Source organism: Aphis gossypii, chromosome 1, assembly GCF_020184175.1.
Source record: "Aphis gossypii isolate Hap1 chromosome 1, ASM2018417v2, whole genome shotgun sequence".
Taxonomy (NCBI): domain Eukaryota; kingdom Metazoa; phylum Arthropoda; class Insecta; order Hemiptera; family Aphididae; genus Aphis; species Aphis gossypii.
In genome coordinates, this window is record NC_065530.1 from 15,860,622 (window position 1) to 16,148,979 (window position 288,358).

Genomic DNA, 288,358 nt, shown 5'->3' on the forward strand with positions numbered 1-288,358 from the left:
ATAAATTTAATAATAATAGTATGCTCTCGTCCGAATTTTCGTGCGAGGGCGACCGAGTGTACATTATTATTATATTTTACCGGGTGATCCATTTAACAGTTGGCACTCGTTATTATTTCCAAAAAACTACCTACCTATTAATGTTTTTTAATATAATATTTTAAAACAACATTTTTCTTAGAAGAAACATATTTCATTGTTATCACTTTTTGAATTTTATATCTTTCTAATGACATTAGGTATGTATTTTTTGTTTCAAAGTAAAATATTTTTTAAAGTACTTCGACTAATAAAAATTAAAAATCGAATTTTGAACGAGTAGCTTTTGAGTTATAAGTATTAAAAAAATAGATTGTAGGAGTGATAGAGTGGTACAGGGATGCCCAGAAAAATGTTGATTCACTACTCTACTCGATTACTTTTTAAATACTGATAATTAATAAAATACTTGTTAAAAATTTAATTTTTGATAGATCCAAATACTAAATTATATAATATTATGTATGCTGCCGTTTAAAAGAGTAAAAATCTTAAACAATTACCACGACAAAAAAATGTTGGTTTGTAAAAGTTTTAAATCATTTAAAATATGATATATTTTAAAGTATATTCGTGGTTTTTTGAAATAATGAGTATACGTATACGTTGGTTAGATCACCCCATATTGGTAGGTATAGATAGGCGTAGTGTTGACGGTGATACCCACATAGTAATCCACGTGGTCGTCGTCGTCATGTCCAGCGCTGCCACCGTAACCTTGAGGATACGACTGAACCGTAAGACTGACGTAGAGCAGGACACAAGAACCGATAATAACCTTAAGTGAAAAAAAAAAAGGAAAAAAAAAAGAATAATTCAAATAAAAGTTTAATTGACGAGTAAAAATATGTATCTCAAATGGACACGATTTAACACAGTACCTTTGACATCATTTTTCTTGACGTTGAAAAAACAGAGTATCCACTATATTATTGTTGTAGTATATTACAGAGGACGATCGTAAAACGGCTAAATAAGTACTGCGTACCCACGTTCTAGATCGATTGATGGCGAGTATCTATTGTATTCCGCTCTTCGATCAACGTTATATATAACTACATCGTTCCACGCAGTCTTCCACTTCTTTTCACACGGTCCGTGTTGCAAACGCAGAGATTGCATAACAATATTATATATTATTGTATTATAGGTATAATAAACGTATACGTTATTTTGTTTACATGTCGAAACGGTCCATAGGATGTGTTCATTATTGTCATTATTATATTTTAGTCATTATTTTTTTTTTTTTTGTAAGTCGTATGTTTATTATAGAGGTTTCTAAAACGGATTATTTTTTTATGCGTCGTAGTAGTTTTCAACCCCGTCCGGAGTCCGTAATATATGTATATGTATAATCTGTCATTATTCGAATAGGATAAGGTCGTAATAATGCATTGAGCGCATATATTATAATATAGTTTTATTTCTAGTCCAATATCCATATGGATAGGTAGTTGTTAACCGATATTTTATGTAACACTATTACGAACCGTTTATTATAGGTTATTACGATGCATTGACATTTGATAGTTGAACCACAAAATAATATTTATCTTCCATATTATGATAGATTTTTCAGAGATAAAAAAAAATACTTAATAATTATTATACATATATAATATGGTGAGTATTTTAGCAATTGAAAAAAATGTATTCATTCCTTATGATCAATTTAAATATTTACCATCATACCTATCCAAATAAACATGCGACTGTTAAGGGTCTGTAAAAGAATTTTCCAAACTGTTAAATATTTTTAAAACGATACTCTTTAATATTCGATCCGCTTTTGATATTTATATAATTGTCATTTGTCATTGTTTATCTTTAAATTTATTATGTATTATAAGTAAAATATGTCGAAGTATGTATATCGATAAATGTATCGAATAATACGTTTTATGTACAGTTATTATTTGGAAATACTAACTTAACTGAAATGCCTTCCTAGTAGGGTTTAAAGTATTATTCAGCAAAGATCATAAAATATATTTTCTATTCATATTCAGATTTGTAAAACTAAACTTTAATATAAAATATAATATTTTTGTTTTAAACGTTAAGATGTGTATCAACCATCAAATATTCATTCTCGTCAGTATGAATTTCATAAACAATATATCTTAAGCATATTTTAATATTTTACTATACTTCAGCTTAATTGATAATTAAGATGAAATTTGTTTCAAATTAAAAACGAATTTTGATTTAGGAAATACTTAAAAAAAAATAATACAAAACATTAAATAATTAAAGACTACTGTAAAAAGTATTTTGAGTGTTAGTGATTAACATTTTTAATAAAAATCATAAATTAACTAATATATTATGTATACGTACTTAACTAAATATTTCTTTCGTGATAATTAATGATATTATAATTTATAAGTTGTATAACAGATACATTTTTAATTACGGAGCTTGATGTTGTAACTTAGTGACCTTAGACAAAATTGAACGGCCTACATACTCGTATATTTTTCTTCTTTAAAAATATACATTGTCATTTTCTCATTTATTTTTCAATAACATCGTTTAAATTGATAATAAAATAAATTAACTCTTGACAATGATGAAAAAATCACTATTTATTGAATGTAGTAAATGACTATGTATAACTATTACTCACATTGACAAGCATAACCATTCAACCATATACAATTGTTAATTAAGTACGATATATATTATATATATGAAGAATTCAATAAACCTTATAGCCGTCTCTTTGCTTTTCAACACTCCAAGTTTTAATTTGTTGATATCAATATTTTTGTTGTTATTGATAGGTACTAAAAATGTGCTTTGGTGGTCATTTACTTCTTAAAAAAATATACGTAATATAATCACGTCTGAATTATAGTAGATAATAAATGTATAACACTATACATTTAATAAGTGTTAAAATATTATTGATAAAATTGGTTTTGATTAGATTTTTCTTTAAAATTAGGATTTTTAATTTGCGTACATAATATAACGTAGGTTACTGAGTAATTTTAAAGTCCATACATCTGAATATATTCGGCAAGAATACGCGTAATACAGTTTTAAGTAGGTACCCTATATCAGTTACACAAAAAATATAGATTTTAAAAGCTTATATTTAAAGCTTAATTCTAGTGTAGAATAACCATTTCAATATTCAATGGTTATTTAAACCACATTTTTTCCGCGTGTAGGTTGATATCGTTGATACATATTAGTCATTTTTATAATAACAATAAATTAAAGTTATTTAAATTTTTTATTGTTGGTACTAAAAGTAAAAAAATTGAATAAATAGGTTTGGAAAAATGTATAAAATTATATAATTATATAATTAATAACTAAAAAATAAATATTCTTCTTTGGTCATTTAAATACCTACACTAGGTTTATGAAATATTTTATCGTTGCATCCCTAAAAACGAAATTAATTTTTATTTACGACTGATCTGGTATAACAAGGACTTTTAATTAAACTAAATAGTATAGCTCCAAAGTCCAAATACTGTAATATATAACATTAAAATGGTTCGTGAAATATGTAACCAAATCGTCAGTATTTTAACGCAAAACATTAAAAACATTAAGACAAATGACTGTGTCCAATCTTATAATCTAAAAATCTAAAGTCTTTCTACATAACGGAAAATAAAATTTTACCGAAAGATACATTTAATCCCCACGTGTTATAATTTATAACACATTTATACATTTGATACCGTGGATCGCATTTCGATGCGAATGGTATGGTGTATAATATAGGTACAGTAAAACGTTCCATATTGTGTGCCATCGTAACGGCGGCTAAAAAACTTTACCGCGAAAATGGGTTTTGACTAAACGGGCGGGCAACAAAGACAAAAACAGCCAGAGACTCTAAGTTAGTACCTAATCTATAAGCTAATAATACGATAAACGCAGTGGCGTAGCCAGCGAGTAGGCCTGATAGGTCCGGGGCTGTCCACTTTTCTCGAAAAATAAATGTTTTATATCGTAATGAATGATGTATATCTACTATGTATACAGTATATACCTACTATAATATGACTACTGTAGATATAGGTACTATTGGTTTTAAAATGTAAAATAAATTCATATAATGTGCGTGTAATAAATACGACATGCTGTTACTTATATTTATTTAATAAAAATATTCATTGATAATCGTTACATCAAAATACCGGGCCTGTCCAAGAAAAAGTGTCTAGCTACGCCACTGAATAAACCAGGGTATATACGTATATTATAATGCGATCGAATAAAAATAAAGACCAAATGAATAAATACGCATATAATTTACTCGCAGTATTGTATTGTCTACCTACACACACACACACACACACAGATACATTTATATAATGTGTAACACCGTTCGATATATTATAATTAGGTTAGATTTGTTTAACGGCATCGTTAATCAACGTGCCGCGGCGGTGTAAACACGCGCATTAGTAAGCTAATATTGAATTCGGGCACGGCGTTTCCAAATTGCGGACTGATATAAATTCGGCATGACAAGTCCGTCGAACGAGAGAGAACAACGATAAGCAATAATAATGTGTCGAAACTGCCGTCTGTTAACACTGTGAACGGATCATTCGCCGCACGCCATGGCTAATCGCGACCACTATATACATACACACGCCGAACAATATTATTAGGTATATACACTGCGACTGGGTTGTGCAAACCGCCAAAAATACATTTAACAAGGCGTGATTGAACACGGCGGCCTTGTGTTTTTCCGCGGAAACCCAACACATCACGCAATGATTGATAACACGCACACGCACACTTGTACTACATATTGTATTGTGAGTACAGGTAATACGTGCTCGGCTGGCCGGCGACTGTGCTCCGGCAGGGACGGACGGGCGGAGTTTTTCGCGGACGTTTTCCGACTGCGGAGGGTACGCAGGCTATTATTGTGCTAAAGAAGTCACATTATAATATAATATAATATTATTGTGTTAGGGACGACGTGATGTTACGCAAGCCTTCGCTAGATCGTGCCGAGATTCGTTTTTACGGACATCGTCGACGACGTAATTACATTATCGTTATTTCGATCCGTATCGATTCTGTTCGTCGTCTTACCGTAGGCACATTTACCGCTCACCTCGAATAAAACGTCCGATCGGAGGAAGAGATGGGTGACAAAAACGTCGTCGTCGTTTTTTTTTTTAATTGTAAATCGAGATATGACTGCAAGAGTTTCAGTGCTATTATTATATATATAGGTAGTAATACTTATTGCCACTGAAAAAGCGATTACCGCGCATCGTCGGATCGCCTTTACAAAACACTCGTACAAAATAATGATCAAAAAAATCTAAATTTATATTCATCAAAAAATACACGTATAGGCAGGTTTAATTATAATATTACATGTTTTGTGAAAATTCGTTTGTACATTTACAACGGTGCGATGTTCATACGCATCTGCAGGACGGTCGATGTGGAAAAAAAATCAAACTTAAACGAAACATGCGTTTATTCCTGTCGAGACACAACACGATGTTATATTATATTATAAACGAACGTTTATTCTTAAAATCGTAGACGCTTTCTTTGGAAATCTAAAATGGTGTCGGTCGGCGGCAACACGAAGACCGGGAATATCTGCGATTCGGCCGCCTGCAATTGCAACTGTTGTCGGTACTGTTCCACCGTGGTGGCCGGATTTGGCTGGTGAAAGAATTGCATCGGCACCGTCGCGTGGTGTTGCTGTACGTTGCCTCTGATCTGCAGCTGCGACGGATGTGCCGGTATGTTGACCTGCTGCGGGTACTGCTGTTGCATGACGGATTGCTGGTACGGGACTTTTTGCTGTTGCTGTTGCTGTTGTTGCTGCTGCTGCTGCTGCAATTGCTGCTGAAGGTATTGAGGCGGTAGAGTCTGCTGCGACACCACTCTGGCCTGTTGCGGCTGATATTGGACGGTCTGCTGTTGATTCGGCGCCAACTGGTGGACCTGTTGCTGTAAGTGCACCGGAGGCTGTACCCTCACCGGCTGCTGTTGGTATTGTTGCACTTGACTGGGGTGGAGCTGTTGGCCCTGTGGCAATCTCAACTGCTGTTGGTGCACTTGCGTGGGTTGATACTGCAAGTAGTGCTGTGGCGGCGGAGGCTGCTGCTGCTGCTGCTGCTGCTGCGGTTGTTGGAGTTGTATCATGATGGGCCCTCTGTCAGGCGTGATGGGCAGAGGCTGTTGGCCGGGCAGCAACGGCAGCGGTGAGTTATCGGCCAGAGCGGGCAATGGTGGTACGTTTAGCACGTAGTGCGACGGCTGCTGGGCCGGCACGGCGCCCTGCTGCAAGTTATATGGGACCACGGGCGGCAGGGGAGCGGAGTTCTGGACCAGTTGGTGTGGCGCTGGTTGCTGCTGAGAAGGAGGACCGACCCGGTACTCGGCGTAAGACGATTGCAGCTTGTCCTTGAGCTGGTCGCCGACAAACGGCTGATTGGTTTCCTGGAAGCCCGGCGAGTCTTCCGGCCGGAACGCGGCCGGATCTAAGTTGGTCCTCTGCTGGTGATACGCGTGCGCCGTGTCCACCCGTTGGCCGGCTGCGGCCGCGGTGCTGGGCGTTGGCCGGTGATACTTGTCGTGCAACGGCGACTTGTGTTGTTGCGACTTTACGGCCGTCTGTATTATCTGCGACGTGACCCGCTGCACGGGGTCCAGACTAGATCCTTCGGCCACATACTTATCGCCACCGCCGTTGTCCTTGACGTAAGTCCTGCAAACCATCACGTGTTATAAACAGATATAATTTAAGATGACTTTAATCCTAATTTCTTTTTTGAAGGAGTTGCAACTATAAGTAAATCGAAAATGATGGATTTTTTATTATATCGTGGTCAGCTATATAAGTTTTATACTAAGAACAATTAAAATACGATGTAAAAGCAATATAACAATAATATGCACGATTTGGTGGGAACATGTGCATGATTAGTATACCCAGTATTAATACTAATGCTCTCATATTTATGCCATTTTTGATTAATTAATTCTTATTTCGTGTTAATATGAATCAATGTGTACAATAAAAAGATATTATTGAATACATAAAATATATATTGCTATTGTATAGAGAAATGAGTAGAGCGAATTCGCTCATCGTTTAATCCATAATCACAAGACTAAATGACACCCAGTTTTTTTTATTGAAAACGTGCCCCCGAATACATACAATAGAATTATTTACATTTGCATCCTATTGAATTAATAGGTGTGTTTCATTAAGGACAATAAATGGAATGAAATATCTAATTCTATTGTAATATGGCTTAATATAAATAGATTTTTAGTTTACTCATCTTGATTTTTTAAATTTATTGGTATTCAATAAGTATCTCAAGAATCCAAAGCATTACTTTAATCATTAATTGTTGGCAAAATAATTAAAAAAAAAAAAAAGAAAAAAGTCAATAATTATAAATGTATTATTAAAAAATATGTGAATTAATGATAATCATTCTATAATTATAATTTCAATGCATTTCAAAATGCCATTGTTTAAAATTTGAGTTTTTAAAATTATAGTTTTTATGTATTACTTTTATTATTTTTAAAGTATAAAGTTATAATATTTTAAAAATCTTAATTATATATAACAATTTACAGTTTAATAAATTATGGTTCTAAAAGAAAACTTTATTTTTCTAAGTGTTAAATTTAAAAAATAATAGTTGGCATTTTTTCTAAAACTCGCTTAAATACCTTGGTCGCTAATCATTTTATAAATAGATATTTTGATCTATACAAATGATGAAGTTTAATAATAACGAAACAGTTTTTTTTTAGTTATAATAAGCCTGGGTGTTATATTACACGTCGTAAATAAACTAATAATAATTAAACCATCTAGGATTATAAGCTTCGGTAGTTACAATCGACACGAATATTGTATTTTCGTAAGGGATTTGATATATCTACCAATCGTTTCATAATTAAAATTATACAATGAAATCAGTTAGATATGTGATATTTTTTTTACAAGGATACGTGCTCGCACGTTTCAATTCCAAGGTTTAAATCCGAAGTATAACTAAAGAATAGGTAGTATACTTATATTGTAGATGTGTTACTTGTTTTGAAATTTTTAACTTGGAAATCCACAGAAGCACGGTTTAGCTTGCCCTCGGAAAAGCCTTGTCGCTTATTGAATTTTTTTAATTCATGCCATGGTCAAAAACAAGAAATTTCTTTTATTAATAATAATAACTTTTAAAATATTGTTGAATTGATGTTGTTGTAATTTAAATGAAAGAGTTAAAATAGTAGTTAAATTATAACATAAAATTAATTATAAATAAATTGTATTATATAGGTGCAATATTACAATGACTTTTTTCTTTGTTATATGGGGTTTATAATTTTGATTTACATTTTATTATGATAATTAAAATAACTAACGTCGTTAAAACATTAATATTAACGTCATTTTAATACTTATAATGTCTTATACATTTATAAATATCTTGAATTTAGATTTAAGAATGAATAATATGAATTAACATATTATATTATAGCCTTTAACCTATAATTTTTAAGACTCATTATAATGATAATATGTGGCAAAGTGGTTTTCTATATTACACCAATGTAGAGCTATCTTAAACAGGCAAAAATCATTTAAACAGATTAGATAAATTAAAGTAATTATACGAATAATGTATACTAATAACAAATTAATAATATTGCATTGCATCCACCTAATTAATAAATAATAACTATTAACAATTCACTTGTTGGTTTTATAAATTCCTGTTATATAAATTGCGTTTATGGGAGGAAATAGGTACATATGCTTCGTAAAAATGTAGAATAAAAAAATATTAAACGAACAATAGATAAAACCAATTATGAAAAATTATTCATACTTCTTGTGTTTATTTATTTGAAATATACTGATGCTGGCCCAAAAAAAAAAAAAAATCAAACGAGACAATAAATATAGTATTTTTAAACAGGTACTTATACAACATCGGTAGGTAATAAAATATAAATAGGACAAAACGAATTGTTGCTGCAGAGGTTTTATAGATGATTGGCCGTATGCATCACCCGGAAAGAAAAACATTTTTGTTAATATATAATATTTTTACCACAAAATAACTGTTATTATAATGATTAATGACCTTTATTATGTATAAAGGCGTATATAGAATGTTTCTTTTTAAAATGTGTGAATACGATGTAAATTGCCGACGAATTCAACTAAAATAAAATACGAATTTCCGATCTATTACCATACTGATGTGTTTTTCCTCAACAATTCCCAAATCAAGAATTAATACCAACGACATGTGAAACGTTAAATCCGTATTTAAAATTCATGGGCGACAAACCGGCAGTTAACTTGATGGAAGTCGTTTTAAAAGCTTTTTCAAAATTACCACAATCTGCAATGGTTAGGTTACTTACTTAACACCGTCTTTGTCCGCAACGTAGGACACGACTCTAATTTTACCGTCAGGTTGGACTTGCCCGTAACTTCCCACAACGCTCCCGTTGGGATGACGTTCTTCCATACGGTATTGTATGTTGTTTGTTGGCGCATTTTCCACGTCGTAACTAAATTCGTACGTGTTCGGTCCCTATAAAATTTGACAAAAAATACAACCGTAAAAATCATTCAAAACGCGAAAAATAACCTACACCCTATATTATTATCGTACCTACATATAAGTCATTATTCTACTTACTTTGTGGTTTGTTTTCGATGTGGACGCCCAATCGTTTTCCAACTGTCTCTTATCGTGGACTTTCGTGTCGTCTGATGCCAGCGATTGCGTGATCACTCCGACGACTGTCACCAATACAAATACCTCAACTACCGCACCAAGTCTCGTCTGCATTATATTAAATACAACACGGAATCAATCAATTGAGACCAATCATCAATAATAACAATTATTAATAAAAAAAATAATACATAATAACTAAAGTGCAAGTTACATGATCGTAATATTATTATAACACGTGATTTTATAGTTATAGTATTTTACAAACATGACATTTCTCACTTGAACGTAGCCGATGCGTGAAACCATTTTTTACTCTGCTGAGGCTTGACTGCTAGTGTCGCTCTGCGGTTGTGATTATGATAATTTTTTTTTCTTCTAAATTCTTAGCTTACAGATACTGTGACTATACTGCAATTTGCACCTTATATGGACGGGTAACGGTTTTACCGGTTTTCAAATCGGTTACACCGGAATCGCTGTTTCGTACTCGTATATAGCTCCGTGCTAAAGTAATAAATTGCATACCTGTAATATCAATATGTTATAATATTGATGAATCTCATTCTGCAAGATGTATTATACTAATGTACTAATGCTGAAAAAATTTCCGTTTTACCTTAAACCATGATTGTGTTCACCGTACGACTAATAATCGGTGAAATGATCAGTTTTTAAGGATATTAAGACTCGTATGCAACAGACACACGACCTTGGAAATATTTATAATATATGTATCTGTGACTAATTATCAATAAGAGACTTTTCGTAGTCTTAAAAGAAAGAATTGCATATCGAATAGGAAAGAGAAACATTATATATATATATTATTATGTTTATTTGAAACGAAATAACTACTATAGTACTGCAGTCTATACAGCATATAACTACGTATACATATTATAATATTGTACGTACCTGTTATTGTTATAGGTATTTAAATTGCACTTGAAATAAATTAACTATAAATACCGTCAATGCTATAATATTATATTGGGCGATATTAATATGTTAACTGTTTATAGTGTTTAATTTATATATTTGATAAAAGGTAAAAATAATAATAGTATTATTTATACAAGTATTACAAGTACATCATAGGTATGCGTTACATAAAATTTTACAATTCTACCATGTTACTATAAACCTACGTCCAATTATTATTATTGAATAATAATATTACCTATATTATACACACCTATACAACAGTGTGTTAATGATTTTCCATAGCTTAACTATACTTAACCTCAAGCGTATGCAAGAAGAAAGTTACGTTCCGCATAGCCTCAATAAAACATCAACAGACATATGACGTGGGTACTAAATAAATAATATGAAAAAATGTAGAAAATATAATAACGTTTCATACTTATAGTATAAAGAAGCATACTATAATTTATAATAACCTATACTATATTATATTGTCGTATGATAAAATATTATATTTTAAAATATAACACATTTTTATAACACTTACATAAACAATTACTAGTCAATCAAATATTCAAAACCGTGAGTTATCGTTTATAAAAATGTCATAGGTAATTTTATAAGTGATTTCAATACTATCAATTGTGTGTTGAAAAAGATCAATGTAATTTTACACTGCAAAATTGAAAAAACATATTATATAAATTACACACATACTTAAAATTTCAATTTTAGTAACTATTAACATAAATTAATGTTTTGTTTTCAAAATTATACGTAACGTTTGACGTTGACATATTAATCAATTTTTTCCTGTACGAACATTTCTAATCAATTTATTATACAAACGTGCAATATGAATTGCATACCTAGCACTTGAACCGTATCAATTCTGTATTTTATACTTTTACTGTAACGAAAAATATAATAGATAATTGTTTATTTATAATTACTACACTATATTTTTAACAAACCGACAATACACGGATTAACTTTTGAGCTTTACTGAAATAAATTATGCACATAAAAAGTAAAAGTATAAATACCTATTTAACAAATAAATTTTAAAAACAATTGTGCAATGGTTTCTCAAGTCTAAGCAACGAATAAAATTAATTTATTTTTCAAATTTAATTAAAATAACAATAATTATTTACAGTTATATAATAAGCGACTGTAATGATTCGTTTCCAAGTATAAGCAATTTATTTGCACCAACGGGCATTTCCTCATAAACAATAAAAATTGAAATATAATTTTATTTTAATCGATTAATAATAATTATTATTACATAGGTATTTAGCTGAAAATTATTATGATACGAAATCGTTGATTCGTGATGCCGGTTAATAGTTTATTTGGAGCAAAAAAATCATCCATCATCGGTGACGATCCCGAAGTGGGAGATTACGAAACACTTCGAATAATCTCACAGGACGAATGTCACTCCAGTTATTATTATTGTGATTACGTTCGTTACTGTCAGAACAACATAATCATCCTGCAAATGGATTGATGAAAAATACATTTGGTTATCAGAAATGATCGTCGTTCTGCACGTAAGTCGAAAAAATCGTGTTAATATAAGGACGTAAATCATTAATATTAATATTTGTTTAAGATCGTTGTATTATGTGGGTTGACGTTACGACGATCGTATGCCATCGAAGTCATACCTGCCTCGTACGCTTGGAGCACGTTCACAGGACCCGTTTCAGGGGAAGTACAAGAAGTCAAACCGTGGAGTCCATCTCATCCGCCGGGATCTTCATTCTCAGAATTCGAAAGTGCAAACGCAGATAACAATCATTATGGACCAGATTATGTGGTAATGTTTACAGATTGTTTTACTTTATTTTTGTATGAGTATAAAACTAGGATTGGATTGTTCTTTGCATTTACCTACTTTAAATGTTTATACCAATGTATAATAATATTCATTAAAAAAAAAAAGGCATAGAGTGTGCATAATATTATGTCATTAAGTTTTATTTTCAAATCGTGCAATAACTTAGAGCAAATAACAATTTTATTTTAACAAAAACTTCGATTCAATAATATTTTTAATAAAATATGTAAACATTCCTTATTTAACTTGTAGCATCGATTTAATAAAAATCTAATCGAATGAATAATACAGCTGTAAATTGATCCTTACCTTCTCAAAAGCAGATTGATCATATACTAAATATTATATCATACATCGGATAAATGCTATTATCAACTTATACATCATACAATACCGACTTGTTGTTATACGTTCATGTGGTTCATAATTATACATAATAAAAATGTCATTTTTTCGTAGTCATATAGCTTTTAATTACAAACAGCACTAATAATAAATAATAACCTTGTTTTACTATTAAGCTGGTCGAAGATTTAAACCTGAAAATAAATCAAAATTAATTTGACAATAGTTTACTACTAAATTATTTTTATAAAATATGTATTTGTATGGAATGACAATCAAATATTTCAAATATCATAAATCTAAAATCATTAATATCGTATTTTAAATGTTAACATTATACATTTAAAATAACTATAAATATAAAATTGTTTCAATACACTACCCCCCTATGGTCACCAATTTTAACCAACCTAACCGATAGAAGAGTTTACATCAACTTAAAGTTCCCATGTAATCTCATCGACGGTTCAGGTCAACTACTTTTCCTCATTAACTTTTGAATTCCTCTATATCTGATCCGTTTTTTCACACCCTTTTCTATTTATTTACGCCCCACTAATACCTACCATAGTTTAAATAATCCAATTTATCATATCATATCTTTCTTACCTTAACTATTCCATTTCACTTCTACTGATTTATCGCTTGAATATTTTATTTACTTACATTTTATTGTGTTTTTGAGCAATCTCGTATTCAGTAAAATAATTCAGAAAGCTATTTTTTTTTAATTAGTTTGATTATTACTAAAATATTTTTTACGCTTCTACAGGACTTATAAAAGGGGATAATCTGAACCACACAGCATGCCTCTCTTGATGAACGTCCCTGGTAACCTATAGGGTATAATATAATATATTCAAATATATTAGATATTAATTATTTATATTATGCAAAATAATAAAAATAAAAATTTTATCAATTTTCTATCAATCTGTGACGATATTTATGGTGAAATTTAAAATACGTGCCTATAATATAATTACTCTTGTATGATTGCAAATTGTAATGCAAAAACATGACAGTTAATAATGAATCCCACTCCTTAATAGGATGACAATACACAAAGTATTTCTTACGCTCACCCAACTGTTTTCTTTAATAATTTATTCATATTATGATTTTTGGAATTTTTATGTATAGTCAAAGACTATATTTTTTAAATACTCGAGAAGTATTTTTTGGTGATACTACTTTTTTTTTTATTAGAAGAACTATCCTTTTACCGTAAATTGTTAAGCACATATTATTTTTTTTTATACGTCTATATAATATCTAAACATTTAAAAATTAAAACATAATTTTTATTAAGTGTATATTTTTTAGAAAAAATTTATATCGACACAACCACACGTCCATTAGCTACCTAGTGGGTACCTAGTTATTTTTATACCTACATCATTATTAAATTATAATATTTTGTTTTTAACTTTTTACAAATTTTTCGATGACCGTTGGGATAAACACGTTGCATGTTTAGTTATAGTGAATTTTGGCTATAATTTAAAATAACATCCTCTCCATATTATCGTAGCTTATTAATCCAATACCTATGTGTCGTATACCGCAGGCGAAACCGCAATACTCGTTCGCGTACGGCGTGGACAACCCGAACACGGGCGACAGCCACGGTCACTCCGAGACGAGGGACGGTTCGCACGTGACCGGCGAGTACAGCGTAATGGAACCGGACGGCGTGCTCAGGCGTGTGCTGTACACGGCCGATCCCAAAAACGGTTTCCGAGCGTCCGTCCGGTACGTCCGGCCCGACGGCGAGGAGTCGCCGAACCGCGACCACGGTTACCACGGTGGACCAGACCACGGGCCGCCTCAGCAACAGCAATCCGACTACGAGTCCGGCGGCGGCGGTGGCGGTGGCGATGACGACGGACCGCGTCCGTTCGCGCTGCAGCCGCAATCGCTGTCCCTGCCGTCCGAGTACGAGTCGGAAGTTGACGACGAACCGTTCGCGCCGCAGTTACCGCGACCACAACCGCTGTCGTTGAACTTTGGTTTCAACAAGTACAACGACGGCGGTCACGCCAACAACGACGACGACGACGACTACGACGGCGGCGGCCGCCCGTCGGCGTTCAAGTTCCCGTCGCAGTCCAGTCCGTTCTTCAAGGCGCCAGACGCGGTTAACGGTGCGTCGACGAGAAAACTGGCCCTAAAATTGCCCTAAATTGGTGGACTGAGTTTTTTTTTTTTTTTTTTTATTATTGTTTTTCACCATTATCGTTCTATACGTGTCATTATATTTCAGGACAAACACCACGGGGCTCTATATATATCTAGAGGTGGCTCTGCGCCCGCGATTGTTGTGTGCGATATGAAAATGTCAAAATAACGTGTACACTAAAATATACCATGATAATAATCGTTAAGGTTAGGATTTTATGGGCTTATAAGACCACGAAAACAGCAAACATATTATATAGTAATCAAAAAACTAAAAAAAAATAAACATCTAATCGTGTTTTATTCTTTGGATTTGATATAATATGACTACATTACAAGTTAGTGGTTATACAGTCAAGTGAAAATAATTCTAAATTAACTCGAAACACGTTTTTCATTAAAAAGTTTTTGAAACAAAATAAGCCCAATAACTTAGATTAAAAATCAAAAAAATCATCACTACAAGAGCGAAATACAATTTTCAATATATTTTTTCGCATAGGTAAATGTGAACTCTTAATTGTAATCTTAAGAGGACGCTATACCCGCATGTGTTGTCTTTGTCTTATACACGCGTAACATAGTAAAAAACTGTTTTGCGTGGGGTGACTTTACTCTCTCGATATTAATATCAAAATTACCAAAATTATAAATCGCATTGGGAAGAAATTTACCTGTTTGGTAGTGTATTAATTTTTTTGATAACATGAATACAATTAAAGTTATCGGTTTGAAAACTTAAGGTTTTTTTCATTTAATTATTAAAAATTATTGGTTAATGTCAAAAAAGTTGAAACGCTACCACACAGGTAAGGTTCTTCCTAATGCGATTTATAATTTTGGTAATTGTTATATAAATATCGAGGAAGTAAAGTCGTCTCGCGCAAAACATTTTTAACTATGTTACGCGTGTATAAGACAAAGACAACACATGCGGGTATAGTCGTGTCCTCTAAATTATCTCTCACCGTGGCAGAATGCAGATTATATTGGTTTTTTGAATAATTAATAATCGGGTGAAAAACGCTCTTTAAAAAAATATGATTCTTCTGCGTAACCGCTTATCGTATAAATTGACAGCGCGGTGTAAAAAAGTACAATTTTGACCTGCAAAATAAGTTCATCGCTAATAGCGATTAAATGTACACGAACGTATATAAAGGAAAAAATGCACCGGTTATGATATAACGTACAAATAAAAACAGACAAGACTTATTTCGGTAGAATTTTATTATTCAATATAACCCAAGATTATATAATTCTCTTATCCGAGCTTACGAACCGTTACGAACGTTTATTTTATTTCTATACAGAAGATGTTTTTGACGATTATTGTGATTACTTCGTCGATCGTTTAAAACACGCCTTTATGCAATGTCGGTTTGTCCGTTCACCGTGAAATATCGCTAGCCGAGTCGAAAAACGGATCGCTTCGGTGCAGCAGGTATTCTGCAGTGGACGATGACGACGACGAGCACTGCAGACAATGATCGTGGGCACTAGGCGACCTAAACCATTATCCCCCATCACAACATCCCTCTCTCGCCCACCATCTCCACCAAAAAAAAAAAAAAAAAAAACAAACAAACAAACAAAATTACCTAAAAATCCATTATATGTCGGAGACACTACTTAACGGTTGATTTTTTTTTTTTTTTGTTTTTGGTTTTGCGTTGTCTTACAGATTCCGGAGATTACGGAGACGGCGATAAGTACTACCATTGGCCGGACACGCTGGGTCCGTCACCGCCACCGCCGTCGTCGCCGTCGCCGTTCGGTTTGCCATCGTCTCCGGCCCCGTCGTTCGGCGGCACCCGCGGCGGCTCGGCGGCCGCTTCGCCGACCACGCCGTTTGCCGGGTTTACCAAGCGGCCGTCACCGACGGAACCGCTGCCCTGCCGGCCGCAGCCGTCGCCCAGCCGTGCGCCTCTGTCGGCGGACATCGTTAGCTATCAGACGGGCCATTCGAACCGTTTGCCGTCGTTCGTCAAATCGTCGGACGGTCTGGAGGAGTTCCGGTCTCTGAAAGTGAACGTCGGCGACGACGACGAAGACGGCGACCACGACGACTTGGAAAACTACGAATCGGACGACAGCGACACGGACAACGCGCACGTGTCCGACTACGTCCGCCTGTCGCCGTCCGGCAAATCGGCACCGTCGCCACTGCCGCCGTCCGAACAACAGAGTACGTCGTCGACGCCGCGGCCGCCTTCGCTGACGGCTTCGGCCACCGCCAAACCGCCCGCGGTTACCGCGCCGCCACCGTCGATGATGCGCCGACCGCCGTCGCCAGTCGACGCCCTCGCGATCGACCAGCTGTCCCCGTCGCCGACCATGACGCCCATCCAGCCGACCATAATCGACATCGACGTCTGACCACCCACCCACGATAATGTATATAATTCCACCCACGCACCCACTACTGTTTAACTGCAGTACACAGTATACTAAATTGCTGAACTATACACAAATCATTAATATTTCAAAACGTTGCGTCGATCGTTCGTTTTATGCTGTTCCGTAAACATATATACAGTCAGTGACGGTTCTAGCGTATGGGCAGGGTGGGCAGCTGCCCATACCAAAATTTCTGGTGTTCATTATTTAAAAATGTATTGGGAATGGGGAGGAAATTAGAAATATTATTCACAGTTAAAACTTAATTATAAATCTACTGTTGCCCATACAAAAATGTAGTCCTAGCTAGAACCGTGGCTGTATACAGTCACTAAAGATCCGACGAATCAACAGTGGGCTAATGATGGTCCACGATCTGTTCATTGAATTTTTTGAGAAAACACTAAACGGCTTACCTATTATGAACGCAACCCGGTATAATATACGGTATAAACTATTATAATACTGCAGGTACTACTTTATTTACAGAACGTGTGATCCTTCTCACAGGATAATCGGCATAAATGAATCGTTTATTTAGTTTTTGTTATGTATTTATATTTTATATATTTGAATTAACACTCGTGACAATATCCTAGAGGCTAGAAGACGACAAAATGTATTAAATTATTTCTATAAACTCGGTCTTATGGTAATTGACTTCTGGTGGTAAACAGTGTACGCAACCAACATAATATTATTATATTATATATTTATAAATACGCCGACGTGTCCGTTTAAGCTGTATATATTTTCTGTATAAAAACACATAATTTATATCACGTGGAGTAGATATTACTTTATGATTATGTTGGGCGGGGGATAAGCTTGAATGGTTTCACCAACGGACAGAACGGTCAGCTCGCCTATCTGAAACATAAAATATAACGTAGGTACAAGATAATTATTATGGATCTTTCGGGCAATTATTATAGGTGCTCAAATATATTTTCGATAGAATTATTGAATTTCAACATGCTATCTCTATCGTAATTATTTTGCGAAATCGCCGTCCGTATAGATGACACGTTGTGTTGGTTAAAAAAGGATGTTTAATTGTTCTTGTTTAAAAGCACTATAAAAATAAAATATCAATGCGTTATTCAAAAAAAAACGATTCCTAATACAGTAGAGGTCACCTAAGGTGCAAGGGTTTTGGTAAATTCCCACACGAAACACAGCAAGTAAGCGGTGGTTACATAATAATATGTAAGTTCTTACACGAACAAAAATACACTCATGTGCTTTTTTTTACACGGTAATTAACGTATTACTTTCAGTAGGTACCTTTAAAAATGTATTTAACTATCTACTATTGATGATCGCCACAATATCTAAACTAATAATTGTAAGTCTTGAGTCTAAATAATGTCTGAAGGAAATTTGTATTCGTTATCATTTTTCGTGTATGTACTTACATAAACATACCAATGCATGATTTTTACCGGTTTTATCGCGTTAAGTCGCCGCTCTAGAAATGGGTTGCTTGTGGTATAATTTATATTTATTGTTTTCTCAATATACAATGCACAATGTAGTGTGTAAACGTAAATTTCAAGGAAAATTTTCCTGTTTAGTATCATCTACTAGATCAACAACATAAATAAATACTGTGGCGTTATAGAATTATAGTAGTTGTAACTTCTAACGTTCTGTGCAGCCTTAAAAATCATTAGTGTAATACCTCGAGGTGGTCATTAATTGTTTCCAAAACAAAAATTATAAGTGAAAAAACTATTAACTACCTAACTATTTTTTTTAAATATATAAGTGACGTTATTGTATCATATATATTTTTGATAAGTACCAATAACAGATATAACTTATTCAATTTGAAAAATGTAAAATGTATATTAAATTATTTTTTTACATTTAGTAATGCATTTCACGAATAAGTCTGTAATTTATTATTGTAATTATAATTTTAATTGTATTGTTTTTAATTATTTTGTATTAGTTTCGTAATTAAATTCGTAAATAGTTATACATTTTTAAATATAAAATACCTTCTAATAGTGGACATATTTTTGAGAACAAATTACAAACTTTCTACCAAAAAAATTGAATTATTTGAATTGCGGACGAAATTCTAGCAACCGAGAGTAGTATTTAGAGGTCTCATAACATATTTCTATTTATGGTGCATTCTACTCGTATAATCATTCTAATTAATTTGGACGCGATTTATTTTAAATTTCACTTACCACAATATCAGCTGGCTGAGTTAATGCTACGACCACCATAGTCGCTACTCTTTCGGGGTTCATCGACAGAATAGATTTTTTATTTTCTCCAACACTTCCGACAGCTTCACCGTTTACTTTACCGAGATTGATACTCTATACGAAATAAAAGTCACATGTTTTACCATTCGGGTACCGATGAAATAATTATTAATTAATAAAAGCTTAATATTTAAATACACTATACCTACCCAATAGAAATTAATATATTATACCCCAATCATTTATTTGTTAATTATTATTACTTTTTAATTTGTATAATAAATTATAATTCTATATGCTCACAAAAAAGATATTGTAAAAACACGGTGTTTAACCACAATTATTCTTGATACTTACAGTTACTTTGATTTTTGATCCATCATAAAAGAGTTCATGTCTAAGCCCTTCGGTTAAATATGTAAGTGCAGTTTTCGACGAATTGTACACTTTCTCTCCTGGAAATGGTGACATTGAGTACCCAGCGGTGCTATAAATAAAATCTAACAGATTAGTAATGGATTTTTAGTTTTTAAACAGTTGCACTACATGATAACGAGAAATCATTTAGAGACTTAGAGTAGGTAATAGCTATAAAAAACTATAGGAGTATTATCTAATATAGTAAAATTATTAAAATATAATATACTATTGATTATTGATTATAATTTGTGTTATTTATATAGTCAAAATATGTACCTAATATTTATTTTTAAATTATTAAATTGAAGCATGTTTAAATGCTCGCACTATCTTTCACAATATTTGTTTAAATAAATTGTTTATTTCAAATAAAAATATGTTATTATGTAGTAATGACAAATACCTATATATATAAATATATCCTGTATACATCTTAAAATTTAAAAACAATAAAATTGCATAACATAATATTTTAATAAGATGTTGAAATGATTAGTGTTATGGTTATTTTCAATTTATAAGGTAAAGGTACTCAACCTGTTTATATTTATAATATGTCCATCTGCAATATTGTATTTCTTCATCGATTTATATGATTCCCTACAACATGTAGTTACTGCGATAACGTTGAGATCAAACAAATATCTCCAGTCGTTAGTTTCGCCGTCTGAAACAAGGACATGATTTTTCCGTCTCAAATTATATTTCATTTAAATAGTATTTAAATCACCAACAACAAAGTGTTTTTATTTTTTCATTTAACATAAATTTCTCAGTACTTTTGTACTGATCCATTTCTATAATATGTTGACTATCCTATTTATCACTATCGTCTATCGTAGACCGTAATATTGTCTAAAATGAATCGCATCAAAAATAAATCATAATATGTGCAATTCATGAATTTGAATCTATATTAATGCCACACTCAATTTGTAAAAGCACAGAAGTTCTCTCTGGTCTACTCCCACTTACAATTAGAATAAATTCGATGCCGTGCCGAGTTTAAGCTGCTATACTTATCATATAGGTATTGTAATAATACACACCCAAAATTTTGCTTTTAATTGATGTGTTGGCGTTATTGATCGTAACAGACACTCCTTGGCCGATGGTGGTTTCGATCCACTTGAACAAATTTACTATTTCCGATTCACGAGTCAAATCACATTGGACCGGGTAGATTTTAGCCAAGGACGACTGTAGCTTGTTGGAAAGTTTCTGTATACGAATTCAAGACGATTATTAATATTTCGTTATCTTCATCGACCAATGTTATAGAAAAACAAATCTCAAAAAGTTGCTAACATTATTTAAATTTTGTTTATCTCGCCAACTGCCGAACACTTAAAAAATAATATTTAATAACATGCAATTTTAAGTGAAAAGTGTTTAAAAATATAACTAATTCTAATATTTGATTATATAGACGATTTAAAAATTTTTTTTTTTTATTTTAAACCTGAAAAGTTTTGCAATAAACATATTGACAAATAATTGTATGTAGATACAAATATTTTCTTAAATTACATTTCTATATTATTTAAAGTGTATTATAATTAATAAGTATTAATTATACTACTCACTAGTGTAATTATTTTGAATTTTAAAAATATTTAGTATATAAAGAAACGATAAAACAGATTACAAAATCAAACAAATAAATAGAAAACTGTTTTGTTATTTCTCGAGGTTTTTAAGTATATACAATGGAAAAAAACTTGTGTAGAAAATCAATAGAACAGCTGAAATAACTGAAAAAAGCAAAAACAAGCATTTACCTACATAAAAATATAGCCGAAAAAAGCAAAAATAAATCGGTTTATTTGGAATCATAATGGCTTACCCCTTGACAAATTTATGTAAAAAAATTAATTTATATCTCGTATATAAAAAAATAAGCATATGCTTTAAAATCCGAGCCCTACTTATTAATAATAATCATAATATAATTATAATATCGAACTATAATACTATACAATTTGGAAACAGTTAATTTTATTGGTATTTGGTAAATAATTAATAATGAAATTAATACTTATGCGTTTACGGCTTTACTTTAATAATACATGAAATTGTACAACGTTTTCTATAGTATGTGTAATGTGTATGTACTATGTTATGTATATTATTATAACGATGTCGTAATATGGTATATTTTTAGAGTATGATCATGGTAACTGGTAAAGAAATGAGAATACCGTCGATTACAAAAACTTAAGTACCTACCTATGTAAAAAATTATTTAATCGTTAAATGTCACAAGATCATTTAGAAAACTTAATTATGTTAGAGTATTGAAAAATAAATGTCAACTAAAATTAACATTAATGATATTATTGATATAAGGTTGCTGCTTAAAGTGATCTATAAAAAAAAAAATAAATGTATGTATTCATTATACTGAATACTTTTATAAAAAAAATAAAATAATACGAGAATTGGTAAGAATGTACACGTCTTGTTGTAAATACATTCCGAACGAAGCGAACAAAACAATTTTAGGCCCTTAAATTTAATTCCCGGTAACATAAAATAGCCCTATGAGTAACGCAATTATACTATGGAGAAACTTATTATAGTAATACTTGTATTAAGACGATTTCTTGGGCTACAGCGACAATTTTCAAAGGGTACTTGGACAATTCGGCCACTATTGACTGACCGATCTCTGAACTAGCTTCAGTCACCAAAACGACTCTATCCGTCCAACGATCCATTTCTGTAGTGACGAATAAAAACTGTAAAATATATATTTTTCGAAATTCACATAAGTAGTAGTGTATTGAAAGTACTGCGTTGGTGCAGCATATACAAACGATCTGAACGACAGTATTTCGTCAGAGCGTACAGCTCCATACTGACCTTTCGATTGTATAACTAAATGTTTTAATTGCGTAATTATTTAACGGTATTACATATAGGATCGATACCATCATTACGACCATGTATTATGAGTTGAAAACATTTTTTTTTCACGTTGAGTATTCTAATCAACTGTGTTCAATTATGAGCGATGGTAATCCAAAACGTACTATTGAACAATACTGATTTTTAGGATAAGCGATTTTATGAATGTTTTCTTCAAAAAATCAATATATAAATTAACTGAAAATAAATTTGATGTATATTAAGATTTACTAAAAAAAATATATATATGTATTAATTTTTCAAGTATAAGCCTAATATTTTGGTGTATTAATATTTACAATAGGTAATCCAAAACGTACCTATATTATTCCATTTATGACAATAAATTATGGAAACATTTTATGGAAATTGTTCGTTTTAGCATAACTTCAAAAATAAACTTTTTTTCGATATAATTAAAATATAAATTTTGGTATAGTACTATTATATTATTAGAATAAATTTATAGTCGTACCTACCGATGTAAAATTATAATATATACCAGCGGTTTCCAAACTGTGTACCGCGAGCATTTCCAAAAGGCACCGCGGTCTACGACTCATAATAAATAATTTACTATTTTTGGAATTTTTTTTTGTTCTCTTTTATGGTATTCACAACAGGTCACTACGACTGAATTTGATCCTAACAAGGGCACCGCAAAAAAAATTTTTGGGAACCGCTGATGTATACTCATGAGTGATGAGTGACAACTAATGCGTGTGTGATTAAAAATTATACAAAAAACATTGGCATAATTAGGGCTTTAGGGCATCAAGCTTCCCAATTAGTTAAAAGGTCAAAGGTTAAGTAGTTAAAATGTATTATAACTAGTTACTCAATGACTTGTTTTTAAATTCATTGATATAATATATTGATATTATAACGTTTAACATATACAGATTTATAATATAATGTTTAGTTACTGGTTAGGTATTATGAATCATTCAACACATAAGTCCTATGTATTATACTATTAATAATTATGTATTAGGTAGGTACTTAGTGAATTATAAAAATATTATATAAAATATAGGTAACTGTCCTCTTATATTTAGTTTAATGTCAAAAACCTAACCTAATTTTAGTAAACAAAAATTGTATTATATTTAGATAAATAAAATTTAAAAATTTGAAATGTCTTTAAATAGCTTTAAAAAGGTTTAAATATTTTTTAAATTATATTATGCAAAAAAAAAAAATAATAATTTAACATTTGTTGAATCTCAAGAATCTATGGACCTATGATTATTCGCACAATTAAAGATAATATATAATATATACATATGCTATATTCATAGCATATCTGTAATCGTAATTATTCATTTTAGAATCACACCAAAAAAATAAAATTGATTTTGTCGAAAACTAGATTTATGTAAAAACAATAAGTTATACCCACTTTTCTTGATGTTTTTCCTGGTATTTTCAATTTATTCAAAACAACTAAACAATAAGTTCTGATACAGATCAAATTCATATTGATCTTCTTTAATATAAAGATATTTAAATAACTATATTTATACATCAACATGTGTTTGAACTTGTATCAATAATTTTTGCTTTGGATATTTTATTAATTGTTTCTCAATGAAAATCTTTTATACACTTTTTTGTACAATTGTGTGTTTAAAGTATACAATTAAATCTTGGCTTCAAGTAAAAATAACATAGGCTTCATCAAAACATAAAAACAAAATTTTAAAAATAAAATTTCAAATTACAAATGTACCATATTGGTTTAGATGCAGTAATGACAAAAAAAAAATGAAAATAATTTTAAATAAAAACAAAAATATATACACATTTCATGTACCTACATTAAACATTCTTAAAACGTTCTTAATCTTAAATTAGTGTATAAAATGTAATAACAATAATGTATAATATATTGTGTATTGTGTAACAACAGAGGTAGTATGAAATTTCACCAAAACGGACACCTGAAATTTAATTAAACATATTAGAATTTATTTTGCAAATATTATGTCAAAAAATTATAATCAATAACAACATTGCAACATTATGCTACATTAAAAACTATAGATATAAATGTAAGAAGGAAAAAATACTAATGTAATTGATAAAAGATAGTTTAAACTTTTTCTAAGAATTTATTTTTATTTTTATAAAGTTTTAGTTTAAATTTTTAAATTTGACAAAAATACTTAAAATTAAATTTAAATAAAAATAAAAACCCATAATTTATACTCACCAACCAATATAGCATTGACAAAGGTTTTCATTAGCAGTAGCTTGTTGTATAAGTAAATTTACTTGTCTGGGAACAGTTAGTTCTTGTTCATGTATAAAGTCTTTACCAGTCAATTTTTCACGAACTCTTGTGACAATTGCTAGAGCTTTCATGTTCAATGCTTCTGTTGGCTCAGTCTCAATATTACCTAAACACCACCCACCAGACGTATTATACATTAAAATTACATTTCAATACTATAGTCTATCTCAGGAAAGAAAGGTACAGCTTCTCAATGAATAATCAATATTCTTGCATATCTCTACACCTCTTTGCTCCTGATAACCCTCCCTCCCCATACACACACAAATTAGCTCAGTTATAGTTCTTAGCTCAATCTATAAGCAAAAAATGGTACCTTTTTTTCATGAGACATAATTTATGAGTACTGTTAAATTTGTAATTTTGTTAACATACCATTATCACCTCCTGGGCCAACATTCATAGGAGCAGCTTTTTTACTAAGAGAAGCTGCAAAACTAGTAGCCATGCTCACTTCTTCTGAAACTGTAGTGGCTGCAGAGGCTGCACTTATAGGATTTGTTCCAACAACTGTAGCACCAGCAGTTGCAGCTGCTGTTCTTCGTGCTCCAACACCAGCATCCATTAAACGCCAATTAAGCAATGGGTCATAGACAAAAGCTTCTAGCACAGCCATCAAGCTGTCTTTGTTGTTTCGAAGCACAGTCATAACACTTTCGCATGTTCTACGATAGGTTCCCTCGATACCAGTGATCTAATAATACAATAAAAACTTTTTACCACTGCTCAAAAACAATTAAACAAGTTATACATACTTCCATAGCATTAATAAGCATTCTAGTAAGTCTGAAAGGAATTTTTTCTGGAAACTTTTCACGTGTCATAGCCACTTCAAAACAATCCCCAAAATCAATATGTAATATTTTACCACTTAAACGGTCCAGCATCAAATTTGAAGGATGTCTTAAAGTAAAACAATGTATTAGCCAAGACAATTTAATTAAAATAGGTGCATAATTGAATACAGGGTAAGTCACTATACTATTTTTAACCATGGTCCATCTAGTATAATAATGTATTATGTTAAGATTAATTTTACCTGTCTCCTAATCCAAGAATATAGCCAACCATAGACATCACAGCCAATGACCTTGTGTAATTAGTTCTACGATCAAACCAAACTTCAGATGATGGAGACTTCAGCCATAGTAATCTTGCTAGATCATCTCCAAGGGTACTAGTTAAAGCGTGTTCAAATACTTCAACCTTTTGCATTAATGTTAAATGATCATAATTTGGTGCCATCTAAAAAATACATGTTTAAGATAAAAGTCATACTAATAATAATTTAAAATTTTAAGCACTGATAATATAAACCTACTCTTAACATGATTCTATGTTCTATATTCAATAACGTCTTCTTCTTTTCTCTGAAATCACGTATTAGAGTATGTAATGTGTCACAATGAGGTACCCAACCAATAAGTCCAGAGTTTGTTGATAAAGGTATAACAGCATATCTCTAGAAATATTTTAAAATAAAAATTATAGATATATTGATATTTTAGGTATAATTTATGAGGAAAAAAATATTAAAAAATAACAAGCACCTGAATAGTTAAATTTCGTCTAAACGTGTCAGGGTCATTTAGTAACAGTGTGTTGACTAAACCAAAGAGTTGCATAACTCTTTCATCTTGTCTAAGGTCTTCATGCCCTTTCAACAGGAACATAAATTCATTTCCATCACTACCTTTAATAACTAATTTGCGAGGACGTTGCTTAGAACTGATTACAGTCAATGAGCTCTGAATGTAAGCAATCCTGACAATAGGTTGACCAGGTATGTATGAACCAGGAACTGCAAGTTCCATGTTACGACTTTGATGCAATTGCGGACTGACATACTGAAGTTCTAGAGTTGTAAGTTGAGGCAATTGCCTTGATATTCGTCGGAAAACGTGATAATACAAATCCCATGCTTGATTCAAGTCACGATTATTGCCAGAAACCAGATAACGATTACACCAATCTAAAGCTTCAACCAAATCTCTACCATACGTCTAGATAAAAATATATTAATACATTTTTTAATTATTATATTAATGCATACTTAGTACATAAATTGTTCAATACATACTTGGTGAAATGAAGTTTCTTTTAGAGTCTGTGGCCCTTTTTCCAGCATAGCATGCAATGGTTCTAAAACTTCATACATTCCTTTCACATTATTTTCACCAAAGTACAACCTACTGGCTTCTTCCAAAGCCTCATGCCACAACTCATGCCAAAGTATAGCAACCCTTAGTAGTTCATCACTAACCATGACCGCTTGCTGCACTAAATTTGGATTATGTTCACACATTGTTTTTAAGATTTTTCTTGCAGCATTCTTTCGTGCTACACTAGCAGATTTATTTGCCACAGTCAATGGATAAACCAAAGCCTGTGGATGGTGTTTGCCTATATCAATTAACTGAACTTGAATTAAACGGCTGACCAGTGTGCGAGGCGTGTCAATGCGAGCAATCAGTTGAGGTATTACCTAAGCCACAATTTTAGATATATATAGTATGGTTTTGTTTAAGTATTAATTTTACAATTTATTACTTGTAACCACGTATTTATATGACTAGATTTCAAGCCATCAACAATGGCTTGATACACATCATGATTTTGACCATACTCAAACCAAAGAGTTAAAAGTCTTAATGTATCTTGTAATGAACTACCTTGGGATAGTGAAATAGATCTAAAAAATCCTTCAACTGCTGGTACTGTAAACTTTGTAATGTAGTCTTCAGACTTTGGAATCTATAAAATTAAAAATTATTTAAAAAAATCTAGAATAATAAAAATAGTTCAAAACTAATTTAATTACCTCAGAATTAGCTTTATCAATTATTCCTTTTTCAACAGACTGATCATTTGCCTGTGACTTGTTTTGTTGATGTTTGTAGAAAAGTACAGTTTCAAAATTCATGTATGCCCATGAATGCCATGCTTTATACCAACAGGGATCATGAGATTTTGCCGCAGAGTAGTATTCTAAAACATTGGGTATTGACAATTCTGTCAAGCCCTGAAGCTCTTCTTGCCAATATCCTAACTTTAAATAGCATCTAAAAAATAAAAATTATATATATATTTAATTTAAATAAAAATAAAAATAAAAATTTTTATCACAGTTTGAACTGAACCTTGCCAACAGTTTTTTAGTAGAATCACTTCTAAGTTTTTCATTATCTTTTCCTTTTTGTCTTAACTGTGTCAGCACATTATGAATCAAACTATTCAAATGACTAAAAATAAAAAACAAATTATGTCCAAACATTTGAATCTATGTAACTATTAAATATTTATTATTTACTTGAAAGCTTCCGATTTGGTTCCAGAAGTCCACATATGCTTAATGTATGCAAATGTAACTTGAGGATGAGTCATTGGTAATGGTTCAGTAGGATTTTTTGAAGGATCCGTACCCAATAGTGTTGTAAGAGTCTTATGAGACAAAACCTGAACATGGTATTTGAAATATAAAGTAAAATTTATACACTTTCTAAACAACAATAAGTAAAAACTGCAAAATTAAATATAAATTTACCAAACGTGACGATTTACGACACAAAGCGGCATACTTAAGCCACGTATTTATATCTTCTTCGGGACTTAACACCAACGAATGTACTTGAATTATACGCTGCCAGTCTTCAACAACTCGTTGACATCCCTAAAGTAATTTTAAAATATTAAATGAATCAAATTTTCTATAATTATTATTACCTGAAGCCTGTCCCACCAGACTCTATATATTATGTGACGTTTCTCTGGTTTCAGTTTATATTGAATAACTTCTTCGAGTTCAGACAACATTTGTACAGAAACCATGGCGCCATAAGCTCGCTGGTAACTTTCTGCTGCAGCGGCTGTAAGCTCAGTATCCAAAATTTCCCGAGCCAAATCAATAAACTATAAACATAGATAATTGTTATAGTATGACAGTATAAATCAACTTTTTAAATAATAAATATATTGAAGTATGTATCATACTTTTTGAGCGTTTTCATACTGCTCTCCGTGAATAGATAAGACTGCTCTGTAAAAGGCTCCATCCATAGTGTCTCTCGGTATAAAATCTACATAAATTGCCATTTGTTGCCACTGTTTTAATCCCCAGGCTGCTGCTGCAGCAACCCTTGACATTTTTTCACGCCCACTCTCAGGAAAGTGTAACCAATGAGAAGCAGCCACATTATTCAGCTTTTCCCATTGACCCAAAGATTCCAAACACCTGTCAATATTAAAAATAAATCAATTTATAGATTCTAAGAATTGATTATAACATTTTATAAATATAGCCTACCTCATTTCTCCTAATGACCATTCTATATCATTTGGTTCCTTTTGCAAAAATCCTTCGTAACATGACAGTGCTTGTTCCCAGTTATGTAGTTTTTCAAACCACCTAGCTTGTATTTTCAACTGTTCACCAGGTTCTTGGTCTTCTTCTTGTTTACTCATAACCACTTCCAGTAAACCTAGTTCACATTAATAACAATAAATAACACATTAATTAACAAACATTTTATTGTAATAATAATTATTTATATACCTGATGCTGCTTCTTTTTGTTGTAATTTGTTGTTGATAGATATAAGTGATTCAATTATATTTGGGCATACTTGACTATTTATCTCTTTGATGTACTCATCTTCTTTGTAGTGCAAAGCTTTTGCATAAGCTCGGCAGTCCATAGCTCTTTCGCCAAGTATATGAGGATCAATTGGCAATGGTCCTTTTTCACAGTGATCCATAAATTCAGCCAAATTCAGTATAGTTTGTGTCATTTCAGGGAGATCAGAAACCATCAATGCCTGTTCTAACGTCTGTATTAGCTCTTTTCTAAGTGGTTCTGTCAATTCTGTCCAACAACTAACAAATGCTGCATTGAAAAGATCTTTAGGCAATTGAGAATATGTTTGGGCAAGTGCCCAACATGAACGCAGTGCTGGTGATGGTGATTCTTTCAAGAAGTCAATGCCAAGTCGTCTTAACCATTCTAGCCAATCATCTTTAGAAACACAACGATTTGTTAACCATGCTTTTTGTAAATTTGGCAATGATGTATGCATCTATAAAAAAATAAATATTATACTAAATTTGGCAAAAATTATTAATGGCTGATTTTTTTTTTTTTTTTTTTGTATTATTATCTATACTTAATTAATAGATATAGATAATTTAAACACACATAAAAAGAGGTTATTTTTATTTTATGGTAATATTATTTATATAATTCTTCTTAAAACAATACTATCAAAAAACACCTTTTTTATTATAGTAGCTGAATCTCCAACTAGATTTACGCCAACTTCTTTTTTATTTTTTAACTGCTTATGTCTAGAAAGCAATAGATTTTCTTCTAGACTTCCATCATTGTTCTAAAAAAAATTAATTAGAAAATGATATTGTTTTGTGACATTAATTTAATCACATACTGATGATATATAAGTAATGAGCATGTCATAAGGAGGATAATTATAGCGACATTTATTTAAAGTGCGTGCAACAAGTGGCATAAATATTGTATACTTGCGACCCAATTGACATATCAATGCACATAATGTTTCCATAGCATTTTTTTTAAGTTCTGGTGTACTTTCTATGGAATTCACCTAAAAGATATTCAACAAATTCATTATAGATAATATTGACCTAAACTGCAACAAATATTCATACAATTCCATGTATTATGCGTGATGCATAGTCGGTAAAATCTAAAGTGTATGCTAATTGTGCAACAGTTTCCATTGCCGCTTGGCTGACTTGAATAGGATGATCAGTGGTATCAAATAAATTTACAAGTGGTGGCATAATCATGTGTAAATATTCATCCAAGTTAATACCAAATTTACGTAAAGCTACAACCATCTAAAAGTTAACAAATTATAATATAAATAAATAATAATGCATTTATATATTTAATATTTATAGACAAATTAATAAAAGTAATAAATTATCATAATAAATAATGTCTTACTCTCTTGGTAACATTGTGGTTTTTACTAGAATCATGATAAAGTATTCTTAGTATGTTAGGCATTAATTGAGATAAGTAGGTTTTAAATTGAGCTCCAAGCGCTACAACTATGTATTCAACTAGCTGAATTAAAGTACATTGAAGTGAACTATTTGGGATCCATAATTCCTAAAAAAATTAATTAATTTTTACATCAAAATTAAGTATTTATAAATCTTTAATGTGCAATAACTAACTTTAATTAACAAAAATATATCATCCAAATAGTTCCTGATATGTGGACCAACAATATTTATAAGTACACCTAGTTGCTGGAATAGATATTCTCTAAAGTTGGCATCAGCTGTACGAATTACATTTAAAAAACTGGGCATAACTTGTGGTATGTATGCTATACATTTTATACCCAAAGATTGAAAGATAAATGTTATGGCCTAAAATATAATATATATATTAATTATCAATAGTACACAAACATAAAAACTAAATAACAAATACTTAAATAATAACTGAATGTCTTGACTGAAAAAATACATAAATAAATAATACCTAATACATGTTTCAAGTATAGTGACTACTCAGTTCAGTATCAATTTAAAATAAATATCTTACAATTTTCAATGCAAGTTAAGATAATTTTTGGCAAAATAAAGAAACTTAAAATACAATACGCATTTAAAAAATTCATTTTTACTAACTTGTACAACCATAGTATGATGTTGAAATAGATTTGGATCACGAATAATACGGATAAGCGTTGCAACCGCTACAGCTGGATAATATTCTTCCAATGTTGAAGTACTCATATTTACTAACATTTCACTAGTTGTCCATTCGGTTTCTGATATAGGGCGTGGATCAGTCATTGAAAGTAAAGCAGTAGACTCGATTTGGGAATCAATCTGTCCCAAGTTCATTTTATGTTTATAAGGATCTAAGGCTCCGAGGAGTCCAAGTACCCGAATTGTTTCTCTTCTAAAGTAAAAATAAAAAAATCATATTAGTTAATGAATAAATTATTTTATAAAATGTATAAATTCACCTGACTATAGGTTGTTGTTCAGTTTTTAAAAATCCAAGTAAAGTGTCCAATAATGAAGGGTATTTTTCATATGGTTGAATGACATAGCCAAGTCCTTCGACTAATTTACCAAGTACCCACAGAGCAACTCCACGTTTTTCTTGTGATCCACCATCACCTAACATATCCAATAAGAAAGGCAACAGTTCATCAGTCCAACAACACATTTCTTCTCCATTTACCTGTTAATTTCAATCACAAACACACCAATAATTTATTATTTTATTCTAGATAAAATAAAAATATACTGAACTTACCTGTGCCAAATCCCCAATACATGCGAGTATACTTATCAAAATACTCGGATTTAAATCTGGTTCATGAAGTTTAGGAACTAATATTTTTAAAACTGGTTGTACATATGGAGACACAAGACGAGGAGCATGAACAGCCATGTGGTCAATCATTCTGGCACTTTGCTCTTTATTACGACCCATTCCACTATGTTCAAGTTCAGTCAAACACTAATACCAAAAAGTTATGATATATTTAATTTAATTTTCATCAAATTCTTTGTTTTATCATTAAGAATATTATTAATAAATAATTTAACAAACCTGCATTAGTGTTTTTCGCAATGGTGGCATTACATAAGCAGGATTTACCAAGCTAAGTCGCCCTATAGTACAGAGGGCCATTTCTCTTATTTCAAAATTCACATCATTCATAGCCATAAATAATGCAGTGAGGTTATGCACTTGAGCTAGATAAAAATCAAAACTACGATCGAGATTCTCAAACACTACATAACGCACATCAGGATCTAACATAATGAGAAAACAAATCAAATTATTATCTGTTCTTAATTTTAAAGTTTGTATACAAACAACATTTATCTTACTGACCAGTATCAGAAACTCCAACAACAAGCAGTTGCTTGATGACTGTAGAAATTGTATATCTAACTGTATGAGATGTTTTACTTTGTGGTGACTCAATTGCCAAACGCAATAAACGACTACATGTTCTAACAGATTCAATTCGAACTTCCTGCTGTTCACTTCCTAGGTAATGCTCAGCGCAGCGACGTAAAAATTGGAGTAAAGAATGTCCTATAAATGTTATAATAATCAAATTGTCACATATTCTCATTTATTAATTTAATTATAATTATATTTACCTTCAAAGTTAAAACTCCCAAGTGTTCTAAGCGCCAAAACAATATTAGAAATATTTTGAGACTCAAGAACTGATGGCATTAATGACAAACTGAGTGCAGAACTTGTAACAGATATTGGCAATGCTATTGAAGAACTACGGTTGTTAAGCACTTGAGACAATATTTTCAGCAATCCTAAAAAAAAAAAAAAATGTTTATAATTAAAGAAAATTAAGCTTAAATGAACTTTTTTGTTAACCATCAGATATATCTTTTTTCAAAGCAGGTACAGCTACTGCCAATTCTTTAAAGGCTATTGTGAGTGTAGGACTGAGACCCATGGCCAACATGGGTTCAAGAAGTTCTTTAAGATCATTCTTAATATTGTGTTGAGTTGCAATTCCCAATAATGTAATACAAACATAAACTGCTGGTTCAGGATTTGTAGGTTTTTTTTTTGAACTATCCTGTAAGAAAGTTCAATAATATATTATTATGATTAATACAATAATAAACCATATAATTGCTAATTACAAGTCTGTTTAAAAAGAAAACTATGAACATATTATTTAAAAATACCTTGGATGGTAAGAAACTACGTATTAATTCTAAAATTTTAGATAAATATGGCTTGATATGATCTTCAATAGCTATTGCAACAAGACCAACAGCAACAAATGCATAAGTTCGTTGATCACGATCACGGCCACGAATAGTTGCAAGAAGAAACAGCATTGAAGAATTTAAATAACTAGAAAATAAAATGTTTTTAAGAACAGATCAATAAAAGTATTAAAATAGTACAATAACACTTGATTACTTTTGAACAAAAATTGATTTATTGAATGCAGCTAGTCTAGGTACCAATTTCATCAAAGCAGAATTAACTAAGAGATTTCTGCACATTCTATGAGATATTGCTGATGAACAAACTCGATCATAGTTTTCTTGAAGTAAATTTTTACAAGCACTGCTTTCATATCGAATACCTGATGATGCAATTCTTACTGAGTCATCATCTGTTCGTCCAGAACCACCTACCAGCCCTTTCAAAGCAGACTTTGTTCGAGGTAGTAAACTTAATATTTCCTAAAATCAAACACTTTTTAATTTTATTATTTGAATTTGTATTTGTATTTTTTTTTTTTTTATCTAAAAATAAAATCATGATAATAGAATTATTACACTTTTTATCAAGTAAAAGAAAATAAACTGTAATAAATCTTTAATTATATGAGAAATTATAGGATAACAATTCAGTATAAAAATAAATAATAAATGTGGTAAACAATTATATAACAAAGGACTTATAAATTACAAATGGAGATGATTTGGAGAAAATTATATGAATAAAATTTCCAGTAGAGTAAAATTTAAAGCTACATTTTATTTGCCATAAATATATCTAACCGCACTAGTCTGACTTTGATCCCACTGTAATCTTTGCATCAAAGAGTCATTTCGTCTTTCCCAATTAACATTGCTGACTCTAAGCAATTCGTTTAACACTAATAATGATCCATGAATTTTATCGTCACGAACAATGCCTTTTTCTTTATTTATAGAATCATCAATTCCATTCATAACTTCTTCATAACATTGCTTATACCTAACAAGAGAAAAATACAACATTAAATTAACAACATAAGTTTAGATATAATAAACAATATATTTCACCATATTTTACTTTAAAAATACCCACCCACATATTTAATCTATTCCCTTTTAAACATTGAAATTTCAACAACTGTTTGATAACATAATGAGAAATAATAATTATTTTCAAAATAGTCAAATAAATTAACTCCATATGTTTGTTGTCTTAAGTTTGTAAGAAATAAGGAAACAGATTTTATACCGAGTATTAAGTTTAAGTAAACCAGAAAAGAAATTATGATAATTGAAGCTAAATAAAAAAGTATTAATTTTTTTAAATAATACATAATTAGAAAAAAGATTTTGGTGAGATAAACCAAATCAGATTCGTGTTTAAATATTTCTTATTAGTACCATTCAGACTTCTGTGTTTGTTTAGACGTTTCTCTTTGAGCAGTTACAACAAGTGCTGCTCTCAATGCTTCTACAGCACCTTCTCTAATGTTTGGTTTTGGATCACGTGCTACATTTAGTACCAAGTCAAAAAACTGAGCTGCATGTTGAAAAAAAAGAGTTGGAACCATAGTAGCAATTTCTCTGAGTATGAGCACCTTATAAACAAATAAATTGTACCATTACGATCACTAGTACCAATAATAATATTAATATATCAAATGATGTTACTCACTGCCGCATATCTTTTTGGTTCATTTCGTACACCACCCAAAAATTCGAATGCTCTTTTTACCTCAAATTCTACATATTGGTCTGCATAAGTACCAGAGTCCAAGGCTAATTTTCCAACTGTTTTGGCAGCAAGTTCCATAACTGCAGAATCAGCAGATGGCAATAAATTACGTAGATAGTTTGCAAACCTACTAATACGGTTATTTTTATTGCCAACATCAGCACCAATTAAACACACTGTAAAAATTAATTCAATAATGTCATTAAATAATAAAATATAAATCAACAAATAAAACATTTTCATTACCAAATAAATATTTTAGATTTATTTTAATTTAATATTTTATAAAGACATCTGAAATATTTTTCAACACTAATAATAAGTAATAATAACGAAAATAATATGCCAACAATGAAATTAGATTATAACAAGCGGAAAATCATTTTATAATAATTTGTTTACAATTTTATCAGTTTAATGATTTATATCTATCATATATTAATTTGTCAATAATGCTACTCGTGCATAATGAAATAAAATTATATAATAAAAATTAAAATTCTAACATATTCAAATGTTCTGTTTAACTCACCAGTTAAAGATACATAAATCTTTAAAAATTGTTATGTCACAAAATGTAATATATGATTAAAATTAATGAACAACTTTCAAATCAAACTATACTTAAGATATATTACTCTAAGCTACTTAACTTTTCAAAATCAAAATTCAAAATCAATGTATTTGAATTGTGAGGTAATAATTTACTTCATTATTAATGGATTATTAATATATCTTTACAATTCAAGTGATATAAACACATAAAATGAGCTAATGATTTCAAAACAAACTGGTTATGAATTATATATTATAATTAAGAAACAAAATGTGAAAATAAATAATAAAAAATGTGTAATTTGAAGACCTATTATTATTATTTATAATATATTCTTGTTTTATTCATAGCTGTATTATACTCACATATAGCAAGTATTCCACCAATTTTTTCATTGCTATCAGAACTTGATACCATATCATATATATGTTGGTGAAATTCATCATTAAAAACTGCTCGCTCTTCTGCCGATACTTCACGTAATTCAGTTTTTACCTTATAGCATAATAATTAAACACAAATTAATGTTTATTTAAGTAAATGATAACACAATTTGTTGATAATTACATAGAAATTTAAATCTCGAGCAGCACGTTTACGGATCTCAAAATTTTTAGACTTTAACCTAGTAACAAAATGTTGCATGCGTACAGATGACATGTTTTTTTTGGCTCTGAAATGTAATAATAGTAGGTATTTAATATAATTAAAATCAACTAAACTATAAACAGAAATAATATGTACATAGTATATTATTTTATGGTATTACATAAAGCTAAGATATCAGATGGGCAAACAAAACTATTAAAATAAATTTATTACATTTGGATACAATTTTTTTTATTCTTCAATAATCTAAATAGGTATTTCTTACCAGTAGTGATCAATCAAAATTTAATTAAGAAATGTTAAATGTTAATACCTATAGGCTAGTATATTCAGTATATGATTACTTTTACAGAAATAAATAATTATTAATTAAATTTAATATAATTAAAGAAGTAAATTATTAAAAGAATTAAATTTTTTATACAGAATAGAATATATATTTCAAGTCTAGTTACATTTTCATAGAAAAAGATTTTTCTAAAATAATTAAAATTCATAAAATACTATACTTAGTAAATACTAAATATAATGTTAATAACATCTATTGTTAATTTACAACACAAAATTATATAGAAAGATCAAAAACATAGATTAAATAGTTATATTACTTAATAAAAACATATTACACTGAAAATAAGTTTTCTTACAATCAATTAGTCTCTGGAATCGATGACTTAATGCATTTGATACATTCAATATTTCAATAATCATACACTAATTTAAAACGAACATAATATTTACAATAATAGCAACATTAAAAACAAACATTCAAACTTGTATTGTGTTTTCTTAACTTTTTAAAATAATAACACTAAAAACATTAACTATTTATTATTTTGATTTTAAAATGATAAAACCCGGCTGTTTTGTTGGAGTTCATAACCATAGAACGCACATTGTGTTATCAGCTCAGTGCTATCTTGTTACTAACTTTGGACAAGTTTGAAGATAAACAAAACAAACATAATATTATTTATTTTATCTTTTGGCTTTGATTGTTTCGAACCCGGTCGCACGGACAGAGTTATTATCTTTGTCCGTGGCTTCGAGTTCGCTTCGCACTTTGGTAATTGGTTTCAAACATTTACCCAATTTCCCCGAATAAAGTTTTCCTATTTTTTTTTGAATTTCTATTATATTTTAATTGAAACAATTTATTCGAGTTATTCGACTTTCTGTTAGGATTTATATTTTTAAATTTAACTACTTAGGTAGATAGTACATACTAATGCCTAATGGTGTATTTAAAATAATTCGTATTGCAGGATACGGAATCCAAAGCTCAATGTTTCGAGAGGGGTTCTTCTTTTACACATAAGCATTGATCACAAATAGTATTTATAATCAATGATTATAGCAATTGGTAATGAATTATGATTTGTTTTAGCTCCTTTGAATAACCTACCATCAAGACTAAATATGACTACACTACACTGCCTGTTTGAGATTTGTATTATTCAACTTTTCATCTACATCATCGCGTTATTGTTGATTTAATTGCGACCTCCCTCGAAACGAAGAAATACTGTTCTGCTGTATTCCTCGACGTCGCCCAAGCATTCGACTCAATCTGGCACTCTGGACTATTGTACGAATTAAAAAATATCTTTCCCGCGCCATACTATCTCCTAATCAAGTCCTATATCGAAAACAGATCCTTCAGTGTCAAAATAGATTCCATTCTCTCCAACTTTCACGATATATTTGCTGGCGTCCCTTAAGGAAATGACATCGCTCCTCTCTTGTATATCCTATATACAGCCGACATTCTAACTACCGAAAACACCCTCATGGGCACTTATACTGACGACACTGCCATCTTAGCCTCAGACCCTGATCTACTCACCTGCTCTCATCATCTCCAAAACCATCTCAACATACTCTCAAAATAGTGCCACATGTGGAAAATAAATGTAAACGAACTTAAGTCTACTTACATCACTTTCACTCTCCGACCAAAAGACTGCCCTGAAGTATCATTTAATAATACACTAATCCCTTACTCCAGGGTAGTCAAATACCTTGGTCTGCTACTTGATAGGAGACTCACCTGGGGCTCTCATCTCAAAAGTAAAAGGAAACAACTTAACTCTCGCCGACATCTCATCAGACCTCTCCTGTCTCCTCAAATAAAATATAAATCTATCAAATCGATTACTTCTTTACAAAAGTCTACTTCAACCAATCTGGTCCTACGGAATTTCCCTCTGGGGCACTGCAAAACCCTTAAATCTTAAGACAATACAAACGTTCCAATCCATCTGCCTCTGTATGGTCACCAAAACGTCCTGGTTCGTCACAAACAACGCTCTACATGATGACCTCAATGTTCCATCCATCATCCAGACAGCAGCCATGTTCTATCAAAGACTCCACTTCAAAATGCAAAGCCACCCGAACCAACTCATATCTCAACTTCATTCAAAATTTCTTCCAGGCAACCCTACCCGGCGGCTAAATCGCAATTGGTCCGGAGATCTTCTCAGTACTTGAAATATATAACATTATTACTATTATTAATTTCTTATTACTATTTATTATTAAACATAACATTTAAGTCTTATGTAATGGTGGCTCTATACTATGAGCTTCCTTTTTCACCACCCCATCACTGTCATCCCTCCCTCAAATTTACTCATTGTACATATAGTATAGATTGTAAATTCTTAATAAACGTTCTTATATAAAAAAAAAAAAAAGATTTGTATTACCTATCTGCTATCAGATTGATTATGATACCATTGATACCTATTTCGTGGACCATGGTTAATAGAAAATAGAATGAATAACGAAATAATAATTTATATTAACTACTTTTTATTCCTTTACTTACAGTTGGCAGTTAATGTGTTGATCGTTAGATTTCACGAGATTAAATTTCCATTTTCCATTTTTCTTCTCGTCCAATACAACGTAATCATACTCTTGAATCAATTTTTGTTTTTTTTTAACAGTTGATTTGGCCTTTAGAAATGGAATATTTCTGTAAACACTGTAAAATCTCATTAAAATAATTTATTAATTTTTATAATTAGGTACTCACTACTCATTATATTAACCATTTAGTATTATCAATATTTGTATACCTACCTATAATACCTTTATGTGTTTGCAATAACAATTTACTTAAATAACGTTTATTTTATTGATGAACAATAAATTAACAAATAAATATTCGCTTTTATATAAATAAATAATTATAAGTAGGTACCTATAATTTGTATTTAGTTATTAAAACTAATTCTGAAACAACTCAATATTAATTAATGGCGTTTAATTCACAATATGTGCACATTGCTTCGTAATAAACCAATCCAACGTCAAAATGCGTTATTTAAATTATTTAATAGGTATTAGTTGACACACCTATGACTTACGTACCTATCAACGAAATGTATTAAATAAAATTGATTTCAGCCCTAAATATCTAATGATAAATGGGACTTATTTGTGGTCTGATTGAGTGATCGGTCTGTAACTATCAAGTTTTAGCTTCATAGTAAATAATGGTTATTTATATTTTAAACAACAATTAATAAAAAATATAGGGGTTAGGGGAACAATTAATACAGTTTAGTACCCACGCGATTTTTTCGATTTTTTTCCCAAAGTGTGTGTTTTAAAGCACTGAACACAAAAGTCTTTTTTCAAAATTCTCGCAAATTATTATTTTATTAATTTTTTTAAAAATACGTGACATCTACGATAAAAACATCATTTTTTTTTAATTGTATATTTAGTAAGATGGATGGAAATATGCATAGATTTTAATTATCGTTCTTGCTGTTAAAAAAATTAAAAAAAAATTGATTATCACAATATGTCTCAGGTCTCAGCAGTGACTGCCATCACTACAACGCTCCTCGACGCCGTCACTTCGCTCCGCACAAATCAAAAATATCCCTCGATTTGTTATGCAAAACCACCTCATGTAAGTCACAGGATAAAAAACTGTTGTTAATAATAACAAAATAAAATAGCATACTTAATAATTGGCGACAATCTAATACGAAAACGTAGGAAAGCAAAGTATACAGAGTTTGGCGTATGTACGCGCGTATAAATGCGTAAAATCGTAACCTTTGTTAAGATATAACTTCCAAAATAATGATTTGCGAGAATTTTGGTACAAGACTTTTGTGATCAATGCTTTAAAACACACATTTTTGGGGGGGGAGGGACATCGAAAAAATCGCGTGGGCACTAAACTGCATTTATACCTATATTAGGTACCTACTAAGAACTTATTAGTTTAATAATTTGAATTGAGTTTTATATTACACTTTTGGTAAGCACCGCATTTTTATAATAAAAGTTTTTAATTTGCTCATACATTTTGGAATTTAACCCCTGTTCTGTTGAAAAATGTAAATCCTAGATGATACACCCCTTATATTGGCGCTACTATTAGAATTTATAATGTATACCTATTGAATATTATAGACTATAGTCACAACTCACAAATACTGACCCAATTAGCCCATAATGGTTATGATTATGGTTATAGGCTTATAGCCTACAGGTAATAATATACTATTATAGTTTAAAGTTAACAGTGAAATTGTTGAATAAATTTACATCTATATAAATTAACTATATGAGTTCATGACCTTATTAGTTATTAAGTTTTTTTATGCTTTATAGTTATTACTTACTAATTACTATATACTATTACCTATTATTAATTATAGATAGATAGAAAAATTATTATTACTAATAACAGTACGTCAGTACCTAATAACAAATAATATTTTTTTTAAATTTATTTTGCAATTCACTTTGAGACAGTCAAAAATCAAAATTGATAAATATACTACTATATTATAAGGTACCTACCTTAATTGTTGTTCTAGTTGAACTTCATTATTGTTTTGCTGTTTAATCGCAAGTTTTTTCATCGAAGAATGACCAAAAAACATTTTGATTTTTTTTTATAGAACACGGTCAAAATTATAAATCATGTAAAAACAATGGCTCTACTAATAAATTTTACACACAAACTGTTTCGATTTAGTTTGTTTTAGTCATCTCGAAAAATTAATAATATAACATTCGAGTTACATTTTTAACATTTAATCAAGTATGAAGTAGGTACCAAACATTATTATTAGGTTGAATTTATGAATTACATGATTTAGTAGTATATACGTATACCAATACAAAATAAAAACTACCTAACGATACAAATAATGGAATAACAACTGATATTTAATTTCCATATTAATATATACACATTATTAACACAATAATAACAGACTGCTGTCTGCTGTCTACTGTGAGACTAGTAAACGCAAACTACATTTTTTTCAACATTCCCGATGATTGTAAAGAAAACATGATACACATATTCAGATATAGATAAAATTATTTTCGTAGATAGCTAAATAAAATTATAAAATATGTATTTAGTAGTCAGTAGACAGTATAGGTACATTATTATAACATATTTTTAGTAGATATACTGTAATGTTTTAATGGTTATAACGAGTTGGTACATTTTTCATAACCAATATAGTTACCTACCCTGGGGCGCCTTTTAGGGGTGACAGTGTAGGTATACCTATACATTTTGGAATTTTTTTTTCCGTGTGTTATTAGTGTGCCATCAAATTTACAAACAACGGCTGATGAACAAAAGTTAAAATATATTACAAAACCATAGTATGTACAATTTTACAATAATATAATAATATCTATGAAGGTAATGTATATTTATTATTTATAAATGTATATTTTTATTTATTGGTAAGCACGACGAAAGCTATTTCTAACTTCCAACTTCCTGTAAAACTTTTAATCGGTAAATACGGATTATAATTATTAAGTGATTATAAAATGTTATTCGTCTCCTATAAAAGTGATTCTGAAAATCTAAAGAGGTTTTTGGCAGACAGACAATTTTGTTACTTATTATTATAAAATGATCGCAGTTACATAATAACGATAAACGATGTAAACGATGTAGGTATACCAATTTGGTTGTTCCTTCTTAATTCTTATTATAAATAGTTATATAGTTATTATTGACGTATACACACAAATGCCATTTTTATTTCCTTTGAGGGAGAGTTTTTTATAAAAAAAATGTGCCTATATTATATTATAATGATACAAGGAATTTATCACAGATTTCTATACATTTAGATTTTAGTTAGTAGGTATAATAGATATCTGTAGAATTTATGAACATTAAAGTATTATAATATAATATTTTCATATGTTTATATAGTGAAAAAAAACTGAAAAAGAGGGTGATATAAAAATCACTCCCCCACACGTTAGTACAACACTGAGGTATAATATAAATGCACCGAATCAAATGGCTTATATTATCACTTAGTTATCAACTTTTACATTCAATTATTAGAGTATAGGTAGGTGACATTTGGTATAAGGTTAGAATCTAATATAATAATATAATATATAATAAAACTTAATAACTTTATATATAATATAAGTCACATAAATACATAATACACGTCATATAGTCACTATCACGAACTAAGATACAGATGTTATCTATACAATGACCCTAACCAAAGAACTAAGTTAACTACCTATATAATCTTAGACACGGACCACACAATGTTTTGCTTTTAACTTGATAATTTAATATTAATTGTACTTAAATTGTCATGCCTTCAATACTGTAGCTATATACTTATATTGTTTTTATTTATACTAATCTGTTTTCCTTAATATACTTATACCTATATTTATATATTTGTTTTTGTCTTTGTTAAATTCCGTCTGGCGTAGAAATATAAAAATTAAAAAAAAAATAATAATAATCACGTATTAGATTAGGTTCCTATTTATGTCATTCATGATATTATGTACTTCTTATCCACAGTTTAATCCCTTTCTACCTTTCTACCTTTCCATATTAATCCTTAGCTTCTCACATCACGTCGCATACTCGCATCGTCCCTATGTAGCTATGTCCTAAATACCGTCAACCCTTTTTCTGACTTCCTGACTCCTGTCATTACTGTAATTTTTATTTGTGTGTTGTCATTGCGTATGTGTCTTATGCGGATAATCTCTTCTATTATCTACATCGTTATTAAATATTATTTGACCAAAATCAAACTTTATTAATTTTCAATATAATGATGGTAGAATGATTATTTTTAGGCCATAAAATTAGTACTTACGACTTACCTATATATTCTGATAATTATATCTCTCTCACCCTATACTCCTCGTAGTTGTTGCCATTATTATAATCATTTAAATCATTATATATTGATACAATCATATTTTAATTATTTTATAAATATATATAATAGTTTTACTAAAGTCAAACCGCCTAAACATATACATGGCAGAAGAAACAAATCTAAAATGTTAGTTCCTTATACCTCTATCAGTCTATCAAAGAATTGATAGTCGATGGGTCCATAATTTCCCTAAATTAATAATTTGACTTTTATCATAAATATTGCTACACCTAAATAAATTTAAGTATATGTTGTGGAATGTAATACCAATTGCCAGTAAATAGGTAGGAAATTAATATTATGATTATACGCAGACACGCAGTCATATCAAATTGATAGAAGTCAATTTAATCAATAGGTGAACAACGACCTTTATAAGTTACACATTTTGTATCTTCGACCTTAAGATTAAAACGTTATTACTTATTAGTATATAGGTATATATTTTATGCTGAATGATAAGGATAACTATAAGTATAGGTAATAGAGCGAAGAATTTATTCATGCATTTTCATTATTTTTCTGGTTGATCTTATTATTCTTATTGTATGCTAAAAAGTATATACCTAAACCACAATTTTCACAACATTTTTGAAATAGTAGGTACTAATCTAAATTTTAATGCATAGATATTTCACTATACTGACAATATTTGCATGTACTTTGATGTTTAGGGCATATTTTGATAGTTGATTGTAGGTTAAAAAGCACGTACCTATATTTAAGTTGTTAAATATTTTTCACGCTCCAAGTCCAAGTGGCAAGTGAATTAAAGTAAAAAAATATTTAACAAATTGTGAATTTGTTAAAAAGTTGATAGAGACCAAATCGTTGTATTAAATAGGTAGTCAATATCAGTAATATTTATTCATTATTTAGATATTAGATTATATAACAGATGTTACAGATGTCAGATTGTGTTGCAATTATTATTACTTGTTTAATAATGCAGACGATAATTTAAATTTAAATCAGGAAACTATTCAAAATATTATGAAAAGGGACAATAAGGTATATAATAGTCAAATGTGGATTTAGGGTTTGCTGATATCTATATGCAGTTAACTTTGTCACATCAGTCAGTGGCGCAACCAGGATTTATTCAAGGGGAGGGGGGTCCAGGAAAATTTTTTATTTATTATATATTGTTTTTCTGTTTTCTTCCTGAGTATATACTATATACATTATAAATACATTTCATTGCTTGATAAATACAATTATATATTATTATACCAACTCTAATAATAATTATAATCAATACATTTTGATGAAAACTTTTGGGTAACTTTAAAAATATAAAATAAAAATAAATACTATGGCATGATCCAGGGGGGGTCCGGACCCGGGGTCCACCCCCCTGGTTGCGCCACTGACATCAGTGATAAAAATTGACATTGTGTGCAACGTGTAGACGTGTCGAACATCACCTAAACACAGAGCCCAACTTAGAAATGGACCCGGGTCTAATTTTTGATGGGGCCCCAAAATTAATAAATTTTTATCTAAATTCTAAATTATCAACTTAAATTATAAATTCAGTCTTTTTGCTATATGGATTTTTTATATTCAATTTATTTTATAAGATTATAAATAAATTATACCATAAGTCTATATAAGTAATTATTTAATGATGATTAATAGAAATAAAACAATGAAATTAAGAATATAAATATTAAATATAAGTTAAGAAGTGTAGATCCAGTTTTTAATTTAAAGAAATGTTTACTGTTATACACCATGTACCTACATTGTACACAAAATTAAAGTGGTAATGCATTTTTCAACATACTATTATAGTCAATGTAAATAATAAAAACATTTACTTAATTTAGAATATAAGACGTTTTTTTTTCTAGATTTTAGTACACTAAACTTTTGAATTAGATCTGAAAAATCTGCAAGTGTGTTAGTTAGGTATTTCCCTTTCAGCAAATAGACGAACGAGTGAGTTAAATTTGTCTTGGTGAACATCATAAAATTTCACAGTGTCACTTTAATAATTAAATATCAACAGGGGCCCGGGGCCCCAAATAATATCGGGACCGGGGCTGCAGCCCCCCATAAATTGGGCTCTGGCTAAACAGTTAATGTATAAAGCTTGCTGACGGATAAATAAGCAATCAAAAGTGAACACTGATTCTGGATTTAACCAGCCCGAATTCGGATCGAGTACAACTCCGAGTCTCTCGACGCGGGACTCGGTCATTGTTAATATTATTATATAGCGTTGGTTTGATTTTTTAAGTAGAATGATAAATATCAATATTTGATATTTTAATGCTAATCGTTAATTATTAAATTGTAAATAATAGACGAATAACCTATTACATAACACGGGCGCGTTTTTATCGAAAGTATTTCTTTGTCTCTGGATTTATCGGCAGCTGAAATTTCAGCCGCGGGCTAACAGCCACATGCCTTATTGGCCGTAATAATATAATATCCTTATGGGTAAGTATAATAGTCGGGTTCATCTTTCAGTGTTGCAACCTTGCAACTACAACTCCGAACGGTGTCCTGGGCCGACGGTGTGCAAACAATCGGTTCGTCCAACGACATTTTCCATGACATAAAATATTTCGTTCCGTTTACAATCTTATCAACAGATTATACACGGCTACCAGCCGAGTCCGACCTTGGCGCTCGTCTGTGAATTAATGTAAATACAAAATATATAGTGTAATTCGTTGTAGGGTATGTACGGTAGGTATGTACCGCGTACCGAGTACTGAGTCTTGTTATTGTTTATTTGTTGTGTGACGTACGCGCATGCGTTCCGACTCTACTGTATTCCAAGTTCCAACCTGTGGAATGTGGATACCTGCGTTTTTTTTTTAAATAGTCGTTTTTTTCGTTTGTACACAAATTTAATAATACGTCTCTAATACCGCTCTTCGCGTTTTATGAAATTACTACTTATTTGAGTTGTAGAGACAACGGCGATACACTGTAATCCCGTATTACGTCTATAAATATTGTTTTTGGATTTTTGATCGAATTTTACGCGTTTAATCCGATAAATATATACACATAATTACTTATGTCTATCGCGGGGCGCGAGAAGCAGTTGTTGTTTACAACTGCAGTTATCTTAGGAGCTTTACTTGGTAAGTCGTTAATCGGTTCTATTTTTTTTGTTTTATTTTTACAAAAAATGTTTAAACAAATAGTTTAATATCTTTAGGTAACTACCTACCTTCTTACAGACTACGGCTAATATATTATTTATGCATGGGTTTTATTAACTAGTTACTATTACTACTTACTAACTGCACATCACAATAATAATAATATAGTCTTAACATTAAAGTCTCTAGTATAGAACATGTACCTATGTACCTATGTTAGGTTTAAATCTATTTGTTTAATTTCCTAACTTGTTGTTTAAAGTACTGATAGATAGTGCTGTGTATTAGTAGAAAAATACATTATTTTTAGCATATTATAAGACACAAAGACATACTTCCCTAAAGTTTGTTATCATAATCCTAGAATTAGGTACCTAAGGAATCAATTTTGTAACTTTTATTTGGTTTAATTGGGTCTTTTCATGACCTTTTAAAATAATTTTTAAAACTTTCCTATATTTTTGTTAATTAATTATTTATATAATATACATTCAATGTACCTATTCTGTTTCCATTTTTTTCTTATATATATTATAAATCTTCTGTACAAATGTCCATACTTAATTAATAATATCTTTAATTTTAAATATTTTAAACTGAATTCTTTGAGATTTAATATTATTATGACATTCGTGTGTTTTAATGCATTTTTCAAGATTTTAAGTGCATTAAATGCATAGCCCTACTGATAATGTTTTAAAATATAATACTTGTCAACTTATTATTCTTCAATACTTTCTTGAAATATTAAACAGTATTTTTAAATTTAATAATAATATTAAGTAAGCATGTTTAAATTTTATAAATTTTACTACTCCCATAACTTCACATCATTTTTGAAGGTGTGCCTTTGGTAGTCGTTGACAAAGAGGTCCAAAGTGTAAACCATTTTTCTGTAAATAGTTATATTAATGTTACAATTCACCTTTTTTTAAATTTATATTTTTATAGTTAATGCTTTAATTTTAATTTATTAAGGTTCAATTAATTTGAATTTTAAATATTTTATACATTTCCACAAAATATACTATTAAAACATTGTACTTTTTGCATTAGTTTAAAGAAAAAAAGCTTCTAATTCCTTTGCATGATCTAAAATGATTATTATAATTTATAATGCAATACTTTTATTAAATAATTTATCTTGTTGTTATTAAGCTTATAACTTGAAAATTTAGTTTTATTTTAAATTTTTTATCTGTAAATACAGAAGTTATTGGTTACCTGCCATACCTGGTATGCGCTAGTTACTTTATTAGTGTACTTTGAATCTTTGAACAGTTATTTCAATGTCTTATATTGAAGTCCCAATGTGACCTTAGCCATAATTTTTATTTAAAACTATTATGTGTATGCATATTGCATATTATGGTATAATATTTCTTATTTAATTTTATATGTATTTCAGTATTAATTGTTATTCAATACAACTCTTAGGTAGGCAATGGGAATTCATTTATTTTAATATAGCATTTTATTATTTTTAGCAAACATAAATTTATTGTTTATTTTTAGAAGTTTTTTCGGTTCATATAATTATAATTTAATCTAATCATTGTTATTTTCATTATTAACTTGTTATTCTAAAATAATTCTGAAACTGAAATAATATTACACTTATGAGCTTTATTATCAGACAATTCAGAAGTGCATAATGTAGTTTGTTGCAATGATCAAATAAAATTGTAATCAATTTATTAGGCAGATAATTAAAATATTTTTGTTTCAATAAATAAATAGAAAAAATTAATATATTATACCATAAATCCATAATTTTTTAAAGATATCAACTATCTTTTTACAACAATACATATCAATAAATGTTGGTATTTCAACCAGTTATGAAACATGAGCTCAATTGAGATATAAAAACGTTACCTAGGTATTTAGAGCACAATTAATAAACTCCATTAAATATTTTTTTTTTATTTTATTTTTTATAATTTATAACTAATGTCTTGACTTTTTTACAGTATTTTTATAATCCATAACTGAACAATATCATTTATTAATTTAAATTTATATTAATATTTAAATACATTGCTTATATTATTTATTTTAATTATTTTTAATGAAGAATCAGAAGCATAAATGATCTTAAATTTTATATATTTTTAGTAATAATATATCTATTTTAAATAATATAAGAAATCATTTATTCATTTATTCATTTACTGGAAATTCTAGTGTTTATTATGAAGGGCAGAAACAAAATAATAAAATAATAGCACTAATCTGAGTAATTGTATATGAGTTAAGAGGTGTTGGTTAAATAAATACTTTATCAAGTTGCGCGTCAAAGATGCAACCATTGATTATAAATCATTTATAATCAATGGTGCAACTAAGATTTAAACATTAAATATAATTTTGTTTACAGGCCATTCGAGCTCTGGCCGCTCGGGCTCTGGCAGGGGGTCAAATTTGTCAATAGGGCCCAGATATAGTCAAACTCTCTTGTTGCCCGTACCAATGTGGTGGGGAAGGGTTGGGTCACAAACAAAGGAAAATGTACAGGGTTGGCGTAATCAAGACTCCAGTGGTAACCAATAATTACTGTCATAGTCATACATAGTTGCCTACATTTATTTAATGGAAAGTTATATGTTAAGACCAAAATTATATGTTAGTCTTAAATTTTAATAAAATATTTCATAAAAAAGATTGTAAATTATTAAACTGTCAATAAAAGATATAACGTTACTTATGTCGTTATGTTTATTTGTTATTGATTAATTAGTATACTTAGTATTATTATACTTATATAATATATTACATCTCTTATTTCATGAGTAATTATTGATGAGTATAGCATTAAACATTAGTTAATATCAAAAAAATATTAATTATTAAAAACATTTGTTTTCATTTTTATTGTATTCAATATATATATATTATATAAACAATATTAATTTAAAAATATTTTCTATTTTAATATTACAGTTGCATTTGTCAATGATGTCGAAGGTCGAAGTCAATATAAAGACAAATCTGAGGAGTCAGAAAAATCTCAAACACCGCCAGTGCACAAAGGTAAGTACGATACATTGCTACGACCATGGTTGTAAAATCATCACAAGCATATTATGATTATAAAGATAATATTGATCTGCAGTCATCTCATGTGCCTACTTCTTGTTTATAATGTTTTATCAATATGTATTTATTTTTTTTACATCAAACAGATATAAAACTGATGCGCAAGAATTCATTTCTCCATTCAGCATGGGTTATAATCGCAATAGCGTTAACGATTGTATTGGGTGCCATAGCTGTCTACTATTGGATACTGTTTTATCCGATTATGTGCAAGAAAGAGCGCAAGTATGATGTTATGCAAATGTCTGCCAAACCTTAACGATCAAGCATGCATTTCAACAATTCAAAAATAAACAATAAAATCTCCAGGTGGTGGTGACTTACTGGCTCATAAACTGAAAACAATTATCGTGATAATATAAATGTAAAACAATTATTTGTATTCCTTTTAAAAGGTTTCCTATTTTTTTTTTTTTTTTTAAGTATTTTTACTTTGTTTAAAGTTATGACTGACTAAATTGATAAGATCTTCAAATGGTGACTGCCTTTCAACAGTTCCTTTAATTAATCCAATGGATTTTACGTTTAGATATCTTATACATTACTGTTAATAGAACAATATTTTTAAAATTTGTATTTTTTACGAAAAAACTAATTATTGACTAGTACATTTTTTTGTGTGTTTTATGCTTAATGATAAAAACTTCTAATTTAATGATATTTAAATAATATAAGAAATCATTTATTCATTTATTCATTTACTGGAAATTCTAGTGTTTATTATGAAGGGCAGAAACAAAATAATAAAATAATAGCACTAATCTGAGTAATTGTATATGAGTTAAGAGGTGTTGGTTAAATAAATACTTTATCAAGTTGCGCGTCAAAGATGCAACCATTGATTATAAATCATTTATAATCAATGGTGCAACTAAGATTTAAACATTAAATATAATTTTGTTTACAGGCCATTCGAGCTCTGGCCGCTCGGGCTCTGGCAGGGGGTCAAATTTGTCAATAGGGCCCAGATATAGTCAAACTCTCTTGTTGCCCGGACCAATGTGGTGGGGAAGGGTTGGGTCACAAACAAAGGAAAATGTACAGGGTTGGCGTAATCAAGACTCCAGTGGTAACCAATAATTACTGTCATAGTCATACATAGTTGCCTACATTTATTTACCTAATGGAAAGTTATATCTTAAGACCAAAATTATATGTTAGTCTTAAATTTTAATAAAATATTTCATAAAAAAGATTGTAAATTATTAAACTGTCAATAAAAGATATAACGTTACTTATGTCGTTATGTTTATTTGTTATTGATTAATTAGTATACTTAGTATTATTATACTTATATAATATATTACATCTTTTATTTCACGAGTAATTATTGATGAGTATAGCATTAAACATTAGTTAATATCAAACAATGAAACAAATATTAATTATTAAAAACATTTGTTTTCATTTTTATTGTATTCAATATATATGTATATATATATATATATATAAACAATATTAATTTAAAAATATTTTCTATTTTAATATTACAGTTGCATTTGTCAATGATGTCGAAGGTCGAAGTCAATATAAAGACAAATCTGAGGAGTCAGAAAAATCTCAAACACCGCCAGTGCACAAAGGTAAGTACGATACATTGCTACGACCATGGGTTGTAAAATCATCACAAGCATATTATGATTATAAAGATAATATTGATCTGCAGTCATCTCATGTGCCTACTTCTTGTTTATAATGTTTTATCAATATGTATTTATTTTTTTTACATCAAACAGATATAAAACTGATGCGCAAGAATTCATTTCTCCATTCAGCATGGGTTATAATCGCAATAGCGTTAACGATTGTATTGGGTGCCATAGCTGTCTACTATTGGATACTGTTTTATCCGATTATGTGCAAGAAAGAGCGCAAGTATGATGTTATGCAAATGTCTGCCAAACCTTAACGATCAAGCATGCATTTCAACAATTCAAAAATAAACAATAAAATCTCCAGGTGGTGGTGACTTACTGGCTCATAAACTGAAAACAATTATCGTGATAATATAAATGTAAAACAATTATTTGTATTCCTTTTAAAAGGTTTCCTATTTTTTTTTTTTTTTTTTAAGTATTTTTACTTTGTTTAAATTTATGACTGACTAAATTGATAAGATCTTCAAATGGTGACGGTGACTGCCTTTCAACAGTTCCTTTAATTAATCCAATGGATTTTACGTTTAGATATCTTATACATTACTGTTAATAGAACAATATTTTTAAAATTTGTATTTATTACGAAAAAACTAATTATTGACTAGTACATTTTTTTGTGTGTTTTATGCTTAATGATAAAAACTTCTAATTTAATGATATTTAAATAATTATATTATTATTAATCTAATAAATTACTTAGTATTAAATGGTGCAAACAATTTTCAACAATTAAATTATTTTAATATATTTTTTATACTCTATTATCAATTTTTAAAAAAGTAGGTATATTGTATTTTACTACTTAAGAAGTTCATAAAAACAAGAACTGAATAAAAAAAATCTTTTGATTTATTGATTATGTTTTTATTCTTTAATGTTAAATTTGAATGTAATCTTGTTGAGTTGACTACATTCAAATGTTAAGAGCCTCGAGATTACTTTTTAAGAATCAACTTTTTTTTTCTATTAGTATTAATGTCAGTTAATTAATTATTATTGTCATCAATTGGTCTGAGTTAAGTGCTAAGAAAGAAAGGTGCCTAAAATTGATTAAGAAAAATCATTGTTTATTTTAAGATTAAATTCTACTTATTACTCAACATTTTAGTAAAGTGAAGTAAAGTGGTTACACAGATAAATTATTTTTTAATCACTAATTAGTACTTATGTAGTTATAAACTTTTTTTTTTAATACCAGGACACATTTTTAGTGTTAGTTAATGTTTTGTTATATTTTTAACTGTAATAAAAAAAAATATAGACTTAAATCAAACCTAAAAGAACTATAAGCATATATTATAAACATTAAATACAAATAATGTATTTAAATCAATAGTAGCTATGTTCTATATTATTTTGTTTGAAATATTATTTCATATAAAAAACAAAACAGAGAAAATACATCATAATCATAATCTTAAGCTTTAAATACAAAAAAGCAAAAAAAGGCTTAACCATTGTTGAATAATTAATTTAACTAATTATTATTAAGATGATGTCAGCACAATATTTGTTTTCTCTCTCAGACCCACATGCAACATAGATTAAACTCTTTCACCTAAAATTGTTTTTTTATGATTTTTGAGTAATCTTCAAGTTAAATCACCTATAATAAAAACTATGGAGAATAATATTTTGGAAGATATGACGTAGACATATCGGTTTTATATTTTATTTTATATTCGATTTTCAAAAAAAAATGTACATTTAAATGATGTTTAAATTATTTTGAGACAATATTTAGATAAATTGATATGTCATACTCTTAAAAATATTATTCTCAATAGTTTTTGTAATGAGTAATCTCTTTAAGATTACTTAAAAACATAAAAAAAATTGATTCTCCGTAAATGCGTTTTGTCTATGTTGTACATGAGTTAGAAAAAAAATAAACAGCGTGCTGACATCCTCTTAAGTGATTATAAAAATTGAGTACTTGAATATAGACCAAAATTTCAGTTGTTAAAATTTGCCAATCCTGAGGGAACTATCTTTCATCCACCAAAAATAATTCTCATTCCAGACTTATTTCTTATAGATGAGGAGTTTTAAAATTACTATTTCATTTAGTGTAAGTATTTATTTTTATTGGCACTTTTTACCTATTATTTGTACTTAAAAATTTATTTCCTTAAACTAGAAATATTAATACTAATTATGGATTTATTACACTTATTAAATCATTTAAATTAGAAGTATTAAAATTCAGTTATTCATCATAACTCCTTAGGTTTGAAATTGTTAAACCTTAATACAAAAATTACAGTTATAAGTATAATAAGTAGATAAGATAAGTATACTTTATTAAGAATATTTTCTCATATATTTTAGTAAGGGAACTAAATAAAATCTCTTTTTAAGCAAAGGCCAACATGAACTAGATAATTACCAAATCAAGAATTTTATAAATAACATTAAGATTGTTGAGTTGTAAAAAAAAAAAAAAAATAAATGATTTATTTAATGGACTTACCATAGATCACTAAATTATGTTTAAAAAAATATAGTTTACTATTGACTATACTTTTGTACTATGATTGATTCATTAATAAATGCTAATTTATAAAATGTTTAGTGATCAAATTATATACAAGTTTGTTCTTAAGTCCAATAGATAAATATCCAGTTTTAGATCATACATGTTCAAAGAAAAATCAAATATTTGACACCTATACTCTGTTACAGACAAAAAGCAACTTTGGTAACTGACTTGTGCACAATGGTTTGGTTTAATCACACAGTATGTTTAAAGTTAATTGATTCTGCAGGGGTGACAACAGCTGATTTCTTCTATGTAATATATGATTAGAGTGTAAAGGTTTTTATTTCAAACCTTTTTACTCGTATTAGTATTTATTTAATTTTCTATTTATATTTTAATAGCAATAAATTAAAATAAGGTTTTCATAGAATAATATTTCTAATGCCTTATAAATGTCTTTATTTAATTTTTTGAAGGATTTGATTTTTAAAATTATAACATAATAAATCCATGTTATTATACATATCTAATAGTTTCATTAAATTTGTTTTTATACAAAGTATCAACTTGGCCAATACACTTAACACAATATACTGACAAAATTCTGATCTATTAACTAATACATTTTATTCTAAATAATGTGTTTAAGTGTGCGCCATGAATAATTCAATTTAACAATCATTTTCAAGGATTATAGAATACAATAAGTTACCATTTAGAAATTATTACTATTATTAATTATAATAAATACCATCAAATAATTTCATCAACTAAGGATTACAATGGATGTTTAAAAATTAATAATAAAAATTAAATAAAAAAACATTCTTTAAAAATTGAACTCTGATATCATAAAAAAGAAAATTACACAATAATAGGTGAAAATCTAGATATTGTTTAGATCATTTTAATAACTAGTTAATTAATAAATTATAAGCTATATAAGTATTTTTTTTTTAAATCTAGAAATTTTCCAATTATAATACGTTAGTTTTGAAGTTTAAATCAGAAGGTTGACTGTTAGTGTTACAATTAGACATTTTATTAGCAAAACTTGTTCAGTCTTAAAAAAATATAAAATACAAAAAAAATTGGAGACTGGAGATGTGTTTATAATTCTTCTTTAGGAATATCATCTAAGTCGACATCAGATAAATCAATGTCATCAGCAGTTGGTAATTCACCATCTTTACCGTCCCAGGGTTCAGTTGCTTGAATTTCTGGTAATGCAGCACCTTTGACTGGGGCAGTTGTACCACGACCATAAGACAGATCTCTGTTAATGGATGAGCATGTTTTCAATCAGTATAGAATTGAAATTAATTTATTTCAAAAAAATAATAGATAAATATTGAATAGGTACCTTAAAAATTCCTTAATTCCATCCTCTGAAAATGAGCCTCTTAAAATTGAGTACTTCATTTTTTTAACATTCAGCACAGCCAAAGCGGGATATCCAAAACCACCGATTTCTAGTGTTGACTCCAATTCTGGTTGTTTGCCTGCTTCGGCCCACAGCCATCTAAACAATAATTTCTTAGCAAGACCATATACATATATGTAACAATAAACTATTAATTTTTGTAAAGAAAATAAATGTATAATAGGAATAAGAACAAAAAGGAATATTCAGGTAAAATTGAAGATAAGTGACATAAGAATGGAAAACATGAGCAGAAGAAAAAATTGTATATATTGAAATAAATTACCCCCAAAGTTTTTGTTTGAATTTATCTCCTAATGAGCGTAATGTGTTCAGGTACTCATTACGACAGCTGGCTTGGCAATCTAAAATATGGGGTAGTACAGAGACTACACATAGAGCATGCTCTGAGCACCCAGCTTTGAATGTATCTTCATTTACAATCTATTTAATGCACAATTTAAATTAAGTAATCACTGTTTAATGATTAATTATTTTTTCTAAAATCTTACTTCAATAATATCTGGTGGTGGTACATTCTCTTGATGTTTCTGCATTGCCCAGCTAACAATGTCTGAAGACGTTCTTCCACCAGTATATTCTTCAGCTCCGCTTGAACTGGATGTACCTGATGGGAAGAATTTAATTGTGGGATATCCACGAATGTTGAATTCTTGAGCTTTTGAAGAGTGTACAGTAGCATCTAATGCTCCAAGTTTAACCTAAAGAACATGAAATAGCATTTGAATACAATTTTAAAATTGTAAAGGGACAAAATGTTTGCTTTACTTTTCCTTTAAGTTCTGAAGCAGCAGCTGCCCAATGAGGAGCCAAATTTTTACAATGTCCACACCATGGAGCAAAGAATTCAACCAACCAAATATCATCAGAATTCAATACAAGTTTATCGAAATTTGAATCAGTCAGTTCAACGACGTCATCACCAGATGATGATTTTTTAGAAGATTTAGATGATCCATAAGGTACACCTTGAAGGTTAGCACTAATGGAGTTCTTAATGGCTTTGATAACCTCATCGGTAATACCGACGGCTGTACGGTCTCCATTGAAGTCTTGAGGTTTGTTTTTGTCAACAAATATTTTGACAGTAGGGAAACCTTGTACGCCATAACGGCCTGCAAAAGACGGATACTTATCAGCGTCTATGGCAGCCACTTTGACGATACCCTGGAAAAAACAAACGGAGCACTTGCATAAGAATCCGGCCAGTAATCAAAGAAAGTAAAACCCCCGTAAGCACTATACCTTCAGGGCTTTGGCGGCTTTCGAGTATTCGGGCACAAGTCTCTGGCAGTGTCCACACCACGGGGCGTAGAACTCGACCACCCATATTTCGACGCTCTGGAGCACCTGATTGAAATTGTCATCGGTGAGTTCGATGACGTCAGAGTTGGACGGATATATAGCCGCCGCGGAATTGGCGAGAGCCACCAACAGTACGCCTGAAAAAACCAGAACATATTATAACAAAACGAGCCATACGACGTGTGATCGCAAAACAGCGCGAACGAACGTCCGGTATATTACTCACACCACAGCGGAGTCATGTCGGTCCACGGTTTTTATGGTACGACGGGAAATCGTCGATCGGCGGAAGTCGAGAACAAAGGAATAATATTTCACACACGCGCAGCGAGAGTCGGTGAACGATTGTGCCGGGGCAACGTTCGATCAAACGAAGTTCGTACGGCGACCGCGAACGTGTGGGCGACAAGAGAATCGGGACACGACTGTGACACCGTGTTCGTCGTCAGGTGGTTGTTCGGTTTCGTCTTTTGTCGACGTGCGCGCGTCCGATTAGGTAACGCGATTCGAATATCCGTTGTTTGTGCGGAAAATAACGTTATAACGACGACGGCGGCGACGGCCAAAATCGCTGGTTAATCGGTTCACTGTTCACTCGGCTCTCGTGTTATCGACACGGACGTGTTATCATCGGCAGCCGCTCGTGGTCCACTCTCATTGGTCGACGCGCGCTCGTCCCCACCACTACCACCGCCAAACCAAAGCGCGTCGATGAGATTGTAAAAAACTTAATAATAATAATATGTACCATAACGATTTTGTTATATTTTGTCAATTTGGTCTAACAACGCGGCTCGGTTCATCACCCGATAAAATTGCGTTTATGTGTATTTATCTCGTGGACTTATAATAAAATTTAATTATACGTCTATGGTTTACCCGGTCTGTGCGTAACCACCAAAAGATAACAACATCCGGATGGTCGTATTCTCGGCATATCCACAGAATAGAATAATCATCACATCTGAGTAGCGTACTAGCGTGCGGCAGATAAACATTATAAGTACATAAAAACGTAACAACCAAATAACATGCCACTCGCGAGATTTAATTCTATAGTGCGGCAATAACGATATTTAATAATATGATATATATATCATGGGGTTTTACTTTTTTCAAATTGTCACTTATCATATTATAGATATTTTGACGACAGATAGGTACCACGGTCTTAGAAGATCTTCCACGGACCAAGTCACTAAGACAATAATAGTATAAAAAAAGTAACAAAATAAAATTATACATTTTAGATTCTGAACGGAGTGATGAATGTATTGATTTTACAATGATGTGTGTTATTTTTTAACTAGTCGAAATAATGCTTCAATTTCAAACTTTAGGGGTGGTTTCCGATGGGAAAGTATATACCCTTGATGCAATATAGAAGTCAAAAGTAAACATTTTCCAACAGTTTTCAAAAAAATCGAGAAAAACAAAAAAAAAAAGTTACGGAAAAACGGGAATTTTTACGCGGAACCAGTTTTCGACCAAATTAATTATTTTATATGGTGGTAACTCAAAAAATTAATTACTATAAATACTTGAAATTTTCACCACATGTTTATACTAATGTAATTAAAACATGGCTAAATTTTCAAAATATTTTGAGAAATTTTTTTTGAAGTGTCGATAAAAAAATGTTGGATGGCCAAAAAAACTTGAAAATTTAATACAAGGTTCCTTATGAGTTGTTTTTATTGTAGTTAAAAAAATCAAAAATCGTTAGTTACAACTTTTTTTTATAAGCGTTTATAGTTCAAATTTTTACAAAATATGTTAAAATCGTGAACATTTGCAAGTAATTTTGTAGTTGAAAAATCATAAAATTGTTTGTGTTTATATCTAAGGTTAATAAATTCTACACTAAGTTTTCAATAAGTTTTCCTGCAAGTAGCTATAGAGAAAACTCGAAGCATCATTATAGGAAAAACTTTAAGTGCTTTTGAATTTTAAATTTTTACGAAATAGCGTAACGATAACGATTTATCCTCGAACAATTTTAAATATTTGTTATTATTCAAAAAGTATAAGTTGTAGATTCTAGAAAATTTCACCAGTTATTTAGATTGGCATTTTCTTTACATGATTTAATTTTAAAAATATTTTGATTGTTTTTGAGCTATTTATAGACAACTTAAATTTTCGATTTTTCTGAGAATTTTTTTTGAAGTGTCGATACATTTTTTTTGGCCGAATCAAAATATTTGAAAATTTAATACTAAGTTCCTCATAAGTTATTCTTATAGTGATTAAATAAATATAAGAATACATAGGTACAATTTATGTTTAATAGCATTTGAAGTTCAAATATTGACAAAACTTCGTAAAAATTATTTTGTAGGTATAAAAATTCATAAAAATTTTTGTATAAGTAGCAAGAGTTGAAAATTTAATACAAGATTTTCCATAAGTTTATCTTACAATAATTATAAAATAACTAACGTTTTGGTGTAAGTATTCAGGCCATTAAAACATAAACCACCTTTTTCACCAATCATAGGTTTCATGTACATGAGTGCCAGGGGGCCAAGGCACCCGTTAGAATATTGGATATTTATAATGTGTATTTATATCCAAATATCTAAGTAGCACGATTTTGATAACCACAAACCTACAACATGGTATATAGTTCTCCAGAAACTAAAAAGATAGGTAATATTTAATACTCTTCAAGCTAAACAAGACATAATTAATTGCTAATCTCTTCTTTCATTTTGTTCAACAAGGCGGTGTATGAGAAATAAATCTCTTAAAACGTATGATAATTATGCAGTATTAATAAAATTTCATTTTAGGAAAAATGAAAATGGAGCAAAAGCCAATGGTTATAGTAAACAATTACTTAATTTTGACTTTTTGTTGTATACAAAAGTAATGATTAATATTTTTGAAAGGGTTGAAATCTTAAATGCAGAACATCAAATAATATCTCTAAGTTTTCAAGAAGCACAATTAAAAATTGAAAACATTATCATACCTATTCAACAACTCAGAGATATTTCAGTGTACAACATGGTTACTATTATCATATTGTATTATTTAACATTTATTAATACTAATAAAATCCATAAGAAAATGTTTTTAGTTACTTAAGCAGTAAAATTATGACACCAATAGGCGCAATTTGGAGAACCAAAATTAAAATTTTAGAAGGTTAAATTGTTACTAGCCCCCAAGGCAATTCCATGCATTTTTTAAATTTAACGGAGACATTGTTATTGACCAGGGGCTAAGCCCCATCCCCCAAATTATACACTAGTGCCTATGATACCAAGGTCGGGCAAGGCACCCATTAAGTTTTTTAAAACCTGGCGCTTATGTTTACAATGATACCTATCATTAGATTCAAATTTAACACTCCTATAATATATAATAGTGATCCATATGGTACCTAAAGTACAGCAAAGCGGTACCCACTTACCCGCTTTTTTAATTTTTATACTATAGTATAATAATATGATTCATATGATTCATATAGGCTGGTCCATAATCTAATAATTTTCATCGGCCTAGGAAGATAAATCTCTCCAACTCCACTGGCCAGTCGCCACTGAGTAATGTGGTTTAAGTATAGGTACACTGTTGGGATGGCACGTGCGTCAGATTTAATATGGTTATTAAAAGAAATTATATAGGTACATAGCTTCAGTATTTAATTAGTATTAATCGTTAATCGTGAATTGTGATTAAAATATGAAAATATAATACAAATAATATAATACCTATAATATCTAGGTACTATTGCCCTAGGAATAAATCTACGGTATAGGCTCAGTATTATCGTAATATCCCATGAACTCGGAGGTATGCAAGTAGCTTAAATATTTTATATTCATTGTAATCCCCGTATCTTTGAAACATAGGTTTTTAAGTTTTTTTAAACATTTTTATTATCATTATTTATTACTATTTTATAAGGATTTAACAACGGTTTAAGATATAAGTATATCTTAAACTGTGGATTTAACATTAAAACGCAAAACGCAGTACAATATACCATAAGAGATAAGACATCAAGTGTGAGTGGTGCAATTAAGAACTGCATCGTTCAGTCACACATTTTACCTGAAATAATTCCAAATTACATAATATAAAAACAAACAGTCAACGAATGTGGACAGTAGGTGTAAAATGTATGTTCTGGAACCTGATCCCTCTGATCCTTTTGATCCTTTCGATCCCGCCGCCGCCGCCACGGTTATCATACGCGCAGAAGAACTACGGGATTGTAACCTTAAGTTTATTTATATTTAAACTTGTGTGAAAATGTGTGAAGGAAAAGAATTAGAAACAGCTTTTGGCTTTGAAAAATAAACGTAGTTATGATGTTAGTATTATTTTTTTCACGCTATTGTTTGATTGTTTGAACTAAATTTTCTTCTGCAGTAATTATAAATGATCAACTATTATAACATTATAAATAATTGTAAATTTGTAACCAAGTTATATAAAAATAAAAATATTAAAATAAAATCTTAAATAAAATAATACATTATATAATTAAATCATATATTAGGATCAAGCGAGTAAGTGGTATGCTAAAGCCAATAATGAAAAGACTTTAGATTATGATCCAACAAAAAGCCTAAATCATGGTTAATTTATCAAGATTGTAAGTATATAATATATATATATACATATATTATTAAATATTCATTTATTTTTTTTAGGTAATAATCTGTACGGGTGGGCAATTTCGTAGTACATGCCTTATGCTGGTTTTAAGTGGATTGAACCTTAACTAGTACTGAATGATTTGAACGATATATCACCCATCGGGCAGATATATGAAGTTGACATTACTTATCCGAAAGAACTCCATGATTCACACAACGACTTACTTTTCCTCCCACAAAACAGTATCCCAGCTGGCTTAAAAGTTAAAAAAAACTTATGGCAACACTTCAGTCGAAAAAAACTAAATATAGGTTCATAAGTACTTCAGTTTAATCAATTACCATGGCTGGCCCCATACACAGCATTATTAACACAAAGATGCGAAAAAAGCAACAAATGACTTTGAGAAAGACTTTCAAATTTTTAAATAATGCGGTTTTTGGGAAAACCATGGAGTCTATGCGGGAAAAGAATAAAAATGGAACACTCTGATAGAAATTTTCTAGGCATAAAAAAATATAAAACACATCAGTGTTAGAGATATTTTTCTCATTGTACATATAATATTATATAATATATTGTTGAGTTATACAACACACACACAAAGCCCGTTTTAATAACTCTACACATATGGACACATATAATGTATAAACATTATAATAATAATTGATAATAATAATAATAATAATAATAATAATAATAATAATATAATAATGATAATATATGTCATATAAAAATAAATAAATAATAAGTATAAAATAAAGTCGGGTGTGAAATTGTCGTTTAAAAACTGTACAAAAACGAAAGAATCGAGCGTATAGAACGACAAAAAAATGTATACAATAATAATTATTGATTATAAATAAAAACAACATGTTTTACTAAATAGTATTTATAATTATACATAATATATGGTATAAATAATAATAATAATGATGAAAATGTATTTATATAAAAATTAATAATATTATTTATTATTTAAAAGTAATAAAGACACATCTTGTGGCCAATTTTACAGGGATGTTACAAAATATTACAGAATATAACATTTGGTATTTTTGATATCGGCTAATTGATAAATAATTTTTTATTTTCACACAGGGTAATAAAAATAAGTATATAATATTAGTAATTAAATATTATATAGGTATCATAACATTTTTACATTAATAATATAAAGGAATTATGGGATATTGCGAAAAGGTGGGACGCTAGTATAATAAGTTAATTTTGATTCATTAGGTACATTATTATAATGATAATAATATCATGATGAGTTTTATAAGGCAACCATAACTACAAGAAAAAAAGGATGAAAATATTGAAAATAATAAAAATAAAAATAAATGAAAACTGGCAAAAAGTTGTAAGTTGACGTAATATTATAGTATAATATTGTATATGGACGGAACACAGTGAAACAGCAGTAACTATCAATTATTTTTATTCATATTATGTTAGGTTTTTTAATGGATCTATAGATTACATTAATATTACATTTAATATAGACTTATTATTATTATTATTATCATTATATTTAAGTCATTCCTCTTATGTTTAAGTTTAAAAATCCATTATAGTAAACTTTTTTCGCACGTAATGAAACTATATTTGAGATATACACAGGCTGAGATAGTGTTATTTATATGTAACATAATAATGTATTAATTCATCGGATAAGACTATTTTATAATTGTCAAGTAGACGTATTATTATAATGACATAAAGTAGGTACATTATGCCAGTTTTGAACGGAAAAAAAATGAAACAACTCGTGTGGGGCAGTGATCATACACAACAATAGAATAAATTAAAACGATATATAATATAATTGAAAATTGGAGAGGTGGATTTAATACATTTCTAAAAAGTAAAACCTATACACATTTTTTATCCTTATCGACGCTCGATTAATGGGGGTCAAAAAGTTGGTAAATGGTAGTTATTAATATTTATTTTGTATTTTTTTTTTTTTTTATCACAGTTAATTTTTGGCAGACGTTTTGACAGGTCTGCCATTAAAAATATTCATACAATAATATTAAACAATTTTTTTTTTTTTTTTTGTTTTTCATTGATATAGATAAATAATCTTATTGCAATTTTCAACGTCCTTTGCTAAACAAATTTCTGTATTACGTATCAGTAATCGCACAAGTTCACTCAAAACGTGAGTATAGCCTGCCTATATTATAATAGTTCATTTACATTTTTACACATTTTATAGTACAATAATAATATATATACGGGACGATCGTAAAATTACAATTATTTATAAAAACTAAAAAAACAGTCTGGTTGTACAGAAGACAACAATAGTATGTACACGTAATAACGTCTTAATCTTCTTAATTTTATTTTCATATCTTTCTTTTTTTTTTTATACATAATGTACACGAAATAATTAACACTAAATACACACGAGAATAAAAAATATACATAAATAGGGCGGTTGAAAAAAAAAATGTACAATAATATAAATAATTAAACGCTTTAACATCGTATCCTCTGAATCGTGTGCAATTCGATGAAAGAGTCGGTTGGATTGAAAATAGAAAATCATACAAATGCACAAATAAACGAATTATTTTATAACGTATATTAATAACGAAATCAATCAAAATTTCACGATATAAAAGGAGGATTAGCTTACATACGTCGTATATTATAGGTATACTATGTATTTTCGATGGCTGAGTCGTGTGATGGCATCGCTGATGCTTTAGGATAGGGGATGGTGGGGGGAGTATACAATACCTAGTTAATTTACAGACACGATATATTGCAGAATATATAATATGTAGTTATACGTATAGTAAGTCATTGAGAAAAAATATACAACATAATAATATTATATATATATATAAACATGTTAAACGCGTACTTACAGAGATAACGTATAATAGTTATATAGTAATTAATAATAATAATAATAATATACAGGTACAGTCTAGATCATGTCGAATAAGGAAAAAAAATTTATAATTATAACATTAAGTCTCGACGTGCCGTCGTCATCGTCATGATTGTACGCGTGTCATCGTTCGTTCGGATATCAATTTCATATAATAACATTAATAATATACGTACATTGATATACAACACTATAATATTAGGCAATAATATCATATAGGAACCAAATACAGCCACGGCCGACATCTCTACGACGATGCGCTGACGTGTCCGGTTTTTTGCTCTACTACACGAGAAAGCCTTCGGACAGGTTGGCCGAGAACTGCGCCCGCATGGCCTGGATGCTGTTCATGATCTTCTTCTGGTGGCCGACCAGCGTGATGCCTAGCGCCGTCAGGTCGGCTACCGTCAGCCGGGCCACCGCCTTCGGGCTCACGATGCCCGCCTGTTCGAAGTTGTCCAAGTACCGAGCCATCTTGATCGAGCACAGCCACTCGTTCACCGATCCGAATTGGGTCATGTCCGGCGCGTCCGAGCTCAGTGGGTTTACGGACCTGTGGATCAACACCGATCACATTTTAATAAATTTTCATCGTTGTTATCACGAATATAATATTATAATAGTAGGTATACGTCACAGGTATACGATATAAATTATTATACATTAGTACATTACACGACGTACACGCGGACGATGTGCCTACAGGTACGCGATAGGTAAGTACCTAGTACCTACCTACTACGATACTACGGTGGTATAGACGGGAAAAATTTGCAGGGAGAGAGGGTGGCTATATACTGAGCCACTCTCGATTGTTATATCGCTTATAAATAAGCGTAATACCTAATATTATGTTATTTTTGTTATGACGAGTACCTAGAGTATTTTTAATGCTTTTTTTTTTAATTTTAAAATCAGTACACTATGTAAATTATAAACCGCTATATAAATTAACGTATACGTTCATAATACGGAAGAAAGATTATTGACTGCCGTTACGTTGTAGCTGGTATTGATATAACGACAATAATTTATTAAAATATACGATGCAGTGATGTGGCGAAAGGATGTTTAAGGAGTTTCTGAAATTTTAAAGTGTGTTGAAGAATGGGTTTAAAGAGTGCGCGTATTATATAGACGGTATATATTATACGCGGCGTGCGGATATTTGTCTCAGTATTTTTTTTTGTGTTTTGCAATGGTTTAGTTGAAATGATCTCGTTATTGATGAACAAAAATAAAAAAAGGCATCTGCCGATAGGTATTAGTATTCTGTTTGGGAGAGGGGATGACTAAAAGTATAAACTAACCCTTCTCTTCCCCTTATATGCGATTACTTAATGATGTGATAAAAAGAGCTAATGATTATTATATTATATTGTGAAATGTTAATGTTTGATAATATTATGAACTCGACAATGATATTAATCAAAATGTACTCATCAACGCATCTTAGAAATACACTCGATAGCCGTAATATAATATTATGAAATCAAGGCGATGAGTATATACTTGTGTTTTATATATACATATATATATATATATTATATATTGTAAAATTCACTAATAATGCAGTATATTATACAGATACACTCGTTTGTTTTTGTAGATTTTTGTGATTTTGGAAAAACAATTTTTACGTGGTTTTCTAGTATCATGCACTAAGTAGGTACTCGTATTTTAAACAAAATCTAATCTTTTACTTTTTTTTTATTAGTTACTTTTATGAAAAATCAAATTTTGTGATTTCATACCTCCAAAGCTAGGTAGGTATTTAAATAAGATGAATATGGTGCGATACTTTACACGCCAACATAATAAAAACGCATTAAGTTATAATTAGTTATAACAAATAACTATGTTTAGTACTTGATTTTTATTAGGTACATCAATATTTTTAACATGTTCGTTTTACTATAGTTGTTAATAACTTAAAACTTACATCAGATTCATTAAAAATATATTTTTTTTATCGATATCACAATATTAAAAGAGAAAATAAAATAATGGTAGCACATTGAATTGATTAACCACATAATATACAAACACAGATACTAGATAGTGAACTAAAGCGATTCACTAACTTTATACCTACACTTAAGAAGAAATTGAGGGTGGGATCAAGTATATCAGGTGAACTACACTTTTTATGTGGATGACAATACGTGTTATCGTTTCGGCGAGCAAAAAACAAAACAACATTAAACTCTATAAATAATTGTAATACTAAAAAAGCGTTTAAGACGTATAAGCGGCGAAGGACTTTGGGAAGCGGTTGTTGCAGGAAAAACAAATAAAATAGGTTAATTATATTATATGTACACAATGCAAGGACATAGACACATGTAAATTATTGGGGTATAATATTAATTGGGGGGGGGGGGCGATTATTAAATCGTATAATAATATTAATGTTATTTGCATAAAGCACCGTGTGAATGACCGCAGACGGCGGCGCTATAATAACTGATGACACCGACAACAACAGCAATAGTAACAATGTTGATGATGATGACGACGATGACGAATTAAGTTAGGTGAAAGGGGGGAAGGGCAGGATCGTGTATATATAATAAATACTAACTATATTTGTACAGAGATATAAATGTATTTAGGTGTGGTATATACGTACATACATACATACATACATACATATATATTTATGTATAATATATATGTACCATGTACGTAACGCCATAACGGGTATTACCTTTTCGCGGATAGCCAAACAAACGGTCTCTCATTCGTGATGAAACGACACCCAATCCGAGCCACACTTAAATACGACCGGCACATAATACGGGTTAACAGGCGGCGGACGGCTGTCCAAACATGCAAAAACCCAATGCGTTTGTTAAAGATAAAATAATAATAATAATAAATTAAAATAAATAATTGTACGTTAACAAAAAAAAAAAAAAAATAAAAAAATAAAAAAAATAGTTATAATACCAAGAATATAATCTTTAACGGCGGCAACATAATACAAATGTTTTAATACGTTGAAACGAAAAAAATAATTGAAATATAATATTATTAGTACCTATACATTTATATTAAATACGTTTTGCATCAGCAGAAACCAAAGCCGATGTCGAATAAAAAGATGCCTTGACGTAGTACTCGTAATTCGTATATAATATATATTATTATGTTGACGTGGTGTTTATATATCTATACACGTATAATAATATATACTTTTACGTGACGATTTTGAGAAGTTTGACATACGTCACAAACATATTATCTGTGCACGAAAGTATTCATACAATAAGTAGGTATAATAGCCTAGTTATACAGTATTCCCGATGGGTGAGAAGGAAGTAGTGTGTGTGTGTGTGTGGGGGGGGGGGAGAAGGTAAATACAGATGAAATGAAAATAAACGATGACAGAGAGATAGAGAGAGAGAGAGTGAGAGAGTGAGACGCACTGAAAGTTAATTCTTTTTGAATTAATATAATAACATCGCGGTCGGATATATAATATTACTAGTCTTACGACAATTATGTAGTAATTATAATAATAGTTGTCGTTGCCCAACCGGGATGGAGGTGCATATAATCTATATATATACAATATGCTGAGAGTTTATTTATCTTCTTTAAATTGTTGTACAAAATAATAGGTATACAAGAAATATCATTATTTCCCCCTTTTTTTTGGGGGGGGGGGTTGGTTGATATGTACGTATATTAGGTGAAATCATTTACTTACACCAGAGGTTTTCTGGCCGATTTTTTTTGCCACTAATGGAGCACGGGAAAAGAAGACTATTATAATTTATAGTCTTTAGGGGACAGGGGACAGGGGACAGGGGACAGGGCCACAAGGGTCAGCAAAACTCGCACTCTAACTTGACGAAATTCACCCAACAATTCCGGAGGTTATATTAACAACAATTGTATCTACACATAAGTTTCGTTTATTTTTTAGGCGAAATTAAGGCACTAAATTAAAGGATTTCATTCTCCTCATGCTCCTATAACACACTTCCCGCGACGAAGATGATTTTACACCAGGTTTTCTGACATTTATTATTATATTTGGATTTTATATGATTTGGTATAAACGGTATAAGTATACAATAGTGGTCCCAGACGAGTTTTCGATTCGCTCAGATTGTTTGGTGGAATGATTTGGGAAGATATGATATTTATGAGGATTGCACCGATGGGTATATAATATAATGTTATTTTGTTTTATAATAAGTAATAACTCGAAAGACAGTAGTCATAAATAAATAAGGCATGAGTTGGAACAATGCTGAGAAATAAATTACGTTACTGAAAACGAATACTCGGAAATTCTTTCCAATAATTGTTTTTGAAGTAAAAACAAAATGTAAAAAATATTAAACTTGAATTATTTTCTTACGAATGTTCAGATCAAACGAGAAATTCTGATAGCATATTTTTCAAAAGGTATTAAATATCAGAGAAAAAAAAAACGTCATATTCAGTAATAAATTTGAAAATTTTTTATTTACTACGCACATTCCTGTATATCCAACGTTAAAAAATGTTTTTAGGCGAAAACATTTCATCGACGTGTTAATAAATAAAAAATAAAATAATAAAATTCAGATTAATAAAAATATAATTTTTTTCTAAATATTTTATAAAATATAAAATTACTAATTTTGTTTATCTGAAGTAGGACTATATTGTTTTTTTAATATTCATTGAAATAATATTGTAAAGGTAAATAATTGTACACAAAAACAGATATTAACGAGCTATAAATATAATTTACATATAGTTAATATATTCATATACTTTTTTATAAATATTAATTAATTGGAGATAATCCGCCATAGTATGACTCCATAAAAATAATAATGAACGAAGCGATTACTAATGAAAAAATAAAAAAATCAAAGCTTCAATCAGCAGTGGCATAAAGTATATAAAAATATACAAAACATAGTACTCAAAATATGAACGGATATGCAAAGCCCAAGAGAAATTAAAATAATGTATTATGAAACCGAATAGTAGATCGAAATAAATAATGATTCCATATACACGATAAATAATTGTTTGCAATATTAAATGTGAATAATTAATTCATTGGAAGGAATCGATATTTTTAAATTTCGATTTACTACAAATAGTTAGTGAGAAAAAAAATAAATATAAGAAGAAATTAAACATTATCGATAGATTTTTACCTATTCTGGGCGATCCGCCTGAGCGTGTCCGGACACCTTATGAGCTTGTCGAGTGTTTTTACGATAGACAAGAACATCGGTCGATGCGTCCTCTCTTTTTGCCAGCAATCTAACATTAACTGGTAAATAGTTTCCGGACAGTCCATGGGCGCCGGTAAACGGTAACCCTTTTCGATGGACTTGATCACGTCCTGGTTACTCCAATTCCAATATGGACGTTCGCCGTACGACATCACTTCCCACACGACAATGCCGAACGACCATACGTCCGATGCGGAAGTAAACTTTCGGAATGCTATGGCTTCGGGTGCGGTCCACCGGACCGGTATTTTACCGCCCTGGAAATTTGAAAACTGTCAATAAACACAACAACAATCTGGTTAGTCCGTCGTTTAATACAAAACTGAAAATCATTATTGTAATTTAGGAGGTATACGTTCTCCATACACTGACTTACCCTCGTTGTGTACGCTCCTTCAGTAGTGCTTTCGATCTCTCGACTTAGACCGAAATCAGCTATTTTACACACTAATTGAGCGTTGACTAGTACATTGCGTGCAGCTAGGTCACGGTGCACGTAGTTCATTTCGCTGAGGTACTGCATGCCGGACGCGATGCCCCGTAACATACCGACTAACTGTAGGACTTGAAACTTTCCGTCGTTGGCCTATGTTAATTTTCATAAATATAAATTATACACGTGAAATATTGACATTTTCCCTCCAGATGATTGTAATATGTTTATAAATTTATGATTAATAAAAATATTTTATAAAAAATTAGTATGTACTCACTCTCAGGAACGTATCTAATGAACCGTTTTCCATGTATTCAGTGATGATCATTACCGGGTTGGATCGGGTAACGACGCCTTGCAGGAATATCACATTGGGGTGTTCAAATTGTCCCATGATCGAAGCTTCTGTTAGGAAATCGTTGCGGGCCTTGTCAGAACTACCAGGTTTTAGAGTTTTGATGGCTACGTCGACTTCGACGGAAGGAGACCCGAGAACTTTTAATTTTCCCCGACACACATCGCCGAATTCTCCACCACCTATGGGGAAATCAACACACATCGTTTACACGAACGTTCGATTGGTTGCATGATATAATGCTAAATAATTAAGAAAGTATGTTTTGGTGGTGGCAAATGGGGTGGTAGTTATACATTGCTATTACTAGGACTGAAAGTTTTATGCGTTTCGATACATTTTTCAAAACTATTTAATGCTTATTTGAAACGAGCAATTTCATTATAAACGTCGAGTAAATAAGCAATACAACTTAATTCACTATTATTTTAAGTATTTACAAAATCTAATGATATTGTTGTAGACAATTTTATATTGAAACATTATCATAAGTTATTAGCTCGTCTAAAATTGCATTGTATAGTACAACCTCATAAATTATTATCAGTACTATTTATTATCATCACTGTTATTCACCTATTATAGCTTCAATGGTGATATATGAAGCATCTATTTCTCTGGCGAACTCTTTAACTGCTTGATTCGGATCTTCATATGTATGAGGGTCAATGTAAGATCTAGACGTGGTTGAGCCAACTTGAGTAAATAGAGGTGTGGTCACTGTAAAATATACATATGATTAGTAAAAATCTGATTTAATTAGTAATAATCCGTTGTTAATGAAAAAAATAAAAGGCGCAAAAGTGGAAACTATTAGCCATGGACTTACTGCTGCTAGTGTGAGTGGCAACTATGGGAGGATTGTCCAAATTGCAATGCACTGGAAAACAAAAACAAAACACAAGTGTTCACACCAAAAGCACAAAGCAGAACGCAGGCAAACAAAAATAAACAAAAATGTTAGCATCCGTAAATCAGCAGTTTGCGCCCGATGGTTATTAGGACAAAAAATATTATTATGTAAATGGATATACTAAGAGCAACATACACGGATAGAGGGAGGTACAACAATTAAAGGCATTACTCAATATACTCAACATATAAGTAAAAACAAAAAATAACAAACAAACTAATACATTACTACCACATGGATCTAATTAACCTAGTGTAATTGATATAAAGAAAAACTCATAGTCGTTGAGAATGTAAAACGTGTTCGAATGAAAAATTATCTATTAATTATCTAGGGAAAACTATATAATACACTTACTGTAGGTAACAACAAGTCCTTTGGATGCATGTAAAACACACGAAAACATGAAAACTAGGTAGTGCACTTTAATTTATAGGGATACAAAAGGTAAGTCTGTGTGAAATTTTGCTCTGAACTAAAAGGAGCGAGGGTTATAAACGACGCAAGTTACCGTCGCTGAATAGTTATTTATATTTTTTACTTGTAAAATTAACTAATAAAATGTGGATCCTATAGATGTTTATTTATTTTAATTTTTAAATTAAATAACCACCAAAAAACATGGTCTTTTTACCTTCTCCGTTTCTGTATTCTAACGTGTCACAATCGCTTGGTTGTTTTTTGTTGCATTCGTCATTGCTTCGGCTGAAAACAAAAACGAAAAATGTGTTAAGTCATGAATGAGATTATTATGTCAAAAGCTCCACATCAAGTTACGCAACAATAAGAATAAAAATAAAAACCGCACCTCCTTAAGAACAATACTGTCATAATAATGACGACCACTAAGACCACCACTACAGCGACTGTGGCACCAGCGATTATCCGGACTTCCATGTTGTCTTCGTCACCAATGTAGGCTAGAATAGACAAAAAAAGCAAAAACAATCTGTTAGCAAGCGCACACTTTCAATTCGAGCAGCCAGACGTAAAAAAGGGACGACGGCCTCTCATTCTCAACTATCAATTTGTTTTACCCGTGTCATCTTTAATCCCGTTTTTTCTTTGGACTTGTTGTTGTGTGTTCTTACCGCTTCCGAGCAATTGCCCCGTCGTTTTGTAAATAGTCGGGCTGTACTCGCCCCAGCCGTGAGCGGTCTTCGCACGGACCTGGAATCCGTAGTCCGTCTTAGGCCTAAGCGCCGTAAATACCATGTGTCTGTCAGCGGTGAGTTTGTTACTGACGTTCGACTCGTCACCTCGAGGATAGAACTTAACCTGTGGGCGGGAGAAAAACAAAAATTATAAAATTAGTAAACGTCTTCTTATCGAAAATATAGCACTTATCATTTGAGGGTCGTCGCAAATCGCAATACTTACTTCGTATACTTCGACGGCGGCATCATCATCACTAGATTCGAAGAAGCTGGCCATGGGCGGGTCCCAAGACAACGTGATCTCGGACGCCTTGACCAACATGACGCGAACATTGTTGACCGACGCAGATTTCACGGAAGCTTCAGTTGTGGTTACGGCTATGTCAACAAATTGTCGGTTCTCGGACGAAGTCAGGTTACTGACACCATTTTCGGCCCACACGTGAAACTTGTACGTGGTAACCGGACTCAGACCGCTTATCGTTATCTTAGTATCATTGATCACCTCCTAGAAAAACGTTACGTGATCATATAATATTATATATATATATACAACTTACAGCCCACCTGTATATAGGTATTTGTTTAGTGACAGAATGTGCACGATTAAATCATAGAATGAGATAGAGATAGAGAGAGAAGATTAGGATGGGTGGACATATTATATTTTATCTACATATAGTATAATATTGTGTGCGTAATACGTATAATACTCACGTTGTTAGGCATGAACACAACGGATGGACCGCACATGTCGCACGTCACCCTGTACACGATATCGGACCTGCCACCGAGGAAGTTCGGGGGGTTCCACGATAGGGTCACAGTCGACTGGTCCACAAAGTTGACTGTCAAGTTTTGCGGCGCTGATGGAGGTTCTATATAAAATGGGGAACAAAAAAAAAAGAATAAATATTTTCGTTTATATATATTATTTTGTATAAATATTGTATATTGTTGTGAGCGCACGAGCGTTGGTGATGTATTTAAATATATAATAATATTATTACTATTATTTACGGCCGTAAGGTGAACAGGTAAATTCTAAATAAACGAGCTCGAGCATAGGAAAGGTACACGGTCGTGGTATAAACATAAACGATAAAGAGAGAGAGAGAGAAAGATAAAGAATGAGAAGTGGACAGACAGACTGGAAGTTCGTATAATAATAATATGAAATGCCTTCCAATGAGTATATAAATATAATAATATAACTAACTTGCTTCGAATACGCGTATGAGCAGTAAATAATAAGAGTAGATCGACGTGAACATAATTATCCTTCGCGCACATACACCTATAATATCCTTTTTACATATACATAATATGTACATATTATAAAATATATATTATATATACGTACAGACATGTTATCACGCATAAATATGTATATAGAATATATTGTGGTACGTTGTAATAATAATTATAAACAAATACACACAAGGGCCGCAGGGTATCCCGCATAGTTCGTCTACACACATGATCAAGTGTATCGTAAAATGTTGATTTCGTATTTATTAATATAATTACGCATCATAAAGTTTCGATTTAGATCCTTAGAAAAGGTCTGTATTTTGTATTACCTACATGTATATAGTGTGTTGTGTGCATGCGTCGAATTTGTTATATTTTGTTACAACAGAACGGACACATATTATATGACGTTCATTGGAGTAGAATCCGAAGACAATTAAAACGACAAGACGAGACGGGTGCTAAGTTCAGGGTCATCATTTTCTCCTTTCGTCGAGGTCGACTTCACTGGGTAAACACGTCCTCTGTTTAAATATTCACCGATTCTTTCTCTCAATGTAACTATATATTTATGTGTATATAATATATATATATATATTATTCACTATTCGTTTCAGAGTTTCAGACTTCAAAATCTTTTTTCATCTCTCACCACTATCATAACCACCCACTCACTCAGAAACCATTATTATTTTTGTAATTCGCTAGTATCTTATTTACTACCTATATACTGCTTCGTTATAAAATAACTAGCTAAATGTCTACTAAAGTTACTTTTATCGTAATGTTTAGTAATGTTTTTCATTTAATTTCCGTCAATCGGTATTACAAAAACCATATATTTATATAGGTATATAAAAATATATAATCAATGGCGTATCCATTGGGGGGGGGGGGGGTTATACCTCCCTGGATACCACTGTATATATAATAATATATAATATATATTCTGTATAGCTATTTATAATTATTAAAGTTGATTAGCCGCCAATGTATAATCGAATAAAAACGAATTTGTTAATTATTAATACTATACTATTGTGGATTATTGAACATCAACCGAGTAAACGTATATTCCATTCTTTCGGAGAAAAAAAAACTGAATAATAATAAAAATAAATAATGTATCACTTTTCGTTTGAATGAAATTTTTTAATTGCAGTGAAAAAAGAAAAAGAAAAATAAAACCATAAAATTTAACGGGCATCACATCCACAGAAAATGTATGCAGCACGTCGGGAGCCTACTAGCCAGTAGCCAAGTTGCTTATATTTTCATTAAAAAAATAAAATAATAACAGAAAACTCTCGGAAAAGAGCAATGGTGTTGGTGGTAAATGTGCGCGGTTGGTAGTTTTAATTATTAAAAACCAAAAAGATTTTAATGAAAATAATTCTTTATAAACAACCGACTGTGACGGCGACGGCGGCTACGTACTTTTTTGCTCCCTTTGCTGAGTGCGCAATTTCCGGACAATTTATTATGGCTTAACCTCTCGGGATAAAAAACGGGAAACGAAAGAATGAAAGAAATTTCGCTTAAAGTAATCTTGTGCGAAACTATACTACGTTCCTCCGCCGACGACCGTTCCCAACCACCTGCACCAACAGTATCGCCGCCACCGTCGAAGCATTCACAGTCGCACGATCGTATGAAAAGCGATTGGGATTTATTCGTCAATTGAAATCGGATATAAATAATAATGCGACGACGGATAATAACTTTTACCGACAGTAATATATATATATATATATATATATATATATAAAACCTATTACGGATGCAAAAAAAAAACTATTATGGAAAAAGCTAAAAGAAATATATATCGCCGCCTCAGTCTCAGCCTTTGACAGATTTAAAAGGTTTTAGCTGCGCGGTCTCGGCGACGAAATGAATTCTTTAGATAGAGGTTTTCGAATGTAGATAAAGAAATATACATAAATACATATATGTTTAAATATAGTATACAGACAGACACACACAAGTTCACGTTTAATAATGTTTTGTACAACGGGAGTTTTTTCTTTCTTATTTATATTTTACTCTCCTCGTCGGCAATCTAACTCAATCAAGCACTTATCGCACGATGAAAAAATGAATTAATACTTCCAAAAGCGACGACGGAAGAAGAGCGAAATCTTCAAACTCATATATCGTATTAAGGGGAAATGTTTTCGGATTATTGACAAAACATACTACCGAGCGAATTGGTCTAATTATCATCAACAAGCTTATGATTATGAGTGAGGTAGGTGTTTTACATGCTACGACGTTGTCGATGTTTCGAGTGTTGAACACTTCACAATATAAAAAAAAAAAAAATACTTGCTTTGTCGAACTCAAAACCCGAAAATAATTAGCCAGCAAATCATAATTTTCTAACCACTGGATTTTTTGTGCAACCGTGACACATACACGACCACTATAATGTACAACAGTGCACGCAGTGTATGTATTGGAGTACCGACTTCCTTGTGCAGAGAAAAAACAGTTCTCTTCACCACACCAGACGTGCTCTCTACACGACAACGATATATTTTCACGTACGTCGCATATATACACATAATAATAATAATAATAATAATAAAAAGTGGTGTATACGAAAAGACAAAAAAAAAAAAGAAAGAGAGGTTGGGTCGCTGCCGCCACCGCCGCTTTGTATACTGCGGCAACAGCATTTTTGAAGAGTTCGTCTGGGTAGGTCGTGCCGAGGCGACTTTTCTCATTATATTCTATGAAACATAAAAGGATGCACATCCCTTTTTAGGTTTTTTAAGCTTTGTAAATTCAGTATATAATATATAGGTACGATGGATGTATGTATGTATGTATATATTATGTATGTGTATAGCACTTATGTACACACGTACATATACACAGATGTAACATTCATGTTACATATGTAATTATTATATTATCTAAACATACGAATAATCATAGAAAATTTATGATAAATACACGAGAAACAAATGTCGAAAAGAACTAATAATTATTTTTGCATTATCAATTAATTATTGTGAATTTTTAAAAAAATTCGAGTTTTGACTAAATTAATTGAAAATGACGCAAAAGAGAAATTTCAAGACGCCCGCAGTTTTCGCGATCGTGAGAATCTAGTAATAGATTCCATAAATAAAAACAATATCTATATACATGTATATTTTTAATAAAAGTAAAGAAAAAACAAAGTCGGGTTAAACTAAGCGAGTTTTTCTTTTAAATTTTAATTCCTAAGGGTTTACGAAACGTAAGTATACATATACTGAATACAAAAATATTTATATAGGAAAAAAAAATAAATACTCGTATCGATCATTGTGACTCCGTGTATACGTCCGTCGTCGTCGACGTTTTCCCTGGTCTAACGCACACGCGGGCCCCATTTTTTTCTTATTTCAATTCCGAACGAACGAACTGTTGTATGTACTATAACTATAACCCGCCGCCGGCACGATAAACATCTGCTGATAAGTTAAGTTTTCTACGTCAATCTGCGTAGTGCCTTGTTTACTGTCTTTAAAGATTTATCGTCGGTAGAGCATTACGGTTTCTTCTTACCTCTCTACCCACCGTGCATACATCACACATCCTATCACTCGTATATTATATTCTCCGCCACCGTAGTCGTCATCAGTCGTTCTTCACTAAACGTCGTTCTCGTAGATGAGATAAATATCTAAAAAATAAGTGTAACCGAGAGAGAGAGATAGTGTGTGTGTGTGTGTGTGTGTGTGTGTGTGTGTGTGTGTGTGTGTGTGTGTGTGTGTGTGTGTGTGTGAGAGAGAGAGAGAGAGATGGGGTGAGAGAGAGGTTGCAGAGACAATATGAGGGAAGAGGAGAAACAAACCGACAGAAATTCAAGAATTCGGAAATCTGGCATTAAGTTTTTATTTTAACGGACCAGACTAGTTTTTTTTGTCATTCTCATACTCGTTCTTACCCCTCGGAGAAAAAGAATCCGTTATTATATTGTGTTATAGCTACCGCCGCCGATGAACCTTTGGGTTTTGTGAGTAGATAAACATCGGTGGTCGGATGACATGTTTTTGTCCCAACGATACATAACAATAGGATTGGATTTCGCACCAAATTCTTTGACCAAAACGATGTTATGTTATGTATGCGTATATATGCATGTTATTTACCTATTGGGTTTGCTCAGCCGGATTATTGGTGAATTTTCAGTGTGGTCGTTTGACAACAACAACAACAACGACAACAGCGTTAGGTCCCTATTCCCTCGGTTGTATGCTCAGTCTCACTTAAATTGCTCTCCATGAATCGATTTTATGTTTGTATAAAAAAATATGTATAATGTATATATATATATTAACCTCTTAAAGGGAGTTGCAATTGTGTTTACAATCTGATAAGATCATAACATGATTTATATAAAATGATAGAAATTTCTGTTGTAATTTTTTTTTTAAACTGTCGGTTATATGAAACTCACATACCAGAATAAAAAAGATATTATCATTTAACTGTATATTTCGAAATTAATATTAAAAAAAAAGTAATAGGAACTGTACGCGTATTGAATTAAAATTTTTAACTTTTAAGTATGAAACATAGAAATTGAAAATCAAAAACCAAATAAGATAAATTTCATAAAAATGTAAAAAAATATTTGTTGTGTATGAAATGAATAATTAAATAAGTCGATAATTGATTCAAAAATAAAACGATTTAAATCGAAATAAATATTGATGTATGTATGAGTGAGTAAATCGAATTAAGACAAGTTGGGTTTATATAAATAATTTCAATTTTTAATATTGATTTAAATTTTATTATTACTAAATTCTAAAAGTACAATATAAGTACAAATATTGATATGGCTTGGAGCTAATTTTTTTTTTTTAATACAAGTTTAAATAACCTCATTGTAATAATTGATTGCGAATGACGTTTTTGACATTTTTTTGTTTAGTGGATTTTCGTACTCACAAGACATTCAGTCAATATAAAGTATATTTTAAAATTATTATGATATTATATGAACGATGAATTTATTTCTTATTTTTTTTCTAGTCAAATACAATTATTTATAGGTTTTCAAGCAAAGGCAATAGCTTTAGCGAGGACGTCGACATTAAAATAATAATAATAAAAAATAAATACATTTCTTTGATTATAATAGAAGTACAGAAAATGTTGGGTAAAATCTAATCTGTTTAAAATATAATATAGAAGAAAACATTTATGTAAACATCCATATATTATATTATTACTATGTATGCATGTACAAATATATATAGAAAAATCCCTGCGGAACAAATGCAAATATTATAAAGTTTCGGACGGCAAGTCGTTTACTTTGATGCGGTTCAACGGGTTTATATACATATTATTGCCTTCAGGGGTGGGTGTGATTGAGAGGGGATTGGCGTGAGACGGAGGGAGAGAAGTCACGAAGGCGAATGGTTATTATTAATATTGCTGAGTTTCTAAATGGCGGAGATTTAACGGAATTTGCAGGGCTTTTGATATAACTACCGAAATAATAACTGCTGGTGCCGTGACCGCGAGAGATCTTTCGCGACCGCGACTTCAAAGTCGTTTAGAACCCCCTTGCGGTTTAATGGAACGTCCTTTTTTCAATTCCGTCCGAGAACAAATGACTGAACAAATTTAATTACACATTAAGCTGTACATACTTAAGCTGCACATTAAGCCGAACATAACTCCCTCATCAGTACACGCGTGCGTAATTACCCGACGAAAAAATGAGCCGTCGCGCGTCGTAAGAGATCGTCTTCAAAGACAACGCATATTAATACAAATACATATACACATAATAATATCGAAACGGCTTTTACATCGAATCCACAAGATGTTTCGCCGGAGATGTACCACTACTTTAATAATAATCTCATAATAATATTATATTACTATATACGTTCAAAAGCTGCTGCAGGATGTCGCGTTCGTGTGCGTGCTCCAACAATATATACATATTATATCGTTATTAAAGTACAATATATAATACTTACGCGTGCACGGTACCGATTTCGGATCTTTGGGCGACCTGTAGTATCCGGTGTTGCACCTGCACTCGGACATCCCCTGGTCGGGCGCTTTGCTGTGCGCCGGACACGGCTGACACTTGTCGTCCCCGACGCCGTATTTGTACTTGCCCGGAGGACAGACTGAAGAAGAGAAAAAAAAAACCACATTAGGCAAACTGCATGAACCGTTTATAATATATCGTTATAAAAATCGGTTTCGTCGTATAAATAAGTACACATAAAAACAGTATACATAATAGTAATAATAATATTAATATAAACGTGATGCGTTCGTACTGCCTGCCACGCCTGCGGTTCATTAAACTCCCGTGCGCGGCACGTTAATTGCTCACTACATACACACACACACACACACACACGCACACAGATATACGTTTAAGCCCCTATGGCTGTAGTGGTGGTAATAGCTGCCTCGAGGGGAGAGATGGCGAGCGATCTGGATAGTGTGTATATACTCTATAGTATATTATATAGAAGAATGATAGATGGAGTACACCGTCGTTGGCGTGTATTGGCGTTATATTAATAGAGACAAATTGTTTGTGGATGCGTTACACACATACGCGTATAACCCGCCGTCCCCTTTTCGATTAAGATTGATACCCCCGAGAATCGCCGCACACACACACACACACACAACACACACACACACACACACACAATATATATATATATATTCACGTGTACTTCTGAGACCGGTGTACGATGTAGACTACTGTAGTTGTGCTATAATATTATACATTATATATACCTACATAGAGCAGTAGCGAACATTTATCACCCCGTGCTATTATAGCACACGTAGACAACCCGCCCGCGTACAGCGTACACATCCGGCTCGCGGGCCGTCGCGTGGTTCGAAATATTTAAGTGCGACCACTATTATATTATACTTCATACATTACGGTTATACGTATAATATATATACTGTATATTATTATGTGTGTAGCTACCGCGAGCTTCTGGTCACCGATTAGACGACCGTGTTGGATTTTTAGGATTTAAGGGCTATTACGATTTAAAATATTGATTCTCACCGTATAGTCGACGATACAACAGTATATACATCGATGGCTGTCATTAATCATTATAATGCGACTAAGTAATAAGTACCTACATGCAATTATTCAGGAACTTGTTTGAAATTTTAAAGTTTATTTTAGGAAAAAGTGAATTTATAATATGATTTGTGCACATATACCAACCATTTATACACATTACACGCATCTGTTTCAGAGAGGCGAATGCGCGAGACGACAAAGACTAATGTAATAGTATACGTATAATTTGCTAAATTGCTATAACAACAGGCGACGACTTAATTTTTTTATCTACTATGTATATAATATATTATAAACTATACACTGATACATTTCAGCTCACGTATCCGATGACCAAAGTTGTGTACACTATAGAATTAAATATAGTTTTCATTTTACACACAACTGTAGATACTTTAGTGTGCTTTATTTTTCGCAAAGCCTCTCGCAGTGAGGTTTAGAGTGTTTTCGGTACTCTACTTTATATAAACATCGCGACTTTAATTAATTGAATTCTAAAGCTCCGGAAATCAATAATTTCGTAACTGGGTAAAAAGTTTCACATTAGCACTTACTAGTAACAGGGAAACAACAAACGATAAAAAAATACTCTTGAGTTCGTTGCAGACGATATTTTTTTTCAAGCGAATATAGGACGTCCTATACGTGGTATTATCTATAATATAATTTTAACGGAATCACAGTTTTCGACAAAGTTTGTCTTAAAAGAATAGATAATGTATTATTAATGATGAAAATAATACAATTAAGATAAATCTTACAATAAGGACAAATTTTAAAATTTATTGCTAGGACTTGCAAAACATTGAAGAAAAACAAAAATAAAATACTTTTTCCTGTTAATTCCTTAACAATTATTTAGCTGCTGCTAACTGGCTCTCATCTCCTGTTGCGAATATTTCAGCATAAAATATAATCGTTCTCCGAAGAGGATTCTACAGTTAATAATTACAGGCGTCTATATTGATTTAACAGCTCAACTATGATTTAATTTATTATATTAAAATAATTTAATTATTGAACAGTACGAGTAGAACAGTTACCTGCAACGCGGCGTAAAAACGTTACGATGAGTAGCATTACGCGAGTTTCATTCGGGGAAGAGGGATATAAAACGCCTTTACGTGAATATAATAATAATTTGAGTCTGTCATTAAATACGACGTCAACGGTGGGTACTGCATATCGTTTTATGCATTACATTCTTAACGTATAATTATGTTTTTTTCCTCTACCTTAATACGATTCGCATGTTATGGAGGTGATATCCGGGTTTATATCGCAGGAAAAATATAATAACGTTAATGTAGGTCTCGTATTAAGCTCATAAGTATTGGAATTCCCTAGATAGTTCGATGTCTTTAATTCACATAACAATAATTTTAGTATTGTATCTGTTTACTTGATGACATACATGCACGCGTAACCATATGTCGTATTTTTGGTTCTATTGCACCGCTTGGACTTGGAGCATATTATATATTATATACCCACCGGTGTACTTGTTATCCGATGCATCCGTATATAATACAATGTTAAGTTCCGTCAACCCACGCAAAAACGATAGGTACACTGCTCGAGATTGACGCACGGCGCTGCAGGAGCAAATTTCGTTGGAATCTTTGAAGAAGACGAATCGCGCAGGGCCCACGCTAGCGCACGACAGCAGTTTGAAAATAATATAATAACAACGACAGCCGCCAAACAACTTAACGGGGCAATTATAAAACGCGTTATTATATATCGAAATAATAATAGTAATATATTATGCGCATTGTATTCCATAATAATATTCCGACATTATATATGTATATATATATATATTATGTACAATATACTTGAGCATATAAATCGCTTATTAAACAAACACCGACGGCGGCGAACACACCGCGCAAGCACGCCGTCCAGCTCGTCCACCGAATCTGCATAAAACGCGGATAACGTCGATGAGAGAATAATATAAATAAACGAGTTAATGGGCTTTTTGGCGTATTGTCGGACGAAGAGTGCACGCCGCCATACACACATACATGTACTGCCGGTTATACTAATTAACGTTACCGTTTTTATATTTATTTATTTATTTTTTTACTTTAATCGAACCGGATTCTTTTTTCCTGTACATATATATATATTATGTATAATATATGTGCGCACGTATACGAGAAGCGTCCATCGTCGATAATATGATATTTGTGCGAGAGAAAATACATAACCACTGTTTATATACACACACGCACATAAAAATGGTTTCGTATATATATGTGTAATAAATAATAACGCTAATAAAAATGCAGTAAACGTTCGGTAGAAACTTATGTAAGTATTTCATAGTACCTATATGATCAATGATCATATTATTATTTTAAAAATGTATTCGTATATACTTACATGTAATTTTTTTAAAACGACAACCAGAGAAAAAAGTTTAACGCGCGAGCAGTTGTATCTACCTATAGGGTATGTATTAAAATATTAATGTATGGAAATAACCATTTATACTGTGTATGCTCGCGGTGCACGACCGAAGGACGATTTTTAAAAGTTGGCCGAAGAAGTTTGTGTGTATATGAAAAAAATTTCTTTTGAAATAATTATCAGATGGAGAATTTGCGATTACACCTTTGGTGAGCGAGACCAAAAATCGGTTTGTTCAGGTATATATATATAAATAAATATTATAGTGGACGTACCGCGTCCCACCCTGCCACTTCACTTCCTTAACGGGTAACACGAGATAACATAGTTTCCCCTTATCTCGGCTAATTATCTCAGACTCAGTCTCGCGCGAAAACTTTGCTGGGTTCAAACTAGTACACTGCCTTCAGACCCCTCCTCCAAACCATCCTGGGACTTGCGACTGCTTGTGTAAATATAGTGCGACAAACGACCTTTGATATAATTTATAATCGCGCCAAACTGAATCCAGCGCTTATTATCATTATTATTATTATTGTTAAAGTAAGGCGAAGGAACTCGTTGTTGTCGTTGTTGTTATCGCTATTGCTGTAGTCTGTATAATGTCTGAGAAAAGGATCATTTTAATTGGATTTCCGGTCGGCTTTTATACGAGATAACACGTGTACATTGTCTGTTTGAGCGATGAATGATGATACTCTAAAGAGGTTCAATAGACTTTTTAATTAAAAACCATAATTTCTCGGATGAGACAATATTCGTATTTATGCAAAATAATTGTATGCTATACACTCTCTTATAAAATACATAACAGGCTATATTTCACTTAGTTTTTATTTTCAAAGTATTTGAAAATTTGACGAGATAGTTTTTGTTATTTTCAATGTAATAATATGAATTAAAAACGGCGATTTTTAAATTATTAACAATATGAAAATAAGATTAGTATTATCAGATTTAAAATATTGAAGTACCTAAATGGATTAATACTAAAACGATGGATATAATAAATAGGCAATATAATATTTAAATACTCTATTTGTACGAAATACTATTAACACGATATGATGACTAAGTCACTAAGATTAACTTAGCGGCAATAAATTTATTAAAATTATATATAATTATGTGTTATTGACGAAATTCCTAAAATAATCGGCAAAATTCGTTTAAAAATTAATATTAATACTCTTAGTTTATGTTATGAAAAATATTGCCGTAAAATGATTTTTATTTTTATTATATTTTTGCATAATACTCACTTATACAAGTTTGCGCTTCTATGTCTGCTTCAAAACCAGCTTTGCACTTGCATCCACCTGACGGTAGATACCATTTTCCATCTCCTTTACACAGGTAAGTTGGAGGACCACCTCCTACCACTTCAGCATTATCTACACATTTGCCTGTGGCGTGTTCGATTTGGGTAAGTTCTCTAGCAGTTGGAGTAGCAGAGAAATTTGCAAAGTTTATCACAACTTCTGGGCACACGATATAATACACCTGAAGGCAAAGTCCAAACAATAATTTCTTAGTAGAAATACATAAATATAATATACAATATTACTATGTATACATATTATATTAATTATTAACAATATGTACATTTAAGAAGCGGCAATTCCATGCATAAAATTATAATAAATCGTTTTGATTTTTAGTATCAACTAAAATTATATTATAATATACTTTAGTTGGGTTTGCAGCTAAAATCTACCGCAGTAAGAAAAAAATAAATATAAAGAATTAAAAACATTCATAGTATATTAGTTTTAAGGTTTTTTATTATTCTGTCGAACAACATGGGGTTTTGTACACACGTATATGTGTATATATATATATTATATATTCTACATAAACAACAAGAAAAAACCATAAAAAAATCATGATATCTTCGATGGACCCATGGCTTAACCCACCCCAAAACGTGCATTTACGGACCTCGTGTTATTAAATCATATTATACCCATTATACATACACATATTATATTTGTTAATTTTTATACGATTAGGTGATATGCTGTTACATAAAAGGCTATTTCTGTTTGATCGTATAGCTGTTATCTTACGCTCTGCCATTTTATTTTATTCGTTTTATATTGTATTAGAATCTTTAGTTTTTACTATACGCGGGAGATGACAGAAATATCATCTCTGGAAAAATATACGGTTTAGAAACGTAATTTAAGTTAAATATAACCAATAATACGACAAGTTTAATAAAATAAACAAAAATGAAATGTTTATTTGCTCATAAAAGAATAAAAAAAAAAGAATATAAGCACACTTAAATAGTTTTATATATTACATTATAAAGTACAAAATATTTTTGTTAAAATAAAACGTTACATGAAAGGGTATTAATATTATGTCGAACTAGTGAGTTGGTTAGTAAATAATAGTTATATATGGAATGTGGAGTGTATAATATACTACGTTGTTCATCTTCAATGTTAGTACCTATCAATGTCTCAAGGGTGTAATTTTTAATTCATATTATATTTTATATTATATATATTTATACACAAATAATATTAGACAGATATTCGATGCGCATGGTTGATGGCAGATGTTTTATGAAGGTATTTAATTATTTTACAATCGTATATGTATAAGAATAATTATAACGTAACAGCTTAACGTTATGTATATAAGTGTAAAGAAACATCTGTTTTTAGAATTCCAAAAATCGTCACTTATAAAAGTTGCTTTGCTGTATATCATATTATAAAATATATTTAAATGGCATCAAAAAAGTTTTTTTATTTTTTTATAAACCTTTATAGTTGCCAATTATAAAAAAGGAGTTTCATTATATGAATTAAAAAGTTTTCGGTAATTTGTCTTTCGAGATTTTAGAGTCTCTAGAGATAAAAAGGCTTTTACGCATTAAGAAACTTAATAATTACAGAAACCCTCTGGCTTAAACATAAAATACTCTTTATAGGTATATAGGCTATAAATTATACAGGGAGGGGATCATGGTCGTTTTAATGCATTTCTGTGAACTATACAAAACGAATTTACACACACACGCACGTAAAGGTAACCGTATACCTACGTCAACATTTGATCGATCCAAGCACAATTAATTTTATTAAACATTAAACGAGTAAAATATTTATAAAACTATTATTGTATTTTGGAACTTGGAAGCACCCTTATAGTAATACAACAGTAATAGTAACTGGTTATATTAATTGTTATTCAAACGCATGTCGAGAATTTGGAATTATTTAAAAAAAAAAAAAAAATCGAATGACAAAAAATAAAAAACATTCCGATTTTTGAAGTACATATAAAATGGTTTTTTTTAGAATGAGGAATAATTTATGAAAGTGGACGTAAATTATTGTCTGAGTTTAGTTTTGTCTGAACACGATGCTTAAGTGACATATTTTGTAGAAATCCACAAATTTTTTTTTGTCTTAACACTAAGCCGTCGTAAATATCTCGGACAACTTGGACATTATCCCGAGTGTGTATTTAGTTTTCCGAGTCTGGTGTGGTGATACGTGGACGTTATATTATACACAAACTTATACAGATCGACCTTCTTGCGCCGCGTTTATTTATATGTAATCACGAATTCATATTTCGATGGATGCTTATGGTGTGATATCTCATGTCCCGTATAACGACTATTTCTCCCTCATAGAATTCCTCAGTGTTTTATTTCTCTCCTGTGTTTTTATTTTATTTATTCCGCGACGAAATTTACGACCCGGTCCCCGAGACGTTACCGTATTAACGACAATAACTATAAATTCGCCCACCGGGTCTCTCTGACATAATTATTGCATCGCATTCTCGTCCATGTAGTTTTTCGCTTTTTTTTAAACTCTTTTCTCTCTTCCTAACTCCCCTTCTCTTTTATCATCATTCTATGGCGGAACCGCTGCACGACAACTATATAATATGTACATAATATACCTACATATACACTAGGTATATTATATGCGTATAAACAACGTTGTACCGTACAGACGAGATTTTGTTTTTCTAACGTGACACAATCTAACAGCATCGGATTTACAGGCGTGGGATATGATTAGTTGGAATAGAAAAAAAACGCCAAATGAACAGAAAAAAAACAGAAACACGAAAATCAAATTAATTTATATATACATATACGTGTTGAAACCGGCAATTATGCGAGTGAAATATTATTAATTTTATAAACAACACAAACACCACTGACGTTACTAAATGATCTTGTAAATTTTAATCAAAACAAGCAATGGAGAATAATAACTCTTTGTACAATGTGCAATGCCCGCATTTGCGTAAACCTAATCTTCTAACGTCATATTATATTATTAATAAATGATAATATACAAGACTATCAGCAGCAAGTCACATAATTGAAACGAAGAAGAAAAAATAGGCGGACAAAGTACGGTAGTAAAAACGACTAGTTTTTTTTTTATAATAAACGAACGTGAATGCAATTATTATCATGTTATTATTTACGTGTTATCTCGTCTTACCTTGACGGCCATGATGGAAATGCACGCGCCCTGGTCCCTGAAGGCAAAGTACACTCCTTTTTTGGTAACTTTCACGGCTTTTGTCTCAGTATTGATCACCACTTCGTTATTAGCATTGAACCTCCCTTCACCGGCAGCTATCCGACCTGTAACACACCATGTAATCATAAATAATATTTTAAAATCGAATCGTTCGAAAAGTGTACTATATAGGTAAACCAGCTAACTATATAATATAGTTCAGACTTCAAATTTATATTGATGTATATAATATACATAAATGTTTCACGCGTTATTATAACCATCGAAATAAGTGTTTCGAGCTAAGATAAAGAGATATGGATCATCAAAGGAATAATATCTATCTAACATTATACCTACCATCTAATATAATACATAGTGTTTTTCATCGTCCTTGTGAGATTCGTTGATTAAACGCGTTTCATCATTAAGAATATATATATATATATTATGTATAAACCACACTAAAAATATCAAAATGTACCTACTTATATTGAAACATTATAAAATAAGATGTTCGGGATTTAAATTATAATTATTTTAATATTGAATCACAGGTATAATAGTAGACGTAGTAGATGAATATTATGATTATTTGTCAAAATTCATAATTTATATTTAATATAATATCAATATGTACCTGGTTATATAGTATGTAGGTGTAATATTCATAGTTACATTTAATGCAACTGAAAGAAATAATATACAGCTAGATATTATTATTTACAATCACCATGACTAATTATAATGCAAATTGAATGAAAAAGTTGATTTACATATTATGCATTTTAAAACAAAAATAGTTAATAAACTATAAAGTAGTATCAATATAATTGTTAATATATTTTTCTTTTAACTTATGGATACTCGATACTCGTATTATAATCATATTATGTATAAGTGTACTTCTCGCCGTGCACATATAGCATAATTATGAAAACTATAAAGATTAACTATAATAATTCCCGTTTCACTACGATGAATAGTTTTAATGTTTTAAATCGTTTTTAACATTTCCTCTAGTGTATAATAATAATTATATTTTATGATATTCGAGGTAATTATTTTTGAAAATTAATACTTAAAAAAATCATACTGTTTGATAGTGCTGTGTACTATAATCATTTTAGGTATTGTTTTGGAACTGCTAGAAAACTAAATACATAACTAATCTTGTACAAGTCGATATTTCGATAAATATTTAATAACCAAATGAAAATATGATGGATACATACCGACAGATTTGTAGCTGTCAGGTTCCCATGGTGGTGGTTCTCTGGTAGCCACATCAAACTCATAGTAGAGCAGTGAAAACGTTTCTTTGCATGACAGCGCATACCCTGGGAACAGTGAACAATCCCGGATGGTAAATTTGACTTCGATGTAAATGAGATTGGCTAGACCACGCTCAATGAAAGGCGTCCACACCCAATTATTGACGTTTTGCTTAGTGACATCGCACACAACGTACGATCGCCAGTTGATGCCTTTTTCAAAGTTTATGTAGCTCTCTTCAACCCACTGTAAAAGAAAAAAAATTAAATTAAATTAAAACGTATAAAAAAAAGTACGAAATATTTATATTACCTACATAGGAATAAATAAAATATATATAGATACATATGTCATATATACGTTATGTAGTATAATATTATACTATATAGTAGTATATTTTGACGATTTCCCTAGGGGTAGGATAATATATGTATATATGTATATATATGTGTGTGTGTATGCACGTATATAACAAGGTTCTATTGTCCTGGAAATTTGTCACCACTGCCATCGCCAATTGCGATAGTAAATAAAAACCCCCATTGGGTTAATGATCCGACGACCCTTTGCGACGAGGAGATGATGGAGACTTGTGCGAAAACATTCCGAGCACGAAATTCTCTTCTCTTCTCCGACGACCTATCTGGATGAGTCACAGGGATCCACCTTCAAAGGCTTGTGCAAATAGTATATATACGGGGCAAATGCAACGTATTCATTTGCTTTTGAGCACACACACATATTCGTATACCACGTACACACTGTGAATCATCCAAAACGTTAGGGTCGTAGCGCGCGCGAAATCTCATCAACTCACCCACCGCGCACTCTCCTCCGACCTTTATTCCCCTATACCTCTCTACATATACTGATTCTACTGTGGCACACTCAGTGTACGTGTCTATGGCGATTCGTCTTGATCGGATTTCGTCAAGCCCGACCCACCGAAATTGTTGCGAACGCTAAATTTACATAATGCCCGTAGAGAAAAGAGAGACAGAGTGGAAGAGAGTGAAAGAGAGCGAGCGAGTCACCGCCAGAGAATAAATTACATGAAATCGTGGGATATATAGTATAGTACTATGTCGAAGGCGGTGGCGGCGGAAAACGGTCAAAATAAACATTGTAACTATGTTTTGGCTTAACTTCAAAAAGATACGGAGAGATGCGAGGCAACCGGTAAACATCGACTTGCAAAAAATATACACAAGAATAAAAAAGGAAACTGTAAGTCTTACAGATTTTCCGATGTCATTCTCAGCCGTCGATTAATGCAAACGCGTCAAGTAAATATTTTTTTATGTTAATTACTGACTTAATTTTCTTTGGAATACATTATTGTGTATAATGTAGAGGATAATAAGAACGAGCAACGCCGACAACGAATACGAAATGGGAAAGTGCGGTCTCATTGTTTTATGTATTTAACCGTAAATAAATTTGAATAATTTTTTAAGCCATAAAATGTTTTTTAAAAATATGAATGCGGAATGAGAACAAAAATTTATCAGATTTCACACTTACGGGGTACAATGGGCACAATTGGAAATTATAACAACAATAAGAATGAGAAGTAAAGCAAAAGTCGAGAAAATTCAGAGGGAAAAAAATTCTCAAAGGTCAACTGCTGGGTGAAACGATTAATGCGTGCATCCTTATTTCGAGAGGACTGCATACGATTTTGAAATGAAACGATGAATTTTACCCCGATTCACGAGACTGTAATAGTGTAATATAATAACACATAACATTATTAAACGCATTCTATACAACAATGGACTTGGGTGATGCATGTCTCTGTGTATTATATATTATATTATTATATACACTGACAGTGTAACTCAGCGGCGTACTAGCAACGCGTATACAATTATACCCTTGGGAGAGGAGAAAGCGCGTTTTCCGGCGTCATTAACACGCCGAAAACCATTTTTCGAACGGAGTGCTTAATGAGCCCAGAAATCTTCCACATAATTCGGTACGTCATTACGGAGCGCGTTTCGTATATAGTATAATATATATATATATATATATAAAAAAAAACTATATATGTGAATTATAATAATAAGATATATGTGTATAGGGAAAAAAACGTAAAAAAGACGACGGAACATACAGCGACGACGACGACGACGACTTTGTGGTATTCATCATCAGGGAGGAAATACGTGGGGAGGAATATTTTATATATAAATATATATATATGTAATATAATACCGTATACACAACCCACCGCAACAGATGACCGGTCGCAAAGAGATGGAAGTTATTTTTTTTTCCAAGACTCACCGTCATAGCATTCGAATAAAAAAGTTAAGCGCGCGCGCTCACACACAGGACATGCACACACACAGTACACACTCGCGCGGCGCGCATATAACTATAATGTGTATTTAATTGCCCACCGCTGCCGCGCACGTTATTAAAGTGCCATTAATGGGGCGAACCGAGACAACACGCTGCTGCAGTGCGGCTACCTCCTTTTTTTTTTTTATAGAGGTACGCGCGGCGTATTGCATACTTGTATTATTATTATTATTATTATTATCATCATCATACATAATATATATTTTTTTTTACCGTGGAAAAGGAATCCGGAGAATATATAACCAAGCGTCCTCGATTTGTAAACGTCATTCGGGATAATTACATTAACAACCGGTAGATTCAATTCTAATAAGAGTTAGAGGTATACATATTAAATAATATATTTATACATAATAATATGCATAATAATAGTATATATATATATGTGTGTGTATCTACGGGATGACGGTATGTATAGACGGAGACGATGCTGTAAGGGTTTACACACATATATACCTACCTACCTATCTATATTCTATATATATAATATTATTATTATACATTATTGGTGGTCGTTCGCATGCCGCCAGTTGTAGCGCGCGCGTGTGTGTGCGTGAGTATACAAAGAAAGAAAACATACGAAGAGGTAATGGCGGAAGCAGAAAAGCAGCGGCTACTTGTCGCATTATGCAAATGTCCACGTCAAAAGATTGCGGTCCACGCCGCTGCCGGTGCCGCCAGTGTATGGTTTTCAAAAGGTGACGCGGTAAAATGTAATTTATTCTTTTGGACCCAACGTGTAGATATGTCATTGGATTTAAATATGTATACGCACACAACCGCATACGTACGTACACGTACTTCGATGAATGTGCTCTGCGCGCTGTCGTTTTGCCATTCAATCCCGTTATTCGTATTTCTATTTGATATTTTATTTTTTTATTTTGTCAACCTAGCTCTGTCCAGTATCGAGTATACATGTACGTATAAACGGCTCGCACACGACCGTCAAATCAACCTTAGTGGAACATGGGAAATTCAAAGTTCAAAACTATCACGAATAAATACATATATATATGTATATTATAATAATAATAATAATAAAAAAAAAAAAAACATAGCACGCAGACGGCCTTACATTATATTATAATGCGTATTGTATACAGTAATATTATATAGGTAGGTACGCACAAACCGTCACCGTCGTCGTAGAAACGTCGTGTTCTGCGTAGATTATGTCTAAAACTAAATGAAAAATAAAAACTTTGTACGTGTATTATAGTTATATGCACTTCAATCGAGATCTAGATGACCGATAAAAATCATATACATATACCGCCGCATTTAATGAACGGTTCTTATGTAATACGCGTTATCGTTGCATACCTGTATATAGGTATAATATGTTACAGACAATATAATACATGTATAATACTCTAGGTATAGGTATTATAATTTATAAGCGAAGGAAGTATACCCTACAATCTCTGTGCTATATTTTATACAGCGTTAACGATTAATGCGGAAAAATAGATTCGAAAAATTGTGGAGATAAAAAATTACGGGAATTAATACTAATGCATCGCACCATAATATATACGTATACCAGATACCTGTATATTATTATCTATAATAATATAATATATTGAACGTTAATAATTCGGATTATTCATGTTATAGTACATCATATTATACAGCGATAGTTACATAAAAGTCATATTATATAGATCAGGTCAGCAGACGAAGCCCGTCAACGGCGTTACTCGTTATTTGATAGGTACACATAAAAAAAATATATATAGTACATAATAGAACAACCGTGTACTCTTTAATGGCAGGACGGAAATATTTTGTCGGGTTGCGCGGAAAAGAGCATTTCGATGTCAATTCGGGGGGTGCGCGTTTTCCAGTTCAAAGAATATATAATATAGACACGATGACGGTCTTTACAATAACGCAATATACGCATGGTATATAACAATACAATATAATATAATAATATATATACAAGTGCGGTGCGCTCGTGAAATTTCCATTTATTGATTTGTTCGCAGAAGTGAAGAAAAAAGAAAATTAATTAAAACCAACCCCGTTTTCGATTTAAATTCAAATTCGCCGCATGTTTTATTCACGGGAAAACGACAACGATTATAACAACCACGAGCCTCTCTCTCTCTCTATATATATATATATATATATATATATATATAATTATAAAATATTCTCTCGGAAATATTATTATTTAGGCGATGGGGTTGGCAATGAATGCACGAATGCGCGTGAAGATCACTGAACACACACACCATTCACATTACTATTGGTAATGTCCAACATGCTATAAAATAATTATTACACGATAAGACGAAATAATTCTATTTATTTACGACGACCAGGCCAAAAGATTTAAAGGAGGGCATAATAACAATGAACACATCTTTAAGACTCGTCGCGATGGTGAATCGTCCCGGGTAAAATGAGAGTTTTTCGTGAAATTCTATACAACGTTTCACGAATAATGCAATTTCGCATCACGGCAGCAGCACATTCCGGATCATTAAACGAAGGGGAGAAAAAAAACGGAGATCGCGCTTTACACTGCAGCAGCACCACCCGCGGGACCAGTTGACTGATGACCAGCAATATATCCGAAATAATACGAGTAAATAACTCTTTGACGATGGCTGTGGAAATCCACAGGGTTTGGGGGTCTGTACAGAGGTGTTTCGCTCATTAGCTACGAAAAACCAGTACGCCGCCACTGCGCGGAGCGACAATGACAAAAGACGAAGGAAAAAACCAAGTATAAAATGATTAAATTATGAAAATTAAAGACCTCTGAACTGATATTTAAAAGAATGTTCTTGACGAGTAAACGACGACGGCAGGGAGAAGATCGACCGCACACCACCGTCGACCGCTGCTGAGAAGTTTCCCCGCGCTGTATATACGAACGCCAGTATAAGTTTGTTACTGCGGCCAACCCGATTAATTATTGTTCAAAAGTTTTGGCTCTACTGCCGCGTATATATATATATATATGTAATAATGTTCTCTTCTCTCTTCGTGGAAACTATAGTACATACATATATATACAGCTTTACCGTTGCAGCTATATAGTAATCCGAAACTCATGGGCCAAGCATGGGTCAGCGAGCTTTCGTCCGATCCTTATATTTATGACCCCTGTTTTTTTCATCCATTCCCAACCCCTTCAATCTCTTCCATTTTATCAGTTTTTCTTTTTGTCCACAACAATCACGTAAACCCGGCGAAACGAACGACGATTTTTCACGTACAAAGCGTTTTTACTTGAAATGTCACGCGAGACGTGAGACGTCGCCGAGGTAGCTGCTTAATAGTCGTGCTCGTATTGAAATTCAGCTGCAAAATACAACCGGTGGCTGAAATATTTTCCACATCGAGTTCAAAAATAGTTTATATTATTTATACAAACATGCAGATTTGTACATGTATCAACTTCCTTTCAAACTATAAAACCGAATACATAATCATGTAGAGAGAACTGATGTTTTGTCGGATACCAGCGGTTTCGCGTCAAACGTCGTTTCGTGTATTGTATAATATGAATACGTGATGTATTTTGTACACAATAATTTGGGCTAAAACACCGTACGCTCTCGGTGTGTCATGTTGTACATCAAAAGTTTAGTTATAATCAACTGCAAAAGTTATTTCAGAATACATATGCCTAGACAAAAGTACAAGTGCGCGAGAGCAGAAGACGAACTTTTGCTTGTCTAATTAATATAATATAGTTTAGTTATTCGATATATGACTAAATATTATACTGATATAATATATTACATTTACATATTTATACAATCTCACAATCATACTCGTACGTACGTCAAAGTCGAAAAATTATCATATTCGTATAATATTCAAATTTTATTATTATCATCAATCGAATTACTTTCAACTGCACGTTTACTATAATGTTTTAGGGTAAGTTGATTAATTCACAAATAATATTACCTATAAACGTTTATAGTAGGTATACACAAGTGCATATGTAATAACATAATATATTATTATATTATGTATAAGTATATTTGGAAATTTGTAACGAAATAATAAAATAGTTTGTCTCGGTAACGCCGTTATACGTCATTATACTACATCACACAATATACTTTCGCATGTAGAACTCTGGCGAACGCGAAAATGAATTTTAAACGTTGAAATGTTGATACGGGCAATATGTTAACTTCTATAATATATGTATTATGTATGTACATAGTAGGGCCAGAAATTATTGTGCGTTCAAAAACGGACACACACCAGACGGTATGCAGATTGAACTATACTTATGTATGCTCTATCGTATATGCACATATTACAAATTGTGTCATCCTTACATACACACACCCACGACTCACTGTTGGATACCCACCATCTTGAGACGTGAAATTCGCATGTAAATATAGTTATATAGCTGACATGTGTAAATATATTCATGTATTCATCAACGCATAACACGTGTGTACAGGCAGCAATATACGTTTATCAGCCGTCAAGAATTTACGACTTCCTAGTCCGTGAATTTATTTCGTCTACGACGAACACTATACCTCCTTCAGCTATAATAATACGAATTTAACGATATTTGCATGCACGCTGTTCGTCGACGAAGTGCCGCAACGCAGGTGGGTACAAGGAGAAATAAGACTCTAAATTACACCGCGTTTTATCTATATAATATGACGTATAAATGCATATTACACCATAACAATACAATATATTGTGCGTAAGGCGCTGAATATTCGTATAACATATAATATAGAAATATATTTTTTTTACCTTTTTCACCCGTAAGTTTTCTCTACGCGTTTAGCACACAGCGTGGAGCTAGTCAGTGGGGTATATAATATAGTATGTATAATATATATACGTGCGTGTACTGCAATATACTCTGTGGTTTATATTATCATGTATTATCGGAAGCAGCGGAGGAGGCGCATCGTTATATCGGTGGTCGGTCGTAAAAGTTGACCGACGCGGCGGCGGTGGCGTACGTCATAAATATTGTGGCCAGCCATAAAAACTTGGGCGAATTCGATATTATATGTACGTACGAGCAGAGGTTTAATTTCCCTTATACATATACCCAACGCGTTATTATTAATGAACTCCCTCGGGGGTACGCACGCACACACATACACGTAGACACGTATATATATATATACATTACACATTGCTGCAATAGAACGACGATCAAAGGAAAACGTCGATGACGACGAAAACACGTACGTAGCACACACATACAGGCGAGTATATTATATACTTAGTTTTCTCTAGTACGGGGAAAAAAATATCGACGTGTAATCCTTTGGGGATAGGTTGGATGCAGTAGATACTACCGCCTATAGCCACGTTGAATTATTATTATTTTACGATATATATATACTATATAGGCACAGTGTACAATGTGAAATCCGGCGAATCCGGTCGTCGCGTGACGGTTTATCGTTTTGCCGGAAAATTGACAAGTGGCAGTGGCGGCGACGAAAATTTCGTCTCTGCTTGTTAGTTGTATTATTGCACGTACACTTCATGTATATATATATATATATATAGGTACATACGAATACACACCACAGGTATACGCCCAGCTTAGGATATCCGCGCAGAAAAGTACCATCGCTTGCACCCTTGTCAACAATCATGACGACTGCTGACACGAACAGGCTCGTTAATTTTGGATTTGCGTGCGCACACTCGATTTGTACTCATTTCGCCATCACCGTATATAATATACATAAATATATATTTAGTACGTTATACTGTATAAGTTATCGTGTATAATATATATGCATGACTGCGGTATATCACGTTAATAAATCTGCGGAATTAACGAGCCGACGATTTCGTTCCAATATATATTGCATAATACATCATATATATATATACATGTACAATATACATGTTATTATATTAATATTTGCATATAGACACGCACGCGCATCATGTCATATGTATAAACGTATAAGAATAGCTGCACGACACCGACAATTTAACATTATAAATAAATATAATATGTGAGATGACATAATATCGCGACGGTTAGCGAATAATAATTATGGTTTTGTGCATATTAATATTCCACCGGATTATCGAAAAATGTCATCTCGAGGACGAAATTATCTTGCGATAAACGAAAACAAGATTATCTTGACATTTTTTTTTTTTTTATCGATTTACTATACTGAACTGCAGAAAATCACTTTATACAGACATCACTGTTGAGACTAATGGAGATCAAAATTTAAACTGAGATACTAAATAACTAAACCGTACAGATAATAAAATGGTGTACACCGATTTTCACTAAACAAGTCATAGTATCATAGGGTAATTTTGTACTCGTATAAAGTACGTGTAAAATATAATTTACAGGCGTCAATTAGAAGAAATAACTTAACGTAGGCCGTCATTTATTTTTTTCATCACATTATATAAAATATAATACAGAGTTCGCGCACGGTATACACACGTTATGGTCACAAATACATATTATAAGTACCTACTTGCGAAAAAAGTTAAAACAAAAAAATTAATAATAAAAACGAGCAAAACGTACATCACATTTTATACCTACAAGGAAGGAAAAATGATTTCAACGACGCCGGACGAGTGACGACCCGCCGCCGAGCTGTCGATGTTTGCGAGTATGATAATAATAATATATTATTATTGCTATAACACAATATTATAATAACGCACGCGCTCCAGTGTATGTGTATAATACACACACAGTATTATTATATATAAGTGTATCCGTACGCGACCGAATCTTACGGCGGCCATTGTGTTCGCCAATTGTTATAAAAGAAATTTCCGTCGCGTTCTTTTCGTGGGTGATGAGAGACCGCAGGAGTCATTATAATAATCTGGGCGGCTGCGGTGGTCATTTTTTTCACTTTTCCCAACTCGGCGCGTGTTATTACATCGTCGTCATTGTTATGTCGTGTAATCGTCGTCGTCGTCGTCTATCGTCTATTTTTTTTTTCACTCGTCTTCTATGCGACGCATACAATATAACAATGTTATAAAGTACGAGCGCTCAGCACATATTATATACTTTATAACATTATTATAATGGTATACATCTAGTACGCTACACTACACTGTGTACAGTGTATACGGTACCTAATATGGCCCCCTAGATAAAATAATAATAATAATAATAACAAACGACTGTACTGACGATGACGATGCGACGATACCTCTCGGGTGTGGCTTGTGAACTCGTCGAAATACGTTTCCAATTGAAAAGTCACATCGCTCGTCCGACAAAAAGAAATCGTTAATGAAATTAAACGGCCACCGCCGACAAAAATCGTACAAGATACTTTGAAAACGACAATAAAAGGGGCCACGGGAATGACTAATTTAATACGCACAGAGATAATTGTTTGCGCGTTCTATTTTCACGGTTTTCCTGCACGCACGCCCGCACGTAGTATAATATAGGTAGGTACTCTGCGCTGCGATAATATATAATAATTCTAAATGACGTGTATCTTCCTAAGGGAGACCGAGGGCAACACAACGACGAAAATGACGATGCCGACGACGGCGACGATGACGTCCACCGTACCGTGAAATGATCCAGAAAACCGCAACCTATCCTTTGTCCGTGCTGTTGTAACGACGCGGTGTGCGGCTATGGCTACGGTTTTTCTATACTTAAATATATACTCTCTGAGATTATTATATTATTCGTCGCCATCGGCCGTACAAAAACCCGCGGCTTGATTTAAAACCCATTTCGATAACTACCTTGGCGCTAATAACCGGAAACGGTCGAGGAGGTGACGTCCGAGTTTTCTAATTTAACTGATACGTCGCCTCCGGAGTCCGGACTGCCAGCGCCTTACCAGCGCAACACATTATTATGATTAGCGTGATATACTTACACGTAACATGCGTAGGTATAAAGTATAAACCTAATAATGTGTATATGTATAGTATATAATAAATTAATAACGATGCACCTTGCGCGTATGTCATCGCCGCCTTAGTCGACTATCGTTAGCGATGATTTCGTAACAAAAATATTTATAATTTAAAAACTTTTACGGTGAAAAAAATCAACTGCAGCTGTGTAGACAGCGCGACTAGCTCGGAAGGGAATAAAACGATTATTATGATCCTTTTCCCCTCCGTATACGATAATAATCACGACGAAATTTAACATATAAATGAACGAATTATCATATTTGTCTTTATGTATACATATATATTGACAACGTCGAGTCGACCGTCAATCAACATTATGATAATGATGATGATTATGATCGTTAACTATAGTAAAGTAAACTAGTAAAATATATATAGCAATAGTAAATAATGTACCTACTCACGAATAATAATATTACGAATAAACTGGCAACTGCACTTTATCTTCTGCAAAAAATTGTATATCACATCGTTTATGATTATGATTAATTGTTGTTTATACAAAACATTAAATTGTTGTTTCGACAGACGAGAAGCTGCCTGTTTTCATAAAAAAATTGTTTGAACTCTGATGTAAAAAAAAATAATAGGTAATATACCTGGGTATACGTCTTCGACGTAAACATCTATATTCTGTTATTTGTTCTGGAAATGCAAGTGTTTCTAGTCCTAGTCTTATATAGCTAGGTAGCCGTTATACAGACAATCAAATTGCTCGGGCGTAAAGGCTGTGCTTGAACGGGATACACGCGTATAGAGTGCGGATGCGGGAATAAATAAAAAAGAACGACGATGGAAAAAAAGGATATAATATAAAAATATATAAGAATATATAAAGACGTCCGAGCGCGCGCGATTTGCGTCCTGGGTGTGACCTGAACTTGTAAATTGTAATGGTAATAATTCACCGGATAATGTTATGTACATGTAAATTCAAAACGAGACTATACACACACACGCGAACGCTCGCGCGATATGTTTACTCCTTTTCCTCTCCGCTCTCTTACACTATATTATGTATAGTATATATAATATGCCCCGTCATCAGCAACCCCTTCACCTGTACACACCCGCCGACGCAGTCGCAGTGTGTATTGTTTAAGTATATGTATAAATGTTATTCTTTTACTTCTTACACGTATACATTGTTATAGTCTGTAACAAAACCTCGCACCCGATAAACACATAATATAGGTACATGCGGCGGCAGCGACAATATCGAACGCACAGGGCACAAAAGGAAACACCATCGTATAATGGTTGTGTGTATAATAATATAACGCGCGTGTATGCATATATGAGCGAAAAAAACACCGTAGTCGTGTATGCTAATTCCCCAGGCCACGAACGTTATTTCCGTTTTGCCGTCGGCCGGAATGTCAGGCCTGATTTAATTGACCTTTAACAGAGTGAGCGGTTCGGCGGCGGCGGCGGCGGCGACGACGACCCAATCAATTTTCAAAATGCCACATAGATTATCCTGCAGCTTATATCCTCGCCGCCGTTTCTCTCTCTCTCTCTCTCACTCATCTTCAGTTATTAAATATACATACATATTTATCAAAACGTATGAGTGTGTGCGCAGCAGTGTGTAGTAGGTGTTTGTGTGCGGAGTAATGTTTTATCTCGACCAGGCCGCCACCGGTGTCATAGTTTCTCACGGTCCAAATAAATCCTCCAAACAATATTTGCAGCATAATCTCATCTTAAAAGTGCTGACTAATCTTTCCCGCAACGACAACGGCTTAAAAACTATAATCAGCACAGATGACCGTAAAAACACGTAGACGACGACGCCACGACGGTGTTTCTGACACAATTTCACAGTTTCACGACATTCTTTCAAACGTTAAAAAAATATTTATTATTACACCCGACTATAATAAGCAATTGTTTTCTTAATATAAAAGTTTAAATTGAAAAACAAAATTAAATCATAGCAAAATGCGTGAAAATTTTTATCAAGTCGAGTAAATCAATGAAAATACTTAGGTATTTTAGAACGTTGAATTGAATTACTGTAGAAATTGGTTATATATGTATATGTATATGTCTATTGTATATTGTATAATGTGTACGTGCAAAATATACGTTCTACAGTACAACTTGTAATAGTTTAAACGATTAAATTTTATTGAATAATATGAAATTTAAAAAAATTTATTTATTTGCCATACTGAAATAATTAATGTTTTTTTTTTATATTTTCAGGAATTTAAATTAAATAACACGTGATTTATAGGTACAAAAAAAAAAAAAATGGAATTTTTTTGTGAATAGATCTATATCAAATATGAAATTTTAGTTTAGACCAACTCTGATGATAATTAGTTCATTAATAATAATTTTAAAGAATGTAATACTATAATATAATAATATTATATTATACTACCACAAAATGTGATTAGTGGTATACATTTTGAGGGTTCTATAAATTTACTTTGTTATAGATATAAATAATATATTTTATTAATTATATGAAAAATTAAGGTCCTTATTTTATTTTATTAAGTATTTTAGTAGGTTATTTATAATTTTTATTTATAGGCTATTCAGAAAAATGCATTTTTTATTTTAGGGTTTAGTATAACAAGTCCGTTGAGCAAAACATTATTTCTAAGTATACGTACATAATATGTGTTTATACATATACAATATACATATTACATAAATATATATATATATATATATATAAAATAATAGTATATATATATATAGACTATTCCACCATATAGTAGCTACTAGCTAGTAGGTATACCGTCATACCGATTATTAGGTATGACCAACATTTAAATACTATAAGTTGTACCTATCTTTCGCGAAAGCAAAGCGAAAGCAGTTCCCGTGGCGCCGTCGATTTTAAACCAAAAAAAAAAGTTGTAGGTACCTATCATCTATATATTTGATTAGAAATGTATTAACTTTTTCACCTATATTAAGTGTATTATAAGAAATCAAGTATATAACGCAATGGTTTATTTTAATTACTAAAATCCTTTAGGCACATTATACATAAATAATATAGGATGATTTATTCATACGCATTATTATGGCAATATAAATATTTTCTGTAAATTGTATTTAATGAACTTTAGTCTTATCCGGGTAATCAGTAAATATAATACACATGGTAACTGGGAAGTTATATTTTGATAACATGATACCTTCGCGGCTTCGCAATAAAGCTACGGGGGGCGGAAACGTGGGTGACTTTAATAGTTTTCAATGAGAAAACAATAAATTTAACGATTACTTGTCCGAAATTAATGGACAATCGCGAACGTTAAACGGTTTTATTGCTAAAATACGACCGTTTAATAAATGTCGGACAAATCCCATAAAGTCGACTGTAGTTAAAAACTGTGTTAAATAAATTTAACAAAAAAGAAAAAACAATGTACCTACAGCTATATAGGAATTAAGTAACTATTAAAAATAATACCTACTTATCGACTTCTTATAAAAAATTTTCAAACGGAAAATATACTTTGGATACTAATACCTACTATTTGAATAATTAATTTTAGCTAACATCATAAAATAAACGCGCGTAGGTGATATTATTTGCACATAGATAGGAAGGTATGTATAATATAATGTTGTTTAAATAGTGTAGCTTAAATCCGAGTACGAGTGGGTATGGACTAAATATAAATACGGTTAATCAATAATAATTTTATGTAAGTGCGTTAAGTCGTCCCTAAAACAAGTATGAACATAACGAATGCTAGTTTAAAAATATATATAATAATATACGAAGAGAATTTTTCTTAATCATGTGGAAACCACGAGTGTTCTTTATCAACGCGATTGGCGTAGTGTTTTATGAGCGTCGGACGCTTTATACCTATTGCAGCAGACCCAGACGAAACATGATGACAACGATTTGTATATTATTATATCTTTAATAAACTCATACTGTATAATGTATATTATACATTCGACCAGCTATGTTTTATGAGTCTGACGAAATATTATAAAATAATATTAAAAAATTAATGTTTTCACCTGAAATCCATTACGTGCGGTACTATAACGCAGTGCGGATGACTATCGTGTGAGGCGACGATTTTCATCGAGTTCGTAAAAAACATACAATGCGAATACCCTACCTATGGATGGTTACTGGTTAGTAAAATATATAGTACATCGTGTAATTATTATTAACAATACGTGGAACGCATATACAAATTGTACGTTGTACATAATGTGTACTGATGACGGCGGCGTCGGTGATTATTACTGTATCTATATTATCGTTCTGTCGTCGTGTTATTTAAAATATCGTAATAACTGTCACTGCAGTACAGCCGAGGTGGTGACTGCGTACGAACTCTGTGGTGCATCTAATAATAATAATGATATATATATATATTATACGATGTACGTTGCACGAGTGTTAGGACACGGCCAAACGCATTGTAATTGACATTAGAATAAAACGCACATCGGCGTTGACGGTCGTAATTGACGGTTATGTTAATATGTGCTCCGCGGATGTGTACCAATAAAGGATGCAATTTACTACGCTCGTTTCAGTATGTATACTTGCACGTGCTCGCGCGCTATATTGTTAATCGAAGTAATAATTCGTTATTTGTACACATTGTATATAATATTACATAAAATACTCGTATGTACGGCTATTTATAATGATAATAGACACACTGAATAAAATGTACTTACACAGCTTATATGATACGACGACCGATATGCAACACTTGGGGAAGCCGGGGAGGCGATAAGCCCGCGTAAAATCAGAACAATATTATGTCGTTTAAAAAAAATAATTTAAATTATTTTCAGTAACGCCAACCGAGCATATACCACATAGCAGTCATATAGGTAGTATGATATATGCATGATGTACCATACAAATTGAAGTGACAGTGACACAAATTTGTTTTCACCGGACAGCGGCCAATACTTTTATAATTATCAAAATACCAGTGGTTGGGACGCGACTGTTTTTTATTATTTATTTTTTTTATTATTTTGTAACCCTCCAATGTTACAGTTATTTCTAAAAATAGTTGTTTGCCATTGCTATTTTTCAAAATTATTGTTTACTACCTAATAATTGTTTAAACGTAAAGAGCTATAATATTATATTCGCAGAATTTTTTTTTAAATGTTCTTGTATCAAAAGCAAATAATCGTGAAATATTATATAATGACTTATCAATATCAATATTAACTATATTGAATTATCATGATTCAGAAGTTTATTTATCACAGAATATTTTTTAACTATCATCAAGTAGGCAGCAATAAATTTTACTACGCTAAGCGTGAAGTTTTAACTAATTAGTGTACTTTAGCACGCCACTACATTGTGTATATACTGTGGCAGAGCTATAAATAAAGTAGCGCACTACAATTAGGGCGCTACTTTCGACTACTGCAAGATATCAACCAAATATTTCTAATCGATATAACTATATGTAATATGTATATTATCCAAGACACATCTACTGAAATCTCTTATTTGTTATTTATCTAATGACTAGATTGGACTAAACTTTTTATCTATTTGTGGAATGAAGATATTTTCAAAAAAAGAATTGTATTAACTATAACCGCCACAACCGCAACTAAAAAATTCACGAATTTATCGATGTCACAGAAAAGAAAATGGCAACAAGTTTGCTGTTTTCTACTGAGAATCACAACGTATTACTCGGTATACATTTAAAAATGATTGAAGTAGCAAAATAATAATACATAGGTACGTATTATAATGATAATATATAATATTTAATCCAAATACATTTATATAAATGTTGACATTTTAATATTTATTCAACCCAAATAGATCGGATCAGGAAAGAGATGCACCACTTATGCATTGCATTAATTTCTTTAATATATTTGTACTTAACTGCGATATAATAATAGTGTTGTTAGATGCGTATAGTAAATTACAAAAATGATGGTATATATTATATTTATATATCCATATATATTTTTTTTTTTGGCAAAATATCTATAATATTTGCCCGAAGCACCGAAATATTGAGGTTTTTTGGAGCTGAGTTGGGTAGTATCTGGTATATATAATCCATAATATTATCTATTATCCGCGATCGTATTATTGATGCATTATCGTAAAAAATTTACATTTGAAAACAAAAAGATTTATTGGTTTTAGAAGGCAGCAGGGGTTTCGTTGCTCGAGGTTTTATTTTTTTTCTACGACGGTGAAATAGTAAAATACCCTATACATACCTATCGACTATCGATAATAATGTAGATACTTATTTTGCGGGGTGTGGTCCCACGAAAAGCACGTGATAATAATTATTATTTATTACTATTATGGTAGTGCAATAATATGATAGCTGCAATAATTTGTATTATTTTTCCTATTTTCGGAGCGGCTTAGGTTCAAGACCGAGTGCAATAATATACCATGGCGCGCGGCGATTTCGCCCGGAACCACACGAATGACAATACGAATAATATACGTCCTAATATTATATATATACGTAATGTGCGGGTACTTTGTACACATCGCACGCGGGGGAATTCCAAGCACGTTTACTTATATATATACTCGGAGCAAGAGACGACGCTTTTAATTGGACTCGCCGGACACGCCCAGTTTTCGTATACTGCCTCCGGCGGTGGCGGTATACCGCTCGCCGGCCCGCGAACGAACGATGACGGACGGACGCGGATGGACGTCGCCGCACACGAACGCACGCACATCGTATGGGTATATAACAGTAATATAAGTGTCCGAAACAAAATCTGTATAAGGCTTCCCGTCCATCGGACGCCAAGCGCGATTCAATATAATGTTATGTAGGTACCTACCTATAGATATACCCGGGTAACCGCGCCACCATTTTACCGATCGGATTACTCTCCCTCTCTATATACGTACAATAATATAATAATAATATTATATATAGGTGGTATATATGCATAAATCCCTCCGCACTAACCACCGTAGATATAGGTAGGTACAACAATACATCACACCCTAGAAAATCCGATATTATCGTCTTCGCTCGCCGGACGACTGATTGCCGCGCATGCGGAAATAATGATATGGGATACATAATACGCCTATCTATGTAAAGGGACAGACTTGAGACTTATGCACTGCATGAATGTGCACGCGTATATGTGGATTGTAGATAATATGTATAATATCCTATAAGGCGTAGGTACTACTACAGAGAAGTCGTGGTCGACCTCGGACTAAGTATGTGTGAGTTATAATATATATTTTGCAGGTTAAGAATGTCAAACAATGATTTTGATTAAATTTTAAGACCAACTATTTGTATACATTATTATTTATTATATACCTACCAATTACCAGATTTCTCAAAGCTTGTCAAAATGCAATGTCAGATATCACATTGATAATTTGCATAAAAATAAATTCAGTAATTTTTTTGCTTTAAATATAAAGCCAAGAAAATCCGATGTTTATTTTCACTTGCCAGATGATCCGCAATATAATAATAATATAGGTATAGTATAACGAGTATCTGACTATATATAATAAGAGGACACATTTTACACTTACGAGTTACGATAACGGCGAGTATATATAGATTAGATATAATTGATGTATAAGGAGGTGATGACGGAATGATATACATAATATGTATAATGTATATGATAATAATATATAATGGTATTATTATGATAAAAATGCGTGTAGACTGTAGACTGAATAGGAATATTTTTATATAGGAGTGCGTCGCCAGGGGAGAAACGTGCGTGCGAAAGAAAAATAAAATCGAAATTCACGTGTCCGCGCGTGTGCATAAATTACATGTGTCGACCCACCGTGTTTTCCTATTTAACCGTGTACCTATTATACTAACGGGAAAAATCGGAAATTACGAAATCACTGTAGGTTACCCTATACGTGTTAAGTTATAAGTGTACGAACATAATCTGCAGCTATATAATACTATTTGTCGTGAGACGGAAGATATAAACGGGCGAATTAATAATTATAAACATTATATTATAATAACTCAATCTTACATTGCGTGCGATCCGTGGAGGGGTGACACCACGTAGTTTCAACATGATTTTAACACAGGGCGAAGTCGATATATATTACAGCCCCGAGCTCGCGAAGGACCTATAAACGTTCAATAGGTACCTAGTCGTTTCCGCAGGTATAAGTACGTAGCGAGTAGTATTGATGTATAGATTAAAAGCAAGGTATTTGCGAATCAGAATTATATAAAATAATACATGACAATATAATATAGTATTATATTAAAATAATATAATGTTGTACCGTACTGTCGTCGCGTTTCCCGTCGAATTTTCACGATTGCGTTATCCCATACGAGAAATATAATATTATACGAAGCAGCAAGAGCTGATCAAGTCAACGCGTACAAGATTTGACCGTCAAATTGTCCACCCAGAGTTTGTCGCCAAAGACGGCGTTTTATTTATCGTATACGCGCGCCCACAGTATTACGTCTACTTACTTACGACGCGCTGAACCGTAAAACTTGTTTCCTACAAAGTTTCTAAAACCCTTTATACACTGAGTATTTGTTGTAGTATATATATCTATAAGAGGAAATACGACAGATCCACAGCATTTCGTATGTAAACTTAAGTACTACTTCCGAAAATAAGGCGGGCCAAAATAGTGTTTTAAAACTAATATATAATATACATATAATTGACAGAGTTTATCGGCGGCGGTATGTACACACTAAATGATGGAGCAGTAGTGCAAGCGGTGCACCAATACAGCTGATCAGTAAAACACTCGATGGACGTTAATTATTTTTTTTTCCGGGAAATGTGTCACTTTTGACGTCTAGTTGACCTCATTCGTTAACGGATTCGTGTACCCCGGGGACGTTAAAAATTAAAATATTCTCTTCTACGAACATAAAATGTAATACTTCGAACATTTTCAACATGTAATAATGTTTACTAATTGTAGTTCAATCGAAAGTTTTAAACAATCAAATAGAAAATAATTATAGATAATTTAAGTTATTAAAGAAAATGTAAATGTATTATAAGTGGAAACAATTCTACGAATCTGTTTTGGTTGTGTATGCTTACCTACTATAAACTTATACGATATGAACACATTACAATGGAGTTGCGATGTGGTATTAAAAGATTAAAGAAACTTGATCAAACGTAATCCAACGAGAAGGGTCGAGATAATGAAAGTCAATAGTTTTCTTTCACAGAAACGCGGTTTATTCTTTGTCTAAGAATGTTTTCTTAGGGAAATATAAAGGTGTTGGCCCAATAAGGAATAAACCGTATTATTTTCGGGATGAACATATGGTTTTCCCTTGCGGAGGGGTGCAGGATCGTAAAAGAAGATTACTAAAATATATCAAATCGGAGACCGCCAGATCATACATGGGTTTTGATTGGGTAGAATCGAAAAATCTATTAGCCTCACTGTACAAGATTCCGTCGCTATAATCCGTTACACATGTTAGATTTCTTAGAAGCATTTTTATTGTCATCCATAAAAACAAATAAGAAAATTTGAACGGCGTGCTTACGGATTGCGTATAATACATAACTGTAATATAAGTAAAAGTATATAATTTAAAATCTGTCATCTAATCGGGGCTGGCAACGATGCTGCAGCACCAATCCAGTCCATTTAACATCAAAACTCCATATAATTCGGTCGTAGATTTTTATGATATAGATTTTATCTAGTGGAAAAATACGCCAGTGAAATTTATACCAGCATGTAAAACTATTTTTTCTCTATGCCTCACTTACTACCAATAAACAATACAGTGTATACAAATATCGTATAAGATCATTGACTCACCCCTGCTGCGTTAGCGTCTGGTCCGTAAGGATACGTAGTCCATCGTAGGCTGGGTTCGGTAGTGGTGTCCAAAAGTACGACTAAAACAAACAAACAAAATATATTATTATACAGAAAATAAGGATGCGCGAGTATTGCTTGCAAAATGTATATAATACTATATTATTATGTAATATTTATACAATAAAAAAACATTAATTTCGAACTGTTATTAGAAGTGAAACCTATTAAATTCTCAACATTATAATATATATTGTATGTGAACTGTTATAATATTATAGTAGTGTGTTTATTTATAAATATATTATAAACTTGTTCGGGATCCCAGTATATTGTACTTAATAATAATAATTAACAATATATAATTGACATTTTCTATTATGATTAATAATTACATATTATTGTTTACTGTAGCGTAGTGCTGCAGCAGTTGAATACGATTTGGGTTTATTTTACACGCAGAATAATAATTTATTAAATTAATTAAATCACGATTTTGCCATAAAAATTCTCCCCTCTTCATGTTAGGTATAGGTAGGTTAGGTACACCATTTTGTCTTATGTACATATACGTTTATGTATCTATTCGTCGTAAATTCACGTAATACTTTACATGGATATGGATTGGACGACTATATGGGTCGGTCGGTATCTGTTCAATATACATCCTTACACCTACATTGTATATACTTTACTATATATACATATAATACCGGGAACACAGTGAATTTGTCCCGTGAAAACCGTACACGACGAAGTAACATGAACTAAGGGACCCGCGGGGGTTGTCGGGGAGAGGTTGATGGTGCATATAGGTATATATATATATATAGTATAACTAAGGGACTACGAACATAAATTTCGACGGCGTGGTATATAAATGACTGTACGAGAGTTTCTCATTTGTTCAATTGGCCTCCGTCCGCCCTTTTGCGTGTTAATACACATCCCCCCTCTCACGCCACGGAAAACCCGTCCTCCTCCCCGCAATACTCTCCCTTTACCAATCAACCCGTCACACGGCGCTTGGCTACATTGCAGCAGAGTGTCCGTCGTATACGTATGCTATATATATATATATGTATATGTATATTGTATATATTGGATATACGAAAAAGGGACACGTAATCTGTTTACTCCCTCTCGCCCGGTTCCATTTATATTAATTAAATTCCCACGGGCCAAAACCAATATATACCTATATATAAATAAATACGAGTATACTACGACTGCGCTACAACAATTTACCTACACATTAAATACTTTTTCTAGGGAAAATCGACTTTTAATACCTTTATCATTTGGGGTTAGTGAAGCGGGGAGTCGAGGAATCGTGATCGGGTGGTGTCGAGGGGTTGCCTACACGAGCCTTAATGAAGTTGTACACTCTGATGCGGCGGCGGAGTAGGTGGTGGCACACTGTAATTAGCCAGCGCTTATACCATTTCTCCTACCACCCAAACATAAATCCGGCTACTTAACAGGCGTCTCACACGCGAAATGGACATTAAAAATATTAGGTGGGTACCGAGAAAATAAAATAAATAACGATTTATTATAATAAACACATACAATATACATATATATTCTGTGCTCTTACGAGGAGGGTCGGAAAAACTACTTCGAGACATGTGAAACAACTCTATAATGATATTATCGTCGCTAACGATCGGATTTTTAGGTGTATGCGCTTGCATAGGGAAGACTTACGGTGCCCTTATACAGTTATATACATAGAGGTATGAGGGATTTTCAAGTATATATATATATATATAGGTATATAATATACACTGCAGTATGATAGAAAGGGGCGCCCTACACGCACTGCAGCCATGTGATTATATTGTTTCCGGCCATTTTTGTTCGCGCACTCTTGATTGGTTGCTAAATAAAAAAAACCCGCGCACACGACATCGTTTTCGTATTATGCACACGCTAATTTAGCCGAGTGCTTATGCATGGTAACCTTCCCTCTCTACCACCCGCTATACAGCGTAAAAGACAAATAGGAAGAAAACCTTTTTATTTAAAATTTTTTCCCTTTTGTTTTTTCGTGTGCAAAAGTAAACCAAAATATTTTTTTTTCACCATTTTCGAATAGCTGCGTTTTTTTGTTGCGTATAGCTAATAGTACCAACAAAACTATCTATTGTTGTTGAAGTAATACTTCTATAAGAATCTGAAGTAAATTATTATATTTATGCAACTGGTAAGCGATAATCATGCTGGTAGACTATCTAATGTGAAAATAAATACATGGCTATAATATCGAGTTAGTTTTTAAATTTATAGTAGCAGTTTTGGTGTATACGTATCAAATACGTGTTTATAATGATTTCAAACATTGAATTCTTAAATAACTAGATTATGTATATAAAATATACATAGTATATTTCACATTATAAAGATGTGTAAAAAATACGAATACATAAATATATAGCAGTAACTTAATGAAATTCATGTAGGTAACCCAAAATTATATTGAGTTTTTGTATATATTTTGATTTTTATACCATCAACGACGATGGCCGTAATTTGTATTGCATACATGCCATTATAAACAGGATTAATCATTATTATTATGAATAAACGACGTGATACACGGCTGTAGGCGATATATGTATTACTTTTTACAATATATATAATATTTAGTCATGTAACATATATATATATATATAAAACGTCTTTTATCATAATTATTTTCAATGGTTAAAAATAACACAATATGTATAGTAAAACTATCACAAACGCGTTAAAACTATTAATATTATAACAATATTGTGTATTAAAAAAAAAACGGAAGAACATAATGCATTGCTGACTGGTCCGACGAGATTATATTATGCACGGCCAATCAAGTATTCGACGATGGAGTTTAGCAAACATGTATTTTATATACAGTTTAATATAAAATAAATTCCATGGTGTTAAGCTTTTTGTCTAATGCTATATCCAATAATAACAGATTAGTTTTAAACCACAAAGACATAAAAAAAAGACCCCTTAAGATGTGTTTGATGTGTTTGCACTATATATATAATATACATAGTATAATACACTTGCGGCACCACCAAAAATTAGGTATATATTTTCACTATACAGTGATGGCATTTTACGACTTATGCCCTGCAGGGACCAATTATTAGAATTTAATCCTCTTGAACCCTTCGATGATATGAGACTAAAAAAAAATAAATCTCGCGTGTATACACAAACGTGTATAGTGTATACTGTTCATAGTATATTTACCACAAGTTAATTCAGTTAAAAAAGAGAAAGAGAGATAGGAGGAAGAGCAAAGGGAAAAGTCGTAAAAGTCGTTGGTGCTGTAAGTTTATACATTTTACAGGTCGCTTGTTACGGATAGGGTCATATTAATGTATTTCGTCGTGGCTCTAAATCGCACAACCTTTAATCCCTGCGGCAGTGCACGCATCATTCTGCATCTTTCCACGGTGTGTACGTTTCGTTGATAATGTTATAATATTGTATGATATTAATTTTAGGTATGTACTTTATAATTACGTTTTAGATATATTATTTCCATGGCCGTAAAACAAAATAAAAAAACTGTGTTACCCTATGCCATAATAGACGGCCGACGACGACTGGTTGTAAAATTATAATTAAATGGACGAAGCGCGGGATATCATCACTGAAGATTCATCTGGCGGTGCTTTTTTTTTTTTATTATACGGCAAATGAAGTCAACGATTTTATTAGGAGTTCCAATAAAACAAACCCACAATTTATAATTTATTTTTTTGCCAATAGCCTTCGCGTCGCGGCAATGTGTGTGTAGGAGAGAAAAGTCAAATCGTAAAACATGTCCGAGAAATAAAAATATACACTGTATAGACATATACAATATACATATATTGTGTTGTTTTTATTATTATTATCTACATATACGCATTATAAACAGTGGAGCAAACACCAATGGAAACAATTTAGCAGAGTCCTTAGATGTCAGGAATAACGGTGCGGTCTTTAAAAATAGTGTACACGTATATAGGTTCGCAGCCAATAAATTGCAGCGCAAATTTTATTATTACAGCAGGCTTATAAAACGAGAGAACATTTTTTTTTTTTTTTTATTAACTTCTTATATACAATCGCACGTTTTTATACCTACGATATTGTTGTATATATATACATAAAAAAACTGTAATACACAGGAAATTTTTTATTAGACAGAAAAAAAACTTTCATCAACTGCGGCAAGGTAATGAAAAAAAAATAATATACATCATACCTATAACATAACGTATCATACGCTACCTACGTGCAACACGGGCAAACAACAGACAATAATATAGTAATAAAAAAAATAACGATACACGATAGACGTGTGTGAGTAGGTAATTAAAAGCAGAAAAAATAGTAAGAGAGAGGCAAAAGGAAAATTATCGTTGTGGATAGATGCAGTAAAGGCGCACATATATTATACGATTACACGCGTGTCGTGTTCACGTGTACCTATGTATAGCATACAGTGATGAGCTTGCGAGTAGTAAACAGTCTGCGGACTTTTAAGTATCTTTATAAAACGACCACGATGGAGGGAAATGAGACTTTTGTTTAATTTTACCTTAAATATCGTAGGTACATAATACTATATACACAAATTACTACAGGTACCTGAACGTTATGGCCTTTGAAACACGACGGCCCCACGAAAAAGATCTTTTTATGAGGACGACACAAAATATATGTATAGGTATATTATGTATGGCCTATACGATAAATTTCAGATTGGTGCAAAAAAATATGGTTACGTGGATGTACCAACACAAGATTAAACGTACGTAGACGTATATGAGTATACATTGTCTTTCGCGAGTAAAAATAAGTCTTCTCCACAGATTCGAAGGCCGTTCAACGAGAGCGCGCGCCTGCCGCACAGACCGCGGCGGTGCATCGATCGGCCGGCTCTTCAACCCCACCAGTGCCACGCGGGTGCGTATATGTATACGAATATAACGTGTCTCTCTCGGGAACACCGCAGCCTTCCCCACCCGAACTGACTACACGCGTCCCCTTCGACAATTCCACCACCTAAGGATTGTACATATTATTTCCTCTTCTCGTAGTGACTCGCCCTACGACTGGGCCCTACTACTAACCTCCAGAAGAAGATTTTCGTACACACTTTCTGCGATGGCCGTCACCACTGCTGTCAGTCGTAAGGCCAATTCTGATTGTTGCCCGAGTGGCCGAGAACTAAAGTATTTCCGTCGACGTTTATCGAGGGCAATATGAACGATAGTATTGAAACAACTAAATATTACGAACACTAAATATCGTTGTACATAGGAACAGAGAACGGTGAAAGTCAACGTGCGTATAAAAACCTATACAATAGTATTATAAAGGTATAGTCTATTAACTTGTAGAGAATGATCTGCTGTGGCGGTGTAACCGCGCGTCGGGTCAAAAAGAACACGATTTGAATAAAACTGCAGTGCAAGATGATATACGAAAAAGAAATACTGTTTAAAATAGAATTTCAGTGAGAATTGTTTGTTGAAAATACGGACGATGCTGTAAAGCAATAAAAACATAATTGCTTTGGAACATGTTTAAATTTAGAACGATGAAATGGGTTCCGAACAATTTCGTCGGCGCTTTTATTTCTACAATTATTTTAAAACGACTGAGTATATACTTGAAAAAGGACACGACGAGAAATAAAACGCGGTATTTAAAGCGGATTCGCTAGGTATATATTTTTACAATTTCTTTTTCTTTTTTTTTTTTTTTAGTTTTTTAGAAGCTTTTAAAACTCATCATGCACATAGTAACAGATACTAAATTAATGTTATGAACAATTGATGAAGAATTTTTATTTATTTTAGAAAATAATATTTAAGCACGACGAAATTGAAAATAATAATCAAACATATCATTATTGCTATTATCTGTCTAATAAACTTTCTAAAATATATTCATTGTATTCACTATAGGAATTATATAATTTATATTTCATCTTACATTTGTGTTATTATAAGTACCTATTATAACATAATAATTTAATATTAAAGAATTATCTATATGAAATTGTTTAGAGGCGAAAGCAAAAAAGAAATATTAATCGCATGTCTTATGGTTCTAAATATAATGTAAATAAATGAAATTATTAGTTCTTTATACAGCTAACAGAAATTCAAGATCGAGAAAATGTGAATAAAATAGAGTTTATATTTTATACTTAATATAACTTTATTTTTAAATTATTCGTATTATATACCGTCTACCATATCAATGCAGTGCAACTTGTATAAAATTTATAAACTTTAAGAAAGCACATTTATTTTCAAAATACTTTAGAAACTATCAAAAGTTGTTTTTCATAGAATATATACTATACAGTCTATACAAAAACGACGACCATCTATAAATTCCATAAAATATTATTTTTAATATTTATAGACTAATGTTTATTAGTGGTTATATTGGTCAATAAAATTAGTTTAGTGAACTTTAAGTAAAAAAGTTATAAATTTTTTCCAATGTTACAATACAAAATTTATATACCACTACCGAATATATTTATTTATTATACTACTATGAAAATATCAAAATAAGCTGAAACTTTGTATTAGACATATTCTTTCTTAAACATTACTCAAGAAATACACAAAACAATAGTTTTTTAAGTTAAGTTCTAAACAACGTTTTTCTTTTTGAAAGTCAGTGAACCTCAAAAACGTTATGGTTTCATGACTTTAATTCTTACATGGTTTTCTCTTCATGTATTTTGTTTTTGTTTCAATACTACACCATATCTTTCTTTTTTTTTTTTTTTTAAGAAAGGTAGGTACGCCATACGGTTATACTTTTATAAGTTCTAAATAAAATTTGGTTTTAGTTTTATATGGAACAAGTATTCAATGAAAAAGTCAATTAATCATTCATAATAGAAAGTTAAAAAAAAAAACAGATAAATATTCAAACACTACAGGAAAAGAGCGTAAATGAATAAAATTACCAAGATATTTTATACAAATAATCACGCGTTCAGTGATATTTTTATATTACAATATTATACTTGTCTTGTTATAGATTTATATTGTTACAGAGAAAAGGGGTTTGAAAGAGTAATTATATCTATACTTAGTAGTATACGCGACATTAGATGTATCCGAATAGATCTTCTGACGGGGCAATAATAATAAACAACGCGTGAAATACACAAACGATTGATGTATACATCCGGCTCTAATATAAAACGGTCATTTTGTCCACATACAAAATTGTTTTTCTGAAAACATAAAATATTCAAGGATTCCGGTTATTATATCTATATACAACTACTATCTAGTAATGCCGTTTTATTTTAAATAATAATAAAAGGTATGTAGAAATAAGTATTGAATTTTTAATTTTCGATTGCTTAACACAATGAATACTAAAAAATAGAAATTTTTTATCGTATCTCTGAATATCTAATAATATTGTGTCGTATATTCAGTAAAATTAAACGTTTTTCGTTGATACATCTGTAGGTATACTTAATAATAATATTTAAATTGCAAAACGCGCGGCGATCTTTATTGACGACTGCAGGGAAGAGGGAAATACAATTATATAGATATTATGATATATCCGCCGCGTAGACGACAGCGGCAAGGGACAAGGGCGTGAGTCGAGGGCCAAACCGTGGTGCGAGATGGAGGAGGAAGATGCGACACTACGCGAGAGGAAAACACTACGTTATCCCCGGCGCTTTAATAATAGTCGCTGCAGCTGTCAGCTGCGACGGTGATACGACGGTTGCCGAGTAACCTCGCGCAGGTTATTGTGGGGGCGACGGACGAACACGACGCTTAGTGCGCGAGTATACGCGTATGTACGGTATATTGTTCACAGTGTTCTAAGTATGCACACCGACGGCAGGACGTGTGGCAGGAGAAGTGAATTTTATTAAAATTGGATTTTTCCCCCTCGACCTTGAACGCGATTCGTACTCCAAGCTCACATACACACACACAAATGCCCACCGCAGAATGACCGCCGTTGACTGTATAATATCGTCTATACAATAATATAATATAACCGCATCCTATTGTACGTGTACACAGTTATGCATGTGCATATCCGCGGGAGCACGTGTGTGACGCAGGTGAAGTGAAACCCCGTCATTATCGTTATTGCTCGTTTGTTGATGTGCTCCTTTTCCGCACCGTCACCACCACCACCAAGACCAAGGTGCACTCATGTATAATATATTACATACCTAAATATATTATACAGCGCGTTGTAATGGCTCGGCGATATCAAAGTTTGCTGCTGATGCCCACTGCAGCGCACGTAAAATAATAATACATTACGGCGTAGGTATATTGTTTGTACCTGGCAACCGGACGGGGCCCAATACCACAGCCGCCGACACGGTTCGAGCGCCGCCGCCGGTCCGAAAACGAATTTCTGCGGTTTTAATAAGCCCGACACGTGTCGTCGACACCTATAAAGCCCGCGAGGCTGCGGCGTAAAATATCGTACGCCGTACATAATACAACGTATTATATATTATAATATTATTATATAGGAGGAGAGAACGACGACGAGTCGCACTCGCACGAACGCAATCAAACGCACACACACATATAAATGCGAGAGCACAGGTCGGATAATATAATGTGTGTGTGTGTGTGTGTGTGTGTGTGGTGTTTTTATATTATATATTATTATATTATGTAGGTACTCGCGTGTTTTGTCGTCGTCGTCGTCGTCTTGGTCATCGTCGCCCACTCGTCACGAGAGTGGTTTTTTTCTTTTCGGGTAAATCACGCGCGCGTAATATACGACAGAGGTGTCTGGTTCCGTCGTCGTGTGAAAAAAATTAGTAAAATAAAAATTACGTAGGCGTTTTCCGTCTCTTTTATTTTTTTTTATTTCTAAGCCGCCGCCGCGTTAATGAAATGTGACATGTTTACGGCGCGTCGCGCGACTCACGGGCCGCGGTGGAGCGGGCGGAGAGTGTGATGGCTTGCTCGCGCGCGCCCGTTCAGAAAGAGACGCGTATCGTCGCGGCCACCACCGATGATGGTCACTCATTAGGTATTCTGTTTGCGCGTATTATAATTTACGTGGTGAATACAGTGAATGTATATATATATACATATATATATAGCAATATTTATTATTATAATTAAGCGTAGGCAAACGCGCACCACGGTTGACCGATCAATTTATGTTGTCGTTTAACGGGTGGCGGCGACACTGTTCATCGATATATCACGTGCAAGAGAGACCCTTGGGAGGAAGAGAGAGAGGGAAAGTTATAGAGACGGTTAGAAATGCGCAGGGACTCAGTGAGAAACATAAGAGTAAAAAATATAGAGACAGATATATAGTATTTAGATTTCAAGAGAGAAACACGATTATACCTACGATCACCGATGCAGCAAAGACGAATGCCGACGTAATCGTTTGTGTACGTGTGTGCGGTTTTGTTTTTCTTCTATTGGTCAATCGTTTTACTTTTATTCCGATTCTAGTTGTGTAGTTTCTTTTTACGCGCGGACGGACAACGATTCTTTTCGTCGGACAAAATCAATGTCCCGAAAAATACACAATAAAACGATGTCGAGCGATGTTAATATAATATTGTTACAACAGTTTTATTTTCCGTCTAGAAAACGTATAGAAACGTATAACAATAATAAAAACTTTATAGTTTGGAAAACTGTGCTCCGGATGAGATGACGAGAAGAAAAAATAACGGTTCTTATTAAAACGATAAAAATTTATTTTTGAAGTTAATAAGAGAGAAAAACCACAAGACGAGTGAAATACTCAGGACTTTTGATGAAAACAAGAACATTCAGATACAGTTGCCGGATTCTGCATTGTGTTCTTTAATGTATAAAAGTGTTTTTTTGAAAATTAATTAATGGGCAGTGCTTGGCTAGAGCAAACTGCAACCGTTCAAACTATCAAAAAAAACTGAAAACGTCTAATTCAAGCACATAAATGCAAAATGAATACACGAAAATGCATAGTATAATACTATAAATAAAAATAATCTATACAAAAAACCTACAATATATATACCTAAAAAACATTATCTTTTATCTTTTGATATAAAACATGAATTCAAGACTAGATAATATGCAGTTACATAATAACTTATCTTTAAATGGACAAAAAAATCAGGATGTCGTAAGACGCACAACTCCATTAGGTCAAATTAATTAATGTCCTATGAAGTGGTCAATATATCCTTGCTGATATTCCAAAAATATATTATTTATTTGCTTCTTCATGAATAACGAAACAAATCTATATGTATCATGTCTAAATATCTACATTATAAGTTACCATTATTATTTAACTATTTGTTTAATTTTTGCTGTTTTAACTTATACTTTTGAGTTTTTTTTTAACGAGTTAAAGTCAATGAGGCCTAGTATTTTTTTTCTTTTATTAAAATAAATAATGTTATATGAAGAATAGAAACTGAAAGAAGAACCCTCCATAAAAAAATCGTGATTATATAGCTGCAACAAATAAAAAAAGTCTAAGTTTCCGGGTCCTATAGTTAGCGAGCAGTACAATACCTGTGATTACGCAATTCACTCAGCGAATTTTTAACCGGAGTGTGCAATTTAAACATCTAAAGCATTTTGATAAGGTAATGTAAAAAAAAAAAATAATTACATATCTATGAAATTGTATACTTTTTATAATTTACTGTTCAAAAATAAATTTGGTAAATTGATCAACTGCCACTCACGCACCTATGCTAGTGACAGCGTCGTCGTTCGAATATATGACAACAGATCACACTGGGGAAGAGGACTCTATATGTCATTCCGGTATAATTATGTATGATAACGGCAGTTGTTGTTAGATACTTGTTGTGCATATACAAACACATTTTTATCTTTCTTCGATTTATCACCTGGTACCTAGTTGAATATTATAACATTCTTTTTTTATTATTAATTTCGAAGAGAACCCATCGAGTAGTCACGTTACACACGCACATACTCTTGGGCGCACATTGTATATTATGCCCCCGAGTGTTTTATATATTTATAGTAATATTATGCGTGAATCGGCCGATGGTCAGTAGCCGTTGAACATTTAATGGTATCGTTTCAGCAACTACTGCTGCCAGACATGACCTAACTGTACACATGAAATAAAACTAAGCGACCAAAGTGGCGTATCACGCGTATCAGTTATTCATAATATATTGGGGTGTAGATCTTCGGAGAGAGGGTATAAAAACGCAAACAGTTGGCAGTAGCGGCGATTCCCGTGGGAAATAATTTCCACGGAATCCCCGAAAAGGGTGAGTCGAGACGAAAACAACAAATATTAATTAAGCTATTTATATTCATAGGAAATAATAATGGAATATGGTTAAATTTTGAAAACATTACATCTGTTCTTTTTCGAATAAGAAAAACGCACGGTCGAATGAAAATTGGAAAATTATAATAATAATACAATGTTTATATATGTATCATAATATGTGTCAGGAACGTAGTGTATACAATAAACCTATAATATTTTTATTATACCAATGCGACTCCCCCTCCTACACTGCAGCAGTAGATTTTCTTTTGGGTTCATTTTGATATTTAAATATTAAATCAATACGTATATAATAGACCTGTATAAATATTTTATCGATTATCGAAAACTAAAACTGTAAAATACATTCAACTATATATATAAAAATTCTAGTGAAACGATTAGTATATTATTTAAAAAAACTAAGTAGGTACCTATATTTATTTAAATATAGTAGAACGTATTTAATTAATTATTTATATATAGTTGTCATAGCAGCCAAATAATGATTATTATAAATACATTTCGTTTATTGTGTCCACATGCAATAATGTTAAAACGTTCAATTCTGAGTATAGCATATTAGTATAAAGATATCCTATTATAGTTTATAATAACTGTAAATAAATCATATGCTGTTTAATGATTTTTTTTGTTTCGAAATGGGGAGTCAAGTCTTGCAGAAACATTAAATAAAAAATGAAATTTAATTAAAGGTTTAACGAATTAAAATAAAAAAATAACCAAAAAACAATCATAGATAATTAATGTTAAAATAAAAAATGTTAATACTTTACATGGCGAGCCACTGTGTTTTCTTATCAGATTACTAGCTATGTATAGAAAAATAAAAGCTTTCCCCTTATTTACAGCAGTGCTTTTGAAAAATTGTTTGCCAATACAATATTAGTTTTACTTCTATCATTCGGTCGTTATGCAACAAGGTCACCGGATAGAAAATAAGAAAAATGGACAGTTTGAAAACGGTAATTATGCTGCATAATATACACGCATACGTACACATTATATCATTAACATAACTAAAAACAATATATACCTAATAAGTTAAATAATAATAAAAGCGCAAGCGGAATACAACGTAGTACAGCAGCAACTCGGGAGTCGAAAAATATTTGTTGAAACCCACCAATACTACTGCATCAGTCGCTTTGTCCGTAATGGAAGAGAGAAAAAAAGGTACATTAGAAATAATAATGCATCGTCATACAGCAATCTAGCCTTAGCTGTGTACCATGACAGTCCAACAAATATTATCATCATCGATGTTTTCCTATGGCGTATTTGCGTAGCGCTCGAAAATTCGAAACCTGTTAATATATATATGTGCACGAGATTTGACCTCTGCGAGTCATACTTTATATTTTGATTAGTAAATCCTCGAGAAAAAAACTTACATGGGTAAATGTTAGAGTATAAAATATCATACCCATACAGCGACACGAATAGTTCTTATACACAACCAAGTGATTCCCAACTGTTAATAACCGTTTCACATGCATCTCAAACGATATATAAACATATAATAATACAACATAACATCCTTACTCTTAAGTCAGAACTTCGAAGGATTTTCGTTTAAAAGTGTTATAATTAAGTAAAAAAAAAAAAACAAACAAACAAACAAATGTGTCTACTCGGTCTACATATTATAACATTATGATAAATATGAATAAAACGACAACCGAGTTTTTATCGCCCGCGACATAATAACTTTATTTACGAGACGACACACACAACGCACATTATTTTCGTTATATATATAATACACATACATAAACCATAAAATTATAATATACTTACACGCGCCAGTCGTTTCGGTGCGTAGGCCGCGACAAGGCAGTGTACATATACACCACGGTTTATACAGATATATATTATAATAATGTACGCAGCCGAGGACACCGTGAAAAATACGATTGACACGCTACCTAGCTACTGGTGCTACCGCGTTCGCAAGTCGCGGCGGTGTACAATTTACGGAACGAAAAAATGTAAAAGGAATCGAAAAAAAAAATCTCTTCTCTCGTTCGTCTTTTGATAGCTCGCGCGGTGCAACGATGAAGACGTTCGCCCGAAATCGTTCTGTTACAGCGCCGAAACGAATTACCCCGGATAAACAATTATTATAATTCCAAAACGAAAAAAGTATAAATGTATAACTGACGAGGAGACGAGAAGGGAAGAATTTCACGACCAATTATATTGTTGTAAAAGAGTGTTGCCACCGCCGAGTGTTGAGAAAAAGACCTCCTGTGCGCGACTCTTTCAGCCTTCGATACATATACAATAATAATATTATTCAAGCATAAGCCGTGTGGTTTTCACGTTTGTAGAGAACGACAAAAGAAAAAAAATTAAGTAATAACTGGTGTAGGACACAATTTCTTTAAAAATGATTAAACCGTGATTCAAAGCTCAAAATACTAAACAATGGATTTCTTTTATATTATTTTATTTTTTCATTCGAAATCAAATGATGGCGAGGTTTGTTTTGTACATATTATTTTAAATCCTCGAAAAACGTTGCATATATATTATCTTTTTTTTATTACTTACATTGCAATTTACAAAATGATCTCGTTTTTTTAAAAAAAAATATTAGAAGAGAAGATATTTATGAGTTTTTTAATCATTGGTCGTGAAAATAAAATACAATATACGAATTGTGAGTAAATACATTCTACCCGAGTGCGCTAAATTTTAAGAGCTGTGTTTAATATTAACAATAATGTAATACATGTGTAAAAAATCATAAAAGCTACATAATATATACATTCGATATTACTGTAGCGTACAATTGGAATAATGGATTATATAAATGCAAACGGGGCCATTGTGTCATAATAATCAACAATTAAAAACAGTTACAGCAGTAAAAAATCAAAGGTAAAAAGAAACTATGCATAGTAGTACTATATATACGTCTGCGAGACTACAAAATATATATACACTGTTGGGAGTATACTTTATATTATAGTCGGCCGAATCTAGTAAAAACATCACAGGGAAAAATCAGGATTCTTTGATGTGAACTCCGGAACTTGGGTTGAAACAGTCGGCTTTTTCGTCGTGCGTAATTTAATTACTATAGTCGGCTATAATGTATATAATATAAACGTTGAAATGTTTGAAAATATATATTCGAATAGTTGTACACGAACGGTCGTCGATCAAAGGGACCAACGTGGGGGAGGTAACAAAAAAAAAAATCTGATAAAAAATACACGTAGACATATAGATATAGAGAACTCTGACAATCATCATTGTGGAACGGCGCGGCGTATAGGTACACATATACACATTATTGTTACCTCCAACGGTATACAGAGAAATGAAATTATGTTTTTTTTTTCATACGCGTTTGCAACAAACGTTTTATTATATTCTCCCCCTACCGCGGAAAAAACATCATATCTCTCACCGCCGTCGCCGACGTTGATCATCGTGTAATATTGATACACATACACACACACGCACTAACTACAACACAGCCTACAGGTGTAATTTTAAATCTGCGAATTCCACGATCGTTTAATAATAAAAACCGTCTACACACCACAGCAATGTAGAAGACGTATGATTAAACGTACACACACACATGGAAATTATTTAGTTCGCGACCGCCCGCAACCGCCGCCGTCGAAGAGGAGATATTATTATAATACAAATTCTCTGTGAGTTTCCCGTAGCACCGTTGCAATGCGCGCTTGCCCGTAATATTATTATATTTTTGCTATCTATCTCACCGGACCGCTCCGCCCACCTGACTATGGTTATTATATCGCTATGGTACAGAATATTATCCAAGTATAGCAAGTCGTATAGTAGTCGTGTTTGTGTTTAGTGCAAACTCGCGTATATGAAATGCGCATCGAGCGCAATGCTGCGTCTAATAGTGATAGGTACACATACATATAACAATATCAGTGTATGCGAATGGCAATTCTCTTATTATCTCGAGTATAGTTTAATAAATAATAATATAGTAATCTCTGAATGTTTAATGATTATTATTTTTTTTTTAAATATCCCTAACCGGTTCGATGCCGTCTTACACGCGTCATACATACGTGGGACCTGTTGTCCTGGTTTCGTTTCCGTTGCCGCGGAATATAATATTACGTGCGGATTAAACAAATGTCCATGTGAGATGGTGTGCGGGTACGTGTATATAACTATATATAATAGTTTTTATATAGGGGTGAATATGTGTATGTGTATTTAGGGGTATTCTATGTGATACCAAACAATGTCTGAAAATGATTTGGTGATTCAGTGGTATACATGTGGTGCGGTACTTTTAAGCCCAACAACGGAAATTTAAGATTTTCACGTGCAATTCCTGTTGGGGAGGGGGGGGGGGCGATGGGCGTTCAATCACAACGAAATGCGCACATGGGTGTACAGGATATTATATTTTAATGTAATCACTGCTAAACAATATTTCAAAAAAATTCCTATGCGGATGCATCAATATCCAATTACACGATGACCATAACGACGTGTCGTAAACAGCCAGTGGGTTTTTTTTGTGGTTTAGATTCGATTTCGCGAAGCTAAAAAGGCTCCGCTGTCGATTTCATTGTACCTATTTCACCTGCTGCCGTGCGAATTGCGACGGCCGTTTGATCCGAATGTCCGGCGGAAACACGTCACACACTACACGACCGCACCTTCTCGAATGATCCATACGACTATACCGACGTTGTTGACCGATATTAATTTACAAGCCAAGCATAAATATTATACATAATAATGCACAGTCGTATACTACTATCACACCATATCATCGAATACAAAGAGTAATATTTATTTTCACGAGATTTACCCTTCTGTAAGTGCTGAACTCAGTACAATAATTTATTTTAATATCATATAATACGATGTCTGAAAAAATAATATATATTATAATAATAATGGTGATTCTGCATGCAGTCATTCGATTTTCATAATATATTTTTGATAGTACGATGTTCGACAGACAGCTAGCAGCTACGTTGCAGCGCTGGCAGCAGTCACGGTTCAGCCCCGGGGCGAAATACATCGTACTCGTATATTATTTTATTTAAATATTATTATTAATACACACGCACAGTATAGTGTGCGATTTAATTGCTGATGGGTATTTTGATTGTATATGTAGGTGAAATGTATACACAATATTATAATATATGAAAACAAAAAATGGAAACGTAATTAAGTAAATATTATTATCATTATTATTCAAGCGAGCCACCAATTGACAAAGAGATAGTAAAAAAAAAGAAAAAAAGATCTCGTTACTAATTATTAATCCGTAGCGAGGCATGTGCGCCAATTTATCAGAGTGAACGTCTTTTTTCTTCACACGTACTCATTTATATATATATATGGGTGTACGCAACGTGTGTCGAATGAAAAAAATACACCGTAATAATATATTTTATTCGCTGTCATCGCGATTCCGGGACATTTGTTCCGACGTGGCGTTTACAAATGGTCGGAGAGAGGAAACAAAGTCATTGTTCTCTAGTCGGTAGAAGCTATGGAATTTTATTTTTGTAAACACCATGCAGAAGCGGCTCACATACACACAATATAATATATATATATATATAGATACACCAAAGGATATACACACGCGAGTCGCGTTAACTCGTTAATATTATTCTTACTAAAAGGGATCGGAGTGACTGGCTTAATGAGGCTTCGGTCGACGGTCGGTACAGCGTGCGTGGATAAACAGGGCGCGGACGGCTAATTTGTGTTTACGGCGTGTGAAGAGTTATTTCCAGGGATGCGAGATAAACAGAGGAGGAGAGGACAACAAATTTAATACCACGTGTGCGCTTGCTCTGCCGCCACCACTGAAAAATCCCATAAAATGTGTTTGTGTATGTGTTTTTTTTATATTGAATAATTGCAGTCAGTCATCACGGTAGCCATCATGTCCACACAGTTACATTTGTCTTTTAAAAACATTAATAAAAGATGACGTCAAACCTAAAAGAGTTATATATTGTAATTATACTACGGTGATCAGTAGACGAATGCTGCAGTAGTCATTGTTGTGAATCATGTTTCTAATAAATTGGAATAATATTGTATAAATTAATCTCTTAGATTTTAAACGTTGAATAATTAAATAATATTAAGTATTTAAACAAGTTATGATGCGACTTATGAGCATTTGTTTTAGATTTAAGCAAAAGGTTCGTATGAACAGAAAAAATACGGCAATTTGTGTGCATCGTATTTATTGTGATTATTTGTTCAATTTATAACATAAATGTTATAAAATTAAATTTAACTTTATTATATAATAAAATGTATTATTAAAGTAAAAGAGTTTCTTTTAAAGAGATGATATACACAGTGAATACATATTATAATTTAGTAAGTTGATGAAAAAAAAAAATTATTATAATAATAAATAAATAACCGTTTCTATAGAACATTAAATAAATACAGAGGACGACCACTGTCATTATAATATATACTATACATACTGTAATTTCGACGAATAACTTTACATTCAGTTTATGACACACAATAAATTCTTTACATTATTTATGTCATCCTAAATTTCGGATCGCGCGATCATCGTTATTCTCTGAAGAGTGAAAATCACTGACCAAGTACAGAAACTGCAAAGGCCAAGGCATACATAATAATATAATATGTAAATGTATTTTAAACATAGGTTATGTACACGCACACTACAGCGTACCAGTGCACACAGTGTACACAGCACTGCAAATAATCTCCAGATGATTGCCATCAGCTAGATCGTGTGTATGTATATAGTATGTATAAATATATTTAAGGTACCTGACACGAAACACGGTTAGCGCATTTACGGTGCGGACTTTAACTATCCCATGCCAAGTTCGTGTCCGTCGAATATAATATGATGTTAGTTAAAAAGTAGTTCTGTAAAAGGCGAAGGTAAGTATGGTTGACAATTATTTTGTTACATGTGTTTAACGCCCCCCCATCTACCGACACATGTGCGGTTCCGGCTAGATTGAAAATACGCCGTAAACAATAATTAAACAGACAAATAAAAAGCCATTTAAATTGTTGACTACGATACTGACCACCGTTGACAACTCCAACAATTATCATAAAAACTTGTCTTTTCCAATACATTTATATTTTAAAAAATTAAGTGCCAGTGATATTGTAAAATATACTGTATGAAAGCTATGGGTGTTTACTATACACTCTCATTATCAATCGTTCTTGGGCAAATGTCGTCGACTATAGCAGCACAATATCTATATCACTGCAGATTATCTGTCCCTAAATCGTTATACTATAACGTATAATATATATATGCGTTTGCTACATATCATTAAGATTAGGACCACTGGTATGCTGATGCCATATAAGTCAAAGTAGTAAGAATAATCTGAAAATTTGAGTTACATTATACCCGGGGACCACAACTGTGACCTATATCTATGATATTATAGTAGATATTATTAATTATCACACGATAAAGGGTTTGATATCGATTGAAAATTATACCGACGTCGTTAGTTTAATTAGGTCGAGTATACAATAACAATAATTAACATATTTTATTCATTCGCACGAGGATATAAAATTTCGATCACGCACGATGTACGATGAGTTGTATGTGTAATAAAATATGTTCAGAAGAAAACCAAAACAAAGAATTCAAAAACATAATAAATATTAAAAATTGTCAGAAGGTCTGCTGCTTGTGTGGGAAAAACACGATGGCTCGGTGGTAGATAAGTTATCGAACACATTAAATTTGGTCGGTTTACCATAATAACAACTGATGGTCATGTAAATGAAATGTCCTTGATCTACGAGATCGCGAGATTTATTATAGTTTGTTTACCTACAGATTTAACGATTTTTTGTGCATTACGCAGGTCAAACATCAATACGAGTACATGGTGGTCCATTATAATGTCCTGTAATAATAATCATATGATCGTCTATAGAGAATCGACCGCGATGACGACGATAAAACACGAATATGTGCACAATGTGTACCTATGATGTACAATATTATAAACCAGTTCACAAGCCGAGAGTCTTACACCGCGACCGCTGTAAATAAGAAGAACTGTACGGTGTTATAGATCGAAATACGACAGGAAATATCGATCGCGACCTGCAGGAAACGGATTCGTTTTCAGCATCACCCATCATTCCTGCTCTCTCATGAGTTATAAAGTCCTGCACGCGCACACTACATAATATCAAAGGATGACTATATAGTCCATCACAGCAGCGACTGCGGCGCAAGGATTAGGTACGTATATCGTAGAGAATAATAATATAATATAATAAAATATAATAGAGTCTCGTCGCACACGGATAATACGCTGCGCACGTATATTACGGCGCGGAAAAAGAATTCGTGTACCGTATCCGGACTGCTGCTGCAGTGTAGGTACGGATAAAAGAAGAACGGGCCGGAAAAAAAACTCGGTCGTGATGACGACGATGACGGTGGCGGCTTTGCCACGGTTTTAAACGACGTACGCGGCACTATACCGCGGTCATGTACAGGTATATAAGTGCTAGACCTATCCGCGCTCGTGTGTTTCATATATAGTGGCAGTAATAATAATAATAACGATGACGATGATGATGATAATAATAATAATAATAACGCCGCCGCCTAGCGTACACACACACACATGACGAATGATTTACGCGGCAACATCACGTGAATCACAGTCATAACGCGCGAGGCGCACACACCACCGCCGCAGACGGATGAGCTCGTAAATATCGTCGGTGACGGAGCGAGGTAACCCAACGCGGAAAACGTGATACTCTTCACCCACCCACCGTTCGCGCGCGCAGTGCTCACCTTCGCCGCGCCGTCATTGCCCACTCCTGCCTCCCGCCCGTCCGCCCTCCCGTCAGCCGACGACGACGGCATATATCGATCGGGCGGCGGCGGCGGCGGCAATCGCGCTAGAAACACACACGCACCACCGCCGCCGCCGCCGCCCAACCCTCTTCGGACGACTCTGTTGCCGTGGCGGAGCGACCGAAGCAAAACGAAGCGGAGGAAGAGGCGGCGGCGGCGGCGGCGGTAATGAGATTACGTTTCCCCGGCGCTCGGGCCCGTAGCCAAAACCAACACGTATGACACACGGTTGTGCGGCGCGCACGTATTCCGCGAGAGGGGAATATTACATTATTGTACGGCCGGTTCTCATTTTTCTATCCCGAGAGAACGTCCGACTGGCGGCGGAGGCGGCGAGGTCTGTCGCGCGAGGAGGTGGTTTCGAAAAAAAAAAAAAAATAATAAGAAAATTTAGTCGGAAAATATTACGCGGTGGCCTCCTCCTATAACCACGCAGCAGCAGCAGCGGCAGCAGCAGGGTTTGTATTATTTTTTTCATCGCGAAATTCCGCACAACCGCCAGAGACGATGTTTATCGAAAAGCAAACAATGCGCGTGTGTAGGTATATATAGGTACATACATACTTACATCATACTATATACACGGACAAACCTTTCAAACGGGATTTTCGAACCTGCGCCGTTTCAATTAAAGACCCTATATTATGTTTATATATATGTAGGTACGTGCATCCCTCCCGTTGTCGTAACCGAACAAAGCCGAAAACGGGTAGGCGGTGAAGTTTGTCTCTTGTGATGGTATATATACGAAAATACAACAATGCGCTGCGGGATAAGGTACACGAATCGTGGCCAGAAACTATATACACACATATATATAATACATATGGATAGACGTTTCTGATTTTCTCTTTTTCTTTCTCATTTTGTCTCTTTCTCTCCCTGCGTAGCGCACTACAATCGTCGAGAGACACACACATGATGACATTAGGTCAAGACAACGCGTTTTCAAATCGCTTTATGAGGTTTCTGAAATTTGATAATAGCATGACCCTAAACCATGGCGATAGGGCTTTGGGATGGGAGGAAGATTATGTTATGTATAGTTAACCGATTGGCCGTTTCTTAATAAAAATCTTTTTCTCACGTCTGTTTTCGAATCGTTTTGTATTTAGTTTTTAATTTTTTTAATTGGAGTCTCGTGGGAGTTCAATCCCCATTTCGTTATTTGTTTCTATATATACGTACTCGTCGTCGTCGCCGTCGCCGTCGCCGCCGCCGCCGTCGTCCAGAATTAAAATAATAAAACAATAAACGGATTGTCGAGAGAGTCGAGAGGAACGTATGAATAAACAATGAGGATACATCTCTTCTACGCGATATGCAGGCGTAATAAACGTTTTCTACTCCCACGGGCGGCCCGGTTACGTGTATATTAATAAAGTATATGTATATATTCTACGCACCTATACGATTTCTGTGTGTGTGTCTGTTTTTCTTTAGCTGCTTATAGTTTATAATGATGGTATAATAATAATAAAAAACGCGTCAACGTCAAGTTTTTCCTGGGACACGCGCGGTGAACATTATTTAATACACGTCTAGTTCATTTAGTATTTTTAATTATTATTTGTTCTAGACAAATAATTCGTTGCGTATAATTTATACCTATGCTAGATCATTTTAGAATTTATTATGGTTTTCCAAGGAAACTACTGCCGTCTGTGTTTACACACATCACGGGTACGATGGATTCCAAAACAAAACAAAACTATTGGCTGGACACTATTGTATATATATATATACATATGTTGCTGACAGTTTGTAAGTGTGTAGTACGAGTTAAGCCGAGTTTTAAGTTTTAAAAGTCCTACGCAGTAATGGACGCTTGAAATGATTTATTCGACGATCAAATAATGTCGGAACAAAATATATGTATTCGTATCATTTCTAAGCGATTTTTAAAAATCCGTATTCGTGAGTGCTCATAAAAAACCGAAAAAATACAACAAATTTAATATATATACATAGCGGTAACAGAAACAAAAGTAGAAAAACGTTTACTGAACGCATTTAGCGTTATGGATGATAGCCGTAACGGTTTAAAAAGCTGTTACTACTACGGATCGGAGGGACATATTTTTCCTTGCGACATTTTCGAAATCACCCCCTATCCCCATCCCCTTTGCGCATAGTTATATACATTATATAGCTCCGGGAAAAAATCGCGATACATATATATATATAAAGCTGATAGTTCGCGTAGTGTTTCAAGACACCGATTACGTTCAATATATCTCATTTACGACCCATTTGCCCGTGTGGAGCAATGTTGGCGACTTTTTTTCAGTGCTCCGGAAAGCCTCTACCGACACAGCGGCAACAAGAATGATGGACACATTAGAAGCGTTTCGTGGTTTCGCCCATCAAAGCATAATGGACGTCGTAAATGTTATTGCTCGCAAGCTCTATACACAGTACACACACGTTATACCTATATATATGTATATATTGTATATTATACAGACGACCCTGTCACACCATTTACACATATTACATATTATATCTATACATACAATATATAATAATACATACAAACATATACACATAGTCACTGGGGTTAAGTCTTCGCGGGAGGGTAGCCGCACCAGAATAGCCACATATACATGTTATAAATATCTGATATAATATATTAGTGCAAGTTTGACGGTTTCGACCAGTGAAGGTATACATAAGTATATAAGTATGTATACTGTATAGTTATACAATATATTATAATATGCACGTAGAGAAGAGTCCGGTGTACACATATTATAATATTATTTATAAACGATAATGGTGTTGGTTTCATTCGTTTGTTAGGTAGTGTATATGTATATCTATATGCATATATAAGGATCGCAGTATATCATATAGGTACGTAATAATATATACGAGCACATTATACATATATAGTATTATAGCAAAGAAATATGTTAAATTACCTCCTCGTGTGTGTGTGTGTGTGTGGTGTGTGTGTGTGTGTGTGTGTGTGTGTGTGTACCTTATACGTTATTTATATAGTTTTGTTTTGTTTTTAAACGGCTCCATAAAATCATACGGACCGCGAGGCTCCGAGAGAGAATAATATAATAATAATATCGAGAACGTCACGCGCGTTTACGGGCCGCCGCTACACGAAAACCGGAAGGTGGCGGCGGGGTAGCGGACGGTCGTGCGGGAAAAGGCCCCGGGGAGTCTCCGGGCATGTTGATTTAAGAATGCGCGCACGAAATTCGTTCCTACTGCGATGATTGGCCGTCGCCCGTGCGCCGTCGTTGTTGTGTGCATAGAAAATGAAAGATTAATACGCGCGTTTGTTTGTGTGTGTGTGTTTTAAAAATACAATAATAACGCGCGCGTATACGTATACCTAAGTAATAGCGGTATAGTTGTGTAGCGTGTGGTTGTATATATATAGTAGCTGTAAGTACCTACTTTATGTGTAAATGCATATGGTATATACAAATGTAGTAGGATAACGGTTACGATGGAATATCTATACGGTAGTATGAAATTATGACTTAAAATAGGTGGTTCGGACGGAATGATGGTATACTATCTAAATGTAGATGCTTTGATCACTTATTTGCGTTGTCGACCGTCGTTGTAGCTGTGTGTGTACAAAAATAATTTTCAATTTCGAGGACGCACTCAGCGTGTCGTTGTTTAATTAAACTAATTTTTATATGTGTGTGAAAAAAAGAAAAGTTCAACGTTTTAGAGAAAGACTTTATTATTTGCAGCGACTGACAAAAAAAAAATATATATCGTTCGCGTCAGACGAACCGATGACGTGTATGATGAGCCACTCTTGAAATAGCCTCTACAGTGAAAGTCGTACACCGAAATATGTCTGGAATACACTTATAAAAAAATGTTCAACGCAGACGAAATCAAATCTAGCATGTCAGCGTTATTATTAAAAATCATTAAAATATAAAGTTTCGTGAAAGTAAATAATGTTTTAACTGTTTTTCGGGAAAAGAGTATAGAATATTATAATAATTTAACACGAGCACACGAGCCAGTGGCAAATGCAATATAATGCTTTAAAACAAACGATATTATACTCATGTACGCAATAAAGTTACGATATTTGCAATGCAGAAATATCGACGATGAAAACATTTAAACACTTATTAAGTAATATTTTCAGGTGACGTATATGGTATATATGTAAGACTTTACGTAGCCTTTTATTACAACATTTTTACTTTAAAATGTATATTTAACAAAACATAATAATATTTTAATATTATGACGTTAATAGATTTTATTCAAACATTAAATTCAAGACTAAACATTTATAATAGTTATAATGTTACATTAATTAGGTACCTATTAATGTCAATAAATAACGTTAACATGACAAGCATTCTATTAATATTATTATTCTGTGTAGTAAATCTAAAACAGAATACGTGTAAAACATTTAAACGTGACTGCGATCGATTTTGATTTTAAGATTCAACAAAAAAAAAAATCGGCCATAAAGTACACGCGGCATATATTATACATACACAAACACACCATGATGTAGTAATTTATGAGTGTACCGTCGTAGACGTGTTTTTACGTGAGACACGTGACATTTTAACGACCGGATACGTATTTTTTTATGGGAACCGGTGAGTATATTTTCATATGCATACTTTCCCAAGTCGACAAGTATTAAACTAATATTTGTAAATCGCTAACAAAACAAAAGACATAGCTGTACACGGGAGCAAGAGTGATGTGGGGTGGTTAGAAACTTAGAAGTCGGTCTGGTAATAATATTAAAAAAAACACTTCGAATACTTGAAATAACCATTATCAACGGTATATCTTTGAGGTAATATCATAATAAATATATACATTACTTTAAAAATTCAATATATTAATCGGATGTAGATATAGGTACCTACCATTTAATACTATATTTCAATATGGTTTTCCCACTGCTGCTTTTGCTGCGGGAAGACTCGTCCAGAGAGTGAACGCGGCAGAGAGGAACATTATATCGGTGGGCGGGTGTGCGTAATCGAAACACGATACCATTGCCTACCTATAATATCTATTATATTATAATATTGAACGTATTGCGAGATATAGTCGAGTGGGTTTTTCGAGTATGCCATATGTCGGTCATTTCCGATCCGAAACAACAATAACGGTTGATAATAGTATTATAGTAAGTATAACATACTAGAAGTGATACATTGTAATATTATTACTAACAAAGCCGTCATTGGAGCAATATACACGAATATTATGTGCCTATTGTAAGTAAAGAGTGCAATGCGAGTGGTACGCTTACCATGTTCGGCTCGTCCGGGGCTGATGATCGCAACGGCCAGCAGCAGAAACACCGCGGCGAGACAGCATCGGTGGTGATTGTTGAGGTAGTTGTGGCAGTGGCGATGGTGGTGGTAGTGGTGGTGGTTGCTGTCGTCGTAGTGCTGTTGGTGATACTTATGCATGACGGCAGTAGCGACGACGATGGTTAGTGGCAACGGCTACCTTCTCCTCATCGCTGAATGTTTTTCTTTCCTGCGGAAACACAAACAAACGAATATAATACACGTAGGTATATACTGTATAAAACGTATAATGCACTTGGGCACCTTTATTTAAGTCGTGTAAAAAATAACACCATTGTACCAGGCGACAATTATATATACAATTATTGTCTGTATAGGAGATCGTTGCAGCACATTTACACAACAATATCATTATAATATTGTAATAATATATATATATATAGAATAAAATCATGCATTGCACATGCACACGGCTGACAAGTGCAACGACGGTAGGGCTGAGCGTTATCATTATTACTATTGCTCTAGACTACTACAGTGTCGTATATAACATGCAATAATAATAATAATATTGCCTATAGTACCGCGATATAATATAATAATATAATGCATGTGTAGTGTGCTGCGTTTGATAATGACTTCTAAAGTCGCCATCGAAAGATCCCGTTTATTATTGTTATTATATTATACTTTTTTTTTTTTTACTCCGTCCCCACCATTGTTTCGCCGACGTTATCTTCGGCATCTACCGCCGCCGTCGTCGCAACTCGCGCAAAACTGTCCGTCCGGTTTCCAATTAATGTCCTTCCGAGCTGCCGATGTTGACATTTTTGTACTTTTTATATTCCAGGCATAACAGACGATTGTCCAATAAAAGCCGTCGTTTATGCACCGTATACCTACTGTAAGACTGATCGTCTCGTCGTCGTCACCCGCACCCGACCATTATTATTATCGTTAATATATTATTATTAGATATATTAGGTAGGTAAGTCGTAGATATAAATTATAATAAATTTAAATTTCCCATAATATATAGGTACTTAAGTGCTAGTACACGCGTATATCTTTGAGCCAAATCTTATTCTACTGAGCTCAGTTCTATTCACGACTTTTTTTTTTTTTATCAAATTCCCGTCAGTAGAGTCTAACGTATATAGACGATATAGTATACAAAGTTGGCTATACACTACGAATATTGTTGACAAAAGGATTTTATCATTTTTATCACACAGATATAATATCCGTTATAGTGGAGGGCTAAGTTTTTGAAGTTCATGGAGTAAGTCTCATAAAATCATTCACCCTCCTACTAAATTTACAAGGACTATTACTTGTCCTTTAGTTTTATTTTAAAAGGCAACATTTTTATGTATTATTTATAATAGACTGTATAAATATATAATTACGTAGAATTCAGTTAACTTCCCATAAAGATACACACCTACCCACTTTTTGGATTATAAATGGTTACTTCTAATAATTTAAAAATAATGCATTTTTAGCAATAGTTTGTAAATCATAATACACGAACGTATAATAATAAAATAACAATTTCGTATTGTTTTAAGCGTATACGATTGTTTTTTAGCTTTTTTAGCAGCGGATGTTAAAGATGCATAGACCGGCCAGCAAGAACTCAGAATTACGTGCTGCGATACGGTTTGTCAACAATGCTACAGTAGATGCAATTTATCATCGTCTATCATATTAAAATACACAGTTAAGATAACGAACAAAAAAAAAAAAAAAATAATGACATGTTGAAATTGTCGGCGATCTAAACACATATTTGTGCAGCTTATGCATATTTTAAATTGCGCTCTTCATCGATTAAAATATATGGGAAAGAATATTAAAAAGAAAAAAGTAAACGTAGACTTTTTGTTCTCATTTCCCCCTCCCACTATTCCGGAAAACCTAACCATGATTAAGAGGAACAGGGTTAAATTTCTTTCCCCCTCTCTCTCTCTCTCTTGGATTTCATGTTAGTACACGTCGACTGCTGACCGGTGGTGTTCGACTTATCCGCTTATAAGGCACACGTGCAACTATATAATATACAATGCGACTAAAATAATAACAAACTCATTAAACTGGAACGGTCGCGCGGGCGGGATGGCGTCCGTGATTTATGGGTCTTATAATATGGAAAAGCGCGGCGGTGGAGCGGGGTCAACCAAGTTCACCGGAGTACTTGACAAATGCTTCGGTTTTTTTTTTATTATTATTTTTTTTATCGGTAGACGACAATCTTTTTTACGCGCGCATGAACTCACACATACACGCGCCGTCGCTGCGTACACCTTCCCTTCTTCTATATACGGCGTTTTATAAGTATATATATATATATAATTAACAATTATTTTCTAGTGCGTAAAATAATAAATTATAATAATAAGATGTATGTATTTACCCTCATATGCAGAACGCAAGTACCTATCTTCCAACCTTATACCTACCTATATGTGCATGCGCACTCACGTCGATCAGATATATGATATAAAATGAACGCGTTCGGCCAGGCGAAAAATATGTTTCCATCGATTGTATAATAATAATAATATAATAATAATACAATATCCTACGCGTTAATAACGCTCCGTTTGAAAATACCATTACGCGGGTTTGATGGGATTTCGTCGTTCTGGCGATTTGGTTCTTTTGGTTTTTTTTTTTTACGGTGGTGGTTTCACGGATTTTTTTTTCATATTATTATATGGGGACTACATCCCATCCTGCGGTCCAGGTTAGTGCCGTAAAGCAGTGTGGGGGTTTGGTGTATATAGTATAATGATAATAATAATAGAAGGTTTATATATACGGACGCGACTCTTCTTCTTTTTGTGTCCCGCAGTTGCGATTGACGGCGCGACGGCTGCTGCAGCGGCAGTGGCGCAAGTGATGCGCATCGATATCGATTCAAACGTGACGTTTTAAAGGGTGCACGCGTTGGATAGATTGGAAAAAAAATAATATAAAATGAAATAATCCCTCCCCTTGCCGCGATTCCATCCATTGAGTTAAACGTACTACACATAACACACAATGGTTAGTTTTTAGCATTAACGTAGGTAATAAAATATGTGCAGTATCCGAAATCGCGCAATATACCTATACATAATACTACTGACGTTGCAAGAAAAAACATCACATTGACATTTTTTAATTTTCATTGTTCGGTTTGTATGAAACAAAAACCAAAACATTTAACGTCCATATCGTTATAATATTATCTTCAATACTGTTTCGTATTTCAATGAATCAAGACTTAAAAGGACAGAACGCGATTATTATTGCACTAGTGAGAACTCCAAAACCATGACAACTAAAATGTTTTTTTTTTTTATTTAATACTGACGAAATACATACAATTTAATAACAAATCAAACAAAATATAATATGCGACATAAGATATTATTCTATTAAATCAGGCGGTGAATGAAATTAATCAGGTTTTAATTTATTCTCATGTCAATTAGTGATTTGACGTTTTTATGTTTCAAAAATATTATACTCCACGCCGAGTAGTCTTGTAGACTGATATAGATATATTATTATATTGATCGTAAATCCTAACGCTATTTCGATTTAAATTGCGGTAGTTATACGGCATTTAATAAACACGATTAGATACCGTATAAACGTATAATGTATCGTAAAGATATAATACAATAATATAATATAATAAGTGAAATGTTTTTGAAGAATTCCGACACGGCCTTGATGGAATATTATTTGTGTGGGATCTATTGTAAATACCAAATACAATTAATTTCTTCACGTTAGGTCTGTATAAAAAATGACTTTATGATTTTAAGATCACAGAAGAACAAACAGGAACAAATAATGGTTTAAAATTTAAAAAATGCATTATTATTGTTTTAATAATTGCTTTTTTTATTTTTTTGCACCAACGCTGCAAATATCGGTGTGAAATTTGACGAATAATTGAGATATGTTAAAGAATCTCAACCAGAGTTACCTAGAAATAACTTTCAATGTATTTAACTGTTTAACGGTAATCAGTTTGCACACGAATTTTAAACACGAAGAAATATAATATTATATTGTACCGTGTTCTTAAATGCGTATATACGTATTACTGTTTACAATCGTACAAAAACAATAATATAATAAAATATAGAAGTGGTTATTTTATCGTTTAAAACCGAATTTATAAGAAATAAGAACCCAAGAGTCACGGTTAAACGATGACGATCTGTATCAACGATTAAACGTGTGAATCGTGAACGTGTACGTATATAATATAATAACAGTGCGTATTACTATGTATGGAATTGCATTTTAAGTGACCGACCGGTGGTGGTTTTTATCTCAGAGACTCGTACGGACGCACACACACGCGCGCGCGCTCCGTTCAGTGTTTCTCGTCGTCCTCCAAATTAGAATTGGAAAAAAAAAAAAACAACAATAATAATAGCTAGAAGAAATCCGTCGCGTTTATGTATATGGGCACACACGCACAATCTGGTGTACATCGCGCCGCTAAGTAGTAATAGTCTCGGAGAAGAAAACTATATGTACCTCTCTGCTCGCTCTCTCCGTATACCTAAGTCCGCACACAACACAATACGCCTACGACTCGAACGCCAATATTTCATGCGTACCACCCCACCGCACACACACACCCGTATATATATGTATATAAAACGATAGATAGATGATGATAAGTCGACCCGCAGACGGCACACTGCACCGGGGCAGATGGACGATTGGCGTGTGTGTACCTGTATGCAAGTGCCTCGCCGCCACACGTATTACACCACTACGTATGTAATGTTAAAATATAATAATATATTATAATATCGCCAAGTGGTGGTAATTAAAATTGAAAAAAAAAAGGATATACATATTTTTTATTCGCGACGGCCACAGCAGACGATCGACCGACGCGATTCGCGCTATCTTTTTTTTCGGACCGGAGAGAAAAACAATGCGTAAATTGGTCGGAGAGCGCTCGCGCGCGTTCAAGAGCTACGACGACGGCGGCGGCGGCCGTCCGGGACCGAGAGACACCGATACGCACCGAGACGACGGTGAATCCGAGGAATCCGAGGCGGCGGCGGCGGCTGGTATAGTAATAATAATAATAATAATATAAAGAGTGCGCGCCGAAAACCGGTTTGTCTGGATTGCCGCCGCCGCCGCCGCCACGGCAGCAGAAGCACAGCAGTGCACACGAGGAGAACAAACAGACGGACGAGCGCGCGGGCCACCGGACAAAGCCCCCGAGAAGAATATAATAATAATAATAATAATAATAATATAATGCGAGACACACGGGAAAAACGACGGAGGAGAAAAAAAAATATAAAAAAGATCGACAGAGAGAGGGAAAGGACGACGGTGACCGGAGAGACCGGTTAATCAATTTCTGGAACGAACTGCAACGTAATATATATTATAATATGAGTATATGTGTGTGATCAATTATCGTTATGTCATACACCAGCTCCCATGATCCATTAAGCATACCGCGTTTGTATATTATAAATAATCATTACGCGCGTCGTGTACGTATTTTTTATTTTTTTCGAACGGAAACGGAATTTTGGAAAACTCGCGTTTCAGAGTGACACGAGACCGCCGCCGACGCCGCGAGGTTTAATGAGCAATAATTACGCGATTGAGATGTCGTCGCCGTCGTCGTCAACGTCGGTGGCTGCCGTTCGGCGGTGGCCGGCGAGATGCGGTCGGAGGTCGTGAATCACGGAATTATTGGCCGCAAACGTCACACGCGTCTTCGCCTTTTCGCCAGAGAACCGCCGCCACCCTCTCTCTCTCCGACGAGCTCGATCTTTACGAAGCTCGATTTCCAGGATTGTGTAACGTACACTGCGGCAGTCGTGCACGCGTCTTTATTGTTAAATCTCTGGAAATTATTTCCCCACCCGTTACAGCAACGGCCTTAATAATTCAAACTTTATTATGTAGTGATAATAATATTATATAATAGAAATAACTTTTAGCATTCGCGGTAACAATTGATTACATCCACTTTCTGCGACTAGAACTCGTAGTTGATTGTGTAATATAATATATAGTTTGCTATACCTGCTAGTGTACAGGGTATACGTCATCATATAATATAATATATGCTCGCAGCAATTATTCGGGGAATGAAATTAATTTTCCCAACCTCCGAGATTAACCCTATATGAAATATACTCGCTACTGCAGAAGGCCCAGGGTGTCAATTAATGGAAATTCGGGTTTACGAGACAAATTTCTACTCAAGTTTAATCGGCTGCCACCGCTGCCGATCAATCAACGACAGCAGTTAGCAGGGCGCCTTACGGGATGCGGGCGAAAACACCGTGTGCTTGTTATCGTGTATCTTTCTCCCTTTAGAATGTCCACCCTCCTCTCCGATACGTGGCGATGTTTAAACAGTGACTCGGGTGTCTGACTATTGACTATAAAACATTATTATACACGTAAAGTTCCTCTGCGTTGACACCGTAAAGCGGCAAAGTAATTTCAAACCGACAAAATATCGTAAAGCTCAAACTTTAAGACCCCGTGTTTCCGCCGTGCCATGATTAAACTTTGTACGTCAAGAAAAATTGTCTTCGAGATAATCATCGCAAATGCACAATTCCGAAATACTTTTATTATTTTCTTTCCTCTATCGTTTTGTTTTCGACAGTCGCTTTATAAATGAGTTATACGTCGCCATAACACATATACATACACACATCCATGTCCGATCCACAAATTCCGTCTAACCTATTTTTTCAACTCATTTCCGTCAGACGACTTTCTCGTTTATTACTTGTAAATCTAAAATGTACATCCCATAGCCCATGCACAATGAATGACTCTTTATAAATCGTTTCAATTTATTTTTATGTCGATTTTTTCAGTATCTATCTAGGTCCCTCTTTTAAACTTCCTCTTATTAATCTGGTACACACCATCAGTTTTCCTTTTATTTATAATCCCCTTCAAAATATAATATATTTATATCCGTGCAACGCATATTATTTGAAGCGTTCTTACATTTTTCTCCACCGTCGATATCATTAGTAAATTTCAATATTTACTTTGATCCCAACCCTGGCATTTTGAGAATTCAACATGCATCGTTGAATACAATTGGACTGTCCGACTTCTTTTCGGTTCGTATTCGCTTCACTGCCCTTCGTTTTTAATGATTCCGATATTATGGTGTAAGAACTATAGGCGACGAGCTATCTTCCCGTATCTCACTACAATCTAGTTCAATTGTTTTCAATATCTTGAACAGACGTCGACATTTTTGTAACCAAAGTGAGTATATTTACACAACCGAGACTAACAATAAGTGTATAATGTATATGGTAGCCTTGTTTTATTTATGTAATTATTTTATTATTTATTTTTTTTTTTAATAGAATTTAATTACTCACGCTAAAATTATTAAATAATAAATAATAACAAAAAAATGTATTGTTTCATGAAACGCGAAGTAATTAAAATAGGTATATATTTAAACAACTTGATATTATTAGAAAAATACCTCTATTGGTTAATGATACGTTATATAAAAACTAGAAGTCGTTCTCTATATTATTTTACATAAATTATTATTATAGGTATCGAATAATATGCTACAAGGTATAGGTGTACTAACTGTCTGAATGTTCACCGGTTAACCTACGTGAACGTTTTTCCGTTACACTTATTTACTATTATCTAGGAAACAAAATATTTTAACACAATATATAGTAACCTATATAATTGACAAGCTTTTTTTTTTGTACTCCAGGATTGGAGAGGAAATAATAACGATTTTTACTTTTCGTTGTACATTCAAACCCATAGTAATTAAGCGAACACGTCTGTAGTTTGGTTTTAATTTTTTTTTTCGTTTTTTAAACAGATGTGATTTATGTAAAAAAAAAAACCAATATGCAATAGAAGTCAGAATTATTAATTGTCCAGTGTTAAACGCGGTGGCGGCCATCAGTCACCCATCGTACACACACTGATGGAGCTCCCGCGTTTTAATTTTTGTTTTTTCATTACCGACGTTCGATGGCCGCCATTAGCGATTTAACAGTGCCCGGTGCACTACTAGGTAAATCAAAAATAATTATACACACGACCAATGTGCTTATGTACACGGTCGCCACGAGAAAAACAATAAATTACAGTTTATGTATATAGGTAAATACATTTAAGTATAGATACACATGCACTCGCGACACTGTCGACTACCGACTGACGAGCAGCAGTACCTATAATCTTCCTAATCTTCACCATTCCGACGATGAGACCTAGTTGTCTGCTGTACCGCTGTTACGATGATGATAATATGTTTTATCTAACGTAGTGCGCACATATTATGGTTTTTTATCCAGGCACAGAGATCGTTAACGAAGTGATTTTTACATTAGAATAATTTATATATTTATATTAATACATATTAATAGGTACATACATTGCAATACGAACGCTACGATGAAATGACGACTTCGGAGAGTGGTTTAACATTCTTATGTATTCAGAGAATATTGTAATTTATATGACGAAAGAAGCCAAGACCGATTGATTTTACACAAACAAGAGAGACTATAAACATGTCACACACCACGAATTCAGCATAAGTACCGTGTCGATGACGTTAATAATATTAAATGCCGTTTTTATGGCGAGAAGAGTAAACGGTAAAAATAAAGCGTCATTTTAATAATATGTGATAGCATAAGAAAACATTTTTATTTTATCTTCAAAAAGATAATTAGAATATCCAATAGAATTTCAGGAAGAGAGATTAATAGTTTTAAAATTTATGTAGATTAGAATGTGCAAAACACACCTCCTAAATTGTTTCAAAAGTTAATAAACTTTTTTTTTAAATATTATTGTATTAAACTGTTACAAACTGTTAATATAATTTAATAAAGATGTATTTATATGTATTATATTTTAAGTTTTTTGTTATGTAATATAAAAAATATCACAAATCCCTTATATATCCCCAATAACTTGACAATGAATCGTTAATACACAATAATCATAAAAATATCGTATAATATGTATGATGCGCTATTGATATAATATACATAGCCGCGTTAAGTAAATATAATACGATTTATATCTAAATGTACTTTAGTGTAAGTAACGTATACCGTACAGATCATAACAATATCATAACTGTACGTTAATAAAAGCATGAAAATATTTAGCAGTGAGGTCTTTTAGATTTTATCGCAAGCACAACACATTTGTTTGATTATACTTTTGTCCTTTATTTTATATTTATTGAATCGTACCTATATATATTATATCTATATCTAATATTATGTTGCGTTACATTATATGTGCTTAACGAGTTATTGTCCTAATGAGCAACAAACCCTACTGTGTGTGTTCCGTTTTTAATTATAGCTTTAAATGTCAAATCATTAATGACATTCTAAACGTTTTCACACTACCAGTCATAAAAAACATATACGTTAACAAATTAAACGCTCTGTTTTTGTTGTTTGTTTGTCACAACGGACATGTATCGATCGTTTCGATACTGCCCCCCAACGTATAAAAACTAAAAAGTCATGTTATATTTTGTTTTGTTGTTCTTTGGGAGATTTAAAAGAAAGAAAAAGATCGAGTATATTTTATTTGCAAAACAAATTTTTCTTTCGTTTGACAACGGTTCTTCCGGCTGATAAATCGAATGCAACCCCCCACCACCGAGAACCCTAACAGACTACGCTACCACCGCCGCCCAGGCCTCGGGCAAAGCACAAAAGATTGAACAATAGAACTTGTGTGTGTGTGTATTTTTCAAAGTTTTCTGTTCCCTTTTTTTTCGTTTTTTGGCCTCGAGCCGTTGGGTTTCCCTCTCTGTCGTCAATTTATTTACGTGCATTATTTTCGTTTGCCTGATTTTTATTCGCCCCTTGGCGTTTCTCCTGAAACTCGTGAGTCGAGGAGTACAATGCGTTTTGGCCATCCTATAGCCATTATACTGCATTGCGTCTATTACGTTTCTCACCCCCTATATTAAAGTCTACACATTATACACATTACACATACCTTTCATCTATGTACTGGCGCGAGTAGGAATACTCGACTTTTCAACTTGAAAATGTGTTCACTACGACTGTGAGACTGTTCCAAATACGATTCAGACTACCACATGGAACATATCTTACTTTAAAATATCTTTTTTTGCTATATCATTAAACGTAAGAGATATAACATTTAATACATATAATATACATAATTTATAGGAAATAATTATAAATGGTCATTGTGCAGTTTTAACGTCATCCTCCTGAAGGTATTTTTTTAGAATTTTATTATTTTCTCAACCGTTACCTTTATATGAAATTAGGTACCAAGAAAATAATTGTCTAGGGAATATAAAAATAACGATTCTCATGACACTGCTACACCGAAAAAAAATCTAATATAGTAGGTACTTATACAATTCTTAATTTCCAATAGGATTTGCATGTGACAAATGTACCTATAACCCAATAAAATAATAATATTAAGAAAGTATTATTTATTTTATTATTCTATCATCAATTTCGAATTAATATTTATACGGGTATTACATTGCACGTAATTATTAAAAAATATGACACGACTAAGCACGCTACGGTGCACATAATATACTCTTCAGCTGAAAGGTTTGATCAATATATACCTACATACTTTATAGTACTTGGCAATTAATATTACTTATAGGAACTGCAATAACACATAAACTAATTTTAAACGAAGAATATATATATTACCTATATAATTATAGATTATACTATGTGTATATAATATATGTATAAGACACTTTTAGTTCGACGATTTGTTTATAGTAGACAGTATACGCATATAATATATAGATGATTTAACTGAGAAGTTTGCGAGATAATTTTAATTATATTAAACAAACTTTAACTAACAAAAAATAACAAAATAGAAATACGATATTAATACTTTTAACAGGGTTTAAATTAATACTGAATACAAAGAAAATGAGTAGATCGATTTTTTTTTTGCGAAAACAAAAATATTGCAATATGGTCAGGGCAATAGACAAAAAGGTCATTTGTGAATGTCAGTCTCCCTCACTATATGCGTCAGTTAACAGGCAGCGCACGAACAGCAGCACTTGGCGGCTCGTCGTCGATACGTCATAATTGGTCAAAGCAACGTCCGGGTGAAAAAGTCGCAAGAGGGTGGCGCATTAAAAGGGATCAATCAATCACGGTCTCATCGATCATAAGGCACACGCGGGTGGGGCCCGTTTGACAGGTGTCGAGTATTAACTTGACCACGATCGCAAAAACCTCTCATTATCTATTTCTCCCTTAATATTTTTACGTCGAATTTCAACCAAAATTGAAGTAGTTGTATTGATCTTATAAAATTACGAGTACATTGTAAACATACAATTTAAATAGATAATAACAGTCATGCGCCTAACTTTTTAAGGTATTATAATAGTAATATAATATATATTATGATGTATAAATATAATATAATATTACCACCAAAACTATTTAGTATTTTGCAAATGAGCTATACAGTGATTAAAAATTTGTGCGTCATTAATTTTTTTTCGCAAAAAAAAATGCATAGTGATCGTTTGACAGAGAACAAAATCGAGACAATCGGAAACCACAAAATAAATGTTTTCCAACCCTTGATCATAATATGTTACATAAAGTGATAAATTGATAAATCACCATATTGTGCTCTGCATACTAGAATACGTGATGGTATTTTACTGATGTGAAAGTGTAATCTGAAGATATTTTCCTTAAATCTTAACTATATATAGCTATTGTATAATACGACCACTACATAATTTCTTGATGGCTCCCGGGGTCAAAAATTACTTTCTATATACACCCATATACTCAGCAAGCCTGATAATTTAATAAAAAATAAAAATTGTCGTCTCTCCGCGTACGATTTATTACACTTACTATTTTATGGCGATAGCTAGTTTCCATAACATATTTGGATAATAACACGTTAAATATGAATAATTTTACAACAATTCATCTGAATATTTTTTTTCTTCACACAACCGAATAAAATTATGAAACGTCCGAGTCGTGAATTACGTCATCTTGAATATAGAACGATCGATGTTCATGTTGATATTCAGCAGAATTATAGAAAATTGAAATAAAAAACAAGTGTATATAGGTATAAAGTATTATAATATAAATTCTTACTGTAATAAAAAAAATCTAACTGATATTCCGAGAAATGTAAAAACTACTATGGGCATTTAAAGAATAAGTACATCTAAGATAAACATCAAAACATCAATACGATAATATTATATATATATAAGTGTAGTTTGTATTTTGATCGTATTATGATATAAACGACCTATAAGCGAACGGATTATTATTTTATAATAATGTATACCGGGATTAAAAATAATTTGATTAAAGGCCTGTATGAAATACCTATTTATTTTATAGGTAAGTAATACAAAATTTTAGACATTATATGAAAAATGAAATAATTCAACGACAACTCTGAAAAAAAGTTTTGTTAAGTTCTAGAATATAATATACGTAAACTAGTATATTATATTGTATCCAATGCAATTTATATAATATAGCCTGCAAGCCGAAACAGGATTACGAAAATGCGAATCCATACCATGTATAGTTTGGGTGGCCATGTATAACTGCAACAACGTCCATTGTTATTGTTTCCGAATACGAAACCGTTTGATGTTTATGTAAAAAGTTAAAAGATTCAAACGTTTCTGCCGGATTTAACCATTTTTTGGCACCGTCCATCCCTCCTTTCGCAACACTCTAGTGTAATAACGACACCTTATACATGATGTGTCCTTTTATACACTCAAAACCGTCAGCTGTTACGTTATACTTTTCCCCTAACATATACATATTATATAATAATATCTTCTTTCTACTACTCATACGGATAATATTATTCCCATATATCGAAAATGGTATACACCATCGTCCACTCTAAATCTATTAATTCGTTTTTCATTGAAAATATACAATTCAATCGTAAAATAGAATATTTTTGAAAAAAATTGTTATGCATTTGATTATTTACTTATATATTTCATACGAATAATAGGTACATTAAACACGTGCTACTTATTTATACTCAACATTTGTTGGTACTTGTTCAAACCGAAGTTGTTTTTTTTTTTAATTTCACACACGTTTAAACCAATATATATATAAGTATATATATATATATATATATATATATGAGTATATCAACTCTATATAATATAATGTGCGAGACATCAAAATATCCTGTTTCTGGCATTAAAGAGCCAGAGAATAATGTTAGGTTTATTATAACTGTCAAAGTTGTATCTACATTTACTTGTAATATTTTGATTTTAGTATACAAACGACGACGATGATACCGACAGAAGGGTAATCACGTTTTGGTATACAACACATAAGATTTATAGATAAGCACAATGTAACAGCAAACATGATATTATAGTCATGCACAAATTAAATTAAGTGTGATAAAATTGAAATGTTCGTCATATCCTTTTGTACAGTGCGACTGTACTTTAAAAAAGTACATTCATTTGTATGAACATATAATAAAATAGTTAATAGAAACAGAAAAAATTGAAGACAAAATATATCCAACGATACTCAAAAATTTAGTTAAAGCGATCAAACGTTAAAAATAAATAATAAAATATAAAGAATAATTTATCGTTCGTGTAACATTATTAAATAATATCCAAATAGAATAAAACAGATTTAATGGATGCTGCCAAATTTCAATTATATAATATATAATTTGTTTTTAAAATAAAATAAACGAATAAACTCATATATGACACATAAAATTTATATTTAATGTATAAATGTATAAATTTATAATATCCAAGGCCATTTTCAGGTATATTCATTCTAGCTTCGCTATCTTTTTCATCGAATATAAAGTCGAATAATTATAATATTGAATATTATAAGTGCATCTGGATGTTAACTTATTTTATAAAACAAGATTTGAGCTAATTACCATGCATGCCAGAGAATATATACTAACAGAGTCATTACATTTTACATAACATCGTACCAATACATCTTTTATAACCTACAATTAATTAATTTGCACTATTATTTAATTATAATTGAAGAGTGCACTTACTATAAAACACGTTATGATTATGTAAATAATGAAATTAGGAGGCTTCGTAAATATAATCGTATCAATCAATATTCAACAGTGCAGATAGACTGCAATCACCACTAAATAATTTACACAATATACCTACATTGTTTTTCTACTGTCTAAATGTTTAATACGTACTACATACTAATTTATTTAAATCAACAAAAATTAAATATTTATTTTAGATACATATATAAAAGTGGATATAAATTCATTAAGTAACGTTATATTGTATATTATCATAGTTATTAATTGTATATTTTATATATATTTATAATATAAAAAATAATAATATATTTAATTTTAAGAGTTATTAATAAATGTATTTTGTTTAATGAAGACAACCCCAAGGATTTTGATTAATTAAGATTATTCATTTATTTTTAAATTTAAAATAATATTTTAACCACAGAATTTCAACTGCGAATAAACAGAGGGAAAAACTTTGTGATTATAAACTATAAAGATAATACTTCGAAAAAATATGTTTTAGCCTTAATTGATGAAATTTGGGGGTTATGAAACTGGTCACATTGTATAAATGCAGATTTATTTCAAAACCGTCCATTAATTAAACATATATGCGTTTGAATAACAATAGGCAAAGCCTTTACACACGTGTACAATAATAAGTATGAATTTACAGGATACTAACAGAAAAAATGTGTGTACAACATTAAAATAAATACATTCAAGTGGTCAACAATTCTATGTAGGTATATATGTATATTGTATAGTTAATTTTCACATTTTATCTCTGTTAATTGGTTCACACATGACATGTTAGTGGTTGTCGTTTATTTTTAGTTTTCCCTTCAACTATACCGTAGCTGTTATTGCGATTTGCGATTGTTTCCTATGCCGCCCATTGACACGACGAGTGTTTTTGCATATATAAAACCATGCTATTGAAATAGCGCTATCGCGTTGTATATAAAAGCACACACATGTACAAGAAGCGTGATAACTAATAATAATATGATATGGTCGGAATTCGATTTTACCAAGTGGGTTTTTCGTTCGATGTTTGGGCGGCTGAAAAAATAACAACGGGAATCGTATTCTATTTTCCATACGGGATACGACAAAACGAACGTGGAAAGTTTTCAAACAGTATCTGGAGGCTTTTGTTACACATGCGGTACGAGAAAGGTTGGTCAAAATAATAATAATTGTACAGCGTTCGATATCTGCGATACATAATGTATAAACTTTGTCGCACTACACGTTTAACCACGACTGCCTCGACTCGTCCATCGTTAACTTTTTAATTTAATACGTTAATTACGGAATTATTCTATCCACGCATGTTTGACGTTCGGTAGCACAGAAGGTACAGGAGGGATGGAGAGAGATGTTGTTTGAAACGTGTTCGCGACATGACGCGTGTCCATAATTACATCAAAAGTGACTAAGTTTCACGTGCGTAACTAACGAGACTATAACGTCTCAACGTCACACAAGCACTGCGCACACTGCACACCCTATATACACTAAAACAGATATTACTCGCCGAACAAATTTTCTGGCGGTTAAGTATAAATTGATCGGTAACTGTGAGCGCGCTACAATAATATAATATGAGCCTTTATACGTTGCATCGGTACCCAATATAAATACCTTTATTTAACGCCAACCAGCGAAAGCAATGACTCCTGTTACGCGCATCATATAAAATATATACACATATACAAAATTTGTTAAAATCTTTTAAATTTGCTAAAATCGAAAACCCGTAGATATCGCCGAAAACGAGGTAGGTATTCAAGCGACGACACGCATAATAATATTATTTCGGGCGACATTTCGCGAAATGCAAATCGGATTGTTTTGTGACTCGCCACGATTAAGTCGTCATAAGATTTCCGACTGGTTTCTCGACGACAACAATACAATATTCCATTGGCGAGTCGGCGTGCGACAAAAGCAAGCCTCCGTGCGTTTTCGCGTGGAATTCGGCGCGCGAAAACCTACATAAAATACACGCACTGCAAATGTTAATTTCGTATATATTATGTATACATAAATATATTGCATTATACAATCCAACGACACAGTATATCGCAACAAGCACCACCCAGTGGTACGAAAGCATGCAATTGTGTCAGTTACTTTATTATTATTTTGGTTTCGCCGCAATGGTTTATGGCATCTTTGTATGCAAATATTATTCTCTTCCATTCATCGGGGGCCGCCACCACCGCTCGCATTCTTTCGGGAAAAGAAGTAAACCTATTATATATGTATACGAATAACGTATGCCGAGAAAAAAAACAACACCAACCGCGTACCGTTACACGAACGAATATGCAAGCATCTATATAAATATAATAATGTACCTATATATTTTATAATATATAAAAACGCATGTATACACGTAAGGAAAAAAAGAAATAAAACTTCTGCGGTTTTTTTGAAATTCGACGTGTATACCTATAGGTATGTGTTTATTTTCTTTCTGGATTTATGTGTGTTCAACAGTATAGTATATATATATACCTATATATAACACCCGAATATTCGAGAATTCGTATCAGGTTGTAAAAATTTACCACCAATGCTATCACTTCACAAACCCCGACAAACTATAGGTACCATAATTCACACAACGTCGGCTTTTCATTTTCCCATTTTTTTTCTTTTCATTTTTATCACTGTTATTATACGCTAACAAACTACGTCGCTCGTATGCAAGTCGCAAAAAAAGAGAAAAAATTCATATCGTTATTATAACTGTTTAAAAATGTTACACTATTTTCGCAGACCAGTCATATTTTTTCAAGCTTGACAAGACGTGTTCTGTTGCTTCCCCAAGTTGTTTTGTGACGTAACAATTTGTACAATGAGCTTTGGGCAACGAGTTTGTAGTGTTCCACGTTTTTTTCAATATTGAAAAGCTTTTCAACAACTGCTATAGTGTTAATATTTTTAAGGTTTCGTTTTGTTTCGAGTTTTGCAAACGGGAAGTCGATTCATGCAAAATACAACACGACGAAATCAAGACACAATAATATACCTAATATAGAAACCATATATATTTGCACGAGTCTAAATAAAAATGTTTTCCTTATGAAAATATTATATTTAATTATATAAAGTCAAACGGTCAAATTGGTTCGACATTTTACAAGTGCAATGAATATTTTAATTATAAAGTTCTATATCACTTTTAGAATAAATTGAGGAAGTAAGGATACATTTAATACGCTGGCACTTTTCCTAAATTTTAATTATTACCAACGGTTTTCAGTTTATTTATACTAGATTACTTTTTTTAATGTTTTCCGTACATGGCATCCGCAGAACATGAAAATTTAAAAGGTATAGAGTTCTTAGTTTATGCATATATTAATTTTAATCCGGATTTTATGGATCCTGCATTGTTCGAATAACAATTATTAATATAAATAATAATAATAAAAAAAATAAACATTTTTCTGCATCGAATGCATTTTCTACATGGCGATTACGTTGTCGTTTTAATGTGAATGGTCACACGGCTGTCACATGGTTATTTCCGGTTTGTTAGCCAAACGTACATTGACCAAAGTCGCCATTATGCCCTCTTCCAGTTTAAATATATTTTATGCGCCCGTCTGCACTCATTAACCTCTCTGCGGTCATATTACTACAGTCTTCAGTTTTCTTTGCCTTGCTTACGATTAAAAAATAAAAAAGTGTCTCCACATGTACACCGGCGCACTGAATATAGATATAATAAGTAGATATAAGTATGAAGAGTAATTGAATTAAGAACGGTCAGAAGAACACGGGAGGTAAAAAAAAAATATCAGAAGGAGTAGCTTCAATTACCATTAAAAACCATTGAAATCGAATTATCAGGAAAAAATTGTTTTCTTAACCAAGGTCATTAGTGAATTATTGCCTTGAAAATTAAAATCAAAATCTGTCAATTTGCAAATAATTTAATAATTTTAGTGTTTTCTCAAAAACGAAAAATAATAAGTAGTTATTGAAGATATTTAAGCAGTGTAATGTTTATTTATTTAGGTATTTAAAATTCTACATCAATTTACCTACAGCTTTGTATTATTATTATGTCTTGATTGATTTTTATAAGCATGCTTTTACTATGCACTTATATATATATTAAAAATAAATATATATAGTATCATCTTAAAAAAAAATGTAATTCGTACTCAACTACCTACGTATTATTTTACAGTATGGGCATTATTAATTTCCAATGACGGAAGAAAATAATGTGTTCAATAATAATATGCTTAATAATATAGTATATGTAGTTGTAATATTATATACATACGCTTCGACAGTATATTATTTTAAAAGTAATAAAAGCTGGATTTTGATAAAAAGTTAAATAAACGCTAAAATTTCCATTTCAGGCTTATTTTTTTTCTTTATAGTCTAATAATATGCTTTTGTTATTTAAGATAATTACATCATCATAACGTGGTTATAAATTTATATCATAAAATTTAAAAACCAGTTTGGAATGTAAAAATATATTTTTTATCATATTCTGTCTGTATCACACAATTTTAGTGGAACCACAATAGCGTGAAAATTATTTGAAACCAGAATGTAAAAACTTTATTTGGTAACCGAGCAACGAGCTGACGAGTTAGCAAATACTCGATTTATAGAGAAAACAGCAAGTTTCATCCGATACATTAAGCGAAAAAGAAGATGTTTTTCATTTGAAGAATTTCTTAAAAATTGATGTAGAAGCACTTCTTCACTTTAATATAAAGTACTCTTGTCGTTTTAGCAACATACGAGTGATAATGGTTGAGTTGTATTAGCACTATATATTATATAATATAGTAGTCGTACAGCAGTAGTACAGGTATAGTATAGTTGTAATAGTTACATAGTAATGTGTACAGCACAGATGACGACAACGACGACAGTAATAATTAATATATTATAGCCTTCGTGTCATAAACACTATAGGGTATAAATCTCCTGGTCCACACATACATAAATATATTATACTTATATACGTGTGTCGTGTGCATGTGTGTTACACCACACCGGTTGCTTTGCTGCTGCTGCCACTTATTACGTCCCCGTGTGTCATTCCGAATGATTATACGGCGGATCCAACCACCGGCATAGTCATTATTCCTCGATCCTCCTCCTTCTTCTCCGCAGCATCATCAGCGGTAGCAGCCTGCAGTGATAAATGTGTTGGTCTGCCGTATATAATATTGTCTTCTCTCCGTACGTAGATGTATGCAAATACTTTCTAAACGGCCTCGGGGCCGCTTTTGTCGACGACCGCAGTCGCCGATAAATTGATTCACGACGACTGGCGAAGGCGGCCTACATATATTATTATTATTACAAAACCCATCGACGGCAACAGCTAAACGAACGACAACGTTTGTTTCATTCAATTTTCATGTCAAAATTATTGTTTAAACATACAATCTATTTCTTTACTTTCTCGATACATGCTAGAATTGCACAATATAGACTTGATAAAACAAACGAAAATACTTAAGGTAATGTTTTTGAGTAATACTGCAAAGTGAATATCAATAACACTAACTACAAAACGACGTTTGTAGTGTATATATTGCATTATAACGTCGAACACGTATGTGTATAATATATATATATATATGATATATATCATATATCTACATAGTGCACAGACAATAGCGAGTTCGCAGTATTCTGCAGTTTGATTTCATTGATTTTCGGTGGGTGCTTATAAAACACTCGTTTCATAACTCCGGTTAGATATAATATAATATTGTCCACCACTTAATTGTATAACAAGGTATGTGCATATATGTATATTATATTATAATCAGAGGTACCTAATTGAAATCATTACAATGAGTAACTTCTACAGGATTCCTTTGTTAACACTATACAATATATATTCTATGCTGGCTGCAGTAGAACAGTAGTGCAATACATAATATATATAATATATTAATAATATAATACATTATATGTATATTACGGTTTATACTGTAAGATAAAAGGAGGCGGATTGTTCGTGCTCGTCGAGGTGGCGTGACGCCCGGTGGCCGTGACGAAGACCGATTGTACATGAAAACTGTGTGGATAAGGAAAAGCGCCGATGGTAGTTCAACGGTTAGCGGTACGTCTTACGATTTGCATAAAGCTACCAATAAAGCCAGACATCCCCTCTGTCCTACTGCATTTCTCCTGGTAAAAACCGGAAGTGCGGCGATAATTTATATATGAAGACATGAGGCCCTTACCCATACTCCCTTAAAAAATCCATTGCCACCAATTCATACGGTCGTGATGGTTTGCCGATATAACGTCATTCAGAAATGAAGTCGACCAGTACCAGTTAACTTAAAGCGAGGGTGAGCTTAGATAAAAAATCTAGAAGACAATCTTATAAATTATGCAACATGTTTTCTATATACTTTTTATAGTATACGATTTAAATATTATACACATATTTACAAACATTAATCTGTTGAAAAACATAAAAAAACGATAGGTCACTCATTTAACCACGACAAAAAAATTGTCTTTTTTAAATTTAACTATACGTTACAGAAAAAATCCAACGCTACAATTTTTGCTAAATTAGTTATAACTCGTTACAAAGAAACAAAAATAAACAAAACGGACGAGCCTTTTAATAACCATGATGCATGCAATTTTTCCTATCATAGTGATACTTAACACCTTACATTATCTCCATTACAAGTACACCGTTAACAAACAATAATTACGTAGATTTACATTACATTACTACCACTTTGTTCGCGACTACTATATATATATACAATTAATATAATATAGTACTAATCAGAGTATTAATTAATACAACTATACTATGTAAGTACTCTACTTGTTATTAATATTATTATTTTACAAAACATAGCAAGATGCGTGTTTCACACTATATTTTAGGGTAAAACCTTGTTGTCGTGCGAAAATATCGAATTAGTATTTGTGCTCACCCTCCCTCCCACATACACCCCTTCCTGCTGAATCGACCGCCGACCAATTGTTTCCCGGGTACGTAGTACATGCAAATGATTTAGAGGTTTTAATATCGCCCATCACCCCCTCCCAACCCACTAAAGTCGTGTACGTTATTATATATGCAAAACGGACCGGTGTGCATAAATCAAACCTATAGCACGTTCCCGATGTCGCTTCCGTCCGTTGTCCGCCCGAAACGAGTACTACGAGAATTATTTCGCCTACAATTGTTCTCCGGTCAGGTTGGTCGCCAAACACAGCCCACTGCAGCAAACATACATCCAAAACGCATCGCATAACGCGCTGTGGAGAACACATGTACACATACACACACGACGACAAAAAAAAACCCCGAATACAATCGATATTATAGACAAACGGGCGGTGGTAGTGTTGGTAGAAATAATAGTCATAGAAGAGGGTAGAAATTATTATTGTTCAAAACACAAAAATTGGTATACAATATACATATATACAGGGTATCAAAAAATGCTGACATACGAGTTATTATACTGCTATTTTTTTGTATGAAAATATAATTTATTTGCAAAATTACTCATACTCTTACCTACAACTATACAACTACCGTGTAACCCAAATAAATACTAACAAAAAAGTTGTGAATACGAAAAAATGTGTTTAGAGTTGTATTACTATTACTCGCACGTCAATAACGACGTGTATTAGAGATAATCGTGAAATTACCATTTAATTACTCGGGAGACATATCTTATTATTTATTATTTACCGCAAGATTAACTTAACCGGCGTGCAAACATCATTAGATACCCACTTACTAACCTACCAAAACGTAATTACATTACACATTTTATTATTGTTAAAGAATAATAAAAAAAAGATTCCTAGTCGACAACATGTCAATTACTGTAGACTTCCAACTGTGTTAATGATTAAAAAAAAAATGAAATAATTAATATTATAACGTGAAATTATCTCACAATGTTTATAATAATTAATATGTAATAATAACAAAAACAATAATACAAGGATAACACGCAGTGTGAGCACCAGGAGCGCTAAGGGCAGATGCGGCTATACGTAGCGCTCTGGGTGGTGCGAACGAACTGGAAAATGCGCGGCGCTTAGTATAATATTATTAATTATTAATATCATCATTCATAATATTCACATAAGTACATTGGCCGAAAACAATCGTAATAATATTATGTATAATATTAACCGTCGAAAATTAGTCGACAGTCGTAAAAAAAAATTAGAAATCATAAACGAGACGTTTAAAGGGCTGTCGATGTGTATTATATTATTATACAACAGTTTTAGTTTTGAATGAAAGCATACATAATGTTTAAAAATAATTATAAATTATAATACGCACATGCTAGCAAGGTATTTTATTTTATAAGTTCTTTTAATGCTCGCAGAGAGATGGACAATTAAAACAGTTTTTTTCCTCTCCAGAAACAGTTGCGTGCAAGCGCGCGGAATGCCGTTTCTATCCACGATGAGTGTGTGTGTGTGTGAGCTCGCCACACACGGTTGGTTGATGCACACACTCGCAGAGGTATATACTAACGTAGTAACGTCGTAAGTATATACATACACGCGCTAGGTCGAAGTTACACCAGGTACGTTATTGTGCGTGTGTGTATGTGTTTATGGTTCACGAAATATGTTAATAAGCGTTGTGATGTCTAATTGAAAAAGTGGATAGTAATCGTTTTTTTCGGTAGGTAATATTTTCTTGAACTCGAACTGTGGTGGTGGTCTCATCTTATCGATTAACCAGCGAGTCAACTTAAGTCTCTCGTACTAACGTATTTTCGTATATATGCACACAAAATGTTTAAAAGCACGTGAAACGTGTGTGTGTATATATTATGTCAATGTGGGGGTCATTAATCAATGCGGGGGCGTCGTCTGTTGGCGAAATTGTTATTTTGAATAATGAAGTCTCTCTCGCGTGCGCCGTTCTACAGCAACATGAATATACACAGACGATTTCGAGAGTCGTCTGCCACCAAGCGAGTGATATTAACCCTTCGAACCACTGACATCACCATAGAATTGGCCTGGCACGAAGCGCAACATGTGTTCGGGGGGGGGGCGAAGGGCTTGATTGATGACCTCAACCGTCAACGACGTCGAGCTGTTGCGTTACGTCCGTTTTTCGCAACACATCATCAATACACCCTTTAACAACGGGGTTCGTCCGGTGCTTTTCTGACCTATCATCAGGCCCCGTTGACCCTTTTTTTCTTGTCTTTCGTCTATGGTAGATACGTAGGTTCCTACCGTCGTCGACCATCACGGACTGATGGATTTCCGACAAAGCTTTCTCTTAAAATATATGTTTTGCACGTTTGTATTAGATGACAGGGACAGTAAGTCTTCCCTTTTGGATATTTTTGTTACATGCAAATTAAATGGAGTTTCGAATAGATGAAATAAAATAAAATATTAATAATGTGAATAAAATTACTGTTTGAAAAAAAATTAGGAATATTATGAATTACTTTTTTACTTTTTTGACGTATGAAGAAAAGTTTTTTATTTAATAATTACAAACATTACATTTTTTTTCTAATGTCTATAGAAAGGTGGTTTTTAATATACAAAGACTTTTTAATGGATAAATTATTAACTCATATATTACATTGTTTATGTATTATATTAACGTTGGTAAACTGTAGGCGTTTAAATACTGGACATAATATATATATATATATTATCATATATGTTACAATGTACAAATAAAAATGAGTACCACCAGAACCAGACATCAATGTCGCGGCATATCGTAAATAATAAGACAAACTTCTCAGTTCGTGCTTGAAATTCACTATAAAATGCGTTAAATAAAATATCAAATTTGCATACGAAGAATGTTCAAAACTATAAACTATTTCTGGAGAACGTTTAACAACTGGTTTTAAATACGTCGTACACTCGTATATATACAGAAAATACGTATTCGAGATAAAAATAATAAACAAGCTCGTTTTAAAAGCCCACCCTTGCACTGTTACATATATGATATATATAAATATATACGCATATATATGAATACATTTTTTGTATGATTTTCACATTATACATTTCATTTTCATTTTTTTGCCACAACCTACAACAATGGGTGTAACTTTAAACAACTGTTGAATCAATTTATTGCCGAAAATACGAGATATAATTCAAAGTAATACGTTCTTTGTTCTGAAATTTTTGTAAATATATATCAAAACAGATTTACGATTGGGCAACAACTGGTAAGGTCTAAGTGTCGTGAATACCCCCACGCATCTGCTGCGAACGATAAAAGCCCAAAATTGTGAAATGCGCATACGCGATGTACGATTTTCGTTGATACGCCGAAACAAAAAAAAAAAAAAAAGAACAATATATATATTATAATTTATATAAAATTAACCGATAAAATATCGAATCCCACACCCAGCTGGATGCCATAATATACGTTTATTAATTCTTTAGGCTGTTGTTTTTTCCCCATATTTTGTGGGACGTGTTTGTTTTTTCGTGTGTCTACGATGGTATCGGATTCGTTGGTCATCGCGCGAGATGCCGCCGCCGCCGCGCTCCATCGCCATTGCCGCGTGTTCACGCGAACAACCGCGCGAGAAACCTGTTTTACGGGAGAGCCGGTATTGTGATTTATACAAGCACCGTCGTCTGAATAATGACCGGCGAGCCGGTTATGACAAGCTCCGGAAGAAAAAATAACGAATACGAGTGTCTATGTGTACATACTAATATTATATCATATATACACACATACAGACACACGGATATACACTTACGCAGTTAGTATACATATATGTGTATAAAATATAAACTATTTTTTCAATATATTTTCTTTTAATAGAGAAGGAAGAAAAAAATATTATACGGACGTAAGTATAAATGTGCTTTGGAAGAATTCAATATGATAAAAAAAAATATATATATATAATATGTATACACATAATAGATTTTGCGCACACAGACCGGTTGCTCGTGGAGAAGAGTTTCGGATTAATGATGTGGTTCGTTCACACAACAGAAAAATAATAGCTATTCCTATCATAAAAAGAAAATATAATAGATCGTCAAAAATGTTAAAATTATAGGTTAAGGAAATCCGATAATAATTTGACGATTGGGGTGGCGTTCAGGGATGAAAATAAATACTGGGTACAAAAATAAGTAATATAAACCCCTCCGCATTAATATTAAAGGATTTATTCAGTTCAATCCCATTAGATCTAAAATATTATGTAAGAAAAACAAAATCCTGAGTCAATTGTAGTCGTATAATAATATAATATAATTATTATTATCATTATTTAAATAATATTCCCAGTTGGCAAAATCGCCAAGATCTAATGTATAAGTACCAACATCAAGGTATAAAATCTGTTTAACAACAATATATCAATAATTTATGTAGGTCATTTTCATCTCATATGTAATATAGTAAATATTTTAGATCTAGTAAAACTAATTGAAAGTTAATATCCGCAGAAATTTAAAAAAATTATTACAAAGTGAAAAGTGAAAGAAACAATCATATGGGAAATTAAACCTTACACTTATGAAAAAAAACCATTATTATTTAATCATTTTTGTAATATATACATAATTATTAAATTTTATGCACACAATATTAATAAAAAAAAATTGATAAGTTAGTTAATTTTTTTTCTATTATAAATTGTTAAACTATAGTTGGAAAATAAATAAAATTATTATTATTAATATTTATACGGAGAAATGTAAAATATTTTATAAGCATTGTATATTTTACAAAATGCTATGGTTCACTAGAATAATAAACTAGGGCATATTTAATTGGCATATTTTTCTATATATAGATGATCTAGTCCTAGTGTATATAATACGTTAAAAAATAATTCATTGTTTGTTGCATCATTATTTGTATTAAAAATAAAGAGAGAAATACAAGTAAATTAAAACAATTAACGAATGGTAGTTCCATTTCCTGATTTATAAGTTATATAGTTTTGTTAAATTAAGACCACTAAGTAGACGTTTTAATTTTTAATTTAAATGTTTTGCGACGTTATGTAATGTAGATTAATATAATAAGTTATAATATACTATAATAGGTATTAGGTATACAAGCACGTCATTGTGAAATTATACTTAAAATGTTTAATAGTATTTTTACTTAATCAATGAACGCTATTTATATTATGAATAAATTGATAGATTGTTGAATATACGTTAATACCAGATAAATTTAAATAACAAGATATACCTACCTAGATAAAAAATGTCTTAATCGCATCAAATTGACTAAATATAAATAAATATGGTCAATACAACTTTAATAAATGAAATCAACGATATAAAAATGCAGCCTTGGTATAATGTAGTAAATGAAAATGATGCATCATTTATACATTAAGGAGTATAATAAATTATAAATGTTATCTATTGTTAGACTGAAAACTATCATTACAATAAGATGTCTATTATAATATAGTATATTAATATTTAACTTGTGATTGTGTACCTAACTAACATTGCCAAGGTGTACAGAAGACAAAGTAATACCTAGGTAATAAGAATAATTTTTAATCCTGAAATACTGTATGTTTAGTAGTAGACAAAAAAAAATATTAAAAAACTGTCAACTTACAAACAAAATTTATAGCTTCATAAATTATTTGAAAGATAAGTAGGTATTATTAGTATACCTGTTAGCAATGTTAGCTAAAGCTATCTGTTCTTATTTAATCCTTCACAGGGTGTTTTCATATACCAAAGGTATATTATTTAATTTATAATACTATAGATAGGCAATGAATGGATTAAAGACAAATGAAAATCTTTAGATATTGCTAATACAACTATATTTTGAAAAATAACTAATCTAACTACTCGTATACTTTAATTTCTTTCGTAACACTTGGTGTACAAGTACAACTTAATTTAATATTATAAACGTCTTATCCCATCGTCACGCTTTGTAAAATGAAAGGAAAATGCTATAAAACCTACTCATTTTTCTAAATAATTTTTGGCGCTTTCCTTGAAGGGAAGAATGGAGGTTGAGAAAGGTGCAGCCAATTTCGTTTTTCTCATTTTTCACTCGGCTCGTTCTCTTCCGCCACAGCGCAATCTCTAGCTATACCCATCCACCCTTTTTTTTTCATCATCGTCCCCCAGAGTTATCTCGTGAATACAAATGAACCGCATTACCAGCAATATTTTACCGCTCTGAGTATATATATGAAAAGGAGGAGGCAAAATGTAGAGGTAAAAATAATAGCGACATCACGAAGTTCTCGATCATTAGTCTCAATCCAACATATAGTCACCAACTAAACGCAAAAGCTTTTGAAGTACAGTTTATTGGTAAATTAACTTAACCTTTCCTCTTCTATAGCAATTCCGTTGTTGTAACACTTAATTATTTATTTACAAGATGAATAGTATTTTAATATGATTTATAAAAGATGAATAGTTTCACATTAATTAATTCACCCGGGCCCGTGTCAGATAATCCAACATGATATTAAAAGAGTGCACAGTGCACACTACTTACGAAATGACATAAATAAAACATTTCATAATAACAATTATAATTGTTATAACTAAATTGTACCTACATAAAATTATCTGAGATTATCTTGAGTTAGGTATTAAAAGATTTGAAATAAAAATTATAAAATAACAATGCAATATAATAACGTTGCTAAAAAAATTAATCTGATTATTTTAAATTATAAGTTTAACGTATCATGCTATAAACTTGGATAAAAAAAAAATCAATAGGTACTCAGTTTATTTGTATAAAAAAATTTGACTGAATTATAGTATTCTATATACATACTTAACATACTTAAAAAATAATTAATATTGTTTTCACATAAATTAAATATATCCAAAGCAACAAATTAACAAAATATATACGAATGTCATAAAAATATCATATTTTAATGTATGCTTTTTATCGGAAAATTTGCTATAACATGCAAATTTGTACATACATTACATTTTAAAATTAAGTTTAGATGAGATTTATATGAAATAAAAAAGTACATACATATATATATTATATACAATATTAGTATATTGTGTATACTCGTATACTCAAGATATTGCGTGCGTTTTACTACATACGAAACTGGTCTGATATAAACCCTGTCGTCTGTCGGTATAGCCGACGGGTATTGGGCACAGCTGCATAGGTAAAATTACAGTATAGCAGTTTTTTTCTTAAAAGAAACCAAAAAATTCAACTATGTTAAATCAAATACAATGTAATAATATTTATAAATTTAATATAAAAAATAAAGCGGTATACGCGCGTTTGTGATGTATTTAAACATGTGGTAGGGAATTATGTGCCGGTTACACGGCAGTGCACCAGAGGAATGTTTTCAAGGAAAAACACTATGTTCATCACAATTAGATGTAAACTATTTCACACAAAAGTGATAGGCATTTATAAAGTAATTAAGCAATTAAAAGCTTGTAAAAAAGTAATATTATAATGCACAAACGAAACAAAAATAAAATAGTATAGGTACCCGTTTGTTTCGATAAAAAAAAAATAACAGTGGATCTAACTCATACAGATTATTTAATGAATCATAATTTTAAAATGCATTTAAACTCGACAAAAGTTTGTATTATTGTGCTCAGTAATAAATCGTCTTGGCTCAAACTATGTATAATAAATTATAATATAATATTATATATTATATTTTTATAAATAAATAATAATAATGTAATATTAAACAATACCTTATTAACCTGCACAATATGAATACATTCACGGCAATCGACTTACCTGAAACAAAAATAATAAAATATAGTTTAAAATAAAAAATAAATTGTAGATAATAGTTAGTTATCTCTGTGGTATATTCGTATAGGCGATGGAAACAGGGCGACAATTCTTAGAAAATAAAAGGAATATGTCATAAATATAACTCTAATCTTTTTATAATCATATTCATTTCTCTTTTAGTTCCAGACAAAACGTTTTATTTTTTCATCAAACTCCACCGATGAAACCTTTTTATAAAGAACACTCGACTGACAGGTCTCGTGATATCCTAAATTATACGACGACTATACTAAATGAGCTTATATTATTGTATACAAAAATGTGCAGAGTGGAATTCCAGTCGGATATATATACATTCGTTATTCATATTATATATGTACCGCTAAATAAAAATAATAAATCGGACAACCAAATATAACAAAAATAAGTTCCCATCACGTGTGTTACAGTAAGCCTTTTGGTGCAAATTTGAGAAAATTACACAAGAACATAATGATTACATATAGCTATAACAATGAAGTATCTACCAGCACAATAATTAAAATTTATTTTTCTCATATAGGTAATATGATTATAGCCGTATATAGATATAATAATATGTATACATAATAAACTATACTGCATAACAAGTACATAGTAAATACCAATTAGGTACTATATTTTACCATTTAATCTTAAATTCAAATTAACTACTAATGAATTACCTATATTAGATACTAGAACTAATTATAACATTAACTGTTGAAATTATAATTGGTATTTTCATTCGGAAGTAAAATACTGTATAAAGTTTGAGATTTTATTATTAATAACATTTATATAACTGATATCACAAACTATTGTTAAATAACTATATTATAATATTATAATATATCTATTTTGGAAAAAATTGTTGAGATTCAGTCAACTAAACTCATTAAGCATTTAAAATTGTACGTTATAAATGATTTAAACCTATTATACACAGTACTTGACACAGCATCTGTCATCTAATTACATGACTTCTGTATGAGTGTTCAAAAATGTCATACACACAAATCTCATTTGGCCAAAACAATAGATAAAGAAATATCTCTTAAATACATATTATTTAGAAACTCGTTATTATTATAATAGGTACAGTATCACGAAGTACTAAGTAATGTTAATACATTATATTATTATGCTGTTGTATGGTTTTGGAATTATTTTAATTAAAGAAACTTTTCTCTGCTTAACTTCTATACCATTTTGTAGCTAAATAAAATATCAGTAACTTAACTCTTCTTGATATAAATGTTTAATTATATATAATACCTGTATGCAATTAATAAACATTTTTATACTAGGTACCAACAGAATCGACATCAACTGACCTACAACAACGGGGTGGTGAGCAGCCGGACAAATAAACTAACAATAGAAAAAAAAGAAAAACGACGGTATTTCAGTATTTTCTAATTTCCCTAATGGAAAACTTTCCATTTTGATAATTTTTGAAAAATTCGTCAGCCGTGAAACGAGTCTGGGTAGAAATTTAGGGCCAGGGGAGTGAATGTATATATATAATGTATTTATAATATATATATATATATATACATATAATGATAGGTCGACACTCGGTGGTGAGACTTCTACAACTAACCGATCGCAGCAATATATATATAATATGGTTTTATTCTCTTCTCTCTTCGGATCGGGTCATCATTTCGACACACACACACACAATGTTTCCGAAGTATACCGAACGGTATACGATTTATTGCCAGTCCCGAAGACTTGTGCACAGTCCGGACACGCGATGTCAATTTATTGCTCTTTATTCAAATGACGTGCACCGGTGGCTGTACAGGCGTGGGGGTGAATTTTCCTTTTTTTTGCTCCATCTCTCTCTCTCTACAACTTCTTTTACTCTTATTTTTATCTCTCTTCGGGAAAAAAATCCCCTAGTTTCAACCGCAATTTATCACAACCGAAAAGCTTCTTATCAAGGGTAAAGAAGAGTTTACGATAATTTATGGTACGACGTTTTTCTCGCTGGTACCGCCGCCACGTCGTAGTTTTGGAATGCGGGTGCAGAGCGTTGTAGCTGCTGTTCGATTGAAGGGAGGGGGGGGGGTGAAAAGAGCACACACACACACACACACACACACAGGCACTAAAGGCGACAATGGACATTTATACGCGCGGGCCACAGCTGTTAGTCCCGCCGCCTTACACATACATAATCGTGTATATATTATATTATATACATAAGGGGAAGAGGTGTCGCCGGTAATAAGAACGGCCTAAATACCAGTCATTATCCTACCCCGGAGGCGTGTGTGCATAATATACAATAATATAATATAATATTATTGTACATAAAAGACCGAACGCGATGCTTTTTGTGTGTGCCGAGTCGTATATGAGTACACGACCGTATATTTATAACAATATAATACAATAAAATATAACGTATATAATAACACGAACGTCGGTGAATTTCACGGCAATATACGACGGTGGAATCCAAATACGAGGATTAGCTGTCGACCCGGACACCTGGAAAATTACACGCGAATATCCGGCACCGGGGGTGTATTGAGACGTGCACGATTCATGTACGCGCCGATGGCCGTCGTCAATGCTGCAGGGTCCTGCTGCCGGTGCAAATTGCCGAAAATTACATTCGTCGTCTCTGGCGACTGTTATAATACTAAATTGTATTGTTATATTATATATATAATATAATATATATCATATATTATGGGCAGCACGAAACACCACCGCTGACTGGCTATAAAGGAGTTGCGGAAATGCGACGACTGTCGGTTGTTTACAATAACAAAAATGCATGAATTTCATTCCTTTCACGCCCCACGGCTATTTATACTTATAATGATATATTATAATACATTGTTACGTGTATACAAGGTACACAAGAATGAAATAAATTTGTCACATTATATATATAATATATATACACGTAAGATATACATGCAGATATTTCTATACACTATAAATACACATTAATTGATGGAACTTTTCAAAAATCCAGACATTTTCCAAGAATTTAGAACTATTACTGTACTAAAAGGAATCCAACATCGGTCGCTTATTTGAAAAGTGTAACGGTATAATATACAACGATATTTGTGATCTGTTAATGTATTTAATACATTAAAATTATTAAATAATCTTTATTAAACCTAGGGTTATATTTTATAGGTAAGTAATCGAAAAATCTTATAAGTACATAATTAAAGCAAATACCTACATGCAACAGGCATTATATATTTATATACATTTGGGATTATTGAAATATTAAACAAAGTCTATAATATGTTCGTAATTTATAATAATAATTAAATCTGCAAAATATTGTCATTATATAAAGTGTTGTAAAAATAATTCAATACATAATAAAATAAAATTAAGTATGACTAGTAGATAATACTAAGATTTCAATAAATGTACATCCTAGTTTTTTAAATATTTTGATAAATTAATTTCATTGCTAATGATTTTGTGATTTTGATTAATATGGTATAATACTTAATATACGTAGATATATATACATAGGTTTGTTTAGTATTGAACTGGTCACTATTATGTGCTATTGTGGTTCTAAACTGTAATGTGATTTTAGGTAAATGTGTGCGTTATTGAACGATTTGATTTTGGGAAAACTTGTACTAACATGAGATTATGACAATAGAATATATTAGGTAAGTATAACATTATTATAATGCGCATGCCGCATGGTGAGTATGGTATCATGCGGGTTCGTCGACCGCCATCATTACCTCAACCGTATTTCCACCAGCTCGTAGTGGAGTTATACAGTATTCAGTATAAACTCATCATCTGGTCCCCTACAATTCTTTCTTTTTTTTATCCAATAGATGTTTATTCCATTAATATAATATAATAATGCATTTTTTTTTGTATAATTTTAAATGTTTTGGAATTATTGATAGATATATATATAACATATTATGTAACTACACTAATTACTTAAAGAAAAATATTATTGTGTTGTGACAATTGAGTCAATTATGACTAAAAATACTAGATTGATTAATTGAACGCATTCAATAAGTATAGTGTACATAATAAGTACCTATAACAGTTTTTAACGCGCAAGTATTTATGTTTATACTTGTTTTACTATTTTTCTCAGATACAAACCATCATTACTTAAACTGTTAATATATTTTAATATAACTAAACTTAAACGAAAAAAAAAATCGTTTATGTTTTGAATTAAAACATTTTAAACTTGGATATTTGCCATATGATAATTATTTCTGTCACCGTACATTTATGCCATTTAAAAATATATAATGCATTTAGGGTAAAATGCAACCTGAATATCATATAATATTTAACATAATATTATGAATAGACATAATTAAATATAGTTCTGCCACGAGGGCTTTCCAGGGAACGAAGAAATGATATTGGAGTCCTTGGGCCATAGGAATGTTAAGCTCTGATGAGTTGCAAAAAAAAAAGAAATTGAAGAAAAAAATATAAAACAACTCGTTATCTGCAATCAGTACCTCGGCGGTAACCGGATACCGTGTAATTATTATTGCGTTCTGTCGCGCGCGTCAAAATACAAATCCAGATATGGATCGCGGGTGTTTTTGTTTACAACGCGCTCGAATACCACCGGCCACCGACTCACCTCTCCCTCACTCTACACATTGAGCTCTCGTGATACGCGTATATCGATCGTGATCCCAACTGCCCACCGCGATGGTAAAAGGTCCCCTATTCCAATCGATTAATGGTCCCCGATAAAGCGATCACAATCTGATGGCATATACAGTATACAAGCTGGTAAGAGGAAAAATATATCTATAATACTATTATAATACTATTCGTGTGCAATTTTTTTTTTTTATCTTCTTTCATTTATACGCTCGTTTTACTGAGTTAACGGGGTCCGTTGACACCAGATTGCAACCGGTCATTTTTTTTACTCTTAAAAATTATTCTTTTCGTGCTTTCTATGTTTTCGGGTCCGAACGACGTCAACATGGTTAAAACGCACAAATCATCGAATTATGAGTAATTTGTCAACGAGAATGCAGTAAAGGAAGGTACAAATGTACAATGCGCAATGGTTCCTGGACCCACAGGAATTTTATGCATCGTCCGCTTGCTCACACTGTTTGGTTACTGCCCCACGATTTTGTGAACCCGAGATTTGTTACTACCGAGGGACTGCAGGTGTACACAAGAGTTGTGTCAACCAAAAAAAAAATAAATAAATAAAAGGGAGAATTCAGACAAACATGTCGCTTTTGAAAATTACCCTATGGATTTCTTTGTTATCGTCAAATGACTAGGTCCTTTTACACTTTTAACGACCTCACCAAAAAAATACCATTACTTTTGATTAAAATAATAATTACTTAATTAATGAAAGATGCACTTAGATTATTTTTTTTAAAAATTCGAAATAATTTTTTTTTTAGTTACTTATAACTTATAACTTTTAATACAATACCTAGGTATATATAATATTTTAATTATACATTGGAACTTACAAAATCTTAACACATATTATACTAAAATATTATCATTTATATTTTTATTAATATGTGTTCTGGGAAAGTAATTATAATATTCAATAATTTATTTCGAGCTTTCAAAGTAGCATTATGGCTTTATAACAATAATAACACAATATTAATTTTAAGGCAATTCAAATAAGAATTATTCCCACCCACCAAACAACTTGAGCGACTTAAAAGATGATAATTATACAAGAATTAGCGAGAAAAATTATTCATTAATATAGTTAGTATAAAATTATTAAATCGTATGCGCCGAAGATGTATGTGAGTCGTGAGTGTATAAATACACTGTATATACAACATAAAATACTAAATTGTTTATTACAATTTATTACTTATATATTTTAAGAGTATTTTTTTCATATTTTAATAGTAATAATAATATATTAGTATATTATTATCATATCATTTTAAAGAATAATAAGCAAGAACTCCGACGTGTTTTTAAAAATATTATATAATATTCTTCATGTCATTATCGACCACCAAACCACCACCATTATCAAGAATATCGATGAGAACACTAGCATGTGTTATCGCACTGCTGTCGTCAACAAAAACATAATAGATAATTTTTTTTCAGACAATTTTTGATAAAGAAGGGAAAAAGTTTGTCCTAAACGTATAACTAGTCAGATCTAGGATTTATCGTATAATATGGCGTATTGTGTGAGCGTAAAAAAATAAGACGTAATAATAAAATTGTTCCGTGTGACCTCCTCATATCGTGAAAAAACCATTCAAATTCGAAATATTGCTTATAATGCATATATTATAAATAATGTACATAGTACGCACGCCGTCGACGAACGTTTAGATATGATATATTACAGAGCAGGGGAAAGGTTATATACCCACCGTCGCCAGCAGTTTGCATTCGTTCCACATCCGTCTCATCATATCTACTCTCGTGTGTTTGTTTAGTGTCAACCGTAACACAATGGCATACATTATAATTATTGTTATTACTTTTTCTACAGTTTAGAGAGCATATAATATATTATATATACGTTACACGCTACAATGCGACAGCTTTGAGACACATACAAACAGTGGTCAATAGATGACATTCGAATTGTTTCATATAAATAATCGATACCATTCGATACACACATAATGTATACGTGATCTTGCAGAGTGTGCACGTACATTGTATTGGAACGAACGCGAGTATTGTAAATTTGTAACAGAATCATGACGTTTACAGAATGTCTGAAAATAAAATCGAACATGCTGATCGCTGTTATATAAAATAAACGGATATATTAATATAAATAATACATTCCTAAAACTATTTAGATAACAAAATGTGGTAGTACCAAGTGGACTACTGTGGGAATAATGATGATTTTTGGAGTCAGATTTACGACTTCCTTACTATAGTACCTTCATGGACGTTAAAGTGTTGTTTTTATTTTATTTAATAATTTGACGTAAATGCGTAATACAGTTTTCTTTTTACATAGTTATGATTATGTATTTTATATTTTAGCAAATAGAACTAAAATAATTTTCTTTACGATCTATTGTGTAATAAATTATTTAAAACTAATACTGTGAGTACCTGCACATGCCCGGTGTATAATTATTATACAATAATACACAATTAGTACACAATAATCAAGTTTAAAACAAATCAATGTTAAAGTATTATAGGATTATGAGTATTGAGTATATATTATTATTTTATATTATATATATTTGTGTACTTTGATAAGTAATATTGCAAATAATAAAGCCCTATATTACTATTACAACCACTTTGTTTCTGTTTCACTTATACATGCTACCAAATTTAATTAAATACTACTTTTTTTGGTAAATCTATTTGGATTAACAGATAAAGTTTAAATAATTATCAAGTCATTCATATATTCAAGTAAATAAATTAAAAAAGAAACACCTGAGGATATCAGCGTACTGTTTGTTTACTGTTTCTGACCTACGTGCCATTTAGACAAAACATATTTCCAAAAAATTATTTTTGTTACGTTTTAAAGTAATCTTAAAGTAAAACCACCTATTACAACAATAATTACAAAAATGATTATAAATTTACTTATTTTATTTTATTTTTTATTGAACAAATGAATAAGTACAAACTTAAATAATAATAAAATATAAAACTGAAATGTCAAACCTTTTAAAATATTATCCTTTATAAATGTTGCAATAGGTAAATTTGCATTAAGACTAATCAATAATCATTTATAAAAATAAATATTAAGTGAATGGATTTTATCTATGTTATTTAAGTGAGGGGAAAACAAATATTAGGCGGAAACTCTCTTAACCTTACTGCGAGTATAGTAATATTGATTCGCAAGTTTACTTTTATACACATTGTAGGTATAGGTCAGAAATTAAATATTAATGGGAAAATTATTTAATCTTACAGTCGTATATATTTTTGAAATGCTTATATTATTATTATTATTATTTGTGTTTTGATTAAATAAAGAAAAATTAAAATAAATGGTGAAAATTCATAACATATAAAGATTCATAATACCTATGTATATACATTTAATAGTCAAAATTTAAGTTATTAAACCTTTTAAAAATAATAAACACAATTAAAACTGTTAGCAATTATTATGACGGATCATTCATACTTTAACATCCGTATAATGTGCATATACTGTTAATAATTTAATCAATATATCATTGAAGCTTATAATATTAATATTTGTATAATACCTATTAAATTTACATTTATATATTATAATTTATAATAGTATACTCAATATACTATAATATAAGTTCGATATATATAATTAATATTGGTGTTAATATTATATATAAATAAATAGAGGAATCTATACATGTTTAGTAATTTTATTTTAAGTACAATATGTTCAACTATATTTTTTATGGCTTCAAAAATATATCATCCTAAGAAATGGACTTCATTTTCATTTGTTTTTCAATTGAATAAATATTATTGAAGAAAGGCCTATACCTAAGTCACATAAATTATTGTATTAGGAATATTAAACGTTCAAAACTTCACGATCGAACACGAGTAACAAATTGCATATACCTAATGCATTTTGTAATAGGTGCATATCAAATATCATATTTACTAAATTATTTTTAAATTGAAAAAACCAACAACTGAAATGATTTAGGTACATGAATTTTAATTTTATTGTTTATCGCAGAAGACATGCAAAAAAGGAATTAGAGAATTAATTTTTCATGAGTACGTTAATACGTGTAAACTTTTTAACCTAATTTAATACTTCACAGCCTCAAATATTAATTTTTATTTTACGTTCACTTGATATTTCATTAGATTACTTTACACATTTTTTTTAAAAAATATTACACAGGTAGTCAGGGATAATAGATACCAGATACGTGTATAAATATATACGGAAGTTCCCGCAATAAGAGGTCAAAAGAATCGATTTTTTTGTTTCTATTGTAAAAGAGAGAGAAAGTCACTTTTACTGAGGTTACCAAAATTAATTAGTAGTTTATACTCAAAAATATAATTTAGAGACTTTTTATAAATACAGTTTTTGACAATTGTTTAAAAATACCACATACTCGAATACATACAAAATTATGATTAGGTGGATACATTTTGAAAATATGGGTTAAGATAACATAATCGAAAAGTATCTTTGAGAATTATGGAATTTAATGATAATCACAAAAGAAAATATATAAAATCATCAGGTGGGCGTATATTATGTCGAAGCAGATTATAAAAAAAACGCAAGCTCGTGAGCGTTTCTTTTTTGTTACCCTCTCCTTCCTGCATCCAAGCTGACCCATTTGTATATAATTTTAAGTACCCAGAAGAGTTAATCTGGCGTAGGAAGCGATTTTTTCTTTCTTATTCATCTTTTATTGTAATTTGTCAAAGTCACTGGCGATAATGTTATTCTTTGCAGTCATGTTACAGCGATAGACGTGGACAAGATAAAGGAAACACCGACCATTACATTATTGTATATACAGGAATAAAAAATAACCAACCGGTCTTTAGTGTAGGTATTATGCATATTTTTGTATGACACGTTGTAGCTGGAAATGTATCAGTATAAGTTATAAGTTATAACTTATAAGTTATAAATGTATAACATAACATTATATTGATATATAAACAAAAATCACTTTACATATTTCCGGCTAATTTAGATATAACATCAGACACATAATTTATGATTTTAACCCTTATTTACTATTTGTATTACCAATGATTTAAATTAATATTTATTTAAGCTATTATTTCTTATAGATAAACTAAAAATATAAAATATAGCTTATCAATTTTAAAGCAAAATACTAACTTCTAATTAAAAATGTATAACTTACAGAATTTAAACAATTTAATATGAAGTCAAAACAACATAAGCACTATTAAAATAATAAATATTAAAGAACAACTTTATTAAATTACTCAGTTATTAAACATAAGTTGTATTTACAAATGATAAATTAATATTAAGTATTTAACTAACAAAATTATCAATAGTTTAGATTTAAGACCTACGAAAATAACTGTATAAAATATATTTATTATTCAAAGTGCCTTACGTAAAATTGATTACCTTGTAATACAATTTACTAACGAGGATCGTGGTTAATTTGTTATTATATTTTTCTGTGAAAATAATTGCACAAATACATTGTTACAAACACAATATATGATAAATGATGATGTAGGTACGTCATGAGTCAACGGAAGGTTTTTTCACTTATATTGTCAGAAACTACATTTTTGTATTATCATATTTCACACTACGTTTATTTAATAATTTAAAAGCATTATATCTGATATCTAATAAATGAGTTTTACATTATTTGAGGAGATTAAAAATTCTATTTTGTTTCTAAGTTGTTTCGTAAATAACACTGTGACATAAAACAAGAACAATTTTAAAAATGACGGGTAAGAAGAGAAAAACAAGTGTGGACGAAAAAAACCAACATCGATTAGTCTATACAAACAAGCCCAAGTGTTAATCCAGACAACCATCCACAAGTCCGTGACGTTTTGCAGATCCCTAAATTCTCATGAAAAAAAATGTCAAAAACCCAATTACCTACGTATCCCTACGGCCATTTTCTACTTTCTCTATTTTTTTATTGTCATTATTTTTATCATCGAATCCCCCGGGCAGTAACCGGTCTCCAAATTAAACACCTAAAATTCATCGGTGGCATAAATAAGGATAATTAATTACAGAGGCTATCCCCTTCCATCTATACCTACCCTTGCAATAGCAGTGTGTTACATTCGTTGGGAAAACGATATTAAGCCCGGCAGCTACGACCGGGTAAGGGTATATGGCTACGGACGGCCACGTTGGTGGGAGTGGAGGAAAGAGATGCGATTTATAACACTGTTAACTCGCTACAGTGGACCCTTACCCTGTTTTTGCGTACACTGTATTTTATACCGTCTTTGGGTTTTTATTGGTCCGGGTAAACGAGGGGAGAGGATAATCCAGGATTCCCAAAAGCCGATTTCCCTTGGCTCTTCTAACCTATACGTGAGAGAAAAGAGAGAAACGATGCTTGTTTTTACTTTTTTTTTTAATATTTCAACTTTTAGATGGTTTTACTTTTGGTCAAACGTGAATTATAGGACAATTTATTTTCGAATTCCTATTTTCAGTTTTGTATTGTTTAAGTTGTATTTAGTACTATATAGAATTAATAAAATGTTATTCACATATTACTATCTATACACCGTGAAGAAATTATATTACAGCGCTGCTTCGATTACCTACTGTCATAGTTTTATTACAAAAGATCGTGACTTAGTTATTGTATAATTGTACAACTATTATATTATTAGGCTTTATGAATAGGATATCTATTTAACTTTCTTCTCATTAAACATTCATATAAAAGTATCTCAATCGATTTAAATGTAAAGTTGATCGTTCTTTTGAAAAGACTAATCATCATTTTATTACCTACGTTCTAATAAGAATATTATCAATTATCTGAACTCAATATGTTTTGAGATTGCATAACTAATACCTACAAGTAGTACAGTATTCCCGAGCACTCTTACTTCATAGCTAACAGATAATTATCTATATATATATATATACAATATATTAACTACAACTATATCAATCATTAATAGAAAATGACTTACTTTTTAGTATAAAAATTAAATACAAAATTAACAGATAATTATACAACTATCATATTATAAGTAATAATTAATAAAGAAATTATTTAAACGAAAAGACACATCATTTTTAAACTTCAACCCATGTTTTAATAGGCAATACAATTATACTTAGTTTTCCAAATTAATAGAAATTTTTTAAGCAATAAAAATAAATTAAAACTTTAAGTACAAGATAAGATATATTGATAATATTCTATATTAATAATTTACTACAAAATATAATATTGAGCTTAATAATTTGAATCAAAAATTTATGAGGAGTTGAACAACAATTGTGTTAGGTACTGCTGTTCCAGTTTTACTATACTATGTGCAATTGTGCGGGTTGAAATTGAATTTTGGAACACAAAGAAATTTTGTACTCCCAACACCCGATTTACACCCTCAAGCAATATCCCCCGAATATTTAATAAATTAACCAATTGTCCGTTTCGCGGTTCGTTTGCCACAGGGGTGGAGGTGATTGCGGTTATATACTATTGGCAGTAGTGACAAAAATGTATTCAATTTATCTTTTAACTCTCCATAATTTTTTATTAACATTTATTTACGTATTATTTTTCTACATTATCCGGTAATAGAATATCTCTGCAAACCCGTCATATCAGGTTACCTCCTCATTGCTTAGCATGCGATACGTGCACGTCCAAAAACTTGTCTAGCCTTTTTTTTTTTTACAAAAATACATACAAGCACCACACATACATACACACTCACTCCCATGGTACGCCATTGTTTTTGAACGGGTTGACGACGTAAAAGAAAAAAGAAAACGCGTACAGAGAATATGGCTGCCGGCGAATTGCCTGCCAATTATATTATGTCGTGGCTGGTAGGGGTGGGCAGCAATTTCGTCTGCAGCCGATAATTTTCTACTAGACGCATTCTATTGTGTAATTAGAGGGAAGAAAAGTATATAATAAATATATATAATATATACATTATTTATAGGGTCTTATTCTTTAACATTCAATGAAAGGGAGAGAATTTTGCTAAACATATATATATTATATATTGTCCGTATATTTAATAATACATGCTTAGAAAGAACAAGAAAGAATAGAAATAAATGTTTAAAGTTGTATATGTTATTAAATGATCAATATATCTGGCAATATTATTGTCGATATTTTCAAATTCCCAATATAAATATGATTAATAGATAACCCACCTGTTAGGTTAGAAGGATACCTACACGGCTACACGTGTATAATAATATCGATGTATATCAACTCGATGATTATACCGTGGGTCGTGCGTGCGCCTTATATGTGCATCGATTTCGACATGCTGTAATAGCAATTAGCCTGTAATGTTTAGCCAATTATAGTAATTATTCTATGAATTATTATGGTTGGTTTCTCAAATATATTATTGTAATACTGTGCTTGAGATAAAAATATTTCTTTCTCCCCACAGGATATCTCATCCCCATTTTTATTTTTAAATATTATAATGAAACATAAACGCCGGGCGGTATATAACAAAGCCTGTCAATCTAATAGACCATTATTTTCTTAGAAGTTCGTTTTTTTGTAAATGTGTGTAGTTTGTCGATGAAAACTGTAAAATACTAGAAATAAATAATACAGGTAAAAATAAAACATTTAAGGCAATCGTGAGCATAAACTAAGTTCATATTGTAGATTTATATAATATAATATAGTCAAGTAAGAAACAGCAAGGATTGTCATTGTGATTTATTCTATTGTATAAAAATTTATTCTTAAACAAGGGATGGAATTGCCATCAAATTTAGAGATTTTTTTATAGTTTATACTAAAAAAAAATAATTTTATTTTCATTAAATTCAGCAAAAACAGAAGAGGAGCCTACAGCCGTTATCAACTGTATAACTTATTATGTGAGATCCCCACTAACAGTAGCGTAAAAACCTGCCCGCGTTCTACTTTTCCGCCCATAATTATAACCAAGAGCTTAAACCAAAATTCCTAACTGTATTTACACAGCGCAATTATATTATTTGTAGCACAACACGCACCCATCACACAGTAGTAATGTAAGCTCGACTTATCTATTTATTTTTGGTTCAAAAAGAATAATATTTAAGAACGGAAAATAAAAAAGTTCACATACAACTGATAAACCCCAACGTGACGTCAGCGACTTGTACTTCCCGTTTTTTTCCCGGATCATCCTCGGATCATTAATAAATGGAAAAATACATATAGACGGTCATTAATCTTCAACTGAGCAATATGTATATGTACATGTAAGTTGTACAAAGTTCTACTCTCCTGCTATCTTGCAGCACTCTTACGATTTCAAAAAACAAAAATACTGTAGAACCTCATTAGTTCAGACTTCACTTAATCCGGACAGCCGTTTATAATACGTAAATTACGCTAGTTTACCTATGTCGTTGATTAAAATAAACAAGAAAATGAGGTATTCAAGTATCCAAATAAATAATTTTTAGGTTAATTAATATTGTAAGACATACATATGTATTTATATTCAGTTTGAAACTTGTATAATAAAATATCCAATAAATTTTTTTTTAAATTTATAATTTACGATTTTTGATTATTTTGTTTAATTCGGACAACCTAGAGCCCCAAATAGTCCAGATTAATGGGGTTCTACTGTAAATAATATGTATTATATTTTACATCGCAAATCGATTGTCTAACTACATTAACAATTATTTATTAACTATTTAATGTTTTCAGCAAGCAATACTAATCGTTATACCAAATAAAACCCACCAAAAATTTAATTCATGTACAAAGCCACATAATATATTTTTCTTACACGTGCAAAATGCAATAACGATCGACTTAGTCATTCATTAAAATACAGTAAAAATACATTTATAACAAAATGAAACGTATTGTTAAATAATGTTTGCCTTTCCCACACTAACTCGGTTGTCATTGAAACCTATATGTTCTTCCTTCTCAGTATAATTGCACACAAACCCTATAGGGGACAAAAGCGGAGATTCGCAGGTTTTTAATACAAATAACATAATCCGAAATACATCACATCATATATTATTCAACACAATGTTAATAATATTTAGATGTCTATTCTCTAAACTAAATTTAATAATGATAAAGTAGGTATGTATGTGAAAATATCAATAAGCTACAATGCAAATGCACGATTAATCCAAATTGATTTATATTCTCGTTGTAGCGTATCACATGATTTAAAAAAGTTCATAAAAAAATAACTAGATGCTCAATAAAAAAATTAAATAAAAGCAATTTCTGATTCCGAATATTATTACAAGAAAAAAATTACTGTTCATTACGAGTTGTTTAAAACGTTTATCACGATAACCAGTTCTATAGTCTTTCTTATTCTACTCTAGACAACTAAGAAATATAATTAAGAACAATTTTATTGATCGTTACACTTAAAAATAAAATGCTTACCATATATTTGTCCCACACAAAACATTATTCTTGTCCATCGGACCGTCCTTATGTTTCAGTATACCCCAAGAAAATCGGAAAAACTAAATAATTACATACAGGATACACACTCGGGGTGCAGGTGTTTTGCCTGCAGGACTGATGAACCACGACCGTGCATGTGACAGATTCTTCAGTACACCGACTACGATAGTAATAGAACAATGCGTCGGTGGCGGACATATTTTTGTGACCGAAAACTTGTAATTTGTATACCATTGTTATCCACGTCGGATGATGATGACGAGGTTTTTTACGCACAATTCTTTCTCACAACTGAAGACAGCGACGATAGAATATACACCCATGCGTGTCATAATAGTATTTTCCAGAAGCGTTTACCCTTAAACCCCTTTCTATTTAATTTTACTGTTTATCGGTAATTTTGACGACGGATATGTATGTCTGTGATCAATGGAGACGAACAACACAATTTATTGTTATTATTGTGGGTCATATTTATCGATTGAATGTAGTAACGGTGGGACTGGAAATATATATATATACATATATTATGTATTTATATATTTTATAGTTTTTTAAAAGGAATACTTGTAGTTGTTTAGTTTTAGTTTTACTCAAATATGCATGATTTCTTTTCTGCAAGACTGATAATCATAAATTGTTCATGAGCCGTCCACCATGGCGTCGTATCTTTACATAATATTTTTTTAAACAACTTTTGTATAAGTCTAAAAAAATTAGCATAAAATTACTCAAAAAAAAAAAAAAAAACTACTTATATATGTTTATATAATGTTTAGGTATAATATATGAATTAAGTTCAATTGCAAAATATAATTTATTTTATTACAATACGATGATAAATACCTAATAACTGTTTACTTTTTATAATTTATTGTGATTTTCGGATTAAAAATATAAAAATTGATAATAGATGATTTTTTAAATGACGCACAATAATGATAATCTAATACTGGTGTCAATAATATTGCCAAAAATAAAATGTGTGTAAACATTCTTAACGTGGATACTGAACAAAATATATGTAAAAATACAATTTACTTTCTATTAATCATTTCAAAAATCTACTAAAAGGCAAAAATCAAAATTAATTTAGATTATAATGACTCTTCATTACTTCATTACTAAGTACCGTTGAAAATTACAGTAGACAAATAACTTTAATTTTACACTTGGTACAGACGTCCGATCAACAAAAACATCTATAGGTAATAAGTGGGGTAATAAGTTAAAAACGCGTTATAACTTATAACAAACAGAAAAAATTCTACATTTTATGAAATCTACTGTCAATTCAAAATCACTACATAATAATCTAGAATAAACGCTTCAACATTCAAAATAAAAATTCTAATAAATATTTGATTTCTAAAAGAACATTGTCTACCGAATATAGAATCATAACGTTGATATAAATTAGATGACTGTCATTCAACCGATCATGTAATCTGTCTTGTATAAATATTGAATATTATTATTTATTCCATTTCGTAGATATTTTTTCATATGATTTAAATACAAAAAATGTTGACACAAACGACAAACCTATCAAAACAACGATTCATCAACAATCCTTCGAATAAAACAGGATTAGGTAGGTATATAGTTTTATATTTTTAAACAAATAAACCATACTATGCATTATGTTTAAACGATTATTAGTTAGATAATTATTTCTTATTGCAAGGGAGTGTTATAAATACTATTATAAGTAATATATTTTTTTTCACTGCAAGGGCGAAGTAGAAAAGTAACCGAGTTACAAGGGTAATGATATCCGATATACGAAAATATGCGGATTCCGAATGACTTTCGTCTGGTCCTATGTGTATTATTTCGAGGAACAGACTTACGAGGGTGCTGTTTATTGCATTCCATGGTAGTGGCGACGACCGACCGACCTGAGCCCGCGGCGACCAATCGTAAATGTAAAAAAAAGGAGATACAAACATACATCGAGAAATATAATAATAAAATTATAAATACCTATTTATATAATGGACGGTTTACCGTTTACCGGCGCTCGACATGTATTATATAATAATAATTGAGGGTAAAGTGCGCGGCGGCGGCGTTGAGTCCGACGGTTTCTGTCCGTGGTGGTGGGGCCGATAATATTTCATGTCAGAGGCATACCGTCACTGACACACCGTATTATTTTGTCGTGCTCAAACTGTTTTTTATCTTCATTTTTTTTCTCATACGTACATAATAATACCTTATATTATTATAATGTTAATACAAATTTTTAAAACTGACGCATTCAAATAGAATATTGTCGGATGACCTCCATGTGAATCGTATAGTTTATTGTACTTACAATGTTTGTATGCAATTCTAATTTTTACAACTAGCCATAGAGTACACCTATTAGCCTCCAGGCTAAACGGCAGCAAAATAAAATAATTCCATTTTTAAAATATTTATACATAATATAATATATGTAGTAGGTTAATAGTTACATGCATAATAAAATATATTTTCCCAAAAAGTAGACAATAATATAATACCTATATAGATTTCGTAAGATACAACTATCTTTATATGGTTTAATAAGGTACCTAATTAGTTCAAATTCTTAATTTTAATGTTTACATCAAACATTTATGATAAAATAATGGTAAAAGATTTAACTCAACCCCTATTTTAAAATAAAGATAGATACACTATTGAACAGGTTAACACTGTTAAAAATATAAAGAAAAAATTTATAATTTTATTTAGGTAGATACCTATAACATAATCAATATATTATAAATTATAATGTGACTTAATTAATAATAGACAATCAGAATAGGTAACTAAAGACATTTTATAATTATCGCAAATTTCTATTTTTTGTTCGATTATTAATGTGTATAATTATTATTAAATTAACATCCTAGACGATAATAAACTTAAGCATTAAGTATTAGGTTGTCAATGGTATGATAGATAGGTACTTCAATAATTATCAACATTTTAGGAAAATTCATCAAATTTATTTGCAATATCTTAACACCTTAGTATACTACATATTTATGTAATATGTAGTATTTGAAAAATTCCAAATATTTCCTTCGCCTTTATTGTGGCGCGTTAGAACCAACACAAAAACCGAGGCACTGAACTTTAGGTGTATGTAATTTCATGACAAGATGTGAATTTCACTTAATGAAAAATCAGTAAACCTTGGGTACTATTACAAGAAACTACTGAAAAATGTGGTTCCCGAGAAAGAGAAATTATTTCAAATACGCGAGTAAATAAGTTTCCAGTAGAGCACGCACATACACAACTTTGGGGGCAAAAGAATGTTTTGTAAAGTCGATATTCGTTTAAACAGTTCTAAAAAGACATATTTTTAGGTACAAATAAATTAATAATAAAATTGAATTAGTCAAAAGACTAACAATCTTTCCTTCTCATTTGATGTTAATATATCATAGATGTACCTACAATAATTATTTAAGTAACTATCTACCGAAAAAACATACTTAATCATATACAGATCGTAACTCTATTTTAATATACAAATAGATAACTATATTATAAATATTAGACATCAGTAAGTATTTTTAATTTTATTAATGACGAGATTGTCTCTTGTCGGAGAACAGCAAAAAAAAATCATCTAAGCGTGTTTTCAAGTGGGCCTACCCAGAAAAGCTCAATGAGTAGTTGCGTCGTCGAGTGCATGTCTGTGGGGAAAATTTCGAAATCGTTCAGAGTGGGCGGCAGAGCCGAAGAGACTCTGTGCTTTCACCGCCACCACCGTCTACACGTCTACGCTACGTAAAAGCTGATTAGTGGGAATCGCAGCGATAAAAAAACAGTGCATTATTATTTATCAAACGACAACCGAAAACGCATCAATAAATCCTGGTTATGTTAACGTAAAGATTTATACGCAAGATTTATAAGTTTATAACCGTAATGTAATAGAATAGAATTAGCGACGTACTAGGAACGATTATTTGAAAAATTCAAATGCTACTTGTATGAGCAAATATTTTTTCAAACACCTTTGAACACTGGCTCTTTTTTGAAGAGTGGCAAAAATGCCGACAAAGACTAAAGAGTACACAAGTATGGTAAAGGGTCAAAAGCCGCGAGGATTTGTCTACGGCAGCGGTAGGTAGCACGTGTCGTTGCGGCAGAGGTTTGTCTCACGTTAGTGCAGGTATAATATACGTAATATTGTGTACAAATGTATAATATTTTATATTTACTCTAATCGCGTTATATTTTGGGGAAAAAACTTACCTCTAAATTTGCTAGTCGTTTGTTATTCAGCAAACGGCTACTTCTATATTTCTGTTGCTGTTGATTAGCGTAAAACCAGCAATAACAACGATAATTAATTATAATAAAATACTAATTTGCAACCAAGTCCGATGACTTTTAACTACTCAGCCTGCGATGAAAAATCGGTTTAAAATATTATTTTTCCGCGATTCGTATGGTTCGCGTTTTCAGAAAATCTATTTAATATATATGTATATATAAAAACAATAAAAACAATAACAATTATTAATCGAAAATGTGTACACACTAGTCGTGTGTTATTTATATATTTTTAATACAAACACATATGAACACTAGATCTGATTTTTTTAGCGGAAAATCGATACAATTGAGGTAGAAAAAAACGGCGGTTTAAATAATAATGATCAATGAAAATATTAAACACAATATTATTATTAAATACACGGCACAGCACGGCACGGTGTTGACGACGTCGGCGGAGTTTCGATAAAACGAACAACAACGACGGTACGAACGTGACGGCACACCAAACTGAACTGGCGAGTGGCGAGGTGCCGGCGATTGTCGGACGGGCTCCGACGAGACGACCGCGACGGCAACGCAAAATAACCGCTAACTGATCGACGGGTCACCACCACCACTGCGGTATACTTGTCGCAGGTTTACCACTACCGGGGTAATGCGTCTATTACTACAATTCGCGATTCAAAGAATACCTATATAATAATATTATAAAATTAATACCGATTTCCAGGTATCAGTTAATCTTACCACCATTATTACACGACATAATATACTGAGCGCGCGTTTTCATGTTTGTATTAGTCTTCATACCTATTTATACTTTACTTACTTTATTCAACGCATTTATACCGATTTTCCGATTTCTAACTCGTTACTCGGAATTCTGTATCGCGTGTAAAATCATAATTTCATACTATCATAATATTATTCGGCATAAAAGTAGGTGCCTCTTATAAAATAGTCCTATCTGACTGATAACCTCATAATATAAACGTACGTATCCAGTATAATATATAAAAAAAAAAAATACTTATTATAACTTTAAATACTTCGATACCTTGTTACCTAATTAGATAGAATTGATTGGTATTGTTGAATGTGTATAGATTTGAGCGATTTAACCACAGAATAGATGAATTTATCTACTCTGTGATTTAACTATTTATATATTTATTATTTTATTAATATTATTATTGTGTATATTATCAATATTGTTATTTCGTGACATTCACGAAATTATAGTTCAAGGTTGTCCACACTGATAATGACCAATCTGGAAATTTGCTGTAATCTGTATCATATTATTATACCTTATAACTAATGAGTGTAATGTATATTGTAGTGTTAAACTTAAAATAATATACAATATTACAAATCGAATAAAATATGTTGCCGACGAACAATATTCATTTATACATCGTATTTTCTCTTCGTTTGACACTAAAATATAAAACACACAGGCTTATAAACGTTTTTTTTTTTTATAAAATTACGCAATTAACTTGCGTAACTGTGTGAGATATGTGGTCTTCGTGTTTTAATACAATATATACACGACAAAGTTATTAATATATTATACCCAAAACTTTCGTAGTACTGATTCGAAACTGTTGAACCGTACTTTTTAATCGCATATGTACCTGCGTTTATTCGTTTAGCATAATTCGTATTTGTTTCCCGAAAGCCGATTACCCGTAAAATAAAATTATAAACATTAGTGGTGTTTCATTTTGTCTCTTTCGACATGACAACATATACAACAATAATATCGATTTGTATAATATATCGTTTTAATTTGCAAAAGAGCAGTCTGACCGACAAAGTTCATTTAATTATTGTCTAACAAGCTTTGACAGATGCAATAGCTATCAATAAAATAATATGTGTCCAAGTGTCTAACTCTCACAATAGTTTGTTGCGAAATAAAAAAAAAGCCTGTTCGTTTGGAAGAGGTGTCGCGTCGTATCAAGTGTGATTATTGTCTCCATACAGTTAACAATTTGTTGTAAAAAAAAAAATCATCTTTACGGATAGTGACACGGCTTAAGTTGTCTATATGTCAGGTAAGTGCAAAACTGTTTCCAAATAATTTTAAACACATTTTATGTTATACTTATTATTTAGGTACCTATTTAAACCTCTAGCTGATTATCTATTGTTTTTAATCTCTATACATAAGAAATAATTGGTAAATAATTGACACGATATTATATTATAATATTCAATAAATTCAATACATACTAAGGGCTTTATATGGTGTACAAAGCTTTTACAGAAAAAAGATAATAATTAATAATAATAACTTGCATATTAATAATATTAACAATATTGTACGTACAAAATATTAAGCCTTCCTAGGCTGGATGGTTTGTTGAACAAATGAACATGTCCTTTTATTATTTATAAATATATTATACTTTCATTTTTCTTGAACTATTTGATAAAAAAAAAAAAACATTACAAATGTAAGGCATATAATATTATCATTTTACCATTTAGAGTATACTAAATACACTAATACACTAATACACTGATTAGAAATCGTTTTTCTTAAATAATAATAATTTAAGACTACGGATAAAAGTTTAACAAACAAACGCATTTTTAATCGACTTGAATATTTTATGAAATATATAAAATATATAATGCCATTGCCAATAGAATTTACTAGACGAAGTACAATTTAATAATATTTTGTTTTATCTTTTTACAGATTACAGGTGGCACAGATAACCTAATTGCAATATTAATTCAATTTTTAATCATGACGTTTAGTCTTAGTAATAACTTGTCATAACTTGTGGTCGAGAGTATTTGATTAATATTTAATATAAATAATAATTCATTGATTAAAATTAATATTGTTTTATACAATAATAATTTAAAAAAGATATATATATTTTTTTTTTAATAAATCTTACTATTTATATAGTTAACTACGATAAAAGTTTTATTTTAAATTAACGAACTTGCAGGTTATGTATATTTTATTTTTATGTGCTTATAACATTTCCAATTTTTTTTTTGTATACGAATTATACGATGATAGTACAATCCTAAAAAAATATCTCAGTTCACTTAAATAATTTAAGGTTGTTTTTCTCATTACATTTAACACAAGCTGATGCATAATCTCCCATCTGTTCTTATTTAATCGTTACAAACGAAATAAACGTACTTAGTTGGCTACTCTTTATAAAACACAGACTATAATGGATATGTTTTAGAACTTTTCGTATTATTTTTGACAAGTTTAATCATAACCACCAAGTTTCTTTTTGTAAATGTTAAGCAAACATTGTAATGCTTAAAAAATATGCTTTCATATGAAATAACCCGCTAAATATTTCTAATATGCAAAACTATTTTTAAATTAATTAGTATATATAGCTACTGTTTATAGCGACTTGTATACTTAAATTTTTTGCTCAAGTTGTGATTTATCTTCGCCGTAAATTTGCATAACTAGTAAAATGTTGCAATCAATTTTTTGCTTATTCATATGTATTATAATTATATAAATATATTAATTGGTTCAGTTCAGTCTGCCGCAAAGAGATATCCATGTACTATATTATTATGTAGCAATTTAATGGTTTATTATTTAAAAACAAAAATATTTTTTTGTCTAAATTATTTATCTGACAAGCTTAGTATTCTCAAAACTGACTAGTCACGAATTACCGAAAATTATTACTACTGTTCTTTCTTAATGAACAGGGTATAAACATATTGTACGAGCATATTATATAGGTACGCCTAAAACTATTTATTACATAGGTAGTAATAACGTAAGCAGCTATATGTACCTAAGCATAGTGAGCACATATTTCAGCTTCTTCTAAAACGTGATGTCTGTATAGGTTCATTTGTTTTTTTTTCATAATATTATAATATAGATAGTTATTTTTCTTCTCTAAAAATTGATTGATCATTTATGTTCATGTAAGTATTGAAAAAAAAATTAAGTGTCATTTTTTAAATTATTTATATTATATACTAGGTATATTATTATTTTACTAATCCCACGTACTGTTTCTATATATGGCTTATCGTTTGTTCAGATTGCATACAAGAATAACCGTCTTAAGTGTCCACCGTCCATGTGTATAATGTATACACATATAATACACGGCGTACATGGGTGATGTGATTTTCTATGTAGGTCATTTTGAGCTTTCATTTTTTTTAACGTCCAATAAATTATAAATCCCTTGTATATGTTTGTTTAATGGAATTTAATATTATTTATACGGTTTTATGTATTATCTGTTTAAGGCCTCTTCAGCCTCAACGGTTTTCATATCATTCAGCTCTCCTCCTTCTTACCATTCAAAATATTTATTTGCACAGTACATTATATTTTCAAACCATTTTTAACCCAATTGAATTTTGTTTATGTGGTATAGTTATGTATGTATTATATATGTGTGTGTCATATCGGATTTTTGTCTTGTTCGTACAAAGCAAAAACCCCTTGCCAATAAAGTAGGTGTACACGTTTTAAAAATAACATTCTTTATTACTATGTAATAGTAGATGTCATAATTAATCGTCGAGAAAAATAAATAATAAGGATATTATTTCATAATAATATATTTCATAGGTAATATTGTCATTTATAAAATATAATATAGGTATAAAGGTATGCGTATGGCTTATGAAAAATAAATTAAAATATAATATGATATATTTTATTGCTAAATAATAGAACACTTTTTTTTTTTAATAACTACACAAAGTATACAATATAGGTATTGTCCATTTCATTAAATGGATGTTCATATTATAATGTAATTTCATCAAAATTCTGGACGAATTTCGCTATATCTGTAAATCCTGCAGTTCATGAAATGAGTGGTTACATTATGTGAATGCGACATATATATGTATAGTTTTAAATCGTACAGAAATAAAATAAATTACTAACGTAGGAAACACCGAGTTCTTTTCAAACCCTACAACATCTGCCGCGATGACTAATTCTTGGACTGTCACGTTCGGTTCGCATCTCAGTATCTCATTATTGTTCGGTTGTACACTAATACTTATAAACGGACATTAATGTGAGACACATTTTTCTTTAAACGATTTTTCATCAGTTTAAGACCATTCGCAACTATTTGATAGAATTGACATTATATCATTTATCATTAACCGCCGCCATGTGTCCTTTACCTATAAGAATGAGTTCACCACAAAGGGTCGTCCCGCACACCACATATTATACAGCTTATATAGTACACTCGACCCTTATAATAGGGTATTTTTTCGCATATTCTATTCGTCTTTTTGAATGGTTAATGTCCAAAGACGACCTAACCCACACACGTCATATATTATATAAAAATACATCTTCCGGTCGCGTATATGTACAAATAAGCACAATGCACACATATATATCTAGCGCTGCTACACGTAAAACTTCTAAAAATGTCCTTAAACCAGCGAAGAGTGATGATAAATGTCGACTTATTCACTATGGATCTGTATTATAATATTATACATAGGTATCTACCTACATAATATATTGTGGTGAACTCTGTCCGTTCGATCGAAATAATTCTGATCAAAGTGGAAACCATAAATGGGTACGAATGAATAGGTTTTACGATATTGTATTATGCCTATCTATACTTATTACTTATTACTTAGTACATATGTCTGATGCGTGGAGAACGATATTTTTATTTTCATTATCTTAGAAATAGATCTATAACAATTCTATACGGTTTTTATACAGTGTATAATATTATAATATACATTTTATTAACGCTGGTTTTTCTCCTCTTTTCCTTGATCAACGTATTTCGTGTAATTAGGTATCATATTATAATAATTATACATATTATAAACATAACACTGATTTCGAATCCCGTACATCCTAAGCATAGCAACACCGTTACACAATTTGCTATTTAACGCGGTTGGGTCTGCTATAGCGTGTATACCGTATACGTATGTATAATATGGCGGTGGGCCGGTATATATATACGACTAAATAAATCACGTAATTTACTGCGACTCGGAAACGAACGTTTCGAGTGCATATAATTGACCTTCCTGTTTATGGGGTTTATAATATAAACTCGTTGTTTTTGGGTACCTAAGAGATTTATTGACGCTCCGCCAACGGTACGTTTTTCTCCTCGCATCCTTCTGCCCTTCCTATACTATCACAGTATATTTGTGTATATACACGATATATTACTATATAAGTATAAATATATATATAATGTATCTAAACAATTGTATACGTTATATACAAACTAACACCCATTTCTACGGAAAATGTATTATAATAATGCATCGTGGTGTTTTCGAAACGCCACTGAAGTGTGTTTCCAGTTCTTGTAAAAACATTACATAAAACGGTTGTGAAAAGTGCATATTTTTTCCAAGTTTTGTTAGTATAGAAAACTGCATGATGTATAAATATTATCATTATACTCATGTATCATAATACGTAGGTATAATAGTGAGCATCTGGAACATTTCGAGATTTAATGTAAACATAATAGATTTAGACAACTTACAAACCTTAAACATATACATTTACACACTGATTTAATTTGAAGATCACATTTTTGTTGCGGTTGAGGAATGCATTGTTGTAGTGACAAAAACAATAAGACAGAGTTGTCACATCGATAAGAGTAGGTTAATTAAAAAGGAAAAAATGAAACAATAATACAATTTTAATAAGCACGTGAAACGAATATTAATATTCAACATAATTGATACAGCCAGGCAGAGGGAGGGAGGTTCAGTTCTATATTTTCATACTTATATAGTCTAATCTAACCAATAACCTAACAAGAAACTTTACTTAATTTTAATTATGGGACTATTTAAAACTTCAGTATTTTTAAACATTAATTTTTAGGTAATACCTATACAATATGTATTTTTATAATTATAATTTAAATTTCTAAATTTTGGTAGAGAATTTGAATCTCTTATTTCCCCCCCCTCCTTGGGTACACACCTAAATATATTATATTTTACCCAGGTACGAAAAAGAAAAAAATATAAAAAGTTAGTTAGGTGTATTATTAACATAATAGTAATAGTAGCTATTATTATTTGACAAACAGTAAGTGTTGAAAATATTTTTACAACTAAAAAGAAAATTATATACTTTTGTAATTTTTACAAAACACTATTCTCGACTCACTTTATAGTTTATAATATGTAATATTAGTGTTATAAGGTATACATATATTTTATTTTATTTAATCAAACTTACCTAGGTACTTAAATTTGTGATTTATAACAAAACTAATTAAATTTAATATTAAAAGTAAAATACTTCATTAGTTATATATTGATGCTATGATAGTAAAAATTATAAACGTAGTATATTTTAAAATATATATAATATACATATGTAGTATAAATTGTAAATATTATACAATCGCTATTTTTTTTTTTTAGTTTTGAACAACAGGAACACTAGGAACAGGTAATCTTCGAATTCCTTTTCTCTGTTTATGTACCTATATATTATGATACGTTTTAATATGTTAATATTGTATTACATTCTGGCAATTAAAAAAATGGACACATTCCAATATCCATAATATAGGAGCTACGTATGTACACTTGTAAATTAGATAAATGGGTATATTTTAAGTTAAATATTTAAATTCATGTATTCAGATTATTGAACACCTTTGTTAAGACTTATGTGTTCTTGAAAAATCATTATTATGGCCTATACCTACTATAACAAGAAAGTGCTTTATATTACTAAAGAACTTTCTTTGGGAAAAAAGTATACATTTTTCATAATAATTCTATTATAGACGTCGCCCGTCTCGATTGTATTTGTAATGAATATAATCAAAATGGAGTAAGGGAGTTAACCCTACCCCCACCCCATGGGGGTTGTGGGTTTCGAAAGTTTTCCCCACCATTTTCTTTCAGTTCAATTTGCGACTAGAATTAGTTTTGTTTTGTCGATCCGTCACTAAGTTCCACTCCCAAAAAAGCAAAAAAAGTATCTAAAAAAGAATTCTTTTCGTCTGTGCGCGCGTCGAGGGGTTATTAAGTTTTCCCTTGGCCCTTTGTCAGAATTACCGGCAAACTTTTTTTTAGATTCTATGTTGGGATTTCAAAATTACGAAACATTGGTGTACATAAAGAAAAACAACGACTTATATACATATATATATTTAGGTGGTGGAGGAGGTACAAGAAAAATGTTCAATTTAATGACAAACGAGAGTAGAGGCAAAGTTCGAGGATTGTCGAAATGGCGAAAGTTTTTTACACGCGTCCGAACTAAAATATTTAGTTTGGACACGATAAATTCATAAGCGAAAAAAGGAAAACCGAAATAAAAAAAAATGTGTGAAAAACACGTAGGTACCCACGCGCCCGCGCACACATATAAATTCACACACCTGTTATGGCATTATATATGTACAAGACGCGTATAGGTATTTTTGTAATAAAATGATGTTCCTGTTCTTTGTACTTCAGAATACATATAATACTAGACGATAATAATGATACCAAATATTATTATATATTTCTAGCTATACCTACAAAACTCAATATACTTGTATTATCCAAACTGCATTGTTTTAATAGTAGCTGCTAATTATATATATAATTTATATAATCATTAAAAACATTGTTCACATAATTACATATTATAAATTTAAAAGAGGGGTTTAATGTGTTATTTGTGTAAAAAATCTAAGAACAACTTGATAAATTATGAATTATTTATTATTGAGTTATGCATGATATAGTATTGAACTATAATATATAGGTACAATGGTACATAACATCATAACAATACTATATTGTTATAATTATAAATATGTATCGATTTCATCGGCATAATGTTCATAGTTTGAGAAGTGATAACTGATGAGAGACAAGAGAGTGTGTTTCCTCACTCGTCATTATATGGAGTATGGACACATCAATAAAATATCAATAATCTTTTTTAATTTAATATTAATTCGTATTTCATCTTTTATGAAACGGACTATGAATGTTTTCAATTTTTTGGTTAATCTAGATCAGAAAACTTGATCAATAGCTTGTTAAATACATATAACTATTGATTATTAGGTATACTACACTATAATATACTATAATTGTAATAAACTAATATACTATATGCAATATGCATATTGCATATATTTAGTGATTGAGACTTAACATTCTATTATATTAAGTGAGTCGTATAACTCAAGACATTTTCAATACGTTACAACATTTTTATCGTAATAATAATAATAAAAAAAAAATATATCAAGTATAAACGATTCCCATTGATCTTGCTACCAGCATACTGACACCTATACTGATTCAAAATGGTCAGCTAGCACTAGTCTGCATCAAACATTCGTACTTATACGAACAAGTCTACGACCAGTGGTCACAATAATATATTATTTATACCTATATATATATATATATATTTATAGGTATAATATGTACGTAGTATTTATTATGTATATAATAGCCATATAGCGTTCTTCGGCTACTAAACACCACGGGAGCCTGTTACAAGTAAATATAATATACTGGATGTCTGTATGTTAGCAGAAGTCCCATGCCTAATTAATTAATTCATGGTAGAATTTACATTTCGTAATAGTCGTAATTTAAATTTAATTTTCGTATATAAATATACAGGTGCATTGAATTAAAATTTTAAACAACAAAAAATGCACACTCTTCGTCCTTACTTATTTATACAATGAATGTTTAATATATCGGTTTTCATTATCATAAAGGAAGTGCATGATTTAAAACAAAATAATAGTATAACCGTCGCGTCGTTGCGATTCGTTTTATAGTTATCCTTGTAACCATAGAAAATAAAGCGACTTCATTGAACAAAATATTGTAGGTATAGTATGTATAAAAATATTATAATCGAATTACTCATAAACAATATATATGTATATATTGTAATATCGTGTAATTATAAAATGATAATCAAAATCGTGTTCAATTGTATTTAATAAGTCTTAATTAATACAATGTATTAACTTTTTTTTTTAATAGATTCTCAAACTGATCATTGTTATGAAGTGATCAATGGCTCCCAACCGAGTATATTTTGTATACAATTTAGAATATATCTCACTTGGAACATTTAGCATTTTTAATACTGTAAGTTTGTAATATTTAAATGAAACATGTAATTAAAACTCAATGCCTTGTCCTAATTGAAATTTCATAATTTGTAAGCTAAGCTCTCAGTCAGTTATCATAAAATTACAAAATGTATACTCCAAATTATGTATATATTTTGTTGATTTTATTTGCAAATTTGTAATTTGTATACCTATTATAATCATAAATCAATTTGGTACAGTTAACAAAAAGTAGATAGAATTAAATGTATACCTAAATACAGTGTATGTGCATTGAATTAAAATTTTTATTTTAAAGAAAAGAAATATAAAAATTAATTAAAATAGTTTGACAATAAATCCAACATTGAATAATCGTCTCGCTCGACTACTGCCGGAATTCAGTTTCATGGGAATTGAGTTTTAGTTAAATCACTTGGGTGGGTTTATTAGGAGCTGATACATTTTGCCTTTTTAAATCTGGAAACATTGACTTTAAAATATAATTCTTCTCTTGGCCTACAGCACAATGCATTGTGTTAGCCATGGGCCACGTTAATAATAGGAACTATTTGAAATTATTCCGATAGACCGTAAAAAATAAAATATTTTTATTTTGTGATTACCTATATTAATGTTATAAAATAGATTAACATTTTATATCGTTATAACTTATAACTTATTAGTGAAATTGCTATAAACGGCGTTATTTATTACCAATAAATTAAATTAAAAATAACACATTTATTGTACGAGATCTAACAGTGCAATCATTTCAAAACAAATGCACTGGTTGCACGATAAAGTTTTATTACTATAATAGATATTATTTTTTGTAAATCATTTTGTTTTTAAGTATACTTTTTGACGACTTACCTATAAATTTTACAATCCATGTGTCCGAAAACCAGATTAAGAGACCGACTGAAGAGCGGGAGACTGTCTACTTAACATATACACGGTGTCTTTGGATCGAGCACTACTCATTTGCATTTTTTTTCCAAACCATTTAAATAATTAAGTTGAAAAACACGTTTCCAATGAATAGTACCGAACCTTTTACGTCGAACACGATATTGCATTTAACAAGACCTTTACTGTCTCCGTGGCGCATCCGAGACGTGTCCCATTAACCATAGTGAAATTACGACCGAAATTTGTATTCTAGAAATACTATTATTTTGATTATAACACAAATGGACAGGTATTTTGTTTTTACACGACTACCAATATAGCATTTCTAGCCACATTGTACCTACACGCTATGATTGTAATTTATTACAACGCAATATAATCATAATATATTTAAGTCCAAATCGATGAACCTAATGGAACGTAATGCATTTGGTATCGAACAATTTTTTTTTTCGAGTTAACGTTTATAGCACTATTATATTGACGTTGACAATAGTTGTTTCAATTTATTTACACCGTTGGAAAATAATATGGTTTAGCTATAAACAGATAATCCAACCGAAAGAAACGAAATTGATATTTTTGATATACACTTATGCGTCGTTTAAAAATAGAAGAAGAAGTTGAGATAAAACTGGACTTCAAGTACTTTTTTCGGTAGTATTATTTCTTTACCGTTTAAGGAGGACTTTAACAATAACAAATATGTTTAGCTAAAGTATACCGACTGGAAAAACGTTAATCGATAGTGATAATAAAATTATGTTTGAACCACTCTTGCTTCAATCACTAATATAATGACGGCAAAGCTAAGTAAATATCAAGGTTAACACGTACGTATATATACATAATTTAAAAAGCTTATGTTTAATTTTTCTAAAACGATTTGATTAATAATAATACTTAAGCATAATTTTTATTAAAATAACAAACCAGACTCTGGATTTTTTCAAAGTGTTTTCAACGATTACAATTCGTTACATAAAATAATTTCAAATAACGACTTCTGCAGCATCCATATCAAACTTGTGGTAATGTTTGAATTTGTAATATTGCTGCGTTGCAGTAAATTTACCATTCGTCGGTCGTTATAAATACATACACATACTGTCGCATTATATTTTGAGGTGTAATATTATAATACTATATAATAATTGTGCCCACTGATTACAATTATTTATACCGAGAACTATTTGCATAATATTATAACTTAAGATACTGTCCGGTTTTAATCCAATATACCTATAAGAGTCGTGCATGTAAATAGGAATTTTTAGAAATAAAAATTTTTTTGCAAATCTCTCGCTGAGCACTGAGTATCTGAAGTTAAATATTATGATCATTATTTAGTATAATGATTATTATATATTCGTAATATTATATTACAGTATTACATGAATGCAGCTTTTGGTAAATAGATACGTATCTAACATGAGTCGTAAAGTAATTGATGGCATTATTGTTTAATAGTTATAAATCGTTTAAAAATGTATTTACTAGAATAAAGTATTTAAAATAAATAAATATTAATACAGGTATTTTAAAAAGTATAATTATTATAATACAAAACATGATTTAACAACATGAAACATTGATCGTTTTATTAAAAAAAAAAAAAAAATTAAAAATAAAATAATAATGAATTAAAATATTTTTCTTAAATTGTTTTTTATTTTGTGAAATGAGTTATCTCAATTTTTTGAGAATGTCGTTTCTTTTTTCATCAGAAATGCTACAACTCATATAAGGTTCTTTCGTAAGTTGAGGTGTTGCCATTCCGAAAATTTTCATAACATTTTTCTTTAAAAAATTAAGCTCTGAATATATTTCTTCAAAATTAAATTTCGTGTACAAAATAAATTTATATCAAACAACTCTTATAGACGCATATTTTAATAATACATGGTTTGTTAATTTATTTAGGTTTTGTTGTGACATTTTGTAATCTATCCATATCAATAAAATTTCTAAACTCAGATTTGTTATGTTACGCTCTTTTAAGACGAAAGGATTTAAATGAAAACTTTTTATATTGAAAAAACATTTTTTGCTGCTTAACTTCCTCGTGTTGTAAGAAAATACAAAGAAGTCAAAAACACACCTACGTTTTAAACAGTATACGTATATACTTATTAAGTTACCAAAATGTGATTGGATCACTCCTTCTGAACTAAAAAAAAATTATAATCGCGGATATGAAAAATAACAACACACACGGTTGTAAAACTAATATATTACATTTTTTGATTCGCTCAGAATCTTAGAATTATTTACTGAGACAAATACGACGAAACACCCTGTATATTTTATGTTCGTATTTAACAATAATACTATTTCTAGAGAAACGGTACTTTTGAAATCCGTCGTCGGCGACCATTGTTCTTAATATTACATTATATGCGCCCCGAGAAAGGCGCGTACGGCAAATAAAACCGTTCTGCCGGTGAAATGCAAATGGAAAATGATTATAATATTATTAGATTCGATCGCCGCCACCGTCGTAGCGTCTTGGTATACGTTTTAATCATTAAATATTCTATTTCAATGGTCATTTATGTGTGTGTGTGTGTGTGTGAACTTATATCCGTTACACTAGGTTCCGGAAAAGTGAAAGGTATCTATAGGAAATTATATGATATTTTCCCATTGGCGCCAACCAGTCAATTATTAATTCAACAATTAAATAATAACTCCCAATAGTTAAAATAACATTCTCTGTATTCTCATTTGTATAAAATAATATTATAGACTATATAGTTCGAACTTTTACTTTTGAAAAAAAATTAAACCTTTAAGCCTATATAGGTTTATAGGTTTAATAGGACCCTATTAGGGGTATCTAATTACGACATTGTATTTCCGTTGGTGGTTGGAAATAGCTTTATTACAAATTATCATTTATTATTATTGTATTTTATAATAATATGTGCTTAATATTGTGTGTAATATAATTTTATGCCGGCTCCAACATTAATACAACATTATGTTACTGTCATTTTTTTCGCAAATAGACAGTATTTTTACAAAATCAATTACCTACAAGCGTGAGTACGTGACTGTAATTTATTATAATAGTTTTATTGATTGATATAATTTTTTATTTAAATGTCAAATACATTGATTATAAGCAATTAATAATTAAACCTTAATTCCCTACACAAAATAGTATTATTTACGCATATTATTCAATGCAACTTTGGACTTATTATAATAATCATTTTTTAAACTATATTTATTCAGTCATAATATGTTCTATTGCATTTAATTTATCAATACGATCAAGACTCTATATTAATATTACAAAATTACGTGAGATAATCTATATTTTGTAAATCGAAATCTCTGTAAAAAAAAATATTTGTATTTTTGCCATTGTGTGTATACTCAAGTTTTAGGATCAAATTAATGCTCAAAATAAGTTTTGTGTTGACTCACTTGGCTCCTTCAAGGTTTGTACATTGGACACAATCTGTATGTACTTTGGACAAGTCATATATATATATATAGTATATACTTATATATGTTTATTTACTTATATTTTGTATATATATATATATAATGTTATAGCTTTGAGTTTTTCAAAAATGTTTGAAAAGTGTCGTGAGAAACTGAATGGAAGTCAGGAGATGCCCAACGGGAATAGAAAAATAGGATAACTTTTATATATTATTTATTATATGTCATAGTTAAAATATTTTAAACAATTGAAATTTTCACGGATTTGGTACTACAGTTTAAAAATATCATAAAGTTTACTCTATTAAGGTTACTATAAAAAAAAATGTTGTATTAAGCATTAATATATTTGAATATTAAAATGAAGCAACTACATAAATTTAATATGAAAAATTAATTTAAATTAATTAACTTTATGGTTTTATGATCGCTGTCCATGTGTGAACAATACAATTTCAATACATAGACAGCACATAAATATGTAAAACAATATACATTTGTATAAATCAAATTGTTTTTAAATAAGTTGGATATTTTAGTATATTATAGTATTTCATATAATTTATACCTAAGTAAATGAAATAAAGAAAAAACACAATTATATATACTTATAAGCTCATGTCAGTTTTTAAGGATAAAAGTTTTTAACACAGGAACCTACCTGCAGTTTAAGCCTGAAAAGGAAATAGAAAAAAGAAATAAAAATATGTACATTAATATTAATCGTAATAATATTTTGATGTAAAATGATTTATAAATTGTTCATATCCAAACAGTACAATAATACTTTTGCTTTGTTGATGAAAATTATCGCATCGGTCATCGGTGGTAATTACTAATTTATGTCCAGTGGTGGTCGTAGTTCCGTGTAGGTAGACAATAAAATAATAAATTATAATATAATATAAAAATTCAAATGATTAATTTCAGAGTTGTTATAAAAATATAGTTAATAAGCATAACTAGTATAGGTAGTATACTTTAAGAGGATATGTAATTAATAATTAAAGTTGGATAAAAACGTGTTTAAAACTTGGAACATATTATAATAATAAATGTACCAACATAGTAGTAGGTACATACGAAACATAATTAAAAAAAAAAAAAATAATTCGATAAACTATTTGACTAAATATTTATATTCTACACGTCTTGCATGCATATGTATTGTAATTGTATATATATTCATTATTCATACATATAACCATAAATTGCTTTTAGACTTAAATGTATTGTCGTCGGGCTGTATTTAATATTATATTATTCTATGAATCGTATATTATAATATTATAGTTCACGCGTATCGTGTTTAATAGTAGTGCAATGCAAAGATAATGGAAAAACCACGCTTAAAAAAAATTTTAACTTAGAGAAGTGGGAAATTTGTAATGTGAATTTTTTATTCCGCCCTTCCATTCCCAACCAGATATCTTGTACCCCTTATTTTAACCGTTTCCATGGCGTTGGAAACAATCTAGCGACGATTGAAAATGCGCATAATATATGTGCGCCCTTCTATACATAATATACGTATGAATAGTATATTTTCGATTTCCTGAAAAAAAGAAGAGAATCGTTTATGGTCGATTGTGCGCGTAAAACGATATTGTTCTTTTGAACACACGACGACGAACCCATATGCGATGCGAGAAATTTAAACGGTGCGATATTACAATCAGAAAAAAAAATTCACAAAGCGCACTCACACTTATACGCGTGGCGTTTTATCATGATACTTTCATCGATTGTCTTCCGTCGCGTGAACGTAAAAAATATTTATTTTCGTTCGTCTGCAAACATATACAACATATTAGAGTATTCATAGGGGTGAGTTGACCTAGTCTACACAAGTAGGTCAATTGTTTCGATTTAATCTTTTTATAATTATTTGAAAAATACAATGCAATAAAATACATTACAATATCCATATAACAGTCGTTTTAAAGTGTACTCTGTACAGCGAGGAGGTAGTTGCGCTATAACTATATTTTCTATTATATTTTGTGGGCTTGAAAGTCGAGGTCCACAAACACATTACGTGCATTTTTGGTCCATAAACTTATTTACGTCTATGCAGTTTGCATGACGAACGTTATATAAAATGTACTCGCGCGGGAGGTATACCTCTACTACCTAGTGCTAACTATATGTATAAAATTTTGGCGTATATACGCGTATAGATAATATACGTGCGTCGATATGGCAGAAGCTAACGAGCAGGGACGAACTATTTACGACGCGATTTCTTTGCGGAGAGCTATAGGGTGGGTGTATAATAATATTGTATACGTATAGGTGTGTATACGTATTATACGACGAACCTACAAAAGTTTTCGTTTCCTATCTAGATCATCCCCGTCATCGTTTGAACCGCGGGAAGGACTACCCCCTCATCTCTTGCCAGCATCATACTGGCCCCCGAGGGAGAAATGGATTTCTTCGTCTGAAACACCGGCGGCGGAGGCTTATCTCCTACAGAATGGCCTATTAAGGTTAATACAGAGAAGAACCACTCGGTATATATACATATATACGCGAACGGGTATTTCTCGGGTCGAGCGAAGTCACAAACCGACTCTATATATATACTATACAGTTTATATATATATATAGCGCGTTTAATTGCCACCAACGGACTTCCGGCTATACACTCCGATCGGGCCGTAAAAATTTGCGGTTAATGCCAGCCGGTCTTTAAAGACATAAACGCAATCGTCCGTTTAATTCTACCCGCACGTCCAAACCATTGGCTGACATCGTATTTGCGCTTCCCGACGCCTACATCAATGTTACAATAAACGTTTTATGATTATTATGCGTATACCGTCATTGCTGTATAATTGTCGTGGCATATTAATCGCGACGTCGGCAGACGTATATTACTGTACCTATGTAAAACACTATTATGGGTATGGCAATTTTCTTTAAAATATTCACCTGTACACGAAATCGGGAAGCGAAAAACGAGAATGCACAGAATTTCATGCCGGCAAGCGACGGTCAAAACCAACACGAAACATTTCAAATTCTCCGTCTTCGATGTATGTATACTATTATTTTTGTTCCAGGAATGACATTTTGAGGTACGCGGTCGTATACCTGCTAGAGATTTTAAATAATAAATTATTTTATGGTTCGATATTGCCCCATTTTACAAATACTTTGAAAAATATTTTCATTGGTACGAATACGCGTGTATACAATATCCAGACACGGTTACGAACAGTGCATAAATAATAATAAGTACTTATGCAAATATACTTGCAAAGTGGTATAATTTTGATAAAAAAATATTTTTATAACAATATAATTTAATAAACTCGGTAATTCAATGATAGGTACTGCATTACTCCGCGATTTTTTCAAAGACAAAGTTACACAAAAAACTAAAAAATGTTGAAAAGTGAAAAGAATTAAACAACATTATTATACATAATTTAGGAGACTGTGAAGTTCATTGTTGGGCAGATAAAATTAAATTATATGATAATTCGTCCTGAAATTATTTTCTATGGTTTACGTCATGCTTCGGCACACGATGATGGTATATTTGAAATAAACATTATAGTATTTAGTATGTATGAACTCGTACCGTAAATTAGGATTTTCCGCATTGTATCGTCGTAACACATGGCGTTACATCGAACCAAGGATTATTTCAGTAAATATAAATTTTCAGTGCATAATATATTATTTAATGCGTTGATAAACACGAGATACAATAGTTGATTGTTTAAAATTAATAAAATAAAAAAAAGGTTAGCGAAAGTTATAAACATCGAGTTAAATAATTTGTCATTTTTTTTTCCATAGGAATGGTTTTAATCTCATGATCCGGGATCAAAGTACCAAACCTGCATCTGCAGGATATAGGATACATATATATTATAGTAATATTATAATAAACGTACCTACCTAATATATGACGTTCTCCATGGGTGTTTCTAGATATTATGTTTTAATAATATTATTGCTATTCAATTGATTTTGGTAAAAAAAAAATTATCAGCAAGAGGCCGAGTTACCATCGTAAAATAATAAAAACGTAAATATTAAATAGGGTTTATGATATTTAATATTCCTGATAAAATATAACAAAACATAAAATAATAATATATTTTGTCGGGTAATGTATTATACATATAGGATAAACTGGTCGTAATACACAAAACCTGAATATTTAACATATTAACAACTACCTAATGTATGCTTTACGAGTTTACAAGTGTCTGCCGAGCATTATCCGATCGTATCGATTGCGATAAATGTTCACGTACACTTAAATGCAAAATACATAATTGGTACGTTTTTTTTTTTAAACTAACATTTTCACCGAACATTATTTCAATAAAGTTAAAAGTACTATTAAACTCAAATTTTAGCTAAGTATGAATAATATACTTATTTACGAGTACCTATTATGTATGTAATATTATTTCTATAACCTTTAATAGGTAGGTATATACGTCTGAAGATCAAAATCAATGCAACCGGGTTTCAAAAAAATAGTCTGGATCGTATCGATTGATGATATCGCCAATGACTATAATTTATCAACAAGATTCTTATATTACATTTTTGTAAACGCCTTCTTTTAAAAGTGTGAGTTAACGATCGATAGGCTTTGCGTAAGTAATTTTAATCATTATTTAAGCTAATAAAAATCGAATCCAACGAATACGTTAGCGCTTCCACGCACGGTTCAGTGAACAAAATTACAATAGATCACAATCGTACGGGTTACGCTGTATCGTTTACATATTTAGGAGTGCTTGTGGCAAATTCGTATAAAAACGACAGACAGTCATACAATAATGTTATACATAAAACATACGATATGAAATGTCGCTGCAAATCAACCGGAAACGCTTAAATCGCGTGAAACACCACGTTCGAAAAATAAAGCCGAAAATAACACGAGAGTACTTGTCGTTTTTCGGGAGGGGGGAGGGGGGCATTACGTTGTGACGTGTCGCATACGGGATGAAGTATATGTATATAAGTCGTTCAAATTTGATTTAGCCGTTGCTCGACTAAAAATATTGACATGAAACGGCGTTCGTGTACAATAAAATAATATATAACAATATAGCAATATAGGTTGCTATTATGTATATAAGTTATAGTGCACAAAATACTTGTCAAGTGTACACGAAGCTACGAAAAGTATATATTTTTTTCGCCCCCGCTTAAGTATACATAATATGCATACATTATTGTTTTTTTTTTTATTCATAACAAATGTCATCGCTGGAGCGCGCGCACGAAAATATCGGGTGTGAATCAAAATTCCAAACTCGTCTGTAACGAACGAATGAAAAAAGAAAATCGATAGAGCAGACGGAGTGGATGTATATATAACATATTATGTGTGTGTGTGTGTGTGTGTGTGTGTATCATGAACGTATTATAAAATGCGTGCGACTATTACCATACGCGTTGCCAAAATCGACTCCGGCGAAACGAAAAGAAATCTGCGACCCCGGAAACACATTATACTATTATATATGTATATAACACAATGCACTGCTGCAGCACGAGCGGGCTGCGTATGGGCGACCGTGAAGAGGAATATTATACTATATCGTACGCATTCGAGCGAATTTCTATTTTGTAGAAAACCCTACGGTGGTACGCAATAGTTATGCAATATCGAAGAATATCTGATCTGCGAAATTTTTTTCCCAAATATTATATTATTGGTTTCGTGTAAACAGCGGTAGGTATACAACAATAACATAATATAGTATCATGTATAATGTAGACGCGTGGGTGGCGTTGAGAGACTACCTATAACATATTATATATTATTATATTCCGTGTCGAGTCGAATGCGATTTTTGCTCGGATTGAAGTCAAACGACGTACATTTCTCCAGTCACATCCATTTCAATTTTCGCAATATTTTCTTTTCAAATATTTAGCACGCCATTCGCACGAATTTGTACGACCGTTTTTGAAGTGTGTACGGCTTACCCGGAGAATTCAATTTTCTTTATATTACTGCTGCAGGACGAGACAAACGTCTATTCAGCGTCGCCCACGAGAAGCAAACAACCTTTTTATAAATTTTTCTTTGCAAAAATTGAATTTGACGGACCAGCACTAACATACGCGTTACCGAGCACCTATACACACACCGCGTTTGTCTATATTTATATTTATACTAATACATTTAATATTTATGTATATTATTGTAAATAAGTACATATTATATTTATTAAATTCGAGTGAAAATTCATGACATCGTCATGTCGAATTACTTCCCCGTGTATAACTGTTATCGTATACACACTATATGTGTACGTCGTGCGCGAAATTTATTCCTCGGACGTCGTCATAATATATATATATATATAATATACTGCACAATACACTACACGTACTTATGTATATACAGCAGCTATATGAACACACACATACACTTTCAATATTGTTCGCATATGAATTATAATGCGTACAATATATATAGCACACGTGACTATATATACATAATATTATGTAGGTTACACAATATATTTTATCGATGTACACGATGTTTGACCGTTAGTTTCTCGGCGACCATCGTCAATTGTTCCTTATCGGGTCGATGATATATGTATATTATCATCGTATAATTGTTCGACACGGAAAATAACAAGTTTCGCACTTGTCGCGGTGCATTTTAGCTATGGTATATACCAATAAAATACGTAGGTATACATTATATCGCGTAATAGTCTCCTCCGACTTTCGACGACGATTTCAGCACCGACGTTTGCAGCCTAAAGCCGTACGCCTTTTCTCGCGCACGATATTATACGACGCACTCCATATATATGTATATTATTATTATATTATATTATATTATACGCGTTATGAGTTATAACGTACCTACTATTATATCATTATTATATACCTTTAGACATATTTCAAAAACGATATAGTCGGCCAGAGTGTCGAAGACTCGCTATAAGTGTCTACACGTGTGCACAATATTGTGCAGCACATGTACGTATATAAAAATATATATATAATATAATAAGAGAGAAATATTTTGACGTCATACACACGCTCTTGCTCGCCAAATCGTATACTCGGTTGCAACAGTGAAATACATCATGAATATTATAATATCGTGTATCTAGGCGATAGGAAAAATATCGATTCCGAAATATTATTACTATTATTATTTTGAACGCGTATTGAGACACCGTCGGTCGGGCTGAAGTTTATTACGACGATGAGTGATGACTGTAGTTGAAGGATATACAATATAATAGTATAATATTATATCGCACACTGTATTATAATATACATAAGTTTAATAATTGGTAACCGTTTTTGAAAGGGCTACACATGCACCCATCACGTCGACTGTCATTTTCATATTGTCTATCCTATCTACTATATAGTAGGTATACGTTATACTACACTGCGTAATTGTTACAAAACTAACGTCAATGTTTCTAAAAAATATCCTTCAGATATGGATCGATAGTTGTACAGAAGAATTATTTTTACATAATATTATTTACGCGATGGAAATTACCATTCTATTCATCCATATATACATGTCGTTATTTAAATTAATAATTATTTACTAAACCTTTCTGACGGTGACGTGCTGAGCTTTATTTTTTGACTTCACGGTTGTATTATTATGGTAATTATTATATTTTTGGTCTAAATTCAAATTGAAAGCGTAGTATTATATAGTCGTCGGTAACACGAAGTTGAGTTGGTACACACCGTACTTTATACTACACCTATGTCATATGTTCACAATAGAGAAAATACTGTAAATAGTGGTGCAACACCCTCTTAAACCGTATACAGATGTTTTGTGATTAGGATGTATAATGTTTATACAAAATATATAACGATACCATGTCGCAACGAAACGGGTCAAGTACTCAAGTGCTATATTGAAATATTATACTCAATATGGTTTATATTATGACGTTGTAGGTTTAAGTGTGTTACTGTGTTATATTAAACTGAAAAACTTGTCTAGGCGCATGTAATGAAGATTACGAGTAAAAAAAAAAAAGGTTGATTTGGATTTTATTTAAAACACTATGCGAATATTTGTCATCTGTTTGTACAATAACTTCATTGCAAAAAGTAGAGTTAGTAAAATATACACACATGCATTTTAACTGAAATTATCATGCTTAATAAATTATTTTATAGTCAGTATACTTATATATAGTATGTATATATTATTTATTTACTTATTAAGAATAGGTTCTTATCAATTAAATAACATAATAATATAATTAATATCAATGTTGAGTAATGATGATTTTTTTTTTACGGTGTCAGTTATTATGATGATATGCAGGGAAAACAAGAAAATACAGACGGAAAAGTGCGCATATTTCAGCATATTGCAATGCAATGTTTAAAACTTAAAAGTATACCAGAATATTTTAATAAGAACTATACGTTCAAAACCGATAGGTATAAAATCGGTTGTGCGTAATCAAAATTTCTGACGAACGTCGTTCAATAATATTCATCGTTTTTAATTTTCTATGAACGCTTGAAAATTATATTTAAAGGGACAGGGAGTCAGTAATGTGGTGATGTGATGCAGTGTATATAAGTATAGCGGTGACAGAAAAATAAATAATAATAAATACGTTTATGAAATATTATTAGAAAAGCAATTCAATTATTTGTATATGCTCGAAAGTTGCATCGTTACGCTGTTGGTCATATGCGCAACGTATATGTATACGTATAGTAATCATACGATATTATGATCATCTGCAGAATTTTAATCAACTACTTCGATACACTTATACTTAATCATTTGGCGACATTTATTATATCATTATCATTGGAGTTGAAAACCCAATTACTGCAAACGTGTTTAATTTTCGTTCGGAGAAAAACAATTAATTAGACACCCCCGAGCTACGTGTTTCCCACGAGATAACCCTCACCCTTCGATCGAATATAATAATATATTCTATCCGCCGGAACGAGTGAATAATATTATAATATAAACCGGCATATTGTGCTGCAATGGCGTATGTGATTGTGTATCTTATATATTAAGTAATAAAACGGCGGTAGATCTCGGTGGACTCCGTGCTCATTATTAGGATCGTTTTCGGAAGTTTTGGTAAATCTAAAGGGTATTTTTCACAATTCATTCGAAATATTAAGAAAAAAAGATAATCATGTTTATAGACAAAAAGACGTTGTATTAAACTTTGAAATTTGAAACGCCAACTTCTCAGCTAGTGTTGCGTACATCGTACAACTATGTATATATTAGAGCCTTGCTAAAATCATCCATTCAACAATGTTCACACATACTTGTTGGATATTTTAAAACAGCTTTTATACACGTTTCGACATAACATGGGTATTGCTATCCATGAACTGCAGAGAATTATAAGTTTTAAAGTCGTATATGTTCAACTTCTAACTATTGGGTTTCAACAAATCAATGCAGCGCAATTTGGATTTTTTTTTTTTTGGGGGGGGGGAGGGGTCATGTAATAGAGTACAATTATTATTGTACAAACATTGTATATTCTAATAGAGAGGAAAACTATACCATTCCTTAGTGGCCATTTTCAAATATTCAACAAGAATATACCATCAGAGTATTGTGCACATAATAAATTATAGTATAAATTATATGTTACCCTGGAGCATTAAACACCTTAGTTGGTAATGGCCTTATCGCCTACATGATATCAAGTGTTTAGAAAGCAAATTTATAATTTCTAAAGGAATTACATTTATTTTTTGTAATAATAAAAAATAAACCTATATTAAATCTAATACTTGTAGTTTTAAAGTTTTAAATTAGTGAATGCTATCTCATAATATTAGCTAATTCATGTTCAGCAATAGGTACACGTTTAGTCTTGTTTATTATAAGTTGACGTATTATAAAATTTAAAAATAACAACATTATTCCTGTTTTCATACAGAATTTTGTTCAATATTTTCACTTAAAAACAAGTTATAAGCTTGTAATTATAAAAAAAAATATAAATAAATAATTTCAAAAATATTTACAAACGTTAGCTCGCTGTTTGTCGCTTTAAAATAAAAATATAAATAAGTATCAGAGAGAACACACATTATCTTGCTACACATAAATTTTACAATGATCCATTTCTATATTAAAATTAACGAAACTATAAACGTGATGAGAACATGTATTTACGAATTACACTAGTTGTAGGACAAAATAAATACTATATTCCTATCATAGTTAAATATTTTTTATTTCATAATAACTTACAAGTTATCGGTTGATAAACTCTTAGTCATAACCACAAGTAATTTTTTCGGTTGTGTATAGTAAGATCAACACTATCTACAATTCTACTTACATATCTATCATTGTCTGCGGACCATAGAATTTCAAAATTGATCAGACTCACGGTTACGACAAGATAATACAATAATCTAATAACTACATAATCCTAACTCGTCTGATACCATTATAAATCGTATTGTATCTTAATTATAATTACCGAAAATTGATAATTTGGGTTTAAAAAGATATTTCTAAAAGAGTTTATTAATTGGTTTTATTATTGGTTGCTTGTACGATATACATCTCCGATTAGTCCGATGAGCTCATTGCTTGGTGGTTTTCGTAAGATTGTTCTACACATGTAATGGAAACTTCACGAACCTCGTCGTATTTCGGGCCTCGATAATATGATTTACGGCGAAACTGTGTAAACGATCGATACACATGTCTATGTACATTGGCTAGAATTCCACGATTTAAGTACTGGAAAATTATAACGCTCGCGATTGTGCAATGTACCACGTAACCTATTTATACATAGTGGTATAATTATTATTTAGTTGCAGGTTACCCATATACCCGGTATATAATATTATCACCACATAATTTGTACTCGGGGGTGCCTCACTGTCTCTTGTATACGGTCGTCAGGTGCTATCACGCGGCGTATAGGTACCGATTAAGTATAATATCATCGATAGTCGTGCGTTACGCTGCAGGCGCGGATAACCTTCGTCCTTTCACCGCTCGGCGTCGACGACGGTGGCGGCGCATTATATATTATAATATTATTATTATCGTAGGTACAGGTATACTTACGTTATATACGTATACACACACGTATATATCTACATATTTTATTATAATATTGCAATGTACGCCACAATCGGATAATACACCTGCAGTGTTCGCCACCACAACACGGTTGTTACATTACTATTATTATTATGTATACTTATATGTACGCACGACCACGGCTAAGCCTATGATATGCCTTTTGCCTACATAATATATTTTATTATAACATTATAATATACGTATTTAAATGTGCGTTTTTTTTTAATTGTCGGCCGTGGTGACGACGGCAGCGTAATAATAATAATAATAATAAAACATAAGATAGTCGGACAATTAATAAAAAATATAAAAACCGAAATTGATTTATCGCGCGTAGGATGATCACGCGGCGGTGTTCGAGAGAGAGAGGAGGTGCCGCCGATTCCGCATATTTACATACATACATAATATATATGATATATGCGTTCGCGTATTATATTATTATATAATGCATATATACATATATACAAACCGTATAACCGTCGATCTTGTACTCTTGTGTGTGCGTTTCGAAACGATTTATTACTCGCGTATAATACGTTTCTAAGATATATATATATATTATATATATGTATAAATACCTACATTCTACAACAATAATAATAATATCTTTCTTCGACTTATCGTCATATACACACACGCGCGCGCGATATGATATTATGCGCTAGGAAAATGACTTCAGAGTAGGGAGGTTTATATATTATTATACGGTAAAACGTATATATAATAAACTCACGCACCTAAGGCGCAGAGAGTACCTATCCGTAAACATATTACCACATGACATACCTACATGGGTGAGACCGTTTTCCTCTCCAAAAACGAGAACCCGTTTCCATTATGGATGTTCATTTTCCTCGAAAATAAAGAGCTACTTTTTGTCAGAATGGCACGCGCACAAGCAGCACAAAAGCTGTACAACCGTACGTCCGTACACGGAAGTCTAAAGAGTCACTGGAATACTATACCGTTTGCGCGCTGAATCGACCCGAGCGAATGCTATTGCACGACGTGTTTATAAAGTAAGAATGTCTGTCGAGAATGACGAGAATGTCTGTTTAGCGATAGGATGCGTACCCGACGAACAGTACCGAGTGCCGACTGCAGACGAGTTGCGGTCGGCGTGATAACCGCGATCTTCGTATCGACCTTTGGCTCTATTATTGCCTGTGATAAAACGATTGATTTTGACTAGCACGGATCAACACGGGCAACTTTATTACTAATTAAGCGTAATGACGTGCCAATACTTGTAGTGTATTCAATATTACAATAATATTATTATAATCGTTGTGCGTTCACTTTATAGGTTTAAAAACAAAAAAAACAAAAATAGTATGCGTTATTCGTAAACCACAATGTAATCGACCAGACGTTTCAAAACGTGGTTTACGAAAATATAATTAAAGACGATGTCCGTGCTCAACGTGAGAGGAAGTCGTCTGCAATGTTCGTACTCTCAACGCGGAAATATAAAAATTTTTCCGACGTACTGACGCGCAAACCGATCGTCGGACGAGTGCATCAGAACGTCTTCGAAAAAATGTATACTTACCTCTTGGTGTCTATTTTTTTTTTTTGTCAACTTAACTTAATCGGCAACTTAAGCCATTGCCTACAAGATATTATGTTAATTTTTTTATGAACGTAAATAATTAAACATAATCAAATTAAAATAAACACTTATAAATTGTTTAATTTGTTTTAAACTATTATATTTTATTCTATAATAATAAATTAATTGTAACAAATGGCAATATATAAATATAATCATTTAATTGTTTTCTAATGTATACATATATAATAACAGTACAATATTTATTTATTATAAACATACGGGCTGAGCCTTTTTAGTATAATTATAATGAGTAAACAGGTATATATAATATGAATAATATTATTATACAGAAAACAAGATATAAAAATATACAGAAATAAAGAAAAATGAGATTAGTTTAACAAAAAGCAAACAGTTTACAAATTAAAACGACTATAAAATGCTAAATATAAAGTTATAAGTGGTTGAATAAGAATATAAAATATTTTTAAGTATGTTAAATATTTTTTGTTTTTTTTAATTAACACAATCACTTACTAAATAAGTAGATATATTATCATAAATTATAATAAATTCAAAACTTAAAACAATTATTGTATTTTTTTTTTACTACACAAATTAATAGTTTATGTGTTAGAAAGTATATTACTAGACATATTATTTAAAATAATAATTTTGTGTTTACCCGATTAGGATACGGATTTTTATCTCTAGGCAAATACAGCATCAACTAATAGAAATTAAGAACTGAATATTGCTCCTAAACTTCAAAACCTTTGAAAATACCTTGGGCAAGTTTTCCTTTAAACATATTTGGATCTTTTGGTTTGTTATCACGACAATGTCGACTCAGAACTTCGTTTATAGCATTATCCGCCATTTCATAATCAGTATTCAATCCATACCGATCTCTTATTTCATCAATAGATTTCTGGCAAAATTTACGAAGATCAAAAATCATATAGCCGAATTTAGTATCTAAGTTACCGAAATCTTGTTTTTCTAATTCGCTATCAATTACTGAACGAAGTGGACCTAAAAGAGAGGTGGGGTTGAAGAAGCCACCGAACTGTCCGTTTACTACGTCACCGTATACCAATACAACGACAATACAGACAGCAAAATATATTGACTTCATTTTGAAACGGTTTCTCACAGCGATGCACTCAAATTAAAAATTTTACGATACAGCTGACACGAATCCAATTAACTAGAAATATTTATATTCAAATACAATTTTTCTTTATGTCAAACGATTTATATACTCAATAATTGCGATGGATATACCAAAGGATAGAACCACAAAGTTCGGATATTTTACACAATTAGTATAAAGTACAATTACAATTTACAACTCACAATTTATAATACAGTTGATTCGGCAATCTTTGTAGACTTTTGGAGTGTGTGTGTATACTGGATTGTTGAACAGTTGTTGTTTTTTTTTTTTGAGTTGTATGTATTGATTGAGCTTCTTTGAAGTTTTTAGTTCAATGTCGGTCGTCCTCGTAGTGAAAAATCTTCGCTCGTCACTCTTGGAAATGATCTGAAAAGAATCACATTTTAAGCTTCTTATATAGTTGTATTTCAAGCAGTCGGTGTCATGACCTGTTTGAGTAATGTGTATTTTTCAAATCCTGGTAATTCCCAATTACGCGGTCTACATGTAATTAGCAAAAAAATATTATATTATGATGCGATAATTTAATAATCTAACGTATAAAAACATTTTGCACGTGATATCACATAATATACATTATATAGCATTACTGAGTTTCCAATTATTTTACTATGCCACTATGTGCCGTGATGCTATTTCAATACTTAATCTAATAATATTAATAATTGCATTACATTTGCGAAGACGAAATCACAAGCGATTGTACTTAGTTACGCCAGTTAGAATTAAAAGTGTACACCGTTTTTTTTATTCAACAATCGTTGTAAGTCAATAATTATATACAGCGTACCTATTAAAAGTATTAGCTGACATAAATGTATGACCACTTTCGGACAATTTTAAAATATTTTCATTTTATGTAGAATTTTAATTAGAATTTATTGTATTAACTAAAAATGATAGCAAATACTAATTTTTATTTTGGCTAATACAGTTATTTAACCAATTGTAATAGTATTCGAGTCATGATGTTAAGAAAAAAAATTGAAAAATACATGGGTAATAGTCTCGGAAATTTATAAATCATTATGCTTACTAAGTAGTATACACATTGTCCATAAAAATTGAGCAGTATCATAATTTCCAAGAAATTTACGTTATTCCCGATTATCTGTGTCCAAAACATAATTTGATATAATATACACTAAACTAAAAAAAAGAAACCAAGCCACACTATTCAATTAAAAATCAGCAGCCGACTCGCGGTGTCCAACCCTGACAGTCTCAATGTGTTTGTCGTCCACTCAAATGCTCGACAATAATTGACGTTCGATTATTATATTACTATAAGTACTTCTTACACAATATGCATCTTATTTTAGCTTTAAAACAAACGCCATACGACAAGTTTATGTACTTATGTACTCATACGTTTAAGTAAGCCAATATATGTATCTTTAATAGTCCTTTAGACATACCTATATTAAAATCAATAGATAACAGTGAACATTTCTTTTTTTGACGATGGAGGAAATACGAAAATAAGTGTTGGAATACGGTTCGTTTCTGGAGAAAAGTGGTTACAGGACTATAGTATTATAAATATACTACATCAGCGGGGAATATTAACTGTCGCAACTATATTATATTATACACTATAGGTAGATACAAGTGTGTGTACAGACGAAAAACGGAAATTTTCATCATCGTCGTTGTCCGAAACAAAAGCTCATTTTTCACTCTGCCCGAAAACGATAAACCAAACACAACGCAAGTATGATGTAATAATGTTTTATTATCACGTCTACGAATCTTTCACCCCACGAGTATACTCACAAATATATATATATATATATATATATATATATATATTATGTTATTAAAATTGTTATACGCCGACACGCTGTAGCAGTATATAATATCTATATATATATATATATACGCCAGCCACACGCTGACACTGCAATCGCGTTTGTTTACGTTTAAAATACAGTCGCCCATATACGTACGGACGTTTTTTAATGCGGTCGTCTCGACGATTTTTTATACGAGAAAAAATAATCTCTGTTGTAAAATGTTGAACGGATGTTTTGTTCTGTCCTGTCGTTCGACGGCACGTTATATTCGGACATCACTGCAGCAGCAGTCTTATATACGCGTCCGGGGCCCGGGGCAGAATATATATTATTATTATTATGCTAATATTATAACACAGCATCACTGCAGATATTGTTACGGAACAGTTCCAAAACCCAAATGGTGTTTCGTTTCACCCTTTCCGTTGGATCGGTAAACCCGTCGGTAATAATACGCGTGTGTTCGTTATTATCTATATAGGGCCAGACACGGACCGCATTCAATAGCGGATTATTCTGAATAAAAATCAGTAAATATGCGATTGGAGAATTGTATTTCACCGTGAATACAAAATAATAATAACAATGATAGGTAGTATGATTTTGAGTTTTAGTTGAAATCAAATAGTTTAACGATATTTCTATTTTTTCATAGTTAAGTTTTGAAGTATTTGAATAAATCATACTAATATTATATAATATTATTATTAAAAAGTGTTTGATTTAAATTTTTTTAAAAATCGTCTGCTTAATAATATTTATAGTAAAAAGTGAGGTTTTTGTTTTAAATAACAAGTTTTGTATCATTACTGAAAACTCATAAAGTGATATAAAAATATAAAAATAAAGTTTTATAATATACATAAGATTTTAAAATATCGGAATTAGAATGTATACATTATTTAATAGAAAACTGTTGATGAATATGATTGGTGAATCACTATATAATATGTAAACATTAGTATCCTTATATTATCCAAAATTGTATACGTTTTTTTGCAAAATTCGTATTTATACATATAATCAATTAGTCGCTGCGGCGTTCACAATCAACTCGACTATAGAAGTTTCGACTCAAGAAAACCGCAGTTGGTATAAATCACGGACGTGTATTGATATAGGTATACGTGTATATACGTCCGTGGTATAAATTATAAAAATTATTATCGCATTCTCGTCGAAAAAAGGTCATTCATAATAATAACGAACAACAACAACAATAATAAAAACTCGCGGTGTCGGGCGAATAATGTAAATTATAATAATAGTATAAATATACATATTTTTTTTTATTTTGAAACTAATTGATTGATTCTACATTTCAGTGGAATATAATAATGTGGAAACAGGCGACAACAAAAAAACCATTTGTCCCCCAAATTACACATCATAATTTTTGGAACGTATATTATTACACAGTATAATACTACGATAGTTGGTGCGTTTTTGTTGTCTATATCGATAATGTGCAGTATTATCTTTGTGCGAATTAACCTTCGTCACGAGAAAAACGTCTATATAAACATATAAAAACAACAAAAAAAAAACCATCAGCCTAGAAGTATTGATTACCTTCCGTTTGTTGGCTGAAAAAAAATGTTTATTAACCATCAAGTAACTTTCTTAATAATATTTTTTATGAGAAAATCTCCCTTTTTTTTTTCTTATTATCCATTATTCGTTTAAGTTAACTTCACACCCGTAAGAGTTCGAAAGTTAAACGATAAAGTTCAACCTTATATATAGTTTCACAGAACCATTTGTCAAAAAACGTAATTAGTATTCACGTTCCCGAGAGAATTACATTTTCACACAAACATTTTTTCTCGATATCTTTAAAGTAGGTACATAATTTCACCCCACGAGTATGCAAATTATTCAGGTCAAGTATACAATATCAAAGCGATTTTTAGGTATATAATACATAATATAGTAACACCCCTTGGTCGTGACATTAGTTTGCTTTTGATACGTGTTCACTATGTTTATATCTACATCTCTAATTTTTGTACGTCTACACGTATTACTTATATAGAGTCATTACACAAGCATTACTTATGTATAACGAGAATTTGAACTAATAATTAACTGTAGTTAATTAATGCAATATTATATTATTGTGTATTATTATAATATACACGGTCCGTTTACGACATAATCTTTTATATATTATATTTTAATAACCTCATATTCGGGTTTGAATTTAAGGCGTATACATGGGCTATGGGGTATATTATAACTTTATGTTGGCGTGTATACTTGATATCTAACGACACAATGTCAAAAAAATGTCATCAATTAAACAGCAGTTTCATAAACAATGAATTATATACGCCGTGTAAAGTATTTGGGATTATAGTAAATTGGTAGTAATAATTATATTCAAAACACGAATAATAGGTTGCTTAGTAAATTATAAACATAAATTAAATTGTTAAGATAAGCAATAAACATTCATAAATATTAAATTATTTTGTGGCTAAAATACTAAGTGTCCTTTTTTTATTTCGTAAAAAAAAATTAAGATATTATTTTATAGTAAAAATTACCATTCTTCGGTCGCTGACATTATTTTAGTTAATATAGGTAGTATAATGAAAATATTTTTACATTTACATAATAATAAAATATTTTTAACAAATTTATGTGTAATAAACAATATAAATATATAATGTTGTATTATTTTTTAAATAAAAAAAGATTTTGAACATTAGTTTACTGTTGATTTCAGTATTTGAGAAAAACAACTAATTACAATCACTCTACTAAACAACTTGTTGAATAATCATCTTATATAGCTAATCATTTTAATCATATCTTAGCACAAAATTATTAATTATCATACGATTTCCATTATGAAGCCATTTTATTATTTATGTTATTTGTCGCAATATATTTAATTTTTGGATGAAAAATATATTAACAAAAAATAAGAAACTCTATGGACTGTTAGGTTGCATACCGTACTGTAGTATTCATATTGTTACCTTTTCGAATCCTACAGAGAATTGCCCTTTATATTATAATCTCATTTATATCAACAGCACATAAAAACGAACAGTTTTGACTGAGTGCTCCGGCCGAGTTCGAGTATTTACTCAATTATTATGTTTCGAATACTGAGTGTCAATTATGTACATGTCCCGTGGAAATCTCATTGTGTTTTTTGCTGACATTTATTTTAACTCAACGTGACGCAACGTGATTTAAAATAAAATTATGTACCAGTTAATTCATTCTTAGCGAATAGTGCAAATTGCATTATTGTTAAATCAATAATTCTAAAGATTTAAGTAAATAAAATTCTGATTTTAATGGTGTATACATATTAAATTTAGAAACAATGTTTGTTTGTTTTATTTTCCTCAATTTTTGTTTGTACGTGACTGAAATTTTTCAATTTTTACAATTTTTCACTATTCGGGTTTTCAAACATAAGCGATAAAAAAAACCCAATGAGGTAGACAAATAATGGGAGTAGCGATTGAAGAAGATATTTTTACGGTTTATCGTTTGTAAACGTCTAATACCGATAAAATATGGCCAAAATTATGAGTCATGTCATAACAACGTGCAAGCCAAATACATAGAAATTGGAATGTTTTACAAACATTTTCATTTAAAATTTATTTTTATATTTTGATTTAATAACAATATATATCAAACGCATGCAAAGTGGGCATAACGATATTGTTTTAAACGAGACGTCGTAAAAACGACCGGCAATATAAGTGTATATATCTATATTATATTTATGTATAGGGTCAACTGATCAAGTTTGTATAAGTACACTTATATAGAAGGACTTGTAAATATTTTACCTGCTTTATATGTATATAAAAAAAAAAAGAAGAAAAAAAAACGATTTGTCGAACACAAACTTTTAATGGTTTTCTTAGAGTTATCAACATCATCGACACAGGGAAACGACGAATAAAACTATATGGATGTCGTTTTATGTACAGACTTTGTTACACGTCTGTCTGCGAAAGTAGTTTTATAATCATTTTGACGACGAGTAATACTTTTCATCGGTTTAAACGATTTTTCAGTTTAGTTTTACAAAGACGATTATTCGTTGTTGTCAATAATTTGTTTGTGCGTGTGTGCTATCACCAGAACATACACCAAAGGGGTGCAAACTGATTTCTATGTTCGAAATATAATGAATAAATACGTAGGAATTTCGTATCTGAAGCCACAACGTGGTACGAAAGGTGAGAAAAGGACAAAAATAAAACCATTAAATTCTATTGTTGTTTAAATTTCACCGGACAGTCAAAAGATCGGATTTTTATCCAGCTGTGATTGAAGAAATAAAACGATATTGGCGCAACTCGTCCAATACAGCAACCTGTAGGTGTTGGAATTTAGTACGCTTTTGCGAGTCAAAACATCGAATATCGATTAGGCATAGAATTATGTTGAACGAGTATTCATAAAAATAAACTAAAAGGAGTAAGTCATAGATAACAAATTTATCGAAGATTCAATAAATAATTTAAAAATTAAGTGTTTTTGCAAGAACGTATTGTTTATAATTATTATAATATTTTAAGTAAAATAAATGATTTTCTCTATTATTCGATTTTTATTTTTAAACCAGGTACAAGACACAAGTGCATCCCCTTTCATCCCCCACCCAAGCGTCGTATACTCTCGTTTTTGGCGTTTAAAACGGTTTAGTTAGGTTAGGTTGACGGAAAAGTTTAAATGCAAACAAATGTGTTCAACCGAAGACAGTTCGTCTACTCATCCGATCGTTCCAAAGTACCTAAGTATCTATATTATATCTATCCGAATATTATTATAATATGTACGCGTGAAATAGCACCCACCAGATGGAAACCCGCAGAAGCGTGAGCGGTGATTCGGGTTTGTCGACCCGCCGCGGAGCAGTCGTTTGTACACCGGACGTTTCGGAATTAGTTTTGTCCATTTGTTTTAATTGATCGAAACGCATTTACACACACACACACGCACGTAAGCGAGCGATTTTAATCGGTATAAAAATGATTATCTATATTCACTCGGAGCATAATATATACTCCTACGCCCTGCATATAGTGCATATTATATTATTATTATTACCACACGATCGTTTATGGACCACATTTGGTGGATCGGTACGACGGAACGGTCGTTATTATGTATGATATCGCACACTATAATATAATAAAATATGCGTTATAGTCGTCTGTCACAATACCATCGTCGTATGTTCGTCGACGTGGTGAATTTTGGATAATCATTGATTTTCGGAACGTTCGTTTTTGCCTGCCAGTTACTGTCCGTCGTCACCAATATTCGAATAATATATGTATGCTGTAAAATCGTCGTTATTTTAATTTGTCATCGAGGCCATATCGACACGAAAAAAGGTTACACAAACCAAACATTATACACGACAATCATGATGTTGTTATCATATTGTGTGCTCACGAGATGTCTCGAATGACGCGTGGTATTTTAAGTGCATAATTTATATGCTTATATTATTATTATACATTGACGATGGGCGAATGAATTTCATTTTTCCCATTTCTCTACCTCGTATTACTGTAATCGTTAACACACTCGCTCGTTTTAAGTCGTATATTATAGTATTATACGATCTGTTTGCGCACTTCAGTAATATAACTACAGACATAATACACAATTTATTGTGGTCCTATAGGGTAATTTATTCCTGTATAAATCGGGTGTTTCTCGGTTTTACGATACGGCTCGGACAAACCGTTTCGTTTTGGTTTCATCTACTAAGTGCGCGCGCTCGTTGTGTGTGCGTTTGAAAAGAGTTAAATCATTCTCCAATGCCGTCGGCGCAAACCGGGTAAATGTAAACGAAAAAAATAAATAAATAAAGAAAGAAAATGCGGTGGAAGTGTTCGAGGCGAACGACCATCCTGTACACAATAAAGTAAACGATACGGTTCGGAGTGTCCACGGGGGTGGTCCCTGCTGTCAACCCAACCCCGTGGTTTTTATTAATTGTCTACGATTTACCGAACTGACGACTTAATGCATTTAACGTGTCGTCTGGGGGAGTACACATTTGTGTGTGTCTGTTTAATAAGTCTTATACTATTATAAATGTTGCGGCTACGACCGTGTCGGCCGGATACCCCGCAATGGTTATCTAACCCACAACAAGAGAAAAGAAACATCAACACCGAGGCTCGTGCATCTTTGGCATTCGGCGCACAAAAGCCAAAATCCGTGACGATTTTCGAAAAAAAAAAAATGTAATATATTCGTAATTGGGTCAGTGGGGCTATCGGTAGACCCGCTGGGCCCGATGAGGTCAAAGTCATAAAACAGTCCTTTTGTCATAGCATGTATAGTATATACACATTTATATTCGATACGGTGTAGAAGTGAAAATTAGGGTGAAAAGGCTTCGATAAGACTAATCGGCGCTATTTGGAGAAAGTGCGAGTTAAGCGTGTCAACGGTGTTCTTCTTTTATGTTATACGCTTTTGGGTTTTTCGAAATAACAATGCAAACGATATTCGACCACAGTTGAACACGACACGTTCAAACGCGTAAACATAATTTTAGGTACCTACACTCTCTCCATGGGCTCGCCGACTTGACAGTTTTACGCAATAAACCAAAAAAGGAAAAAATAAAGCAGAAACGCAATTATTTATGGTAACCGTTATGCGCACCGCCAGAACTGCAGCAGCAGCCTGCAGTGTTAAACCGCCCGACACAATGCGCAATACGGTTTTCTACCCAAAAGTCTAACTTATACATATAATACACACACATACATATTATATATATATATATAGGTGCGTGTATAGTTGAAACTGCTCTAAATAGCATAGTAACCATTTATAACTGCTGTATGGTTGTATAGTAACTTAATCTCAAAACTTTGGGTTACCATATTATATTGGTTGTTTCTCGATATCAATTTCATTAATTAATAATTATATTATTGTTATTCGATGATATACACCTGCAATGTTACCTATATCTGATTTCGGTTAGTCACATTGCTTCGCATATTATAGACCATTTTTGAAATTAAAGCTGATGAATCGTTTATTTTTTTGTAATCGAACAAATTTAACGGCATATAAGTTATAAGTATAGTGAACCTACAATAAATATACAATATGAATAATAATTATTGTACGTGACGATATTATATTGTACAGAATTGTACTGGATTTTGAAAAAGACCAGAAAAAAAAGGTCCCTATATAATATATACTACACATAGTTAAACATTTATTTCAGCCTTAAATCATGAAACGAAAACAATTTGAAGAATAACAAGTTATAATTTCAAAGAAGGCCGATATGAATTTATAACTCATAAAATGTATTTAAAAAAAATTAAATCTTATATTTATTACTTAAATTATATAATAATAATAATTAATAATTATTAATGAAGGCTTTTAGATTTTATTTGTAAATCGAAAAATTTACTAAGTATTACAATAATATTTTTTAATTATCTATAATGCAGTATACTTTTACTATTAAAACTTATACATTTTACATCACTTTTAATAAAAGTTTTAAATAATTTTATAATAATTTAAGGACTGACTAAACTGTGTAACGATGTATCGTTCTACTACCATGCGTAAATAGTTATACGGAATTTACTATAATTTGAAAATTTTAAGACATTGTATTTTATTAAACATTAACTTTTCTGCGTTGTTATAACTTATAAATGTTGTTAAAAATAATTAATTTAGATTTAAGCATTTAATTGAAAACGTTAGGTCAATAGTCGATTTATTATATTATATTAAAATGTTGTTATAAAAAATAATGTGAATTTTGCTGGCACAAAAAATTTTGAAAACAATAAATGTCACGCCAAACATTAAAGTTTTATAATAATTTATTTACTTTGAACGAAAGATCGATTCAAACGCTGCGTTATCTCTGTCGGTAATTTTTAATTCAATGAGAACTCCGTTTTGATATCGGAATAAAATGTCTGAAGAAACGCAATTAAATAAGGCGTTTTTATTTTTATTATTATTAAACTATCTATTACAGTCAGTGGTGGCACGAAAGGTTTTTATTTGAGGCGTGAGACAATAAAACAACCCGTCCACCCCTAATATTATATGTTTGGTGTTAACCAAAACAAAAATACTGTGTCGATTATCCCCAATAGTAATAACATGTTCGTGACAGCACTGAGATTTATAGACGTTTACACATCATAGAACTATTATACATTGTGTACGGACGTTTGCTTTAAGTGTTATTCAAAAAAAAAAAAAAAAAAAGATCAACAGTTTAATATACATAATAATATTATAACAGTATATATACGAGATATAATGCAATATATCGATATCTCTCATCCGTTATTATAATAAACAACAATAAATGCTTAATAATGGTATATTTATGTATTTTAAAAACATGGTTATCGGGTCGGAATATAATGACAAGGGACGACTGACAAGGAAGAAATCCGAAAGACCCGCGATAATCTCCCGGCGCACACACACACGCGTCGGGGGACCGGGGACTGAGGAGTAATCGAAATGAAGGAGAAGAAAAAAAAAAACGTCAAAATATCGTCGGAAGGGATTTTTTCTCGTGGCTGTTGTGATATTATAGTGCATCAGACCCATTAAATAATATTACGGTCGTCGCGTCGTCGGTATATATATATAATATTATATAATTGCTCTGTCGTCGGTCTTCCTCCCTCACCGTCCTCCTTGTACTGCACCGTCGCACCGAAACCCAAACACACGCGAGCTGCGACTGGTTGACAATTAATTATGGCCGAGAAGACGTTATCGTGTCGGGGGATGAACACGAGGTATAAAAATAGAACGAGTATTATTTTACGAGGCAAAACGGTTTTTGTCATTATTTAATCCCGTGTTGTCGTTTGGTTTCTGACCGTAAAGTAAACAAAAATTAAAGATAGAACCAACCCTCTGCACACAACACACATGTGTGTCTCATACAGTACACACCCACACACACACACACACAGACTGTTGTACAGGGTGTTTTATGGATGACGTCGCAGATGGTTTTTATATAATTATGTACAACGAAAACGTTTTGTCACCTGTGATGGACGACAGTCGTTCGTCACTCGCGGGAATAAGTCATTATTTTCCTTTTTGTATTACGTTAAAATAATTTGTTTTGGAATATTAGTTTATTGTTCAAACCGTATGCACGGTGTGTGTACTATTATACACACGATGTAATTTATTTCAGCAAACCGAGGGGCCGATTTTTACAGTTAAAATATTGTTTACGAAAATCAAGGACACCGAGGACGATAAAAGAATTTTAAGTGTCCGGCGGACGAGGGGCCAGGATACCTATAATAACAGTAAAAAAACAAAAAACGATATTTTTCAGTTTTATACTTATGTTTTAATACAGTGAATCATGATTATTTAGTATCGCCGTTGTAAGCAACTATTGATGTACATATTTTGATGTTTGGTAATTATTTGACTGCGTAAAAAACAATATTTTTTAGGGTGTATAATGGTTTAGACCCACGCGCAACGGGTTGTCCCTAGCTATAGATTATTGTGACAGGATAATTAATTTGCTTTCATAAAGTAAATAAATAATTTAATGTTATCATGGTATGATATATTTAGATTTGTTTTTCTATTAACGAGTAACGACCCGACTCATTAAAATAACACGATTAACACAAGCCCAGATGAATACGTATTATTTATTTATTATTTGTACATAAATTACATATCGACGAGAAACTGTGAAAACGTTCATTTTTTTAGATATTGATTTCAAATCGTTTTTAATTCAAAATATTTTTTTAGCCACCATTCGATGTACGCGAAATAAAATAAATATGTGTACAGTGTATACTATACACACACTACACGCTGCATTTAATGTATCTATGTGCGGTCGTACATATACTGCTGCAGTGTATATCATAATAATATTATGTGTTGTTATGTTATAACAAACCGTTTGATTATTGGTCCAATAAAACAATTTGTTTTTTATTGGCATCGGAAACGGTCGTTAATTGAAAGGGTTAAACTTTATTAATATAATTCTCTCAGAGCTATTAAAAACATATATTTATATAAAAGAGCCGTAAAAATTGTCTGGAATACAACCATGCACGGTCTCTATGAGTTTGTGTGGTGCATACATATATTATTTAATATCGCAGTATATGAGTATAATAAATATAATGAAAAAATAAAATGTTACTAAAATTGATAAAACGAATGAAATAGAAATATTATGTGTGTATGTACGAAACGGACAAAAACAAAATATATATATTATTATCTTGCCAATTGATTACTATAATATGTTCGCATTACCGAAATCGTACAGCATTTGTAGATCATATTGTTAAAATATACAGACCGTGTGCGTATTTCCGATTAGGATTTTTTTATAGTCACAAATTATACAAGCACAGTCGTTAACGGTATTAACACATCAGGTTACGTCCCCTTCAAGTCTCAAGTGGTAAACACGTCGGGGTTTTTCGATTTCCATGGTTCAGCATCACGATTTTGGTATGTCAAATGGTTACTATACCTACCGGCTACCATTGGTATCTAAATTCTAAATAAATGAATGCGGTACCCTATCTATGGTTAGTAGTGTGAGCAAGAGGGATCAGAGGGTGCGGTGAGCCGCCTGTGGCGATGTACCTATATACTATTATTTACACAATATATTAAATGAAAAAAAAATGATCAATAATTCAAAAAAACATGAATTTTATTTTATTCTTATAAACCTGTTGTCTACGATAATTGATTATGTTGTAACCTGCATTAGGTTGAGTAATATATTATTATCAACGCAATGTGTATGTGTATCCACATTTAAGGTGAGTTATATGATTTATGAAGTATGATGATTATTGAAAGTTAAAAACGTTTACTAAAAACTTAAAAGCTTTTGTGCGTATTTTCAATATTGCAAATACCGTTAAAAGGTAAACGCATTTAATACTCACGCGAGTTCTGTGCCGGTTTCGCTCAAAAATACTCAACGTAAATATAATACATAATACACTTTTGTAACTCGTTGATCTACGTGAATCGATATATCTAATAAAACGCATGTGACAATATTTGCAAAACGTATGAAATATTATTTCAGCATATGAACCGACATCGGCCCTTAATCGACATTTCAGATATTTACTTAGATCGGGTGGAGGGGAGATGCGATGAAAGTGTCACTTTCAAAGCACAAACTTAGAAGTTACGTCACTGTAGTAGGTATACATATATACCTAGTATTTACTTAACATCCACATTAGAATATCGCCGTCTCTCGCTCAAGACGTCCTTCTATCCGTGACGACGTTTAAACAAGTTACACGCACATTGCGTTTAATTATTTATCGCCATCGGGGACGCAACGTCGCAGGTTCTTCAGATCTCCGCCAATCGTCGTGGCACAAGTGCAGCAAGCGCAGCTGCAATCGGCTATATAATAATAATATGTGCGACGTCGCGAATTCACGATGAATATTAATCGGCACATTTATATACGGCCGACCGTCCAGTTTAGCGTTAAAACTGCGTTTTCACCTTATTATGCGACGTCGTTCGTCGTATCGTACTGCACGTCCGTTCTCGAGACGTCTTGACACGGCCGCGTCAACGGCTGCGCGGCACATTCGTGTTAACGTGATAATATTATTATAGGGATACGAATATTCTTACTCGTATCGTGAGGTCGAACGATTGGGGGGGTACCTCTGTATATATAGAGTATAGGTCTGGTACTTGCAACGATCATGTCGTCCGCGGATCGATAAATTATAACGCTATAGCCGCGCGGTGCAAGTGCAGTGTCAAAGGCCGTCGGCGGCGTATACGATTTAATTAATATAATATTACGCGCGTATAATATATGACGAAATCGGTGAGCTCCGCACAAAGTCACAAACACGTTCGTTTTAATTGACAATAATACAGCTGGTATATAATGTGCGCTCGTGTCGTTTATTATAATATATTATATATTATATTATTATTGTTGTAGTTGTCATTCGTCGCAGCTTACCTACATACGTACGTAATATTATACCTACATATATTATAATATAGTACGCGGACAGTACGGCTGCGATACGTACCTGTACGGTATATATCATACGAGTGGCGTTAGCCTAATTTATTGCTTCCAGAGATAATTATATTATATCTAGTAATTATTGCGCAATGTAAATGATATTACACCGCACCTACACGGCGGAATAATAACGCGATATAATCTATGGGACCCATATTCAAAATAACGTACACAATGACATTACTAGGTACCTACATTAGAACGGAAAAGTCTGTCGAGTGTATAATATCATGGCGTGTTATGGAGCGCGTGTTATTACAACGGTGTCGAGGACCGTCTCATCGCGTCTCGCGCGTATACCCTATGTGTACGACTGGCAATACATTTTCGTTATGACGAAACCGTATGTATATATATATATATATGTAATGGTGATAAGATACAGGTACCTACTTTGGTATGTGTGTATACGTATTATTTATAAATGTTGTATAATACAAGTGTGTCATTTATTAGCGTCACCTGTGCGGCTGTGCTGCTGTCACGGCGTGAACAGGGTTCGAACTTACCCACAAAATTATTACGGAAAGAATTAATGTGAGCATTTACAAAAACAGTAAACATTGCCAAACAACTAGATGACAAATTTTAAAATTATCATACGAAATATTATATAATGACATCATTTATTAATTATATTGTACTTACTATACACCGATGGTGTCGCCTGTGTATAATACTATAATGTATCTCCCAATATGTTATTGAGCGTAGTCGGTCGAAATTCTAGCTATCCGTGACGTACGCGACATGGCATTTGATGTTAATTTTTAAGTCTACAAAAAAAATTGATAAAGACTTCAATCTCATAAATGATGTATTGTAAATACTACGATTTGGTTGCAAAACAATATATAATAATATAAACTAACATAGTATCATTATTATGTACGTACCAGAGGAAATATTATATCATATAATTATTAACGACGTATAGTACGACACTAATCCTCTAGAAAATTTTGTTTTTACGTCTTGTTACTTACATATCGAACCAAGCTCATAAGGTTCATAAAATCAAATTTAAATTTTCTTTTTTGCCATCATTTTTAAGAAATTTGAGTACATTGTACGAGCATCATGCATAAAATATTACGGTCGTTTTTAAAGCCTCGATTTTTCAGCTGAAGTTCGCGAGGCTTAAATTTGAAATAATTATTGTGGATTTTCAAAGTCTTATTTTTTATTTTTAAAAAGATTTTCCGTGTACCTGTGACACGAAGTCGAGCGCGTAAAAGGAATGAACGCATCCGCTTATGACGTATGTACCTACTCGAGTTCCCATCAATGTTTATTCTGAGTAATGAGACGGTTAATCATAGTCTTATCTATGAAATCTCCGCAGTGCTGTATTATAATATATTCCGTATAGTGTTACTCGAAACGATGAAATGTCGCCAGAGAGGATGTTTGGCTATAAGAACGCTATACCGTGTTATACAATTTATAAATATATATACTTATATATAAAAAAAACCGTTTCTTACGTCGGGCAACATCATCTATAAAAGGGAAAAATGGTTTTCGTCGTTAGTTATTTAGAGTATACAGGTTTTCAAACGCACGAAGCGATTCATTTTCACTGTTTATATTATACTGTATCATATAGAATATTGTGTTTTGCCGGTTGCGGTGCTTACCGACTGGCGAGTTCAAACCTAGAAAGAATTCGTACCTATCGCGCAAATAATCTAAATCGTCTATTGGAATAATATGCGCAGACCACAGCCGACGATAACGGTTAAGTTATAGATTAGTTTAGTATAATATGGGTACTGCGTTGCCAACTGTGTATAACTTACAAATATATAATATATATATATGTGTGTATGCGTGTTTGTACTTACGGATTAAACAAATTTACGATTTATTGTTTTCGGTCAAAATAGTTGATATTGTTCTTTTAATCTTTTGTCAAACATACGTCCTCGCGTATAATATCAATGACACTATTGGTTGTTCTCAAACCAGATTCCAAAGTCGTTTTTATCACACATAAAATCGCTTAGACGCTTACCGAAGTATATGTATAATAATATTATAATGTATTTTTTTTTTATCGTGCAGATTATAATATAGCGTGTCAGAAGTATAGATATATATATATATATGAGTTCGGTTTTCGGACTAGGACAAAAATATTGTATTGTCATAAAGTATATACGACCGAGTAAAATAATAATAATAATTATTATTACTATTGTCGTTATACTCGTATCTACGGCAGATCCGTTATCGCCGACAAGAGTCAACGACACACGCGTTTTTGGCATGAACGTGTGTGTGTGTGTGCGTGCATATATTTTCAAAGTAAACCTACAATACTGCAGAGCGGCAGAGAAAACAATTTAAATACCTGCCAACCCGCACTGCTGCGGCGGTACACGACTGTAGCCGAAAAAAGAAGTGAGATTGTGTCACGGGACGAGTGAGAAAGGGCCATTAAGAAATAGTATTGCAGAGATCGTTTGTCACGATTTATCGTGGGATCGATATATATAAATATATATGAACGGCGCGCGACGCACGAGGTCGCGTGAAAGACGACGGGCAAAGTAGGGAGGAACTCCGAGGTTTCCTGATATAGGGGTGAGCGGTGGAAGGGCTATTAAAACTTCATCGGTCGGGGTTTTTAAATTAAACATTTCTTCGGCGTCGTGCACGGGCATTTTGACGACGTGCAGGGGGTAAAGCTGTACCTCTGAAACGATTGGAAAAGAAAAGCTCGGACAGACTATACGATGAGGGTTGTATACAGTATATATAATAATACACGTATATATACAGCGTAGTTGCAGTTGTGTTTATATTTGAAAGGCGAGACGATTGATAGAAGTGCCAAAGGTCGTACCCCGAACTCCCAACCTCTCACAATACCCAAAGGCCCCGTCCGTCGTCCCCGCGCACAACGTCGTCGATTCGTTATCCGCACCGCGGTGCCAATTTGTATCGCGTGAAATCACGTAGCAGCAGTCGTTCGGTGCGTGTGCAATATATTTCACGGGATTCTATACCTCTATCTATCTACGTACTGCAGGCGGACGGGTCGATATGGTTTTTGCAGCGTCTAAAAGATCAAATATATATGGGAGTTAGTACCTATATATGTACCGATTTAAAATTGCGCGCGTTGAGCGCGTATATAATATAATATATTATACTGCAGATCCATTCTATGTCGACGTTATATTATATGGGGTCAACCGATTACGGATTTTCAACATTTATTTTTATAAATAAGGATGTATTAATACTACACTATTACGCACTTATAATCGTACCAAGGTTCCAAGGATTTATCTAATGTACATGTTATGTTATTCTATAATAACTCCAGTAACTAGAGTTCGTGAAGTGTTAGAACTCAGATCAGTGCTTTTGGATATTTTGATTTAACAGACACCCTAACTTAATTCAAATACATTTAAAACAATATTTAGATTTTTGAGGAAAAAAACGTAAATAATTTAATGAAAGAAAAAAATAATATTATAACAAATTTAAATAATATAAAAATAAAAAACAATTTTTTGGCAACACACAACACTAGGCGATATATACCGGTTGGGAACTATACGGGGTCATATCATACGTTATCACAAGTCGTTAGATTTAGCTCTCTCTACATATAATCGGATACCGGTAAATTTGTCATTTGTTTTCTACGCGACTACGCTTATTAAACTGCAATTTATGAACGACATAAAATATTTCTAAATCATGTAAATTTGGAAAAATAGCAACAAAACTGGGAAAACAACGTTAAAAATAAAAAATTATGCTAAGCATTTTAGCACCAAAACAACATACCTGTATAATATTTTATACTTGGAATTTGTATTACATAGAACATAATATGTAGCTAATAATAATATATAAGGTATCATACGGGAACGATGTGGTTATGAATTGAAATAAATGGATAAAATAGGAAGGGATATTGAGTATTTGCTATAAGAAAAAATTGTTGTCAAGCCCGACATTTTATTATGTATGTAGATGTGCCAGTTAATAGGTTTAAGTAATACTGATAAGTGATAACTTCATGGTATATCAATCATGTTTCATGGATCGATCGTATAATGTCTTCTTACGGGACACCCTTTATAACACCAGCAAACAAACGTTTCGCGATAGTGCCAGCCCGTTTATTTAATAGGACTAGATATTATGGTCTCAGCAGCGTTTGTCTGAATTACTATTTCCTACTCGTGTCTTGACCGCCACTGCGAGTATACGAGACAAAAAAAAAGGTTTTGTGCGCTTATGTCCCCGAGGAGGCGGCGAAAAGAATGGTTTTTATTGTTATTGTTATTATTATTATTAAATTCGAAGTTGAGCAGCATTTTCTCATTAACGCTCTCACGGAAGAAAATATTACAACAACTGCTTTTCCGTCCGCGTCGCGTGTCGCCGGAAAAGTGGCAATGCAGTTACCCCCGAGGGCCGATATTATTTATTTATATCATCGACTGATACGTTGCGGAAAACGTCAAATATTATGTTTTAATAAACACGAACATTACACCCGAAATTATTTATAACGCCTTTGCACTTTATGCTATAATATCTAGCAGGCTTATATATTATATATAATATACTGTTGCTGCAGTTGTCTTATCGATTCACCGCTACAGAACCGCTTTCGACGGTTCTTTTTTCCGACACGAAAACACGAGAAACTACGAACGCCGCGCGCCGGTTAGGTGCATTTTGCCCCCATTTCGCTCTGTAAGACGGAATTTCTCATGAAAATAATATGTCGTAAACGTCTCGCGGAGTAAAGCCTACAGCAGATTGGCTTGGCGCCTGTACATAAATAACGTGTAAGGTACCTCTACCTATAGCTATACCTATCCACCTACCCGCGCAGTTATACCTGCGGACCTACAACCGTTGCATTTTGCACGTGGAATAATTTTCGTTTGTAGAAAGTTCCGCTCGGGGGAGTTTAAACACATTCACTGAAATAATAGAGGCTGCATGCTCTATTAGTGTGTTTATTTGACGGCGCGGCCGCTGTATTCTCGAGATTACAGAAATGTTTCCCATGAAACAATATAAAATTAAATGAAAAATACCGTTGTAAATGTCTTCTGTTCGTCCAATTAAATCGTGAAAGTATATCATAATATAATTGATAATTATTTACATAAAAATATATACGAGTATATACAATGCATAATAAATATGGCGCAGCATACGTATATGATAATAAAATATGTATTATGGGTATTAATACAGATTTTCCTAAATGGTAATTGGTATATTATAATATTTTATATTATATTATTTTTATGGTAGTTACCTATTAATCTTATTTTCTGTATTATTTTTCCGAAGAAAATAATAATATCATCTCCACTGTTCCATTACGCTCGCAGTATTTTATATTTTTCTTTCATCAATCAAAATATGGTTTACAATTATATTATAGGTTGTTAAATTATACAACTATAATATTATACGTGTTGATATAGTTACACGTAAAATATTGGATATGTACATTATATAATGGATCGGGATATCGGGTAATGGATTAACGTGTAAATGTTATCAACATTAAGCGCACTTTAATAATTTGTTTTAGCAATATTATAATTTTACCTAACGATGTTGGCCATTACGCTCGTACTTAGATACACCAAAATAATATTATAATAATACTATTCCATTTTTTTAATAAAAGTTAATTAATAATATAACAATATTAATGGTAAAAATAATAAAACCGTCTTTTTTTTTTTTTTTTAGATTGTAGGTGAAGCAATAAGTGTATTGATTTTACAATAACGTGTTTTTTTTTTTTTTTTTTTGGTAGAGTACACGATCAGTTACCTATAAAATGCTTTAATTCTTCAAAAATGAGATTAAATCTTTTCTTTATATACTTTAATTTTGAAAATGTAATACGAGATTTGTCATCTGTAGTTCATACTGAAAGTCTGAAATTTAAAAAAAATGTATATAAGAAAATTATTTTTGTATACACATTTTAATTTCAAATTTGGATAAAATTACTAATTATAACGGTTATTAGCGATTTTAATAATTTTATTACAATTTAAAAATATAATTCATGTGAATTTGAAACTCTTAGGTATGTTATGAATTTTACTATACGCGATAATATTTTTGATTACTTTTCAGATATTATTATAAATATTAATACAAATACAATGACTCTATTTTTATCGTTTTAGAAAAATGTGTTATCAAATTTTAAGTTAAATAAGCTAATATAAATATTTATTATTATAATAATATAATAAATGTAATATTATCGGTAAAATTGTTATTAAGCTACTGCATTACCAAAAGTCATATAAATGATTTAAATAGCATTATTAAAAAACATAATACGAAATATACCTATATTTGATAGTGAAAATATTATTTTATAGACCGAACTCACCGCTCAGAATCGTTTTTAGCATACAATGATATATCATTGAATTCAAATTTAACACCATAATAGTGATCACTTGTTTAACTTTTTTGTTACCATTCCAAATTTAAAGTTTGACACAACAATTTATAATAAGCTAGATAACTCACGTTGCCGATTAATATTCATGCACTCATGTTTATACAGAATTATACATAATTGCGACAATAGTATATATTTTAATACATACATCGCCATAATATATCATATAATACGAGTTTGGTACACATGTAGTATTTTTGTATTCCACTCATCAAGTCTCGTATCATGCAATTGTTCCGTAATGTCAGTATAATATACTATATACATATACTTGTGAGCTCGACATAAAACATCGTTATAATATAGTGTTGTACGTGCGCTAGAACGCTATAGAAGAGAATGTATTTAGTGTACACCTACTATAATATTATTGCACTGTTACAGCAATGATGTGAGGAAACATAATTTTATTTTTTAAAAATGTTATATTCAACAGACGAGATTAAAACACACATGTTATATTCTGTTCATATTATATTTTATTACACGATCACGCCTCGCTATACAGTACCTATACTATTATATTCCTTTGGCTAAATCACTTATATATAACTGCAGCAAAGACTTTTTGAAAAACGCACGCCGCCGTTAGCCTCCACTCACAATTTTCCATCTTATTGACTTTGAAAACCGTTTCATTTGCACAACTTACTTTACACGTTTCTCGTAGACAAATTGATTTAAAGAAACCTAAATGACTGCAGTGACGACAAACAACCGACTATTATAATCTCAGCGTAAAATATATAAACACCGATTATACGTTGTATATATACCACACCCGTCTAATCAATACGATTACACAAATCATTTGAGAAATTGTATTTAAACATTAACGAACGAAAAATAACACTTACGGGAGTGCATTGACAGAAATGTATTTTACGACGTATTCCATTTAACAATATCGTATAGGATTTCAGAAAAGTACAAAATATTGGAAATGATGACTGCCATAAAAAAACCTGTAAAACGAGTTGGAAAATCCTAGAAAATAATAAATGTTAATAACGTGACAGTAAACGCGAATTTGAATTAATATATCTACGTGTTATTGAATTAGAAAGAATGCTGCTATTATTGGAAAATTATTTAAATCGATTGAACCGGAAGATATTTGGATGCTGATCGTCCAGTATTTAGGTATACCGATAAAGCACGTTGACATCATCCATATTATGCAATATACATTATAAGTAGTAGGTATATAGGATATTTTTTAAATTCGATGTCGAGTTTTTCGTATAATGTACAGTACTTATCATAATCTATTTCGTTAATATCGATTAATGAACGGTTTTTTTATCGATTATTAATATTACCCAGTTGACGGCGCCGAATAGAACACATACATATTATCATTAGTCTGCAGGATACCGGGTTAAGGTTTTATTCCAACCACTTAAATATTTTGTTAGGCGCCTAAAATAATCGAAATTCGATTCGTTATAATTATACGAGATTTACCTCTTGGATATAGGGTCAGCGGGTGTGCCTTATTCATATCCTTTGAATCACCCCGTACCGTGGAGAACCGGTGTGAGAGCCAAAAATCACGGAACCGAATCCTCATCAGAATTTTCGGTTCTCACAGATAATTTTTAGTTTTAATAAATCCTATAATTTAAAAAAAAAGTTTTATTCCAAACGGTTTTTGTTGTAATGGTAAATTAAGACGACTAACACGCGTTCTAATAGACTACTCGTAATACGTATGGATGGGGTAACCAATGCACCTACCTATAATTATATTCCGATCGTAGCAAGGGACGTATAACAGTAATAATAATAAGTAGTTAAATATACTTAAATATATTTTTTACTTTTATATTACATTATGTTTTTTCCCAGTCTTAAAATAGATGGCGGATACCGAAACATTCGATTATTCAATTCGATATTCCGAGGAACAGAGCTTCAAATAATCATTACGGTTTTCATCCCCTCGCTAATTGCGACCACGAGCTACGATGCAGTGTATAGGGTGAGTAAAAGGTATTTCATAGTGTATATCCAGTAAAAACAGTAACCGCGTTTACCGGCACCGTTTTGTCGAGAATTACGAGAGTGATGTTTACTATCGTACGTTATACACGTATATACAGGCGCGCACGAATTAAACCGCGCGAGGGGACGACGGCGTATAGGAATATATATATTCCTAACTGATTAATTCAACGACGTCGTCGACGGCTGACAACAATATTATAATATATAGGTGCGTACGCTCTAATACTGTATATCATACGAATATTTGTATATATACATAATACGATGGGAATTATTAAACGGGCGAAATTGAATTCGCAGATTTAATACCGAAATAATACACAGAGCGTCCGGGGGCTTGTACGCACATGTATAATGTACACGGTCGTATACGACGCATGTCGCGCGCAGGGGGCATAAATATTTTATTATGCAATTCGGCGAGCGCGAGACCTTGTTGCGGAGGGCCACCTCCCCTTGCCCGCTACACCTCCCCCCAACACACACACACACACACAAACCCCGCAAATACGACTCGCCGCCCGACCACCCCAAACACGCACGCGCACGGGCTGAAGTCGGATTACGCGCGTTTTCCCAAATTGATTACACTATTTTTCACCACCTCCTCGCCACGGCGGCAAAAACACAGCGGCAGCAGCAGCAACAGATTTCGGGACACGGCGAGCGAGTATATCGTGCAAATATGTAATGGTATCATGTACGACATTACGTTTTGTTTAATACGTCCGGACAGACGCGCGCCACCTAACGATATCATTCGTTCCGAGTTCCGCGAGCGTATCCGACGCGTACTTGCAACGCCTTCCGACGGACGTTTACCCTATATAATATAGGCACGATAAGTCATGACGCGCGCCCTTCGGCTCGGCAGAAGCGACGAGTATAATAACAATAAGCGTATACCTACATATAACCTATAACCGTTCACCCCGCTCCCGGAACGGTGGACACAATCGTATATTGTATTTTAATTATAACGTGTTACGGACGCCGCCGAGACGTGATGGCTATAGAAGACGACATTATATAATGTGCACACGCCTAACCGTGTTTTACGCCGTGTATACGCATTATCGACGGTATATATACATAGGCATATTATAATACGCGTTATATAATATTAGGTATTATTGGTATACTTCAGCAATGCGTATTATTATAATATCGGTGCGTAGACGCTGACCGACGACCCCGACTGCGAAACACGGTGTTTGTACAGAGATAGATCGTAAATCGTCGGAACGTCAGTTCGGTAAATATGTGTACACGTTAAACGTACACACACGCATAATGATAATAATAATAGTCCTATAATAACGCACGGGCGCGGTGTGATCTCGGAATGTGCACGTGTGTCCGCGCTTAAATAGGTATGAAAATATTTAAATAAACGTATACGATATAGGCATTTACAGCCTATAGGAGCCTAATAGTATAATAATGTGTATTTATGTGTGTGTTTTATAATATTATTTTATGTAAAAAGGTGGCGACCGCTACGACACGATACCGCGATACACGAACTTTATACTATTATACACAGGATGTGTACCTGTGTGCAATATTTTTAATAAGTATATTGTGATGTACTCGTATTTATTGAATGTATAGTTACAGAATTCTCGAAGACGTTTTTGTAGAAACCGACAGCGACGATTTTCGTTTGAATCGGTGAGGTTATAATATATAAGTCTGCAAATATTTTATCGACACGGATTTTCTACCCTCGTGCGATATGAAGAGGTTGTGTTGGCAGCGCGGGGATCGACTTAAACAGTATAATCGTTTAAGATAATACATCTACCTATTGATGTATATCGATTTACACTTATTCGTGTTTTTGTAAGTAGTTTTTTTCTTACTAAAATAATATAAGGACGAGCAGCATAATGCTACGCCCTTGTCCTGCACGTTCGAATCGTGTGCTTAAGACGGTAATAAAAAGACAATTTCCCTTCATGAATATTTTATCCAATACGACATTGGTGTATAATATAATGCCTTTAAGCGTGGTGTTCGTGGACACGACGGCGAAATAGGGGCAATCCACCACCCGTTACCCACCTCGACGACTATAGGATGATTGCACAGTCTTCAGACTTTCCGTGTATATACCAATAATTAATTTAGTTCCTTGTAGATTACCTACTTCTTAGTTGAAAATTGTAAAAAGAAATTCTATCAATAGAAACGAAATAAGTGAATATAATTCTCTAATCATAAACGTATTATATTTAATTCTGGATAAATTACTTGATAAAAAAACATTGTACATTCAATACTTAAGTTTCATATCATGTTTTCGGCTATGAATCAAGTGAATCGCGTACGTTATTAACTCAATTATTTTTCTTTTCTTTTTTTTTTTTTTAATGCGAAAAATATGAATATTATCTTATTTGTCAAAAAAGTAAACCACTGCTGTTAAAACACTACAGGTTTTTATACCTACGTAAAATGTGCGGATGTGATGTTATTTTAAAAAAAAAAAACATTATATCAGTACACGCCGCGGAAAGAAATGTCCTAGCGGTTTTGGACATTTTGCTATTGCCGCCTACGCGCGTTTTAGCTATTTTACGGGCGTTTTATCATGTCGCCGACCGCGGTCGTGTCGTCGACTCATTAAGATTCCTGTCCCGTCAGGACGACGAACGCCGCCTTTGGTTTTCGGATTGCGAAACCGACGAACGCGCGGCCCCATTAATTATTATAACGGTATTAATTGAGTTTTCCGTCCACAATTATTTCATTATATACAGTTTAATACTTTCACTCGCCGGCATAGGTATCGACACCGCTTGTCATTACCGTTTATAATGTTATTACGGCGCTGAGCTAATATTTTCGCTGACGTCGCGCATTTTTAATAATATATTAATCCTTGTCTCTGTGGCGCGCCGCGTGCTGACGAGCGGAATAAATCGATGTGAATAACGACGTACGCCGCCGTCGCCGTCGTCGTCGTCGTTCTCTATATTTTCACGTCGCTTCGTTTCGGTTGTTCCCGAAATCGAAACGAAAATCGCGTCTTTACAAAATTCAATATTTGCGTTTCGCAACAACAACGATATTCGTACGCGTTTAACTACCAATTTACTTTATTGCACAATACACACAAACGCAGTACGCCGCGCTCGTGCGGCGGCGAAGGGACGAGGGTGTCGTATTCCCCTCTTTGGTTTTTTTTTTACTCTTCTATTGATTTCTCATCAACGATGAAAAAAAAAAACTGTGTAATTTATGGTCAAAGTAAAAATTCGTGTTTCGATGTATTTTGTTTTTTTCTGTGCGATTGCACATAATATATAGTTAACGAGACGATTGACAACAATAATAATTATAAGATACGTATAATGTGATACAAGTACAACACTAAGCACAGTTGTTATCGTTCGTAATTGCAGTGCGAACGCGAAGTTAAGATTTTTAACACGTATATAGGTACTCGTAATAATATGTATATTTTAGAAATTAAAATACGATTATTTATTTATTATTTTATTATTATAGGTAGTTAACAGCTGGCATCCGCAGATAAATGCATTTGATATAAGAACACATTCATTTTTAACGCGTCTTGAAGAAAACGATCCAAAAAAATCGCATTGCCCTCCCCCTTCCCCTTTCAAAAAATCTGAATACTCCAGTCCCGTGTCACCGTATTGCTGGTCCCGGCCAATAAATGAAATATGATTTCGGGATATGATTATAAAAGTGTAGAGCACTCATGTCGATGTAGAATATTTATGATGGCTTACCGATATTCGAACGCAAATAAAAGTATGAATACGTTCGTGTTTTCACATTGATTCCGGCTGATTTATAGCGCTAATTTATGTAAAAAATATTATTATTAAAGGCCAATTTCATTAATTTCCGCCGAGCTGTATATTAAACATGTACAAACTGTTTGCAAAGTCAAGATGTGACGGGCGGATGATTTGGAGGACGGGGGCGGGTGGGCGGATGTGTATAGTGGACAAACACGATGAGGAACTCTGTATTTTATACGTCATATAAAATATTATGTTCCATAGGAATGAATAAAATAAACCATTTTTTTTTTCGAATTTCGCATATGATGAAATATCGTATATTTGTCTACGATATAATATATAGTTTTATAATACATATTATTTTTCAATTTATGCACGTCGGTAATAATAAAAATAGTATTTACGAGCACAAAATTATATTTTATAGGATCGGTTAGCTTAGGTGAAAATGTTGTTTTGGATATAATAATAATATGACCTTCGTGGTATTTTTGTAAAGTACTTTTTTTCCATTCGTATATTATATACTTTATGATCGTTAATATTATTAATGTTCCCGCCGTTCACACTTATTATAACAAAAATAAAAGAAATGTGTACAACACCGCGCAGTGTATAAAATATAAAATTATTTTATTTGAATTACTCTGCGGTACACCGTGTAGGGCATATAATTACAGCAACGTCATCGTTTTATAATGTTTTTCTCTCCTATAGTGAACTGCCCTTAATCCTTGGCCATATTATCGTTAGCCTATATGTTTTATTACCTACTATATAATAACTATGAAATATATCATTATACTTTGTGTTTTACACTTCTTTTATTTTGTTTTGAAAATATTCAAATAATATTTACAAACAGTAACAGTAATATAATACGTTTAGAGGACAAATTTTTTTTGTTTAACAAAATTGAAATTGGATCAATTATAATTATATGGAATAGTTTAGAGTTTCATAGAATAACATATACTAATTAATAATAGTACCTACGTAACTATAAAATAAAGTAAAATCATTAAATATATTGTACCGCGTAGTTTTATCTTATTAGGTATCTACAATGACTGATGTATATAACAACATTAGACTCGGATGTGGATTGATATATTTAAATTTAAAATCTCTCGGATAAGTTTTCTTATGCTCTGTTTATTGTCTGTTTATTCAGAAATTTGTTTTATTAAGATGTTTTCATAGCAATAATGTAATTAATATTATAATTTCAAGTTAATTTAGATTATTCCGAGTAAAAGTATTAATTATTTTAAGTTATTTTAACTATATATACAAGTAATAGAACAAACACTTCAATGCTCCATTGTCAAAACGATGATAACGTATTTTAACTGCGTACTACTGCATTATTTCAATAATGTCTGTTGGCTTTGGATATTATAATATGTGTGTCTGTTGTTACATCGTTAAACTTTCTCACATTCCGTAAAATTGAAAATAATTATAAGGAGTATTGGGTTTGATGGATGGGTTCTTAAAAAACCTCAATAATCATAAAAGAGTTCCTGTTCTTGTTGTGAGAATAGATTAAGAATAACGAAAAGAAGCGTATATATGCGCGACATTATCCATTGTTAGGATCACCCAAGTCACAGTTTGATCGTTAGAAGACGATTTCCGTAAAAATTATTTTCAAATCGTTCACGTACGAAATAACAAAATAATAATTATGTGTAATTATTCCGTTGGTTTAGTGTTTGTTATAATTATTCAGGACTGTTGCTCGCTATAGTGTTGTACCTATATTATAGCTTTAATGTCCAGCCAAACCTCTCGCCAGGACAATAATCATTTTTGGAGACCGCGAGTCTTAAAATATAATGTCTGTCAAAGTCGTACAACCACGTTAAATCATCTGACCGTAGTGACCGTTAAAATAATATATTATAATATTATGTATCATAATATTGTACGCTGAAAGCCGTGAGTAGTTGGACCGCGACGGCGTATTTCCTGATCTGCTGCTGCAGCATGTTACGAAGTGAAAGTCAATCGAAAACGTTGACGTCAAAGGTACGTTAAATGCATTTAAATAATATATATTTATATATAAGTCAAAATAATCATACACATTACACACACACACATACACATAAAGCGGGCCATCAGTCTTTCAACCAACTTTTGCAAACGATATCCCCAGCACGATAACCTTTTATGTTTGCAATCCAGCCACGTGTGCCTATATATTATACTTCCGATTGACCTATATAGTCAAATTTCCGGTCTTGACTTTGTTTTTCAAATCATTCTGCACAGCCGTGCCATACATATTTATACGCTATAAATATTATGCGGGATAGGTACACTGTATATAGTGTCGATTTGCATTCGCGATCATCCCACTGCAGTACCTACGGCCTACGGGCCCGGCAATAGCAGATCAAAAGGCCAAGGATAAGTGAATTTTGTGTAAGACCGCGCCTCGACCAGTGTCGACTCCGACAACTGCTGTCGGGGCGCAAAACGCATGCACGGAGAGAACTTATTAATATATACAGATGTATATGGGAAGGGTCGAAGAAGAGGGTCGGGTGAGTATCACGTGCCGATGACAGGGTTGTAGACGTCCGATTATCCGGCGGTTCGGGTCGAAGGGACCAGTCACTTGAACGGTGGATGACGGGCCGGGGATATATAGAGTAGTAGAAGTATTGCGTATGGGTGTGATGTGCAGTAGGGAGGACTCCGATATGGTTTTTCTGTTTTCATATTTTTTCTCGCCCGTACGCTGGCCAAGTATGGCATTATTTTTTTTTTTAAGCGGGGGTTGACGGACGGGGACGAAGGGACCCGTCGTAGTTGTCATCGTTGCTGCCGCCGTAACGTCAGAGGATTATTTAATCTGCAGCAGCTGTCGCACGCGCGCGAGAGACCGGAAACACCTAACCGTTGTTTTTCTGAGACCTTTTCCGCCAATAATGGAATACTTGTGTTCAAAGACTTATCCGATCCGGATCAACCGATTTCCATCGAGAGCGACCCCGTTTTTGGAAATTAATTTAGACGTAGTCGCCGTTACGGCGCGTGATCCGTCACGATTGTCGGCGAGTCCTATTCGACCCATTTGAATTACGCCATATTATTGTGTGTATCGTTATTATTATTATTATTATTATTATATTATACGGAACACGGGGACTGAATATTTATGCATTTATAACCATTTCGCCACATTACTTCGTCGTCGTTGTCAGCTGTGAATGCATCATTCCTACCTACCTACCTACCTACCTACCTAATACATGGTGTCGAGTTTGTCGTAATGTTTATAGAAGACACCGGTTTCTACTTAAATTTACGACCATCGGTTAAGTGTAGTCACGACGCAGGAAGAAAACACAGTTGAAATTATTGTACTCTGCATACTCAGTTTGTATTATACATTTACACGTCCAATATTCAGATTTATTTCTATATAATATATAAATATATTACGTGCATGGGTACTACACTACACGGTATACGCATTGACTCAATGTAGGCTGAATTTATTCGAATTCTAATAATGTGTAAATGATTTAGTGGGTATCATTCAGTATGTTCGTATGTTGCCCAAAATTAAAATATCGTAACACTATCTACTTTTTGATAAATTATTTATAATTATTTTGATTGATAAGTTTATTCATAGCACTATAACACTGCACTATCGTGTAAACTAAATATTATTTATGATAATCGTTCATCTATAATATTATATTTTTTGTTAATATTTAGCTTATATATTATTATTGTTTATACGTGTTAAGATGTTAATTTTATCATTTTATTTTAATTTAACTCTCTACCGCTAACTAAAGGATCACGCTTAAAAAATATATATAATATTTATTATGATCGTTCGATATCAGACTATATTCTATATTATATAATATATATCCTATATTATCATTTTAATCATTATTAAAAAATATTATTTATTTTTTTTTAGTAATGTTTTCTACATGTTGGTAACAAATCATTTTGTAACCATTTTTAGATTCTGAACGAAGTGATGAATGTATTGATTTTACAATGATGTGCGTTTTTTTTTTTTTTTTTTTTTTTTTTGTGTCTGTGTACAGCATAACTAGTCGAAATAATGATCCAATTTCAAACAATGGGGGTGGTTTCCGATGTAAAAGTGAATATCCTTGGTGCATTATAGAGGTAAAAAGTTAACATTTTCCAACAGTTTTCAAAAAAATCGAGAAAAACAAAAAAAAAATGACGGAAAAACGGCAATTTTTACGCAAAACCAGTTTTCGACCAAATCGATTTTTTTTTATGGTTGTAATTCAAAAACTAATCACTGAAAATACTTGAAATTTTCACCAAACGTTAATGTCAGTGGTATCCGTATATAGTTAAATTTTCAAAAAATTTTGACTTTTTTTGAGTTATTTATAGACCACTGAAATTTTCGATTTTTTTGAGAAATTTTTTTTAAAGTGTCGATAAAAATTTTTTGAATGACCATAAAGTTTTGAAAATTTAATACAAGGTTCCTTATGAGTTGTTTTTAATGTAGCTAAAAAAAAAAAAATCGTTAGTCACAATTTTTTTTTATAAGCGTTTTTAGTTCAAATTTTTACGAAATCTGTCGAAAACGCGAAAATTTGCAAGTAATTTTGAAGTTGAAAAATCATAAAATTTTTTTCTTTTATAACTAAGTTTTGAAAATTTGGTACAAGGTTTTCCATACATTTTTCTTCAAATATCTGTAAAAAAAACTCTACCGGATTCAGACAAAAAAATTTTATGAGTGTTTGAAATTTAAATTTTTACAAAAACCGCGTTAAATAACGGTTTAGCCTCAAACGATTTTTGATATTTGTTATTATTCAAAAAGTATAAGTCGTAGATACTTGAAAATTTTACCAGTTATTAAGATTCGCGTTTTATTTACGTGATTTAAATTTCAAAATATTTTGACTTTTTTTGAGCTTTTTATAGACAACTGAAATTTTCAATTTTTCTGAAAAAATATTTTTGAAGTGTCGATAAAATTTTTTTGGCCCTATCAAAATACTTGAAAATTTAATACAAAGTTCCTCATATGTTATTCTTATAGTGATTAAAAAATTATAAGAATACATAGGCACAATTTTTTTTTATTAGCATTTGAAGTTCAAATTTTAACGAAAATTCGTCAAAATTATGAATATTTGCGAAATATTTGAAGTTGAAAAATCATAAAATTTTTTGTGTTTATAACTAAGGATTAAAAATACAACACTAAGTTTTCCATAAGTTTACCTTCAAGTATCTATAGAGAAAACTCGAAGCATCATTATAGGAAAAATTTTAAGTGCGTTTGAATTTTAAATTTTAACGAAATAGCGTAACAATAACGATTTATCCTCAAACGATTTTAAATATTTGTTATTATTCAAAAAGTATAAGTCGTAGATACTTGAAAATTTTACCAGTTATTAAGATTCGCGTTTTCTTTACGTGATTTAATTTTCAAAATATTTTTTAATATAAGCTGGTTTTTTTAAACCACCTTTTTTACCAACCACTAGAAATTATATCCTAGGCTGACAAATCATCTTCGTTCAGAATCGTTTTTCGTATACAATGATAACTATCATTGGATTCAAATTTAACACTCCTATAATATATAATAATGATCCATACGGAACCTAATGTACAGCAGAGCGGTACTCACTTGCCCACTTTTTTATGTACCATTTTTACTATACTCTGATTTAAAATATTTGATTAGAATGTGACTTATATTATAGAGGCCAACGTCAATAAACCGATAAACGTTTAACCGATGTGTCGTGGACCGTAATCATATAGGCTAATACACGTCGAGTGAAAAGAAAAATATCAATATGGTAGTTATTGAAATGAACAACAAAAATAGAAATACGTTCAAACAATATTTTAAGGAGTAAAATATACATTTGAATTGCATTCATTGTATATTGTGTTTATGGAAGTTTTACCACACTGGTGCTCTAAAAAGGGTTTAAAAAGAATAAGCTACACATCGATAAAACCGCAATCGCGCCGCTTTACTCAGCATCCGACCGGAAATTTGTATTCATTATTAAGAAGACGTTTTCAATCAACAAAGACGGTAGAGCCAGTAAGATTATATTGTTAAATGAATTAATTTATATTAAAGACTTACTGAGCGTTAATAATATTTTTAAGTCTATATTATATATATAATATATGAATAATACAGAAACAGTTCTGGTATACCATCTATGCAGCACTATAATATATGCGTTATAATATTGGAGTTTCGAAAAGAATTTGAATGAGAGTGTTTACCGAACACTTCTTGTACAATATAAGAGTGTTAATAATCGTGTTTTATTTTGAAGTCTCGGGTATTGCGTTAAAAATGTTTACGAAATATTTAATCCTTTTTCCACTGTGAATGTCACATTGATAGATTTAATTCACATCGCAATATTATTAATTATTAGATATTCAATTTGAAAAAGCCATTAATGGTAATAATAAAATAATAATGATATTATTACACAGTTTTTTATCGTATTAATACAGCTTTCTGCTATAATGACGGTGACGATAGTTATGATAGAATTGATAATCACGTTGACAAACGGCATACTAATATAATATTATTATATATATATCAATGTTTAATAATTTGAATAATAAATAAATGTCAAGATATTATTATAATAATAATATTATCGATTAGACGCAGTGAAATAAGTCAATTATAACGATTTGTAAAACGACCGACGTCAATATTATTATTATTATTTTGATAATTTGATAGTTGTTATGATTGACATTCGTTGAGAATTACGATTCGGGACAATAATAACTATTTGATGGCTCCCGAGTGTGGTCCACACAGGTCTCTATAGAGACCACGAATATAATATAATATATTATACGTTATGGCTTCTGGATGGCGCCGCCCATACCTTATGAGTGTATAGACATACCTAAAATACAGGTGACAGAGGAGTGTAGTAATAAGAAGATGTCTTTTACTCTTGAATCGCATACGCCGAAAACGACGATCCGATGTTATATAAAGCATGTGCTCAAGACAGCTGCGTGTCAATCGTTTAAAAAACGAGTCGGCGCAAACACTGCAGTCCGTTTATAATCGAACGAAATCGCAGACGATAAATTCGGCCGGGCTGCAGTTCACGATAATTATTTATAATATTAAAAAGGTCGAGAACGGTGTGTCCCATTCTCGTGACGTCTTTATTATAATAATTGTTGTTATCATCATTATATAATATTATATAATAATAATAATACAATGTTATTAGTAATGACGTGCCGGCGACCGTGTCTTGCAGTACACTGAGCTCGTGTCGGCGCGAGTATAAACGGCGGCGGCGGTCGCACCGACGAAGACGTGTGCGGTAGGTAACCGCGGCGATAACGACGACGTCGAATGTTCCATCGTGATTACCGCGGGTGTAACATGACAAACGTTCGGTGCCGGCGAAACGTGAGAACCACAATTATTATTTTATATTATAATCTATAATATAGTATATATATGATGACGTGTGTGTATGCGCAATACACCGTTCGCCGACCATCCGAGTGAGAGACTGCAGTGTCGTTTGCAGTCGATTATATATTATAATGGCGGCGAGCGTTACGCAAGGACGTTTCGTTCTTCGTCCAATTGAAAAAAAAAAAAATTGGTTTATATAAATTACAAAAAAGTTTTAAGAGTGTGTGATAATTAATAATAACGCACGGCTGTAATAAATATAAATTGAAATCAAAAATGAAATGTTTTAAAAATGCATCAATAATACAACTACCAGAAATTTGACCGGAGTAGGTAGACAGATGGGTATGAGAGTAAATATAAAATGTTTATTATTACATCGAAACCGGGATTTTCAGACGCAAGTTGTAGGTGTATCAAAACAAATATTATATCCTATGGTTACTAATTCCCGGGCACCAATTCATGTCCTGTATTTTTATTATTTTCCGAGGATGAAACGTACAAGGAATCCTCTGTTTTTTGACGGTGCGATATGGAGAGAACTAACCGTAAATTTATATCGCTGTACGTAGGCGTAATTTATACCGAAACTGGATTTCGACCATATATTAATACCGGTACGATTTCTATCGCAGTATCCAGAGAATCGTTGTCACCGGTATTGCATTGTTGAACGGCCCAGAGGTTTCGGCTAGGATGGTGTACAATTTATTATTATCGAAACGCCGATAACGCGTCCGTCGAGTCCACCCACATTTATCATGTAATCATATTATTAACTCGAACTACAAACACTGTCTCGCGAGTTAAACGAAAATTTGGCATCGGTACGAATTTTGGCTAATAATTAATAATATATATATAATGTACCAAATAATCGGGAAAGAAAAAAGTCGCGAGCCAACTTCTCGGTGTGCTTATAGATTAGATATAAGAGTTATAATATTATCGGTAGGTAAAGCCAACGCCGCGATCATCACGACTTTGTCCATAAACTTTCGAAACCGATACCATTGATATGGAGCTCGATTTAGTCTCCAGATTCCTTAATCACCGCCGTAGGCGACGAGCTCGAACATAGTTTGTTAATATCTGCGATGATCTGCTATAACACTTCCGGAACATCGTAAAACGGAAGACCATCACTGCACTACTGCGGTACATATTATTATTATGTATTCAGCAAATACTATTTCTTATTTGCGACGGTGTTCGGGGTCTTTATTAAAAAGTTGACGGCTTATGTTTATGACATTACCGTGTGGGCTTTAAATCGAGTGACCGGAGTCGGTCAAACGTATAACAGTAATTTAGCGTTTAATAATTATTATCTATTCAGTATTGATTATAGCCGTCATCGAGATAACACGCACTTCAATATTATAGTGCACTTAATGCAATACTGCAGTACACAAATGATAATCGCGTTCTGTCTCTGCGTGACTGCAGCGTATACAAAATTCTATCTATAATTTGTAGTGTACCTATATAGTAATATAGTGAATATTATTAATACAGAACTTATTCCTATAACATAGGAATACGGTTTTAAAACCGTCTAATACATTTTTCAACACGTGGGCGCAAACAATTTGGCACTCGCTGTGCTCCCTTTATAACTGCAGTCTATAGTAAACACAAAACTACAAAATATGCACTACATACTTCAATAATATTATTACGGATTGAAATATTTTTCTCGTAAAACCTCTTCACCGCTATCGTCAATAATTTTATTTTTGTCTAAGAATACACCACTTACCTAAGTAATCCTAATTTTAGACTTATTATTATTATTATTATTTTTTTTTTTAATAATTCTATGCTTTTATTTGCATAAGCATAACTATTAGTGAACACGCATGTCTACAATTGACTATGGCCCCTAGGCACCTTATAAAGGTGTTATATTACATATTTAATTGTACAAGTGTAGATTTTCTGTTTTAACAGTCATAGTTGAGCGCAACGGGGGCTTTAATAAGTTGCTTACATCGATTAAACGTCGTACATTATAGCACTGTAATGTATAATTAATATCCAATTTGATAACAATGGAATGGAACACATTGTAAAATAGATATTGAAATAATGATCATTGTTTGATAAATTGTATTTATTTTAGTTGATTGTTAAAAATTTTAAAATACACACAGATTTTTATAGACATCATTAATCTATTTAATATGCGGTCAGGAAGATACAAAAAAAGTTGAAAAAAAATAGTTTTTTTTTTTTTTTTTTAATTTGGATTTACATTTATAAGTCATTTCACGAGTATTTCGCTTATTTATTAAGTGCTGGTTGAACGTGTATTTATTCATTTTGTGTGTTACTTTATAACTGGCCATTTAGATTAGAACTTTCACTATTGGCGAGATCTCTGGTGTAAACGGCATGTTATAGATGTCTTAGATCTGGGGCTGTCGAAAATATAATAATATACGAGTATTTGTAATAATAGTATTGTGGATCGTCTCTTTTTTTCATTTGATTACTGCATCGCGGGCCTAAAATTCGGATTGGATTTTCGAATTTCCCAGAAGGTAATGTTTCTTCGACCACTACGGCTGCGATTCGAATAATAATTATATTATTATATATTGGAATTGATGCGGTGGCGATTGGATCTAAACCCGAGTTAGTTAAAATATATGAGAACTCGCGTGCACGTATATATATATATATATATATGTATTATATTGGCCAAGTTTTATTGTCACAACCCTTTTGGATTTCGAACGAGCGGCGGCATGTGTATTATCCCGTGACAGTTTAATTAAAAACTCGGGAACACTGCAATTGTAAAATGTAATTTCGTAATCGCCGCCACAGCCGGTCCCCATCATCAACACGCGACTCTCCGACCGAGTGGGTGTACGCTCGCACACACTCACTCACTCACACGCATGTTTATATGAGGCAATTATTCGCGTTATGGTCGAGATTAAAATTAAACAATGGCCAACTACAAAGTAATAATGTCGTTATAATAATTATTATTGTAATACGCGCAATATATTATTGTCGTTGTTATTATCGTTGTAAATATAATATTATACCTATGCGTGTACAATATGATTTGTGCTGCTACTCTAACGACGCGACGACGGAATACCGAATGATAAAATTAAAAATACGCGTATCTTGTTTTGGACCACCTACGTACCAATGCAGGAAGTTTAGTTCTGTGATCGTGATTTTATGACGATAGTACGACATTCGGCATACGTTTAAGCGTATAAAAGTTTTGTTTTTTGAATACTCGTCATAATATTATGTACTTATACTTTATCGATTTCGATACGTCACATCGTTCATAGACGTAACTATAGGTCTTTAAATTATTGTGAGGGGGTACGGAATATATTAGGCATGTTTAAAAAAAATGCATTGTAGAAATTAACTTGATAATAATATTAAATCTGAGTGGGATTTAATCAAATTCGAGGAAGTGGGAAGGGTCAGCCCCTCAAGTCCCCCCCAAGTCACGTCTATAGATGTAGCATTAAATACTACGTACGGTCCATATGTATTGTGTTCATACGTTTGTGTAAGGCTGCGGTTAAAAAAAAATCCGCATTTATAAAAAAAAAAAAAAAATCCTGCAAAATAAAGGTGCAGTAATCCTAGCATCCTAGCTTTCGTCTAGACGAGGTTTTTTATGTACTTACTCGAAATATAATATTCGCAACGAATGACGTACACTTTTACATTATGTATATATACACGGTGTATATTTACACAGTGCGTGTTGAAAGCTCGGAAACCCTAGAAATTCGTACGGTGGTTATATATATACCATAAATAACAGTGTAGGTTATATAGGTATAATAATATATCTATGCTGATATAATTGCAAATAACAATTAGCACGCAACGATTGATTGTGAAGTTGATATAGTGATAACAGTGATTTAACGGTATGTATAATATACAGAGTGGTTCACCAAGCATGATTAACCAGTATTTTTTTTTTTTTTGATTATAAATAATTAGCCATTATAAACCATTGAAATTGAAGCGTTTCTGAATAATTGTATTAAAAAATGAGTAAACTTTAGTACATTTAAAAGCTACATCACTACAATATAAAATGTATGAACCATGTTTATTTAAATAATTATTTAAATTCTTCATGCGATTCTGCGGCGACTGGTCGGCAAGTGTTTTTTCGACGCAGACTTTTTTTTCAAACGATACGTATCCCCCTAACGTAACCTTCTTATAAATCGTTAAGGTAATGATTTTTTTTTTTTTTTGAAATTTTCAATAGATGTAACTCGAAATTCAAACGAGCAATTTTTTAGCTATCGATAGAATACAAAACGATTGCAAGCGTATTTCTCCGGGAATCACACTGTTTGCAAAATATAGGTATAATTACGTTGTATGAGACTTAGAGTTATTATTATATTTAATTATAACCCTGCACGTTGTAACGCGGTCGTGTTGTTACTGAGTTACTATACATCACACCAGTTCGTGGTAAGGGTTTCCATGTATAATAATAGGTATACAATACCGATTCCTGACCGAGTTAAGTTCTTTATCCTCTTAAGGATGAGCTTTATGATCTATAATATATACGAGACAATTTAGGTATTAATAACATGAAGTGTTTTCGGATATGTATAATATATATTAAATTTATCGAGTTTCTATTAGGTACTCGTACATAATATACTCGAGGAATTCGATTCGATTGTCGACTGTTTTACAATAGCTGTGGGTCGTGCGGAAATCAGTTGGATTGTTGGTGAGTCGTGAGTCCCACAGAAAGTGAGGTTACAACATTTTTGAAAAATCGAAAAGTACGTAATATTTTTTTCACGAAATGTACAGAGATCATAGTGTCATACCAAAGATGTATAGTTATATTTCTACACAATCGCCGTTGTATTTATGGGAAAGTTTATAATGTATTTTTCTGACGATGAATAGGTGAAAGAGGTAGTTGAAATGAATGAGGTGTAAAGGAGGTGGACCGTGAGTTCTTCAACACTGCAGGTAATAAATGCTGGCGATGCATCTACACAGAAGCCTTATATTTGTAATACATTCTCTGAGAATTTGACAAAAATATATAAACATACACTTTTTGGTTTCTTTTTAGAAATATCGTAACCTGTTTCTTTCTAAAAAACGACCACTGTGTGATATATCATATAGTCGCTATATAAAAGTCGGACCACATCACTTAGGACATAATATTATAAATCGTATAAAACATGCTCGAACAGCCATTTAGTTGTAAAGGCTATAATATTGTATAGTATTGTACTTATTGTTATAGAGAACATACGAGTTATATACGAAAAAATATTTTATACTAATCAATCTGTATTAGAGCACCGTTTCATCAAGCATATACACGTATACTCAAACAATATACAACAGTATAAACACTCCACTACCATTTGTCTCTAACTTCTTTCTCAAAGACCTTTATTAACCACTAAGGAAGAAGCTGTATTTTTTACAAATGGTTTTTTTCTTTAGAAAAAGAACCCTCACAATCTACTTATAAATGGCTTACCACTTTATATTTTCTGAAATCCTCATCGCAGACTTAAAAGAGAGTGTTGCTATGACCCATTTGATTTAATTTTTTTCCTTTCGTTAATCCCAAGTTAATAGTATCATTAAGTTCAGTAAAGTGGTTTCTTAATAAGGTAACTCCATTTTATGTTTTTCCTTTCTTTATCATCTCACATGTACATGTACTTATTGTACAATGTTAATTTACATAAATATATTAAACATTCTGAATTACACTATATTTTACTAAAATATCTCTCTCTTCTAATACACACTGTTCCCTGTTAACCATAAGTATGCTTCGGACAACTGATCAACAATAACAAAATGACTCAAATGAAATGTTATATTGCAGTTCATAAAATAAATATGTTTAGATACTATATTGAATGTACAATTGAATTATTTACATTACGACTCGCATTCCATAACTTGATACAGAATATTTAAAAATGATTGTACGACACGTAATCAACATAACATATTATAGGTAATAGGTAACAGTGATTCTTTACGAAGCAGATCGATTTAATACAATTTTATTGTGATAGTGTATGAAATACCTGACGTATAACTCTAAATCTCGAAACGAACGAAATTCGTTCCGGTGGTTTCGATTCGTGCTCAATAGCAAATCCGGTTTAATCGGTTAACAATCACCCGAATAATTTAATTATTCCTTGACAATTTTATTAGTGCCCGAGTGTCTAATTATTTTGAACGTTATTTGTGATTTCATATTTAAGTCCCGTGGTAATATAAGTAATAACAAACATCGTGATTACAGCTTCCAAACGAAAAATTATATTCATCATGAAGATTGGAGCTTATTAGTTTGTAATGCAAATACATAAAAGTTAGAACATTTCAAATAATGAAACAGTAAAATCACTGGAATCACAATAATTTGTTATAAAAATGTTAAAAATATTTTCAATTTTTAAACACACGCAATGTTTAAAGTAAACCAGAGCAACAAAAACTTAAAACAATCAGTCGCAAAACCACATCAAATATTTATATAAAAAAAAAAAAATCAAAATAGAATGCCCTCAATTTATAAAACGATACAATTCAAATAAAAAAAAAAATCACAATGAATAACTGGTTTTTAAGGATTTATAATGTGTTTACGAACAATAGATAATAATTTGGCCGATAAAACCTGGTATCCTAGATTTTTTACTCACTTATAAACTATTTCAGTGCTATTATTGGAGATGTAGCATTGCGGCTATTAGATATAAAGATGAATTTTACCCGCAGTAATACAGTTCGAATCAAGTTACGAGAGATATTGAGGATTTTGCTCTACACAGATTTAATAGTACCTATCATACGGGGAAAAATGTCTTTACACTATACAGTATACTTGAATTTGACAAAAACATTTATTGTCAGTTAACGTTTTCTCCGGAAAAAAAAAACTAAAAATCAAACTATCTATATAGGTAGTGTAGTTAATGTAATTTTTACTGATAAAAGACCTTAAACGTCTATATATATACTTGAGATACTGAAAGACCATATTATTTAATATGTTTTGATCAGATTACAATGTTATTATCATGGCAAACGACTGGTTATTGAAGGAGAAAATTCACAGAAATTATAAATTATAAAACAAAATTCAAAATACAATTCGGTGATAATAATATGATATACTTGTATTGAAGTTCTTGAACAAAAATTAGGATCATCATTCATAATTATCCATTAACAATAGCGGTCTCTAAATCAACTGGCCATGTATATATACAAATAAAGTTTTGTCAAATTACTGAAAATATACTATGTAAACTTTAATAAATTGAACTAGTAGATATACCCAAAAATCTGAAAGTTATAAAGTATTTAATTATTTTAAAAGTTACATGTTGACTGTTGTATTCTATTTAATAGTTTTTAAATACTTTTAAATAACGTCTCAAGTAAAAAATATCTGAATATCTCAAGAAATTATCATATCAAATATTAATTTTTAAAACATAATTTTTTATTCGTTTGCTTAGCTGCATCATTACACTAAACTTTTAAGTTAGCCATCAAACAGAATTAAATATATACGTAGTAGGTATTTAACAGAAACCATTAATATTAAATGTTACTAATTTATTATTTTTTAATAATACATTATATACTTGTCCAATTTTGTATTCGCTTAGAAATATTAATTTTTTTGGTTATTAATCAAATAAAGAAATTTTGCAAGTAAACAATTGAAGTATCAACAATTAAACAATGCAATTATACAGTTAGGTTAACAATTATAATATTATACTTCTAATCATTTTTAATTTGTCTTGGCCTTTAATTAATTTTAAAAAAATCATGTTATAATATTAAAATTATAATCTATATTAGGGGTAAAAAATTTTTTAAACACTACTTGCCAAAAATTACTTTTTTTTTTTGAGCGTGCCTTGAAAAATATATATTCAATATTTACCGATAACAACCGTATACTCAAAATAATTTTACCTATTACATATAATACAGGTATATTCTATAATATTATAATATTTTTTATTTAAATTTGTGAATTGTTTAAAACTATTCGATTGATTGTCAATTAAAAAATCCAATGTAATTATACAATTTAAGTCAAATATTAACTGACTTTTGGTACGATCAACTCCTATATTTCCAGGTGTGCTATTTAAAGTATTAGCCATATATTTGGAAATAAAAATGACTAGCTGCTATAGATTCATAGCGACAAAAAAAAATTGTATACTTTAGACGATTTCGAAAAGACATGGGAACTTTATATTGCTTATTGAAAACAGTCATGGTTTTTAAAGAAGCTAACAATACGAATTTAATCATTTTGGATTTTAGATTTCTGGTTCGAAAACGGTTTTGATTTTTCCGGGTCATCATACATTTTCGAACAAGCATAGATCGGTATATGTATACAGACTCCCTGGCGCTGTCATCCCGTGATTCCGATTCCGTACACGGTCATCACATCACGTCGTCTGATTCGGGACACGAAGCGTACAGCCGTATATGTGAGTGCTATAGCGAATATAATTTATGAGTGATTCCCATACACGCAGCGTTTTCCGGAACATTTGTGACGGCGACCTCGGCTGCAATGTCTACGTACATCGACTGCAGACGCGATGACGAGTCTTGTACGTAGTCGCATGTGTTATACATTACGTATTCTATACGCGAGCACTTTCAAAATCTTAACTATAGGTATACGTCCCCGCGGCGACGGGCTAAAATATAAAACAATAACGTACATCCGGATCCGACTACACTACAATACTGCACGGCGTGCGCGTTTACAGTCATTGTATAATGCGTATACTGCAGCAGTATAGTCGACTTCCGTTTTCACCTGGTTCCTGGAAACTGTATCAATGTCCGTATACATAATGCATGCCTATACAACAATATTATTATACATGTAGGTACCTATATAATATTATAATAGTGATCGGAACAAAAACAAACTGTTCGAAAGTCGTCGGCGTGTCGATTGACCCCTCTCCGCCCACCTTCGCACAAAGTCTATAACCCAAAGACGGGTTATATAATATTATGTATAGACACATGTTGTATTATATAGTAGTGGACCAAACCAATCTGCCAGCCGAGATAAAACGCGTATAATAATAATATTATTATTATTATTTTCATGTCTAGCGATATTGTTGTGTGCGCTGCAGCGTATATGAGCGCGACGGACGTGCTAGGTAAAATCGATTTATTTCGAACGGGCACAGCACGCTCACTGTTAAAGCAGCAGCAGCTCGTCGACGTCAACGACTACTATACGGAACAAGGAGAAGACCAGTTCTGCTCGTACCTAAATAATATACCTATGGACATATATAATACAGCTTCCACACGCGTGTGTATAATATTCTCCATATATAATAATAATAATAATAATAATAATATAATGATATCACGCTCGTGTGTGTGTAGGATATTAATATGTATAATAATATGACGTGTACCTCAATCATATTATGATTTGGCTGCGACCCGCGCACGTGCACGTGTATAATCGGCCGATCGGTGGTCGCCGCCGTCGCCGATCGATTTTATCTAATTTTCAAAGATCTATACGCCTTATAACACTGCACCACTTCAACAATCAGTCGTAAATATCGCGTGTATTTGTATTTTATCGTTAGTCATTTCGCGCACACCTTTAACGTCGTACGATACGTCGTTGACCGTCTCCTCCGCTCCGAATACGCCGGAAAACCTATGAACATGATCGAATCGTTCGATATATTATACTGTAAATATAAGATTCGGCTGTCGTCGAGTTATCCATAGGCGGTTGTGTAGGAAATTCTATCCCTCACCGATAGAACCGTTGCTACGCGAATCGTATATTATGCAATTAATTTCCTTGCCTATTATTTTATCTCGTTGTCGTCGGTTATTATATCTATAGAGTAGAGTGCAATCGGAAACATGAAGCGTAACGTTTTAAGCGTTTGCAAAATAATGTGTCGTCGATTGCCATAAAAATAATGTGATATAGTGCGTACATAGCGTACCGTCCACTCAACAACCACTTAAATTAATTGAATTAGTTCATTAACTACGCACAAAAGATACAATATAATGATATATATATATATATACTATGCCAGCAACGCACATCGCCCTTATTCGAGTGTATGCACATTTGTAGGTAAATGTTTTCGAAACCATCATAGACGACTTTATAATAAAGTATTTTACGATTATTCAGTACACTTTTCACAACCGATGTGATCAAATATAAAAGATTAAAATTTAACGTGTTGGATGTCGCATTTGTTTATAAGTTATTACGAGTGCATATCCATAATTTTCTGCATGTAAAGACTAAAGGAATATATATTTTAAAAACAACTCGTAGACCCGACGCCAGAGAGAAAACGTCATTCAATATTCATATCCATTCCATTGCATATATATACATAATATATTATTATGAATTTACTGATCTTAGTGCCATATTGTCACTGCGAATTCGCCAAACAGTACAAACGAGTAAATATGTATTCACGCATCGGCTATACATATATGCGAAGTTACAAGATGCTTTTATCTCGGTATACGTGTTACATAGATATCATATACTTAATATGTATACGCTGTGTTGTATAAATATTTTCAATTCAACGAAATGTAATATTTTTGAGCGCCGGTGCTAAGTGCATAACCTCACTATTTCGGCACATAAGAGATTACATACATATATCGGGTATTTTTGATTTTAAAATTACACGTTTTCGCCATCCCCGCATGCGACGATACACGCACGAGTGCATGTGCACTGTGCAGTACACTATATACATGTATATATACCTAGTATGCTACAGTTTGGATTGAAAAGCGTTAAACTAGTAAAAAACAAAAAAAAAAAAATACCAAAAAACGTGTTAGCGAAAGCTTTTTTATCGACCGAGAGTGAGAGTTGTTTATATTATATATTATTTTACACACCACTGCATAACCACACTAAATATAGGTGCCTTAAACTTACGAGCAGTCATGATAAGTTCGTATATACATGTACGCGTGTATGATATATTGTTATTATACGTCGGTCGGGCGGATACCGTTTTATGCGCGGACGAGGGTAAAAATATTGTGTTTTACGATCGGCGTGTGGCTTCGACGTGTGGTGTAATGTAAACGCGACGACGACGATACATACATAAAATAACACAACACGCGCGATCGTGTTGATGGGGACGAGAGAAAAACGCACAACAAGAGAGAACTCTGTACGAGACGTCGACCCGTTCTAAGACATAGGTTTTTGTCGATATGGTTACGAAGACATTACCAGACGGGAGACGGAGACGGAGACGGAATGTGTGTGTGTGTGTGTGCGCGCGCGAGAGGGAAATAACGAGAAAGGGGACGGGGGAGACGAAACGAAAAAAAAAACTTTTCTAGTCAGTAAGTGCTTCTTTCGTGCGTGTGTTAACCCCCCAGAGAGCCGCTATACTATCACAGACACCGGGTACTTGGTTGTCAAACCGCGGTCGTTAAGCCCGATATTTATTCGACTATGGGGATCCGCTGTCTTATATAGCGACCGCCACCGCCGCCACTGTCGTATGGTCCGCAAATACACACTACAACGTTATTAAGACGATCGTATATTTTTTGCTTAGTAGACAAACGTCGTTAAAGCCAATTACGTTGAGCAGCACGAAACAAAATACGAAAAAAAAATACGCTTTCAATATATTCAATTCTCCTGGGATCGTCATCGTCATCGTAGTTGTCGTCGTCGTCGTCAACCCGGCCTCCGCTGCTGCAGTATCTGATGTTTTCTGCTTATACGCTCGTTTTCACGACTTCTAGAAAAATACTGCTCGTGACGATTCAGTTTTCGACTCCAGTCGTGTCTCATTTCAAAGGCCAAACACCGTTTCGCGTCTAATACGCATTACCTCTGTATTTTCTCTATAAATTGCGAACGTCGCACACTCGCACGATTCGAAGCGTCGTCTATAGTGATTCCGTGCTAAGAGTATTTACTATAACCAACTATAAGTCGGTAGGTTTTTCGGCGAGATACAGTGCACGCCATGTGAGTTTTCTTTCGTTTGGCAACAGAAAATCGTTTTGCGGGCGATATCCGGTACACACGATTGCAGAGTATACGAAGATACGGTGCGCCGCCTGTGTTTTATACTCCTGTAAATATCCAGCTGTAAATATTTTCATCAGACGATAACAGCAGGACATCAGCTATTGACGTATATAGTTTAACCACGAGGAATTTAGAATCGTCGTGCCTACATGGTTTGAACTTTAAAACCGGTTTCGTACGTGGCTACTTAATAAAAATACGTCCTAAATAATTACACACCGTCGTCATCTCGATCTTTGATATTATATCACGGACCGCAGTGTTAAACGTCCGTGGATGTCATAGCTCACCGGACTTGTAGTACCTATTATACTTACATACCTATACGTATTTACACAGTATAATAATATAACAGTGGATATAGAAATGCGCGTAAATCTATTTAATGGTCACTGCAGTAACGTAACGTGAACACTTAACCGAACAAAACACTCGAATGCTGGTGCGGGTACGTGTATATATTATTATTGTGATGCCCGAGACCAAACGTGTGTAGTAGAGCAATATTATGTCATCCAAACGTATTCTAGAGAAATGTACAGCATAGCTCACTTATCTTCTAAACCTATTATTCTGTTTACAATTATTATTGTTACACAGTTTCTAAATCAGAATTCGAAGAAATGAAAACGATTAATACGTATAATATCATGTGAATAGATTTCCGATTGTGTGAGTATTCGTACACGAGTTTGAACAAGTCCGGTCGTAGTGTAAATATATTATCCTTGCACGAATCACTTGTAATGCATTTTATTCTGTGGCTCATCCTGCAGCAGCTGTTTATAGCTGAGGAGGTAAACCACGTGACTGTTCACATTTAAAGTGACGATTTTGGGATTTCAAGTTTACCTAAATACATGTATATGTATATTATAAAGCGGTAAAGACATATATTATGATATTATTCATTAGATATTATTTCATCAAACATTATTATGACGTACGACTGCGTGGAAAATCTGCGACTTAAAAATTGCATACGATTTTTTATTATAATGTACATATATCTTAAAATTTTGTACGTGTAGAATAATCGCTGGCCGCGTGTTTGACATGGCTGATGTAGATAAATGTTTCATCAAATATAATTTTACTCATATTTCGAAATTATATTATAGTAAGACAAGTAATCAAACACAAATAAATTCCGAGTCGATCACGCAGAGAATATTCAAAACGTCTGTGTCGGTACATAAATTCTACTGCAGTTTTATCGTCTGAGCGCTTATGGCCTTATAGGCAAACATAAAATATTGAATAGGCACTATAGGTACCACATAAATTATAAAATATCATATTATTATATTGTATTGATTGCCGTAATGAGAAGAAACGTTTACTGCAATAACGGTAATGTTTTATGTTGTTATTTCACAGGATCTCAACGGTTTATTTTTTTAACGATACATTATTTCGTTTCCATTAAGATAGGTATGTGAAACGTTCACATGGTTATTATATGCGACACATATGCACACACATACGCTCGTGGTCGTGTATGCGACAATGAATTAAAAAAAATAAATAATATACGCTCATTTATTGGTATACATACACAATAATAATTATAACATACGTATAGTATAATTTGTTTGTACGCGAGGAGCTGTATATAAATAATAATATAATGTTCCACGCACATGTTGAAGTCTCTCGAATACGTATTAAAATAATTATGTAAAAAAAGCGGTCTATTTTATTTTATCTGGGACTGGTTTAAGCATCTCATCGGAATATTATAACATGTGATATTTCCTTCTGGTCCGTTTAATGTAGCTAGGTACTACTGTCTACTGATATTAATAATATTATTTAATATAATATATAATATACCTACTCACTGAAAAATCGGACGTACACGCACAATTTATGTATTTTATTTTAATAGCTCTCGAAAAAATATACGTTTATACGTATACTGCATAGGTATTATATCTCACACACGACTATTATAACATTATTTTACCAGCATCGTGTTCAATTAATACCGTACGAGGTTCTTTGTACGTACAAAATTAAAAATATACTACATCGTAAACATCACTGCAATCTACGTACATCTATATTATTATGAAATATTCAAATTTCGAAAGTGATCCAATACATATAATATAATATAATATAATACATCGGTAACATTATAATACGGTTTGATATTATGTTATAAGATATTATTATTATTTAATCGTACGCAAGAAATCACGCGATATACATAGGTAGCCGTGCTGCGGCGGATTCGTATATTCAGCTATTGCGGATAAGATAAATATACGATCATTATTGACGTTGGCACACAACGATATAATATTTATATATCCAAGAACTATGCCGGTACAAGACGCGAGACGTTCAGAGGTTATGCGTACACATATTATTGTTACTATTACACAGGTGACTGACGGTATTTTTTTTTCTCCAAGGACGTTCTGTGTGACAACGTTATTCATACACCGAGAGCTGCTGCAAGGTACGTGGACCTTTGGTATCCGCAGACTGCTGCCACCGCAATGTCGCGGCGGCGTCGTGTACCTATATATATAATAAATACCTCTCATACATATATATAATAATAATAATAATAATAAAAACCGAACAGTCACGACATAAAAATGTATTGGCATGATATTTTACAATATTTCCTTCAAACTCGGGCGATAAATTTACGTCATCTTCATATAATATACTCCGTGGTCCGAGGGTACAAGACGTGTATATCAGTGTGTAATAAACGTACATGAAGAGGTACCTATATAATAATAATAATATAATACTTACGTTGTATAATAATATATATAGGTAAGACGATTACCCGACTGTTATACCTGCCTACATGCGCATATGTTCCTAAGAGCATATTATTATTATTATTAAACGCTCACACCGCGTGCAGAGCCTCGAGCCGGCTCAAGACGGCCAACGGTGTATATGGGAGCCGTTTGGTCGAACGTTTCCATATCACTAAAGGCAAATGCGACGAGCGTGTATAATTTTTTTTCCCGTGTTCACGTCCGTATGAAAAAATCCAAATAATATCTTATCAAAACACCAATAAAATATATTATGCTATATTATTGTTTCGCGATAAACTCGCTTTACACGTCTTGGAAAATATTATTTATAACATTATAAACATGTTTGTGCGTGCGATGATAAATGATGATACAACCCAAGACGAAATTGAACACGAGTTGTTTCCAGTGACGGGTTCATACCAAACCATCACTCTTTCGTAATAAATTAAGACATGACTTAAAAAATATCAGCATAATGGCTTTAATAACATGTATTAATTATTAAATGCGATAAATTAAATTAAATTTTATAATACACAACATATAATACGCTCAGCTATATCGGTACCCATAATAATATATTTTATTCAGTTTATTATTTTTAAGCAAAAATGCAGACATATCAGCTATCATGTGATCCGTAATCCTGCATGGGGGTTAGTTTGATAATTATTAAAATATTATATGTTAAACTGAGTAATTTTTCTACTTAGTTTATTTTTCTGTTCAGTTATTTTTTTTTAAATCTCCTCCCCTCCCAATTATAATTCAACCCTGGACCCGTTGCTATTTCCATAGCTATTCACCGCGGTATTTTCAATATTCTATAATAATGACTGCACAGAGCATAATATATTAGACCGTGATATAAGCCTTTGAATGTCGACATGGAAACAAGAAAATTCGTGTATATATATATATATAGGTACTTACATTTTTTTTATTTTTATCAATAAATTCAGTTCCATAGTTACACGCTCCCACGCGTAACATGAGATATATTTCGTGTGTAGCATACTAATATGTGCGTATATGTGCGTGTTTGTCTGTAAAAATACATTTACAACGTCGTACTTATAGAATCCTTATTTTTGATCACTGAAATGCGAAAAATTGAAAGTATAAACTGGAAAATAATTTTAAAACATTATATTTCATATAACATATATTTCTAATTCAGACATATAGACATATAGAATCATACTTTAAAAATAAAACGTCTGTGTATTAACATTAGATAAAACAGAATGACGTATAGTGTTCCAAAAAATTAACACTGTAGCTGCAGGTGACAGTAGATTGATTGATTTAATTAATCGTTAATTGTATTTATATTCAAATGTTTATTTGTAAATATATATATATATATACTTATAGAACGCTGACTTTGTTTCTTTTTTTTTTTTATAAGTTTACCTAACCACGCCAATGGCATCCCACGTAAAATGTGTCTCGTTTGAGGTCAAATATTCTTCTAGACGACACCACCCGGAATAACTTTGGCAACATTCCCCTGGTGAGTTATTTTTTATATACGAATTTCAGTATTCACCTTTTTTTTTTGGAATTCACTCTCATATAAATTATACCGCCAGACCACTAGACGAGATGTGCGGAAATAAACGTCGCGAATAAATAATATTCAACATAACCCATATATAGACATATCGTAGTGTATAATATTATATATAGATATTAGATATATATATATATATATAAGCAGCGCAGGCGGTAATGTGCAGCATGTAGAATATCAAAATAATTTCACGATGTGTGATGGATTGTTTTTTTCCGATCGACGTTTGATCATCTATCGTATGCCTATATACTATATACTATATACTATATATACAATATAATATATTTTTTTATCAGTTGAAAACGGTTAAATGTATTTCCGAGTATTGATGAGTATACACTTTAAAATTGAATAAATTGAGCGAAAACACTGAAAACGGTGCTATTGAATTCCTAACTGAATTCGTAAATAGAAATAAAACGTATAAAAACATTAACTCTTTTTTTACTATTTTATTTTAACATAACTTATTTTTATACCAAGATACCTATTATAGTATTATGATATAGGTAAACAATATAAAATAGTTAGATGAACGTTTGATAAAAATGAATTACATTAGAAAATCGCCAATAATTTCCAAATTATCATTAAGTAAAATTTAGGATTTTTTTTAATTTTTTAAATAGATTGAATGAAATTACATTTTATGTCAAGTAAATAACTTTGCAAGTCTTACACATTTTTATTTTCCAATAAATCTAAAATATCTTTAAAAATTGTTTGTCAAAAGACACTGATTTTATTAAATCGAAATCAGCAGATTAATATAACGGGACATTTAACTTATTTTAATTACTTTCGTTTAAAAACATTTTAGAGCACTAAAAATATAAAAGTTCGTGTTTATAAATGTGTAATAAGCGAAAAATAATATACCAATATACGTGATATTCCAAAATTCATTATTGAGTGATATTGCTGTTGTATAGCTTTTGCAGTGTTTTCTATAGTGTTGTGATCTAAGTAATGACACTGGTGATGGATAAAATAATATGTGTATAAGGTTGTGATATGTGAATATGTTGTGCACAAATCCTTCCTTCCACACTTTTGCAGGACTTGAGGAAATCCGAAATTTTGATTTTACCGAATTGATAGGTTCGGTTGAAAATAAGTGTATAGCTAAGCAAATAATAAATTAACGAACGATTTAAATAATAATAATTATACTTAAATATTAAAGTTTCACGCCAAAAGTGTTTGGTACAGGACGATCGGAATCTATTCATATCTAGCAATCTCGTCGCTCAGAACATTCTGTATACCAAACGACGCCGTGTTTACGCGCGATAAAATAGCAATATATTATATTATCGACTTGTCGTCTGCAATGTTATGGCTTGTCCAAATCAAAATCCGCGTTCGCAACACTGTTTTCGTGTCAAAAACAATGACCCGGGGAACAATATCACGTCCGTATAATTCGGTGTGCAGCCACTTAATTGCAGTACACGCCATCGCGGTTAACGTTACACTCGCGTACGCCAGGACACGTGCACTCTGAGCGATCGATCGCGAATTATGCGTACACAAATATAACGTAATACAAATCGTATACGAATACGCGATTCATTTATATGTAAATATTGTGTGCACAGGCGTGTACGACGATATTATTAGGTATGCTATACCTACGATATTATTATATCGATTGGATCACGTACGGCGACGGGCTCGATTGTTTAATTGCGGCGATGACGATCGTGCAATAACAATAATATAACGATGGTATAACGAAAAACCTATTCGACGATTAAACACGTTAATCGATCAGATTTAATCTGTTAATTAATAATTCCCGGCAGCTACCTTCAAACATTACACTTTTGCCACCGCCGCGCCCGCGTGGCGTGGCGCTCGGAAATCACAATAATATAATGTTATTATTATGTTATATCCAGCTCCGCGTATACAAAACGACATATTATTATAATAACATCATTACTGCTGTTATATTGTCTTCGTTTGGCCGTTGTCGTACCGCCGTACGCCACCGATCGATTCGAGTAAATCCTTCGCGGCCGCCTAGGGGGGGGGGTATAAGAAAAGGGTTGGAGATTTATTGGTGCCGCCACTGATGCGATTGTTTTGGCGGAATCTCTACGACACGTATTTTACATGTTGTATATACGATGTGCCCACCACCACCGCCTTTTTACAATATTCCCCGTGGACTCTGCCCGGCCCAAAAATAGGTACAAAAAACATAGGACAAAGTCATATGGGTAGTTACGCGTGTAGTATAGGTAAGTATTACATATGTATAAGCCAATAAACGTAGTGCACCCAGAAAAACGTTTCGGGTATTAAGTCTTCCATTATTTTTTAAAATATACAACACACACACACACACGCGTAGAGGTATTGATTTTTAAAACAGAAAAATATAAAACGAATTAATACAACGCAGCAGCCGACGAAATAAAATTATTATAATATACTATACACTGAAGCCATATAATAGATATTTTATTATTTTTATTATTATTATTATTATTATTATGACTACTAGCTATTATAATACGCGCGCGCACACTCTATACATGCGCATATAATAATAATAATAATAATAATAATTACAGTATACCATTACGTCCGAACACGTTCGATTTAGTTATAAATACGAACCACCGATGATTAAAAAACCAATAATTAACTCGATCGATTTTTGCTTCCGTTGATTAACGCACATCGAACATCGGCGTATCGGTGTATAGGTATTATTATAATATATTATAACCGTTTCTAAAATATTTACATTAAACCTACGGCACCACAAAACGGTTTTGTATATATATCCCATGTATGTGTTAGTGTGTGTGTGTGTGTGTAATGTGTATGTGTAGGTAGGTACATGCGTTTTTTTTTTTAATAAGATATTGAATAACGTTCTTTTCGACGGAAATGAGATAATATATATATAACTAATACTTATAATCAGTGACCATAGTATTATATTATACACTTATTATACACATCTATTATAGGTATATAGACCTACGACCTATAATAATAATTTATAATATATATACCATGTAAATTTTTAAAAACAAATTATTACATACATATTATAATATACTGTATAGTGTATATTATCTATTTTAAAAAATAATAAAAAAAATATGTAGAGGTATAGAGGTAGTAATTGCCAATTGGCGTGTGTGTGTGTAACGTGAATAGTTTATCATGTGTATGTTGAACTACGTAGGTATTTTATGTTACAATTTTTATTTGAAAACGACAAACGTTTCATCCACGTACACGCTGGCATAGAACAATGTACAGAATGTTTCTGGTAAAGGTAAACTCTCATTTTCTCTAAAAGACTCATACTTGCAGAAGTCATTATAAAATATTTTTGAAAAAATTAATTAACTTCATACATTTTTGAATTTATATTCTGAATCAGATTATTTTTTTTGTGAATTTCAGACTACAATAATTAAATGTCGAACCAGTTTTTTATTAGTTACGACTTAAAATCATTTAAAATTTGTATAGGCCCAATGGTGACAATGGTGTACTCTAGTTCTCACAATATATTAGTTGTTCAGAATGAACTCATCTATACTTATAAATAGAGATAGAAAGTTCTGGTAAATGCATAAATCATAGACTCTGTCTATGAACCTGTCGTTTGTTCAGACCCTTAGATCGCAATTATCGAATTCGTCGAATTTACGTTTCAGGACTGACCGAAATAGACTGAAATAGTTTTTCAATATATATTAATTATATATTAATTTTACTACCATGTTTTATGAAAATAATATAGCAAACATTTATACTATTAAAATAATCAAAATTTTCGTTTAAAAAAAAAATAAAACAAAAAAAACTATTATTGACAATTTTATAAAGTATATATTTGTGCTAAATGCTAATTTTGGTGTTTTTAAGAACATATTAAAAAAATTACTTTTTAATGCTATGAATAAGTTATAACCACTATTTACTACTCAATCGAAATTCAAACAATTTAATATTCACATAGAATAAAATATTCTGCTTCTGAGTATGAAATTAGAAATGTAATAGCCAATAGGTAAGCTGTGTAATTGCTGTCATTCAAAAAGTAGTATTTACTTTTAAAGTACGTAGTTTTCCTGTATACATTATTTACTAACTGTCTGCGCATATATCGTGAATAGTGATGGTATTTATTAGTTATCTATAGTATTGATTTTACTCTCCATCCTTATATAAAATATAATAATTCTAATGATTATGGAAAAAATTAATTTTTAAACGAATAAAAATTGAAAATAATATAAAACCAACGTTTAGAATAGTGAGCAGAGAACAATAATTACTCCAATATTATCTCATATTTACTGCAGGTGATCGTATAATGCTGTACTATCATTACTATTATTATTGTAATTGGGTTTTTAGTTTTTACGCACACTTAATAACGATAATATTATATCGTAAAATATTCAATAAGTAAGTAAATCGATTTTTTTTAAATATAATATACATATATATATAATTTACATCACATTACCGTATATAAGTTACTTTTACGTCCAATAACAATTTACTTCAAAACGTCATATTAATACACTTCCCAGACCCAATAATGATAATTTGTTTTAATATGATGTATGCGGGTAAATCAATTTACCTCTTGTCTAGACAGAAGTGTTTAAATTTAATTTGATCTATTACCAGTGAAAATTAATTTGAACTGCGTACAAATGTATTCGGGAATCGTGTTCCGTGTGATTTATGATAAATGATACATCATCCCTGAGCATCAAATACACAGCGCGCATGTATCACTTTTAAGCCCCGTAATAAGTTACGTAAAAGTTAGTAATACTTCATGATTTCAGCCTGTTTAAGTTTTTTGAATTTATAAAGTATCTGAATATATGATCTACTCACATTATCATAATATTGTTTATTATAGTCTCGTGTGCAATTAATAATTTATGGTGGAATTTTTTATTACCGTTCCATAAAAAAAAATGAAAGTTTTATGAACGATAAAATACCTTCTTAAAAAATAACATTGTTTGTGCATTATATGCCGTCGTTTAATTTAGGTCAATGCGTTCCGTGCGATATAGATTATTATAGCATTCGACTATTTACTGTCTATTTTAGATTGGATTGTTTATACGTAAACGCGAAAGGTCGGCAGCAGTTTTTTTTTTCTTTTTATTATTATTATCCTTATTCACGTCAAATATTATCATACGTTTTGCAATCGAAACACTCGCCGTCGTATTGACAAAAGTACTAAAAGCTTCATTCCATTTGAGACTCCCAAAGTAGTCGTTTTACGTTTGTTACCAATTTCGTTCCGACTCGTTTCATGGCTTTTCCAGTGAAACGTTTTTATTTATATAATTTCGATTTACCCTCACATACATACAATATACATACACATATAGTACACACACATTCATCGTATAATATGTATTTATATATACGCAATTTGCGTATAAGTGTGTACTTACAAGTCTTAGATCTACGCAGTATAACTGAACATTGTAATAATTCCTATAAAAAAAAAAAAAATAAAAAAATAAAAAATGATAAGAAATAATAAATGCATTCATTCAACTATAATAGCATTATACAAATAATACATAAATTAATCTGCTCGAGTGTGATAATTCGATTATCGATCTATATAATATACACATAAGACAACCAACGATAAATGTTTCATTAAGAATAACTACTAATCAGTACAAATTCAATAGACATATTGTCAAGAAGAGTTTGCATGATTTTATACATTATATACCTGTATTCTTATATCATTCTTAGGTCAATAATTATGATGACAAAATTATTATCGTTAAAAATATTTTTTTTAAACTTAAGTTTTGAAATTTAAAACTGATGTTTAATTATTTATAATTTGTCGATCGTTAAATGAAGATATTTTTTTAAGGTATAATTCTTAAAGCGATATAGTATGTTGTATGTATTGATTAAGGTTTATTTTCACGATTATTTTCACTTGTTGTATATTTGTAGTCCAAAATTATTTATATTGTCATCTATAGACAGTTATTTGTCGACACACTTATCAACTATATCTCTTTAGAAAATCTTATAACGTTATACAATTACAGTTTAGTTAAACAAAAAAGTATTTATATTATTTTGTCTCGATGAATATCTATAGATAAACGATGCTTGATAATACCAGTAAGAAGTACTTAATGCAATTTTGGACGATTTTCGGGCTTCGCTGAGTAAAATTAATAAACTACGGAAGTACTCTGTGCTAACTCTAAATGTATACGCTCTATTTCACAAATACACATCATACTCGCAGTATATTGTATAAGCTCGACAGCTCGTAAACATTGTAAATAGGATAAATAAACGATCACAGGTGTCTTGGTCATAATTCTTAAACACCGTCATTAATTTATTAATAATTTTTATTGTCGTTAGGTTTTTATGATCGTTTTTATTTTTATTGTCTTTTCACACTGCTGCGGTTACGTTTTTTTCACTAACCCGAGTATAATGTTTCATTATTTTTTATACGCATTTAAATTGTCTACATTTTTATTAAATTATTTATTAACATTGATGTGTTAAGTTTCACCTATATATATATGTACAAACCGTCGAATACCCCCGAGTGAAACTCGTATACGTGATATATTATTACCTACTGCACATAAACACAGTTTTTGGAACACGGAAATTTCATATTTTATCGTGATGCTTGATGGATCGCAGTAAAATTAATTCGATAAAATATTACAATATTATTATATGTTTATAAATAATACGAACAGGTAACAGATGCGAGTGAAGGGTTTAATCAATAATATAATATACACGAGAGGAAACGAATAAGTTCAAATTCGTCTGACGCTAATACGCTGTCGTACGCATTTCGAGAGATTTCTGACACCGATTAAGATTTAAAGTAGGTAGTAAATTATTTTGTTCGGTTTGTTTTTTTTTCTTCGTGTACTGCACACCGATTAATACACACAATAAGAATTACGACCAATGCGACATTATAATTGTCGCTAAGTACAAAATACGTACCTACCCAGTTTACTAAATGCGTACAATACACGCCTGCATGTGCAGTATAATAATATTATATAAATGCGTTTGTATACGAAAGAGGGTTTAGCCCGGCACTTAAAAAACTTAACTCGTTCAACACACGCGACCGATTCATTAGTTTGTGGACGACGACCGTCGCGTACATAATGTTCGCCGCAAAATTATAGTCGGACGAGTGGGTTTCCTTCCACCTGTATTGGGTCGCAGATGGTTTTTTCACACACATGATATATGTACCTAGACCGTACGCAATGTACAATGATAATATTATTATGGCGATGGGTAATAGTATATTTATTATTATAATAATAACACGGGAAGGACATTCTGCAGTGCACGATCATCGTATATATATATATATATGTGTGTACAACACTATTATTATTGTTTTTTCGGTTATTGCGAGCTAATTAACATCCTGGTCTTTATGTTTTTCCTAATACATACATAATATATTATACTTATATAATTTAATATGTGCGTGTACACGATTACTTACATACTTCATTATACCATTATGTTTACACGAAATATTATTATTATTATTATTATTATTTTTTTTCATTTTTCTTTCCTTCCGCGGAATCTCGCATAGCCACCAGACTCTATACTGTTCGCATACCCGTTTCTGCCAACGACCACGACGACCGCGACGGCGACGTTTTCTACCGTGTACATAATAATAATATTATATACGTATACGTATACTCGTACACTGCGGGGGGAAAAAAATCTAAGCATAAAAAAATTAAATTATATATATATTCGAACCCTCTGCCTTACCTTCCTGCAGCAGTCTTCTTTATAGTAACGCGCGGGATTCTTTTGTTCTTCTTTATTCCAGTTCTTTTCTCGTGTGTGTGTGTGTTTGTGTTTGTGTGTGGTTTGCGTGTATAGTGCGGCTACACGAAGCTTATGAACAAACAAAAAGGCATTATAAAAATGTATAACGGATAGAACAGCCGTGCGCGTATCATATAATATATATATATGCGTGTGTGTGTGTGTGTGTGTATAATAAGAGAGTTTATAGACGAAAAAAAAAGAGGTTCGGCGGAGGAAAAAAAAATCTATATAATATTATTATTGTTATTATTATTATATATTTACACTAATCTCGTATAATAGACTAATAAATTATATAGTTACGCGTCGTCTCTTGTGGCACCGGCGCGCGGTGGACTGCAGCTACAAGGTCCTATCGGTCTGCGGCGGACGGAGGAATGATGACGGCGGCGGTTTCTTTTCAAACCCATCATCGACTTTTTCGACGGTAATTAAAATTCGCAGGACACAAAACACACAATGTCGTTTAGCGTATACAGTACAGTAAAAATAATATATAATAATAACTATACATAATATATAGGTACCTATACAACAATAATCGGCTGCAGCGATGACGGGACAAAGTATATTACGATGGATGGAAAAAAAAACCAATCAAACTCGCCTCTTTGTAACGTGTATACGTGATTGCGTCGAGCTGCAGCAGCAGACGGTGAATACCCTATGCGCATAAAGGCATTTCCCCACCCATACCGCTCGCGTAAAAAAATTTCACCTACATAATTTTAGTACGCACGGTTATTATATATTATATATGTAGGTATTACGATTATCGGCGTCTGTTGCGATTTTTTCCATCGGAAACGCGATCATGACGTTATATACATACAATATAATATTGTTTTATATATATTTTTTTTTTTACTTCAAAGTTATTATTATTACGTGTAAAGTTTATACACGACGCGCGACGTCTGCGCATATTATCGGCTTGATAGAATGACGGAATTCGTCTGGGTCCGTCGACCCCGATCGGTTTGGGACTCGATTTTTTCCACTCGAGTCTACATACCTATATACATACACACATATATTATATGTATATATAATATATATATATATATATTATATTATATAATATTTGATATCTAAATTACTGTCGTCTCTTTGGAATACTATATTATGATACTCGTCAGAAATCGTCAAAGAGTCATTATATGTTTTACCTAACCTATCGGATTTCTTACGAAAATCATCATTGCTTACCCTGAGGCGAGTATGCGTTTATACAGGTAGATCGTACGTTATTATAGACAGATATAGCGTATACGTATAATATAAATCGTCGTTCGAATATATTAGTGCTTTCGGTAAAAATACGTGGGTACCTACTTATAATAATTTATTTTGATAAAAAGAGAAAAGGGGAAAAATATATATTTTTTTTTTATATAGAAATAACGACGACTGTTATTGGTGTTTGAATCACGTTGACCTTAATGTTTACTAGCTAAATACATAATTCGAGTAACAAAAATCCAAAGAGGGTTTGTTGTTTTTAAGTGTTTCAACGTACCTACGTCTAAATGTATAACGGCCGGTCGTATAATATATACCAATATAACTATATCGTTTAGAAAACATATTATTATTTCGTGGGACTAATGGAATTCAGACGGGCTATAAAGTATATTATAATATGACCGAACTATCGTAATATTATAGATAATAATATAATAACAACGCGCGGGTCGTGTAACCGATGGTCGTTGCACCGGGTTAATGCATAGCGTGTGTAATTTGAATGTCAGCCAGCAGGGTAGTGAACAGTTGTCAGGTTAAACAAAAAACAAAAAAAAAATGGATGAAACCCCGCGTCGTGTTTCGTGTGCGCATTTCATATTTTACCATAGTCTTTTTTCGTCAGAAGTGTATTTATAGGGAAACCTCCTCATCAGAAGTCTTAAGACCGTGACAATATAATATATAGTATATATTATATACCCTATTAAAAATATCATTCCAAAATTGTATATACATTTTTTTTTTGTATCATAACTGTACATTTATCATCATTTATTTTGCGAAACGCAGCAAATTATTATTTAAATTTCCGATTTTTTTTAAAAAATAATATTATTATCGTGGTTAGAATTTGTTTAGGTATATATTATAATATTATGTGTTAACATCGATCCGTAGTCTTAAATCTCTCCCGATCGATTGCGTAGAGTGTGTGTCAATAAATCCTCCAAATGAATAAGTTTCAAAGTCCTGCAAGAAAATTATAATTTATAATACCACCAGCTATTATAATATTATGCCGATATAATATTATTATAATGTTTCTTTTTCTGCAGTGTCGTAATCACTATTTTAAAACAATGTTATGGTTAAATTATGTTGTACTATTATATTATATCAAACAGATGGGTGGGAGTAAAGCTCTGACAATTTTGCTATTTGAAAACCATGACACTTACTGTAAAATATTTCTAAATACGAATTTTATTTCTGTCGTCCACACAAATATACAAAAATACAAATATATATGATACAGTGACTTTCTATAGACGTGCGTGAGTTAGGTTAGAAGTTTTGAACACACCCGTCAAAGGTGGTCGGGACAAAGTTCATAATAATTTCAGTTTCTAAGAAACTATCTCTAAAGAATGAAACGCGGTCTCGTGTAAATGCATGTACGTGTAACCCTACATTGCAATTATATCAAAAACGACTTCAGTGACTTTGCTAACCCTTTTCGTCGATTAATATAATAATTGTCCCTGTAGTAACGTCGATCTAAGTTTTTTTGATTTAAAATACGTTAAAAATTACGACGGTATTGTGTGAACATTTTTATCACCGTCTTAATATTGTACTACGAAAACTTGGCCATTTATTTATCATATTATACAGTACCTATCAAATTAATATATTATAATATTGTGTCTGTTTTCCATACGTCCACTCCTAACTTTACTTAAGAAATAACGGTAGATATTACAACAAGTACAAATTGCGTATATTATGTAATAATATTAATGCGGCTTATGTCGAAATTGTATTAATATTGAAAAAAATAGACACACGCGCAACAAAACAATGTAAAGATTTAAAATATTTTATTAACTCGACGATTATAATATAATATAATATGCGCGTATACGTATTGTTATATACAAAATATGGATCGATATTTGACGATGAAATTCGAAATTTTCATCCGACCGGCACATATCATTTTGCAGCACTCGACTGCTGTACGATACACGGACGTATTACACGTCATATGTATATTGTATATATATATATAGGTATATTGCACACACATACGCATGTACACAATATAATATTTTGTGTGACTGGACGAGACGTTGTCGGTGCGATCGTCAGACGAGAACGATAATAAATAACGCGATACGCGGTGTTTTATCGACAGCAGTTCGTCCGACTCGGCGGCATGTATAGTGAATAAAAAAATAAAGGACTGAGCGAGCACAATATATTATTATTATTATTATTTTAAACGAGGAGAGAGACACCGCGATATTATTACACGAAATGTGTATAAATACATACACTGCGCTCAGACGTGGTTTTCACTCGAAAATCGTAATTCGCGTTAAACCGTACAACATATACATATATATATATACATAAGTATAGATTATAGGTACCTATTTCGGAATATATATATATATATATTATAAATGTTTATTGTATAAGTATTATAGGTGTACACATATATAATATAACCGTATATTAACATAATACCGCAAGCGTTTACGTTATTATACGCACAACGCACACGGCATCATAATATTATATATATATATGATCGCTTACCCGTTTACGGCGTGTCTACCTTTACGCGTATATTATTTTTCTATACATTATTATACATCACAACTGTATGTGTGTGTATTATACATACGTATACTGCAACAGACGTGTCGTTGTTATACGTTAAGTCTTAAATCGCGAGACTAAAAAAGAATATCGGCGCGTGGATAATAAGAATTAAATTGTGCACCAGTAACATTAGCCAATGTTTTTATCCGCGATTGTCCGTGTAGAATATAATCTCCCGAGGCGCAACGTATCGCAAAATACGCCTTTCACGAGACGACCATTATAATATAGTCGCCGAGGTACGCGTGTGACAATTTTTTACTCTCTGTAGTCCGAAGTTGTGTCATATTATATAGTCCTAATCGAATGCCATAATATTGTATACCTGTATATTGAAATCACGATTTGTGAATTTATAATAATATTATATTATCAGGTGTATACATAAAAATAAAATCATCCGACCGTAACTAAGCGTGGAAATTATTAACGTTTACTGTTGATTTAACGCGTACACCGCGCGTAGAGTGGTCCACGCAAACGGTGACGTTCCGCACGCTGTCCATATACGTATAACATTGTCGTTGCGATTTCATATCCGTTCGCGTTTATGTAAAAGAACTATTGAATATTATACGTACAGATGGATGGCCGGATGGGTGAGATATTTTTGAAAAAAAAAATACTTGTATAAATACACTTTGCGGATGTACCAATATTTCCTTTATAGATGAAAGACATAACTTCTGTATTTTAAACAAATATAAAAATACACTATGTACTAAATAATATAATACTACAGTGTGTCTTAGAACTTTATAAGATGTACAAGTTATGTATATATATATATTTTTTTTGTAATTATTACGCTATGGATAAAATTGTTAAAATTGAAGATGCTTTTATATTATTAATTATTATTAACTCCATAAAATATAATATTAGATGTATTATATACCAACTTAATAGTATAATTTAAAATGAAAAACTTATAATCTTTATTTTTAATCAAATTAGTACAAGTAATTTCCATAACTACTGCAGGCGTTGCTTGAGGGTTTTGGCCGGTGTTTTATCGTCCTTTACTTTAGAGGTCCTTTTTTGTTTTCTACATATATATATATATAGTTTAATAAATAATAATGAATATTCAAGTTGCCATCCTCCATTTTTAAATCCGGCTCATAACTGAATTGTCTATATAAGTAGAATTTACTACCTTTTAAAGTTTTAAGAAAATCAGATGTGGGTTATCTACTAATTGTTTTCAAGTGTGATTTTCACATATTATCACATTACGTGATAAACTATACAAAATCTTTTTGAAAACTCAGACATCTAGATAGTCAATAAAATAAGCTATTTTATAGCTGATACAAGCAACACATGTACACCGTTATGTTTTCGGAATATCCTAATATTTTTTTGTTGTTCCTTACGTTGCACTGCATAGCTTCCATTTACTTATTGGAAATATTTTTATGATGGTATTGTTTATACCAGCTGCTTTAACTTTTTCTACAGTGTAATTCAAAGTCTACGCTTCTTTTTTCTGCTCTCACCGAAAGAGGGTCAGTACTTCTGAATAGTGCTTTAATTTCGAATCACAGGAACGCCGAAAAAAACTTGTTATTCTAAAGGCACTTGTAAGTATGAATCAATATTATAGAACTCACGCCGCCGGGCTTCGCAAATCCTAATCAAGGCCCGTACATAATAGCATCACACCGATTTATTGTGTAATACGAATGGTCATCGAAAGCGTAACACTGTATAGTGGTGGCGTTTTCGCATTGTATATATCTATACATATGTATCTATATATATAGGTCCTCGTGGAAGTGCAGTCGTCGCTCGTCTTCGAACAATTTTTAGATGTCGCGGTTTAACCGGATCGATTTCAATAATAAATCCACGTTAGCGTCGCGGACCGGAAAATAAAAATAAAACCCTATGTGCACGACGCTGCGGAGAGTTTTACTAGTGTATAGCGTATTATACAATATAACGTCCGTCCGTCGACGTAGGGTCGTATGTCAAGATTTCGCCGCAGTGAAACGGAAGAGCCAGAGTATATAGAAAAAAAAAGGCCGGTCGTGGTTCAGAAATCGAGATGACCTCTTGTCGTTATACTATCGTACCGGATATATATATGTACAGATTGACGTCTGCGTGTGTGTAGTATATGCGTGTGCACTGTCTGTTTACTTACATTCCGCGAGTTGAACGACTAGATACGATGACGGCGGCGGCGGCGGCGATCGGCTGCTGCAGAACTATTGGAATTCCGCGCGGGAAGACTACAGTATATACCTATATATATATATACATGTGTATATGTATTATATGGATACCGTGCAATAATAATACGGTCCACGCGTTATAATAAATCGCCACAACCGTCGACGACGCCGCCACCACTCCGTATATAATATAGGTATACGTATACGTGTATAATATGTTATATATATATGATGTGCGTCGCGTACGGATCCGTCGGAGAGCGGACCGAAAGAAAAACGATACGAGAATCCAATATTATACCCGGTATACGGTATCCTCCGGTATTCACGCTGTATACGTACGCAGTACTACCGGCCGTACTATACGGTTTTAATAATACAATAATATCATATTATGGTGTATTATTACGCGCTTTGGATAAAAAGAAAAATCGCAAAGAATATAATAAATATATATATAGGTTAACGCTGCTGCAGTCTCTACGAGGTAGGTACTAGGTACACTACGCGTATGCGATATGCTATTTTTTTTTTATATAATATTATATGTATAATATCGATAAGGCGGAGACTGACTGTTTTGCAGACGACGAGAAGTCCAGGTCGCAGCTGTTCCAGACGCGCACGGTCTACGTATATGGGAATGAAAAAATAAAATAACGTTTCGCGAAATCGTTATTTCTTTACTTTTTTTCCCCGTCAATCATAATACGCGCTCATAACCGTTGGCACGACGTCCGATAGAGTTTAAAACTTTTTAAAACTGCAGCAAAACAACAACGATATTACAGTATAGGTACCATATCGTCCATATCACTGGATTTGATCGAGGAATGACAAAATAATCGCGTTCCGTATGAAATACTTGTAAATTAAAATATTATTATGCGTCGTGTAGCCAATCAAAGAAAAACGTATTGATATATTGTAGAGGAGGAGATGAAATCCGTATAAAATAATAATAATATTATGGTGAATAAATATTTAAATTTTAAATTAATTAAATCAACTAGCTGTATGCAGACAACACTGGACGTATTAAAACAAGTTTGTCATAAAATACCAAAAATAAGTATGTACCTATTTAATTTGTTAAAAGTAGAAACTATAGGCAGGTATATAAATATAATGTTATGTGTACAAGTGATAGGTAATAGGTACGTGTATTTTTTTGGCTGTGAATCAATTATAGACGAACTACTGTTGTAATATTTATATTACAATACGAGTAATATGTTCATTTCCATGAAAATAGTTTGAGCTATTAAAAACACGTTTGCTTGTTAATACATTTTATGATAATGTGAATATACCTATCCGATATCCAATCCAACGCGAAACGATTTGTCGACGATTTATTTAATGCATACACCTACCTACCTACCTGTTGTTGAAATGAGTTAATTAAATATTTTATTTTTAATACATTCTTATTTTACAGGTGCTGTATAATTATGGATCATAATTTAGAAGCTGGTACAATCAATCGATGCAAATTTCGGCAGGAAAGTAATCGAGACGCCCTAAACATATTATGATATAATGTTTTTAAATAATTTAACAGACTTTCGTGTTTAAATTTGTTTTTGAGTATTAAATTGCATTATTGCTGTTATTTTTAAACGAATTGGATGTGAGAAAAAAAATACTAAGTAACCTAAAGCTAGTTAAATCGCACTAGGAGCTTAGACTATTGGTTCTGATGTTGGCTATACATACACACTTTTATTAGCCCACGTTATATTATTTATCTTTAAAAGGACTTAAGGAATATTACTGTTAAGTATCGTAACGTGTCGATTGTAAACGTGGTTTTAGAAAAATAACGGTTTATTTCCACTCTTTAATCTACTGTTATTTTTAAGTTAAATTAAATTTATAGACAAATAATAATAGTATACTCTAATTTAGCGATTCGGTGGTTATTAGTCAACATTAAGTTCTTTGCATTTGCAAAGGATCAAATGTACTACGAAAAGATTTTTCGGTATGGAAAATTACTTTCTGTTCTCTAAAAAATGAGGATTGCAGTAGCTCACAATGTGCTTACATTACACGATATTGTGTATAATAGAGGTTGTTAGATAACCGTTAGAGACTTAGAGGACATTTTATTAATAATCACAATTAATATTATATTATGGTGTAATATTTTTATCCACAGTTCACCACTCGATTCTTTTAATCGTTTACTATTAACTGGGTACCTATGGACAGAATTAAATTCGTAATGAATAATAATATCAATATAATAATATTTTTGAAAAATGCGGTGACTGCTTTACGGTTTACGTACATTATCGTATCAGAACATCGAGGCTATCGATGATCTAATATCCATTATAGGATATAAAAAAGTTTGGAACGCCTTAAATGTACCTAAGCCAAATAATTGCGCGGTACTGCCCTACACACCACAATATTCGTGTACGTATAAATTATATACAGTCATCGAGTCTCGATAACTCGAATTTTTTTTCGGCCCTATTGTTTTAATCAATATTTATTTCTTAATTAATTTTTATCTCCCTTGAAATTCGAGTTGTTGAGACTCGACTGTACTTAAAATTATCGCAGGTCGATACGTTTTCACTATATTATATATACTACACTCGAATGTTATATATAATAATAATATACATCGTTCTATCGTTCTAGCATAATATTGTTATCGAGTATCGATATTGTTTACCGCCAGCACAAAACTCATATCGTATATTATATTATACGATCCGAATAAGACTGGAAACGTTTCGCTCGCAGTGTGCCAAAAGTCGTACGATATGGGACGCGATCGCGCGTACGGTACCTACCTATACATACACGCTTGTTGTATACGGAACAAAAGTCGAAAAGTATATACGACAGAGTGTGAGTTTTTATATATCCATATCCATTTATATACATATACATACACCTATATAATACGTTATGCCGTATATCATGTATGGGTACATAACTAACGGGTACGATAACGATCGCTCGCCGGATGCGATACTTGGCAACGACACACGCGAGCGCGCGAAAATCTTGACCTGACTTATTGCACGCACACGCCACGGACCAAATTCGATATACTCGTCCGTATTATATAGGTATATATACGATAATATTATTGATACAACGTGTTATCTGCGTCCGGGAGTATATTTTATAATACTTATTAATATGTTATTAGTATATTGCCATTACTATTATATTGTTATATTATTTTAACGCACGAAAGAAAAAAAAAACTAGCGAACGATATATTTTTTATTTATTTTTTAACATAATATACGTAATATATGTTTACGTGGTACCTACCTACGGACAGACATTATAATATGTGTACGTCATATATCGTATATACGTATCATGTGTAATGTCTATGTGTATATAAAATATTATATTCGTGCAAAACCGGTATTCCGAAAACTTATAATGATATTCCTAGTTTGATATAATGTAATGTATACGCTAGCTATCGAGGTACCTAGCGTATACCATGTGGTTGGTATCTCGTACCTACACGGCGAAGTAGCGCTCGACTGCATATAACTTTTTCTAGGACGAGTTTTTTTAATTTTTTTTTTTTTTTTTGATGAACGTAAAATGTATATTATAAAGCGGATTGATGAAAACCGAACGATGTACATAACTTCGTTTTATTTGTTATTGAATACTGTTATGTATACTATGAGCTATAATGCGTCTGCCAGACTCCATTGTTTTGAATACAATAATTCGTACTTATTTTATGCGATGAGATGATGAGTTGATATTCTATAGAGGAGTCAAACTCTTCCTCTTATATCTTCTCCTTCGCTTCTATCACTTATACATATCGTTATAATGAAAAAACAGTGACCTATATTTTTGTTTTTTAGTAATAACGTTTTTGTTTTTATTTTTAAATTGCAGTTTAGTAAGTAGTTATTTTCTGTACATATATCAAACAAACAAAATATTTTTTTTTTAATAAAAAAGTTAACTAGCTACTTGCATTTATTTAAAACATTTAATTAAACGAAACAACAAAAAAAAAAATTAACTTTCGTTGAAAAAGATATTGGATCACAATTTCTTAATATTTTTTTTGGATATCAAGGAATGTTTAAAAATAACTTTTTTTTTATCGTTAAATTATAATTTAATATTACTTTCGTATTCGTTACATAGTAACGAATGATGTCACCAAAATTACAGATAACAAGAGTAAAATAAAAACGTCTTATTATGCGTTTCAAATAGATTCTCAGGCAAAAGACCATGTTTACATCAAAAATAATTTATCAAAGATTCACCCTTTCTGATTATATTATCCTTCTTGCTGTGACTTGCTTTTGGGAAACATCCCCAATACAATAATGCTATAACAGTATAACACCATAGCTGATTTAGAAAAAAATTTTAAGGTTTTAAGGTTTTATGCCTAGTCTTTGAATTTCGAACTACATGATTTACTTTTACAAAATAAAGGTGGTCATTAACTACTTTATGTTATTGCATACTGTACATATCATATAGGTATATGTAAATATACTGAATATATTAAACTGTAAGAAGTATGTTTTGTATGTTTTATTGGTACGTATAACACTGACATATTACCTACGACTATAATATGTTTATATTTCGATTTTTATTTAGGTATATATTGTTTTTATTTTTTATTTTTATTTATTTATTTTATACATATTATAAATATATATATATATGGATGTTTTATTCAGCCAAATCGTCCACCATTCGACTATAACACTGAATAAAGTGTTTTCGGAAGATAAGTCGTGTTTTATACACCCACGGGACCATTCTGCTATTTTCAATATTCTATACAGTGCATCTTATTTAGCTTAAATAATTCGATTAAACTCGTTATTCATAAATCAAATGTACCTACTGTATGTCTGTATGTGTTTGCTAATTCATCGTAAAAATGTATTTTTTTACTTCTATTTAGTTTCTTGCTCTTCGCGAATAAAAAATTGCAAAACTTTGATATTAAAAACCAACTATTAATTTCTGATACTGGATTCGGAATTCTAGAAAATCACTCTATAACTCATCATGTTTATAGAATAACCGATGCTAAATATTACTACCTGGAAAAAAAAACTACACTCTATTACATTGTTTCGTGATGTTCGTAAGATTTTGACATGAACCGTCTCAAATTAATACTGAAAAGTTCCTTTAAATAATATTTTACTTTTTATAAAAACGTATTACTTTTACCAGTATTTATAAACCAAAAAACTATTCATGTTTTATCTTGTATTAATTATCAATAAAAACCTTGCATATGTTATGTTGCATTTGGGCCAGTGCTGAATTTAGGGGATGGTTGATTGGGTTGCAGCCCAAGGGCCTACAAATTCGGAAATTAATGAATTTCAAATTTTAAATTATGATATTTTAATAAGAAAAAAAAGTATTTTCTTTTTTATGTAAAAAGGTCCCAACAAAGCATTCTGCCACGAGACATCTACACCACATACCTAAATTGACCCCCTAAATATGGTGTGCCGCATAAAAGATTAAAAGGAAATGGCATATTTTTCTTTACTCTAGAATTTGCCTTTTTATTTTAACTAAATCAAAATTTAAATTTAAAAATCAAATCCACACTAACACTATATAAATCTTTATTAATTCCAATTTGAACTTATAGACATTTGAGGTATAAAGCGTGAAGCATTCATAAAATCCATCATTCTCCGAATTATAACAGGATCATCTCCTTTTACTTCGTTTTAATTTCCAACATTAACTTTTTTCCCCGAATACATGTCTCAATCTCTTATAAACAATTTCGTAACCACTTTAATTCCCATCAAAATGTATTTTTTTTAAATCTTGTCTAAAACATTATTACTATAGAAATCTTTACTGTTACTGGCATAAAGATCTTAAATTTCATTTAAAAATAAAAATAAACTCTGCTCAAAAAGTGTAACAGCAAAGTGACTTATTTTATCCGCTAACCATTATGTTTCTGGAATTTTTTAATTAAATGTGCTTATATTTTTTATTTTTTTTTTCATTCGATACAGGTTTATATATTTATATACATACAATATACATATAATATATATTATCAATAAATATTAAACCGTTTCTTATATTATTATATTTGGTGTTTTGTAAATATTTTTGAGTTCGCCTAAATCTACGTTATTTGATAATCTTATTTAGACTTTTTTCTTCTTTATTTGACTTAGTTGCTTTGAAGTATTTATTAATTCTTTGTTTGAAAATCGAAAGTTTTCACTTTTCATTTAAATCAGATTTTATTGCTTAGTGGAGTTCCTGCGTTTGTTGAACTATATTTTGACTTATTTCTCATGGACATTGGATTTTCATTCAATGTCCATTGTTACTTACTTTATAAACTTTAATAAAATATAAATAACATTGTACTACGTATTGTTTATTTAAAATTTACTTACCTATCAACTGAATGTGAAATTCAGAGTAGGTATAGAGTTATTAATTAATACCCATTGATTTATAATATAACAATAAAGAAATTATGAAAGTGTTTTCTAATTGTTTTTACAGACAAATTGTTTTTCTATATTTGTCTGTTCTTGTATAGCTTGTCTATTAAATGTATGTTAATTTATATGATATTATATTGTTATTATGTCAATTTATGTGATATTAAAGAATACTATTTAACATTTAGGCACTCATTATGGATGTTTGTTGACACGACTTGAACTGACGTTTTCTGATTTATATCGAGTATAATTTCGAATTCCAATTTCACCCTTGTCAATTATGTCGTCGATTTTGAAGACGGTTTAAATCTCGGTGTATAGAGTTGTATTAAGGAAATTGCGTTCGTTTATTACGAAATGATGTGACCGAGATTTGAAATGGTTTGCTCGTGGAACATCTGTATACACAGAGCAGTGGTCGGGGAAAAAGCATTAAACAAGTTGGGTTTAAAATTGCGTTTTTAACGTTGTCAAGGAAACATTCTCGTTCTCGAGACGAATCCGTTTTATTTTTACAAACCCGCTATTAACATCTGTCACGTATATAGTGTTCAATAGCTGCTTATATATACGTTATCTGCTAAAATAATATTTACTTCGTTTTATAATAATAATACGTGTACGCATATTAGTATAATAATATGTTACACATAATAATTTATCATTGTACGCGCACACGTCGTATAATATTATAACATAATACACACATTCATAAATATTTATCAAATATTTATCCGCATACAATGCGCTTAAAAATATAATCAGCTGTACTGCTGCAGCGGGACGCAGATAAAAGTCATGCGTACCGTCGTAGTAGCTTTCGCGGTCTACTAGAAAAATGCGCGTACTACGGCCACTCATCGGTTTAGGTACCTATAATAGACATTGTTTTTAGACGGAATCATCGTCCCCTCCCCCTCACTCGTCCACGGGACTTCGCCTCATTCCGGACTACTCGATCCGCGCGGCGGCGGCATGGCGTTTTGCGTTCGTTTGATCGCGTGCGAATCCGCCCGGCGGCGGACAATACACGTACACACAATAATAATATATATTATAATAATACCTATATAATATAGCGTAGTATGGTCGACACGAGCGACGACGTTTAGACAAATTTACACGACTGTTATCTGTCAACGACAAGCCGGCTGCGGACACGACGTGACGGCCGCAGTCACCGCCGCCAACGTCTACTAATATGCATACAATGCGAATGGGTGTCGTCGGGCGATTTATCGTACAATAAAATACACAACGCGGCGTACGCGGTACCGAGCCATTGTACCGCAATATGGGTTAGACAGGTACGCGTCGCAGTCGGATTATATTATTGTATATACAGAGTGCGCTCTGATAGTTCCTCTGCGGCGGATGCCGTCCGTACGATATACGACGATAATATTATTTCGTAGCCTCACTGCAGCGTGTACTTGCGACGACCGAAATCGTAAATAACGAGATTATCGTAAATGTTATTAAGTCGGCGGTCCCCGGCAGAGCCGCGCGGACCGCATTGTAGGTACGCTGCAAACAGCGTAGTTCGCGTCACCGTCCCGCGCGAGATCGCGTCTCGGCTACTACTTTTTCCGAGCAGAGACTTTTTTTTACTCGCGACGGAAGAAAAATAAAAAAACGAAAAATACGTTTTAACACCACTGAATCGCCGCGCGGCGTACACGCCGACGGGGCCCTCTCGACCGACAAACGTATAATGCACCCGTGCAGCGTATATAATATACGTCCTAATATACCTATACCGCTGCAGTGGCTACGAAATAATATAATAAATCGTAGTCGTGTCGTCGTCGCGGCCGTACGAGATATAATATATTATATTATATTATCGGCTCGCGGACCGTTCGTTTTGTCGCCCGTTTGTAACGCGTTTAATGATGGCGCGTGTCCTTTTTGCCGCCGCGTCGGCCATCGTCTCTCGCACATAATAATATCATGATAATGCGCGCATCGATTCGCCCCGCGGCCAGCGATCGCCACAATCCTCGTCTCCCTATACACACACGGGCATTTCGCACGTCAAACGATCTATCGCACGCGACACCGTGCAGCCCATTATAATAATCGTATGATATCGTGTACACAATGCTGCAGCAGCGTAATGATAGGTACTTCGGCGTAAATACGTATTATAATGCGACGCGAGTGTGTGTACTTTTTATGTACGCGTGAGCGAACAAGTAGGCAAACAGGTAGGTAGTTATATATTTGCGAGTAGGTAGTTATAACTCATTATGTATAGATAGGTAGCTATACTACAGTATCCGTATATGTATAGTGCGACTCGTGCGTTTAGTCACCGCGATTGCGGCGGCCGGCGCACCGTTCCGTTCGTCCTGCAGGAAAGACTTTCGGGTGTACTCATAATAATATAGATATAGTAGGTACTGTTGTAGAGAGGTGTTTGCGCGTATTTCGTCTGCTGATTTTCCGGACGCACGAAGTCGAGTGGAGACGGTAGGAAACTCTCGCGAAACATTATACTGAGTGAACGACGGTATAATATTATTATTACGGCTAAAAGAATTTTTATTATTACTCGTGTTGTATACACCCATATAGCATATAGTTATTTTCCCGAACCGCATAATATACATATATACTCGTATATTATATACATACACATACCTACCCGATACATCTCTCCGGGGTGCTTTTATAATTGAGATGCCTATCTGTACTGATATCGTGTGTGATATTAAATGACAAATATTTCTCATCTTATATTTTATACGTATATAATATCGTTTCATATTTTATTTATTAACACCGACAAATTTTGTGATTGTAGAACAAAAGTTATCAGATTTCAACTGTATATTTCCAAACAAAATATGATAACTGCAGTGCACATTATCGTGATTCGAAACGACGTTGGTTATTGTGTCGTACTTATTAGAGATGAATGGTTGTATTGTTCTCAATTACAATTTGCAAGGTATGTATTATTACTTATTGCGCGATGTCGTGTCGAATTTGTATGGATAAATAGATTTCTATCGCTAGTAGTTTTACTGGCCGATGTAATATAGATACTCAGATACGCGTGGCATAGTTAAGTTCGGTCCAGAGGATTTTGATGGAATTCCTACAAGCGTCCGGAAGCGTAAATGATCTCGTTTGTGAAGTAGACTCACTCGTCGATAGGACTTGCTGTACAACTGGTAACTCAAAACTAGTTGTATCTATTGTCAGCTCGTCTGCTGTAATTTTCGAGTCCATTGTAGTTTCAACGAGTAATAATTGATAATACGCTGCCACTTGCGAGGCACATTATATTATTATATTATAGCCATGGTTTAACTAACTTCAAATTGGGTATTCAAAACTTTTCATTATCAAAGTATTCTAAGTTTATTGTTAGAATTTAAATTATAATAATTTAGAATGTTTGAACTGTATATTTTATTGGTGTCGTGCTGCAACTGTTGAGATGTTTTAAGTTATTACAATTTCGATTAAAATTTGGTCCGTTTTGTTTTTTCTAATACTTACGATTTTGATGTTTAGTTAAATAGGTTATTCTAGCGAAAAACTGTACAAAACTATAACTAAAATTATTTAACCACGTGCCAATTATTATGATGACGATTATTGTCAACTGGAGCGATAAAAATAAAAACAAACTAATCAAATTTATTTAAAAAAAAACCAAGCCATTTACAACTTGCAATAGTTAAAGACATAAATTATTGATTAACGATACAAATATAGTATTCAAGTACTTGTAAACATACCAATAATTTTCTTAATATAATAGTAATAATTACTACATTTATAGGTTTAGAATCAATAATAATCAATACATTTATTTCGACAGTAGGTTTTTGTTCGGTATTAATATGAGTACATATACGTGTATAGATTAAAATTTCATTTTTTTTTCTTCACATTAACGTACATACTTATAAAATTTTCAATTTTAATAAAATATCATACGAATCTATTATCTTCGACATTGATAAATTAATAATATTTAAGAGGACGTCACGGTAATCGCATATATTATTTTCGTCTTATTAAGTTACTAATATTGTACAAAATAGTAAATTTCAGTGGAATCTACTTTGTATTGTTATATTTAATATTCTAATTAGAGTTAATTGTTAATCTTATTTATACTCTTTGTTAATCTTATATTGTGTAAGTATAATAATTTTACTAGCGAATATTATTTTAAAATGGTAGTATTTCACATACTTATAACTTACTTTAAAATGATCAATAAAGCCTGAAGAATACATTAGATAATATTCTTACCTCTAAGTTTTAAAATGAGTAAATTGACTCTAATATTAAAGCTAACAGCATACTATGGAGTCAGCTGAATGCAAATTTGCATGTTGTTCAGTAAGTTGTTGGTAAGACGGATAAAATATACATGCGAAGGTACAACGTCCTCTTAACGAACAATGTTAATGCCAATGCTGTAATCGGTATGATATTCAACCATAGTAGTTTTACAGGTACATTATTCATTATTAATGTGTATTATTTAAATATTTTTAAAATGCATATTTAATTAGATGAAGTAAGAATTAAATTATACCTAACGCATTTATAAACAAAATTTCAAATTGTTTAAAAATAAATAGGTTACAATATGAGACTGACATTTTAGTATTTTACAAAGTTCAAAATAGAATGACTAGTCAATTAAAAACTTTGACTTTTGAACATTAGAGATGAAAGGTTTATTACGGTAGAATACACGAAATACTTAAAATTAACAATTCTGATAAAAGTTAAGGTTGTGACTATAAGTTTGAAATTAAACATTTTATGTTTGCCCACTTTGTCACCAGATAGATAATGTAATAAAAAGCTATCTTTTGAAAGAAACTTATCAAAATATTTAACTGGATCATCCATCATCTATTAGAATTTAAACAAATTAACTTTATTTATATTCAATTGGTCAATTGGATAATCCGTAGTTTATCAAATTATCTAAAACGTACATTTTATAGAATAATTCATATTTTAAACGCTTGACTAAATTGCACGCATTATAATACAGTATCAAATACATTATATAACAAATAAATATGAATATAATAATGTAGTGCAAGAGCGTAGAATATTTATGAATATAAAATCTATAACATTAAAATAATTCGACTAAATAATTTTAATTTTTGAATGGATGATAATTCTAGTTAGTGAATTTAAATATTTGGTTATTATTTTTAATATATCATTAATTGTTGATCAGTTTCCCATTGTACAATTATTAGTTTTCAGACAAGTTTTAGAGTGATATTGTGAAATATGTTAACATTTGTTTACACGTCATTTTTTGAAAAAGTTAAGTAATTTGTTATTTTTATAAATGCAAGGTATATCTATCAAATTTTATTTTATATACAAATACTTAATATACACGTATATAATATTAAAATATACACATTTTTTTAATTACCTATGACGTATAAAATTAAACTCAAAATTTTTCTAAAATATATCGTTTATAATTCAACGAAAACAGTTTTACTATTATTTTAAAAAAATGTAAAAATAGACAACGACTATATTTTTATTATACCTACTTACCTACCTACATTGGTTATATTTTATATCTATCAATCATTATCATTTATAAATATAATATTATGTGAAATTTACCACTATTATTTTATCGATATTACGTAGCCGATGAAACGGGCATCGGCCAAGTAAATTAGACTGCTCGAGCGATATCCGGTTTGCTCTGCATTTCCGGCGAGGTCAACAGGCCAACCTAGTGCGGCGGCAGACATCTATTTAGTATATTATAGTGTATCGTGTAACATAGAGTACGATGCAGATAATATGTCGAAAC

The 288,358-nt window shown here is 31.9% G+C and overlaps 8 protein-coding genes and 2 long non-coding RNA genes across 22 annotated transcripts; 4 read left to right on the forward strand and 6 right to left on the reverse strand.

Moving 5' to 3' along the window:
- Nucleotides 1-5,343: 5,343 nt before the first annotated feature.
- Nucleotides 5,344-10,497, reverse strand: LOC114123850 (putative mediator of RNA polymerase II transcription subunit 26). Of its 2 annotated transcripts, XM_027986974.2 has the most exons (5): nt 10,399-10,497; nt 10,062-10,307; nt 9,741-9,887; nt 9,460-9,632; nt 5,344-6,766 (listed from the first exon to the last, which is right to left on the reverse strand). In XM_027986974.2, exons 2-5 carry the CDS (start codon nt 10,086-10,088, stop codon nt 5,578-5,580), a joined length of 1,536 nt encoding a protein of 511 aa, XP_027842775.2. In that variant the 5' UTR covers nt 10,089-10,307; nt 10,399-10,497; the 3' UTR covers nt 5,344-5,577. The 2 variants fall into 2 exon arrangements, with proteins under 2 accessions (XP_027842775.2, XP_050059022.1); XM_050203065.1 differs by lacking the exons at nt 10,062-10,307; nt 10,399-10,497 and adding an exon at nt 9,971-9,995.
- A 979-nt stretch (nt 10,498-11,476) lies between these two features.
- On the forward strand, nt 11,477-16,310 carry LOC126550820 (pro-resilin-like). Its single transcript, XM_050203101.1, has 3 exons — nt 11,477-12,268; nt 12,331-12,537; nt 14,474-16,310. Exons 1-3 carry the CDS (start codon nt 12,251-12,253, stop codon nt 15,086-15,088), a joined length of 840 nt encoding a protein of 279 aa, XP_050059058.1. The 5' UTR covers nt 11,477-12,250; the 3' UTR covers nt 15,089-16,310.
- On the forward strand, nt 15,863-17,463 carry LOC126549347 (uncharacterized). Its single transcript, XM_050198200.1, has 2 exons — nt 15,863-15,893; nt 16,769-17,463. Exons 1-2 carry the CDS (start codon nt 15,863-15,865, stop codon nt 17,461-17,463), a joined length of 726 nt encoding a protein of 241 aa, XP_050054157.1.
- A 713-nt stretch (nt 17,464-18,176) lies between these two features.
- Nucleotides 18,177-22,993, reverse strand: LOC114123857 (dehydrogenase/reductase SDR family member 11-like). Its single transcript, XM_027986992.2, has 6 exons — nt 22,718-22,993; nt 21,179-21,350; nt 20,667-20,796; nt 20,067-20,196; nt 19,689-19,823; nt 18,177-18,354 (listed from the first exon to the last, which is right to left on the reverse strand). Exons 1-6 carry the CDS (start codon nt 22,847-22,849, stop codon nt 18,280-18,282), a joined length of 774 nt encoding a protein of 257 aa, XP_027842793.2. The 5' UTR covers nt 22,850-22,993; the 3' UTR covers nt 18,177-18,279.
- Nucleotides 22,994-24,583: 1,590 nt separating this feature from the next.
- On the reverse strand, nt 24,584-37,832 carry LOC114123865 (serine/threonine-protein kinase mTOR). The gene is made up of 37 exons (XM_027986998.2): nt 37,652-37,832; nt 36,963-37,068; nt 36,761-36,890; nt 35,780-36,015; nt 35,506-35,702; nt 34,906-35,104; nt 34,316-34,584; nt 34,075-34,246; nt 33,755-33,962; nt 33,517-33,690; nt 33,242-33,448; nt 32,954-33,159; nt 32,654-32,860; nt 32,358-32,578; nt 32,014-32,290; nt 31,552-31,749; nt 31,316-31,483; nt 31,015-31,206; nt 30,774-30,950; nt 30,603-30,716; nt 29,888-30,407; nt 29,639-29,813; nt 29,326-29,566; nt 29,059-29,244; nt 28,880-29,005; nt 28,646-28,791; nt 28,476-28,577; nt 28,157-28,397; nt 27,886-28,089; nt 27,416-27,820; nt 26,886-27,338; nt 26,657-26,797; nt 26,375-26,580; nt 26,091-26,238; nt 25,711-26,029; nt 25,255-25,441; nt 24,584-24,982 (listed from the first exon to the last, which is right to left on the reverse strand). Exons 2-37 carry the CDS (start codon nt 37,053-37,055, stop codon nt 24,967-24,969), a joined length of 7,461 nt encoding a protein of 2,486 aa, XP_027842799.2. The 5' UTR covers nt 37,056-37,068; nt 37,652-37,832; the 3' UTR covers nt 24,584-24,966.
- An 8,907-nt stretch (nt 37,833-46,739) lies between these two features.
- On the forward strand, nt 46,740-52,968 carry LOC114123861 (uncharacterized). Of its 5 annotated transcripts, XR_007604962.1 has the most exons (5): nt 46,740-47,334; nt 49,736-49,897; nt 50,299-50,388; nt 50,541-50,876; nt 52,529-52,968. XR_007604962.1 is itself a non-coding variant. In XM_050203489.1 (4 exons), exons 1-4 carry the CDS (start codon nt 47,268-47,270, stop codon nt 52,361-52,363), a joined length of 492 nt encoding a protein of 163 aa, XP_050059446.1. In that variant the 5' UTR covers nt 46,740-47,267; the 3' UTR covers nt 52,364-52,968. The 5 variants fall into 5 exon arrangements, 4 of the variants coding, with proteins under 4 accessions (XP_050059446.1, XP_027842797.2, XP_050059451.1 ...); XM_050203489.1 differs by lacking the exon at nt 50,541-50,876 and having other exon boundaries at nt 52,191-52,968; XM_027986996.2 differs by lacking the exon at nt 52,529-52,968 and having other exon boundaries at nt 50,541-50,922.
- A 2,068-nt stretch (nt 52,969-55,036) lies between these two features.
- LOC114123853 (protein disulfide-isomerase A6 homolog) lies at nt 55,037-57,949 on the reverse strand. The gene is made up of 7 exons (XM_027986983.2): nt 57,570-57,949; nt 57,284-57,480; nt 56,807-57,205; nt 56,530-56,739; nt 56,304-56,461; nt 55,958-56,116; nt 55,037-55,870 (listed from the first exon to the last, which is right to left on the reverse strand). The coding sequence occupies exons 1-7, from the start codon at nt 57,583-57,585 to the stop codon at nt 55,705-55,707; spliced, it is 1,305 nt and encodes a 434-aa protein (XP_027842784.2). The 5' UTR covers nt 57,586-57,949; the 3' UTR covers nt 55,037-55,704.
- Nucleotides 57,950-64,292: 6,343 nt separating this feature from the next.
- Nucleotides 64,293-184,049, reverse strand: LOC114123847 (ephrin type-B receptor 1-B). 8 transcript variants are annotated; one of them, XM_027986969.2, is made up of 19 exons: nt 183,497-184,049; nt 135,157-135,389; nt 109,640-109,719; nt 89,499-89,784; nt 88,243-88,388; nt 85,015-85,255; nt 80,238-80,393; nt 73,705-73,865; nt 73,211-73,495; nt 72,868-73,108; nt 72,639-72,750; nt 72,465-72,535; nt 71,747-71,797; nt 71,494-71,637; nt 70,840-71,099; nt 70,503-70,712; nt 70,046-70,398; nt 67,585-67,696; nt 65,280-65,427 (listed from the first exon to the last, which is right to left on the reverse strand). In XM_027986969.2, the coding sequence occupies exons 2-18, from the start codon at nt 135,317-135,319 to the stop codon at nt 67,615-67,617; spliced, it is 3,042 nt and encodes a 1,013-aa protein (XP_027842770.2). In that variant the 5' UTR covers nt 135,320-135,389; nt 183,497-184,049; the 3' UTR covers nt 65,280-65,427; nt 67,585-67,614. The 8 variants fall into 8 exon arrangements, with proteins under 8 accessions (XP_027842768.2, XP_027842767.2, XP_027842764.2 ...); XM_027986967.2 differs by lacking the exon at nt 67,585-67,696 and having other exon boundaries at nt 64,293-65,427; nt 70,046-70,383; nt 72,922-73,108; XM_027986966.2 differs by lacking the exon at nt 67,585-67,696 and having other exon boundaries at nt 64,293-65,427; nt 72,922-73,108.
- On the forward strand, nt 90,726-91,317 carry LOC126549223 (uncharacterized). Its single transcript, XR_007603367.1, has 2 exons — nt 90,726-90,824; nt 90,892-91,317. It is a non-coding gene; the product is annotated as an uncharacterized LOC126549223 (long non-coding RNA).
- Nucleotides 184,050-210,869: 26,820 nt separating the features above from the next.
- On the reverse strand, nt 210,870-212,535 carry LOC114129012 (uncharacterized). The gene is made up of 2 exons (XR_007603174.1): nt 212,028-212,535; nt 210,870-211,878 (listed from the first exon to the last, which is right to left on the reverse strand). It is a non-coding gene; the product is annotated as an uncharacterized LOC114129012 (long non-coding RNA).
- Between the last annotated feature and the right edge of the window lie 75,823 nt (nt 212,536-288,358).

Excerpts from the sequence above, each read along its gene's own strand:
- LOC114123850 (XM_027986974.2), bottom strand. The coding sequence starts at position 10,088 with ATGGTTTCACGCATCGGCTACGTTCAA. Across the intron at positions 9,888-10,061 it reads CACGCATCGGCTACGTTCAA|ACGAGACTTGGTGCGGTAGT; the intron begins GTGAGAAATGTC and ends AATATAATGCAG. Across the intron at positions 6,767-9,459 it reads GCGGACAAAGACGGTGTTAA|GACTTACGTCAAGGACAACG; the intron begins GTAAGTAACCTA and ends GATGGTTTGCAG.
- LOC126550820 (XM_050203101.1), top strand. Across the intron at positions 12,538-14,473 it reads ATTATGGACCAGATTATGTG|GCGAAACCGCAATACTCGTT; the intron begins GTAATGTTTACA and ends CGTATACCGCAG.
- LOC126549347 (XM_050198200.1), top strand. The coding sequence starts at position 15,863 with ATGTCAAAAAAGTTGAAACGCTACCACACAG. Across the intron at positions 15,894-16,768 it reads GTTGAAACGCTACCACACAG|ATTCCGGAGATTACGGAGAC; the intron begins GTAAGGTTCTTC and ends GTTGTCTTACAG.
- LOC114123857 (XM_027986992.2), bottom strand. The coding sequence starts at position 22,849 with ATGGATCGTTGGACGGATAGAGTCGTTTTGGTGACTGAAGCTAGTTCA. Across the intron at positions 20,197-20,666 it reads CATATTATAAATATAAACAG|CACCGCTGGGTACTCAATGT; the intron begins GTTGAGTACCTT and ends TTTTATTTATAG. Across the intron at positions 18,355-19,688 it reads CTCAGCCAGCTGATATTGTG|ATAGGCGAGCTGACCGTTCT; the intron begins GTAAGTGAAATT and ends TTTATGTTTCAG.
- LOC114123865 (XM_027986998.2), bottom strand. The coding sequence starts at position 37,055 with ATGTCATCTGTACGCATGCAACATTTTGTTACTAGGTTAAAGTCTAAA. Across the intron at positions 30,951-31,014 it reads CACGCATAATACATGGAATT|GTGAATTCCATAGAAAGTAC; the intron begins GTATGAATATTT and ends AATATCTTTTAG. Across the intron at positions 28,398-28,475 it reads ACTAAAAAACTGTTGGCAAG|ATGCTATTTAAAGTTAGGAT; the intron begins GTTCAGTTCAAA and ends TTTATTTTTTAG.
- LOC114123861 (XM_050203489.1), top strand. The coding sequence starts at position 47,268 with ATGTCTATCGCGGGGCGCGAGAAGCAGTTGTTGTTTACAACTGCAGTT. Across the intron at positions 49,898-50,298 it reads GCGTAATCAAGACTCCAGTG|TTGCATTTGTCAATGATGTC; the intron begins GTAACCAATAAT and ends TTAATATTACAG. Across the intron at positions 50,389-52,190 it reads AACACCGCCAGTGCACAAAG|ATATAAAACTGATGCGCAAG; the intron begins GTAAGTACGATA and ends TACATCAAACAG.
- LOC114123853 (XM_027986983.2), bottom strand. Across the intron at positions 57,206-57,283 it reads AAGCCGCCAAAGCCCTGAAG|GGTATCGTCAAAGTGGCTGC; the intron begins GTATAGTGCTTA and ends TGTTTTTTCCAG. Across the intron at positions 55,871-55,957 it reads GGAATTAAGGAATTTTTAAG|AGATCTGTCTTATGGTCGTG; the intron begins GTACCTATTCAA and ends ATCCATTAACAG.
- LOC114123847 (XM_027986962.2), bottom strand. The coding sequence starts at position 135,319 with ATGCATAAGTATCACCAACAGCACTACGACGACAGCAACCACCACCAC. Across the intron at positions 89,785-109,639 it reads CAGACGCTAACGCAGCAGGG|TGGGTTGAAGAGAGCTACAT; the intron begins GTGAGTCAATGA and ends TTTCTTTTACAG. Across the intron at positions 70,399-70,502 it reads AAGGAGCGTACACAACGAGG|TTTTCAAATTTCCAGGGCGG; the intron begins GTAAGTCAGTGT and ends GTTTATTGACAG.